General features: G+C 42.5%; 1 protein-coding gene across 2 annotated transcripts; it reads right to left on the bottom strand.

The window, feature by feature from the left end:
* Positions 1-101,852: 101,852 nt before the first annotated feature.
* On the bottom strand, positions 101,853-264,828 carry zfhx3b (zinc finger homeobox 3b). 2 transcript variants are annotated; one of them, XM_060940809.1, is made up of 9 exons: positions 261,747-264,828; positions 258,362-258,858; positions 219,226-219,457; positions 137,101-137,208; positions 123,425-123,564; positions 117,662-117,862; positions 112,393-112,516; positions 106,791-112,262; positions 101,853-106,605 (listed from the first exon to the last, which is right to left on the bottom strand). In XM_060940809.1, exons 1-9 carry the CDS (start codon positions 264,808-264,810, stop codon positions 104,891-104,893), a joined length of 11,553 nt encoding a protein of 3,850 aa, XP_060796792.1. In that variant the 5' UTR covers positions 264,811-264,828; the 3' UTR covers positions 101,853-104,890. The 2 variants fall into 2 exon arrangements, with proteins under 2 accessions (XP_060796792.1, XP_060796793.1); XM_060940810.1 differs by having other exon boundaries at positions 258,362-258,855.
* Positions 264,829-288,358: the final 23,530 nt, after the last annotated feature.

Here is a 288,358-nt window from a genome sequence, read left to right as displayed (position 1 = left end):
GATCGAAATCCGATCAATCCTGTAGGAGGAGTAGTCATTTTTGTAAAAACTGTGGATGGACGATAACGGACAGACGACGCGTGACCACAAGCATGATTTAAAAATAAATAAATAAATAAATAAAATCAATCATGTTGATGCATCACCATATTCTCTTAAACATGGAGCTCTGCTACAAAGTTAGAGGTGCATGATTTGACAGACTCCTCAGCTTCCCCCTACCTCAGGTGTCTGGTGTTGAGACCTAAGGTTAACCTACTTACCTACCCACCCCTACTCCCTTCCTTCCCCCCCCCCCCCCCCATCTTGTACTTCTGAGACCTTCCCAATAAGTAACCTGCCTTGCACGCGAACTAGAATCAGGGTGCCCTCTGTGACCCGTGCAGTGACGTGATGATATCCCTAAACCCGCCACTGAACAGCTGCAAAGTTCAAGAATGAACAGCTCCGTTGATCTCTGATACAGAGGCTTACATCTTGAGTACATTTTTAAAAGTTTTTATTTTTCTTTTAAACTGTTATCATCCTGTGACATTACAGGATTTTCCTTTACTCCTACTTTATAAACTCTAAAAAACTAATCTGCAAGACAAATGACTGATAGGGCAAACTTAATTATAACAAAACAAAATGCAACAGCTCCAATAAAACATCCTGTATCACCTTGCAGTACTCCCTCTTTCCCACCATTTGCTCACTCACTCGCACGCTCTCTCTCTCTCTGTCTGTCTCCAGGCATCCACCCATTCTAATTCATATTGGATTTTTTTCCCTTTCACCTTTCTCAAAGCGTCAATTTCAGACAGTATAAAAAAGTAATATTCCAGCAATAAAGCTTGATTTACACCTCGCACCGATCTCCCCTTCTTCCTTTTTTTTTTTATTTTTTTATTTGATCATTTAGTCCGGATCGTATAACTGTATATCAGACACAAATGAAATCAGGTCCCGTGCACATTAAGGGCCGTGTCTAGCTGCAGCTCTAACAATGCCGTGGTCCTGCTGCCTGGGCTCTGCGGTGCACCAAGGGCAAAGTCCCGTTCATTTTCAGGCCCATTTCCTCCTATGATTAGGCGATCAATCAATCTCGGGGCTTCAATCTCATCAGGCAGACGGGATTATCTGCCCATCTCCCCCTCTCCGGCTCTCACTCCCTCTCTAGCTCACGTTCTCGCTTGCGCACAGCAGCGCATTAACATCAGATCAAGTATCACAGGACTCGTGCAGCCTGCAACGCCAAACAGACCACAGACAGACATCTCATCATCTTCCTTCTCTTCTAATACCCCCTCAGCTCCCCTGACACACACACACGCACACACACACACACACAAATGTGAAGTCGAGCCCTGAAGGCTGTTAGTCAGCCAAGACTGACAAAGAGCACGTCCTTAAATTGAGCAGGTTAGGGTTTTTTCTTATCATTTTCTATTTTTAAGCATTCTTGTTATGATTTAATTATTAGCATCATCTAGGGTTGGGTAATATATAGAATAAATTATTAAAATTAAAAGGTATCGAGAATTGAGATCAGCTAGATTCATGAAGCAAAAATTTCTGTTACAATTCCAACATGTTTTATTACAAAGTGCACCAAGGGGAAAAAATATTCTAGTTTTCCAAGATGGCTGTCCCTACAATAATACAACGTTCAGTTACACAGTAAAGCGTGGTTCCTGTTTAGAGACGACAGTAGGTCATGAACGTCTTAAACCATATTGGCAAGTCTATGTGACATCATTGAATAACTGCACTTGCCCTAATTATGATACATTAGGCCCCGGTCACACTACAGCTCACGAATACTTGGCGATGAAAAACTGGTAGCATCGCCACTAATCGTGTGATGCACAGTGAATGTTCTCCGAGCTTGGCAAATTGTTTTTTGGTGCGTCTCCGCCTCATGAGTGGCCAAAAACATCGCGAAAAATTTCAGCGCACGCATGGAAATTTGGTGATGTTTCTGTTGGCAAACTAAGTGACGAATACTTGCAGATGGGTTTGGGAATACTTCCCGAAGCTCAGAGAACCTTCATCAAGTCACCCGAGACGTACTTGTCTCAAATCCATGTTCCCGATGCTCGTGGGAGCCTCAACACAGAGGCTTGGCATCACCCAACCTCTGCCCAGGCTTGAAAAGCGCATTGACGTTTAGGGATCCTTCGGCGCACATTGTGTACACTCTTGGGATCCAGTCATTACAGGAGACACCTGATGCTGATTTGAACGCAATCAGCACGTGCATATAAGGACGCCGTTTTCACAGAGACAAGTATTCTGTCAGGTATGCGACGGTAGACGGCTCTAAGTGCAGAAAGAGAGTGTTTATTAGCAGTAGGGATGTTAACCGATGACTGTTTGACCGATGGTTGACCGAATCAACGTCAACCGGTTAATTTTTTTTGGTTGTAGGTTAAAAAAAAAAAAAAAATCGTTTTGAAGCTGCCGATTTTGGAGCGGAGAACCTGGAATTCTGTGTTGTAAACGCTTGGGGCATGCCATACGGTGTAAGGACGACAGCTGACAAATCAGAAACACCCATTCAGTCATGTCCCGCCCTCCCGCCCCAGTTGAAGACAGCTGCCACTCGGCGAAAGAAAAGTGTAGACACAGGCTTTTTAGCTTACAAATTACCATTCTGTTTTTTTAATTATTATTAGAAGGCACATGGAGTTTAGTCCTGCCTTGGCCAGTGCATTCTGAAAGTATATTTCGGTCTGTAGCCAACAATGCATGTTACTGCAGATCAGATCTCTCCACACAAACTAAAGGCGCAGATGCCGACTTTTGGAGGGAAGGGGAGAGAATGAAATGACAGCGGTGTCTGAGGAGGACTGACAAACGCAGCTTTTATGTCTGTGAGCCAAGTCGGTGACGGCTTCAGAGCAACTTCGATACCATGCAGTAATGGCGTGTTGATATTGGTAACGGCGTTATAACGATTGCAGCTAATTAATTAGATTACCCGGTGTTATAACAGCCTTTATTTTAACGCCGTTATTCCCATCACTGAATGTTATGTACTTCTAGCACTTGACTTTATTTTCAACGCCGTCATGGCCAACTGAAACTGTCTCTAAGCTGGAGCCATTTGTCCTCCGCTCCAATACAAACCCCTCAACATCAGTGCCGCGTTTGACTAAATGTTTCGCGCTGTAGAAAAGGTAATGTGAGTGGAGGGCAGCGACTGGGACTGAATGTGCGGATGCTCGCGGTTAGATTTAGAATAGATTCTAATAATTTCAATTCTAGAATTTTAAACAGGGATGCAAACGGCGCGCCTTTTGGTGGATGCCGCCTTTTTCACGGCTGAATCGTGCAGATCCGATTTTTTTTTGGGGGGGGGGGGGGGGGTTGGAGTGTCTGAATAATGTCATCAGAGTAAATTCTGTATTAAAATTACTAAATAAGCAAATGCCATTACAGTCCATGAAACATGGGAAGTATGAGAAGAAAACAGTAAATCAGAAAGCTGTGAACACTTGCGCAGCTTCCGCGAAAACGTGCGCAGCTTTCTGATTTACTGTTTTCTTCTCATACTTCCCATGTTTCATGGACTGTAACGGCATTTGCTTATTTAGTAATTTTAATACAGAATTTACTCTGATGAAATTATTCAGACACTCCAACACCCCCCCCCAAAAAAAAAACGGATCTGCACGATTCAGCCGTGAAAAAGGCGGCATCCGCCAAAAGGCGCGCCGTTTGCATCCCTGTTTAAACTCATAGGTTAACCGACTTTAACCGGCTAATGAGGCTCGGTGGTCGGTCAAGATTTTTTTTAGTTTTCACCATCCCTAATTAGCAGGCGTGATATTGACAAAAAACAAAAAACACAAACAAAGCCAAAAGCACAACAGAAAGCAGAGTCATAAAGCCACGTATTTAACCAGAGTCATAAACATGGCTAGAAACAAACGTGACTGTGATACTTCGCAAAGCCTCGATGAATACAGGGTCCTTACATGCGCGTGCTGATTGCGCTCAAATCGTCATCAGGTGTTTCCCATAATGACTGGGTCCTGTGAGGGAGCGCGGCCACTCGAGCGCGCGAAGGCGTGACAGTCAAGTGTTTGCCTGCTGTGACCACAACTTTTAGCTTGCCTGTATATCACCATGCATTGGCAGCAAAACGCCAATTTTCATCGATAACCCGTCGCAAAGCATCGCGAGCTATAGTATGACCGTAGCTTTAGAAACAAGAGTGCTCGGAGAGCCCAATATCCCCTGCTGGCAACGAGGCCATAACTCTGGTAAAATGTGACTGAATTGAACGGAATTACAATATGCGTATTACCAACATATAACAAAGTATCCTGTCAAATTTCATAAAATTCCTCCAAAAAGAAGTTGATTTCAGAAGCTTTGCAGGACAGACAGACATCGCCACAACATAATCCCCCTTCAGGCCTTTCGGCCAGTGGGGGGTTATAAAACACAATATTGTGCGTTTTTCTAGGAAAATAGTCTATATCTGTGTGGCCTGAAGTGAAGGCATCACTACCTATAACTATCACATCCTTGCATGTTTTATTCCTCTTATACCACAGCAATTTACCAACAATTAAAGTGCTTTATTTTCTATGACATTTTATTTAATAGCCCTGTGATGACCTGGCGACTTGTCCAGGGTGTACCCCGCCTTTCGCCCGTAGTCAGCTGGGATAGGCTCCAGCTTGCCTGCGACCCTGTAGAACAGGATAAAGCGGCTACAGATAATGAGATGAGATTTTATTTAATGTTTAGATAAAAATGTAGCTTGTCATATTACTGAAAGAAAAAGAAAAAAAAAGTGCAGTGTTCTAACCCACTATTAGTTGTAGATAATGCAGATCGCCTGCCTTTACATGTCAGAATTAAGGATTTAACAGTGCTGTGGTATACTGTATGTGCACATATTTACTGATAGTACTTCCATTTCTTCCCAGCTACACAATACGACACCGAACCCCATTAGGTGGCCCAGAGAGCCAAATGTCTGGCTTGTGCCGACCCACTGACACCATCGCACCTGTTTTAACATAAAAGAAATAAAGTGCACACTGCTTTACGTTATTCTGACCTCACCCCACACTGTACACTTGACTTTCAACCTACGCCGGCATAGATTGCGCGTAAATGTAAAAGACGCAAGTGAAGATGTACTGTGTTACACCAGCTAAGCCGCCTGCTATCTAAGTGAAACGCTGCAAGCAAGTCAGATGATGATAACATTAACTGTCCTAAACAAAGAACAACGTGGCCTGCATGAAAAAGCGCAAAGTGGACCAGGAAAACTGTCAGTTCAAACCTGACTAGACTGACTGGTTTTGTTTAATTTTTCCGGACCACGCCACTGCTAAACCAACATGCTCGATATGCATGCAGACCGTAGCTGTCTGCAAAACAGAGAATCTAAAACGGCATTTCAACACAATTCTTCAACACTAATAATAATGATAATGATAATAGCAGCAGCGGCAACATCATCTGCACATAAGTCAACTTTTACTTGTGCACAAGAAAAAAAATCCTGGTCGTTTTGGCCCTTGGCTTGGCACGTCACGTACTTTGGCCCTTGGGGAAAACTAATTGGGGACCTCCGCTATATGACCAAAAGTATGTGAACACCTGACCATCTCATTTACACGTGCTTGTTGAACGCCCCATTCCGGATTTATTTCCTCTTCGTAGTGATGAGCTTCTGTGAAAGCTTTCCAATAGATCATGGAGAGCATTAGTGAGGTCAGACACTGACGTTGGGGCGCAGTTGGCGTTCCAGTTCGTCCCAAAGGTGTTCAGTGGAGTTGAGGTCAGGGCTCTGTGCAGGACACTCGAGTTCTTCTACTCCAAACTTAGCAAACCATGTCTTCATCGAGTACACTTTGTGCACAGGCGCACTGCCGTGCTGGAACAGCTTTGGGCCTCTTAGTTCAAGTGAAGGGAAAATCTTAAAATCTACAGCATACAAAGATGTTCGATACAACTGGTGCTTCCAACATTGTGGTAAACCAGATAAGGGTGTAATGGTCAGGTGTCCACAAACTTTTGGCCATACAGTCTACCTTAACCTCGTAGCGCCAGTACAACACTACAACAAAAATGACAACACCAGAAATGTTTAGACTTTTCAACTACATTGTGGGATAAGTGGAAAATTGTGTAATTTATTTTTTTTTCCCCACTGAACTATGCCTTTAAAGCGAAAGCCACAAGCTTGTTAGCCGTGTTGCCCTGCACTCCATCAGAAATCCCAAAACTATTCCCCCAATGCATCCAGGAGACACTCTGTTTATCAGCAGAGTCTATATAAACCTTTGAGTGTGTAAGAGAGTATAGCTATATAGCCTATAAAGCGATAGACCACTCAGACCCAGTTCCACGGAGGAAGAAGAGGAGGGAGGCATTTCACAATGAGCCCATGTCTACACAACTTTAATGGCAAGGAAGCGATTGCTTGTAAAAACAGAAGAACACCATTAAGTGTAGGTGACGGCGGAGCTCTGCAGCAGGACACAGGGGTCACGGAGGGACATGAGAAGGGCGTGTCAGGAGTTCTGGGGACATCAGCATGTACTGAGCACGCAAACACGGAAAGGAAAAATAATGACCGCAGCAGTCGCCAGTGAAATTCAGGGTAGAATGATATAAACTGTACAAACATACACATACGTGGAGCCTTAGATATGGAGTTTGCTAAACATATTTGTTTGACCCACCATAATATTTCAACATATAATATATGCATGGACAGGAATGGAAAAATCAGTAGCCCAGGCATCCATGAGCAGATCTTATATCCAGGCTATTGTTTTGTTTTTATTCGAAGATGCCCAGAAAAAAAAGGGGGGGGGGCTCATTTACGTACAAGTTTCCATTAGGTATGCAGCCATGTTTGAACTCAACACCTCTCAAGGCAGTGATGCACCGCAGTGCTGTAGATGATGCTACAGCACCTGCTGCACCACACACATCAGCATGAAGTGCGATCTATTTGACAGTCGAAGACTTTTTACTCAGACTGATTAGTATGAACAAGGCTTGTGCAATATTGATTTTTCCCTGCTCCATATTTTCCATTTTAAAATAAATATCGTCATAAACAAAAGTAAGCATTTCCACCATTCCGTTTCATTATAGTACAGGAGTGCATATTAACTGTGAAATAACTGTGACAATCATGAAAAGTCGGTTGACGGTGGATTCTGAAGCAATTCTGCGGTAATGCCCGTAAAAATTAAAAAGCCACTTTAAACTGAGACTTTAGAGCGTGCAGCCATACACACTACACAGACTTTGCCACACACACTATTACACTACGTTCGGACTGCGACCTGAAACGACCCATATCCGATTTGTTGTGAAATCCGATTTTTTTGTTAGGCCGTTCACATTACCAATTATATGAGACTTGTATGCGATCTCCAATATGAACGGAAAACGACCCAAAAGTGTCCCGCATGCGCAAATTGACACGTAATAAGCACAGCTACGTAATACGTAAACGAAAAAAGCGCACTCTTCAAGTTTGCAAGTAAAGCATGGAGATGAGGCGAGACCTGGCGATGTGGTTTTTGTGGCGGCGGCGGAACTCACACAATAATCTGATTAATGTGGGCAGCAGACTAATGAGACCGAAGGTGTCAAATTACTGAAAATTTCCAGAACAATCTTATAATCTTGTAATACAGGATGATTTAACATCCAGGTCCCTACCAAATCCACCATTAGCTTGATCAATTCTATAAAAGTCTATTTAAATTCTGAAAACTGTACAAATGTTGTTGTTTTCCACCAAAGAGGCGGGATTAGCCAACGCAGAATAGTGACGTTTGTCTCTTGTTGATGACGTGTAGGTCGCATGAATGCGACCTGTCCGGTCAGACTGCAGTCGCATGTGAAAATAACGGATATGCATCGGAATTAGGACCAGATATCCAAGCGGCCTGGGTCGCATGTGAAAAAATCTGATCTGTGTCGTTCAGATTGTCAATAACAAATCGGATACAGGTCGCATATGGGCAAAAAAATCGGATATGGGTCGTTTCAGGGTGAACGTAGTCTTAATCTACCCAAAACCAGCACCATGTAGATCATGTGAAAAAGATTTTGCAGTGTAAAGGCCCGGTCCCACTGCACTTATGGATGCAAAGAGGATGTAAAACGTAAAAAAATCTTTGCCATCCGTTGGAAAACGCTATGCATCCGTTGTGTACTCATTGCATACGTGCTTCATACGCTCTATCCATCGAGCATCCGTCCACTGTGATTTCATCCGCGCAAAAAGTTTTGAGCTGCACAAAACTTTTAGAACGGATGAACTTTCCGCCGTGTACGATGTAAATCCGCGACATATACGAGCAACAAACGTTCTATGTCCGTTATCATCTGTTAAACGTCTGCTGTATCCTCTCTGCATCCTCTGGGCATCCTCGCAACTCACATCCGCTGCAGCTGAAAACGGAAAGAGGGAGGAAAGATAAGGTACATGAAACGTCTATTCATCGTTAGTAGCACGGAAATAGAAAGGATGTAAGCATCTCGTATATAAAGTATTCAAAACGGACAAAGCGTTTATATCTGGGATGTATCTCATATATTTAGGATGTCTGGAGTATGTCTAGAGTATGTAGAAGGACACCTAGCGGACAATCGATATTTTGTATAAAAAGGGGGAGAAAATCATCTGGATCTCAGTAGAGATGTATCGATGTAGGCGCCAGCACGTCTTTCCGCTTTATGCTGACGGCGTGCGTGCTGCATCCCTTTATATCCGCGGAGCAGACGCAATTCATACCCCCCGCATGCGCAGTGAACGGTCTGCATCCGATATACATCCGCACAACATCCCCTTTGTTTCCGTTAGGCGTACGTGATGCATCCCCTTCATCCGCTATGCATCCGCTCTTTCTGCTATGCGTCCGCTTCTCAGTTATCACCGGTAACCCCTTCGGAGCTGTCATCCACTTTCATCCGCTAGGCTTCCTATAAACATGCGTTTAACATCCCCGCTATATACTACCCACGTCCGTTCTTTTCCGTTCTGTTTTCGCAAATTTTTGCCAATTTTGTCCATTTCTGGAGCGGATGAAAACGGATAGAGCCACCCCCGAAATTTTGCTCATTCGCTGTGTCCTTTTTGCATACGTTTTGTGTCCATCGGCCAGTGGGACCGGGCCTTAAGGTCTCACGTCTGATCCAGTTTCTGTTGATGACACCCTGCCACAGCTGATCAAGCACACTTTGCATTTTCTCTGCAGAAATGCAGTCTCGTTGCAGCTTGTGTTTTCGTTTTAGCAGCATTGTGGCATTTACATGCTACACAATTAGGGATGTTAACCGATGACCGTTTGACCGATGGTTGACTGAATCAACGTCAACCGGTTAATTTGTTTTTGGTTGTAGGTTAAAAAATAATAATAATAAATCGTTTTGAAGCTGCCGATTTTGGAGCGGAGAACCTGGAATTCTGTGTTGTAAACGCTTGGGGCATGCCATACGGTGTAAGGACGACAGCTGACAAATCAGAAACACCCATTCAGTCATGTCCCGCCCTCCCGCCCCAGTTGAAGACAGCTGCCACTCGGCGAAAGAAAAGTGTAAACAGGCTTTTTAGCTTACAAATTACCATTCTGTTTTTTTAATTATTATTAGAAGGCACATGGAGTTTAGTCCTGCCTTGGCCAGTGCATTCTGAAGGTATATTTCGGTCTGTAGCCAACAATGCATGTTACTGCAGATCAGATCTCTCCACACAAACTAAAGGCGCAGATGCCGACTTTTGGAGGGAAGGGGAGAGAATGAAATGACAGCGGTGTCTGAGGAGGACTGACAAACGCAGCTTTTATGTCTGTAAGCCAAGTCTGTGACGGCTTCAGAGCAACTTCGATACCATGCAGTAATGGCGTGTTGATATTGGTAACGGCGTTATAACGATTGCAGCTAATTAATTAGATTACCCGGTGTTATAACAGCCTTTATTTTAACGCTGTTATTCCCATCACTGAATGTTATGTACTTCTTCTAGCACTTGACTTTATTTTCAACGCCATCATGGCCAACTGAAACTGTCTCTAAGCTGGAGCCATTTGTCCTCCGCTCCAATACAAACCCCTCGACATCAGTGCCGCGTTTGACTAAATGTTTCGCGCTGTAGAAAAGGTAATGTGAGTGGAGGGCAGCGACTGGGACCGAATGTGCGGATGCTCGCGGTTAGATTTAGAATAGATTCTAATAATTCCAATTCTAGAATTTTAAACAGGGATGCAAACGGCGCGCCTTTTGACGGATGCCGCCTTTTTCTCGGCTGAATCATGCAGATCCGATTTTTTTTTTTATTTTTTAGGGGGGGGCGTTGGAGTGTCTGAATAATTTCATCAGAGTAAATTCTGTATTAAAATTACTAAATGAGCAAATGCCGTTACAGTCCATGAAACATAGGAAGTATGAGAAGAAAACAGTAAATCAGAAAGCTGCGCACATTTGCGCAGCTTCCGCGAAAACGTGCGCAGCTTTCTGATTTACTGTTTTCTTCTCATACTTATACTTCCTGTGTTTCATGGACTGTAACGGCATTTGCTTATTTAGTAATTTTAATACAGAATTTATTCGGGTGAAGAGAGGGGCTGAGTTGTCAACTGATCACCACCTGGTGGTGAGTTGGATCCGCTGGCGGAGGAGGAAGCTGGACAGACCTGGCAGGCCCAAACGTATGGTGAGGGTCTGCTGGGAACGTCTGGCCGAGCACTCTGTTGGGGAGGTCTTTAACTCCCACCTCCGGGAGAGCTTTTCCCAGCTTCCGAGGGAGGCGGGGGACATTGAGTCTGAGTGGACCATGTTCTCTACCTCCATTGTGGACGCAGCTGTTCGGAGCTGTGGCCGCAAGGTCTCCGGTGCCTGTCGTGGCGGCAATCCCCGAACCCGGTGGTGGACACCGGAAGTAAGGGATGCCGTCAAGCTGAAGAAGGAGTCCTATCGGGCCATGTTGACCTCCGGGACTCCTGAGGCAGCCGACGGGTATCGGCAGGCCAGGCGTGCTGCAGCTCGGGCAGTTGCGGAGGCAAAAACTCGGAACTGGGAGGAGTTCGGGGAGGCCATGGAGAAGGACTATCGGTCGGCCTCGAAGAAATTCTGGCAAACCGTCCGGCGCCTCAGGAGGGGGAAGCAGTACTCTGCCAACACTGTTTACAGTGCGGGTGGGGAGCTGTTGACCTCGACTGGGGACATTGTCGGGCGGTGGAAGGAATACTTTGAGGATCTCCTCAATCCCACCGTCATGTCTTCCACTGAGGAGACTGAGGCTGATGACTCAGAGGTGGACTCGTCCATTACCCAAGCCGAAGTCACTGAGGTGGTTTGCAAGCTCCTCGGTGGCAAGGCACCGGGGGTGGATGAGATCCGCCCTGAGTATCTCAAGTCTCTGGATGTTGTGGGGCTGTCTTGGTTGACACGCCTCTGCAACATCGCGTGGCGGTCGGGGACAGTGCCTCTGGAGTGGCAGACTGGGGTGGTGGTCCCTCTTTTTAAGAAAGGGGACCGGAGAGTGTGCTCCAATTATAGGGGAATCACACTTCTCAGCCTCCCAGGGAAAGTTTACTCCAGGGTACTGGAGAGGAGAATTCGACCGATAGTCGAACCTCGGATCCAGGAGGAACAATGCGGTTTTCGTCCTGGTCGCGGAACACTGGACCAGCTCTATACCCTTCATAGGGTGCTCGAGGGTTCATGGGAGTTTGCCCAACCAGTCCACATGTGCTTTGTGGATCTGGAGAAGGCATTCGACCGTGTCCCCCGTGGTATTCTGTGGGGGGTGCTTCGGGAGTATGGGGTTCGGGGCTCTTTGCTAAGGGCTGTCCGGTCCCTGTACGAACGGAGCAGGAGTCTGGTTCGCATTGCCGGCAGTAAGTCAGACCTGTTCCCAGTGCATGTTGGACTCCGTCAGGGCTGCCCTTTGTCACCGGTTCTGTTCATAATTTTTATGGACAGAATTTCTAGGCGCAGCCAGGGGCCGGAAGGAATCCTGTTTGGGAACCACAGGATTTCATCTCTGCTTTTTGCGGATGATGTTGTCCTGTTGGCTTCTTCAAACCAGGACCTTCAGCATGCACTGGGGCGGTTTGCAGTCGAGTGTGAAGCGGCTGGGATGAGAATCAGCACCTCCAAGTCCGAGGCCATGGTTCTCGACCGGAAAAGGGTGGCTTGCCCTCTCCAGGTTGGTGGAGAAGTCCTGCCTCAAGTGGAGGAGTTTAAGTATCTCGGGATCTTGTTCACGAGTGAGGGAAGGATGGAGCGTGAGATCGACAGGCGGATCGGTGCAGCCTCCGCAGTGATGCGGTCGCTTTACCGGTCCGTCGTGGTGAAGAAGGAGCTGAGCCAAAAGGCGAAGCTCTCAATTTACCGGTCGATCTACGTTCCGACTCTCACCTATGGTCATGAGCTTTGGGTAATGACAGAAAGAACAAGATCGCGGATACAAGCGGCTGAAATGAGTTTCCTTCGCAGGGTGGCTGGGCGCTCCCTTAGAGATAGGGTGAGAAGCACAGTCACTCGGGAGGAGCTCGGAGTAGAGCCGCTGCTCCTCCACATCGAGAGGAACCAGCTGAGGTGGCTCGGGCATCTTTTTCGGATGCCTCCTGGACGCCTCCCTGGGGAGGTGTTCCAGGCATGTCCCCCCGGGAGGAGGCCCCGGGGAAGACCCAGGACACGCTGGAGGGACTATGTCTCTCGGCTGGCCTGGGAACGCCTCGGTGTTCTTCCCGAGGAGCTGGCCGAGGTGTCTGGGGAAAGGGAAGTTTGGGCTTCCATGCTTAGACTGCTGCCTCCGCGACCCGGTCCTGGATAAGCGGAAGAAGACGAGACGAGACGAGAATACAGAATTTACTCTGATGAAATTATTCAGACGCTCCAACGCCCCCCCCTAAAAAAAAAAAAATCGGATCTGCACGATTCAGCCGTGAAAAAGGCAGCATCCGCCAAAAGGCGCATCGTTTGCATCCCTGTTAACTCATAGGTTAACCGACTTTAACCGGCTAATGAGGCTCGGTGGTCGGTCAAGATTTTTTTTAGTTTTCGCCATCCCTATACACAATGAGGCATACTTATTTAAAAACTGATACATTCTGTAAAATACTTGTAAAACTAGCAAAACTACGATGTAAACAGAGAATATAAACAGAGTTGTTCCAAGCGACCGCTACATGACGTCATCACATACATCAAGCCCGTCTGGCATTTTAAAGAAAATTAATTTTTTCCTCGAACGCTATTTAGTCTCCGAAAATGAAAGTTTGATTTTTGAAATCTGTGACTTTCATTTGGCTTAAAATAAGTTTAAGAATAAATCCGCTGGAGGTTATCGCATTATGTCTGCTACCAATTTTCAGCCTGGTCAATTAGGCTTCTAAACTAAAACATGGCCTAGCTAATTAACTTGTGATTTCCCCGCCCCACACTGATCTGATACACTTTTATCCCTTTTTGACCAACAAGGACCGGGTTCCGTTCTGGTTGGCGCACCAAATTTTGAACCGTTCAGAGCTTTGAGACCAAAAATAACTGGTTCGGAATCTGAAAACTTGGCTCCCAGCTGGAATGAAAATATAGCTGGTTTTTCCAGCATGAACGGAGATGGTCAGTGGGCGTGTCATTAGTCTGGAGAGGAAGCGGAGCACAGGAATGGAGAACGCAACGGAAAAGGATACATCTTCAGGGGAAAAAAAAAAATGGACCAAGAACAAATATCTGCAATAACAGAACAAACATTCAGAGGCAATCAACGCGCCCCGCCATCTTGTTCCAACTGTTTACTCCTGTTAATTGTGTAATGCTCTCCGTTCATGACGCGTCCACGATTACAACGGTTCCACTCAAAACTGGTGAAAACGTGCACCGGTTCGCTTTGCACCATGGTTCAAAGAATCCTGAACGGAACGGGTTCAAGAACCCGTTCCCTGTTGGTCGAAAAGAGGTACTACTTCTCTGTTCACTTGAAACTGCAGTGCATGCATTTGAGGGAGGAAAAGAAAAATATCTTGATATTTGGTATGATACCACACAACTCCGTTGCCTGCGCAATACGATTTGAGGCAACTCAAGTGCCATGTGTGCTGTAGATCAGAAAGGATATTCTAACACTCAGGCAAAACACAGTTACAATCTGAAACTCTGCCTTCAAGCAGCACTCCTTAAAATGCAGAAAAAAAAAAGACATTTATTATCACCTGCAGCTACAAGCCATGGCAGATGAACCCCCCCGCCTTTTTTTTTTTTTTAAAGCCACTAAAACTTTTATCGGCTCTCATCAAACCAGGAGCTGGAGGTGCACATCAGATCCTGTCTTCCCAGCCAAGCAGGCCTGAAACAGAGGCACAAGCTGTCACGCTCCGCCCTACTTTCATCATTCATCAGCGCAGGGAAGGATATGAAAAATAGCACATCTTTAAACCTCGAGAAGGAGAAGAATGTGTTAGTAATACATTTACATAGACAGAGCGAGAGGGTACAGGTTAGAAAATTCCTCCCCCGTCTTATAACGCATATTTCACTCGACTCTTGCTGATGAACGCTGGCTAAAAGGGAACATTGCCCAGTAATGTACAGATATTCAATAAAGGGCCACTTAATGGGAACAGTCAGGGGAAAGAAACGTAACCCAAAAAGCTTTTTGATGTAAAGACACTAATTCAGTTAACAACATTGATCAACCTGTCATGCTTTCAGTATAGTGCAATGGCTTTTAGCACCATGTGTGGGCATTAATGAAGTTATAAAGTCGCCAAAAAAAAAAAAAAATTAAATAAATAAATAAAACCCACAAGCTTTCATCCACTGTCCTTGTCAGATCCAATCTTTTTTGGACCGGAAGGAACAATGCCTTGTATCTGCATGTAGTACCGTAATGGCATTTAATATAAAACCCCAGAACGTGGCTATAAATATGAAGAAAGGAGCTGGTGTGCTACACACAATATCCACACACACCCTTTTCACACATTGTGTGTCTGTAGATAGGCTATTTTTTTGTCCCCTGCCTAGGGACAACAGATGAAAATTAGCAGTTATGCTAACTCCGGCGTCTTTACGTTATGTATTTATACTAATGTTCATTAAGATGTAATGTCCCTATCAAATAAACCAATAAAATAAAAAAAATTCCCTTCTACCAGGAATTAAATGGCAATTAATCGTGAATGGGATCAAGTGTGAGTGCGGAGACGAAACTCCAGGAAGATCGGTGTAGCAATCTTAAGTCGTTTTCACACTTGCTTTGTTTTTGATGACGTGTGAAAGCTGGTTTCGAGTCTAAGGGTGTTTTCACACTTGGTCCCTTTCAGCCATCTAACCGAACTCAGATCGATGACTCAGCATTTTTTGCGCATATGTGAACACTCCAACCGTACCCAGACCCCTTTAAAGCGAACCGAACTGAGACCACCTCAGGAGGTGGTCTCAGTACGGTTCGCTAAAAATCAACGGTACGGTTCGCCTAATCTGCGCATTGTGAACAAAAAGCGCACCGGGTTCACTTCGCCTTTTTCACTGTAGTTTAACCTTCTTTTTTTGCCGTAGTTGGTCACGTGACTGTAGCAGGGAAACTCAACTTCCTTTTGGAACTTACCACAGCCGCTGGAATAAATTTAATTTCCTTAATCCGCACTATTTTGATCAAAGAATACAGCAGGGCAAGCATGGCAGCAGACATTTTGATTCAAGAGAAAATTACCCAGAATTCCGTGCACTGGGGGGCTGAGGGCTCTAGAGGACCTGGTGTGAACAGAAAGAGGACTGAGGCCCCATCAAAGCTTAACTGGACCAGAAAGAGAACCCAGCCCTCTTTGTAATAAACTCACAGTGTGAACACAAAAAGAACTGAGTTCTTTTTCTGTTGGTCCACTTAAAGAGGACCGAGTCTGGTTCCTTTAAAGGGGACCAGGTGTGAAAACACCCTTAGAGAGGTCCAGGGATCTGATCAATGGTCCTCTTAAAAAATAAAATTAAAAAAAGGAAAAAAAAAATGGTAGTCTGGGAATTGCTTCAGCTGAACTGTTATGCGGAAGTCTCGATGCCATATGTCGAGTAATGATGTGATGGGTACAAAGTGGCACGTCACTTCCTGTTTTAAGTTTGGTGATGGTTGGGTTGTTATGGTCAGAGGAGACAGAATGCCTTACTGAGCCATAAAACCAGACTTTCATTGGACTGAAGGACTAGCAGGTTACAGGTTAAACACGCCAAGTTAAATGATGTTCAACCGAGGCACACCATGGCCTAAAGGTTAGAGAAGCAGCTTTGGGACCAAAAGGTCACCAGTTCGAATCCCTAGACCAGCAGGAACAGCTGAAGTGCCTTTTGAGCAAGGCGCCTAACCAACAACTGCCCCCCAGGCTGCCCTGGGTATGTTGTACATCTGCTAAATGCCATTAACGTAATGTTGCAATGTCTTGTTGACAGTGGTTTTAAAATGTGTAAAAGCTAAGTGTGTAATGGTTAATAGGCTAAAAGTTTAAAATGGTGCAACATGTTTAAAGGTTAAAGCATTAAAATGCTGCGACGATATTCCACGTGGTTGCTGGGGTGTTGCTAAGTGGTTGCTATGCTATCCCAGTTGGTTGCTAGGATGCTGATAGGTGGTTTCTAGGCAAACCCAGCTGGCTGCTTGGGTATTACTAGGTGGTTGCTGTGATATTCCAGGTGGTTGCTATGACATTCCAGGTGGTTGCTATGGTGCTGCTATGATAATCCAGCTGGTTGCTATGGTGCTGCTACATTCCCCATGTGAATCTGTGAATCCTACGGTTTAGTCTGCAGGACCTAATGCCTAAAAATAAAAGCACTCCAACCCCTTCCCCATGGACAGATGACCCACTTCGAAGTGCTGCTACTCGGCAACTGGAATTCCGATATTTCCCAAAAGCAGAAGCATCCCGTTTCCATACGAGATCTAGAGCTGTGCTGAATTTCATGCGTCAAAAATTGCGACTCACGAAAACGGTACACATTTTCCAACAGAAGCAGCAGCAGCAGTCTCGCTGACAGCTTTTCAGGCAGCTTTTAAATCATTAGCACAGGGAAACAACAACAGGAGGAAAAATGAAAAATGAAAAAAAGAAGACAAGAATGACTACAAAGAACATGAGAAATGTCTGGAAAGTGAAGTGTCATTTATAAGCCCATCAGCAGCAGACTACAAGAAAGTGACTCGCAGAGAAAACGCAGGTGATGAACAAATTCAGGTGTTAAATGTAAGAGTTTACACTGCCAGAGCACAGACTCTGTCGCTAGATTTGGCGACTTTATTTCAAAAAAAGATCTCAACGACAAGCCTGACAAATTTTTGAGCAAACGTTAACGACTTTCCTGCCTCCGACATGGTGCTTCAGCTCATGGCAGCTGCTGATATACGAGTTGAGAGATGAGGATCGCCCGACTCACCGTCAGTGAACATCTGACGTCGATGTGCTTACGACCGATCACTGATCGATACCGTTTCCAACAACCTTTCATTGATCCCCACTGTTGGAGATACAGTATTTACAAGTCATAAAAGTAACAGCTTCCTTCGTAACTACTCGTGCCTCGGTCTCACGTAGCCGGAATCACTTCACAACAGATCCCGGTAGACGATTTTGGGACGTCCAGGGGTCTACCGGCACGCATTCCGGGCCTTTCCATTGGAATACGTGAGAACCGGGGCGCTACCTTGACAACCAGGAGGGTGTGGCTTCCACCCCCGGAAAGTTTGGTCGTGTTGAAAACCGCTGTGGGTCAAACGCTGGATGAATTCATCCGTCACAACTGTGAAGGCATCCGTGAGCATCCTTGAGGCTAATGTGAGGCTTACATGGGCTACTGACCATTACCGTAGCATTCCATCACAACCATCGAGCTCAAAACATTCACAGAACGCCATTCTGCAGAAAGTGAAAAAGTTTGCCTTGGGGGTGTGGCTTATTTCATCTCGTCATGGCTATGCTGTACTGCAGCACTGAAAACCGCACACACTGCCGTCATTGCTTTTACTGGCGTCTTCCATCATGGCTACCATGGCTTCATTTGTATAATTTACTCCACCCAAATTTATGCGACAGATCACCTACAAAATCTGCCAGAATGACCAGGGTAACCCCAGCTACGGTCCTCACAAACCAACCGGCTGTGTGTGACCTTAATGTCACCTTTAACAGGGGCTTCAAAGTTTGGGAGAATAGCAGGGTACAAATAATTTACAGCAGGGTGCAAAATGGTAAAATGTCTGCCAGCGGCAGACATAATGCACGCAAAGCGTGCAGGGATATATATATATATATATATATAGAGAGAGAGAGAGAGAGAGAGAGAGAGAGAGAGAGAGAGAGATATGCAAGTACGAATTTTTCATGGGGTGGGATGGTTTGGAACAGGCCATCTAAAATTGGGATAACATTTACCCGGGACGGGTATTTGAGGCGGGTCGTCTAGCTTAAGCTTGATTAGCGTTGTTACGCACGCCAGCATTTCCCACAGAAATTTTGGAGACTATGGGGGAGGCGCGGGGGTTGTTTAAAATTGAGTGATATGTTAAATATTAAGTTATTACTGAAAAACTATTGATTAAAAAAAACAGACACTGAGAAAAGGGCCTATAAACAACTTTACCAATATAAAAGATTGCCAGGACTACAAAAATGCAGAAAAATAGGCTTTACTTATCCAAATGCACCTGTTGGTTCAAAAGTTAAAGTGCAGAGAACCTCACAGCACAACATGAAGTTACCTTAAAATATAATATAAATGCCTCAGCTTTCATGCAAGAAAAAAAATCTATTAATACTAGTACTGTGTGCAGGCAGTCTCTCCTGAAGACTAAATTAAACAATAATTATAAACTAATAAAATAAATGGCTCAGGCTTCATAGAAGAAAAAAACAATTTGAACAGAATCTCACAGTATGATGCTGAAGCTGCCTAAACAATGGAAAATAAAATACCATTTTGGCAAAAACGCTGGCATCCATTAATTTCTTGTATTAAGTAAAAAAATATGTTGCCAGATACTGCTGACGTTTTACAGCCCAAAATATGTTCAAAACCCGCCAAAATGCACTTAAAACCGCCCAAATTGGGCGGGAAAACGCGCAATCTGGCAACACAGGCGGCAGTAATGGCTGCACTCGTGTCAAGGATGTAAACACAATCTGGCAACACAGGCGGCAGTAATGGCTGCACTCGTGTCGAGGATGTAAACACAGTTGACGCGGCAACGGACATACATGACATAGTGGATGTAATTTACGTTCACAACTTTTTTTGCTGTCAGAAATATTTAATATTAAATTTTGTGACTCGACTGACAATAGCCGGCGATTTGCCACCGGTGACCGGCTACTTTTGAGACCGCTGTTTAACAGTGTAAATTTTGATAAGAATTTTGCATTTAGTTTTAGTCTTAGTTGCTTACTAAAAATTGTAGTTATATTTGAGTCATATTTTAGTCTTTTTGTTTGTTTTAGCTTTAAGATGCACTATTACAGGAGGGGTTTTGTCAAACGTGTTTTTTTTTTTTGGGGGGGGGGATATGACTGGTGTTGCTGCTATGCAAAAGCTACATGTAGTTACTCATGACTCTTACGATTTTGCAAGTTACTGAATGAAGACGGCATTTTGTATGACCAGTATTTTCATATAAAGATGTTACTTTGTTCAGACCAACACCGTGAATGTGTCCCCTGACTCACAGACCTGTTAGAATCCAGGAGCATTGTGAAAGCTGTTACTGAGCCCAGCGAGCCAGATTCCCTCTCACTTCCCAACTACAGTCAGGAATGTGAAACTGGTAAGGTAATCTCTCATAAAAGATTTTACTAAAAGGTCTCTCTCCTAACTTTAAAAACTCCCTTGAGAAGTACGCTAGGTTTTCTGCCTGGACAGAGCCAGTCATTTCATCTCATCTTTATTCATTAGGGATAAGGAACAGAGATTTCACCTTAATTTTCATTGTCAATTTTTTTTTCCCATTTACATTATCCTTAGAATTTAGTCATGAAATAAAAGATAGTCAACGAATACTCATTCTCACAATTTCCACTGACAAAATTAAATGAGCACTGCTTTAATGACTACTCACTATCGCTGCTTCTTTTAGCGTGTTTGATATAGGCGTATCAGACACTCGCTGGCCGTGCTGTGAAAATTGTGCATGCAGACGCTCATCAAAGTTTCAAAACCCGTCATTGCTTAACTCTTGAATATTTTCTATCAAGAATACTATCATAAAAAACTGTATAATCTCTGCTTTCCAAAGAAATGTATCTGGTTAAGATCTGTTCAGTACTTTTGTAGTAACGGCAGGTTGAAGTTGGTACAACAGAGTAAAAACTCCCCTCGCGTGATGTCAGGAAACTACCAGTGATTTTCGAGTCACGGGAAAGCGGTCAGGCTCTCTCTCTCTCTCTCTCTCTTTTTTCTGATCAGTTTCTGACTGGATTACTCATGAATATCAATCAGATCACTTTTACAGGGACGTTCTCTCACTGTTTCTGATGAAGTATTCAGCAAAAATTTCTGTCTGCTAGTTTTGATGTTATGATTCACAGGAGACTTTGAAGGGAGTTTTAATAGCTTTACCTACTTTGTTTTCAAAATCAAACTGATTCATGTAAATAAATAACTATTTTAGAATATAACTAATTGTTTTGATGAAAAATACGGAGGTCTTAGTGGTCAGAATGAGATTTTTAAAAAAAAGTCAGAAACACGAGTGTCAGTTTCAGTTCAATTAATGTGAATTGTTTATTGGATGTGGCTCAAAGTTTTTTCGAGGTTAGTCTTGAAAGCTGGGAATATTAATCAAAATAATCATTTATAATCTTTCATATAAACACTAGTAGGCCCTGCTTAGAAACACAAAGGCCGACAGAGCACAAAGAGGGGATTAGAAATCTTATCCTTTTTTTATAGAGAATGGTAGATGTGAATGACATTCAGTGCTTATTTATGCATGTGTCATAATTAACATTGATTTCTCCTTCTTTGTGATGTATAAATGAGAGTTAAGATCAGCTTTACATTGCACAAATAAAGCCATTTGGTGAAACTTTGAAGAAGAGAGTATCGATTTAACATTTTACCTATTTAGCATAATTAATACTAATTAGATACTAATTTGCATACATTGCTTGAACTAATTTTCCAAACTTTTTATTCAGCATACAACCATCTATGTTCCTGCCAATTTCCGTGTAAATATCTTGAAAAATACAAGTTATAAAGAAAAGAAAACATTTGATCTCATTGGTTAATGAGGCCCATTTTGGACCATGTGATCCTCATACAGAATATTACGGCAGTTTTCCAAAAATTAAGCCATTTTTTCAATCTTTGATTTGTAATATCTCAAGAACAGATAGACATTTTAATTCTACAAAAAGTATGTTGTTCTGTATTCAATTCTGAATTCAATGAGAACAATTTGGACTGAATTTGAATTTTCACCTCATATACCTGCTTGATAGAAATTATAGTATTTTCAATGTACAACCCCGATTCCAAAAAAGTTGGGACAAAGTACAGATTGTAAATAAAAACGGAATGCAATAATTTACAAATCTCAAACACTTGTATTGTATTCACAATAGAACATAGACAACATATCAAATGTCGAAAGTGAGACATTTTGAAATTTCATGCCAAATATTGGCTCATTTGAAATTTCATGACAGCAACATATCTCAAAAAAGTTGGGACAGGGGCAATAAGAGGCTGGAAAAGTTAAAGGTACAAAAAAGGAACAGCTGGAGGACCAAATTGCAACTCATTAGGTCAATTGGCAATAGGTCATTAACATGACTGGGTATAAAAAGAGCATCTTGGAGTGGCAGCGGCTCTCAGAAGTAAAGATGGGAAGAGGTTCACCAATCCCCCTAATTCTGCGCCGACAAATAGTGGAGCAATATCAGAAAGGAGTTCGACAGTGTAAAATTGCAAAGAGTTTGAACATATCATCATCTACAGCACATAATATCATCAAAAGATTCAGAGAATCTGGAAGAATCTCTGTGCGTAAGGGTCAAGGCCGGAAAACCATACTGGGTGCCCGTGATCTTCGGGCCCTTAGACGGCACTGCATCACATACAGGCATGCTTCTGTATTGGAAATCACAAAATGGGCCTCGCTCAGTACTTTCAACACCTCGGTCATGGTATTTCATGATATGGACCTCCCCGCTGGTAAATAACATACATATACAAACACACACACAAATATATATGTGTGTGTGTTTAGCAGTTTCTGTTTTTTGGCATTTAGCGGACACTCTTATCCAGAGCAACATGCAACGTACCCAGAGCAGCCTGGGGAGCAGTTGGGGGTTAACTGCCTTGCTCAAGGGCACTTCAACCATTCCTGCTGGTCCAGGGAATCAAACCGCCGACCTTTTGGTCCCAAAGCTGCTTCTCTAACAATTAGGCCATTGTATAATAAAAAGAAAATCACACGTTGGCTTGAAGATGTAAAGTTTATCTTCTCATGTTGAAAAACTTGCATTTTTCATATGAAATACATCGTAGATCTGAGTGACATATTTCCCGATATTTCACTCTGATGATGTCACTCCGTGTTTTCCTGCTGACTAGATGTGCGTTGTCAAAATGGTGAACTGGTTCAAAATTAAAATTCTTTTCATTAACTTTTTTTTTTTTGTGGACGTGTCCATATAATCTAAAGAGAAAAGTTTGCGTTGGTTACACGGTGGTGCAAAGATATGAAGTTTATCTTCTCATGTTGAAAAATAGTTCACCCGTTCACTTCGCTGACTCATGAATACATTCACCACTTGAAAATAAACTTCATATCTTTGTGCAACTGTGTAATATTCTCTATATATACACACACAGTATAGTCTAAGTGAAAAGCCTCCACATATCCCAATTTGTAATTTCCAGTGATCACGATAAATAAATTAATATGCAAATTGACCTGTGATGTCACTGAGCAACATCTAGCGACTGGTCACGTCCTGGGTTTTGAGTGTGAAAATACTATAGAATGGACAGATGATGATAAAGGAATACTCCTGTCATCGTTAAAAAAATTAAATATTAAGTTCAGTTCACTTCACTCACTTCAAAGAGTGAGCTCAATCAATCTATCAATCACAATTTATCACCTTTCAAACAAATCAAAGTGCTTCTCAGGTGCTTGATAAAACATGTTAAAATGGATTTAGAGACTAGTCCACACCCAACTGACAAGACAACAATAAAAAGAGGTAAATTAGATAATAAGAGATAATTAAAAACTGATAATACAAGCAACAAAAAGATAAAATGATCAAAAAATTACAGAATATCAACTGATTACGATAGAACAGAAACGTGTTAATACAATTAAAAAAGGTATCAAATAAATCTCATCTCATCTCATTATCTCTAGCCGCTTTATCCTTCTACAGGGTCGCAGGCAAACTGGAGCCTATCCCAGCTGACTACGGGCGAAAGGCGGGGTACACCCTGGACAAGTCGCCAGGTCATCACAGGGCTGACACATAGACACAGACAACCATTCACACTCACATTCACACCTACGGTCAATTTAGAGTCACCAGTTAACCTAACCTGCATGTCTTTGGATTGTGGGGGAAACCGGAGCACCCGGAGGAAACCCACACGGACAACATGCAAACTCCGCACAGAAAGGCCCTCGCCGGCCCCGGGGCTCGAACCCAGGACCTTCTTGCTGTGAGGCGACAGCGCTAACCACTACACCACCGTGCCGCCCCGTATCAAATAAATATTAGGGAAAAAAATTCAGTTGAATTAGTGAAACAAAAGATCCATCCAGGTGCAAAATCTTACCTGAAAAATATCCTCGGGGTCACCAAACGATCAACTGAAGTGTGGTAAATGTGTCAGGAGGTTAAAGCATCTCCACCGGCTGAACATCACTTCCATCTGGATATCTAGACGTTAAAAAAAAGTTCATCATGAAATCGAAAATTTTAGTGCTAAATACTTCACACTCAGGATCTTATGGAAATAAATAATTGAAAAAAAACATAAATAAATAAAACTGATAAGTAAAGCCTCACCAGTCATTATCGTCGTCTCCATCACTGTCCAGAGACGTGATCCTTCGGATAGACAGATGATTTTAATAACATCACGGTGTCAAAAAAATGCATTAGGTCTTTGATTTAATGTTGTAATTCACAATTACGTGCACTCGTGGTGTCCTGCTGCCTCAGAACAAAAACAGCTGACTACATCTTCCACAGCGGCAGCAATTTATCAGGAAACGGAGTGATGATTTCCTGCAGAGGAGGAAAAGAAAGCGAGTCGTATTAAAAAGCCGACCAGAAACCTTAATATTAAAATATAACAAATCTCGTAAGTCTCGAATCTGATTGGTCAGGAAAGCGTTGATTGATTTTCTATAACGGCACAGCTCGTACAGTCATCAAATCACATGCTTATACTGTATTAATGACAGGGTATCGTTTCCATAGTAACGCCTAACCCAAGGACTTGTATAGCAGATGTGGTGATGTTCTCTGTAAGATGTTTATTTAATATTTATGGATGGATTCTTCAGCGTCAGCGCTTTGTAACACACTGAGGCGACGTGTTTTGTGACGGGGAAAGTCTTGAGACGGAAGAGTTGATGGTTTACAGTTTCACGCTAACATGAAGGATCAAGCTGTGTTTTTTTTTTTTTGTCTTATGAACATCAAGAGTGAGAAAAAGTAAAGGCAGATGAGGGAATGACTTTATAGCTGCTATAATGTTGGAGACTTGTTTCAAGGATGTAACCAAATTAAATGCCACTATAAATCGATTGAAAAGAAGTTATTCCATGTCGTTCTTGTTTGTGGTGGCAAACTGCTTTCATATAAGACATAACGCTTCTGGATATAAAGAACATTATACAGTTGCGCAAACATATGAAGTTTATATATTCACCACTCAAAGATACCCTTCATATCTTTGCGCCACCGTGTAATGTTCTTTATATTATAAACATTTTGAAAACGCGTATCTAGGCAGCGGGAAAACACTGGGAGTGACATCATCGGACTGAAATATCGGGAATTATTATACATACAGGACACTTTTTCCATGGAATAAAAACGTGTTCTGTTCCCTTCTAGCAGGTTTCATTCATTTGGTTTGATGGCATGCAATATCGTTAGCATATCGCTTATCCTACATGTATTACATCACTCTACCCAATGGAGAATGAGCGTTGAATATGGTTTACGATATTGCATGGTTGTCAAGACAACATGATGTCACACGTCAGAGATGTAAAACTTCCGTGCTAGCGAGCGATGGGGACAGTTTGTAAACAAACATGGCCGCCAGGTTTGTGTCATTAAATACAGAAGATGATTTTGAGAGAATTTTGAAAGAGAAAGACGCATTGAACACCCAAATGGAATGTGTATGCATAATAATAATAATAATAATAACAACAACAACAATATGGGCTGGCTTTTTTTTTCGTGGTCTATCAGATATATTCCATTCAACTACTTGTCTTCGACTCGTTCAGTTTCATGCTAGCTGAATGGAATACATCTGATATACCACTCAATGCCAGCCAATATTATTTAAATTTGTCGCTCAGATCCGCGATGTATTTCGTATGAAAAATGCGAGTTTCTCAACACGAGAAGATAAACTTCACATCTTCAAGCCAACGTGTGATTTTCTTTTCATTACATTCACAAACAAAAAGTACCCAAATTTATGAAAACAACTCACTCATCGATTTCCTCACGAGTCACATATAGAGATTCATGTCTCGGTTTTGGTTCTCCATGTCCCGGATGAAGCTTGTGTGAAAAATACGAGTGGCATATTTCCCAGTAAAGCACTCATATCTATAGAATATAATAAATACTGTTCTCGTACATGGTGGAAAACTCAACTTTGACACGGTAACGCCAACTCCACCTCATCACACCACGCTGTTGTTGATTGTTTTCCTGCAGCAACACAACGCTAAGTGTTTTATTCCTTACATAATGCACTTTCTGAATAGTGTGGGTGTCTTTATAACGCCGCTGTTGATAAAATAAGTAAATCTTGGCCATCGTGGCAAAAATATTCTCCTGAGCTGAATACCAGGCCCTATATGAAAATGTTTTATCAAGAAATATCACAATGTGTAGAGTATCTCACACCCAATCAAAGCAGATTTTAGTTTATGATGACAAGTTCATTTGAGCTTTTCAGTATTTAATTCTGAAGACCTACCGTGGTTTAACTTGGAGTTAGAAATGTGCAGTTTGCTTCTCAGTCAAGTTATACACACCAAACATCTGGAAAAGATGAGAAGTAATTAAGTAGGGAGAAAGTATTCAAGGCTGAGTTCACGTGAAATACCATGACCTTGGCCTTGAATACTGACCTCGGTCCAGAGGGCCTCGGTCAGTACTTTCAAGACTTCGGTTACGGTATTTCACGATACGGACCAATTTTATATATGAGTGATTGCACGCTTATGGGTACTGAAATGGGGACATGAACTTATTTTTAAAAATTCACCTAAAACCATTTCTTTTTTTTACCATCAGGTCACAAAACATGTAATCTTTAATGAATGATATGTTAAAAGATAACTTTAATTTTCTGAGATGTAATAAAAACATATTTATATGCCAAAGTCAGAACGTAACAGAAGTGTTGTGGACATATAGATTCTCAATTTTAACAATGTAGAATTACTTTTTGAAACATAGGAAGGTGATGTTTTAGCAAATATAATTAATAAACATGTGTAGTAGAATAAACATACACATTCTTTCAATAAGATTAACATGGTATATAGCTAGATTGTAATTAATTTGTAACAGACGCGAGATGGACAATCGTAACAGAAGTAATGTAACAGACATCATTTTGGAACTCATAGGCTTGACTTTGGCATATAAATATGTTTTTATTACATCTCAGAAAATTAAAGTTATCTTTTAACATATCATTCATTAAAGATTACATGTTTTGTGACCTGATGGTAAAAAAAGAAATGGTTTTAGGTGAATAAGTTCATATCCCCATTTCAGTACCCATAAGCGTGGAATCACTCATATATATATATATATATATATATATATATATATATATATATACACACACATTCTTTCATATAAACACTAGTAGGCCCTACTTTTGTTGAAAATAATAAATACAAAAGTTCCATCCACATGCTTTAAGTATTTTGAACAGGTGTGCTGCAAACATTTTGCTTAAGAAAGGACTGAAGAAGTCGAAAAATAATCTGCAAAAAAAAAATCACGTTAAATGTATATAATTAATGCTTATTTATGCATATTTTATAATTAACATTGATTTCTCCTTCTTTTGGTGTATAAATGAGAGTTAAAATCAGTTATATTGCACAAATAAAGCCATTTGGTGAAACTTTAAAGAGGAGAGTGTACTGATTTATGTTTTGGTTTTTTTTGCCTAATTAAATACTAGTTTGCATCATTTATTTTTGTTAATTACTCACATTTTGTATTCAGTATACAACGATCTACGTGCCTACCAATTTCCATGTAAATATCTTGGGGGACTTATTAAGAAAAACAAATTTGATCTCATTGGTTAATGAGGCCCATTTTGGACCATATGATCCTCATACAGAATACTACAGCAGTTTTCTAAAAATAATAAAAATAAGTCGTTTCTTCAATCTTTGATTTGTAATATCTCAAGAATGGATAAACATATTTTAATTCTGTAAAAAGTATGTTGCTCAGCATTCAATTCTGAATTCACTGAGAGCAGTTACAAGCAATTTGGACTGAATATTCACCTGATATGCCTAATATACACCAAACACCTGGAAACTATGAGGGAGGGAAATACAGACTACTGATTCTCAAGTGTCTTTAAAAAAAAATGTTTTAGGTCACTCAAAGCAAATTAAATTATATATTGCTTTTTAAAAAAGGGGGTCTGAAGACTCCTGTTGATTGATAAACCGGTTTAAACCAGCTGAAACCGGTTTAAACAACTGCAAGGTGACTGTGCTTAGTTTGAGTAAAAATACCTTGTATTTAAGCGCTGCCACTTTTTAAAGGGCTCACACTCGATTTGGATTTATCTACTTAGCTAACTAGCTAGCACGCTGGCTAATAATCCAAACAAACACACTAGCTAGCTAATTAGCTAAAAAACTTAGCTAATCTACCTGTTACCCAGCGCATCATTTGAGCCGGGGCACGGCTTTAACTGGTGCCTCACTTCGTCCACATTCATTCTCCTTCATCTCTCTGGATGTCTAACTTCATTCCACTCGACACTGAATTCCCTTTCGAGCCAAACAAGAAAACGAAATTTTACCTCAGACTACTCTTTTCTTTTTAAATTGGTCAACAAATCTGAACTACCCGCCCCGCAATCTGTGTCCGTCCACAACCGCTCTCCTAGCCAGAGCCTGACAGACAGGGTAAACAGCCAATAGGATTTGTTAAATCGCTAACGCTGTTGGGTGATAACCAACCACAGGAGAGAACAAAAAGAAGTGGGCGGTGCTTTGTGAGGAGACCGCGCGAGAGAGCGAGGGGGGCACGCGCGAGAGAGAGGGGGTTACCATGGAGACGGTGCGAGCAGCGCAGCTGAAAATGGCGTTTTGAGTTGCAGCGCGTGCAAAGGGCAGGTGCGGAACAGTGAGTGAGCGGTTGTCATGGTAACAGTAAATGGCAACGTCACTTCCAGTGCTAGCTTTTTTTGTTTGTTTGTTTTTGTCATCAAGTGATTGTTAAAACGTCTTTTTGTACCATTTTCCCACTTTTTGATCACCATGAAAATGTCTTTAAGGATCACGATAGATTTTTTTTCCCATATTGTTCACCCCAAACATATTTCAAGTTTTCAATTCTTTTAAAATACATTGCTTGGCTTGTGTGTTTTTCTTTTTTATGATGGATGAACCTCCATGAACATGCTTTTTTAAAGGCTGATATGATATGATATGATATATGATATGATATGATATGATATGATATGATATGGGTGGCACGGTGGTGTAGTGGTTAGCGCTGTCGCCTCACAGCAAGAAGGTCCGGGTTCGAGTCCCGTGGCCAGCGAGGGCCTTTCTGTGCGGAGTTTGCATGTTCTCCCCGTGTCCGCGTGGGTTTCCTCCGGGTGCTCCGGTTTCCCCCACAGTCCAAAGACATGCAGGTTAGGTTAACTGGTGACTCTAAATTGAGCGTAGGTGTGAATGTGAGTGTGAATGGTTGTCTGTGTCTATGTGTCAGTCCTGTGATGACCTGGCGACTTGTCCAGGGTGTACCCCACCTTTCACCTGTAGTCAGCTGGGATAGGCTCCAGCTTGCCTGCAAGGCAAGGCAAGTTTATTTATATAGCACATTTCATACACAATGGCAGTTAAATGTGCTTTACAGAAGTAAAATCAAAAACAGTAAACAATAGAGAAATAAAATTACATAAAATAATTTTATTTTTATTCTAAAACAATTAATTAAAAGAATTAAAAGAAAATAATAAGAATTAAACAATAGTAGAAATAAAATAATAAAATGCCAAAAAGAAAAAAAACCAGCAGAATAAAATAGAATAAAGTAAATTTAAAACATGCAGAGAAAGTAAAGATTATAAAAAATGTAAAGAAGACAATATTAATTATTTAACAGAAAGCATCTGAAAACAGCTTGGTCTTTAACCTAGATTTGAAGCTGCCAACAGCAGGAGCATTTTTAATGTCCTCTGGCAGTTGGTTCCATAGCTGTACTGCATAGTAGCTAAAAGCTGCTTCACCACACTTTGTTTTAACAACTGGTTTTAATAGTAAATATTTCTGTTGCGATCTGGTAGATCTGATTGGGTTAGGCCGCTGCAACATATCAGAGAGGTAATTGGGCCCTGTACCATTTAGAGATTTGTACACCAGCAGCAATACTTTAAAGTCAATTCTGTAGCTTACTGGAAGCCAGTGAAGGGACCTTAGACCCTGTAGAACAGGATAAAGCGGCTAGAGATAATGAGATGATATGATATGATATTCATTCTTAGCCCCTGACCTACGAACCCCATTTCCAGAAAAGTAGGGATATTTTCCTAAATGCAATAAAAAAATTAAAAATCTGCGATTTGTTATTTCATGTGAGCCTTTATTTAACTGATTAAAGTGCAAAGAAAAGATTTTCAAAAGTTTTACTGACCAACTTAACTGCATTTTGTAAATATCAACGAAGTTAGAATTTGATGCCTGCAACACACTCAAACAAAGTTGGGACAGAGGCATTATTACCTTTGTATTACATCACCTTTTGTTTTAATAGCAGTTTTTAATCGTATGGGATCTGAGGACACGAATTGTGTCAGTTTCACAACTGGAACTTATGTCCATTCTTGCTTGATACAAGACTTCAGTTTGCTCAACAATCAGTTTATCTGATTCTTCTCTTCATGATGCCCCATACATTCTCAATAGGAAACAGATCTGAACTGACAGCAGGCCAGTCAAGCACATGCACTCTGTGTCTACGAAGCCACACTGTTGTAGCCCGTGCAGAATGAGGCCTGGCATTCTCCTGCTGAAATAAGCATGGACTTCCCAGGAAGAGACGTTGCCTTGATGGCAACATTATGTCTCTCTAAAATCCCAATATATGCCCTGATATAGCAACCTTCACACACATACAACTCACCCGTGCCATGGGCACTGATGCCCCCCATACCATCACAGATACTGACTTTTGCACCTCATTCATCTCATTATCTCTAGCCGCTTTATCCTTCTACAGGGTCGCAGGCAAGCTGGAGCCTATCCCAGCTGACTACGGGCGAAAGGCGGGGTACACCCTGGACAAGTCGCCAGGTCATCACAGGGCTGACACATAGACACAGACAACCATTCACACTCACATTCACACCTACGGTCAATTTAGAGTCACCAGTTAACCTAACCTGCATGTCTTTGGACTGTGGGGGAAACCGGAGCACCCGGAGGAAACCCACGCGGACACGGGGAGAACATGCAAACTCCACACAGAAAGGCCCTCGCCGGCCCCGGGGCTCGAACCCAGGACCTTCTTGCTGTGAGGCGACAGCGCTAACCACTACACCACCGTGCCGCCCCTGACTTTTGCACCTTTCACTCATAACAAGAAAATACTTTTTTTTTCTCAAGTTAATTACAGAGGAGCAGCATGATGGTGTAGTGGTTAGAACTGTCGCCTCACAGCAAGAAGGTTCTGGGTTCGAGCCCAGTGGCTGATGGGGGCCTTTCTATGTGGAGTTTGTATGTTCTCCCTGTGTCTGCGTGGGTTTCCTCCGGGTGCTCCGGTTTCCCCCACAGTCCAAAGACATGCAGGTTAGGCTAATTGGTGGCTCTAAATTGACCGTAGGTGTGAATGTGAGTGTGAATGGTTGTTTGTCTCCATGTGTCAGCCCTGCAATGATCTGGTGACTTATCCAGGGTGTACCCTGCCTCTCGCCCATAGTCAGCTGGGATAGGATCCATCTTGTCCGTGACCCTGCACAGGATAAGCAGTTATGGATAATGGATGGATGGATAATTACAGTGGATTTATAGCATTTTGGAACCAAACTCTTCAAATGTTGGGGTTTTTTTTTCAATATATAAATTTATTTAGGAAAGAATTCATGGGTTCTTGCTCAAAGACAAGTCCAAGTTTACCAGACAAATACGTTCACTCTCTCCTGTTGTATGTGAGTGCTGAAGGTGAAACAAGTCATTGTTTTAATCAGCAGATTACGCTGTTCCAAGGCTTGCTACGATTTATCAGAGCGGTGAAAGTGCATGGCCATGCAGGCCCAAGTGACTCACAAGCAAACCACGACTTGGCAATGTCTTTGTTACAAAGCCAGATTATTAAAAAGATATCCCATGGCAACTCATTATACCATGAGCTAGGGCTATTCCTCCTCAGGCCCTTTAATTAAATCGGAATTATTCGTAAAATAAAAAAATATATCAACTGCGATGTGACTGCCAGCTAGTCCGTCATTGTGCCAGCAGGCAGGTGCCTTATCTCAGTCGTTTGTCCATCCACCCCCTCCATCACCACCATGCTTCACTTCTTTCTAGGCTTCTCTTTTCCATCTTTGTCCTCCACTACCTCCAATTTTTCTCCCTTGCCTGGTTTAACATTTAAATACCAACAATAAGGTCGGTTCACATATGGTTGGATTTTGCCATTCGTATTAGAACATTTTGTCATGTTACAACCTGGAACTGAAATGGATTTAAAGGGAATTAATTTATATGTCATGAATCTACGCAAAACAGTCTGTCATACAGTATAGTTTGGTTGCTTTGTTGACTAATCCCCTCTTCACTGACTTTTGGTGGGAGTCACAGTCTGTGCTTTAAAAGATATTAAGTTTTTTAGATTTTTTTTAGCTAAAAAAAAGAGTCATACTTTTCCAGAACTTTATCCTGGACTTGTTTTGATAGCCCATTGTTCTTCACCTTGGTCTCCATGATGCTGTTTTTTTCGGCATGTTCTTTATTGCTTTTTAAAGCAAGAGGGGGTGAATATTTATGCAAGCACCCATTTGCCACACAGATTTTTCAGGTTACACTGATTTTCCTCTCATTTTAATATTATGTGCTATTTTGTAGACCTTCATGATATATCTAAATGAAACCAATTTCAGTTCCAGGTCATATCACGGCAAAATGTGGAGAAGTGAACTCTTTTGCAAACCGCTGCAATCTTTTGTGAAAACCTTCTTATGTTCTGCACAAATGAACACAGCCCACACTTCATCATCTCTCTTACAATCAAGAAAATTGATGAGATTTTGATTTCTTTTGCATTATATAAATACAATAGCAGTCAGTACATGTTTGTTACTTGACTGATGTTATGATGCTTTCGGCATAATGAGATCTAATTCCGCACAAATGTAAGGAAACAATAGAAGCGAGTGAATTGCAATACGAACAGGGACAATAACATGGACAAGGCTAGAAAGCACAATTACAGCGTGAGTAAAGCCGTGTCTGTCAGCAATAATTATGTGCACTCTTAATGGCGGTGTTTAGGAAAATAGCCCGTAGCTGACAGAAACCATCGCGGACTGAGGAGTTAAGCTGGATCTTGTCAACGGGAATCTTTTTTCATTAGCCACAACAAAAGGCAAACAGTCAGACGCCTTTGTTGTGTAGAATATTTTCATCTTCTTCATGGTCTTTTGTCTTATTGAAAGATGAAAATTGTTACATGTGGAGATGCTGAAAGTAACGTCAGGACTTTTTTAAGGGCTTATGGCTTTCTTTTCTTTTTTTTCAGATGGAAAAACTTTAACTCTGCACAAACAAGCAACAGACAAGAAAACATGTCTAAAACTATCGTGGCATGAGTTTTTCAAAACGTCACAAAGAGCAAGACATGCTACGTTGACTAGCACACATAAATAAAAGGCTAGTCAGTGTCAATTAGAACAATTAATTTGTTGTGGTGGTTCCTCAGAAACGATTCTCTATAATTAATCTTCACACATCATCAGATGTGACCATCTCATCCTGAAACTTGCTGAAAAAGGAGATGAGCCATCAAGCCTGGTGCCTGCTACCGGGGGCCCTGACCCCAACACATAAGAAAGGATCACCTTGTCGTAAGAGCACAACTTCTCTGTGACCACTCTCCACTTATGACATCCTGGGTTGATGAAAGATGGAAAGAAGAATGGGCCCAGTCTTCTACACCTCTGCATGAGATTGTGACGGACCCTTCTAGTAAGAATGTCGTCCATGGGTCCACCTAAACCATCTGAGGACCGGCTGGGGGAAAACACGAGCCTTTCTGGATCTTATTGGCGTCAGAGACGACGATGTATGTTCATGCAGTGCGCCGCAAACCATCTCCCATATAGTGCAGGAGTGTCCTCTCTACAAACCACCACACAATCGCAAGGGCTTTATCAACCTTGGCAAGGAAACAGTAGCGTGGCTTAGCATTTGTGACATACCCATATAGCCGCGTTGAAGAGTCATACAAACAAATGAACGAACGAATGAACGAACGAAACGATAATTAATGTTCCGTAACAGCAGGGAAAAAAGCTTCAGCACTGTTCATGAGTGCTTTCAGGGGAAGGTTGTGAACCTACAGATGTATACCCTATAAAGAGCTTCGATCACAGTTTGTAGATAACCATAATGGCAGTCAACCTTATTTAAGATAAGATAAGATAAGATAGCCTTTTATTATCCCACAAAGGGAAATTTACATTGTTACAGCAGCAAAATATATAAAGAGAAAAAGATAAGGCAGTGAAGTAGTAGTGCAAAAGTACAAAGTATACAAAAAAGGATATATATATATATATATATATATATATATATATATATATATATATATATATATATATATAATCTCATTATCTGTAGCCGCTTTATCCTGTTCTACAGGGTCGCAGGCAAGCTGGAGCCTATCCCAGCTGACTACGGGCGAAAGGCGGGGTACACCCTGGACAAGTCGCCAGGTCATCACAGGGCTGACACATAGACACAGACAACCATTCACACTCACATTCACACCTACGGTCAATTTAGAGTCACCAGTTAACCTAACCTGCATGTCTTTGGACTGTGGGGGAAACCGGAGCACCCGGAGGAAACCTACGCGGACACGGGGAGAACATGCAAACTCCGCACAGAAAGGCCTTCGCCGGCCACGGGGCTCGAACCCGGACCTTCTTGCTGTGAGGTGACAGCGCTAACCACTACACCACCGTGCCGCCATAAACTACAAATTTAGAGATTAAAAAAAAAATTAACAAATTTGCATAAATTAACAGGTTTGCAGATATATAGTTAACATAAGTGTATTTACTCTATTAGTTAGCATTAACAAACCCTTCACTTTATTCCACATTGCTGTTGGTCTTGAATTTGATGGATTGTAAGGTGTTGATTAATTAAGAGCAGCTCTGACTAGTTTATATTCAAACAATATGTTACTGTTTCCATAGTAACAGCTCATTCATAGGTGGACGCGTCACATAATTAAAATGTAATAATAAACAGGTTATTATTTAACCAAGAAAACAGAAGTTTTGATGAAATACATGTTTAGCTAGAATTTAAGTAAGGAGTCTCCAGTGTCAGTCCTCTGTAGCAGGCAGTAATTTTCTACAAGTTGTCAGGGCAGAGGAGTTTATGCTTTGTGGTTTATCAGTAACATGACAAGGTACGCACTTGTTTCAAGGATGTTCCATGACATCAATGTAACTATAAATGGATATAAATGACAGTGTCATTCTTCGATAAATACAACCCCAATTCCAAAAAAGCTGGGACACTGTGTAAAACATTAAATAAAAACAGAATGTGAAGATTTGCAAATCATGGAATCCCTATATTTCATTGAAAATAATACAAAAACAACAGATCAAATGTTGAAACTGAGAAATTTTATTGTTTTTTGAAAAATATATGCTCATTTTGAATTTGATGCCAACAACACATTTCAAAAAAGTTGCAACAGGGGCGTGTTTACCACTGTGTTGCATCACCTCTACTTTTAACAACACTTTGTAAATGTTTGGGAACTGAGGAGATGAATTGCTGTAGTTCTGAAAGAGAAATTTTGTCCCATTCTTGCCTGATATACAATTTCAGTTGCTCAACAGTGCGGGGTCTCCTTTGTTGTATTTTCTGCTTCATAATGCACCAAAAGTTTTAAATGGGAGACAGGTCTGGACTGCAGGCAGGCCAGTTTAACATCTGGACTCTTTTACTATGGAGCCATGCAGTTTTTGTACAGTGTCTTGCAAAAGTATTCATCTCCCTTGGTATTCATTCTGTTTTGTTGCATTACAAGCTGGAATTAAAATGGATTTTTTGGGGGGTCAGCACCATTTGATTTATACAACATGCCTACCATTTTAAAGGTGAAATTTTCATTTATTTATTTATTTATTTATTTATTTATTACTGTGACACAAACAATAATTAAGATGAAAAAACAGAAGTCTGGAGTGTGCATGCAGGTAGGTATTCACCCCTGCAATCACAGCTGCAAGTCTCTTGGGTTATGCCTGTATTAGCTTAGCAAATCTAGCCACTGAACATATATTTTTCAAAACACAATACAATTTCTCAGTTTCAACATTTGATATATTGTCTTTGTACTATTTTCAATGAAATATAGGGTTTCCATGATTTGCAAATTATCACATTCTGTTTTTATTTACAGTTTACACACACTGTAAAAAATATAAATGACAGTTGTTGTTCAAGCTCACAATTTTATTGTAAACTGACTCAGAAAAACAATTTTGACATCTAACAAACAAACTCACGTTTGTACAACTCATTTTTCTTAGAAAATAACTAACAAAGATACTTGATTAAGCAAAACAAGTTTTTCTTAGTTTCCCTCAAATTTCTAAAGACTGTCCTACTCTCTAACAAGAAGTTTTAAGTTTTCTTACTTTATGTTCATTGACACGCCTACTACGGGGTTTCCTTCCTTTCTCCACAAGCCCAACGTTTTCTCCTTTGGTCGCAAAGGAGGTTGACACGATTGGCTGTCTCCAGAGTTTCATAGGTAATTATTGTAATTTCTTGACCGTAAAACTTTATAGAAGACATATGTGCCCTGTTCATAGGGCACGAGTCTGTGAATTCACAATTGTAATGTGAAATTTTCAAAATGGTGAATAAAAGGTTTTTTTTTAACTACACTTTGTGTTGTGTTGAATGATGGGGTGTGGTGAAAATTGTTAGAACTCAAAAAACAAAATTGGTAGAAGTTAGATTTTACATATGAAACTGAAAGTCTTTGTTGATCAAACTTAGTATAATGAGTTTGTATTATTAAAAACAAAAGGTTGGCAGAATTCGCAAATTTGTGTTGTGTCAACCTTTGGCTTATTTAGGTAAAGAGAACTCAAAAAAACAAATGCATCACGTTGCCTAGATAATTTCAGTTCTGTCAACCTTTTTTTTTTTTTACAGTGCAGCGTCCCGGCGTTTTTGGAATTGAGGTTGTAATAATCTGTAATCATTGGCAAATTGCTGTAGTATAAGAGGAATAAATCAATCCAGGATGTGCTGTTATAGGAAACTAAGCAACTGTAACGCCGCTTCATCACACACTGTAAAAAAAAAAAGTGACCATCTCAACTTAAATTTTCTAGGCAACATGATGCAAGAGAATTTTGTGTTGAGATGGTCAACACCAAAAGGTAAGTTGGCTGAACTCAAATTTAAACTCAGAAATCCTTGTTAGGTCAACAGCAATTGAGACAGGTTGAGTAAACTAGAATTTTCTAGGCAACATGATGCAAGAGAATTTTGAGTTGAGATGGTCAACAACAAATAGTACGTTGGTTGAACTCAAATTTCAACTCAGAAATCCTTGTTGACTTAAGAAGGATTTTCGTGTTTAAATTTGAGTTCAACCAACTTACCTTTTGTTGTTGACCATCTCAACACAAAATTCTCTTGCATCATGTTGCCTAGAAAATTTAAGTTGAGATGGTCACTTTTTTTTTTTACAGTGCACATAGACAACCATTCACACTCACATTCACACCTACGGTCAACTTAGAGTCACCAGTTAACCTAACCTGCATGTCTTTGGACTGTGGGGGAAACCAGAGCACCTGGAGGAAACCCACACGGACACAGGGAGAACATGCAAACTCTGCACAGAAAGGCCCTCGCCGTCCACGGGGCTCGAACCCGGACCTTCTTGCTGTGAGGCGACAGCGCTAACCACTACACCACCGTGCCGCGTCGGGTAATCATATTATTATTATTATTATTATTATCTGTCTAGTTCAACCTGATTATATGTACACAATATGACCAAAAGTATGTGGACACCTGACCATCACAGCCATATGTGGTTCTTCTCCAAACTGTTGCCACAAAGTGTTAAGCTCACAACTATGTTGTCCCTGCTAAAAATATTCTATAGAATTCCTATAGAACAAGTTCTAAAGGAATCCTATAGAAAACTTAATGGAAATCCTGTAGAACTTTAGTACCCAAGGCCTATTGGAAAAAAAGTTCTACACTGTAAAAAAAAAAGTGACCATCTCAACTTAAATTTTCTAGGCAACATGATGCAAGAGAATTTTGTGTTGAGATGGTCAACAACAAAAGATAAGTTGGTTGAACTCAAATTTAAACCCGAAAATCCTTCTTAAGTCAACAAGGATTTCTGAGTTGAAATTTGAGTTCAACCAACGTACTATTTGTTGTTGACCATCTCAACTCAAAATTCTCTTGCATCATGTTGCCTAGAAAATTCTAGTTTACTCAACCTGTTTCAATTGCTGTTGACCTAACAAGGATTTCTGAGTTTAAATTTGAGTTCAGCCAACTTACCTTTTGTTGTTGACCATCTCAGCACAAAATTCTCTTGCATCATGTTGCCTAGAAAATTTAAGTTGAGATGGTCACTTTTTTTTTTTTACAGTGATACAGCACGTGTATATATGCGTCATTGGTTCTACCAACAAGGATACCAACATGCAGCGTTGCAACAGGTTGCAGCTAGTTCTATCAACAAGGATATCTTTGATATTTGGATGTTAAAATTCTTGATAGCTCAACATGATATCACAATGAGAGAAAGTGTATTAGGCCGACCTGGTTTAGTTGGTTGTAAGTGAAAATTACATTTCTGAGTTAAATGATATGTAAAATCTATGTTCAATCAACACCCGCCCGTAAAATTTTTTACAGTGCAATACCGTGTTGTGGATTATTTTCCTACGACAGAACACCCCCAGTATAATTAACTAATGAACCCTTGTATTAGCTGTTTGTTTTTAATGATAAAAAATGACCCAGATCAGCTCAGCAATGCACATTAATCAATGCTTATACCATCAGTAGCAGTAACTTCATGAAGGAGCTAAAACCTTGCATGATTAATACCTTTGTGGTGTTTAACTGACAGCCTTCATAATTGCTACTGGATGGAGGGTTAACAACAGGTCAGTTCAACTGATTGTCAGCATTTAGTTATCAGCATTCTGTAATTTAATGAGTGCTAATTTACATTAATATTCAGTCACGGATGAGTAAAACATTATGTGTCTTTTGTTAACATTGAAACAAACTGAAAAAAAAAATCATTGAACACAGTAGTCGAGTCAAGTCAAGTTGATCAGTATCGCGCTTTTAACTACAGACATTGTCTCCAAGCAGCTTTATAGAAAATTAAAGACTTTAGACATATGAGCTAATTTTATCCCTAATAAATTTATTTATCCATGATGATCAAGCCTGTGGTGACAGTGGTGAGGAAAAACTCCCCCAGAATACATGAGGAAGAAACCTTGAGAGGAACCAGACTCAAAAGGGAACCCATCCTCATCTGGGTGATAACAGATAGCATGATTATAAATAACTCACTTCTACAACTGTGTCCTATAGAGTCACAAAGTATAACTGTGTAACCAGGAAATTCATTATAGTTTTAACACAAAGTCTGTTTTGTTGAATTCATAAACTGTTCATTGATGGAGACTTGGGGCAGCACGGTGGTGTAGTGGTTAGCACTGTCGCCTCACAGCAAGAAGGTCCGGGTTCGAGCCCCGTGGCTGGCGAGGGCCTTTCTGTGTGGAGTTTGCATGTTCTCCCCGTGTCCGCGTGGGTTTCCTCCGGGTGCTCCGGTTTCCCCCATAGTCCAAAGACATGCAGGTTAGGTTAACTGGTGACTCTAAATTGACCGTAGGTGTGAATGGTTGTCTGTGTCTATGTGTCAGCCCTGTGATGACCTGGCGACTTGTCCAGGGTGTATCCCGCCTTTCGCCCGTAGTCAGCTGGGATAGGCTCCAGCTCGCCTGCGACCCTGTAGAACAGGATAAAGCGGCTAGAGATGATGAGATGAGATGAGATGGAGACTTGAGTGCAAAATTGTTCACGACAACCGCAGTCCTAATGTTATCATGGTGATTTTAGTCCTCAGCCATCACAGCAAAACTGTAAGTGTTTTAACAGAGCCGTCTTCTCAGTGCGTCTTTCGACTGTCCATACGGGGCCGTCCTCCACAGGAGCGATGTGATGAGACTCCAACTAGAAGCAGGGCATCAGGATGGATCAGGCAGGTCCAAGGAGTAGAAGAGGTCAAGATCACTGGTGTCTTAGGACTGATGTGTAATTCGATAGAGAGAGAGACAGACAGACAGAGGGAGAGAGATGGGGGGGCATTGACAGTACATGTCAATATACCTATAATGTGCTCTTTTGTTATCATTAGTTACACTTGATTAATGCCAAGGTTTATGATTTGCAAAATGATACTGCTTATTATGTTTGTTAAAATTTAGACACTTCCTCTTGGTGTTTGCATTTGTATATACATTAGTTTGAGAATTATCAGGGGAAGCCATGGCCTAATGGTAGGAGAAACAGCTTTGGGACCAAAAGGTTGCTGGTTCAATTCCCTGGACCAGCAGGACTGGCTGAGTAAGGTGCCTAACCCCCAGGCTGCTCTGGCAAGAGTGGTGGTGTACGTTGTGTCTGATTAGTGAAACTAAAACCGATGATGGGGTTATCAGTTTGGGCAGGGAACCTGGCCATGATTTAAAAAATTGAGAATTATGAACACAAACCTACTGCGAATTAGAGAGAGTACAAACACTGTTCATTTGACCAATCGCAGACCTGTAATAAATAGATAAAATGTTCTCAGAGGGAAAGAAAGTTAAGTCAAGTATTTCCAAAAACATGAAGCAGAGCATCCATAATATTGTATGTCTTTGTTCGATTGCCTTTTCATTATTTCACAGTATAATCCATAACAGTAAGAAAGATTATGAATATCTTGAATGAAACTCAGGGTAATGAGAACAAAAAGCAAAGGCAAATTGAAACTTATTTGAATCAAGGATGCTCTGCGTGCTATGGAGAGAAAAGCCCAGCACTCTGCTTTCAAGGTCAAAAATCGGCTCTCTTAACAGAGTCCATGCGAATGAATGGCCTTTTGCGCAGCCTTTTTTTTTTTCCTGAGTGAAGGAGAAGTGCAGAAAATATGTGGAAAGAAGGAGAGAAGAGGTGGCAAGAGTGAATTATCAATCTGCTTTACATTTGAAGGTAATTAGAATTCTTCATTTCTTTTGTGCGGACCGGGGCAGAAAGACGCTGGGTGCTTTGGGGTGACAGGTTAATTGAGGAATAATACCCTTCAGAATGATGGATTTTGGTGACTTGAGATGTCAGAATCCATTATGGGGAATTTAAATTTGCAATTAAAGTAGGAGGTGGGGTGCAAGATTCCCTTCATTTTAATTTTCCCTGCCTGTACCAAGCCATCCCCCCCCCCCCCCCCCCCACCGCCACCACGACTACCTCCCCCCACAGCCTAACTCACATTATTAATGCCGTGCATTAAATGTCCTGGGTGCTTTGGCTGTTTTTTTTTTTTACATTTACAAGGAAAATAAAGTTTGATTAATATTCTAACATGTAACTACAACAAGAATAGTGTACACTCATTGTCCACTTTATTCGGAACACCCCTACATCCACCTGCTGTTTTATGCAGTTCTCTAATCAGCCGAACCCTTGACAGCAGCACGATGCATCAAATCATGCAGATACAAATCAAGAGCTTCAGTTAATGTCCACAATGTTCAAACATCAGAATGGGAAAAATTGTGATCTCAAAGTGTGACTTGGGCAGCACGGTGGTGTAGTGGTTAGCGCTGTCGCCTCACAGCAAGAAGGTTCTGGGTTCGAGCCCCGTGGCCGGCGAGGGCCTTTCTGTGCGGAGTTTGCATGTTCTCCCCGTGTCCGCGTGGGTTTCCTCCGGGTGCTCCGGTTTCCTCCACAGTCCAAAGACATGCAGGTTAGGTTAATTGGTGGCTCTAAATTGACCGTAGGTGTGAATGTGAGTGTGAATTGTTGTTTGTCTCTACGTGTCAGCCCTGCGATGATCTGGCGACTTGTCCAGGGTGTACCCCGCCTTTCGCCCGTAGTCAGCTGGGATAGGCTCCAGCTTGCCCGCGGTTACGGATAATGGATGGATGGATGGATGGATGGAAGTGTGACTTTCACTGTAGCATGGGTGTTGGTTTGAACCAGATGGACTGGTTTGAGTATTTCAGAAACTGCTGATCTCCTGGGGTTTTCACACACAACAGTCTCTAGAGTTTACACAGATAGAATGGCACAAAAAAACAAAAAACATCGAGTGAGTGAGTGACAGTTCTGTGGGTGGAAACAAATGCATTGTTGATAAGAGAGGTCAGAGGAAAATGGACAGATTGGCTTGAGCTTTTTGCCAGGAAGGATATAGTAACTCATATAATCACTCTTTACAACCGTGGTGAGCAGAAAAGCATCTCAGCATGCAACAGCAGAACAACACATTGGGTTCCAGTCCTGCAGCCAAGAACAGGAATCTTAGAATCAAGAACAAATTCCTATTAAAGTGGCCAGTGTGTGTATGTATGGAAAGCACAGAGACTGTAATTTCTTTTTAGCCCTTTTGGCAAAATCATACACATTTTACACGTGATGATGGAAATATTATGTGAAGGGTCAGGGGTTGTGATGAGTCCAGACTCTATCAAGAGATCACTTGAAGGGAATACAATATGCACACCATGAACGGGACTCCATTGAACGGACATTCATGTTTACAGAAAACGTTTTGGTTTCCAGTCTACTGACTAGCATTTCTTTTGTTTTTTTCTTTTGAGGTGGAGAACTGGAGAACCTCAACCAGAGGAAACCCCTACAGACTCTTGGAGAACATGCAGAACTCTACAGGAAGTAACCTGAGCTCAGGATTGAGCCAGGAACTCTGGATGTGGGATGTGAGATGTGGGAATGCTACCTGCAGAGAAGAAATCTGTAAGAAAATCACATCATAAAAATGAAACCAGATGCTGTAGGTGTGAAAATAAAAGCACATGTGTAAAATGTGTAAAAACCACATGTGTAAAGTCCATGTAATTATTCACATTTGACTCTGGATACAAGGGCTGGGTTTTTTTTTTATACTTCAGGTTTTCAACCCTGACTCCTCTTTTTATGACTACTCTGAACCGAACTCTGACCTTGACAGGATGACTTTAGGGTTGGAGGTGTGAGAGAGGTCGCGGGCAGCAGAGGCCAGTCATGTCCTGCAGACAGAAAGGTGACTTGTGGGTAACTGGATCTCCATCCAGAGCTTCACCTGTTTTCATAGCTCATCCTATGTTGAACGTTGAGCCCTCGGAACAAGTGGTCGATGTCAACACTCACGTCCATAAATTCCATTTATAAAACAGCGCCTCGTTTGACTGTTTGAAAGGCTAATCTCTTATGCGGCCATATTTTTAGATGTTGCTATTTCACTCATGTGAATGACGTGATTGACTTGTAACCTTAACGCACGGCGCTGGTTTACAACTCAATCGTATAATTTATTCTCAGCCTGCTGCAAATTGCATGAGGAACATGTCATGCAGTATTTTCAGCCTCACGTTAACATGCTTTCCGGAGTGGGTGCTGAATGGTAAAGCCTGGATGTCGAATATTAAAATAAAGCTCAGGTATAAGATGAAATGCACAATGAAAAAAAAAAAACAGTTTCTGCAACACCATGCAGTAAATAGATACTGAATCTACAGTAACCTGCTTTATCTCTATATATCGACCAGAATTCATTCTCAAGATTTACATATAGAGGATCGTGCAAAGACATGAAGTTTGTCTTCGAGTGGTTAACGTATATTTCACAAGTGAAGGAAGCAAACAAGTGATATATTTTTCAACACGAGAAGATAAATTTCATATCTTTGTGTCACTGTGTAATGTTCTTTATATTATATGGACACATCCACAAAAAAAAAAATAGGCAAGTTAATCTGAAGGATTTTAATTTTGAACCAGTTCGCCATTTTGACAACGCATGTCTAGTCAGCAGGAAAACACTGGGAGTGATGTCATCAGAGTGAACTATCAGGAATTATTATACATACGGGACACTTTTTCCATGGAATAAAAACATGTTTTCTATTCCCTTCTAGTGAGTTTCATTCATTTGTTTTGATAGCATGCAATATTGTTAGCATATCACTTATCCTACTGTATGTGTATTACATCATTCTACCCAATGGAGAATGAACATTGAATATGGTTTACGATATTGCATGGTTGTCAAGACGACATGATGTCACACATTGGAGCTCATGTGAATATCCAATGACAAAACTTTTCTGCTGTGCATGCGTAGAACCATTTCTTTGTCCACCGGGAAAGAGAAAAGATGAAGCTAATCAGGTGCTACTAATAGGATTAGCTACGGTATGCTATAATGAAGCACTAAATAAATAAACTGAAAAGTGAATCTGAAAATGCGCTGAACACCAGAAAGGCTACCAAAACTTTAGATATTAGATATTCTTCACGCATATTTACAAGAGAAAAACATACCAATGGACATTGAAAAACTGGAAAAGAGACACGTCAGAGATGTAAAACTTCCTAGCGAGTGTGTAACTGTGACAGTTTGTAAACAAACATGGCTGCCAGGTTTGCTTCTTTAAAAATGAAAGATTTTGAGAGAATTTTGGCTGCCAGGTCGCTCTGTTGTGTGTAGTTGTCAATGTTGATTTTAAAAGTAAACTAAATTATACAGGGAAATGAATACTTAAGTCTGAGTGAAAAATACTGTGGCAAGCATACGTGGAAGAAGAGTCTGGAGACAGAAATCTTAGTTTCTGTTAGCCTGTGCAAGTAGCTCACGATAGCACTGGCTTGACTGTGCTAGCGTTGGCCTTCGCTAACGCTACAGCTGAATGCTACGCTGGCTGGAAAGTAACTGGACTGCCAGGCTAACAGCACTGAGTCACGGAATGTTGGCCTTCGAGTATGCCGATATGAAGAGTGTGTACAGTATGTATAATAATAATAATAATATTGGCTTGTTTTTTGTGGTATGTCAGATATATTCCATTCAGCTACTCGTCTTCAACTCGTTCAGTATCATGCTAGCTGAATGAAATATATCTGATATACCACTCAACACCAGCCAATATTATTTAAATATGTCGCTCAGATCCGCGATGTATTACAGCAGGGGTTTTCAAAGTGTGGGAGAGTCCGCCCCCCCTCGGAGAGCAAATAAACAACCGCACCCCCCCCCCCCCCCTTACAATTTTTGTTGTTGCTATACTTAATGTTCCATTCGTATTTTTAAAAAATGGTTGTTGTACACATTATTTTTTTCTTTTTCACATTTTAAACATCTGTGCTTTTTAAAACATCTTGTTTTACACATTTTAAACATCTCATAGCATTGTTAGCTAGCATCTCTTGGCAGACAACACACTGTGGCAGTGGAGCATCTTCAGATCCAGTCCATGAAAATCCAAACTTTAAATAATCGTGGTCATACTTCCTTCTTTTTTCAGTCCCCCCAGGATTCCGCGGGCCTTTTTTCTGATTGTTGCGGCTAAAATGTCTGATGTTGCGGGGGTTTTCCAAAAAAATTGCGATGAAAGTTGCGGTGTTTTTTAGGTTTTTGTTGCGATTACATTGTGGGAGGAAGTGAAAGTTGCGAGAAATTGTTGCGATTTTCTCTTTTTGTGATTAAAATTGAGTGATATGTTAAATATTAAGTTATTACTGAAAAACTATTGATTAAAAAAACAAAGACACTGAGAAATGGTCCTATAAACAACTTTACCAATATAAAAGATTACCAGGACTACAAAAATGCAGAAAAATAGGCTTTACTTATCCAAATGCACCTGTTGGTTCTAAAGTTAAAGTGCAGAGAACCTCACAGCACAACATGAAGTTACCTTAAAATATAATATAAATGCCTCAGCTTTCATATAAGAAAAAAACTATTAATACTAGTACTGTGTGCAGGCAGTCTCTCCTGAAGACTAAATTAAACAATAATTATAAACTAATAAAATAAATGGCTCAGGCTTCATAGAAGAAAAAAAAACAATTTGAACAGAATCTCACAGTATGATGCTGAAGCTGCCTAAACAATGGAAAATAAAATACCATTTTGGCAAAAATGTTGGCATCCATTAATTTCTTGTATTAAGTAAAAAAAAATAAAGTGCACACAGTCCTTCACTGTAAACATAACACACTTTCAGTATTGCCAGATACTGCTGACGTTTTCCAGTCCAAAATATGTTCAAAACCCGCCAAAATGCACTTGAAACTTCCCAATCTGGCAACACTGCGCGCATGCTGCTTCTCTTGAACACACGGAAGTAAGGCGGAAGGTAGTTTGTCGATGTCACCTCAAGACGACGCCAATGATTGGTCAAATTTGCGGGAACGTTGCGGTGATTGGATATAATTGCAACACCGCCCTGAATTCGCGGGGATTGGTTGAATTTGCGCTTAAGTTGCAAATCGCAACATCCTGGAGGCTCCGTTTTTTTTCTTGGCCCAGACTTTGTCTCCTCACTCACTGTAGCTTTAGGTACTAAAAATCGATCCATTTTGTCTCTCACATTGCGCCCCCCCCGAAGAACTCTGGCGCCCCCCAGGGGGGGGCGCGCCCCACACTTTGAAAAGCCCTGTATTACAGTATGTCTGAAAAATGTGAGTTTTTCCAACAGGAGAAGATAAACTTCACATCTTTAAGCCAACGTGTGATTTTCTTTTTATTATATCGACACAGTCACAAACAAAAAGTACCCAAATTTATCAAAACAAAACAACTCGCTCATCGATTTCCTCACGAGTCACATATAGAGATTTATGTCACAGTTTTGGTTCTTCATGTCCCGGATGGAGCTTGTGTGAAAAATACTTATATTTCCCAGTAAAACACTCATGTCCACATAATAAATATATATTTATACACCACAGTGCTTTTGAGTTCTCAATTGTGATTGGTTAGAATTTTCTGGAACAGTGAATGCAGCTTCAAATCACAGGTTTATATTAACATTCAAGTACATCGTCGTTTCTACAGTAACAGCTGTGACGTTGTTGTATGGTGACATTTTCTGCATGAGGAGATGTTTATTTAACATTTACAGAAGGAGTCTCCAGTGTCAGCACTTTATAAGTCAAAACTGTCACTTTTAAGTTTTCCGACATCTTCAGGATCGAGGAGTTTTGAAGCTTTGTGGCTTCTTGTTTTATTAATTTCAAGAAAGAGAAAACCCGGTGAGGGAAAATGTTTTTAGCTGCTCTAACATACACTCACCGGCCACTTTAATAGGAACTTGCTCTTGATTCTAAGATCCCTGTTCTTGGCTGCAGGAGTGGAACCCGATATGCTCTTCTGTTTTCTGTTGCATGCTGAGATGCTTTTCTGCTCACCATGGTTGTAAAGAGTGATTATATGAGTTGCTATATCCTTCCTGACAAAAAAGCTCAAACCAATCTGTCCATTTTCCTCTGACCTCTCTTATCAACAAGGCGTTTGTTTCCACCCGCAGAACTGTCGCTCGCTCACTCAATCGACGTTTTTTGTTTTCCACACCACTCTGTGTAGAGACTGTTGTGTGTGAAAACCCCAGGAGATCAGCAGCTTCTGAAACACTCAGACCACCAGTCCATCTGGCTCAAACCAACACCCATGCCACAGTGAAAGAAAGTCACACTTTGCGATCACAACGTTTCCCATTCTGATGTTTGAACATTGTGAACGTTAACTGAAGCTCTTGATTTGTATCTGCATGATTTTATTCATCGTGCTGCTGTCAAGGTATCGGCTGATTAGAGAACTGCGTAAAACAGCAGGTGTGTAATGTTTGGGTGTTCCGAATAAAGTGACCGGTGTGTGTCAATGCTAAGTTGTTTCCTGGATGCTGCACTGTAGCTAACTATACGGTATGTAGCCATAATGAACAAAATAAAAATTGCAATGTGCTGTTCGTTAATAAATGATCAAGTGTAACCATTGGAATAAGAGGAATAAAACTCTGTTGTGTTTGGTGTGACGTTATGGAAAAACGATTGACTTCGGGGTGATAATGCTAACTCTGCTTCATCCCACAATGTTGAGTTTTATTCTCTACGTATCTCCTGAGCTTTATGCGTATCCATGGAAGAAATGGATGTATGTGAGTAACTTTTAGGCACGTATCTTCATGAGAGGGCGGCACGGTGGTGTAGTGGTTAGCGCTGTCGCCTCACAGCAAGAAGGTCCTGGGTTCGAGCCCCGTGGCCGGCGAGGGCCTTTCTGTGCGGAGTTTGCATGTTCTCCCCGTGTCCGCGTGGGTTTCCTCCGGGTGCTCCGGTTTCCCCCACAGTCCAAAGACATGCAGGTTAGGTTAACTGGTGACTCTAAATTGAGCGTAGGTGTGAATGTGAGTGTGAATGGTTGTCTGTGTCTATGTGTCAGCCCTGTGATGACCTGGCGACTTGTCCAGGGTGTACCCTGCCTTTCGCCCGTAGTCAGCTGGGATAGGCTCCAGCTCGCCTGCGACCCTGTAGAACAGGATAAAGCGGCTAGAGATAATGAGATGAGATGAGATCTTCATGAGAGTGTTTCCAGAATGGAAAATGTAGATACGATTCCCAGTTTCTACTCCATTTAATTGAGCTGAGCGAGCAAAAAATTTTGAAACACAGACAAGCAAAAAACAAAACAAAACAAAAAAAGAAGCAGGTCAATCCTGCATGCCGCGTCTTCAAGAAGACAATCTGTGCTAACACAACTGCTTCCGTCAGCGACTATATAACCAAGTCAAGGTGACGGATAGCAGACAAGCGCTTCTCAAATATTCAGGTTGCACAGTTGGGGGTGGTGGTGGTGGTGGTGATGGTGATGGGGGGATGTGGATGTAGGAGGTGGGGATAGGTACAATTATCTTTAGTATGGAACGTGTGTGTGTGTGTGAATGATAGCAGGAGTGTTTTTGCAGTTGCTACCTGCATGTAACAATGAACTGGGGCTATAAAATGCATATTTTATTTCATAGCCATCCCTGCATTCAGTGCATTGAGGATTCGGGGGAGGGAAAAAAAAAACCTCCACCCCTTCCTGTTCAGTCAGACAGCTGGAAACAGAATTCATCCGATTTGTTCAGCTGCTTTTCCTCTCTCACCTCACTCCCTCTCCTTCATTCCTCTCCATCCTCCTCTCTCTCTCTCTCTCTCTCTCTCTCTGTGTGTGTGTGTGTCATAATAGGACCTGCAGGAATCATTCAAAGGCTGGATATAATTTACCGCTCATCGTGCACAATGCACCCACACCCAATCGCACAAGGTGCCCTGCGGATGAACTAATCATACTTGAAATATTATTTCTGCTTCGTATTTCTCCGTTTCGTGAACAGCCTCAGTTTTATGGAGCAATAGATTTAATCTCTGTCTGTGCACGTGTGTGTGTGTGTAATAGTGCAGATGAGCTGTCAGAGACAACGTTGCATGTTTATTACTTACATTTGGCAATGTTGTGACAGGGACCTTCGTCCTCCTCGCTAATTTCCTTCTTTCCTTTCTTTTTTTTTTCTTTTTCACACCACCTTCACAACACCTTTAATCTCCCCAGAGAATCCTTTCTACGTGCAAATGAAAGTGATGGCTACAGATTAGGCGACAGAACATTCCTGTTATGAAACCAAGGCCTGTGCTTGATCAGGCATAAATCCTTTCCACCGAGCTTCTCTTCTCTTCTCGTCTCTTTTCTTCTCTTCTCTATCCACATGTGCTCACACCATTAAGCTTCCAGGATGAGCAGCAAAGCTCTTGTTAAAGCAAGCAACGTGCATAAAACCACCAGAGGGAACTGACCACTGGAATCAACTTTTTTAAACAAAAAAAAAAGAAAGAAATCCAAGCACATATGAGAGATATACTCAGAACAGGATCATTAGTACTTGTGCGACTGCAGCACCTTCTATAAAATCTTCACTACATTTTTTTTTCTTACAATGGGGAAGCCATGGCCTAAGGGTTAAAGAAGAAGCCTTGGGACCAAAAGGTTGCTGGTTCAATTCCCTGGACCAGCAAGAATGGCTGAAGTGCCCTTGAGCAAGGCACCTAACCTCCAACTGCTCCCCAGGCTGCTCTGGGTGTGTTGCTCTGGATCAGAGTGTCTGCTAAATGCCTGTAATGTAATTCTTATCGCACTTTTAATAGTAGATACTGTATTGTCACGAAGCAGCTGCTTTGCAGAAATACAGATGAAGTTTTAGATCCAGAACAAGCAATGTAGAGGCAATAGTGAGATGACATAAGGAAGAAACCTTGACTCGAACTGGAACCCGTGCTCTTCTGGGTGACACCAGGTAGAGGGATTATACTGTACATCTTTACCATATACAGGTGTAAAAGAGTGACCAAATTGGTACCGAGTGTCTGAAAGTGAAAGGATGCCAGGATTAGTAGGTTAATGAGTCTTGGATTGAGTATAGGAAATTCATTATGATTAAAGCAGGAATTCTTAAGCACACTTCATTAAAGGTGGCATTCATGTTTTGGTCCTGTTGGCCTGTTTATTGTTTATTTACACAAACAGAAAATCAGAGAGAGAGAGAGAGAGAGAGAGAGAGAGAGGGGCAGCTGGCACCGAGACAGATTGTGTGCCAGCACCGTTTGTGGGAAAGTGACAGAGATTTGTATGTAATGCTATTGATCAGGCACCACCCCCATTGATCTCCAGGGAGACAGCGGTGGTCTGGATTAAGAAGAAAGTCTTTTAAACCTGTATGGGGCATTACATCATCAAAGCACTCCCGGGGCCTCATTGGCCAAACATGGTAAATGGATTTGGAGGTAGAAGAGAAGGAGGAGGAGGAGGAGGAGGAGGAAGGAGGAGGAGGAGGAGGGAGGATGCATGGGGGGGGTTGACTCGATTACAGGAACATCATTTGGAGAAGTATAAATCAAGCTTTATTGTTTTGATTCCGTCTCAACGCCGACTCCGGCTCCCTCCGAACGACGCCCACACCTCCACTTCCTCCTTGCAATATCTCTCGGTTTTCTGTTTTCTTTTAGAAGTGAAAGGTTCCCCGCTGCAAAGCTGAGTTGTTGTTTTTGAAAATAATTGGTTTAACTGTGGCTCCCGCCTCCTCCGGTGGGGAGTGAAGCAGCTATGTAAGCATTCTCCTGGGCCCTACTCTTCGATTGCACTGAACATAACTTACTCTGTGTTTGGATTGCACTCCGTATTGCATAATACTGAGCTATTGTTTCCTCTGCAGATTCCTTAATGCTACACCAATGTCAAGTTATGCTGCTGCTTGCATAATAATGGCGATCTGGTTTCTGGAATAACGTTCATTATGCTTTGGGTTTTATTGACATAAAGCACATTCTTCTTTTGTGTTAGGAAACAATACAATGTCGCCTTGAACTTTTCCACGTTTTCTAGAACGGATAAATGGATACCATTTATTTTTCAGACTCATTGATACGGAAATGCGTAACCTAATTAGCATTAATCAATCAGGCATGTCACGGAACATTTTATTCAATGAAAAGTGTGCATATGCAGAATTTTAGTTAGATAATTTCAAACGTAGCATTAGGTAGCTACATTAGTTACCTCGGATCGAGTATGGTTGCAGTATAGAGAGCAGGATTTTCGGAAAAAAAATGCCCTGTACAGCTGTCAGAAAAGTACGTTTTAGTTTTCATTGCTTCCGAGTCCTTCGTTATCAACAACCAATTGTGGTTGACGAAAATACAAGACGAAAATACGGGGTAAGAGTTGTTACTTTGACTCACCTTGCATCGTCTGGAGACATTTTTTTTCTCTCTTTTCTGTCTTCTTTGTGAGCGAGAGTTCTGTGGGTGGAAACAAATGCCTTGTTGATAAGAGACGTCAGAGGAAAATGGACAGATTGATTTGAGCTGCCAGGAAGCAACCGTGGTGAGCAGAAAAGCAGCTCAGCATGCAACAGCAGAAGACCACACTGGGTTCCAGTCCTGCAGCCAAGAACAGGGATCTTAGAATCAAGAACAAGTTCCTATTAAAGTGGCTGGTGAGTATATGTCGAAAACACAGAGACTGTGTCATTTCGTTTTAGCCCTTAGGGCAAAAATGTACACATTTTACACACGTGTGATGATGTAAATATTATGTGGAGGGTCAGGGGTTGGGGTGAATCCAGACTCTGTCACAGGATCACTTGAAGGGAATACAGTATGTACACCGTGGCTGGGACACTAATGAACATACAGTCATGTTTAGGGGAAATGCTTTGATTTCCAGTCTACCTATGAGTTGTTTTTTTTTTTTTTTTTGAGGTGGAGAACTGGAGAACGTCAACCAGACTCTGCGAGAACATGCAGCAGTCTACAGGAAGTAACCCGAGCTCAAGAAGATTCAAGAACAGGAATCTTAGAATCAAGAACAAGTTCCTATTAAAGTGGTCACTGGGTGTATATAACCAGTACTTATCCACAACCTGGAACTGATGATAATGCCGTTTGTTTAGGGGTGAATACAGTGGCGGCTGGTAGTCTTTCAAACAGGGGAGGCTGGTCGGTTACGATATTTCCAGATTTTAAAAGAAAAAAGAAAAAACACATCAATTTTGCCCATACCCTTGCCTCTGATCTGGCTGATTGTTGGCAGGGTCACAAACTGTGAAATAACAGGTTCTTTTGGCCCATTAGCCTACTGTCCAATATACATCATGGTGGTGTTGTGGGGGAGGGGTATATTTTAACATTTTATATTTTAAAATTGTGGCATGTTGTTTAAAAATTGATCATTATTGAAAGCAGCTCTTTGTCAGGAACCTCAGCAGTAACAGCAGAGTGTTCTGGAATAGGCACAAGCACTGACCTTGGGGAGCCAAATGTAGAGCTGGGTGCCACACATTTCATTCAATGACACTTTCCCTATATTTTACTTATTTTGACTGAGAAATGTTTTATTGACAATTTTGATAACCCTTCACTTTTAATCCAGGTCTGTAGTGTGAAATGTTCTCGGCTGTGTTTTTGTTTAAAAATGTTTTCCAAATTGTAGCTGTGTTTAATTCATATCCAGAAAAATATATATTCCAATATAATATACTCAGCATAAACATTTTAAATAGATTCTATATTTTTGGTCCATCCATGACATATTACTAAAGTAGCCTATTTACTGTTGTTGATGTGGGTCACTTGCTGTTAGCCAATTCATTTTCTCGTACCAGGAGAGCTGAAAGGAACGAGTATTATTCCCTACCTTTTTCACCAAGTCAATTTGAGGCGTTGGTCTACCCTGCTCTTTAATTAAAATTTTTTCCTCGAAAGGAAGACTGGCAAATGGCTTCGCCAAAATTAAATCAGCAATGCTTGGCATCCGTGCGCAGCTTTCTTGCTAGCTGACTAGCCCCCTCAAGTTCAAGTTCAGTCACTCAAATAAACGAAATTTCTGGAACTAAGATAGCAAACTTGACAACACTATATTTACACTTTATTTACAATGAAAATATATACAAACTAAAAAAGCTGGTAGAAACCGTATGTAATGAATGAAATCGAAATGTAAGCTGCTCTCTTACAATACACCACAGCACTTGCGAATCCGCATGGGACTGAACTGAGATTCACCGCTGCCTGTCTATATTTGAAACGAGCTGTCAATCAAAGAAAATATCCGGCCGCTTTCACCAATCACCAGTCTCCTCGCGGAAACTGCCATGTCCCTCCCATGTGAGGCTCGGAGTCCGTGGGTGGGCGTTTTCACAGTATTTGTCCAATAACCGTCTTGCATTTTGATATTTAAAAGCGCATAGCTCCCAAATGCTATTGAAGTCCACTGAGGCTGAGACTCCGTGAGACTCCGTGGGCGGGCGTTTTCGCAGTATTTGTCCAATAATCGTCTTGCATTTTGAGATTGAAAAGCGCATAGCTCCCAAATGCCATTGAAGTGCACTGAGGCTGGGCTGCATCGCGCTGTCACGAGGGGGAAAAACTCATGCACACATTAGGCGAACTGGGGAAAGTTATAACGGAATGATTTCGCACTGTAGTTGGGTTGAGCACATATATTTCTATGATTCTGGATCTGAAATAGCAATGTTATAAGGTCGGCTATAACATAAGCCTAGCACAATTCATCCTACACGATGTTCGTCATTTTTAGAGGAGGCTGAGCCTCCCTCGTTGTCTTAGAGCAATCGCCCGTGGGTGAATACGTTTCCATTTTCCAACACTGAATGTTCTCCCATTATGATGTTATGGACTATTGCGTGCAGATCCATGCTTTACAATCCCAATTAATCCCAATCCATTTCCGTTCTGGGATGTAACAATGCAAAACACAGGAGGGAAAAAAAAGTTCAAGGGGAGTGTATACTTCTGCAAGTCACTACAAGCCACTATATTTTGCTGTCTATCCTGGACTTAGCAGGCGAAAACATTATGGAGTTACGGTGTGTCGAAACCTTTACACGCACACCTCAATCTCAGACTGTTTGTATTTAGTGTTCCTTTGGTAGCCAGGTATTGACTCGAACTACAGTCCAGACAGAGATTGAAAGCACGGAGAGAGAGAGGGAGAGAGAAGAGACAGAAGGTAGCTCTCAGCTGTTCACTTGTACTTAAGAAGTGCATTTACTTTCCATTGATTTCCAATGCTTAAGTCAATTTCCTGTCACTTTTCATTGCAAGTACATGGGATCTCAGTTTAGCTGCTTATAGGAAAACAGGGAAAGTCCTGAGGGCCTGGGATTTCAGTCAGTTCATAAAAAAAATCCATCCTGTGTGGACGTACAGTGGCGCTCGTTAGATTAATTATGGTCCCTTAACAAGCTGCCGTGATTTTCTGTGTTACTTTCACATTCTCAGAACCTCAGCAAACACTTCTCCTGAGCTTTCGTTGTCCAGCTTGATATCAAAAATGAACAACAAATAAACCAAGTGAGTGAAACATCCATGCTGGATAGTAGAGCAGAAAATCATCTGAAACTAGTTCTTTGGTTTAGAGTGCATTTGACAGTTATTCCACGAAATCGAGTCGTACATGAGCTGATAGCCCATGAGGCGCGTAGTGCCGAGTTGGCTGTAAGCCATGTACAATGAGATTGAGTGGAATAACTGTTTATTCGATCCACATTCACTGGATTTTGAGAAACAGAGCATTTTTATATTTATTTTTTGAAAATTCAATAAATAAAAACTTTATACCAAATATCTGACAAAATCATTTCTGCTTAGAATGTAAACACACTGGTAAAATGACAGGAGCAATTTGTGAAAAATGCGATAATAATAATTCTTGAAAAATAAAAAAAATATGTTCTTACCATCAAATACTTTTATATTATATTTTGTTGCTTTTTTTGTATTTTTAGGGTTTTCTTCTTCTTCTTCTTTAGGGTTTTTTGATAGTTGGCAAACCAACTTAAAGGTGCGTTACTGCCACTGACTGGGCTGGAGTGTGGAACAGGAGATATTTGGGGAAAAACTATATTCTTTTTGCTATTTCTGTTTCTTTTAAGAACTTGATAACATTTTTTGAGGTTTTGTTTTTGAGTAGAGTTTTTATTTTGTCCTCGGTTGGTTCAGCAACATGCCCCACCATTTTGTTTTTCTCTACTCACGGTATCCTTGACTTGCAAGTGACGTCAAAGCAAAATACAACCCCGATTCCAAAAAAGTTGGGACAAAGTACAAATTGTAAATAAAAACGGAACGCAATGATGTGGAAGTTTCAAAATTACATATTTTATTCAGAATAGAACATAGATGACATATCAAATGTTTAAACTGAGAAAATGTATCATTTAAAGAGAAAAATTAGGTGATTTTAAATTTCATGACAACAACACATCTCAAAAAAGTTGGGACAAGGCCATGTTTCCCACTGTGAGACATCCCCTTTTCTCTTTACAACAGTCTGTAAACGTCTGGGGACTGAGGAGACAAGTTGCTCAAGTTTAGGGATAGGAATGTTAACCCATTCTTGTCTAATGTAGGATTCTAGTTGCTCAACTGTCTTAGGTCTTTTTTGTCGTATCTTCCGTTTTATGATGCGCCAAATGTTTTCTATGGGTGAAAGATCTGGACTGCAGGCTGGCCAGTTCAATACCCGGACCCTTCTTCTACGCAGCCATGATGCTGTAATTGATGCAGTATGTGATTTGGCATTGTCATGTTGGAAAATGCAAGATCTTCCCTGAAAGAGACGTCGTCTGGATGGAAGCATATGTTGCTCTAGAACCTGGATATACCTTTCAGCATTGATGGGGTCTTTCCAGATGTGTAAGCTGCCCATGCCACACGCACTAATGCAACCCCATACCATCAGAGATGCAGGCTTCTGAACTGAGCGCTGATAACAACTTGGGTTGTCCTTCTCCTCTTTAGTCCGAATGACACGGCGTCCCTGATTTCCATAAAGAACTTCAATTTTGATTCATCTGACCACAGAACAGTTTTCCACTTTGCCACAGTCCATTTTAAATGAGCCTTGGCCCAGAGAAGACGTCTGCGCTTCTGGATCATGTTTAGATACGGCTTCTTCTTTGAACTATAGAGTTTTAGCTGGCAACGGCAGATGGCATGGTGAATTGTGTTCACCATTCACAATTTGTACTTTGTCCCAACTTTTTTGGAATCGGGGTTGTAGAAACCCGGATGTCGGCCATGTTGGGGGATATACAAATGCGGGGTCAAGCGACATTCCATACAAAACAGTCATGCGTGGGCTACTCTCTTTGTTTTTCCACTGCTTTAAGCGTTCTTTTAGCTCTGCCATATCTTTGTACTGTATCTGGTTGTGGTCACAACAGGACTCGTGACCGTGGCACGTTCTGATTTTTAAAATTCCGTCCATGATTCGGAAAGAGGGCGAAGAAACCCTGAGGCTTAGTACGGAGAGGAGACGAGCACGGCTGAACAACATCGGCAGGGCTGATCTAACAGAGACTAAAACCAAAACAGCTCGTGTTTGCAGTGATCATTTTATCTCAGGTGAGATTCAAAAGCGTTCTCGATAATATCATGGAAGAATTTTTTTTCTTGTTGCTAGAATTTTGTGATAAAATGAACGTTCGCTTGTCGTGGTTCACTCGGTCATTGTTATAATTTTAACACATGTATTACCATATTGCTTCTAGGAGCGCCGGCAAAATTATATGATAGAAACAATCCAGACTGGGCACCCACTCAGAACATGGGCTATGTTTCGTCCAAGGTCGGACTTGGTTCTTCGGCAGCCGAACCAGATAGAATGTGATATCTGGGTACTCGATGGTCAGTAGAAGTGTCTTATCTTCAGAAAAGTCTGACTTTTTTAAATAATATGGGTCAAAACTACACATATCTATCTTCATTCAACCGTTCAAATCGTGGTAATACTGAGAAAATTCAGCATCGTTTACAGACACGCTTTCAGCGGCTGCCATCCTAGTTGCTTTGCGTATCCACCATCATGGCGGACGCTCATGACGTAGCACATTTTGATCACGTGGTTGCAAGTCATCTATATGAGCTGATATCCTAGTAGTAGAGTAGCCAATCAGAGCACACGATTGCTCATATCCAGTGAATGTGGATAGAATAAAACAGTATATTTTCTATGCATTACGCATTACTTTTTTCTTCTTCTTTGTAGTTAGTAATCATCCATTTAGGTCCATGTTAATGTTTATACATCATACAAGATACAAGATAATAATTCTATTAAGTAAGAAGTAAACGCCTCCATGTCATGCTGTTATCAGAAAATAATCAACAACATGGCGGTGTGATGAAGTGGAGCTGTTAATACTTCGTTCCTATAACAGCATCCTGAAGTGTTTTATTCCTCTTATACCACAGTAGACAATTTGCCAATGTGTCTCAGATTTCTGTTTATTAAAGAATGTCACATGATACTTTTTTATCCATCTATAGTTACATTAAATGTTATGGGAAAAAGTACAGAAAACAAGTTTGTTCCTGTTCTCATTTACATTATAGCAGTTATAAATAGCCGTTCCTCTGTTTTACAACCCCGATTCCAAAAAAGTTGGGACAAAGTACAAATTGTAAATAAAAACGGAATGCAATAATTTACAAATCTCAAAAACTGATATTGTATTCACAATAGAACATAAACAACATATCAAATGTTGAAAGTGAGACATTTTGAAGTTTCATGCCAAATATTGGCTCATTTGAAATTTCATGACAGCAACACATCTCAAAAAAGTTGGGACAGGGGCAATAAGAGGCTGGAAAAGTTAAAGGTACAAAAAAGGAACAGCTGGAGGACCAAATTGCAACTCATTAAGTCAATTGGCAATAGGTCATTAACATGACTGGGTATAAAAAGAGCATCTTGGAGTGGCAGCGGCTCTCAGAAGTAAAGATGGGAAGAGGATCACCAATCCCCCTAATTCTGCGCCGACAAATAGTGGAGCAATATCAGAAAGGAGTTCGACAGTGTAAAATTGCAAAGAGTTTGAACATATCATCATCTACAGTGCATAATATCATCAAAAGATTCAGAGAATCTGGAAGAATCTCTGTGCGTAAGGGTCAAGGCCGGAAAACCATACCGGGTGCCCGTGATCTTCGGACCCTTAGACGGCACTGCATCACATACAGGCATGCTTCTGTATTGGAAATCACAAAATGGGCTCAGGAATATTTCCAGAGAACATTATCTGTGAACACAATTCACCGTGCCATCCGCCGTTGCCAGCTAAAACTCTATAGTTCAAAGAAGCAGCCGTATCTAAACATGATCCAGAAGCGCAGACGTCTTCTCTGGGCCAAGGCTCATTTAAAATGGACTGTGGCAAAGTGGAAAACTGTTCTGTGGTCAGACGAATCAAAATTTGAAGTTCTTTATGGAAATCAGGGACGCCGTGTCATTCGGACTAAAGAGAAGAAGGACAACCCAAGTTGTTATCGGCGCTCAGTTCAGAAGCCTGCATCTCTGATGGTATGGGGTTGCATTAGTGCGTGTGGCATGGGCAGCTTACACATCTGGAAAGACACCATCAATGCTGAAAGGTATATCCAGGTTCTAGAGCAACATATGCTCCCATCCAGACGACGTCTCTTTCAGGAAAAACCTTGCATTTTCCAACATGACAATGCCAAACCACATACTGCATCAATTACAGCATCATGGCTGCGTAGAAGAAGGGTCCGGGTACTGAACTGGCCAGCCTGCAGTCCAGATCTTTCACCCATAGAAAACATTTGGCGCATCATAAAACGGAAGATACGACAAAAAAGACCTAAGACAGTTGAGCAACTAGAATCCTACATTAGACAAGAATGGGTTAACATTCCTATCCCTAAACTTGAGCAACTTGTCTCCTCAGTCCCCAGACGTTTACAGACTGTTGTAAAGAGAAAAGGGGATGTCTCACAGTGGGAAACATGGCCTTGTCCCAACTTTTTTGAGATGTGTTGTTGTCATGAAATTTAAAATCACCTAATTTTTCTCTTTAAATGATACATTTTCTCAGTTTAAACATTTGATATGTCATCTATGTTCTATTCTGAATAAAATATGGAATTTTGAAACTTCCACATCATTGCATTCTGTTTTTATTTACAATTTGTACTTTGTCCCAACTTTTTTGGAATCAGGGTTGTACTCTAAAAAAACAAAAACAAAAGGCAGCTAGTCATATTACAGAGAAAAGCATACACTCCTCTGTCCTGAGCAGTTTTGGGCAAGTTACTCAGGAAAGCCAGTATCTCACTGGGCTGCGACAGCCTGCGACTAGTTGGAGATGCAACAATTGCGATAAAATATGCGAATTAGCGACAATTTTCACTTGGAATCATACTGAATTGATATTCGCATATTTTATCTTGGGCGGCACGGTGGTGTAGTGGTTAGCGCTGTCGCCTCACAGCAAGAAGGTCCTGGGTTCGAGCCCCAGGGCCGGCGAGGGCCTTTCTGTGTGGAGTTTGCATGTTCTCCCCGTGTCCGCGTGGGTTTCCTCCGGGTGCTCCGGTTTCCCCCACAGTCCAAAGACATGCAGGTTAGGTTAACTGGTGACTCTAAATTGACTGTAGGTGTGAATGTGAGTGTGAATGGTTGTCTGTGTCTATGTGTCAGCCCTGTGATGACCTGGCGACTTGTCCAGGGTGTACCCCGCCTTTCGCCCGTAGTCAGCTGGGATAGGCTCCAGCTTGCCCGCGACCCTGTAGAAGGATAAAGCGGCTACAGATAATGAGATGAGATGAGATATTTTATCGCACCTGTTGTGTCTCCAACTAGTCGCAGGCTGTTGCAGCCCAGTGAGATACTGCCTGAACTCGCACTTCCTGTCTCACGGAAATTGACTTGATAAGGGTTTGTGACGGCTTTGCGACACCAGCGACACATTTGCGGCTATTTTGAGAGAAATTTTGTCGCACAAATTTTTTGAACATGTTCAAAATTTCAGCTATGAAGGAGTGACACTTTGCGACTCATGCGAAGAAATTGAGAAGCCCCACGAATGTTTCAAGACACTTTTGAAACTCTCTCGCGAATGACATTCGCAATTTGTTGCAAGCTGTCGCAGCCCAGTGAGATACTGGCTGAAGAGTGATTAGTTACTTTTACCAATTGCTGCCTTTAAGAAGTAATCAAATTACTTTACTGATTACTTGGTATCAAAAATAATTAGTTACACTACTCATTACATTACTCATTACATTACAGTGAACTGTTATACCCAGAAAGATTTTGTTGTTAGCTGTCCAGATGTCAGCTCTGTTGGACACAAAGTTTACCTCTCTGAGTGTGCCCTTCAAATTAGATTCCATCACCACATATTTGCTCTCGAGGTCGTCAGCAAATGTCTTTCTCTGTAGCAGCCTAGCATTGCTCTTCCTGGGTATTTTCTCTATAATGCGTCAAAATGGGGGGCAGCACGGTGGTGTAGTGGTTAACGCTGTCGCCTCACAGCAAGAAGGTCCTGGGTTCGAGCCCCTTGGCCGGCGAGGGCCTTTCTGTGCGGAGTTTGCATGTTCTCCCCGTGTCCGCGTGGGTTTCCTCCTGGTGCTCCGGTTTCCCCCACAGTCCAAAGACATGCAGGTTAGGTTAACTGGTGACTCTAAATTGACCGTAGGTGTGAATGTGAGTGTGAATGGTTGTCTGTGTCTATGTGTCAGCCCTGTGATGACCTGGCGACTTGTCCAGGGTGTACCCCGCCTTTCGCCCGTAGTCAGCTGGGATAGGCTGCAGCTTGCCTGCGACCCTGTAGAACAGGATAAAGCAGCTAGAGATAATGAGATGAGATGAGTCAAAATGTGGGTGAGTCAACAGTAGAAACAGGTCACATCTCTTCTACAATATAGTCAGCGACGAGCTTATTCACATCCTTTCCACTTAACTTCTCTCTACCACTGTTTTCTGTTCTGAAGTCCAGTTTTTGTTGTTTAGCCGGCGTACACACATCTCTATAAGCACCTGTGTTTTTTCCACAAGTTTCACATTGCTGTGTTGGTGCATCAGATGCTTCAATAAACTCTAGGATGTATTTTTCACAGTTGAAAGCATTTTGTTGCCCAACTGACAGAGTTTACAATGGATGACAGTGTTCTTTGTGTCTCTGGTCATCACAAGTTCAAAATAATGGCAGTATTTCCAACTTTGGAAAGCAAATTTCTGTTCCACTTGCTCATCCTCCATCATTGTTTTTCTGACCTGCTGCGCATTCACATCATATTAAGATAGCCTATCTAGGACACAATTCAAATCGCGTTCGGGTAACGAGGTGATACTTGGATTAGTACCTGTAATGTAATTACCATTTTAGAAATTGTAATCTGTTACATTACTTGTTACTGTGGAAAGTATTCAAATTACAGTAACGCATTACTGCCCAACACTGGTCCTGAGCACTTTGTGATGTTGATAAATGTAAACGTTGTCACTATTACCCCCTTTCCACCAAAGCCATCTAGGTGCAAGTTCTCAGCTGGAGCTACTACCAGTTCAGAGTTGGTTCACATTGACCCTTTTTCCACCAAAGTAGCTCCAGAGTCAGTTTGGAGCTTTTCAACAGCCAAATAATCGACTCTTGGCCAGGAAAACTGGTTCCAAAGCAGCACCAACTCTTTGCTGGTCTCAAAACAAGAACTGCTTATGCCAGGGGCTAAGAGCGGGATCAACAAAACCAGCTAAAACTTAACTAAACTAGAAGGGCACTCAATAGAGTGCATACCTCTGTCAAGCCACATATTATCCATATCAAAATCAAATTACTTGAACCTTGGATAATACTAAAGCTGTACACCAAATTTCATTAAAATCCATTCACTACTTTTTGAGTTACATTGGGAACAAGCAAACAAACAGACAAACAGAGGTGAAAACATAACCTCCTCCAACAAAGTTGATAGAGGTAAAAAAACAGATCTAGTGCCACATCTATCCTAACTAATCCAAAGAATAATTATTAAAAAAAGAGACGATGTAGTCTGCCATTGCTGTTGTTCTGCTTGGCACTAGCAGGGCAGGTCAGGAGCTAGGAATCTTAGAAGGTTCGTGTTGGTGGAAAAGGGGTACTTGTGAACCTTTTAAGAACTGATTTGCTTTTCCACAGACTAGGGAGCCACCATAGTATACATCTCTGCCTTCCCAGCAATGCTAACAGCAAGCACAGCAACAACAATAGTGAACTACAGGATTAGACTAGAAGGGTATTTGGTAGAGTCCACACCTCCACCAAGCCACATATTATCAACATCAAAATCTAATCACTTGAACCTTGGGTAATACTAAATCTGTACACCAAATTTCATCCAAATCTGTTCACTACTTTTTGAGTTACATTGGGATAAGCCAAAAAAAAAAAAAAATCAATCCAGGATCCACATCTGGATTTGCATCAAAATCTAACTGATTGTTCCTTGGCCCATGGCTCACCTTTTCTCCAAATTTTATCAAAATCGATTCACTAATTTTTGAGTTACATTGGGAACAAACAAACAAACAAACAAACAAACAAACAAACAAACAAACAAACAAACAAACAAACAGAGGTGAAAACACAACCTCCTCCAACAAAATTGATAGAGGTAAAAAACCAGATCTAGTGCCACATCTATCCTAACTAATCCAAAGAATAATTATTAAAAAAAGAGACGATGTAGTCTGCCATTGCTGTTGTTCTGCTTGGCACTAGCAGGGCAGGTCAGGAGCTAGGAATCTTAGAAGGTTCGTGTTGGTGGAAAAGGGGTACTTGTGAACCTTTTAAGAACTGATTTGCTTTTCCACAGACTAGGGAGCCACCATAGTATACATCTCTGCCTTCCCAGCAATGCTAACAGCAAGCACAGCAACAACAATAGTGAACTACAGGATTAGACTAGAAGGGTATTTAGTAGAGTCCATACCTCCACCAAGCCACATATTATCAACATCAAAATCTAATCACTTGAACCTTGGGTAATACTAAATCTGTACACCAAATTTCATCCAAATCTGTTCACTACTTTTTGAGTTACATTGGGATAAGCCAAAAAAAAAAAAAATCAATCCAGGATCCACATACATATCTGGATTTGCATCAAAATCTAACTGATTGTTCCTTGGCCCATGGCTCACCTTTTCTCCAAATTTTATCAAAATTGATTCACTAATTTTTGAGTTACGTTGGGAACAAACAAACAAACAGAGGTGAAAACACAACCTCCTCCAACAAAATTGGTGGAGGTAAAAAAGATGGATGGACTAGAAGCTACACTAGCTCTGTTTTTTTTTTTTTAATGCCAGTCACAAAGTTTTAGCTGGTTTCATTGGTCACGTTAATCCCACCCCCAGGCCCTGGCCTGACCGAAGTGTTTCTTGGTTCGAGACCAGCAAAGTATTGGTGCTGCTTTGGAACCAGTTTTCCTGGCTGAGAGCTGGTTCTTTAGCTGTTGAAACATGAAGAACTGGTTCAAGATTAGGCACCGGCTCCAAACCAGCTATCAGACTACCTAGGTGGAGAAGGGGTAAACGTTACCAGAACTGAGAATTTGTCAGCTTAATCAAATAACTCAAGTTTCATGACAATATGACATTTGGTCAGGGTTGGAAGGTGCTTTCAAAAGGTGTATTTGAAAAAAAAAAAAAACCCAGCCTGTTACTGTGAACCAAAGAGGCAGAGAACCAAAATGGAGAAAATGGGAGAAATCTTCAACCTTTCAAATGCAGTATATCTGTATACACGAGGACAAGGTCTCAGATTATCAGTGTGTATTTTAGTTACACTCAGATTATGAATCCTTACAGCTTCAAGCACTGTGTTATGTTGTGTCTTCGGATATTTACGTGCTTTATAGTTTGTTCTGGATTAGTGGTGGTCGAAGGTATGACAAAAAAAATAGTATAGCATGATACATAAAGACATTTAACAGTTATTCCACGAAATCGAGTCGTACATGAGCTGATAGCCGACGAGGCGCGTAGCACTGAGTTAGCTATAAGCCATGTACAACGAGATTGAATGGAATAACTGTTTTATTCTATCCACATTCACTGGATTTTGAGAAACAGAGCATTTTTATTTTTATTTTTTGCAAATTTGATAAATAAAAACTTGATACAAAATGTTCGACAAAATAATTTCTGCTTAGAATGTAAACAAACCTGCGAAATGACAGTCGCAATTTGTGAAAAATGCGATAATCATAATTCTTGAAAAATAAAAAAGATGCATTTTTACCATCAGATACTTTTATTCCATATTTTGTTGTTTTTTTTATATTTTTTGAGTTTTGTTTTCTAGTGGAGTTTTTATTTCGTCCTCGGTTGGTTCAGCAACACGCTCCGCCATTTTGTTCTTCTCACTCATGGTACATGAGCTGATATCCCAGTAGTGGAGTAGCCAATCAGAGCGCGCGATTGTGCATATCCAGTGAATGTGGATAAAATAATTTACAATACACCTTTTGTATCACCATCAAAAGGTTTGTTAAGGAACTGGCAGCAAAACAGGAATTTTGCTTTTTTTAAAAATGTGAAAAAAATGAGTTAATTGATCTCATCTCATTATCTGTAGCCGCTTTATCCTGTTCTACAGGGTCACAGGCAAGCTGGAGCCTATCCCAGCTGACTACGGGCAAAAGGCGGGGTACACCCTGGACAAGTCGCCAGGTCATCACAGGGCTGACACATAGACAACTATTCACACTCACATTCACACCTACGGTCAATTTGGAGTCACCAGTTAACCTAACCTGCATGTCTTTGGACTGAGGGGGAAACCGGAGCACCCAGAGGAAACCCACGCGGAGAACATGCAAACTCCACACAGAGAGGCCCTCGCCGGCCATGGGGCTCGAACCCAGAACCTTCTTGCTGTGAGGCGACAGCGCTAACCACTACACTACCGTGCCGCCCCGAGTTAATTGATGCTCTCATCTCATCTCATTATCTCTAGCCGCTTTATCCTTCTACAGGGTCGCAGGCAAGCTGGAGCCTATCCCAGCTGACTACGGGCGAAAGGCGGGGTACACCCTGGACAAGTCGCCAGGTCATCACAGGGCTGACACATAGACACAGACAACCATTCACACTCACATTCACACCTACGGTCAATTTAGAGTCACCAGTTAACCTAACCTGCATGTCTTTGGACTGTGGGGGAAACCGGAGCACCCGGAGGAAACCCACGCGGACACGGGGAGAACATGCAAACTCCACACAGAAAGGCCCTCGCCAGCCCCGGGGCTCGAACCCAGGACCTTCTTGCTGTGAGGCAACAGCGCTAACCACTACACTACCGTGCCGCCCCGAGTTAAGTGATGCTCTATTAAAAAAAAAGAGGTTGAGGATAGAATAAAAGCACCAAATTTGAACATGTTAAAGTTTCAGTCCAAAACACCAGTTTGGAAACAGAACTGAAGATAAATGATATCTCAGAAAAGTGCACTGTGACATCATAATTTATCAAGTTATTCATATTATATCGTCATATCTTGATTTTCTTTCGTAAAAAGAAGGTGTGTTAACAGGCATAGCATTGTGCTTGACTATAAACTCAGAAGATGTGAGTGCTGGAGCGTGTGACGGTTTGCGATGTCTTATTTAAACTTCATTTTAATCACTCGTGGTTCTGTGTAGCTCTTAATGTTTCTCACATGTTCTCTCTCTTTTTTTCAAGACGCGTCTCTTCGCTCCTGTTGTCTGGGACTGAAAGTGAAGCGGCATTCCTTCCTGTCTTCTCTCAGAACATAATCTCCTCCTCACACCGAACATTAATCCTTCCTTATTTCTCTCTCTCTCTCTCTCTCTCTCTCTCTGTTCTCCTTTATTAATTCCAGGTGTGAAAGCCTGGTTTTGCTTTCAGGCAGATGTGTGCAAAAAAAGATAGATAGATAGATAGATAGATAGATAGATAGATAGATAGATAGATAGATAGATAGATAGATAGATAGATAGAAAAAAACCAAAAATAACCTTTGTTTGGCATTGTGCTGTTTTTTCAGAAGGAAACATTCGTTCTTGGGGGAGATGAGAAAAGTTAGAGAGAGAGGTGAGGGTGTGGAGGAGGAGGAGGAAGAGGAGGAGGAGTGCGTAAGAATTGTGCGGATGGGTTTTTAGAGAGACAAATGCATGGACGGAGAAGAAAGATCGTCTTTTACAGGATGAACTGTCCTCTGGCTACAGCTGCGAAGACATGTGTTAGTGTTGGACACGACATCTATGAAGCACTTCCATGTGAATATATGAATAACGAAGTAAATTCTTCTTACAAGGCCACAAATTTGATTATGTTTTCAGAGGGTCATTTTTGTGGCAAGTGGTTGATCTTATTTATTGGCTTTGGCCAGCGTGTGTTTATTGTGCTATGGATTAAAGTCTAGTTGAGTTCAGAGATGAAAGGAAAAGAGAGAGAGAGGTCGTCATACAGAAAAGTGTGTGTGTGTGTGTGTGTGTGAAGAGAAAGAAAGCAGCAGCGAGGAAGTTGTGATGACAGAATAAGAGGAAACTCTACAGGGAGCATTTGCATGGAAGGTTCCAGAGCGGATGGCTGTCCTCCGCTCGGCGTTATGAGTTTGATGACTTGTCTGTGATCACTCCCCGTACACTCCTGTTTTTACAGCCATTTCAGCACCAGCAGAGATGCCCATAATTCACCTTCATTTCTCCCTAATTCCTTCCACAGACTGTAAGCAGCCACCGTTCTACGCTACAGTCACTGATTCATTCGTTTGGCGTTTTATCCAGCAAACACTACAAGTTCAGAGAAGTGCAACAAATCAAATTTAAACAATTAGTCAAGTAGATAATTAGAGAATTAGAATTCCACACTGACATCGTATCTCACAATAAAAAAAAAAAAAAAGCAGTGGCACTTCAGCTGAAATCCGTTCAATCCCTTTTTTTTTCTTGTCACTTACAAAAGCAACCTGAATTAATTTTTTTAAGAACATCCAACCACCTGCTGTTTGATGCCGTTCTCTAATCAGCCGATCCCTCGACAGCGGCACGATGCATAAAATCATACAGATACAAATCAAGAGCTTCAGTTAATGCTCACAATGTTCAAACATCAGAACGGGAAAAATTGTGATCTCACAGTGAAGTGTGACTTTCTTTCACTGTGGCATGGGTGTTGGTTTGAGCCAGATGGACTGGTTTGAGTATTTCAGAAACTGCTGATCTCCTGGGGTTTTCACACACAACAGTCGCTGCACAGAATGGTGCAAAAAACAAAAAAACACTGAGTGAGTGAGTGAGTGAGCAACAGTTCTGTGGATGAAAAAACAAATGCCTTATTGATTAGAGAGGTCAGAGTAAAATGGACAAATTGGTCCGAGCTTTTTTTGCCAGAAAGGACATCGCAACTCATAGCAACTCTTTACAACCGTGGTGAACAGAAAAGCATCTCAGCATGCAACAGTAGAACAACACACTGGGTTCCCCTCCTGCAGCCAAGAACAGGAATCATAGAATCAACAAGTTCCTATTAAAGTGGCCGGTGAGTGTATAATATATATTCATAAATATATGTTGCATTTCAGAATAATGTATCCTCTGATTTTTTTTTTTTATTTTCACCTGTGCATGCTATATTACATAATTTTTTTAATCAGGTTATGTTTACAACTTGATCTTGATCTTGCTATATACAACCTGAATTCCAAAAAAAGTTGGGACAAAGTACAAACTGTAAATAAAAACGGAATGCAATAATATACAAATCTCAAAAACTGATATTGTATTCACAATAGAACATAGACAACATATCAAATGTCGAACGTGAGACATTTTGAAATTTCATGCCAAATATTGGCTCATTTGAAATTTCATGGCAGCAACACATCTCAAAAAAGTTGGGACAGGGGCAATAAGAGGCTGGAAAAGTTAAAGGTATGAAAAAGGAACAGCTGGAGGACCAAATTGCAACTCATTAGGTCAATTGACAATAGGTCATTAACATGACTGGGTACAAAAAGAGCATCTTGGAGTGGCAGCGGCTCTCAGAAGTAAAGATGGGAAGAGGATCACCAATCCCCCTAATTCTGCGCCGACAAATAGTGGAGCAATATCAGAAAGGAGTTCGACAGTGTAAAATTGCAAACAGTTTGAACATATCATCATTTACAGTGCATAATATCATCAAAAGATTCAGAGAATCTGGAAGAATCTCTGTGCGTAAGGGTCAAGGCCGGAAAACCATACTGGGTGCCTGTGATCTTCGGGACCTTAGACGGCACTGCATCACATACAGGCATGCTTCTGTATTGGAAATCACAAAATGGGCTCAGGAATATTTCCAGAGAACATTATCTGTGAACACAATTCACCGTGCCATCCGCCATTGCCAGCTAAAACTCTGTAATTCAAAGAAGCAGCCGTATCTAAACATGATCCAGAAGCGCAGACGTCTTCTCTGGGCCAAGGCTCATTTAAAATGGACTGTGGCAAAGTGGAAAACTGTTCTGTGGTCAGACGAATCAAAATTTGAAGTTCTTTATGGAAATCAGGGACGCCGTGTCATTCGGACTAAAGAGGAGAAGGACGACCCAAGTTGTTATCGGCGCTCAGTTCAGAAGCCTGCATCTCTGATGGTATGGGGTTGCATTAGTGCATGTGGCATGGGCAGCTTACACATCTGGAAAGACACCATCAATGCTGAAAGGTATATCCAGGTTCTAGAGCAACATATGCTCCCATCCAGACGACGGCTCTTTCAGGGAAGACCTTGCGTTTTCCAACATGACAATGCCAAACCACATACTGCATCAATTACAGTATCATGGCTGCGTAGAAGAAGGGTCCGGGTACTGAACTGGCCAGCCTGCAGTCCAGATCTTTCACCCATAGAAAACATTTGGCGCATCATAAAACGGAAGATACGACAAAAAAGACCTAAGACAGTTGAGCAACTAGAATCCTACATTAGACAAGAATGGGTTAACATTCCTATCCCTAAACTTGAGCAACTTGTCTCCTCAGTCCCCAGACGTTTACAGACTGTTGTAAAGAGAAAAGGGGATGTCTCACAGTGGGAAACATGGCCTTGTCCCAACTTTTTTGAGACGTGTTGTTGTCATGAAATTTAAAATCACCTAATTTTTCTCTTTAAATGATACATTTTCTCAGTTTAAACATTTGATATGTCATCTATGTTCTATTCTGAATAAAATATGGAATTTTGAAACTTCCACATCATTGCATTCCGTTTTTATTTACAATTTGTACTTTGTCCCAACTTTTTTGGAATCGGGGTTGTATAAAAAAAAGGAAAAAGGAATCATGCGAAAGTGGTGTGTCTGCTTTAATATAATGTTTCTCTTGTACGCAACATGATGACACAACACACAAGCAAGCCATGGAATGATGTCATGTTTACAGCATATGTGTTATTTTAAATCTAATTTTTGTGCATCTCATTTTCAGATGCAAAAATTCCTAGAGAAAGATGACATCAAGCGCTAAAAAGGGGGAGGATTCACTGAAGAAAAAAAAGGCAATTATTCGAAGGCATACAGACTCCATCTTCCAATCTACAGATTCAAGTTCAATTTCTGAAAGGTTGGAAAGAGGTGAGGAAGAGAGAGACCCCCTCCCAGTATACACACACACACACACACACACACACACACACACACACACACACACACACACAGATCTCTACTTGTATGTGGAAATGGAACAGGCTGATTAATCTCCAACCAAATATTATAAATGCTGAGTGTGTAATAAGAGGTGTTTCGGTATGCATGCACAGGGCAGGGAATGTCTACACACACACACACACACACGTGCACATATACCGCTGTCCGTCATGTACACTGGAATGACATTAGATGCCAGTGCTTGTTTGTGCTCTAATGACAACTAACAGGGGACTGTGGTCTCCATGGCAACAGCCCGGGCTCAATACATCATACCTCGTTACAGTAGTCAAGCGGGAACGTTTGGTCAAAAATTAATATGTCTAGGGAGGAAGGAAAGGGGTGGGATGGGGGGAAGGTTGTTGGAGGTGTAGTAGGTGGGGGACAGGGTGAAGGGGGGGGGCATTGAGGAATTGCCCCACATTTATAATATGGAGCATTCAGAAAAGGTGGCCTTATTAATTTTCGACCACAACTGCACACCCAAGTGGAATTAACGTGCAATGACCTTGGGTTGATTGTCCTATCTGGGCGTTGGTATGTGTTTGTACGCTTGTGCATGTCACGTGTGTGTGTGTGTGTGTGTGTGTGTGTGTGTGTGTGTGTGTGTGTGTGTGTGTATTCATATGGGAGCCTGCAAACATCTTCCCTATGGATGTGAATCATGAACACGCTGAGAAAGTGACCCAGAACTGCTTGTTAGCCAAGAACATTGCTCCAAATTAGCAAGCCATCCTCGCACCATATTATCAATTAAAAAAAGATGACAAACAAGCAAACAAACAAACAAAAAGAAAGAAAAGATCACTCAATCCTGTGCGTAACACACCTACACCTAAACATAGGGTCGGATTCGATGCAAGAGGCAATTTTCTTGTTACGAGATTATCATCAGGGACGAGATTACTTTTTTTGCTGAGCATTTGTCTTTTTTAGAAAGAAGAAACTTTTTTCCCCTGTAATATTATTCCTTTCGGGTCACCTCACCCTACCGAATTTCACCGAGAAGCAAAATCTCAGGAAAGCTAATGACTTTCAAATTTGATTGACTTTTAATAAACTTGTATATTTGTGAGTCTGAGATGGAGATGTGCGGCGCTCAAAAAGCAAAGAAGGCGCATTGCCTCTAAGGTGCAATAAAGCACTGCAAAAAAAAAAAAAGAGAGAGCAAATAAATAAATAAGTAAATAAAAATAAAGAAAGGTTGCTCTGATTATGAAGTCATTATTTGTAGAAACACATCCTGTGTTTATGCAAGCACAGATCCACACTATCATTATGAGGTGTCTTGCATAAATATGCCATAACAAGATTGTCGACACTTATTGATGTAGGGAAATAATGTGTTAAAAATATTGTTTACGCTTGTGGAAGAGAAGACGGCACTTCTGCACTGTGACAAGAGACAGGAACGGGAAGATATAGGGAAATAAACACACACACACACACACACACACACACACACACACACACACACACACACACACATGTACGTTTGTCTTACTATGTGCTTGACACCTTGTTACGGTTTAACATTGCTGCTGTGCACTGTGTGTTTATAATGCTGTTTACATTCCATGGAACTACTCAGTACAACACTGTATAGACCTTATTAACAACACCTGTATACATGAACATCCTTTCAATGATCCACTCAGAAACGCTAATATACACTCACTGGCCACTTTAATAGGAACTTGTTCTTGATTCTAAGATCCCTGTTCTTGGCTGCAGGCGTGGAACCCAATGTGGTCTCCTGCTTTCTGTTGCATGCTGAGATGCTTTTCTGCTCACCACAGTTGTAAAGAGTGATTATACCGGTATGAGTTACTATATCTCATCTCATCTCATTATCTGTAGCCGCTTTATCCTGTTCTACAGGGTCGCGGGCAAGCTGGAGCCTATCCCAGCTGACTACGGGTGAAAGGCGGGGTACACCCTGGACAAGTCGTCAGGTCATCACAGGGCTGACACATAGACACAGACAACCATTCACACTCACATTCACACCTACGCTCAATTTAGAGTCACCAGTTAACCTAACCTGCATGTCTTTGGACTGTGGGGGAAACCGGAGCACCCGGAGGAAACCCACGCGGACACGGGGAGAACATGCAAACTCCGCACAGAAAGGCCCTCGCCGGCCACGGGGCCCGAACCTGGACCTTCGTGCTGTGAGGCGACAGCGCTAACCACTACACCACCGTGCCGCCCCAGTTACTATATCTTTCCTGGCAAAAAAGCTCGGACCAATCTGTCCATTTTCCTCTGACCTCTCCTATCTACAAGGCGTTTGTTTCCATGCACAGAACTGTCACTCACTCACTCAATGTTTTTTGTTTTTCGCACCATTCTGTGTAAACTCTAGAGACTGTTTGTTGTGTGTGAAAACCCCAGGAGATCAGCAGTTTCTGAAATACTCAAACCAGTCCATCTGGCTCAAACCAACACCCATGCCACAGTGAAAGAAAGTCACACTTTGACTGAGATCACAATTTTTCCCGTTCTGATGTTTGAACATTGTGAACATTAACTGAAGCTCTTGATTTGTTCCTAATAATGTGGCCTATGAGTGTACACTCTTGACTAGAAGACTAGAAGACCAGGTGATGTCGAAGTCTGGGTCCAGGTTCAGTGATCCTCTACTCAAAGTAACCTCAGTTTTTAGTGGAACCTGATGAGTGTTTTTTATTTCCTTGCTCTTTGTATACTATGATATGTTGCACTTTCTGAGATGCTTTTCTGTTCACCATGAGTGTAAAGAGTGGTTATTTGAGATACCGTAGCCTTCCTGTTACCTCAAACCAGTCTGACTATTTTCCTCTTGCTTGTAATTTTTATGTACTGTATAATGTATAAAAATATTTACAGTATGTTTATTATACTGTATAAATGTTTAACACTGAAAAGTACATTTAAATGAATTTACTCAGTGGTGTTAAATAGTTTCAGTATAAATACAGAGATGATTATGGAAAATTGTGCATGCTGAGTGGTCGAGAAATTCTGACTATTTCTCGATAATTACCTCAGCAAAATGGTGGCCAATCACTTCGTCACCGTAAGTGAGGAAGAATTACAAATGATGAAAGACAATGCTTTTCCTAAAAACACTAAAGATGCTACAAAGTTTGGTCTAAAACTATTCAAAGGTAAGGTGGAATTGTGATTTATTTTACTGATTTCAAAACAACGTATTTTATGTGACTCGGCGTAAATAAGTGACACAAGTCTGCGCCGTGCCATTATTACATTTGCATACAGCTTTTGAAGTTTGAAATAAATGATTTTTTTCATACGACTTTTTTTTTTTAAACAATCATCTGTCTATTTATGCTCAAACAATTATCTTCCTCAGGCTCAGTGAATTTCAGTGAATAACCTTGACTTTGTCTCAATCATTATTCATTGATATTCACTGAGCCTGAGGCAAATAATTGTAAAATAAAATACTGTATAGATACATTTTTAAAATAATAAAAATATATTAAATTTGAATAAACATCATTAAATAAATAAATAATAGAACAGGGGCTTTTTTGTTCAATGCAAGACTGTTGTATTGCTGGAAAATCATTGTATCATGAGACATATTGTGTATTATAGAAATTTGCACACACACACACACACACACACACACACACACACACACACACACACAGAAGCTTACCAGACCTTATATCCTGCAAATCCCTCCTCACCAGTCAATACTTATTCCATCAGGCCTTTCAGTCCGAGAGGAATGGACACAAAAATGCGATCTAGGCCAGTCAATTGGCCAATGGTACAGCTCACTTTTCTTCTGCAAACAACCTAATTCACAAAGTAATAGGGATCTGTCTTTGAAATCCTATTTCCCTCCGCTCAAACTCTCAGCATGCTTGCTTCTGCCAGAAGTACTTTGAACGCCAATAACTCTACATACTGCTGCACAATTGTACATCAAAATGATTCTGTGCACCAGGCCTGGGCTGTAATTAAAACAGCAGAACTGTACCGAATGAAGCACTGATCTCACCACACACGAGTTTTTAATATTCCAACTCAGCAAGATTTCTGTGTTTTTAATGCTTCATTTAGAATTGATGCATGTGTCGGTTCTTCCTGTGATCCGATAGCCAGTAAATCAAATCCTCCTCTTTGAAATATCCCCATATTCTTTGGAAAATGATTGCTTTAGCATCTGTCAGCTTCCTGTCTCTGCACATCACAGGCATTTGGTGACTAAACCCACTCTTTGCCTTCTAGAAACATCTGAAAATCAGCTCATTGACTTTAGACCATGTGTTTTCATCAAGGATGATATATTGATCAATGAGCGACGCTTTTAAACAATATTAAAAAAAGAAGAAGAAGAAGAAGAAGAAATGCTCGGATTTTGAAACTAGGTTGAGGACGATTCCATAGTTGGGATATTTTGTAACTCTTAAAAATCACTTTTAAAAAAAATCAACATTTAATAAAAGAAAAGACGAAACCCATCTCCGGCAACAACATGCCAGGTTTTTACATGGTTGCATTTTATTCTGAAATTAATTGAAAGTAACAGTTGTTGTTGTTTTTTTCCTGGAACTAGCAAACATACAAATCATCATGAACTAGCATCCATACTAATGGACATTAAGGACAACTTTTTGAAATTTAAATTAGCAATCTGTATTCAAAGTACGAGAGGATTTACACTTCCTCTTCCAATGATTTTTTTGTCTGGAAATTCGGATGATAGAACTTCCTGTTGAACATGTGACTTGTGACGTGGAATATTCCAAATGTTTTATAGAAATGAATGTGGAAAAGGAAAAGGATGTCTCAGGAATGAGATGTGTAATAAATTTACATATGAGGGTGTTTCTTCAACTCAGGGCACTTTTAAGTCCCAGAGGTTGTTTTTCACCTAAACGAACATATTTTTATTTTAATAACTTAATTTTATGAAGGTTACATCACAACATCCTAATAGACATCGAATCATGCCTGTATATTTTATTATTACTGCTCTTCAAGTGCCCTTCATCAGTGAATTTTGCTGTTTTATGTTTGTCTCAGACCCAGAGTTGTAATCTAAAAATGTAAAAAAAACATGACTAAAGTATTGTTTTGATAGCAGGGTCTAGAACCTTTTGACTGATGATTTCAGTAAAAACAACCAGGGACAAATCTTTCACTGTCATTTCCACCACACACCATCATTTCAGCCACACACTATCATTTCCACCACACACTATCATTTCCACCACACACTGTCATTTCAGACACACACTGTCATTTCCACCACACACTGTCATTTCAGACACACACTGTAATTTCTGCCACACAGTGTAATTTCCGCCACACACCGTCATTTCAGCCACACACTGTCATTTCAGACACACACTGTCATTTCCGCCACACATTGTCATTTATGCCACACACCATTATTTCCGCCACACACTGTCATTTCCACCACACAAACCACCATTTCCACCACACACTGTCATTTCCACCACACACCCTGTCATTTCCACCACACACCTTCATTTCCGCCACACACCGTCATGTCCACCACACACCATCATTTCTGCCAAAAATTGTCATTTCCATCACACAATGTCATTTCCACCACACACTGTCATTTCCAACACACACCATCATTTCCACCACACACCGTCATTTCTGCCACACACTGTCATTTCAGACACACAATGCCATCATTTCCACCACACATTGTCATTTCAGCCACAAATTGTCATTTGCACCACACACCGTCATTTCAGCCACACACCGTCATTTCCACCACACATTATCATTTCCACCACAAATTGTCATCTGCACCACACACTGTAATTTCCACCACACACCGTCATTTCCGCTACACACCGTCATGTCCAGCACACATACCATCATTTCCGCCACACACACACACACACACCGTCATTTCCGCCACACACACCGTTATTTCCACCACACACCATCATTTCTGCCACAAATTGTCATTTCCATCACACACTGTTATTTCCCCCACACACCAGCATTTCCACCACACATTGTCATTTCCAACACACACTATCATTTCCACCACACATTGTCATTTCAGCCACACACTGTCATTTCAGCCGCACACTGTAATTTCCGCCACACACTGTCATTTCCGCCACCCAATGTCATTTTCGCCACACACCGTCATTTCAGCCACACACTGTCATTTCAACCAAACAGCATCATTTCCACTGCACATTGTCATTTCAGCCACACACTGTCATTTCCACCACACAATGTCATTTCCGAAACACACTGTAATTTCCGCCACACACCGGCATCTCAGACACACATTGTCATTTCCACTACACACCGTCATGTCCAGCACACATACCATCATTTCCGACACACACACACACACACACACACACACACACACACACACACACACACACACCATCATTTCCACCACACACACCATCATTTCTGCCACAAATTGTCATTTCCATCACACACTGTCATTTCAGCCACACACTGTCATTTCAACTAAACAACATTATTTCCACCACACACTGTCATTTCAGCCAAACACTATCATTTCCGCCACATACTGTCATTTCCACCACACACCTTCATTTCCGCCACACACCGTCATGTCTACCACACACCATCATTTCTACCCAAAATTGTCATTTCCATCACACAATGTCATTTCCACCACACACTGTCATTTCCAACACACACCATCATTTCCACCACACACCGTCATTTCTGCCACACACTGTCATTTCAGACACACAATGCCATCATTTCCACCACACATTGTCATTTCAGCCACAAATTGTCATTTGCACCACACACCGTCATTTCAGCCACACACCGTCATTTCCACCACACATTATCATTTCCACCACAAATTGTCATCTGCACCACACACTGTAATTTCCACCACACACCGTCATTTCCGCTACACACCGTCATGTCCAGCACACATACCATCATTTCCGCCACACACACACACACACCGTCATTTCCGCCACACACACCGTTATTTCCACCACACACCATCATTTCTGCCACAAATTGTCATTTCCATCACACACTGTTATTTCCCCCACACACCAGCATTTCCACCACACATTGTCATTTCCAACACACACTATCATTTCCACCACACATTGTCATTTCAGCCACACACTGTCATTTCAGCCGCACACTGTAATTTCCGCCACACACTGTCATTTCCGCCACCCAATGTCATTTTCGCCACACACCGTCATTTCAGCCACACACTGTCATTTCAACCAAACAGCATCATTTCCACTGCACATTGTCATTTCAGCCACACACTGTCATTTCCACCACACAATGTCATTTCCGAAACACACTGTAATTTCCGCCACACACCGGCATCTCAGACACACATTGTCATTTCCACTACACACCGTCATGTCCAGCACACATACCATCATTTCCGACACACACACACACACACACACACACACACACACACACACACACACACACACACACACCATCATTTCCACCACACACACCATCATTTCTGCCACAAATTGTCATTTCCATCACACACTGTCATTTCAGCCACACACTGTCATTTCAACTAAACAACATTATTTCCACCACACACTGTCATTTCAGCCAAACACTATCATTTCCGCCACATACTGTCATTTCCACCACACACCGTCATTTCAGCCACACACCGTCATTTTCATTTCAGCCACACACCGTCATTTCCACCACACACCGTCATTTCAGCCACACACCGTCATTTCCACCACACATTTTTCATTTCAGCCACACACTGTCATTTCCGCCACACACCGTCATTTCCACCAAACAGCATCATTTCCACCACACACCATCAATTCCGCGCCACACTGTCATTTCCACCACACACCGTCATGTCCACCACACACACCATCATTTCCGCCACACACTGTCATTTCAGCCACACGCCGTCATTTCCACCACACATTGTCATTTCCACCACACATTGTCATTTCTACCACACACCATCATTTCCACCACACATTGTCATTTCCACCACACACAGTCATTTCCACCACACACAGTTACCTCATGACACGTGTTAAGGGGAAAAAAACCCTACAAATGATGTACATTTAAACTGCTTTCCAAATTTAGAATTAATTTTTCATTAGTACGAGAAAATATGTAAATGACTTTAAAAATAACTATGGAGCTGCAAAAAATGAATTTCTGATGATGGAAAAACACAACTCATGGCATTTTGCAATGTTGAGTAATGATAAATTTAGTTCAGGAAGTCGTATGATTTGTTCTGTGGTACAATTAAGTAGTCAGAGGCATGGTAATTGAAACATAATCAAACATAATGAGTTATGATCTATTATCTCCAAATAATGGTCATAAATTGAGATGTGGTGGAAATGACATTTTTTTATGACACTTGAGAAAAATGGGAAAAAATAGCAATCCTCCTCAGTCATGCAAATTTACTCGTTATCTACAGTGGTGCTTGAAAGTTTGTGAACCCTTTAGAATTTTCTATATTTCTGCATAAATATGACCTAAAACATCATCAGATTTTCACACAAGTCCTAAAAGTAGATAAAGAGAACCCAGTTAAACGAATGAGACAAAAATATTATACTTGGCCATTTATTTATTGAGGAAAATGATCCAATATTACATATCTGTGAGTGGCAAAAGTATATGAACCTTTGCTTTCAGTATCTGGTGTGACCCCCTTGTGCAGCAATAACTGCAACTAAACGTTTGCGGAAACTGTTGATCAGTCCTGCACACCGGCTTGGAGGAATTTTAGCCCGTTCCTCCGTACAGAACAGCTTCAATTCTGGGATGTTGGTGGGTTTCCTCACATGAACTGCTCACTTCAGGTCCTTCCACAACATTTCCATCGGATTAAAGTCAGGACTTTGACTTGGCCATTCCAAAACATTAACTTTATTCTTCTTTAACCATTCTTTGGTAGAACGACTTGTGTGCTTAGGGTCGTTGTCTTGCTGCATGACCCACTTTCTCTTGAGATTCAGTTCATGGACAGATGTCCTGACATTTTCCTTTAGAATTTGCTGGTATAATTCAGAATTCATTGTTCCATCAATGATGGCAAGCCGTCCTGTCCCAGATGCAGCAAAACAGGCCCAAACCATGATACTACCACCACCATGTTTCACAGAAGGGATAACGTTCTTATGCTGGAATGCAGTATTTTCCTTTCTCCAAACATAACACTTCTCATTTAAACCAAAAAGTTCTATTTTGGTCTCATCCGTCCACAAAACAGTTTTCCAATAGCCTTCTGGCTTGTCCACATGATCTTTAGCAAACTGCAGATGAGCAGCAATGTTCTTTTTGGAGAGCAGTGGCTTTCTCCTTGCAACCCTGCCATACATACCATTTGTTATTCAGTGTTCTCCTAATGGTGGACTCATGAACATTAGCTAATGTGAGAGAGGCCTTCAGTTGCTTAGAAGTTACCCTGGGGTCCTTTGTGACCTCGCCGACTATTACACGCCTTGCTCTTGGAGTGATCTTTGTTGGTCGACGACTCCTGGGGAGGGTCTTGAATTTCCTCCATTTGTACACAATCTGTCTGACTGTGGATTGGTGGAATCCAAACTCTTTAGAGATGGTCTGATGAGCATCAACAATGCTTTTTCTGAGGTCTTCAGAAATCTCCTTTGTTTGTGCCACGATACACTTCCACAAACATGTGTTGTGAAGATCAGACTTTGATAGATCCCTGTTCCTTAAATAAAACAGGGTGCCCACTCACACCTGATTGTCATTCCATTGATTGAAAACACCTGACTCTAATTTCACCTTCAAATTAACTGCTAATCCTAGAGGTTCACATACTTTTGCCACTCACAGATATGTAATATTGGATCATTTTCCTCAATAAATAAATGACCAAGTATAATATTTTTTGTCTCATTTGTTTAACTGGGTTCTCTTTATCTACTTTTAGGACTTGTGTGAAAATCTGATGATGTTTTTGGTCATATTTATGCAGAAATATAGAAAATTCTAAAGGGTTCACAAACTTTCAAGCACCACTGTATTGTAATCATAAAAGTGATATCATTGGGATGGAAGTATCATGGTACTTTCAGGTCCTGAAGTCTTGTGATTTTGAAATCTACAAGCACGTTATTTGTTATTAGATGATAAACAGGACACAGCATTCATAGAGATACGTTCTGCTTTCTCTTCACCTTCACACATGTTCTTTAAATCCAGTCACTAAAGAGTTAAATTATTGACGCCAAATGGCATGCTGGATTTCGTCCGGTGCCTGCTAATTAGATTGTAATTACGGAGAAGCTTTGCGAGCCTGTCTGCTCTGATTAGAAACACTTTTGCGGCCTGATCCGCCTGACCTTTCGTTTAAAACTTCAACTACTTCAGATTAGCCACGGCCGCCAGGGGTAAACGGTTAACAAATAGAGGCGTTTCTGGATAAGAGATAAGGCGAAAGCTAATCTATGCTGCAAACTCGTGGTCGTCAACTCGTCGTCGCAGAGCAAGAGAATATGAGAAAGAGACGAAGACAAAGAGCATGGTGGAAAAAAAGAGAAATAAGAAAAGACAGACAGAAAGACAGATGGTGTGTGAGAGAGAAGCATGTGCAATCTATCTGTCTTCTCTTAAAGCATTGCACTACCATAAAAAGATGTATTTATGCAATATTACATCAGACTTTGAGACAAATCTGGTAAGTGGTACATCAATGTATCATGACTCCCAGGTGTCCTAAAGGACCAGCGCTCCAAGAAAGTCGAGTGGGAGAAGGAGATGGAGAAGGAAGGCTATTTGTTTTTTCTTCCAGAAATCTGCTTTTTTTTCTCCCTTAAATCTACACCAAGAGACAGCGTGAGATATTATGCAAGAATGTTAGGTCCAAGTTGAAACATATGAGCTCCTTTCTGAAATCCATCTCATCTTTGTAAGTCAGAAACAGAAAATGTTTTGTTTTGGTTTGGTTTTTTTCCTACTTGTATCCTTGAGGGCAGCTTTGAGTTATTTTAGCTGCCTTCTTTTCAAACTAAGTATCTAACAGCACTGGACAGTCACTTCTTACTCAATTTCAAGTCATGGATTTAATGGATTTCTGGGAGAAAAAAAACCCTATTATTGTTTGTCTGATTAGTTTGGACTCATAATAATAATAACTGGTATATAAAGATGCTTCATTAGGATATTATTATTGATATCCTATTATGATCTCCGTCCACCAGAGCTGAACCAGACATGAATGTGAGGTGGCTTACTATTGGCTAAAAAGTTGACTTTGTTCAATTAAAGCCTTAAAGAAACCTCTGTAAGATAATTTCTGAACAGAGGACTTAACGAAGTGTGCTATGAACCAGGCCACCAACTTGCTAGTTTGGCAAGTTAAAACTAGCTATGTTTATTATGTAGGTATTGAACTTAAAATTATGTCTAATACACTAGTGTTAGAGACCTAAATAATTTCAGCTCGTAACCTGGACACTTCACGTCCGCCTATTATGTCTATTACACTAGCTAGCTAAGATTTTTTTTCCCTGGTAGCTAAGGCAGGATACAAACTAAAAGAACATCATTAAAGTATATTAAACCCACGTCTACAACCCTTTATCTCTACAGTAGACAACATTTAATTACCATCAACAAACCCAAATCCTCTTTAGTTCCTGTTACTCAAGGTGTACCTCAAGGTTCTAGCGTTGTAGTACTCGAGACTGGTCTTGGTCTCAAGACCACATTTTGAAGGTCTCGGTCTCATCTCAGAATCAAGTGCATTTTTACTTGGTCTTGAGTGACAGAATTGCTATATGCTGATGATATAGTAATATTCTCAAATAGCATTGATGAGCTTAATCACATTCTTGCTATCTATGACTCCACCTTCTCAAGATTTGGTCTACAGATGTCGTACACAAAAACTGAGAGCATGGCATTCTACGTGGATGAGTCCATCAAATCCAGAAAGTCCCTGCTGGCTGTGAACAACACCAACATTAAAAACGTCCGGGAATTCAAATATCTGGGTCATCTAATTACAAACACTGAGAAATCAGCTGTTGCTTTGCATTCTCGAATTGCCTCCGCATTCCAGAAATGGGATGAGTTGAAGCAGTGTTTGACCGACAAGGAAATCTCTATCAGTACACGTATGAAAATCCTGAATGCGTGTGTTAGGTCGCGGTTGCTATATGGTATACAAACCTATGAGCTGTCTGCAACTGAACTCCAAAAAAGCGATACCATTTGGAATGGCTTTCTCAGAAAGATGATCACTGGGGGATATTCTAGAAAAAACGCACCTTCTCGATCCAAACGGAAAAAGGGAGTTGACCCTGCTACCCAAGTGGAAGGAGAACTTGACTGGTTGTACAGAATCTCAAATGAGAGATTGAGGGAAATCACGAACTCCTGTTCAATAAGAGACTTTTACTATGCTCAGTATCTTAAGTATTTGGGACATGTCTGCCGGTTGGAAAACAGCGCATTTCAAAAATGAGTTCTGTTCAACAACAGAACACCAAAGAAGATCTGGTCGAATGTGGAATCACTATTAGGCATCGATGTCTCTCAAGCTCGGAGAACGTTAATGGACAAAGCAAAACTCAACCGTCTATTGGGACTTCGTCTATCCCTATAGCCCATAGACAGTGCCCTAAGGCCGAGTACGGCCATGGAGGAAAAAACTGATGATGATGATGATGATGATGTCTCGATCTTGGACAGACAGGACTTGGGATTTTATTTCAAGACCAGTCAAGACCACAACTGTAAGGATTTTACTAAATTGCCTGTGCATTGTCTGATTTATTTGTAAACATTGTTACTGTGATTGGATGTAAAATTTCCTGCTTCAAATGCGACCAATAACGTGACTCATTTCTAATTTGACATTTTTCTTCCTGTTAATGGCTGTCACCCCTCCCCACCCCCTTCACACACACTGGTCTGGTCCTGGATTTGACTCAGTTTCGCCCTGCCTTGGTCCTGGTCTTGACTTGATCTCAACCCCTCAAAATCTTGGTTTTGTCTCAAGACCTGGTCTTGGTTAGTTGGTCTTGACAACAACACTACAAGGTTCTATACTTGGTCTTCTACTTTTTAAAGTCTACCTGTTTCCCATCCTGCCTTTATGTTATATTTTGCTCTGTAAGTTTGGAATATGTGAGTGTGATTTGGAATGCCGTCCTCCAGGACCTTTGTGACATTGCGTACATCCTTCTCCTATTTTATGAGTATGTATCTTGTCTCCCAACACTTTTTGAGTGAGTTAAATGAAAACCATAAAAAAGCAACAGGGCGGCACGGTGGTGTAGTGGTTAGCACTGTCGCCTCACAGCAAGAAGGTCCTGGGTTCGAGCCCCGGGGCCGGCGAGGGCCCTTCTGTGTGGAGTTTGCATGTTCTCCCCGTGTCCGTGTGGGTTTCCTCCGGGTGCTCCGGTTTCCCCCACAGTCCAAAGACATGCAGGTTAGGTTAACTGGTGACTCTAAATTGACCGTAGGTGTGAATGTGAGTGTGAATGGTTGTCTGTGTCTATGTGTCAGCCCTGTGATGACCTGGCAACTTGTCCAGGGTGTACCCCGCCTTTCGCCCGTAGTCAGCTGGGATAGGCTCCAGCTTGCCTGCGACCCTGTAGAAGGATAAAGCAGCTAGAGATAATGAGATGAGATGAGAAAAAAGCAACATAAATGAGGGAATCAGAAAAAAATGTACGAATGGTCCATCGTTACCAATAGCCTCTTCTATGGCAACCTTAAACCTGATATGCTTTATGTGGCACCTATTTGTGATAAACAGTGCAACAAAATAGAGTTTTTTTCATGTGAATTGGTGTCAACATAGCGATTTGAGATGATGCAAATGTCTCAGGGAAAGTGGTAGAAAAAACAAGCAAATACAAGATTGAGATGGTGGCACGGTGGTGTAGTGGTTAGCACTGTTGCCTCACAGCAAGAAGGTTCTGGGTTCAAGCCCAGTGGCTGACGGGCGCCTTTCTGTGTGGACTTTGCATGTTTTCCCCATGTCTGCGTGGGTTTCCTCCAGGTGCTCCAGTTTCCCCCACAGTCCAACAACAGGCAGGTTAGGTTAATTGGTGGCTCTAAATTGACCGTAGGTGTGAATGGTTGTTTTGTCTCTATGTGTCAGCCCTGCGATGATTTGGCGACTTGTCCAGGGTGTACCCTGCCTCTTGCCCATAGTCAGCTGGGATAGGATCCAGCTTGCCTGCTACCCTGTACAGGATAAGCGGTTACAGATAATGGATGGAAGATTGAGACCTTGTGCATGTGGAACACCAAGTGATTCTGGTGGTAGGTGAAGCACTAGGCACTGCTTGACTAAGTCTTCAGAAATACCTTGATGAAATACCAGGCAACAGAAATGCATTACAAGTACAGAAAATCGCACTCCTTGGTAGAACCAGCGTTCTCCAAAATGTCTTTACTTCCAGCCAATAAAAACCTCAGGAGTCAGCTGGACTTCCAGTACAGAAAGTGTTGAGTTGCTTGACTGGGTGTTCAAGAGCAGCAGAGGGACGCCCTCCCTCTCGGCAAGACGAGCCCTCACTCTGAGGAGTGTCTCTGGCACTCACAGCACACCTGGTCTCCATTATCTCCCCATTTCACAGGCCTGCACCCCCTATCATGCCGGCCTGGGAACCAGCACAAATGCTTTCATCCTCCCATCATTAGAGCAAGCAGCCCAGGGTCAGGGCCCTGTCCTAAAGCCCTTCCCACAGCAGCACACAACAAATGATTTCAGTTAAGAGAGGGAGAGAAAAAAACGCAGGAGAGGGCTATGAAGAAAGCTGGAATTTAAATAATAATAATAATAATAATAATAATAATAATAGCAAGCTTTGCGACAGTTATTCTATTAAAACTTCATTGCGGTTGAGATCTTTTCCCAGAGCTGTGTGAAACCTGATGCAGAGATTTGAGTCTGTTTTTAAACCGAGATTCCTACAGACACTTAGTCTGGTGGACATGCTACACTGTGAACAGTCAGGGATGCAGGTGTTAGTTAAGGATGTTCACACTTAAAGCACGCATGACCCGGGATTTAAATATGAGCGTGGTCGTGTGATGCTGAGTGGGAGATTTATTCTGGTTATTTTGTGGGTTTATTCCACTTTAAAGCACTCCTCTGTGTGATGGCTGGAGATATATGGATTCTCTCTCTCTCTCTCTCTCTCTCTCTCTCTCTCATACACACACACCCTGATTCCACATGTTCAGCGGTTAAATTGCTTTACCAGATCTCTCCAAGAATCTGAGAAGCCCATTCAGTAGCAAAAAAAAAAAATCAACGAATAAGACCGTACATGCATGGTCTCTGCATTTTTTTTTTTTTTTGCATGGGGAAAAGAAACAGTCATAATGAAGTGTAATGATCCACGCTCTTACTCTTGCACCATATACATCCCGTGCATAAATCTCCACAAACATCCCAGGGGTTAATGCAGACCTCTCAGCACAGTCTCTCTCTCTCTCTCTCTCTCTCTCTCTCCATAACATCACTTTGAGGTTACTGAGATGACACCTGAACCTAAACTTTGATACTAAACTTTAATTTATTTAGTATTGGAGAAAATGAGGAGCACAGGGAAAAGACAGAGAACGAGAGAGAGAGAGAGAGAGAGAATTAAAGAAAAGGGCAGCCACATTCCCCACACATATTCTCTTCATTACTGGAGAGAGGGGGGAGCCGATCACTCAATTATTGGCTGCCGTCACAGGCTAATATTCCTGCCTGTCAGGCCTGATTTTTGCTCAGTTTTGCTCAGACTCCTTCTGATGGAGCTCATTTCCTGTTAAGCAGAACCAGAAGGCGCTGTGAAAACTGCGACACCTGATCCTGTATCCAGAAGACGGGAAATTCACTGCCAGTGGGCCAAAGGCAGCCAGCACACCCTCTTGCACACACTATCCACGGTCCCCCGGGCTTCACACCGAAGAGCAGCAAAACTCTGTGACATCTGTGAAGTTCAATTGCAGCTCGAAAGCTGTTTATTTCTCCTCTTAAAAACGTTCTCATAGAATTGCAACAGGAACATAAGATCAGCTCTGTTGTCTACATCCACTGCAATCATAACATTGCACATACATTGAAATAAGCTTTTCAGGGATATATTATTCATATGACAATGATTGTTCTGAGTGGGCAGAGCTAACAGCTTTCATCAAAGGTGCTAAGTGAAATAAAAGTTGTTTTTTTTGTGTTGGATGTATTACTGCTCTATAAAAAAAAAAGTGCTACAGATGCAATTTTTCCATATATATAAGAACGATTTTTGTAACCAAAATTGTTGTTTCTACCTTCATTGTGTCTTGCCTCAATATTTTAATTCCTTCTGTCTAATTCATTTATAAACCACACTAACTAGAGCATTTTAAAACAACATGGCATCTTAAAAACCATTTTCCTCAAAATCTCAGTTTTTCTCTCAGTAAAAAAAACAAATTCCTGGATATAAAATTCTTTCTCTTGAGAGCATCTTCACAGTGGAAAAAAAAATTAATCCTAACAACATCAAAAGACTGTTGGTTATTATTAAGTATGCAAATTTATGTGGATTTAATTAGACGAATGCCTAAGTTGCATAAATAAATGTAAATTATTGAGTTCCAATATAAAAAAATAAATTAAGAATATCAGCAATCAAAGCCCTGTGATGACCTGGCGACTTGTCCAGGGTGTACCCCGCCTTTCGCCCGTAGTCAGCTGGGATAGGCTCCAGCTTGCCTGCGACCCTGTAGAAGGATAAAGCGGCTAGAGATAATGAGATGAGATGAGATGAGATATCAGCAATCAACTCTCAAAGACTGATTGTACTGTGTGTTTTTTTCCCTTCCTTAACTACAGTACTTTATTCCTTTGTAATGTTTTATTTTAAAATTTATGGACTGCACAAAAACTAAACTTGGATTTATTTCTTGGAGATACATAAATTTATTCATTTTAAGTTGATAAAAGTTTTTTTTTATGAAATTATATTTGTCCTTATTGTGCTTGGAACTGAAATGAACACACTGTTAATTCATTTCATTCCTTGCTTTATCCTGGTCAGGGACATGGTGGATCTGGACCATATCCTGGGAATACTGAGGGTGAGGTGGGAATACAACCTGGCTGGGATGCCGGTTCATCACAGTGCACACACCTAGGGAGAATTTAGAGCCACCAATCCACCTGAGAGTTGGGAGGAAACTGGAGAACCAGAAGGAAACCCACATGGACACACCCAGACAGTAACCTGAGCTCCGGATAGACCTGGGGACCCAAGAGCTGTGAAGCGACAATGCTACCTTATAAACTATGACAAAACTTGTAAAGTTGAGGATTGTGATGTCAGAATGATCACTTTGTCCTATTCTGTCCATCACGTTTCCATCTGGTCACCATCTACTGGCTGTCTTGAGCTTGTTTAAACCAGTCGTACTAATTTGCCTAATTCAAAACAAGGACTCGTGTTTTCTATTTATATCTATCAAGCCCTTTGCTGAACCCCTCTCCTACCAAATCCTCCTCAGCCATCATTTCTCCTGACAGATGAGATTGAATTAGTCTGACCTGTCTTGGCAGCCCAAGTGTGAGGTTCAATTTGCTTTTGACATTGATAGGGAAGGAAGACACAGTGGCACTGAAGCTGAAGGTGCAAGAAATGGAAGAGTGAATCATTCAAAGAATGCACGGATATGAGCCATATCCTCTTGACCCCCTCCTCCAGTACCACCACCACCACCATCACCACCATAACCACCACTGCCATAACCGCCATCACCACCATCACCCATGATCTCCACCATCATAAACACCACCACCTCCACTCACCATCACCACCACTATAACCACCATCACCACCACCATGACTCACCATAACCATCATAACCCACCATCATGACCACCACCATCACCACCATTTTCCAACATCACCACCACTACCACCCACCATCATCACCACCATAACCACCATCACCCACCATAACCACTACTATCATTACCAACATAACCACCATCACCACCATCATCACCACCACTACCACCACCCTTACCCACCATCATCACCAGCACCACCCTCACCCACCATCATCACCACCACCGTCACCATCATAACCACCACCACTTTACCCAATTCCACCATTCCAAACTGTTCCCTGACGAAACAAAATGCTTCACTTTATATTTGATCGCATTATCACATTGGACTGTATGTTAGGAATTAGATCTGCACATTGGAGCAGAAGGTTTTCTACTAAGCCAACAAGTAAAGTGTTAGAAAAAGAAACATGGGCAAAGGTTTCAAGAAAGATTATTGAAATAAGAAAAATACGACTTTACACTGAGAGACAGAAGCAGCAGGGGCTGAAACAGACAAATTAAATAAGGGCTAACAGCAAATAGGTGAACACAGTGCATAACAGACCAATGACAGGATGGGTGGAGTCAGGACCAAAACCAAAACAAAGGCACACAATCAAATCAAACAAACAAAAGCACATGGATAATGTGCTGACTGCACTCAGAACCATGCTGTACTCTGAGAGGAGGAATTTGTGACAGTACATTGCTCCAAAGAAAGAGGGGTCTGTGGATTATAGATGAGACTAGAGACTATAGCGTATGAGGATAGTGCTTTTACGCTTGTTAAGTGCAGATTCTGCTCTTAACCAGGGAAGCTGTATTGGTCTGTGGTTTTTCTTCAAGTTTCCGTGGCTTCTGAGTGGCCAGTGAAACAACAGTGCTTCCTTCCCATTTAAAACAATCCCAATGATCACAGAGCTCCAATCCATAAACCTGTGCTATTGCAGTCACTGGCTAAAAGAATATCAACACTTACAAAGAGTTCCTCAAGAGTTCTTTGGACTTTTCAAAGAACATTATAAAAAAGAAAACAGTTGCAGCAGTTGTTCTAAATATAACCTTTAAGGGTTCCACCAGATGGACACCAAAGAATCCTTTACACTGCTTTGATACTTTCAGAAAAACTACTGGCCAGTTCAAGTTTTGTGCTCATCTCATCTCATTATCTCTAGCCGCTTTATCCTGTTCTACAGGGTCGCAGGCAAGCTGGAGCCTATCCCAGCTGACTATGGGCGAAAGGCGGGGTACACCCTGGACAAGTCGCCAGGTCATCACAGGGCTGACACATAGACACAGACAACCATTCACACTCACATTCACACCTACGCTCAATTTAGAGTCACCAGTTAACCTAACCTGCATGTCTTTGGACTGTGGGGGAAACCGGAGCACCCGGAGGAAACCCACGCGGACACGGGGAGAACATGCAAACTCCACACAGAAAGGCCCTCGCCGGCCACGGGACTCGAACCCGGACCTTCTTGCTGTGAGGCGACAGCGCTAACCACTACACCACCGTGCCGACCCCACCCAAGTTTTGTGCTAAAAACAAAAAAATCTCAGTGATACTCAAACTGTACCCATAACAATGTTCTACCAAGTCAAGTCAAGTCAATTTATTTGTATAGCACTTTTAACAGTTGACATTGGTGCAATGCAGCTTTACGGAAAAATAAAGACTTTAAACATTTTTGAATGAATAATTTTATCCCTAATAAACTTATTTATCCTTAATGAGCAAGCCTGAGGTGAAGGTGGAAAGGAAAAACTCCCTCAGATGACATGAGGAAGAAACCTTGAGAGGAACCAGACTGAAAAGGGAACCCATCCTGATTTGGGTCTTAGCAGTTCAAGGTAGTATCAGCTAGCTAACTAGCCTAGCCTGCAATCAGTAATACATATGAAATGAAGATCTTATGTACAATTAAAGTGAACACCCCAAAATGCACACACTTTTCTTTTTGGTTATGTTGCAGCATTGGAATATCCATCCACCCATTATTTATACCGCTTATCTATCAGGGGTCCAGTTAAGCTGAAGCCAATCCCACTCAACTTCAAATAAGAGGTGGGGTTCACCCAGGACAGGTCACCAATCCACCACAGTACCAAGACAGAGACAAACAACCATTCACACTCACATCCACACCTATGGGCAAATTAGATTAGCCAGCTGACCTAATCCACATGTCTTTGAACTTTGGAAGGAAACAGACACAGGCATCCAGAGAACATCCCAACTCCACAAAGGCCCCAGTTGACCATGAGGTTTGAACACAGAACCTTCTTGCTGTGATGCAATAGTGCTAACCACTGCACCAATATTGCTAATTAAATATTTTGCTGTAAATGTCCTTATTTTTGCTCACTCACAAGACTCATTCTTTTTCTTCCCCATGCTTGTTTTTCTTGCCTTACCCCAGAGCTATGATCTGATTGGTCAGGACACAAAAAGTGCTTGATACCACTTGGCGCTTTTCACAAAAACTTTGCATGTTCCGCTGTGACCAGAAAATGCCGGTAGCAGCACTTTTTAAAAGCAACCACATTCTACCCACCTTCCCATAGGACTCCATGTAAAAACATGCACAGGTGTTTGATATATATTAAAAAAACAAAACAGCAATGGTGAAAGCAGCCTAAGGAGGTTAAATTTAACCTTCCCCCCCACCAAAGATTGTAACCTTTGTACTTCACTGTACTGTACACTATAAATGCATGGTGTTGGAGGTTATACTGTATACCCTAGGGAAATCCACATGATAATTTAGCAAGGAGGAGATTTCTGACATTAACATAGTGCTTCTACAACTCAGAAAGAAAAATCAAGGATTTGTAGTACCCCAAAGAAGAGTCTTCGGTTCCTCTGCTGGCAGAAACACGAGCTTCCTAATCACCAAGTGGTCTGCAAAGGGGTAACTACATTTGAGCTCAGAGAGGTGGGCTTTGTTTCACCCCGAGGCCACATGAACCAAAAGTGGGAGCTCAGCATTAACCTAGGCGTTAACCTAATTTCACACATTACAGCTTGGACCTGGCATTGGCACAATGCTTCATTTGAACGTTGGTGCCATCTGGTCCAGGGCTGAAAAGGAAGTGGCTTTTCACGCTGATCCGATTAGGGTGTTTTTAATTTATTCGAGATGTACCATTGCATGTTAATTGGCTCAGTATGCTGAATGAATCTGGATCCCTTTCTCACCAGGATGGTCCTTGCTTTCAGCTCTGATTGGTAAGACAGTGATGGGAGGTATTAAAGCGCTAAATTGGCTTGGAGACTCTTAAAACATCTTTTAGCCCTCTAAGAAGTGTACGCGTACAGAGGGAAACACATTACAGGGGGTCCACTGGCAAGTACTGGATCTTATAGAAACCTTTAAACAATACTATCCCTGCAGGCAAGACATATTGGAAACAGGAGAGCTTATGTACAACGGCTTGGGAAACACGAGCAGGGATGTGGTGAAAAACATGTTTTCAGACACCAGGCCAAATCCCTGCCCACTGACCTTACTGTGGATCCTGTCACTCTACCCTTCATGTGGTGTCACGTTTCTTCTCATTTGTATACAAATCTTTTAAATCAGATGATACGAGGTGCCAGACAGAAAGGTGCAAGCAAAAAGCAAATGAAGGTCAGGATGGATTAATAATAATAATAATAATAATAAGAAGAAGAAGAATGAAGCAGCTCTTTTTTTATTATTAAAGCCAGCATTAATAGAAGAACACATGGCCTTGGCGGTTCCTTCCCTCCTCCCCTTGGTGAACAGTGAAAGAGGCCCAGGTATCCAACAGAGGCCCTGGTGTTATTCCGGTTTTATGAGAGCATCTCATTTCATACAGAGAGACATCTTGCATTATAATCAAACCAATATGATGCAACTGTGTCACATTCCTCACAGGAATCTACTGGCTGCTGTTTTTGTAATGAGAGGGGAAAAAATATTTCAGCGAGGGGTGTCGAGAAATTATCAATTCCGTGTCATGAAGTCTGTACCTGTTTTAAAAATAGGAAGGTACTGTATATAAAAATGACAAGGTTAAGGGAACACTGTGCCAAGAGAAGCATTATTTTGAATTTTGACAGCGCAGTGAAGATAAAAATACAGTGCTGCTCAAGGCCTTCATCGATACATGCAAGATGTGGCAGATTTCCAGTGTTGTTCGTGTACAGAATTAAAAACATGTCCATGTTGGGTACGCTGCAAAAAATTACTGAATACTAGTGAAATTATCTTGCTGCATGGACAGATATTTTTACTTGATAAGACATCTTAGACTAAGATTGGTTGCAATCTAGAACTAAGTTTAATAAGCTCAGAATTGATGGCTTGTATTCTTCTAATCGGAAATGCTAAATCGTTTTCAATCGTGATCGGCGGTACGGTGGTGTAGTGGTTAGCACGGTCGCCTCACAGCAAGAAGGTTCCGGGTTCGAACCCAGCAGCCGGCGAGGGCCTTTCTGTGTGGAGTTTGCATGTTGTCCCTGTGTCTGTGTGGGTTTCCTCCGGGTGCTCCGGTTTCCCCCACAGTCCAAAGACATGCAGTTAGGTTAACATGGGGCGGCCTTGGGCTGAAGTGCCCTTGAGCGAGGTACCGAACCCCTGACTGCTCCCCGGGCGCTCTAGTGTGGCTGCCCACTGCTCTGGGTGTGTGTGTGTGTGTGTTCACTGCTTCAGATGGGTTAAAGGATGGGTTAGAGGATGAATTTCACTGTGCTTAAAGTGTGCATGTGACAAATAAAGGTTTCTTCTTCTTCTTCAATTATTTTCAAGATATTTTCACTTCGGTGGCACGGTGGTGTAGTGGTTAGCGCTGTCGCCTCACAGCAAGAAGGTCCGGGTTCGAGCCCCGTGGCCAGCGAGGGCCTTTCTGTGCGGAGTTTGCATGTTGTCCGCGTGGGTTTCCTCCGGGTGCTCCGGTTTCCCCCACAGTCCAAAGACATGCAGGTTAGGCTAACTGGTGACTCTAAATTGACCGTAGGTGTGAATGTGAGTGTGAATGGTTGTCTGTGTCTATGTGTCAGCCCTGTGATGACCTGGCAACTTGTCCAGGGTGTACCCCGCCTTTCACCTGTAGTCAGCTGGGATAGGCTCCAGCTTGCCTGCGACCCTGTAGAACAGGATAAAGCGGCTAGAGATAATGAGATGAGATATTTTCACTTGCTAAGATGTCATTTTTTGCAGTGTATACTGTATAAGCATTGACCATAAAGCGAGTGTCAATGACAGCAGGACAGGACAGCCTGTCTGATTGTAGTCAGTCCACTGTAGATCTCAAAGCCTAATGTCTAACCAGAGCTCTTCATAGACCATCTGGAAGCATTTCTGTCCTCCTGTCTAATCAATAACAACCTTCTGAAGCAGTTAACAGCACATCAGCTCAAACTCAACAGTGGAGTATTTTTAAGTGGTGGAGCTCTGCAAAGTGCGATCTTTCCTGAATTCCTGACCTGAAATATTGTTTATATGTTAATCAGAAGTAAAGTTTTAGCATTTTGAAGCAAAAAGGGAGAAAATCTAAAGCATTTGAAGATTTCACTCCAATTCCACAGAAAGATGGCTATCTATCTTGAGATTTATAACCGAAATTATCTATTTAAAAATAAATAAATAAACATTACTGACAATGTGTAAAGGTCATTTCCTCTAGGTAGAAAAAAAATGTGATTTTTTTTTTTTTTTGCTTTATTTTGGCAGCAGAAACAGTATGTCAGAATTTTGACTTATTATCTCAAAATTTTGATTTGCTGAAATTTAGAGATAAGTCGAACTTTTGAGATACTAAATTTAAAATTTGAGATAGTAAGATAATAAACAATTTAAAAAAAAATATAAGTCAAAACTGTGAGATAACAAGTCAAAATCTGGCCATGCTGCTGCTGCCAAAATAGAATAAAATGAAATAAAATAAATGGGGTGGCATGGTGGTGCAGTTGTGAGTACTGTCGCCTTACAACAAGAAGGTTCTGGGTTTGAATCTCATGGCTGATGGAGTCATTTCTGTGTGGAGTTTGCATGTTCTCCTCATGTCTGGGTGGGTTTCTTCCCACAGTTCAAAGACATGCAGATTTGGTAAAATACCCAGCCACTGGGGTTGTACAAGCCAGTGCATACTTAGTGCCAGTCCCAAACCCAGATAGATTGTGGGGAGGGTTGCATCAGGAAGGGCATCTAGTGCAAAACCTATGCAAAATTAAATATGCGGATCATAAATTGGGATGGATGATCTACTGTGACGACTCCTAACAGGGGCAGCTGAAAAAAGAAGATGATCAATTATCTCAAAATTTTGATTTGTTGAAATTTAGAGATAAGTCAAAATTCTGACATAATAAACACATTTTTATATTCAGTACTATACAAAAGTCTTAGGCACATGGAAAGAAATGCTGTCGAACAAAAATGGCTTAAAAATAATGAAATGAAATGTTTCAACATTTTACAAAAACTATAAACAGCAGTAAGCCATAATAAATCAATATAACAAAGTCAATATTTGGTGTGAGACGATCCTTTGCTTTAAAAAAAAACAGTGGTCTGAGGTCCAGCGAGTGCAGTTTTATGCGGAAATGAGCTGTAGGTTTTACTGAGCATCTTACAGAACCAGCCCCAGTTCTTCTGGACACTTTCACTGTCACACTCACTTCTTCATTTTGCACCAAAACTCAGCAGCCTTCATTATGTTTTCTTTTTTAATCTGAAAAGTGCGCTCTTATGGAACATGCTGCTCAGATACTAAGATTTTTTTCTGTAACATTTAATTTGTGCTGGAAAACAAATGTTTGGAACTCTAAAATGTTTTTGTACTGACTCAATAACATAGAAGTTATAGAATAGAAATCTATAACAAAGTTTGGATGAAAAAAATAGGGTGCCAAAAACCTTTGCAGTGTACTGAAAGGCAAAATTGCGAGAAGTCAAAATTTGTCCATACTGCCGTGACTATAATATAATATAATATAATATAATATAATATAATATAATATAATATAGGTGGCACGGTGGTGTAGTGGTTAGCGCTGTCGCCTCACAGCAAGAAGGTCCGGGTTCGAGCCCCGTGGCCGGCAAGGGCCTTTCTGTGCGGAGTTTGCATGTTCTCCCCGTGTCCGCGTGGGTTTCCTCCGGGTGCTCCGGTTTCCCCCACAGTCCAAAGACATGCAGGTTAGGTTAACTGGTGACTCTAAATTGAGCGTAGGTGTGAATGTGAGTGTGAATGGTTGTCTGTGTCTATGTGTCAGCCCTGTGATGACCTGGCGACTTGTCCAGGGTGTACCCCGCCTTTCACCCGTAGTCAGCTGGGATAGGCTCCAGCTCGCCTGCGACCCTGTAGAAGGATAAAGCGGCTAGAGATAATGAGATGAGATAATATAATAAATAGGTTTTGGAATATCTTTTCTACTTGGTGGAAATGGGCTTCCATAAAAGAATAAATTTACACAATGATAAAGTTCTCACTTTGATTAATTTCTTAAACCTAACAGACCCAGTACTGGGTCCAATAGAACTAGACTATAACACTAGAATTTACTTCACTTAAAAAGTTTAAAAAATGCTGTTTTAGTAAGTTATATAACTTTTCAACTTTTCTATAACTATAAAACTTTTGTAGTATCTCTGTACTTTGTGGCATTTCTATATTTTTATTGTTGTTTTTATCTAGATGGATAAAGTTGCTGGAGTTGCTGAATGAAAAAGTGGCATCTTTGTGCATGGGACAATCTATTTTCTGAGGTCATATCCATAGAGACCAAAATGATGTATATTGACCTGATATTGTGGAACTATTTTTGATACATTTTGGGAGTGTCTGTTTATGCAAGCCACACCTCCTTCTCAGCACCCTCGGCCTTAAAGTGCATATCCTTCCTGGACCAGATTTGTTTTTTTTTTTTTATATGAAAGTATGTCCCTTTACACACTCATCCAGAAGGGTAATTTTGCACAAGGCCATCTGTCTACAGCAGAAAAAAATAAAATAACAAAACGCGTCTGGAAAAATCCCAAGGGAGTCTGGAGCCAGATTCGTGATGTCACCTGCGGAAGCGCCAGCAGGCTGCGCGAGCTTTGCACGGTTTCAGTGCACAGCCTGTGTAGACCAAGCGCTCCCATTTCTCTCTCATTGTCCGGTCTTTTGGAAAATGATGAGTACTAATCCCATCAAGATTGGTGTTGCTACACCCTCCTACGATACATCTGTTAACCATTTTAATAGTTATGCGATAATGTTGAAGAAATTTGCAGAAAACCACCAGGTCGTTTTCTCATAAACAAACCAGCGCTGACGTAGGATTCAGAGTGAGGTGTCCCGCACGCGACGTCACGAAAATCAATGTTTGCCGGGAAATCCAAATGCCAAGTTTTTTCAGAGGCGGACCAATTCGCCTCAAATGGCTTGACTTCAACTGAATTTTTCTGGTATTGTGCAAGGTAAAAAAAATTGCACAAAATGCAAAATGTGACAGATATTTGACCAAAGTTTAATATAAAATAGGAGAATTACATTGATCTTGCTCCTGAATTTACCCGTGATATGCACTTTAAGATGGTTACAACATCATCCACACTGTCATTCATCATCAGTCTCTATCTTATTATGAGGTAAAAGCCGCTCACAGTTTTTTAAACATGAGCCTCATCGTCATCTCTTCATATCACTGATCTCTGCTCACACTTCACTGAAGAAATAATCGTGAATTGATTGACTGTTTTGTTGCTGAATTTCTTGTTTTTAATGCCATTATATTGTATCATGTGTTCTATTTATGCTGTAGTTAGTTTTGCCGGAGTCCCTGCTTGTACTCAGCGTAAAATGTATACTGTTCTTACTTATTCAGGTGACATTGGGCATACTTAACAACCTGTGTTTTCTCCCCCCGTCTGTCCCTCTGAGTTACATGTCAGTCCTGGGATCGAGATGCTGACCCCTTCTGCTCCTCGGACCTGCCTGATCCATCCTGGTGCCCTGTGTCTGGTTGGAGTCTCATCACATCACTCCTGTAGAGGACGGCCCCATGAGGACAGTTGAAAGGTCACACCTGGAGGACGCTCTGGACACTTACAGTAATGCTTTTATGGCTGAGGACTACAGTTGACTTGCTAACTTTAGGACTGCAGTTGTCATGAACAGTTTTGCACTCAAGTTTCCATCAATGAAGAGTTTATAACATCAACAAAACTGATTTCATGATAAAACTGTTAATGTTATAGTCATGTTGTCTGCTGTTGCCCAAATGAGGATGGGTTCCCTTTTGAGTCTGGTTCCTCTCAAAGTTTCTTCCTTGTGTCGTCTGGGGCAGTTTTTCCTTGCCACCGTTGCCACGGGCTTCCTCATTGGGGATAGATTAGAGATAAAATTAGCTCATGTTTTAAGTTGTTCAAATTCTGTGAAGCTGCTTTGCGACAATGTTTATTGTTAAAAGCGCTATACAAATAAACTTGACTTGACTTGACTATTACAGAGTGTCTAAGCGCTCTTCTCTGCTTTGATGATGTGATGGTGCAGATTATAAACTGACTTGGTTAGGCTTATGTCCATTACGCTCCAGCATGTAGCTTTCCAACAACGTTTTAAATATGATTAGACAGACTGACCATTTTTAGAACTGCGTTTAGTAACACGGTCCTCATACAACGTAAGTCTTGCAAGCAGTTTTCCAAGACAATAAGACAAGGTTAGAAAGTAACCTGATCTCATCTCATTATCTCTAGCCGCTTTATCCTGTTCTACAGGGTCGCAGGCAAGCTGGAGCCTATCCCAGCTGACTACGGGCGAAAGGCGGGGTACACCCTGGACAAGTCGCCAGGTCATCACAGGGCTGACACATAGACACAGACAACCATTCACACTCACATTCACACCTACGGTCAATTTAGAGTCACCAGTTAACCTAACCTGCATGTCTTTGGACTGTGGGGGAAACCGGAGCACCCAGAGGAAACCCACGCGGACATGGGGAGAACATGCAAACTCCGCACAGAAAGGCCCTCGCCGGCCACGGGGCTTGAACCCGGACCTTCTTGCTGTGAGGCGACAGCACTAACCACTACACCACCGTGCTGCCTGAAAGTAACCTTAATAAAAATAAAGACTTTCAAATAGTTTTGGCAAAACATCCTGGTACATATTTATGTTTTCTTAAAGCAAAGTATTGGCAGAAAAACTCAAATTTGGTTATGTAGTCACATTTTTGGGCGTGGCTATAGGGATTTGTGTTCATTCAGCTACAAGAGTATTACTGAGGTCAGGCACTGATGTTAGCCGAGTGAGGAGGCCTGGGGTGCAGTCGGTGTTCCAGTTCATCCCAAAAGTGTTCAGTGGGGTTGAGGTCAGGGCTCAAAGTTCTTCCAGACCAACCTTTATAAGAGAGTCTTCTTAATCTTCTTTGTTTTTGTTTTTTGGATGATTCACATCCTTTTCTTCTTTTGTATTAGTGACATCAAAACTGGGCTAACTGGGTTAACTGAATTGTGAACATGTTGGCATCTATTTAGGGTTTTACCTGAAATGTCAAAAAAAGCGAGAAGTACAGCAATAATCTCTAGTGTTGTAGGACTCGAGACCGGTCTCATGACCACTTCCTGAAGGTGGTCAAGACGTAAATAATTTCAGCTCATAACCCGAACACTTCGCATCCGTCAAGTGTTATACAGAGGGAGGTTTTATTAAAATCAAAGCTTAAAAAAAAACAAATTAGCCTTTGAAATTAGCTGTGTCTATTGCGTCTGTTAGGGCGACATGATGGTGTAGTGGTTATTACTGTCGCCTCACAGCAAGACGGTCCGGGTTCGAGCCCCATGGCTGACAGGGGCCTTTCCTGTGTGGAGTTTGCATGTTCTCCCCGTGTCCGCGTGGGTTTCTTCCGGGTGCTCCGGTTTCCCCCCCAGTCCAAAGACATGCAGGTTAGGTTAACTGGTGACTCTAAATTGAGTGTAGGTGTGAATGTGAGTGTGAATGGTCGTCTGTGTCTATGTGTCAGCCCTGTGATGACCTGGCGACTTGTCCAGGGTGTACCCCGCCTTTCGCCCGTAGTCAGCTGGGATAGGCTCCAGCTTGCCTGAGACCCTGCACAGGACAAGCGGTTACGGATGATGGATACTGTGTCTATTACACTAGCTAGCTGTTTTTTGTCCCCGGGTAGCTAAGTCAGGTTACAAACTAAAAGAACATTATTAAAGTATATTAAGCCCACATGTATGACCCTTTATCTCTCCAATAGACAACATTTAATTACGATCAACAAACCCAAATCCTCTTCGGCTCCTGCTACTCGAGGTATACTTCAAGGTTCTAGTGTTGTAGTACTCGAGACTGGTGTTGATCTCAAGTCCACTTTTTGAAGGCCTCAGTCTCGTCTTGGAATCAACTGCATTTTTACTCGGTCTTGTCTCGGTCATAGACGACTCGGGATTTTATTTCAAGACCACAACTGTAGGGATTTCACTAAATTGCCTGTGCATTGTCTGATTTATTTGTAAACATCGTTACTGTGATTGGATGTAAAACTTCCTGCTTCAAATGCGACCAATAACATGATTCATTGCTTATTTGAACATTTTCTTCCTGCTAACGGCTGTCACCCCTCCCCCACTCCCTTCCTGGTCTTGATTCGATCTCGCCCTGCCTTGGTCCTGGTCTTGACTTGATCTCAACCCCTCAAAGTCTTGGTTTTGTCTCGGTCTTGATACACTCTGGTCTTGGCCATGACTTGGTCTTGGTTTCGATGTGTCTTGACTACAACACTAATAATCTCAGAATGAGGTTCTAAAAGCACGAGCCAGGCTTTTAGCATCTTCCAGACAACACAAGAGCCAAAGTCAGGCGACGCTGCAGAGATTTTTTAGCAAGTAAGGTTCAAACAAAAGTGTTTTCAAACATTATACCAAAGTTATACTGAACGTTTAGCTTGAGGTGGATGGTTTAACAGTGATGCCATTTGTGTAAATTGAAAATTCTGGAAATGATGATACAATATGCATGTCATAAAAAGGAAAAATATATTCAGAATATTTACACTGATATATTCACTTATTGTTATTGCCTGTTTCATAAATTATTTCCTGTTTATTTACGAAGCTCTGAAGCTTGGGTTTGTGTCTGAAACGTGATCGAAATGCATCTCACAAACCAGAAAATGAAGTCAGGAGCCGCACTGCATTTATGCTCATACTTTTTAATGTATCACAATGAGCAAGAAACATACTTGATGAAATATTTTCAAAGGAGTATATTCAATTACCATCTACAATCAACTTAACTAGGACAACAAGGTTTTTTGTGACAAAAGTTTTTCTTTAAAAGTCTGAAGTTCCATGTGGTTTATGTATGTTAGTCTCCATGTAATTTGGTACAGTTTGGAAATCTTCATCATATAATTACAGTAACAAAAAAGCTAACAAGACTACAGTATAGAAAAGACATCAAGAACAACATTTTTGGTTTAACTTGCTCTTTTTTTTGTACATTGCAAGGCTGTTTTTTCTACCCTCGGGTGGGCTACCTGGAGCCACTGAGCCGTTCTTGTGAGGCTCAAAGGAGGAATAATTCAAGAAAATAAAAAATCAAATCAAACGAACAAACAAAAAAAAAGCATTAAAAAAAATTGTGGCACCAGGAGTCACGAAAGAAACAGAGAGCTCCATGTAGCAGTTTGTCTTTGAAATTGGAGCTCGTGGGTTTTTGTTTGGTTGCTTGTTAATTTTGGTTTCATTTGCTTTTTCGTGTTTAACTGCTTCCTCAGGAATGACAGCCAAGAAAACCCCCCACGCTCCTTGAACAGCGAGTCCTTTATTTTTCAATGGTTTGATGAGATTTTTTCCGGCTGACTCCAGGTCAGTGCTGTCCGTCGGCGAGACGAAGAAATGAAACAGGTAGCAACGCCATGGACTGGGCAAAAGTAGAGACGTGTGGTACTGTCCATCCTGTGGATTTTATCCACGATTCCAAAGAAGCGGCTGATCCAGCCACTTCCAGAAGACACCGGGTTTATTCCTCTCTCTTTTATTTTCACATACTGTACGTCCACTGGTTGCTGAGTCTGTTTCCGTAGGCATATTGTCAGTAATTAAATAATGACTTGATATCAAGAGGTGCCTCTGATTATTTTTCCTGCCTTTGGCTCCCATCCCCAGTTTCGACAGCCTTCCTAGACATTTTAACGACATTTTCCAAAGCTTCCCAGAGTTCTGTTCTCTTTGTTTTCCTTCTTTGTCATTTAAAAAAAAAAAATTGATGTCTTCTTTAAATATATCTATATCTGTATACATGTTTCTTCACAGTGGGCAAAAAGGATGACCTCTACAGCAAAACCTGCCTTCTGTCTCTCTTTGCGAAATGTCCAAAAAAAAAAAAAAAATCAAAAAATCAAGTATCCCAATGCGAGTTGTTGTATCTCAGTCATGTGTTGCGTTGTGCCACAATAAATATACACTCATCAGGGGCACCAACTTTTCATCTGCATTATGCTTTGGCCACATACATATATTTAATGAAGTGAATAAAAAAAAAACTGCTCAGTGCTTCAGTATCAATTTCTCATTACTGAATAATTAGGGGGAAAAATCATGCTGTACTGAAGAAACAGCTTTGCAGTTTTGAATGTTTTGGTGTAAAATGAAAGCGGGGAAAAAATGCAAAACTAAACAAATTGATGTTGGCTCCCAAAAAAGAAAGAATGAATGAATGAAGGAACGAAAGAACAACAAAACAAAACACACACGTACACACACATATTCCATGCTGGCAGAGTTGATTGTGAGGATCTGAACTTTGTCCGTCACAAAATAAAGAGCCTGTTAAATAAAGAGAACACTTTGGAAGCAAGAGATCAAATATTGTCGAAAAGGACAAACAGAGCAACATTAAAGTGGCCAGGTCTTAAAATAAGAAAAAAAAAACCAACAAAACAAGTGATTGAAATATAAAGCTGGTGTTAAAACGTTAATTTATGCATAAAACAACAACAACAACAACAAAAAACATCAACACGAATTAATATACAGAAAATAAAATACAAATAGTTATATGAAAATAATAAATGTCTGACATGATTTGAAATGAAAGTCGAAGCAAAAAAAAAAAGCATTTAAAAATAAACTATACATCATAATTCTTACAAATAATTATGGGAAAAATATTTTAGGTAACAGCACTGAACAGAAATGGCAAGCTTTGCATACCAAAATTAAAATAAAATAATCGACCAAATTTCAATAGCATGCATTTTTTTAAACACCAAACCACATTGCTCTGCAAGACGTAACACTCTTTAACACACTTCCTAGACTGCAGCAATGTACCATGTAGGCCAACACACTTGCTGTACAGTTGCGGCCTGTTGAAATGAATCCTTTTTGGTGAGAAAAAGACTTTTAAAAATAACGGGGAAATTGTGATTAAACAGAACCATTTCCATTGACCTCTTTGGACACAAAGGTAAGAATCAAGAACCACCATCCAAAATATTAATAAATAAAAACACTGCTGCTTTTTTTCCAGTCTTATAATGCTTTGGAATGAAGATGTCCCTTGGAAAAGCTGTAATAATACACACCAGAAAAAAAAAAAAAAAGAAAGGCTTTACACCCTGCAGAAACCTGGGGCAGGTCCCTACTTGATTTTCCACGAGGGGAGGCCACCATTCCACACTTTATTTCTTTCTCAGACTCATTAAAGACGGAGAGGCATGATGACACTAGACCAGTGAGACATGTTAGGACCAGATGCGTTACAATATGTACATTTTTGGTTAGCCACTGTTACACGATGATCTATTTCAAGTGCGCAAAACAGCCTTAACTTGGTTGGCTGCAAGGGACATCGAATCCCCTACACGACTTCAAAAACGACGATGTTCGTTAACCCATGATGGCGGAATTACAGTCATTTTTTTAAACGTTGGAGAAAATAGACTTGTACTCAAATTCAATATAAAGATGCTGTCATTTCTTAAGAAACCAGATGATGCGCTATTTGGAATGCACTGCTCTTTACAAACATAACAGATCATTGGCTTTTTGACATTGGTCTGTGAAAGAAAGAAAGAAAGAAAGAAAGAAAGAAAGAAAGAAAGAAAGAAAGAAAGAAAAACAATAAAGCCAAAAATGTCCTTTGGAACATATATTCACAGTCTTCAAAGTTCCGTTTTTGCAACAAGAAGAAAAAATGTCGCAGAGGCAGGGAAATGGTTTACTTGGTTGTTTTTGTGGGTTTTTTTTGTTTTTGTTTTAAAGCTTAGCCAAGAAGTAAAACGAGCATGCATCTAGGTATTCATCTTTTTCAAAATCTACATTAGCAGCAAAACGTATGTCCTCAGAGACCAGACCTTAGACATTTTCTTTAAAAAAAAAAAAAAAAAATCTTGTGTGACAAGAAGAGTCAAACAAAGAGATTCTCCACTTCTATCTTACAAACTGCAATGGCTCTGTAATGGTGCTACTCCACAATGCAAGGACGAACGTCCTTTTTTGGTTTTTGGTATTCTTGGTATTTTTCTACGTAAAAAAGCCACCTGTCTGCCTACAAAGAAGCGAAGACGGCAACTCTGATGCGTACTCCTTTTATTTTAAAACTTTGTTTTCTTTTCTTAAAAACTGCAACAAATTCTCAAGTATAAAGAAGCCTCTTTTCTCATCTTTATGCACCAATGGTGAAAGTGTTTAGTCTTTGGATTTTCTTTTCGTTTTAAAGCGTGAGAATTATTATTATTCTTTTTCTTGTATGACAACGACAACAACAAAAAAGAAGAAGAAATAATAAAAAAAATTGGGAAAAAAAAGCCCATAACAGACTGCAGCCTCACTGCATAAAATACACATCTGCTTTGTAGTGCCAAAGGAGAAAGATCTCAGAACCTACAAAACGCAGTGGAAGCAACAAAAAAAGGAAGGAAGGTGAGAGTAACACACAGAAAAAGACAGAGATAAAGTAAGTCGAGACGTTTGTAAGTGCACAATAGGTAACACAAATATAAGTGGATAATAATTTTCTAACAGATATCTCTTTTCCTTTTTTTGGTCAGGTGCTGCACCAACCATCAAAGGAAAGAAGCCCCTCATGAAAACTAAGGGATTCTGCTGAGTCTGTTGGTGGCAGTTTGGGTGAAAAAAAAAAAAAATCCAAGATACGGATTTGACTATACTGAAATAAAGTACAGATCAGTTCCTGCTCCTTAATCTAGTCTATTGGAATGACCAAGACAACATCAAATGAAGCGCTTTAAGGTTGGACAATACAAAAGCTAAATGTACACAAAGATTATTCAATCTACCATACTGTTTAAATTTATTTCCAATGCAACAATCTACTTAACACGAAAAATGTTTATATCAATCATAAATACAGGTTTTTTCTTTTTCTTAACAAAAAAAAAAAAAATCCCTCACTGCGTTTCTTGTTTGGGTTTGGTGGGAGACCATTATATCCCATTTAACAGAATTTTAGCAGTTTAGCTACCCATTTGGATTCCCAGAAAGCTCTGTCTTAGTTCATATCACTTCCAAAAGAATTTCTATTAAAAGTAATACAAAAAAAAAAAAAGTTCTCATTTGTCAGGAACAAAATGAATAAAATAATGTAACATAAAAAAGGTTGTGAGCTGTTGACCTGAGAATAAAATAGACATTACATCATTCTTTTTTTCATTAGCAAGCCATTGGTATTTGAATGCTTAGATAGCAAGAAAACGGTAAGACTATTCTCCCATACAGTACATACTGGCTTTGTGTGACTGTGCTATTAGGTGGACGTACCTATGCAAACAGGGTGTGCATCGTTATCTCCTTCTTTGTATAGACAGAATCTGGGGCCCATCTGATTTTTGTGGTTTTGAGGCAGTCCTTCGCAATGCAGCATTCCCTTAGCATTATCCGCATGTTAACTGCAGTGTTCTTCTTTATTAATTTCATATATGTGTATACATATAGCGATATACTTAAGTTGAAACAAATTAAAACCAGCATGTTCATATGGGAAAACAATCCACTAACATTTAAATTTTTGGTTACAAGCTTTGGAATTGCAGTTAGTCTTTACACATCTTTTTTTTCTTCTGAAATTGGTTCGTATACTTTTAAACATATTTTAAACATCGCCGCTTTTTTTAGCTTTTGTGTTTTGTTTATTTTTTTGTTTTTTGTTTTTTAAAATATCGTCCATCGTTGAAAGCTCTTTTACAGTCTGATGGAGTCTGTTCCTACACTAGCCATATTACTACTACAACTATCACTGTCTTTGAGACAGCTGGGCTGCTGTGGCTCCTCTGCCAACCTGCCCAGCCTGTCTACTGATTTCTGACTGCTGTCAGAGTCAGAGTCGTCGGTAAAGACGTCTGTTGGTATCGAGGTCTGAACCCCTGAGGTGCTCAATGAACTTGAGGTAACCGTTGAAGGTGAGGATACTGGAGGAAAAGAGGATGATGTCGAAGGGGTGGCATTGGGCTTTCCAGCTAAAGCTTTAGAGAAAGGGGCCTGTGGCCAGGGTTTGCTGGCAGCTGTGGTGTTAAGTGTGGCGGCTGTGGCAGAGGAGCATGAGGATGCAGACACAGATGATGATGGCGTGGTGTTTGACGTTGTTGGCGGGGGAGATGTCGTGGTGTTGTTTGGGTGGGTGACAGACTGCGAGGTAGATGCGGTGTTAGGATCGGGGAAGCAGGCTGAAGAGTGAGGTAATAAACTAGTAGCGTGCTCTTTGGCATTTCCGGCTGACCGCGTGATTGTTCTGTGTTTGTGCAAGGATGAATCCAGGTGTTGACTAAGTGCTTTGTCCCCATCCAGAGAGACATTACAAGCCAGGCAGTCATAGAGGCTACCCTCAGCTGTACTGCTGCTGCTGGGGACTCGAAGCAACATCTCTTGCAGGTTTGCCACAGACTGACCAAAAAAGCAGATTGACTTCAGGTGGCTGATAGCTGCTTCCTCCTTGCTGAAAACAGTTTGACACTTGCGGCATGCCAGCCGATACTGAACTTTGGGGACAATGTATTGGTCAAGAAGGGGGTCTGCACCTTTACCATCCACTTCATGCTGCTCATGGGGCAAGTTATTATGTGAAGAGGTATCAACTGGGAGAGTGCCTTTCTTCTCCTCTGTTTTTACTGAATCTTTGGCAGAATCTTTGCGGTCCACCGAAGGCTGAGAAGAAGCTGGGGTTTGGCTTGCTTTTGGTTGCTGGATTTGCTGAAGCTGTCGCTGCTGCTGCTGAAGTGCTTCCTGCAGGCTCTGTTGATATTGCTGGTAATGCTGGAGCAGTGATCCCGGTGATAACCCCATCAGGGCTTGTGATAAAGCTGGGTTGTAGGGGAAAAGACTTTCCATACCATACATAGGCTGAAGGTATCCACCTTGAAGAGCCCCTGGAATCTGAGGGGCATAATATGGAGAGAAACCTGGCATAAAATAGGGGAGGAACTGGCTGGTAAGCAGTGCTGTTGGATCCGATGCTAAAGCGGCCTGCAGAGCTTGAAGCTGAGCAGGATCAACCACATATTCCATGCCAGGAGTTGGCATTGAAGTGGCTGGAACAGCTGTGTCTGGTTTTTCTTTCTTGGCACTGGCAGCAGAAGTGGAGGGAGCAGGAGTACCCGCAGTTGACGATGGTGTGGGTGGCTTCTCAACTTTTTCCTTGGGCTTTTCTTTCTCCCTGGCTTTCTCAGGTTCACGTTCTTTGAGAGGATCAGCCCGTGGGCCTAGTGTGGCCAGGGAGTTTGATGTGGGTGCGGTAGTAGTAGTTGAGTGGGCAACGGAAGTGCTGGCCTGAGCAGGGCTGGGTGAGGCCAAGGAGGAAGAAGAGGGGATCTTGTTGGGTAAACCAGATGTGGGGAGACTGGGTGAAGGTACACTGGCACCGGACATGTTTAGAATGTTTGGAGGTTTTGGAGGGGTTAAAGCTAAAAGAAAACAACATAGAAGGAAAGTGAATTAATATGATTATCTATGGTTCAAAACTAGAAAAATAACCAATACAATACATTTCAGAGCATACATTAAATGGCTACATTGCAAAACTGATTTTCAAATATGTCAGTACATGTATTTGGTGTATTTGACATTTTAGTGGCTATTAATAACATACCTGAGTTGGTTGAGTTAAAACCTGGAAGGGAAGGGTTTCCAACCCCTGGCAGGAGAACCGGGGGAATTCCTTGCAGATTCGGATAGGCCGACTGCATATTTAGGGCTTGCAAGGCTGGACTGTCAAACATCCCTTGTTGCTGCGCCAGACCGAGAACCTCATTGGCTTTCTTGATGCGATCCATCTCTTGCTGGGCCATTAGCTGACGAACAGTAGCTGGGTCAAAGTACTCCTTCTCTTTGTCAAGCTGGCTTCCAATAGTCTCCTTCACCTTCGAGATATGTTGCTGGGAGAAGATGTGGTCCCGCACTGAGAGACGTGCACTATATTTTACACCACACAAGGTGCACTCTGTCTTAGGTCCCTCATAAGAAGTCTGGTTGATTCCAAAGTGTTTAGCCATACTGAGTTTAGCTTTCTTTTCTTTAGCACGAGCATTCTGGAACCAGACCTGTACAACTCTCTTTGGGAGTCCAATGTCATTGCCAAGTACCTCACACTCCAACATTGTAGGTGTCCTATAATCACTGAAGCAGGACTTAAGGACTTTCAGCTGGAGGTTTGTCATCTGAGTTCGGAAGCGCTTTTGGCCTGGCCTGTCTCCACTGTCAATACTTCTACTTCCAGATGCCCCAGGGCTTGGTGAGCAGGGGTCTGCCAGACTAGATGTTTCACTGTAATCCACCATGTTTTCATTTTCAAAGTCTTTTGCATAATAACTTGTTGCAGGGCTCACTAGTCCTGAAGACATCTGGTCATCATTCTCAAGCGATGGGACTAATCCTCCAGTCTTGGACAAGAAATCTCCACTGTTGTGACTGTGCTTCATGTCAGTGTTGTCATTGTCTGCATTTGCCTCATCACCGGTCGTGGTGTCAGTAATTGCAGTGTTCACAGAAGAACAATCGTCATTATCAAGCTTGTTTTGATCAAAGTTAATGTTTACTGATGACATGGTTGGGCTTTCAAACTCCTCCATTCCCTCGACCTTAATCAATGTTGGACTTAAAAGTGCCCTGGGAGACAAGTCCATGGTTTTACTCACAGGTGACAGAGATGAGCACTGGCCATCATTATTAGAAGAACCAATATGAGAGAAATTAGCAATATCCTGAGGATCCATCTTCAATTGTATGCCATCTTGTTCAGATAGCAAACCAGTAAGTGTTATGTTGTAACCAGCACGCTTTGCCTCATGCCAGTGACGTGAACGGATGTGGGCTTCCAGGGCAGTTTTAGCTTTAAAGAGGGCACGACAAAAGGGGCAACGGCGATGGGCTTGAGCTGGCCCAACGGCCCGAAACTGTCCTTTTCTTTCCCTGGCCCTGGTGTTTTGGAACCATACTTGCACCACCCGTTTCTTGAGCCCCACCTCATGAGCGATATGGTCAAGCATCTTTCGAGTGGGGTTAGAATCTAATAAATATTTCTGGTACAGGATCTCAAGCTGCTCTGGTGTAATAGTGGTTCGAAGACGTTTGTCTCGTTGTGGTTCTTCCCCACTGTTGGTACTATCATTTTCCCCTGGACTAGTGCCTGCTTTTTCCTCTAGCTTCCTCTTTAGGGAGTTCATGGTGGATGTAGGTGTTGATGGAGAGGTGGCAGAGCTGCTCGGTATTTGTGGCAATGCTCCAGCGAGAAGCTGGCTGGCAAGCAAAGGATTGCTGGGGTCAAATAACATAAAAGACATGTCCATTGGGCGGTCCAAGAACTGGGGATGAATAAATTGGTTTTGAACGCTCAAGAAGTGAAGCTGCTGGTGTTCTTGCCAGTGCTCAAATGAGGGAAAAGCAAGTTTACACTGCTCACACTGGTAGGGAATCATTTGCTGGCCCAGCTGCTGCTGTGAGGCTAAATGGGGATTAAGAGCCATGAGAGAACTTTGGGAGGGGGTTTGGCTGGTATGTGAGGCAGAGGCTGAAGCAGCACTATGTTGTTGCTGTTGAGAGAGGGAAGGTGATGAAAGCTTTGTGTTCTTTGGGGTGAGTTGAACCTTTTCCTCTCGTGGCGGTTTTTGTTGTGGAATCTCAGCTGGTTGACTGCTTTCCTGTTTCAAAGATGACTGCTCTCTTGGTCCCAGAGATGGTTCTGCAGTGTTTTTGGATTTTTCATCAAAGATGTTTGATGTGTTTGTTGATGTAGACTCTACCTTCTCAGATGATGTCATATGAGAGAATGATGTGGATGAAGGTGGAAGAGGGCAGAGGCTTGAGGATGATGACATTGGAGTGTGACCTGATGACCCAGAAGATGAAAAGTATTCATGTGAGAGATCAACAGAGTCTTCATTTTGACTGTCATATTGCCCTTCTTCATCCTCATCTTTGTAGCAAAGCTTCTTTTGATGTTTAATAAGATCAAATATCCGCTGGAAGACCAGACTGCACTTCTTGCACTGATAGTTCAAGTTAGTAGTGCGAATGTATCGGTCATTGGACAGCTCACGCCGCTCACCATCTTTTGCTCCATCTCCCTGGTTCTCATAATTTTTACGAGCTTTTTGTCTGGCATTTTGGAACCAAACAACAATGACCCTAGTTGGTAGGCTCAAAAGATTGGACAACTGCTCAAATTCATCATCTTTAGGGTATGCATTAGCATCAAAGAAATCCTGCAGTACTCGAAGCTGGTAGTCTGTGAACCGTGTCCTTGAGGACCTCTTACTGCCATAGGACTCTGGCTTTGGGGGTTCAGGTGAAGGTGGTTTAGAGTCAATTTTGACATCCTCCAGGGTAGTGATGGGGGGATTGTTGAAATTATAGGGTGAGTCTTTGTTGCGCTGTCGCTCCTTGAAGAGAGTATTCCGAAACCAGTGCTTAATGACTTTCTGTGGAAGTCCTGACTTGTCTGCCATTTCTTTTATTTGGTCTTCATTTGGTGAATTGTTTATGTCAAAGTACTGCCTTAGAACCCTTAGCTGGTCATCTGTAATACGGGTGCGGGGCCTCTTATTCTGCTGCTGCAGCATAGCAGGTGTGAGCTGCTGCTGGTACAGTTGTGCAAGATCAGTGGCTAGACCAGGCTCAACAGCTTGTAACTGCGCAGGAATTTGAGAGGGTAATGACTGGAGGGACATTGGCTGCATCATGAGTGGAGAGAAGAGAGGAAGATCCATTGGCATTGGAATCTGAGGTAGTGGACCTGGGGGCTGTGGGGTTGAAGCAGTTGGTGGAGTGAGTGCAGGGGTAGAAACAGGAATATTTGGTGTTGGTACCCTCTGTGGAGGAGGTGGTGGCGGCGGGGGAGGAGGTGGTGGTGGTGGGGGAGGAGCAGCCTCAGGTGTTTGTGGTCTTAGTGGGTATAGCTTATCATATTGTTCTCTGTACTCCTTAGCAAACCTCTCTAGTGATCTAAAGGGGAAGAAGGACTGATGGATATGCTCCTGGTGACTTTTTAGTATTAGTATGTTGGAAAAGAGCTTTCCGCAGGCCTCACATTCCAATTTCTCCAGTCCCTCAACAGGGTCCACAACTCTAGTGATACCACCTGGTGCAGCCGTTCCAGACACAGATCCGGTGGACTTTCTCTGAGCTTTCTGTTTGTTCTCATTGTACTGAATTACCAATTCAAATCCAAAATTCTCCAATAGCACTTTGGTGGCATTTCCACGAGCATCTGATGCAATCCTCGGTGGAGGGCATCCATTGTCCTGATTCAAATTAGCTATAGTCTGTGGTATATCTTTCTTTTCTTTGGACTTTAAATTGTCTGGGATATCCTTTGGGGCATGATCCTCTGCTTTATCATTAATTTCTTTATCCTTTGGCGGGTCTCTGTCCTTCTCACTATGAGGACCAAGCGACTTTGGTTTTTTTTCTACAGGGTGTGAGACAGATGCACTCTGCTGAAGTAAAGCCATTTGGCTTGATGCCTGGGAGTGGGAATGGCCTTGGTGCTGTTGCTGAAGGTGATGATGCATCAGTTGTTGTTGTAAGCAGCTCTGTTGGGCCTGCTGGGCCTGGTTCTTTTGCTCCTCCAACAAAGAGGCAGCAGAGCCACTTAGGTTCAGTGCAGGACTGTTCAAGTTAATTTCTGGATTCAGCTGGAATTCTGCCCCAGGGATGTAGAAAGGAAATAAAAGCTGTTGCTGCTGAAGGGGCAAAAGCGCATCTGCTGTCATTGGGAAGTGCTGGAGTAGTGGGTTGAACAGCTGGGACTGAATGAGGGCAGCTTGTTGTTGGAGCTCTTGCTGAAGTTGGGCCTGGGCTTGCACTTGAGCCTGTGCCAACTGCTGCTGCTGCTGCTGGAGCTGCTGGTGACCTCTTGAGGACAGCATGTCTGCAAATTTCTTTTTTTTCACATCATGGTTTTCAGAAGGAGGAGGATGAGAAGTTGAGTTAGACATAGTCTCAAGGTTCTGAGACTGACTCAGTTGGTTTCCCCCCAGGATGCTCTGTGCTGTATGAACCCCTGCTGGAGAGCAGCTGTTGTTGCTCGAGCTGGTTGTTGAGTTAGTTGATGGGATAGGGCTGGGAGTAGAAGTGCTATTTGATGTGCCTCCACTTAAGCCGCCACTGCTGACAGAACTGGAGCCTCCACCTGCTGCTTCAAGTTTGGCTGCCCTGGCTTTGGTCTGGTGCAGAACAGAACGCATATGAATCTCCAGTGTAGAGCTCTGACTGTATGCAACATTGCAAGTGCTGCATTTGAAGGGCTTATTATCCGGACTGCTGGTTGGTTCCGGCTGACCTGTAGTGGATTCTTGCAGAGCTCGTTTGACCTTATGCAAGTGTGACACAGAGTTATAATGTACCAGAAGAATATTCTTCTGGGTAAAAGACTCTTTGCAGACTGTACACTTAAAAGGACGAGAAGGGTCTAAGAATTTCTCCATGGTGAAATTGGGGCCTTTCCTAAATGGCAGCGCTCGCTTGGGCTCAGATCCAGAATCTTCTTGTAATGATCCAGAGTCACTACCAGTTGGGCTCTGTTTCTCTTCTGGATCACTGTCCTCTCCTTCTTTCTCATCTTCAATGAGACCTCCCTGGTCCTCCCCAAGTGAAGGGTCACCAATAATCATGAGGTCTCCGTTCATTAGTAACCCTCCATAGAGCTGCTGAATATCAGCTTCACTCAGTTCAAGATGACTGGACTCCAGGTGTTTTTTCAAGGCCTGTAGCGTCCTGAAACTCCGTTGACAGAGACAACACATCGTGGCTGCTCTGATGACATGGTATTGGGAATGCAACTGCAGTTTCTCAATTGTCTTGAATGCTAAACTGCACTGATTACAACGGTACTTGTAAACGTGGCGATCAGAGACGGGGAGCTGTGGCCTTTTGTTATGGACCTCATTGAAGTGTATCTGGAGAGCGTTGGAGGATTTGAATACTTGATTACAGCCCTTTTTCCAGCAGAGGAAACCAGTAGTCTCATCTCTTACAGGATGTTGATCTTCAAGTGGGGACTTGCGAGATTCGATTATGTCTGAGACCAGAGAAATTCCTTTATCAGCTTCAACATCTGTAGCATCTGCAGTTGGATACAATAATAAGTATTAGTGATATAAAAACAGCTTTTTATGTGCATGTAAATACAAATGATTCGGTTCTATTTGAATATTTTTGCAGATAGTACTCAAAACGGTAACAAACATTCACACCTGTTTGTTTCTTTGTGTCTTCAGAGGTTGAGTTAGACAAGGATTGGGGCGTGTTTTGAGACTCTTTCTCCAGTCCAGGGACTGGTATGAACATGCTTGCTGGCAGCACCTCTGATGTTGCCACCTGGAAAATAAAACACACAGTGTGCCACACGTTAATTAAAATCCTTTTCAACAACCACTGATATGGTATGCAGGACAAACTTAAAAAAAAGGACAACCAAAAAAACACCCCAAAACATTTGATCATTTCTGGACAGATGAGTGAATAACACATCTCAGATAAACTATCTGATTTTGTTTAATCGCTTATTAATCACGCACGCATATAAAGGTTTTGCCTTCCACACAAGCAATCATGTTTTTGATGTTCTTACTTTATTTGCCATTGCATGAATTTGCACTTTGATCACAGATGATGTTTGTCAAACTCTGGGAAAGTTCTACTGCAGCCAATTAGTGTGATGGGGCCAAGAAGTCTACCTTGGCCAGCTGAAAAGCTTATTAGGAGCCTAATTAAATAATTCCTTCTTCTCATAAAAGTGTATCACATTCCAGTGAAAAGCTCAGAGCAGAAAGTACAAAGAAATTCCCTGTCTTTCCGAGCAGCTTCCCTGCTTCTGTTGCATCTCGATGCCTCTTTTTTCCCCTCTTCATATCCCTTTTATTCCTCTCTTGCGCTTCCAGAAAGGGGAAAAAAAATAACAATTCATCAAAATCACTCATTAACCAGCTCCTATTTAACAACAATCAGTGACTAAGATTGGAAAAAGGGCTGGGAGATGGAGCACTGTCTGCTTCACCTTCCTTCAATTAACAGAACAATCAGCCTCTCTACCCGGGCAGCATTTCAATTCCTCATTCCTTCCCATCTCCCCCTGCTTGCTCGCCTCGCTTCCATGTCTAATTCCTACTCTCATTCTACCGTGTGTTTCTGTCCTTGTGTTGCCCCATCTTCTTTTCTCTTTTCATCACACAACCTAAACCTCACACCCTTTCATACCTGTGTGACTACATACCTGATTAAATAAATTTTTAAAAAGTATTCTGATTATTATATTAAAACCTATTCTTGTTTTTTTTTTATCCACTAATGAGTACATGTTCACAGGCAGGATTTATGATACACAGAGAATACCGAGCACGCCCAAGCTTCTCTAAAATATCATGTACAATCATCACGGAGCACATGACTGCACGAAGGACACAGTCCGAGAGCATCCAGCATCCAGTTACTTCACTGGTCTTGAGGTTAAGTGGGACTGTAAAGACGGCTCTACGTTTTAAAATCTGATTTGTTCACGCGGAAGAAATTTGACTTTTAATATATGTTTTTTTTCTTTCAACCACACTCTCGTCCAAAACCGAAAGGTGTAAATTAAAGTAGCCAGTATGGAGAGTTGCAAAGCAAAAACACGGCGCTGATTTACATTACAAAGTGGACTGTTTCGAGACAAGTGCTTCATTAAGCCACGAGAGCCCAGCACAGCCAGTATCCCAAGGTCATTTTTTAATTTGGACTGTCTAATTCGCAAAAACACAGTTCCAAATGGCTATCATCTGAGCCAGACTGGGAATTAATGAAGCACAATTATTTTCATTATCCCTATCTAAGACAGACAGAAAATGATACACAGACAGAGAGGGAGGGAGGGATTTACAGAGAGAGAGAGAGAGAGAGCAGACAAATCAAGAGAGAGCCTGCACGCATTTTTATGCACTGTCTGCAAGAAATGAGTCACCTATTTCCGAATTCATTAAGAGCGCCTGTCTGACATGAGCGGATGAAGTAGCTTTACTCTCCTTCTACTTGTAAAAAAAAAAAGAAAGAAAAAAAGGTGCTGCTTTTAATGTGCATTGTATTGCTCCGATGTGTTTTTACAATGTGCCACTGGTGTAGGGAGAGCGATACATTATCATCTCTATAAAAGAAAAAATATTGCTACCTGGTCCTAATAATGTGTTCATCATTTGTTTCCTGGCTGGTGAGTAGAGACGGCATAACGGCATTCAGAGGTGCTTTGAGCAATCGGCGAGCGAGCAATTCCACTCCACAGACAAATATAAACATAATTATTTCTCCACTGCAAATACGGAAAAAATAGAGCCGTTGCATCCTCCATCAACTCTGCAATAACGCTCCACTATAGACTCGATGGCATGCAGGAGGTGATGAAGCTGAGTTGCTTAAAGAAGAACTGGATTACAATTTACTGGGGAGCAATTTATTTATTTTTATTTTTAATTCTTTTTTACTTTAAACTAGATGTTATAAACTTTGTGTAAATGTCACTGTGTAGGCTATTCTCCATGAGCACAAAATAAACAGAATTGCACAGTTGAGTGCAAAAGTTTGTAACCGCTCCCACCCCATCCCTTATAGTTTCTGGGTGTATAAAAAAATAAATTTATATATATATATATATATATATATATATATATATATATATATATATATATATATATATTTTTTTTTTTCACGGTCAAAAATCTTCCACTTCATTTTTTAAATAAATATTTGTTCTGTCAATTTGCATTTTGCTTCTTGTTAAGCACTTGCACATGTGCATAATACATGCTTTCCTGTTCTCTGAAGTAGGAGTGGTGCTGGCAGGTTAAAAAAAAAAAGAAAAAGGAAGAAAATTCAATTCAATTATTTGTCCATATTAATGATCCGCTTGTTCTGAATAGGTCTAGAATGATCGGCGAAACAGAAGGAATGAGAAGGCAGAGATTTTCTTTCTCTCTGTATTGACTGATGAAAACAATGGGCATGTCGGGACAACCGCTCGGGCAGAGGATCACCCGACCAATCATGAACCTCTCACCCTATCAAATCTGACTCGCAATGAGTCAACAGGAAACCTGCGGGCCGCAATTAACACTTTACAAATGTCATCGATGAGATGGAAGAAGATGAGACACTGTTTGTTAAGGCGCGGCTGGTTAACAGGCAGTGAGTCAGCCTCATACAGCCAGGTTCGGCCCTTCACACCGTCACCACGGTGGGCCTCGGTGTATTAAATGTACCAATTTTTTTTTTTTTTGGTTGACGAAAGCATAGGGAGAAGAGGTTGTGTGCTCTGCTCTTCCCTTTTACACCAGTCTGTACAGCATTCTGGGGCTTTTTAATTTAAAAAAAAAACAAAAAAACAAAAACAGTCCCTACAAAAGACTAATACCATGACATTTGCATTAGTATAATGAATCTAGGGTACTTATATATAATTAAAGATATTTATTTATGTGTTTGGAGCGGGATGTTGAAAGTAAATAATGCAGAAATCGAAGGACAATGCCTATACAACGAGGGCAAAAAATTAATCTGCGCCCAATACTCACAGGTTAAAAAAGACAGGAACAGAACGTAGACCTAGTTTACATGTTATGAGTTATAAATGCAGCTGAGATTATTTTACAATAGTTTTAAATCTGTTCTAAAGTGCATTTTAGCTACATGATGTTTCGCCAAATCTATTTGCCAAAAAAAAAGCAAACAAACAAAAAATCCTGTCGAATCCATAATGTCATCTTTCACATGGTTCAACTCTGACAAGTCTTTCTTTCTTTCTTCAACACTTTCTATTTTCACTTTGGTTCACAGCATTCCCACGTTACCCATGATGCTGTTCAAGAAACTGCTGATAGATTCTCTACAAAGAAATGCAGCAAAGCTTTAGTCCTTTCGTCTGTCCAGCTCTCTCCACTTCCTCATCTGGACACTCTACTCAAACAGATCAGCTTCCAAAGCCTCAGTTTTCATGCTAATACAGCCGTCATCTCATCGATCAATAACTAGCCAAACCGAGTCTCTGCAAATGCTACCTGCATTGCATTCTGGGACTCCGAGTCTAGCATTTGCACCAACATCAACACTAATTCTAGACTGGATTTCTCATTAATATGACGTCGATGGAAAACAGCAAACTCTGATCGTTATCACTTATATTTGAGATATTTGCTCATGTAATTTGATCCCTTAGCTGTGCTAACAATGTCTCAGTGCAGCATACAACCACTAAGTTCTCAGTTCTTGCTATATTTCAGTATGAACATACTGGCTGGAGGTTTCCTTAAGGTGGACGCAGAATCACAATTTTTGATATCCAGTACTGTGAAGAAGACTTAGGCACATGGAAAGAAATGCTGTAGATCAATATTTAAAAAAAATACTACAAACCATAATCAGTAAGCCATAATAAATGAAACAAAGTCGATATTTGGTATGAGACGACCCTTTGCTTAAAAAAAAAAAAAATAGTAGTCTGAGGTCCAATGAGTGCAGTTTTATGCGGAAATGAGCTGTAGGTTTTACTGAGCATCTTACAGAACCAGCCACAGTTCTTCTGGACGCTTTCACTGTCACACTCACTTCTTCATTTTGCCCCAAAACCCAGCAGTCTTCATTATGTTTTCATGTTTTCTTTTTTAATCTGAAAAGTGCGCTCTTGTGGAATATGCTGCTCAGATACAGACATTTTTTTTTCTGTAACATTTAACTTTGTGCTGGAAAAATAATGAACGTTTGGAACTCTAAAATGTTTTTGTAATGTTTTGACTCAATAATGTATAAGTCATAAAATAGAAATCTGTAACAAAATGTGTATAAAAACAAAAAAACAAACAAACAAACAAACAAACAGGGTTTTGCACAGTACTGTAGCTAACGTGTTTGGCTAACTGAAAATTTGGAACAATGCAGGTATTTGGTGGCCGAATGTAAAAAAAAAACTTATTGATGATTAGCATATTGATTTGGATATATGCTTAAGATCTCATCATCTCTAGCCGCTTTATCCTTCTACAGGGTCGCAGGCAAGCTGGAGCCTATCCCAGCTGACTACGGGCGAAAGGCGGGGTACACCCTGGACAAGTCGCCAGGTCATCACAGGGCTGACACATAGACACAGACAACCATTCACACTCACATTCACACCTACGCTCAATTTAGAGTCACCAGTTAACCTAACCTGCATGTCTTTGGACTGTGGGGGAAACCGGAGCACCCGGAGGAAACCCACGCAGACACGGGGAGAACATGCAAACTCCACACAGAAAGGCCCTCGCCAGCCCCGGGGCTCGAACCCAGGACCTTCTTGCTGTGAGGCGACAGCGCTAACCACTACACCACCGTGCCGCCATGCTTAAGATAGAGATCGGATTTCAGAGGAAAATCTGAAAGCTTGGGAAAAGTGAATCGGAGTAATTTAGTACACGCATACGCACAGAGAACCGAGCAAAACCTCTCTGAAGGCAACGGAGCACTCACGGTGGCAATGAGCTTGTCGACGCAGTCCGGTGCCACGCTGTGGAGGTGCGTGAGGTGGAACTGCAGGTGGACCTTGTTGTTGAGCGTGTCCTGGCACAGCGGGCATCGCAGCATGGGCTGCACCGAGTGCTGGGTCATCACGTGCATCCTCAGCCGGTTCAGATCTGTGTTGGTGAACTTACAGTAGGGGCACTGGTACATCTGAGAGAGAGAGAGAGAGAGAGCGAGAGAGAGGGAGAAAGACTTATTATCCTTTCAAACAGCATGTGTCCGTGTGTGACCCACACTGTAGCATGGCAGAGGCCTGGCACACACTTCAAAGGCCTCTCATCTGTCGAATATCATATTGATTTTCCACCTTTTGCACAATTAGCGATGCAAGAACAGCAAAAATGGGAGAAAAGTAATCTTCAGGACGAGCATGCATAATGCAATAAGGGCAGTTTAATTCTGGGATTGCCTACACCTGCATTCTGGCACATTTTGGAGTTCTTATTTGCTTTGTCGCTTAATAAAAGCTCAAAAATAATTTAATATGAACAAACTGGACAGATAGGGTACCAGTAAAAAGTCCGTACACCCTGACTCTACTCATTCATAGGTTTTTCTGTATTTTCTACATTGTAGAACAAAACTGAAGACGTCAAGACTAAGAAATAACATATGGAACATATATGGACCTGTATAATGGGGAAACGAAACAACCGCTTCACAAGCGCATGGTTCAACACAGGAGAGCCAGTTCCTCAGGCCAGGACTCTGCAGTCTATCTTCAACTCAATAACAAAGGACACTCGTTTCAGGACTGCAATGTACGCATTCTAGCCCAAGAAGACCGGTGGTTTGAAAGACGATTCATTTTCGAAAAGAAGCCATCTTCGTCAACCTGGAATGACCATCACTGAACAGAGGAGGTGGTCTGAGACACCACTTATCAGCCACCTACAATGCAGTCCTTGGCACACTTCTCAGAAAACTGAATACACATCCACACCAGGTCTCAGCTGACTTCAAAGACTCACATGATGGCAGAGAGATAGATAGAGAGAGAGAGAGAGAGAGAGAGAGAGAGAGAGAGAGCCAACAACCCACAGATCACCCTAACGACCCTCTAGGCTGCTAACACCGTTCACACCTGGCCTTCGGTGACCCTAACACCTACAGGACGACATTTACCCTGTCCACACTAGGGATTTTGTACCGATACGAAACTACTTTCGTACCGTAACACCTGCCCAAACTAGCAACTATACCGGTACTGTAGCGGTATAACTGTATCGGTACGAAGCCCACAAATGTATGGGTTTCGTACCGGTACAGTATCGGTACTGTAGCGCTTCGTTGTAGTGTGGACAGATGAAACGGCTCTGTATCGATACAAATATAATGCGCATGCGCAAAGTCACACACCTCAATCGGTGTCTTCGCTGAATAAAATAGTGAAGAACGGAGATTCATTTGTTTCTTTCTCAACTGCCTCGCGCGTTTTATATGATTCGACTGAATAAATAACCACCAGAAATACAGACTGTACATTGACAACAAAAAGCACACACACGTTGTTTCATCTGCCATATTCTCGGAAGGAAGTTACTCGGTAACCACGGAAACATTTCACGCATGTGCATTTCAACTACCGTGAAATTTCATCCGCCATATATTCTCGGAAGGAAGTTACTCGGTAACTACGGAAACATTTCGTGCACGCGCATTTCAACTACCGTGAAAGAAAACTGCAAACATTTCTCGCTAGTGTGGACAGATGCACTAAACTGTACCGGTATACTTTGTATCGATACAGTTATACCACTTTCGTACCGGTATAAGTGTGAACACAGCATGAGAGGATAAACAACCCATGTGACCTCAACGACTCTCCTTAGGGTTCCTTTTGGTTCACTAGAGGATAAATACCTGGGACTCCCCACTAGTCAGACAGAACTGAAGAAGTCTTTCAGATGAGAGGTGAAATGTCTTCAAGAATTTCAAGCAAGTCCAGTTGCCTGATATATGGAATTACTGTATATGTGTTAACAAAAAAGTGCTAATGTTTGATATTTTAGAGTTTTCAGCGTTTACCCTGATGACACTTTGTACACTATTGGCATTATCTTAACCAGCTTCATGAGGTAGTCACCTGGAATGCTTTTCAATTAACAGGTGTGTCTTATCAAAAGTTAATTAGTGGATGAGTTTCTTGACTTCTTAACGTGTTTGAAATCAAACAGTAAATAGTAATCTAATATACCATGCACTGAGAGGCTCCGGTTGAAATTAGGGATTCTCTAAGGTGACTGGCATAGTATTCTTTTGTGAGGGGCGCAACCCCGAAGAAAATAGTCCTATGCCAGTCACTTCAGAGAAACCATAATTACTAGTACCTCTCAGTGCATGGTATATTTGATTTTTATTCTATCCACATTCACTGGATATGAGCAATCACGCGCTCTGATTAGCTACTCTACTACTATGCTATCAGCTCATATACCATGAGTAGAGACAAACAAAATGGCGGAGCGTGTTGCTGAACCAACCGAGGATGAAATAAAAACTCTACTTGAAAACAAACCCCCCAAAATACAAAAAAAAAGCAAGAAAATATGGAATAAAAGTATTTGATGGTAAGAAAGTACCTTTTATATTTTTCAAGAATCATTATGATAGCATTTTTCCTGAATTGCTCCTGTCATTTCGCCAGTTTGTTTACAACCCCGATTCCAAAAAAGTTGGGACAAAGTACAAATTGTAAATAAAAACGGAATGCAATAATTTACAAATCTCAAAAACTGATATTGTATTCACAATAGAACATAGACAACATATCAAATGTCGAAAGTGAGACATTTTGAAATTTCATGCCAAATATTGGCTCATTTGAAATTTCATGACAGCAACACATCTCAAAAAAGTTGGGACAGGGGCAATAAGAGGCTGGAAAAGTTAAAGGTACAAAACAGGAACAGCTGGAGGACCAAATTGCAACTCATTAGGTCAATTGGCAATAGGTCATTAACATGACTGGGTATAAAAAGAGCATCTTGGAGTGGCAGCGGCTCTCAGAAGTAAAGATGGGAAGAGGATCACCAATCCCCCTAATTCTGCGCCGACAAATAGTGGAGCAATATCAGAAAGGAGTTCGACAGTGTAAAATTGCAAAGAGTTTGAACATATCATCATCTACAGTGCATAATATCATCAAAAGATTCAGAGAATCTGGAAGAATCTCTGTGCGTAAGGGTCAAGGCCGGAAAACCATACTGGGTGCCCGTGATCTTCGGGCCCTTAGACGGCACTGCATCACATACAGGCATGCTTCTGTATTGGAAATCACAAAATGGGCTCAGGAATATTTCCAGAGAACATTATCTGTGAACACAATTCACCGTGCCATCCGCCGTTGCCAGCTAAAACTCTATAGTTCAAAGAAGAAGCTGTATCTAAACACGATCCAGAAGCGCAGACGTCTTCTCTGGGCCAAGGCTCATTTAAAATGGACTGTGGCAAAGTGGAAAACTGTTCTGTGGTCAGACGAATCAAAATTTGAAGTTCTTTATGGAAATCAGGGACGCCGTGTCATTCGGACTAAAGAGGAGAAGGACGACCCGAGTTGTTATCGGCACTCAGTTCAGAAGCCTGCATCTCTGATGGTATGGAGTTGCATTAGTGCGTGTGGCATGGGCAGCTTACACATCTGGAAAGACACCATCAATGCTGAAAGGTATATCCAGGTTCTAGAGCAACATATGCTCCCATCCAGACGACGTCTCTTTCAGGGAAGACCTTGCATTTTCCAACATGACAATGCCAAACCACATACTGCATCAATTACAGCATCATGGCTGCGTAGAAGAAGGGTCCGGGTACTGAACTGGCCAGCCTGCAGTCCAGATCTTTCACCCATAGAAAACATTTGGCGCATCATAAAACGGAAGATACGACAAAAAAGACCTAAGACAGTTGAGCAACTAGAATCCTACATTAGACAAGAATGGGTTAACATTCCTATCCCTAAACTTGAGCAACTTGTCTCCTCAGTCCCCAGACGTTTACAGACTGTTGCAAAGAGAAAAGGGGATGTCTCACAGTGGGAAACATGGCCTTGTCCCAACTTTTTTGAGATGTATTGTCATGAAATTTAAAATCACCTAATTTTTCTCTTTAAATGATACATTTTCTCAGTTTAAACATTTGATATGTCATCAATGTTCTATTCTGAATAAAATATGGAATTTTGAAACTTCCACATCATTGCATTCCGTTTTTATTTACAATTTGTACTTTGTCCCAACTTTTTTGGAATCGGGGTTGTACATTCTAAGCGGAAATGTCTTTGTTGGACGTTTTGTACAAAGTTTTTATATATCGAACTTGCAAGAAATAACAATAAAAATGCTCTGCTTCTCAAAATCCAGTGAATGTGGATAGAATAAAACAGTTATTCCACTCAATCTCGTCATACATGGCTTATAAACAACTCGGTGCTACGTGCCTCATCGACTATCAGCTCATGCATGACTCGATTTTGTGGAATAACTGTTAAATATCCCTCATCAAAAAATTCCAAACTAAAATTGTTAAAATTGAATCTTGGCATTACATTGGAGCGACCTTCGACCTGCGCATGTGTAGTGTCCCATGCTATCGCCTGCCTCGCTAGGTATAATCATGATACGTAGATCTACATGCACAGAAACGCCTGCGGAGCCACAGCTGTGACTCGAGTCGACCGTATAGCTTGAAATTGTGACGTCAGTTCATGGTACATCCAGGATATGCCATAACTGACTCACACCATATCTGTTTTTGACCTCACGAGATACATTGCTTTGTCAATGAGGGAACAATTTTGTGTCACGTGAGCCATCCTTGGCCAAATAATAATATAGCCCTGGTCCATCCACAACTGTAGTAATCCATATTATATCAACAACCGCTCAGTTAAGTAAAGAGCACCAACAGCCATCATTACTTGAAGACATGACGTGACTTTTAATTAAAAAATAAAGAAAATACATCGAATCAGATCAAAGATGTGTCCAAACTTTTGACTGGTACTGTATCGGGTGACAGTAGTTTCAAGGACTCAAAGTTTTGTCGTCATTGTGTTTGACGCAACAAAACTTGTCAGTATTTTTTATTTTTTTTTTTATTTTTTATGGACTCCACACATCTGGAAATCCTACACAGGCAGGTTGGAGTAATGCAATTATTCCGCTGGTAGTAAACTCTCTGGGATTTTATTTCCGTCCAAATCCATCCTTCTATAAAATGAGTGGTAGAAATAACTCCATGGAACATTTTGATAAAGCTTCAGCTATATCCTGTGAGAGAGTTTGCGTTCTTCCTTGCATGGTGATCGCTCTTTTCTATCATTTCCCAGCGAAACCAAAATGAATCCAAGCCTTCGTTTAAAACTCAGGACGGTCCTAACGTTTTAACAGGACGTATCAGAGAACTGATGCTTCCAACGGTTCCAGGTTTAAGCACGTACAAGTACACCTTACAAACATGTCATGGTCATGTGACCTACAAGAAGCGGTATAATCAAGTTCATAACAATCAGCATGGATTAAAATGAGGTGTATATTTTGTTTGCGTGGAATTTTTTGTGTGACGAGCATGCATACATTGTGAAGACACGCCCACTTCTGTGAGTCATACCGTACAGAGATCACTTACTTCATGTGAACTGATTATGTTTACTACAGATGTCCTCAGACACACGTTAGTCCTAAGCTGATATAGTGTATTCCTGACTCTCACCTGCTCTCCAGTGCTCTTCTCAGACGTCCGGGGACGCTTAGACGAGAGGGAGCTCTCTGAAGCCCCGGATCTTGACGGAGGCCGTTTGGAGAGAACCGGTGACTCTGTCTGATCCCTCTCCGACAGGCTGGATCCTGCGGCTACACGCGCACAGAAAAAAGAGAAAGCAGAGCCGATTTAAAAACAAGAACCTTGAAACCTTGATGTAAAATAATAAGTCAATAAAGAGGGCACTTTTACAACAATACAAGTCCACAAATCATTAGAGCGCCATGTTCTAGACTTTCTGCACTTGTAAGAGAAAGATCTGCACTTTCCAAAAACAATTAATAGCCAAGTAGATCTGTGCCCAAGATCTGCTGCTGCTGTAACCATAAAGACTACCCTATACTCATCCCAGGACTCTTATTCCCAATCTGTGTCTGTATACTGGCGATTTCTGAGGCCTTTACATTACCTGCCTATCAGTAGCCACCATTCTACCTATGGCTGATATTAAAGCAATTTCCTCTTCAGAAACTCAAAAGCTCAGGAATAGGCAGCTGATCCAGAGCTCATCTTAAAGAGAATCCTTCATTGTGCTAGCCACAAACCGTCACCGAAGTCTCTAATGTGCTCTGCTAGCTGGCAGAACATTAAAATCGGCTAATCCTTTTAATGCAACCTGCGCAGCCATTAACCGTCTCCTCTTCTCCGTCTCCACAGAGCGAGGCCGAATAACAAGAGGCTCAAACGCTGAGCTAACGGCTAACACAGCCTAGGAGGTAGAGAGATGAGAGAATAGGAGGGGCACAACACAGAGGCATGGATGAGCTGAGTAAAAATACTCGGGTTAAGCCGGGTGCTTGTAAAGATGCTAAATCCAACGAGAGCTAGGAAAGCACCACGTGCACGCTCCTCCATCGGAAAGAATCCCGTGTGAAACGTAAAACTCGAAAAGACCCTTAAGGAGGCCATAAAGAGTTAAATTTGTTGTGATTTGTCCAGGGTAAATTGAGAGCAGGAGGAAGAGTGTGTGTGTGAGTGAGTGAGTGAGTGAGGGGTGGACGGTGGGTCAGGTTAAGCCCAACTGACCATGCTCCTTCTGCAGACATTAAAATGTCAGGTCCAATCAAGGCCGAGGGCAGCTGAGTGCTGGGATCAGTAAAGACCCGGTGCTTTGGAAAGAGTGGCCTGTGTGCACTATCCAGTGTGCCCTTATTAGCGTCTAGTCACTGCGAATCCCATTACACACAACCACCGATATAGAAAGGAAATGTTAAACAAAGGAACCTCCCATTCGCCACCATTAACCTCTGGACTCTTCGAATGCACTGTCCTTGCGTCTGAATGATCTACTCGAGTCAGCTCACTGGTGCACTGTTTATCTGCCTCTTTCCTTGTTCCATGTTCATCTGTCTTTACAATCTGTTGTCTTTCCATGTTTCCTTCCTGTTTTGCTACAAATCCTTGGCGCCGTTTATAAAATAGGACAAGACAAGATGACTAGCATATCCTGGACAGCTGTAAGTGTTAAAGCTAGACTGCCTTTCAGTTTTTTCAAGTGTAGGTCATAAGAAGAATTTTCCCCGACACCTAATTATTTTTGTTTGGTGGACTGAAAGCTACTGAATTCAAATCACAGACTTCCAATTTGATAAATTTTTTTAATCGAACAATTAATGAATTTATCTCCATGTGGCCCTAAATTCTCCGCAATTTTTTCCTGCTTCACCATGACCCAATTCAAGATACTACATCATGCATCACGTGGTGGGCTTTCCCCGTTCACGCAAGGCATTGTGGGATACAAATTTGAAACAGGAGAGAAAAATGGAGGACGTGGGTGAGTGTGCGAATGAAACGTGAAAGACCGACTACAGTAACGGAAAGAAAGCGAGAAGAAAAGACGTTATGTTATATACGAAGGAAAGGAAACGCAGGACCAAACTAATAAATATCGGCGCTCAGCGAGCACCTCGGTGTGATCAGCTGTTCGTTTAGCGACAGAATGATAGAACTGTCAGTGCACGCTCAAAGGTAAACCTGCGCATGCGCGCACACATGGACTTCCTCTGTCTGCTTGACTGCACGAAGCGAGCGATTTCATGCACATTATTTGCTTTAATCCCTTCAAATTAAATAACTTCCCAGCCACAGAATGGCCTGATATTTTGTGAGATATTACAGAAATAAACAGATATCACAATCACCACATTTCAGAAGGAACTAAATTTCACCGATTTTATGAAATCAAAAGGCCGTCTCGCTTTAACGCAAGGAGTCAAAGATAAAAATAAAGCAAAAAAAACCAACAAACAAACACAGACTGGACCATCAGCACATATCTGACTTGTTCCTACAGAAGCAGAAATTGGATTTGGGTTTTTATGAAATGTCGAGGATGATGATTTTTAATTTGCGCTAGCAGCACTGGCACAAATTGTTACTCTCACTCAGGATCTTTCTACTTTCTTCTTCTTCTTCTTCTTCTTCTCCTAATGTTTTTAGGATACTATTTCTCCCTCAGTTTTCAACCAATTATCACCAAGTTTACCTGAAGAATACATCTGGGCTGAATTACGCTGCTATGACTTTTGGTGCTGATCTGGATCACTGATCCAGAATGATCCATGAAAAATGGGATTTTTTTCAATCACTCATAACTCTGTCAATTTTTCATGATTTTTTCAATCAGTTTTTTTTTTTTTTAAATATTTTGTTCAGGGTAGCAGGGCGCAACTTTTCCTCACTAAGTGTCATTCTGTATCTCTTACCGTTTTGGATCTATAGGGTACAGTGACCAGACGTCCCAGTTTGTAACAGCTTGCGCAAATTACTGTGACTTTAGTCACAGTCTCTATCTAGTTTAGCCTCCTGACCAATCCAGCTGAATAATCATGAAGGAAAGCTAATCTCGGCTAGTTTGAGGGAAAAAAAAAAAAAACCTGCCCCATCCAGAGGCTTTTTCTTCTGATTTTTGTGATGTGTTTAAATGCCAGATAACTATATCATTCATATCTTATATAAAAATAAAAAAACAAGCAAATAAAGTTTGAGAAAATGTCTGCGAATGTATCGTGTTCCTCATTTTAATTTGTTTTTGTTTGCTGTGAACAGGATGAGACTACACCAGGTGAAGATGATGGAACTACAGTACTTCAACACATAAAGTCCTGTTAGGACTCCATAAAGCAGAACTCACTTAAAAGAACGAAGAGAGAGAGAGAGGGAGAGAAAAAAGAAATGTACTTCTGCTTCCAAACCAAACCACCGTGACTAAAGTCCAGCTATTGTGTCCTGTTTCCTGTTGTACAGAAGCACAAAAGGAAAAAAAAAACCAAAACGCTGATATGATATGGAACAAAAACAGGAGCAATGAAGAGAAGATTGTTGGTTCGTATGCTGTGTGTGTGAGTGTGTGTGTATATGAGTGTGTGCGCGTCACGGTTGGTTTGGCAAGAGAACACGGCTGTGCAGGTCAGATCCATTAACCAAGAAAGACCATGACCAGAACATAAGCTTTTAACAGAAGGGTCTCTGTCTCTCTCGTCCTCCCAAAGGAGTAAAGGTGTTTGTGTGGGTGATGTGATGTTCAGTGTGTTCAGAGCTTCATGTGTGGGCAAGAGATATTTATTCATCATCGTGTAGCCCTAAAAATACAGTCATGTAAAAAAAAACAACCAACCAACCAAACAAACAAAAAAAACCTCATGGAATGACAGGAAGCATCGTTCATTGCTCATTTCATCGTTTTGTATGCAATCAGGATATTGATGTTTTTTATTACCGGAGCAAATCACAGCCAGGATGTTCACACTGTCATTATATCGCTGAATTTTTCCCTAAATATCACCTTCTGCTCATACCGAGAAGCGCTCCATCAACAACAACAATGACAGCAACAACGACAACGCAGGGACTTTCTTCCGCCGGCGCAGAAGCCAAGTGTAAAAACGAAAGTCTCAAGAGTCAATTAAGTGATTATTAATTCATGAGCCTTTTCCGTAAACTGACTGCTGCTGAGTCCCGTAAGTGAATTGGACTTTGGCACCTTCTCTCACCTCCTGGAGATGGACTGCATTTCTCACTGGGGACACATGCTTCTTAGTTCTCAGGAGCGAATAAAAGAAAGCACGTACTGTACTTTCAGCGTATATGAGACTACGGCATTAAAACAAACAAACAAACAAAGAAACAAACAAACAAAAACACGGATGAGCACCGAATCAAAGTCTCCTTAAACACAAAAACTAAAAATTCTGTAGTGATTTTAGACTTGAAGCATAATTATTGTTTGTTTGCATTGTAAAACATTACAGAGTGTACATATATAGCGCTATATAAATGTAATAAATAATAATAATAATAATAATAATGGTTACATATCAAATTGTGTATTTTTTGTCTGAACATCAAGAGAGAGAAAAAACAAACAAACGACAGGCCGGTGATAGAAGGACCGTTTATCGCTGCTATAACGTAAGAGATAACAGAACATCACGATAACATACAGTAGCTATAAATGGATCAAAAGTACGACATGTCATTCCTTAATAAATAAAAAATGTGTAATTGTTGGCAAATTGCTCGAACAGAAGAAGAATGAACTCATTCATCACACCACCCGGTTGGGGTGTTGATTATTTTCCTCGAACAACACGTTTTATTATTTACAGCATAAGCAATTATATTGTATTATATTATATTTAAATAATATTGGCTGGCGCTTTTTCGTGGTCTGTCAGATCTATTCCATTCAGCTAGCATGATAGTGAATGAGTCGAAGACGAGTAGCTGAATGGAATAGATCTGATAGACCATGAAAAAAATCCAGCCAATAATAATAATAATATTATTATTATTATTATTATACATACACATTCCTTTCGAGTGTTCAACGCATCTTTCTCTTTCACAATTCTCTCAAAATCTTCTGTATTTAACAAAGCAAACCTGGCGGCCATGTTTGTTTGCAAACTGTCACGGCGGCTCACAGATGTTTCACGTCTCCGATGTGTGACGTCAGGCTGTCTTGACAACCGTGCAATATTGTAAACCGTATTCAATGCTCATTCTCCATTGGGTAGAGTGATGTAATATACATAGGATAAGTGATATGCTAACAATATTGCATGCTATCAAACCGAACGATGAAACCCGCTAGAAGGGAATAGAACACGTTTTTATTCCATCGAAAAAGTGTCCTGTATGCGTAATAATATATAATAATGCATCCTTGAGAGAGTATTTTTAAAGTTTCACAGGAGAACCAGGGAAAAGTGCGGACCCCGCATGACGTTTCCCTGGAATGTAGGCGAAGAAAAGCAGGAAGTATGTCCTCCTGCTTCATCTATCTCAGCGTGAGCTTGTTATCGAGCTCTATTTTCGTTGCAGCACCTCGTCATCATCCTCCGAACCTCACCTTTATCCCTTAACGCTTTACAACAAAGTCCAGTTCTCAGGTCTCGCTCCCCTGATAATTTAAGCCTTAATAGCAAAAAGTAGCTTCGACTCTGCACTCTTGGCAGTCATTCACTTTTAATACCCACGTCTACAAGATCCCAGCCCACCTCTGCTCCGTGGCCCCCCCTTCCCTCTTTTCACGTCCCGTCGTTTTAATCTACGGGCCGCTCCGGTGCCCTGAGCGACAGAGGCCTAGATTCCATTTCACCTCATATTTCTCAGGTAATTACTCTGCATCAATTAATTTCAAATAAAGAAAATTACGAACCAAGGCCTCATTGTAAAAGCAACTTCATACCGAGTCTCATCATATTGAGGCTCTATCTTCGGCATAAAAGCCGCTAAATGAAAGGACCACCTCCAAAGCGCTCGGTTAAAGAAGCGGACGTGTAGGCCTACGGGCAAAGGCTGCTACAAAGCCAAATTTAAAATTGTGGGAATTAAAAAGGAGATATTAATTATCAAGCATGTTATTAATCTTCTCGTGTCTGAGCACACACACACACGCACCAGTTTATCCATTAGCAAAACTAAAATGTGTTTTTTCCCCCCCAGAGACTACAATTGGCCTACAATTTGTGCTTTTTTGTGATGAACACTCACCCATTGTACCCCCTGCTTCCACAAATTAAGAGGACGACATACAATCTAAGAAAGAACCAGTCACAACGTCCTAAAGTTAGTACAGATAGATTGAAGAACTCATTCTTTAACAGAATCATATTTAAATATGAATTCGCTGTTCAATTACCAGCGTACGGAATTTGCGAGGCGTTTCTTTAATTCTTGGCGTCGATGAATTTGTAGTGCTTATTATATATATTTTGTCGTCCGCTTTATGTAAAATAAGATATGTATATTTATCTTATGTAATTAAACTTGATTTATTGTTGACTGACTTTTTTTCACGTCACCTTATAACTGCACCGTTTGTTCCGTGCGAATTCAAAAATATAAATATATTGAAACGACCTCTTCTTTCTCCAGATGCCTGAAAATCGTGCGAATTTAACATAACTTTACACTTTATTTCTAATAATTGAATAGAACCAATGGTGCGGTGCCATGCATCCAAGTGCATATACGGTATATGAATAAATTATATAAATATACACGTCAAGAAAACAATTCAAATTCATAGTTTTTAACATTTCTCAAGCACAAATCAATCAATAAACAAAACTCCCAAGCAGCAGCCCAAGCCCAACTCTTAAACCGCCATGCTAATATAACACAGTATATACGTAGAAATGTAACTTTATACACAATTTTTAATAATTTTACCATTGTTATTTTGGCATCATGACTACAGTCGATCAAACTCATTTTTTTGAGAGTTTATTTCAAATACAAATCGCCCTTCAACTCTGACAGGTTCCTTTTTTATATTAGCGATATTAAAAAGCCATATTAATATAGCCGAGTGACTACTCTGACAGCAGGTACATTTATGACGATTATAACTCACCACTACATGATGTCCAACGTCCACGCAATAGCTCCTATAAAAACCTAGTGATGGACATCAGAGCTATGAAATGCATTGGATAAAGAAAGTGGAGGCTGCAGTAAACACGTCCTACGTCCAGGGGGAGCTGCTGTACACCAGTGCCTGGGTATTCGCCCTTCTCCTGCTCTGTATACCCCCTTTCTACTCTTTCACACACACACACACACCCTTGTGTATCCATTCTCCTGGACTCATACATCTGAGTAAATATATAAGAGAAAAGAGATGGAACCAATTTGGCTGGCTGCTGTGTTCGGTGTCACAATCCGGATGACCTGCTCTGCAAAATTATTTTTCCTCCGTCGCTCTGGCTCCAGTAATTTAAAAGTCAGGGACGATGCGATGAAACGAGATTGGGGAGGGGAGGGGAGGAGAAGGAGAGTGGAGGGGAGGGGGTTGCAAGGAATTATTCATAAACTTCAATTGCTTGGGACCTCCATTTCTCCTCCTTCTCTGCCGCCCTCCCCTTTTTTTTAACCCCCCTTATAGAAAAAGCCCCTCGGTCACAGTCCTCCCCGTATATTTATGTTAAACACGTCAAATCATATTGTAGCAGCTCCTGCAAGCCCTTAAGTATATTAACAATCGCACTCGTCTTTTCTTGCCCCACCTCATTGCTTCTCTCTCTCTCTCTCTCTCTCTCTCTCTCTCACATCCTCCATCCTTGGCTTACGTGTATTGTTTAAAAAAAAAAAGTCCCTGTCCCTCCATTTTACTAATTTTGTCTGTTTGTGACGAGGCTGTGGCCTTTTATAAATATTTTATAACAGCTGCTGCAGTGCTTCATTGGAAGGTCCGAACTGTAGCCTGAATGATTCGATTCCGCAAAGAGGATTCAATGATTCAGTTCAGTTTGACTGTCAATTCCTTTTGATTCATTTTTTTTTAATACACAAACCTGCCTTTAGGATCGATTTGTTTGTCTTAGTTTGAAAACCAGCACATCGATTTTATTTCAGCACAAAACATCCACGATTATTCTATCCACATTCACTGGATATGAGCAATTGTGCACTCTGATTGGCTACTCTACTAGGCTATCAGCTCATATACCATGAGTAGAGAGAAAAAAAATGGCGGAGCGTGTTGCTGGGCCAACCGAGGATGAAATAAAAACTTTCCTCATAAACAAAACCCCGAAAAATACAAAAAAAAAAAGCGAGCAACAAAATACGGAATAAAAGTATTTGATGGTAAGAACGTATCTTTCTTTATTTTTCCAAGAATTATTATTATTATCGCATTTTTCACAAATTGCTCCTGTCATTTCACCGGTTTCGTTTACATTCTAAGCGGAAATGGTTTTGTCGGACGTTTTGTATAAAGTTTTTATTTATCGAATTTGCAAAAAAATAAAAATAAAAATGCTCTGTTTCTCAAAATCCAGTGAACGTGGAGAGAATAAAACAGTTATTCCACTCAATCTCGTCGCACATGGATTATAGACAACTCGGTGCTACGTGCCTCGTCGGCTCTCAGCTCATGTACGACTCGATTTCGTGGAATAACTGTTAAATATGTAATGAATAAAACACTAAATGTGGTGCTCGTATAGGAAACTAATCAACATCTTTCTGACATCATGAAACTGCGAATGTTCCAACACGGAAGATGATTATTTTCCTGGAAGTGTTTTATTCCTCTTACACCACATCAATCTGCCTTTGGTTACAATTTTGACTTCATAAACAATGACAGGTCATAGTTTTTTATCCATTTACAGTTACATTTAATGTAATCCATGAAACAACTAAGCTCTCAGAACTTACTGTATGTTATAACAGCTATAAACGGACATTCCCTCGGACCAGCCTCTGTTTTTAACTCTTTCGTTACAAAAAAAAAAAGACCAAAAACTTCACTATATCAATGATTATTATACATACAGGACACTTTTTTGATGGAATAAAAACGTGTTTTATTCCCTTCTAGCAGGTTTCATTCATCTGGTTTGATAGCATGCAATTTGTTTACATTCTAAGCGGAAATTACGTTGTTGGACGTTCTGTATAAAGTTTTTATTTATCAAATTTGCAAGAAATAAAAATAAAAATGCTCTGTTTCTCAAAATCCAGTGAATGTGGACAGAATAAAACAGATATTCCACTCAATTTCGTCGTACATGGATTACAGACAACTCGGTGCTACGCGCCTCGTCGGCTATCAGCTCATGAACGAGCCGATTCCGTGGAATAACTGTTAAATATTATACACACAGGACGCTTTTTCGATGGAATAAAAACATGTTCTATTCCCTTCTAGCGAGTTTCATTCATTTGGTCTGATAGCATGGAATATTGTTAGCATATCGCTTATCCTATGTGTATTACGTCATTCTATCCAACGGAGAATATGCGTTGAATATGGTTTATGATATTGCATGGTTGTCAAGACAACATGACATCACATGTCGGAGACGTAAAACTTCCGTGCTAGCGAGCGACTGGGACAATTTGTAAACAAACATGGTCGCCAGGTTTGCTTCGTTAAATACAGAAGATTTTGAGAGAATTTTGAAAAAGACGTGTCGAACATCCGAAAGGAACGTATAATAATAATAATAATAATAATAATAATAATAATAATAATAATAATAATGGCTGTTTTTTCCGTGGTCTATCAGATATATTCCATTCAGCTAGCATGAACGAGTCGAAGATGGCGGCCACGTTTTTATTTCATAACTGCGCTACAGTCAGCGCTGCTGTTTTAGAAAATTAATCAACACCCCGCAGCCAGTCGGAATCCAGAATCCAAACGTATAAATAGAGTTAATCACATCACCACCTTCATCACTAAAAAGCGAGCGCGTCACTGTTAAACCGCTGTACCAAAAACAAAAAAAAAATCCAAAACCAAAAACAAAGCAGCGTCTTTACGTCTCACCTTTAACGCCGAATAATTACAAACTCTCCTTTTCGCTCGTGCTGTCAGCGTGTTTAAAAAGCGTCAGTGTGTTTGATGACAAACAAACGCAGTCTTTTAGCAGATGACATGCTTAACACATGCGAGCAGGCTCTCTTGTGTCTTTCTAAATGCGTTTAATGAATTGTGAGCAGCACTGTCAGTTAGAAAAAAAGAAAAAGGAAAAAAAAAGACAGCCATCACATTGATGGTAGCTTTAAAAAGGAAGACGTCGCTGGGTTTTTTTTTTTTTGGCACTAATGCTCTCGATCTGACAGCGAGTGTCATTTGCAAAAGCAGCCAGGTTTCAGGGACTCGAGGCAACTTCAATAATGTTAATCACAGAACTTAATAACAGAGCCTGGAAATTACAGCTTAGCAGCATCTATAATGCAGCTCAGTCCAAAAAAAACCCCAAGAGTTTAGTAAACTGTTCGTGCTCATCATACACCATCCTTGTCGGATATACAGTAAATAGAAAAATGGAGGAAGTGAAGATGGGAAGGAAAAAAAAATAAAACAAAACAAAACAACCCCCACTTCTATTAAGGAGTAACCTGCATGTGAGATCACGACGCCGTCAGGTTTCTCACCTCCATCCTCCATCCTCCATCCCTGTCCTCCCCCTTCCACCTTTCCTCAGACATCAAACGGCACCCTCGACCTGGCTTCGTAACGCTCATGCTATTTTTAAAACTAAGTGTTTATAATAAGCTGCTGGGAAACCTGTGAATTTTTCATACGCAAGCACGTCGTTCTCTGGTGAAAACACAGAAACACACTTATTTGGTGATTAGCGAGTGACAGGAGGGGGCCGGAAAAGGAATCGAATATTCTTGTATCAAATTGCGTGCCTTTCAGAAATAAATGCAGGGGTCCTAATGTGAAGAGTCATCTTCCCCCGGCACCACAGGTATGACTGAATTATTAACCGCGCAGCTCGTTTTAATGCTTTTTACACTGCTTTATTTTATATGTTTCACATTATTTTTGCATATCGTTACTTCTGCCCATCAAAGGAAGAGCGCCACTCGCTCAAAGCGCACAAACAGCTCAGGCTCGTTTAATATTTCATTTTAAAAGTTGGAATATCAAAGGCGTTTCTTTTTACAAAGATTTGCCTTCAAACACGGCAAAGAACTTTATTCTGACTATTCAGACTTTCTGCATAAAATATGAATCTTATGCAAAATGCCTGGATTGTTTTGATTCAAATTTTCATTTTGAACGATGCTTGGTGTAGAAATAGATTATAGATATGCAATGAAAGATTTTTCTAGGATACCCGTAGCACGGCGTGGCTTGCTTTTTCACTTTTTCTCCATCTCCATTCCATACGTCGACTGAAATCGCACAGCACTGCTAGCTACCGTAGCATCATAGCATACTAGGCTAATATACCCATCCATCCATTATCCGTAGCCACTTATCCTGTTCTACAGGGTCGCAGGCAAGCTGGAGCCCATCCCAGCTGACTATGGGCGAGAGACGGGGTACACCCTGGACAAGTCGCCAGGTTGGCTAATATATTATTGTTATTATTATTATGATTATTATTATTCATACAGGATGCTTTTTTGATAAACTACATATCTTTGCACCACTGTGTAATGTTCTTTATATTATATGGACACACACTAGAGGTCTGCGCGGGACAGAATTTTCAGTCCCGCTCCCGCCCGCTCCCGCAAAGAATTATGATTTTCAGTCCCGCTCCCGCCCGTGCCTGCCATATTTTGTCCTGCTCCCGCCCGCAAATCCTGCATGATGCAGACGTTCGCGTTATTTCTCACGAAAGTTCTTGTCACTGGCTTGGGAAATTAAACATGCTGAACTTAGCTGAGCTCTCCACTGACCGATCCTTCACCTAGCGCACGTAGCGAGGGTGCGCGTTGCCAGGCGGCATGCGCAGCTGAGGCTTTACAGAGATACCCATTGTGAGCTTCACTAGAGGAGCTCTGCTCTTCTGCCATGATCGGAGATCTCAAACACGGAAGAGCGGAAAGGAATCGGAAACGTACGCGAGATTAGACCACATCCGCAAATTTAGGCATCTTAAAATGTTTTTATTAATGCCAAATAAAATATCCAGCACAAATTATATATGATAGACATAAATGAATAATTTATACATTTTATTTTAAACACATTTTTAGTTAGCGGGACTGCAGCTTATCACCTCTCCCGCCCGCTCCCGCATTGTGCACTCCCCCTCCTCCCCGCGCCCGCAATGAGCTTTCAAAATTTGTCCTGCACCGCACTGCTTTGCGTCGGGTCCTGTGGGTCCCACGGGACTCCCGCGGGAGTGCAGGGCTCTAACACACACACACACAAAAATACGCAAGTTAATCAAAAGAATTTTAATTTTGAACCGGTTCACCATTTTGACATCGCGTGCCTAGTCAGCGGGAAAACACTGGGAGTGACGTCATCTGAGTGAAATATCGGGAATTATTATCCATACAGGACACTTTTTCAATGGAATAAAAAACGTGTTCTATTCCCTTCTAGAATTATAGATTCGATAGCATGCGATATTGTTAGCATATCGTTTATCCTATGTGTTTTACGTCACTCTACCCAATGGAGAATGAGCGTTGAATATTGCTTACGAGATTGCATGGTTGTCAAGACAACATGACATCACACGGCGGAGATGTAAAACTTCCGCGCTAGCAAGCGACTGGGACAATTTGTAAACAAACATGGCCGCCAAGTTTGCTTTGTTAAATACAGAAGATTTTGAGAGAATTTTGAAAAACAAAGACGTGTTGAATACCTGAAAGGAATGTGGATGTATAATAATAATAATAATAATAATAATAATAATAATAATAATATTGGCTGGCTTGCCTTCGACATGTCCAATATAATGCTAGCTGAATAGAATATATATACTATACCACTCAACGACAGCCAATATTATTTAATTATTATCATTATTAATAATAATAATAATAATAATAATAATAATAATAATAATAGAAGCACCTTTGCGTAAGGAATGTTGGTTGTTGAGGAAATTGTCAAATAATGAGTAAAAATCTGTGCATAACTACTCCACGATATGAACGATACGTCACAAAGCGATGAACCCGTACACGTGACCTCACACGCTGCCACATATCCTGCGCCGTCTCGATCACAGCCCTCAGAGCACAGCAGCAGACCGAGAGCGGAGCGACACACTACATTCCAAGCGCCGCACTCCATCTCCGCACAATCCTTCTCAAATCCTCGGCCTCCCTCCAGCTCTGCCGCCTCGCATACGACAACACCCCCACCCCCCCCCCCCCCCCCGATTTACAGTCTGACCTGCCCCCTTTACCCCAACACACCTCTCCAACCTGCAACCTGACACCTGCACCTGCCACCACCACTCCTCCTCCTCCTCCTCCTCCTCCACAAGTCCTCTCTTCAAAATATGTGAGATGAAGTCACAAGTGCTCTAAGCTCCGCCCACGAGCCCTACAGAGACCCAACGTGTTTTTGTCACTTCATCAGATCGGGCTAATTTATCAGGGAATTCCGTTGAACTGAAAGAAAAAAAAAATCCTCCAGAGTGAAATCTGAAAAGCTATTAAATTAAGTCTGATTCGAGGAAAGTCGTTTCTAGCTTCTAAAAAAAAGTGGTAAAAGGTGTAATTAGTTAATGAATGAATGTAGGCCGAGGATAAAAATGGTTACTCCGAGTACCCTGGAGGAATAAACACGTGTCCTGGCCATCGTATAACATCCCTGTGTTTTTTATATACATATATATGACCCCATACCCCGACCCACCCTCCTGTCCAGACTGAGTGAAGATAGGCCTTACCTGTCCCTTTGGTGAGCTCCTTGTCCCCCCCACACTCTCTGTCTTTGGTTTGGTCCTCCTGGTCTGTGGTGGTCTCGCTGGCAGCCTCCACATCCTCACTCAGCTCGCCTGAAGGGGGAGGAGAGGACGGGATATGTAAATCACCAACCCATCAGAATTGGTGGAAGCACTTAAAGGGACGGTGGCGTCCTCCCCCCCCCCAGCATTGGCTGAAATGTCTTCACAAAGACAACTAGGTGGAGGCCTTTTCTTCATCGCACGCTCCGTAATGAACTTTTTTCCTCCTCCTTAAATAGAAACGTAGTCGTAAATAGAACTGATTTATACATTTATTACTTATTCAATTGCCTTTCTTTTGTAATTATAGTCATTTGTCATTATTCCTGGTATCATTTTTATGTCTCTCTTTATAAGTATATAATTCTTCATTTATGCAGGTCCATGACACAAATATCTGTATAGCTTCCTCTGTTTTAATATGTACATAAAACTGAGGAAAGGAAAACACACACACACACACACACACACACACACACACACACTGAACACATGTGGTAGAGACATAGACACATTTTCCAAACGGCAAAATATGCAGACAGGAAAAATAACTGTGCGAAGAGCCTGTTTCAACTTCAACAGACGAGCGAGATTTCCCTTTTTTCCCCCCTCTGGTACCTCTCGCCACAATCATAATTGCAGTCCCAAGCCGCTGTCTCCTGGGCTTCTCACCAATATCTGGCTTAGTTCATTCCTTGACCTCATAGTAATGCACTACATATCTATAAAATATATAAATGAATCATGAATGTTTTAAAACAGGGGCTACAATTCATTTTATTTTGCCAAGTCAAACGCAGAAATCCCTTGTAACCATCTTTAAAAGCCCTCGGTTCGATATATCAGCCTCCGCTTAAAAGCACCAAACTCCGAACAATGGATCTCCAATAATGCTATGTGTAAGTAAAGCAAAAGGAAGACACTGGGAAAAAAAAACAAAACAGGTAATAAAGAGGGCATCAATCTTTTCTTTTCTTTCTTTTTTTTATTTCTCCCCTGTGCAAGGCTCGATCCCACTTCCCACAATCTCTCCTTCCACTTCCATGTTTGCACACTAACACTCCCAGCATTGCATTGATTGAACAGCACTACAGTCCAGTCAATACACCTTATCAGTTATTACATAAGTCAGCTAATTCTCAGCAAATGTACTTAAAATGTTTGTTTGAACGGCCCCCGATCCACTCTATCTGGTGGGCCGATTGATATATCGACACAGCAACAATAGCTTCTGTTCAAATATTCATCCCATTGTGGTTTAGTGCAGCTGGCACGAGCGCTCCATCACCGCACTCCAACCCCGGACTTAAAACACTTTTTACCGTCCAATAATCTTCCAGCTGTCTGAAGACTCGCCTGGGCCTTCGGGCTCGAACGTGAAACCTGAATCACATGCCTCAGCTCCGACAGCCACCAGATAATCCATTAAACTTTATATTACTATGCCTCTGTGTACGCTCGTAAGGGTTTCCACCTCTGGCCGAACTCTTAAAAATTCTATACCAGAGTGTTTCCTTCTCAAAAAGGGGTCCAAGCAGTGTTGTTTTTTTTTTTAAAGGAAGCTAACTATCTATTTTTCTTTAACTTGCCTGAATATGCTCCATAAGCATCCAACTTTCCTAAATCATTTCCTAAATATGTATTTCGATTAAAGCTAAAAACCATTTAACACATTTAAATGGAAATGCTGTTTCCTTCACAATAACTGACATGCACGTTTCAAAGACTTCCCAGGTCTCTATAACTACACTTTACCTTCCAACAGATTCCATAAAACACTTGAAATAAATCACATTATTCTCTCCACATTCACTGGATATGAGCAATCTGATTGGCGCTCTGATTGGCGACTCTACTACTAGGATATCAGCTCATATACCATGAGTAGAGAAAAACAAAATAGCGGCGCACATCAAGTCAGATATATCACTTTGTTATCAAGCATTTAAAAGAAACAGAAATAGTGAAAAGAATATAGTTTTTTTTCCCCCCTCAACATCTCCTGTTCCACACTCCAGCCCAGTCGGTGGCAGTAATGCACCTTTAAGTTGGTTTGCCAACCGCCCAAAAAAAACCTCGAAAGAAGAAGAAGAAGAAAATGGTGGAGAGTGTTGCTGAACCGACCGAGGACGAAATAAAAACTTTACTCAAAAACAAAACCCCAAAAAATAAAAAAGCAACAAAATATGGAATTAAAGTATTTGATGGTAAGAATGTATTTTTTTTTTTACTTTTCAATAATTATTATTATCGCATTTTTTCATAAATTGCTCCTGCCATTTCGCCGGTTTGTCTACATTCTGATTTTGTCGGATGTTTTGTATAAAGTTTTTATTTATCGAATTTGCAAAAAATAAAAATAAAAATGCTCCATTTCTCAAAATCCAGTGAATGTGGACAGAATAAAACAGTTATTCCACTCAATCTCGTCGTACATGGATTATAGCCGTCTCGGTGCTACGCGCCTCGTCGGCTATCAGCTCATGTACGACTCGATTGTGTGGAATAACTGTTAAATATATTTTTGAACATCTCAAATCAGCCATAACAGGCTATGATTATTTTTTTTTTTAATTTCATTCACTCGGGCCTGTTACCTGACAACATTCACCACTACAAAATATTTCCCCCAAGTCAGCCACATGTTCAACAGGAAGTTGCATCATCAAAAAACAAAAGTCCTGGAGAAGATCGTGAGAAGAAGAAAATATATTCGGTTATTCATTTTACTTTATTTTTATTTTTAATATTGCAATGTTGACTGAGAAGGTCAGTTTGAACGTATTTGAAAGAAAATTGTTAATTTAGAAAAAAAAAATATTTTAAGCAAATCAGGGCCGGATTCAGCTCTCACTAACAGGGCAGGCCAGGAAGTTTTTTTTTTTTTTTTGGGAGGGGGTGCAATTTATATATCCTCAGGTGGGTGGGCCAGCCTTGTGTTTGGGTGGGCCAGGCCCCCCCCATAGAGCCAGACCCGAAGTATATTATTAGGATATCCGTGACAGTATCATGTCCTTAGCATGCACGCTAGTTAACCACATTCAGTGCAAAATATTGTTGCCGGAGACGAGTTAACAGTTTCTGAACGGTTAAGTTTGCGTTCACTGTTGCAAAAATGATCAAATTTAATATTGTTAGAAAGTTTAAACAGTTATTAAAGTTATCGCAATCATAGAATATGACTAACACTGCAATAAAGAGCAGGACTTTCAGGTCACCGCTGCTAGAATACTGCATCTCTCTCTCTCTCTCTCTCTCTTTCTCGCCCCCCCCCCCCCCCCCCAACACACAAACTTAACGAGATAAGGTGTGAATGGACTTGTTGTAAATGCAACAGTGATTTTTACATCACCGGATGGCGTCGCTAAACGGATCTGCTGTGTTTCATAAACGCAAATTGCAGCAGTCGTAGTTCAAAGTCGATTTCTGTTGCTCTGAAACAAAACGGTTCGATAAGCGAGCAGCGGTGCAGGTAACGTCTGGGTTCGATACTTCGCTCCTCGCTAGTCTGTGCTGTGTGTGTGCGGAGGAAGCTGGGCAAATGATGCTGATATGGATTACATTGTTAGGGCTTATTGCTGCTCAGAACGGACCAATCCTGCGTTTAAACTAAAGTATCAAAGTGGAACAATTGGATTTTTTTAAAAAGGCATTCTTCATAGATTACATCATATATATATATATATATATATATATATATATATATATATATATATATATATATATATTGCGTTTTATTCTTTAATAAATGTGTATGTTCTATTATGTTTCCAAGGCAACCGGAGTGGATTTCCACTCCGCACAGCACATCCTTGAGCTGGTGAGGCAGGTCTAAGCCATGGAAACAGGGATGATAGCCACCACTCGGGGCTTGACACAAACCCCCATCCGACGAAATCCACCTCACGCTACACAGAGAGAGAAAGAGCGAGTGCGAGAGAGAGAGAGAGAGAGAGAGAGAGAGAAAGGCACGCAGATTACACAATAATCCTCGAGTACATTTTCACCTCTGGAAGAGCTAACCATGTGTCTAATTCCTACTTTGCACAGGTACATGCGCTCTTTCTTTCTTTCTTTTTTCCTTCTTTCTCTCTCTCTCTCTCTGACTGTCTCTGCGCATTAAAACTCAAGTCCATTAAAACTCATACAAGCTGTCACTTTAACGTTTCGCAGGCCGGCCTCGGAAAGCGAGTCAGCGAGCTCTGCTCTATCTCTCGCGCTTTGTCTTCCTCTTCCTCTGTCTCTCCCTCACCCTCTCCCTCTCCATCGCCTCGACACGACTTCTTCATTTAGTTTTTTAATCAAGATATATGACACTCTCTCTCTCTCTCTGTCCGTGTGTCTCTCTCTCACTGCACCTCGCACGCTAAACCCGCATAATATATGCAGAAATGTAGACGTTTAATTCCAGACGAGCGCTACGGCTTTAAGTGCCGGACGCCTGCGTATATCCTTCATCTCATCTGCCACGCCACGGTACTACACAATGATTAAACTCGGGCCAGCTATAATTAATGAAAGGTCACGAGAGGAGGCTGGAACTGGAGGGAGGAGGAAGGTTGGGAGGAAAACCTGAGGTCAATCTGTAACTCTAACAAACTATAAAAGAAAAAAAAAACGATGGAAGACAGCGACTCTGAAGGTTTTCTAATTAATCATATTAATTAACCCTGATAATTCAATAATATTAAACCTTTGCTCGGATCTAATCTCGAATAAATCCATTACACTGGCAGGAAGAAAGACCGAAAGAACTCAGAAGTGTGTAAGGAGGATAAAAATGGTCAAACAGGAAAATGTCCCTGGTCCTGGTTGACTGACACACACACACACACACACACACACACACACACACACACACACACACACACACACACATATATATAGTGCAGGGGCTCTGATAGACCTATAGGTGTCACCCTATACAAGCTGGGAATAAGCAAGACCCCCCCACACACACACCCATACACACACACACACACACACATAATGGATGGAGAAAGGGGCAGACAGATACAGTACAAGACTGTTTCAGGGGGGAAAAAAAAGAAAGATGGCAAGAGAAATATGCGCAGATGACAAAAGCAGATGCCGGGCAGGAAGTGAGCGTCGGAGATGAGACTCAGAAGACAGCGAGATTACCTTCAGATGAGAAAGCGGAGCAGCCTTTCCTCTCCTTTCCCGAGGAAGAAGCAGTGATTACACACATACTAATCGTACTGACAGGCGCAAACCACCAAATAAATAATACATGCTGCCCACTGCTCTCCGGCGCGCGCTAGCTCGACTGGATGGCCAGCGCGTACGTTCGTTCATTCGTTCGCACGAGCACCCCATGTCCCTGCTGGAGCGTGTGATCCTTCAGAAAAAAGGTCAAGCAGAAACGCACCTGAATTGAAGCACTGAAGGAAGACCCGGAGCTTTCTACGAAGACCTGAGCTGCGAGCCCGACTCGTTAATCTTATTAAAGGGAAAAATCCGCTCTGAACTGACTCCTGACTCGGATATAATGTATTATCATTTTCAGTGCTGATGCTGTCTTCTGGAAGTATTTTCCCACTTTTTTCATCTACGTTACTCATGATGCTCTTACAGTATCTGCTGACAGTGATTTAGCCCTCGTTTCTTCGCTACCGAAAGACAGTGATGCAGCGGCGCTTTAGTACTCCAGTCTGTCCGGATCAGCTTCCAAAGCTTCAGTGTTCATGCTAACATCGTTCGTGCCGTCAGTCTTGTTGATTGTTTTCTATGAACACGGAGAACGATATGTGTTCGGTGCAATTCCACATGTGGCCTTCTTAGGCCTTTAAGTTCTCATCTCATCTCATTATCTCTAGCCGCTTTATCCTGTTCTACAGGGTCGCAGGCGAGCTGGAGCCTATCCCAGCTGACTACGGGCGAAAGGCGGGGTACACCCTGGACAAGTCGCCAGGTCATCACAGGGCTGACACATAGACACAGACAACCATTCACACTCACATTCACACCTACGCTCAATTTAGAGTCACCAGTTAACCTAACCTGCATGTCTTTGGACTGTGGGGGAAACCGGAGCACCTGGAGGAAACCCACGCGGACACGGGGAGAACATGCAAACTCCGCACAGAAAGGCCCTCGCTGGCCACAGGGCTCGAACCCGGACCTTCTTGCTGTGAGGCGACAGCGCTAACCACTACACCACCGTGCCGCCGGCCTTTAAGTTGTCATTTTTAAATATTTATATTTTGTTATTCAGCTAATCGTCATGTCGTCTTAGTTTAATGTACGGGTCTGTGGTAACTGGCTTTAGCTGTTGCGGTTTCCCTTCCTTAGTTTTATTATTATTAATATTATTGTAAAATTAGTTAAAATTTGTTTACACTAAGGCAAAGTGAAATCAATCAATCAATCAATCAATCAATCAATCAATCAATCAATCAATCAATAGCTACCTCTACTAACTCTAATGCTAAATATATTGCTCATAAATAAATAACTATATTGCTAATATAAATAGATTGCTAACTCGCTCGTAACATGTATCTGAGCACAACGGTGTCATGTTGCTGCATTGCATTCTGGGACTCACAGTCCAGCATTTGCAACAACGCTATTTAAATAATATATTGATAAAGTCACTGAAAATTGCGTACGAAAGATGTTCGTGCTGTTTTTTTTTTTTTTTCCCGGAACTAACCGGAACTAAAATCTGACTTGTCATGTATGTTTGAGTGTTTGAGGTTTGAGATCATTGATAATAATAATAATAATAATAATAATAACGATATTCCCCTTTCATTTTGGGAATAATGAAATTACAGCACCAAGTGACAATTTTGCAGCAGAATCATTAAATATTTCAATATTAAACATATTTAATGTGCTTTAAGGTGTTTTTTTTACTTTTCAGATCATCAAGACACTGCTTATCGTTTAGATGTCACTGTAAATCCTGCGCTACCTCTTTGCCCCTCCCAATTGTCCTAACCATTTCCCCATTTTCTGTTTTTCCTCTCCGTGTCCCGCTCCGGACAGCTTCCTTTTTCTTTCAAGCCGTGCTGTCGGATAAAAAAAGCAATCGTATTTCACACCTCATGGACTCTATCTCTCTGCCTGTCTGGTTTCTTCTTCTTCTTCTTCTTTTTATTTTGATCCCTCCGCCCCACCTCACCCACCCCACCCAACCACCAATCCTCAAACCCCCTCCGCCCCCAGCTCATCACCCATTCCCCTCTTTGCTCCCGCACCCCTTCCCTATATCAAAGCCGGACTGACTCCGGACCGGCCGGCGGAAAATGAAAATGACAGAAGGGGTCCGAGGGACAATGGAGGCACAGGCGCCCATGCTGGGGGATTTCATGCATTGCCCGGTCTTCATATCAGCACCACTGTGAACCGTCCACATGTGAACCCCTTCACCCCCCCTTTGGCTTTCCAAAACACACACTTTCTCTCTCTCTCTCTCTCTCTCTCTCTCTCTCTCTCTCACACACACACACATACAGTACACATACACAACATTTCCTCTAAAACCAGAACTCCTGGAAGATCCGGATGGACGCGCAGCATGGCTGGAAAAGTGACCCGCAAAACTGAAAACTCTGAACAGAGAACCTCAAACGCCCTCAAGCGCAAATTAATAAAAATTTAACATATGCAACAGCTTTAAACACTAAATATTTATACTGTGTTTGTGTACACACACACACACACACACACACACGGCTGTGGTGTATATTAGGTAAAGCCTTCTGCTACTATAAACACAGAGCATGAGTCATGCTTAGAGACCTGAACGTCACAGAGCAACACACGCTGACCACATTCACTAACACACACACACACACACACACACCCTCCTTCCATCCCTGCCTTCCTCTACAACCCTTCCACTCAGACACATCCCACAGATCCACGTACACACACACAGCTGTTTCTCTCCCCTCTCTCACACACACACACCTTTCGACATCTGACCCAACCACAACCCCAAACACACACACACACACACCTCTACCTTACATCTCTCAAACATTGCAGTCAAAGCAAGCGGACTACCTTTTCAGTTTGGAGGGTCGAGGCCGAGTTACGTGCCAGATCCCCGAGCGGTCTCCTAAAAATCCATGTGCCTCGCTCCTCTCTGGCCCCAGCGTGACCCCGTGATCTAAATGTGAATGAATATTCTGTGCTGGAGATGGAGGAGGGAGGAGAGAAGAGAGGAGGTGCGGGGAAGAAAAGGAAGAGAAGAAGAAGAACGAGGAGGAGGAAGAGAGATAGAAATAGAGGCAGGAGTATAGAGGCAGGAGGAACCCCGGCTCCTAAGTGAAGCTGTGGCCTGGGAGGCTAATAACGAGAAAACTTGAAACAGCAAGTTAATCACAAACAGGAGGGAAACTCACGCCACCCGAGAACAATTCAACCGAGGGGCTCCTCTCCCTCCCTCTTCACCCCCCTTCCTCCTCTCCCTCCTCATATTCAACCCTTCCTCACCCCTTCCCCTCCCTTTTCCTCCTGTGCAATACTTAATTTGATCCCTCAAGCCTTTTCAAAGTCACTTTTTTGGTGCTCATCCGGGATCACACGCAGACGGGATTTGTTTTAGAGATCCGCGACGCCGCTACGAGTGCTGACGGCTTTTCCTAAACAGCCATCAGTCATCGCATCACATCACCTCCGCGCTGAGATGAAATTTTTATACAATGATATCATTACGCAATGAAATATTAAACTAATTACACGGCTTCTGTTCAGTCGCCATTTTGTTTTCCTGCTCCTCTCCTGAACGGCTCAATGGTCCTGATTTTTATTCGTATGTTGACGTAACAGACGGCATGGTGATCTCACGGTTTCTCACGGTTCTCGGGTTACCGTCTGCTTAGGGTTTTGCATGTTCTCCCGTGTCCATTTTTTTTTTTTCCGGGTTCTCCGGTTTCCTTCAAACACAAAATTATAGATGTAGGAGGAGTTTCAAGGTCTGTGTCAAGGTGTGAATGAGAGAGTGAATGTGTGTGGACGAGGGTGGGTTCCTGATTCTCATAGACACCCAGATCCACCTCCATCCTGACCTGAAGATGAAAGAATGAATTAATCTTTTGGACTAAAATACAAATCAGAACAAATAACCATCATCCTATAGAGTGAAACGGATTGGCTGCTGGAAAGTGGGTTAATGTCACAACCGTTCTTCCTCCCAGGCCTTCTGACAGCGCCACACACATGACGAGACAGTGTGTGTGTGTGTGTGTGTGTGTGCGAGTGTGGACTGCGCATTTCACTGCCTGTCTCTGGACTAGCCTCGAGGACATCTTCGTGCACAAAGACAGGCCAGATGGACATCAGCGCTCTCCCCCTCAACGGACGAAGGAACTCTCACTTTCTCGCTTTTATTCCCCCAAGCTGGAAATGTGCACAATATACCTCCTGGGTTTCTCTCTCTTTCCCACCACTTAAGACAAAAAGCAAGAAGAGGAAGATGAGGATGAAGAGGAAGGAGGACATCGGTGTTGTCGTAAAGGACAGTCACGTCAAATCTGAAACATTCACCAGTGGCTCGGAAAATGCGATGGTACAGTTGTGACAGCTCACTGAGCTCCCTCACCCACCCACCCACACACACACACACACACACACACACACACACACACACACACACACACACCTAACCCCATCAGCAGCGGAAGCATGACTACTCTCTGAATATGCACAGGCCGGGGGAAAAAAAAAAGTATTGATTTTTCATCGGGTGGGAAAAAATGGACATAAAAATGGCATAACCTGAAATTGTCACAGCTATTTAGCTCATAGCTCATCACTCACTCCGCATGTTCGGGTTTGGACACGGAACTGCCGTTTATTAGCAGACGGAGCGTGAGCAACACATTCGTAAGCACATTCTGTATAAAGGGGGTGTTCTTCATCTTTATCTTCATCATCATCCTTCAGGTTACAACAGAATCATTTAGATTAAAGCGAGACGGCCTTTCGATTTCACAAAATCAGTGAAATTTATTTCCCTCTGAATTGTGGTCATTGTGATGTATGTTTATTTCTGTAATATTTCATAAAATATCAGGCCGTTCTGTGGCTGGGAAGTTATTTAATTTGAAGGGATTAAAGCAAATAATGTGCATGAAATCGCTCGCTTGGCGCAGTCAAGCAGACAGAGGAAGTCCGTGTGCGCATGCGCAGGTTTACCTTTGAGCGTGCACTGACAGTTCCATCATTCTGTCGCTAAACGAACAGCTGATCACACCGAGGTGCTCGCTGAGCGCCGATATTTATTAGTTTGGTCCTGCGTTTCCTTTCCTTCGTATAGAACATAACGTCTTTTCTTCTCGCTTTCTTTCCGTTACTGTAGTCGGTCTTTCACGTTTCATTCGCACACCCACACACGTCCTCCATTTTTCTCTCCTGTTTCAAATTTGTATCCCACAATGCCTTGCGTGAACGGTGAAAGCCCACCACGTGATACATGATGTAGTATCTTGAATTGGGTCATGGTGAAGCAGGAAAAAATAGCGGAGAATTTAGGGCCACGTGGAGATAAATTCATTAACTGTTCTATTTTTAAAAAACTAATAAAATTGGAAGTCTGTGATTCAAATTCAGTAGCTTTCGGTCCACTAAACAAAAATAACTGGGTGTCGGGGAAAATTCTTTTTATGACCTACACTTGAAAATCTGAAAGGCGGTCTAGCGTTAATGCTTAAACATTAATTCTTCATTCTACGTAAATAACACAATTCAATGTGGTTATGCTTTGCTTTGCACTTCCCTTTTTGAACTTGCAGCACTGAATAAAAATGCACACACTTCTTTCTTCCAGCTGTCTTTCAACATTCTGCTCCCATCATCAATTTTATTTGTAAAAGAAACAAGCGAGCTCGCCAATCAGACCAGAGAGCATAAATAAAACGAAAAATCGACACAAGTCTGTGAAAACTCTCCACTTTCTGAACCGACACCTCGAACCCTGTAGCTACTCTGTGCGCTAACCGAGCTGCCTTCAGATAAATAATTTACATAAATGTGATTGTGATAGCGATCGAAGACCTGCTACAGAAAATGCTGGAGAAAATCAGAGCTGCTTAACTACAGAGAAATATTTTTCTCTTTCACACAGCATGGTGCTTGTCGTTGAGCTACGGCTTTTTTTTCTCATGTACTCTGCTGTGTCCACCAGTTATAATATAGATCTCGTATTTGTCAGTAAAAAAAAAAAAAAAATCCCTATAAGAGCATAAATCACCTGCCAAACACTTGGCATGTCTGCTTGAGGGACCTTCACTCAAAGAAAAAAAAAAAAGTAGTAAAGCAGGTCCGGTACGCACGTCCAAGGTCTGAGCCTGTCCGTTAACGCTCTCCTCGTCTGTTTACTTTTCTCTTTGGATCCCGCAGACCCAAACGGGGAGCCGTCTGAAACAGATCCACCGCCTGTTGATTTATCGAGTGCGGGGATTTGCATATCTTTGTAGTACCTCCGCCTGTGTGTTGACCGCTCACTAGGAGGCTAGGAAGGTGTCGGAAAATCCCGGAAAATCGATGCCTGGATGTATGTTGTGTGTGTGTATGCGATGGACATGTGTATACAACACAACACACAACACTGCATCCTGTCACAAGGGGGCCAAGCACTTGCCTGCTCATTGCACTGATGAAAGTTTTCAGCCGATAAAACAGAATATCCAAGAGTTCTGAAATTTTTTTTTTTGGTTAATTGATTTCATTTTGAGGAATCTGAGAGAGAGAGAGAGGGAGAGAGAGAGGGCAAAAGAGAGAGAGAGAGCGAGGGAGAGTGGGAGAGTGAGAGACAGAGAAAGAGAGAGGCAGAGAGTGAGAGTGAGAGAGAGCAAGGTAGAGAGAGAGAGAGGCAGAGAGGAAGAGCAAGGGAGAGAGAGAGAGAGACAGCAAGGGAGAGAGAGAGGGAGGGGGAGAGAGAGTGATGGAGAGAGAGAGGGAGAGAGAGAGGGACTGATGGAGAGAGAGCAAGGGAACGAGAGAGAGACAGAGAGGGAGAGAGAGAGGGAGTGATGGAGAGAGAGCAAGGGAACGAGAGAGAGACAGAGAGGGAGAGAGAGAGGGCAAGAGAGAGAGAGCAAGGGAGAGAGTGGGAGAGTGAGAGAGAGAGAATGAGAGAGGGAGAGAGAGAGGAAGAGAGGGTGTGAGAGAGAGGCAGAGAGACAGGGAAAGAGGGAGAGCAAGGGAGAGCGAGATAGAGAGAGAGGGAGCGATAGAGAGAGAGAGGGAGAGCAAGGGAGAGAGACAGAGAGAGAGTGAGGAAGAGAGAGAGGTAGAGGGAGAGAGAGAGAGGGAGCAATGGAGAGAGAAAGAGAGAGAGGGAGAACAAGGGGGGAGATAGAGGGAGGGAGAGAGACAGAGAGAGGGAGAAAGAGGGAGCATGAGGGAGAGAGGGAGAGAGACTGAGAGAGAGAGCGAGGGAGAGAGAGAGCGAGGGAGAGAGACAGAGAGAGAGAGCGAGGAAGAGAGACAGAGAGAGAGAGCGAGGGAGAGAGACAGAGAGAGAGAGCGAGGGAGAGAGACAGAGAGAGAGCGAGGAAGAGAGAGAGGTAGAGGGAGAAAGAGGGAGAGTGAGGGAGGGAGAGAGAGAGAGAGAGGGAGCAAGAGGAAGAGAGAGAGGGAGAGCAAGGGAGAGAGACTGAGAGACAGAGAGGGAGAGAGATAGAGAGAGAGAGAGGGAGTGATGGAGAGAGAGAGGGAGAGCAAGGGAGAGAGAGAGAGAGGAGAGAAACAGAGAGAGGGCGAGAGAGACAGAGAGAGGGAGAGCAAGGGGGAGAGAGACAGAGAGAGAGCGAGGGAGAGAGAGAGGTAGAGGGAGAAAGAGGGAGAGTAAGGGAGAGAGGGAGAGTGAGGGAGAGAGACTGAGAGAGAGAGAGAGGGAGAGACTGGTATTGATGTGTTTGTTTACTCAGCACTGCTGCTTTTATTGGTTACTGTGAAACTTTTCCAATCTGGACTCTGTGACAGCTAAAGTTCAAAGCCCCTGAGCACAGCTCACACCGCACCTTGCCAGGTAAAAAATAAACGAGACCGTCAATGACAGCGTCGTTCACTCCGGCCCAAATCTGGGTAGCAGTTCTATGCACCCTCGGTGCCCCTACCTTCATGCCAGAAAGAATCAAAATCGGTGAAGAATTGAGGGAGAAGAAGTGATTTTCATGAAATGTGGACGATGCCAGATGGACGACGGACAACAAATGATGGCATAAACTCATCACCTGTTGGCTGGATGAGCTAATAAATAAATAAATAAATAAATAAATAAATAAATAAAAAACCCTGAGAGAAAGGAGCACTGTGTGCACCGAACAGCTTCCCCCTACACACACGCAACCCATCATTACAGTTCCACCCCGGCTGCCGCTAATAGCAATCCACTATGGAAATCCGATGATTACATTGTGCACACACACTGAAGATTCTTCACGAGCGCTGCCGATTATCGGAAAAAAAAAAACACACACACACACACACACACACACACACAAAGAAAAAATCCCCTGAACCACTCGCCTCCTTCGTCCCACTCTCAGGGACCTTTCTAATACAAATCAAATATTCACCGCTATCGTTCTCCATTTGTCTTTCTTTTGGGCCCTCTTTGCATAACCCATCCATTACTTCCACATGAAATATGAAAAGGCAATATCCTCTTCCCTGTTTGTAGCGAAGCGTAATGCGATTGTGTTGTCATTTATAGGAAATAATCGTAAACCTCTCTTTCATTTTCCAGTTCAAATAACCATGAAAAATTAGCCTGCAATGTCAGGGGGGACAGTGAAAAGGGACATGCTTAGCCTATTGCGCGAGACACCGCGCTTGACATTTCTCCTTAATAGGAAAAAAAAATAACAGATGGTTGTTTTCTATCTTTCGAGTTCTTTTTTGCAAAAAAAAACCCCACAAACACCCGCCCTTAATTAAAGAAAGTTTTGCGATTTGATCTTGATAAACCTTTCCTCTCCTTTCCTGACTCCGCTCTCGCTCCGCTCGGCCTGACTGAATCACACAACTGTAATTGAGTCTGGGAAGTGAATGGAGTGAATGGAAGAAAATGTTCTTGACTGAAAAAAAAACAGAGAAAACAAAGCCGCTTCTTTGTACTGTACAGCTAATGTCCACCATCGTGTCGCGATGTCACTCGACGCTAGAGGCAAATCCGAGCCTGCTGTCCGACAGCGTGGGTAAATAATTCAATTTCTAAGAACATTTTTTGCCTAAGTCAACTGCTTATTGCTTCAGTAGATACTGAAAAAACTTTCCTCTTTTGTTCTGATTCATTTATTTTGCAAATTAATATCTACGCTAGGTCTTCCGAGTGACTCTGACACCGTGGAAGAACAGAAGCTAAGAAAATGTGCATGAAAGTATACCGTATTACTCTATCCACATTCACTGGATATGAGTAATCGTGTGCTCTGATTGGCTACTCTACTACTAGGATATCAGCTCATATACTGTACCGTGAGTAGAGAAAAACAAAATGGCGGAGCGTGTTGCTGAACCAACCGAGGACGAAATAAAAACTCTACTTGAAAACAAACCCCCAAAAAATACAAAAAAAAAAGCAACAAAATATAGAATAAAAGTATTTGATGGTAAGAATGTATCTTTTTTAATTTTTCAAGAATTATTATTATTATCGCATTTTTCACAAATTGCTCCTGTCATTTCACCGGTTTGTTTACATTCTAAGCGGAAATGATTTTGTCAGACGTTTTGTATAAAGTTTTTATTTATCGAATCTGCAAAAAAAAAAAATGCTCTGTTTCTCAAAATCCAGTGAACGTGGAGAGAATAAAACAGTTATTCCACTCAATCTCGTCGCACATGGATTATAGACAACTCGGTGCTACGCGCCTCGTCGGCTCTCAGCTCATGTACGACTCGATTTCGTGGAATAACTGTTAAATATGTAATGAATAAAACACTAAATGTGGTGCTCGTATAGGAAACTAATCAACATCTTTCTGACATCATGAAACTGCGAATGTTCCAACACGGAAGATGATTATTTTCCTGGAAGTGTTTTATTCCTCTTACACCACATCAATCTGCCTTTGGTTACAATTTTGACTTCATAAACAATGACAGGTCGTAGTTTTTTATCCATTTACAGTTACATTTAATGTAATCCATGAAACAACTAAGCTCTCAGAACTTACTGTATGTTATAACAGCTATAAACGGACATTCCCTCGGACCAGCCTCTGTTTTTAACTCTTTCATGATAAAAAAAAAGACCAAAAACTTCACTATATCAATGATTATTATACATACAGGACACTTTTTTGATGGAATAAAAACGTGTTTTATTCCCTTCTAGCAGGTTTCATTCATCTGGTTTGATAGCATGCAATTTGTTTACATTCTAAGCGGAAATTATGTTGTTGGACGTTCTGTATAAAGTTTTTATTTATCAAATTTGCAAGAAATAAAAATAAAAATGCTCTGTTTCTCAAAATCCAGTGAATGTGGACAGAATAAGACAGTTATTCCACTCAATCTTGTCGTACAGGGCGGCACGGTGGTGTAGTGGTTAGCGCTGTCGCCTCACAGCAAGAAGGTCCGGGTTCGAGCCCCGTGGCCGGCAAGGGCCTTTCTGTGCGGAGTTTGCATGTTCTCCCCGTGTCCGCGTGGGTTTCCTCCGGGTGCTCCGGTTTCCCCCACAGTCCAAAGACATGCAGGTTAGGTTAACTGGTGACTCTAAATTGACCGTAGGTGTGAATGTGAGTGTGAATGGTTGTCTGTGTCTATGTGTCAGCCCTGTGATGACCTGGCAACTTGTCCAGGGTGTACCCCGCCTTTCGCCCGTAGTCAGCTGGGATAGGCTCCAGCTTGCCTGCGACCCTGTAGAACAGGATAAAGCGGCTAGAGATAATGAGATGAGATGAGAATCTCGTCGTACATGGATTACAGACAACTCGGCGCTACGCGCCTCGTCGGCTATCAGCTCATGTACGAGTCGATTTCGTTGAATAACTGTTAAATATTATACATACAGGACGCTTTTTCGATGGAATAAAAACATGTGTTCTATTCCCTTCTGGTGAGTTTCATTCATTTGGTTTGATGGCATGCAATATTGTTAGCATATCGCTTATCCTACGTGTATTACGTCACTACCCAGTGGAGAATGAGCGTTGAATATGGTTTACAATATTGCTTGGTTGTCAAGACAACATGACGTCACATGTTGGAGACGTAAAACTTCCGCGCTAGTGAGCGACTGGGACAATTTGTAAACAAACATGGCCGCCAGGTTTGCTTCATTAAATACAGAAGATTTTGAGAGAATTTTGAAAGAGAAAGACGCGTCGAACATCCGAAAGGAACGCGTCTGTATAATCTATACTACTAAAGGAAGGCTGTCTGTCTCTCTGTCTGTCTGTCTTTCACCTATGCAAATCGACACTGTTGGACGCACATACTCTATACTTTGCACATGGATTGGTGACGCCCCAGAGGGGCCCAAAACAACATTTTCGATTTTCCAAAACATGGGATTAGTGCTAATCCAACACACTATTCATTTCCTATAGGCTACATGCTCATGCTAGCACACTGCGTGCAGCCTTCGGCGGGGAATCTCCTCCCTCACTCGCCTGGGAGTTTCGATTGTACTGGACCTTGCCGGAGACTTCTGCTAGGGGCTGAGTTTACGTCAACGAGGAGATGCAGGGAGCGATTTACGTCATTTTGACAGAACACAGTGACCAACACAGCCCCTGTGAAGAGCACCATTCGGAGGAAATCAGGTTCACATGTAATAACTACTAGTAATAATAATATTGGCTGCCTTTTTTTCATGGTATATCAGATATATTCCATTCAGCTACTCGTCTTCGATGGAATAGATCTGATATACCACTCAATGCCAGCCAATATTATTTAAACATTGACAATATGGATTTGTGCGCATAATTACATAATAATGAATATGGTTTTGGATGAGAAATCCAAAATAAACCGCTGCTGTAATCATAAAGACTCATCCCAGGACTGTTCTTTCACGACAATCACGTTTCCTTTTGAGGCAGGGTTTCTTCCTTTGCGACCGTGGCCCCTGGTTTGTTCATTAAGGATCTAAATCTGCATCCAGATTCCTGCAAACGTGCTTTCTGTTGTTTAAAGGGCATATTCTGGACCAATTTCATTTTTTTTTTAAAATGAAAGTACGTCCCTTTACACACTCATCCAGAAGAGTAATTTTGCACAAGGCCATCTGTCTACAGCAGAAAAAAGTAAAATAACAAAACGCGTCTGGAAAAATCCCAAGGGAGTCTGGAGCCAGATTCGTGACGTCACCTGCGGAAGCGCCAGCAGGCTGCGCGAGCTTTGCACGGTTTCAGTGCACAGCCTGTGTAGACCAAGCGCTCCCATTTCTCTCTCATTGTCCGGTCTTTTGGGAAACGATGAGTACTAATCCCATCAAGATTGGTGTTGCTACACCCTCCTACGATACATCTGTTAACCATTTTAATAATTACGCGATAACGTTGAAGAAATTTGCAGAAAACCACCAGGTCGTTTTCTCATAAACAAACCAGCGCTGACGTAGGATTCAGAAGGAGGCGTCCCGCAGAGGACGTCACGAAAATCAACGTTTCCCGGGAAATCCAAATGCCAAGTTTTTTCAGAGGTGGACCAATTCGCCTCAAATGGCTTGATTTCAACTGAATTTTTCTGGTATTGCGCAAGGTAAAAAAAAATTGCAGAGAATGCAGAATGTTACAGATATTTGACCAAAGTTTAATATAAAATTGGAGAATTACATTGATCTTGCTCCTGAATTTACCCGTGATATGCACTTTAAAGTGCAATACAAATAAAACCGACCTGAATAAATGCAAGCGCTTTGGCAAAATCCCAGTACTACCTCAACTGGAACGCAGCAGATCTCAGATCAGATCAGATGAGATCAGATCACTGGAGAAACCCAGCCAACGTTGAAGCTCGCTGTTTCCCTGATCTGCCTATTTACTCTGATATACAAACTAGCAGTAATTGGATTGCTAGCCATGGAAGGTCTGTAATGAGGCTTAATAGACATGCGTTGTTTCTCTGCAGTAATTATGCACAACATGATCAGGCCCCATATCTGTTTTCTGATCTAATTACTATAGATGTGTTTATCTGGCTAACAATTAATATTTGTTTATTTGCATCAGTATATATAGTAGCATTTATATGAGCTTTGACAGCCGTACTGAGGACGTACTTTGGAGATTATTGCAAATGAGCAGACAAGGCAATTTTTGTCATAATTAAAATCTTCATTGCTGCTCTCCCATAATTTTCATTACAGGGCTGCAGAGTGCATTTGATCAAGGAAATGGTGTGGCAAAATGTATGAACAGAGCAACAATATAATCAAACAAAACTGTTATACTGTATTGTATCCTGCTGTTATAGGAAAAATAATCAACAACGGCGTGGCGTGATGAAGCAGAGTCACTGACACCGTTCTCTTGGAAGTAGATTATTTTCCAATAACTGAACAGCAATTTGCCTACAATTACAATTTGTACTTTTTAAAAAAATTTTTTTATCCATTTATAGTTACATTTCGTGTCCAAGCTCGTCTTATCACTTGTATATGTTACAGCACAGTGGCGAACCGTTACTATCAGAGCTGGGACTTGAGCTCAGCCAAAACTTAGCCAGACACCAAAAAAGCAACAGGGCAAAAGATTTTGCAAGGGATTAGCAGCAGGCTGCCAGGTTACTTCATTGTGTATAGCTGTCGATGTTGATTTTAAAAGTAACTAAGTAAATTAAGCCTAGGTCACAACCGGACGTACGATTTTTTGGCCGTACGATTTTTGGCATTTCCCAAATTGCTGCGTTTTTTTTGTTCGTGGAGAAAGACGCACGTTGGCCGTAAGTTTGTTTTGCAACCTGAAAAAAATGTACTGTAAGCGCCCGTAGAGTTTGTTTGACATGACAAAGAACCTCTGCGGCCAGTCTACGGCTCGAAAATCAGCACGTCACACGTGCACCCTCCGTGCGTTTCTTGCGTTTTTTGCACGTAGACCGGCCGTAGGAGCACGTACGGCCGGTTGTGACCGGGGCTTAACACAGTGAAATGAATACTTAAGTTTGAGTGAAAAATACTGTGGAAGAAGAGTCTGGAGACAGAAATCTTATGGTGATGATACACGGGGCAACTTTTTGGGCAATGTTGCCGAGCAATGTTGCTGGGCAATTGCGTTTTGACTCTTTTCTATTGAGATTGGGCAACATTGTTTCTTTCTGAATGGTTTTGATAATCTCTGGCAACTTTTTGAGATAAGCCAATCAGAACGCGAGTATTGAGTCATGTGACCTCCGGTGAGGTTCGGATCAGAAATTTCAAACAAATATGGCGGCCGCTCAGTGTCAGTGGAGTGAAGAGATGGAGAGACTCCTCATCTGTTTTTACGACGGTAAGCTGTTATTTTAATATTCTATATGGAGGAATTTACCTCACCAAAGCTCTAAAAAACAACAGACAGCTTGATTAAATGGTCACAGCAAAAATTAAGACATCGATTTTTTTTAGCTAACTGTAAACTGCCGTTGCTAACTGTTGTTGCCCATTGTTAGTTGCCCTGAAAAGTTGCCCTGTGTCTCACCTAGTTGCCCGTTGCCAGCAACATTGCTCGGCAACATTGCCCAAAAAGTTGCCCAGTGTATCATCACCATTAGTTTCTCGGACGTTAGCCTGTAGCTCTCTATAGCACTTGCTTAACCGCTTTTTTAGCATTCGCTAACACTACTGATGAATGCTACACTGGCTGGAAGGTCACTTCACCGCTGCACTGACCTAACCAATGAGTGAGCAGCTCTAAACTCTTCTCAGCCTAGAGACAACAAATAAAACAATCTCATTGGATAACTCGATTTAAATGTTTTCAGGACAGTAACCCTTTCATTTTTGAAGGAAATTTGATTGAAAATGAGGCCAAGTTAAAATTAGTAGAGAATAATTATCATGAAATTATATTTCATTTCTTTCGTTCTTTCATAACATTTGAAATGCGGATATGTTTGGGCCTTCTCTGAAGGCCTAGAAGGCCCTGACAGTTCCCCTCTGTTACAGCAGCGATAAACAGCCATTCTTTCATCAGTTGCTGTTTATTTCTGTCTTTCAAAGTTATTAAGACCAGAAAAAAAAAAAAAACACAGCTTGTCATGTTACGTAAACTCATCTGTTCTGAAGACATCAGAAAACTTAATGTTACAGATTTACCTTTGATGCCTCCTGGTAATGTTAAATAAACGATAATCAGCAGTTACACACGAATTTATGTACAGCATTGACCGTTATACGAGTCTGTGAATGAGCTGTTACTATGGAAACGATAACATATTTGGATGAGCGTATTAATATATGTACGTAAACCTGGAACAGCGTTGTGATATGATCTCATATCATACTATAATATTATTTCAAACAGAGATCGACAGTATTTTTGGACAGGTGGAGGAGAACAGATGTCATGTTATATATATTTAATGCTTAGGGAAGAGCATATAGGATTTTTGTCACGTCTCAGACAAACAAGGTAGCGGGCAAAGCACAGGACAACATGCTATTCAGAAGCATCTCCGCTTCTCTGTGCACCTTATTTTTCCCACTCTCTGTAAATTTACATATTTCTAAAGAAGGATTATAGTTTGTGATGCATATAATGAGATTTTCCTCTGGAAAAAAAAGGGCTAATGAAAAAGACCCATCTTGTGCAATTAGCTGGAGCTTATTTATTCTCTTCTTGTAATGTATTAATTCATTATCGCATCATTCCACTATTATTTATTTATTTGATTATGCGCACACCTTACAGCCTTAATTACAACAGAGCTCGGGAAGCAGAGGAAGACGTGCAATGGACCAACTCGTCTATCAGTTGATCTTGTTATCCGTTTAATCTCAATAGTATATCCGTCCAATCTCTTATCAGTATGCACTAATCTCAATCTAATCAGTTTACCAATTTGCTCTATGGAGTCTGGAAAAAAAAAAAGAGATTTAAAAAAAAACAACCCAACAACACATAATCCTGTCCATGGAGCCGGAATTGTAGCTCTTCCCAAATCAAGACCCACCCTTTTAGCAATTTCTCCTGCTGGTTATCTCGAATTGTTACTCGTGGGTGTCAATTGTGCATTTTTAAAAAGAAAGACCTACATCTCCAGCTTCATTATATCCACCAAAAGATCTTTTTTTCTGGCCAATAAGGCTGCAATTAGGCTCTTTAAGGATGCTGCACGCCCCAAACCACAGCAGTCCACCCTCAAAAACGCACACACAGCTTTTACGACTCGGTGTAGAACAGGTTTACTCCCCTCTGCTGCATGCCATAAGTCAGTTTGAACAGGCAAGCAAGGAATGGTGGCAGGATTTAAGTTACACGCTGTGCAGGTTTCCCACAGACGGGAACTGAATGATGTTTCTCTCTCGCTTCTTTCTACTCAGCTAGCTGTCTTTGGCTCGTTGCTGGCTGAGAGAGGTCAGCAATCGCAAAGCCACTGCCAGGACATGCAGCAGCTGCCTTAAAATAATGAGGCTTTAAAATATCCCTCCATCCACCTCGCTCCTCATATTGGATTTACCCTAGTACATTAAAGCCTAGTGATGCCTCCTGCCTGCTCCTACCCTGTCCATCAGGACATACTCAAAAAGCACTGGACGAAAGGTAAAGTAAATCTACGAGGCGAAAACTAGGCTAAATACTCACCATGTGCACCAAATGCACCATATCTTCAAAAAATATCTTATATATTAAGTAGGGTGTAATAGTAGATTAGGGCCGCGAGCTGGCCTAGTGGTTAGTGTGTCCACCTCTTGACCAGGAGATCGTAAGTTATACGCGCGGTTGGGTCATACCAAAGACAGTCAAAAACTGCTGCCATCTGGCAAGGCATGCTGCAATACATATGCGAACGAGGAGTCAAACTCTCGTGGTTACCAGAGGACTAGACCCCCACTACAACCCTCGTTGGATAGGTGAGAGGCTGAGGGCGAAAGAAATGGAGATCAGCGCCACCCAGTACACCTTAAGGGCCTGGTTAGTACTGGGACAGGAGACTGCCTGGGAAGTCCAGGGCCTGGCACGGGAGGAACTTTGACTTTTTTGAATAGTAGATTGGTGGGGCAAAGGTTTAGTACTTTCCAATCCGCAGTCCCTGTTATTTATTCATCTTTAAAACATCTTTATCCTGGTCAGGGTTGAGATGGATCTGGAGTCTATCCTGGGAACACTGTGCGTGAGTTGGGAATACCCTAACTAGGACACCAGTCCATCACAGGGCACCATGAACACACTAACCAACCTGGTTCTGGAATGTTGGAGGAGAAACCCAGAGACCCCAGAAGAAACCCAAAGGATAACTTTAGAACAGTAACCCGAGCTCAAGATCAACCCAACAAGCTGTGAGGTGGCAACCCTACCCACTGTACCAATGTCCCACCCAACATGTCAACACGCAGAATCAAATAACGACTGTCCAACCATTTCATGGGTGCTTTAAGTGATAAGTGTTCGACTGATGGGCTCAGGAGGTCATCAGAACCATTTTGTGTATTCCTGATGCTGACTGTGCAGAACCAAGCATGGAAATGAGAGAGTGGGAAAAGATGATGAGAAAGGATGAGAGAAAGAGAAAGCGAAAAAGAGAGAGTGCTGTCGAGTCATTAGCCCCCCTTGGGAAGGCCTTGGATTAATAATCGCCCAGCCCCTTCGAGATCGCTGCTGCGCCTAAAGTGGTTTAACGCTTCTCCAAGAGCAGCCAACACACACACACTGCTACACCAGCAGTGCGACTCGAAGCACCTTTTTATTGGTGAAACTTTTCGGCCCCACTCTCCTTTCACTCTTATTGTTATTGTTGCTGCTGCAGTTGTCTCCAGCGCCGGCTGTGCGAGGAAAGATTCTCTCTAATTAGCCAGAGGTCCATCTCATTGAGATGAGAAAGCAGGTAGAACACATTAATTATTCATCCCACAGGTAAACATTGGGGCAGCCATGCCTGATGAGGGGACTGAAAAAATGAGCTAGGCAAAGACACTAACTAACACAGGTCTCTCCCCTGGGGGGCTGCTATGTGAGGCAAACAAACGCTGAGGCTTAGACACCTGAGAATCCTTCGCCCTGCTCTCCTAAAACACAACACTAACGAAATAAGGGTATTAACGAGATACTAGATGTGTAAAGCAATGCCACTATTTTGTATCTGTTTAATTCTCCGAATATCTGTATTTGGATTTAACTTTGAAGTTGGTGAGGCTTAAACTGAAGGGGACATTTTTAAGAAAATATGTAGATATAGAAATTGTAGGTGTGCATGGTGTATGAATTCTGGTTTGGACTGTTCCTCAGCCTCAGCTACATCACTCCTGTTCATAATTGGCCTCGTCTAGAGATGAGACTTTTTTTTTTTAAATCCCAAAATATTCGTTGCTATTTTGGTGCCTCTAACAGGATGCCACACCTCTAGCCTTCTATCAAGCTTTCTAAAAACCAAGAACTGTATGCCTTCTATTTGTTGCTATCTGTTTAGACATAGCCCTGCGATGATCTTGTGACTTGTCCAGAGTGTACCCCACCTCTCACCCATAGTCAGCTGGGATAGGCTCCAGCTTGCCCGTGACCCTGCACAGGATAAGCGGTTAGACATAATGGATGGATGGATGGATGGATGGATGGATGGATAGATGATTAGAACACTATCTGCTTATTCTGATATAATATATTCATATTGTGTTACATCCCTACCAATGGTTCACAAAGTGTGTCTGGGATGACTAAAGCTCCAGCAAAGACCAGGAAAGATGCTGCTGATGAGCTCTTATCTTATCTAAATCCATCCTGGACCTTCAAGCTTGAATTCAGATCCCCCTCAACGCTCAGCCTGGCTTCTTCCCTTTTCCACTAACTCTGGTTAAGGCAGGCTCGCCTGGACCACAGGCCTCCTGAGAAGGCTGTGATAAGAATTCATTTCTCCCAATTATGGGCTCTTGTCCACTGCCTCAGTTCATCAGTTCAGTGCAGCCAAGTCAATGAAAGGGCCTGTAATGAAGTAATCAGATGCAGCCGGACTCCCTGGGCCCTGCCTTCGACTCCCTGCTCTCTAAGCAAGGCTTCTCGTATGGATGCTGAAAAAGTGGTGTGCAAGTGTGTGTTCAGGACAGTGGCATTCATTTGTGGCCTCCAGACCAGAGGACAAATCTGTTTCAACCCTGGATCATCAGTCTCTGACAGGATCTGGTAGAGTTCGATGCAGGGAGGTTGATGGAAATCAAGGTACTTGTCATTCTTCCACCTGCAACTATGATTGGTGGTGTTGATGGTATTGGTGGTGATGGTGGTAGTGGTGGTAGGTTGGATTTCTATAGACCTACTGAGGTTGAAAAAATGTTCTACCCATCTTTCTTCTCTCATTCTCTCTCACAGTTCATTATATTACACCCCTTCTCTTCTCCACCTCTGTTTCTTGTGTTCCTGTCCAACATGTGGAAGGCATTAAAGGGAGTCTGGGAGAGGAATGCATGTGTTGAATCCTAATCTGGGCATTAAATTTAGGTGGAGCGTTAACGTCAAACTGTTCTCCTTTGTCTCTTATTGGCACGAATGTTCCACTAAAAAAAAACACATATGTCTGATCAGTGTAATGTCGTGGTGTTCTTCTGGAGAGATGGACATCATCAAAAAGTTATTGTGTTCTTAGTTGTTTTCAGTTTACATGGCTCAAAGCTGAGCATCAACGGATAATATTTTGCACGCTACATCTTCCACGTACCTTTCACAAAAGCGGCCGAGCAAAATGAAGAAAATATTTACGAAACATTCTGATGCAACGGAATACTGGCAAAGGTCGGTCTCCTGCCACTGAGGAGGACTGGGGACCCACTCGCTTTCTCTCCCTGCTTTACCAGCTTGGGGCTGGGCCGCTAAAGCCCCTGCGGCTAGATTCCGCCTGACAAGAGCTCCTTAACGAGCGGCAGTCATTAACCTCTGGAGCAGGCAGCTGCCACGTGACATGGTGCGCTTGGTCTGTTGCAGAAGGGCCCTATTGATCCCATGTACTTGGTGCCTTCCTGGATGTTTATAATCAATATGCAAATGGCCCACAGCATCGATTCGATATTAATTTTCAATTAGGAAATCCTCCGGGGTCCCATCAGGGTCAATACTCTACTATTCAGAGTGCAGGCTTGAGCAAGTTGCAGGCATTGATGTTCCTCTACCACCAAGACAACTTACTTACTGTTTATTTAGTTTGGGCTTGCTGTAAGCACTCATTAGGACTATGGGCTCCAGCCAGAGAGATGGATGAAGCGCTATCCTTTCCCTTGTACCAGGTGGGTTGTTTTTTTTGCAAGACTTTGCATCCTTTTTTTTTTTCTCGCCCTAATTACTCCTCTCATCTGGGTCTGCTTTCATGGCTAAAGAGTTTCCGAGGTGTCTGCAGTCGTCATCTGATACAGATCTATTCATGGAGGACTTCATCTATCTACTGTTTGACAAGTGCAACCACATCAGAGATCCAGGCGCTGACTCTATGTCCCTTGATACCCCTTAAATATGCGAGAAATCAGGCATTTTACACCCAACTCATAAGCTTGCATAGGCCTTACAACAGCAAAACAAATAAATAATTAAGGATGACCTCCATAATTTATGAAACACAATTACATACCCGGCCCTATCGTTCTGCCTGTTCTCACATTCGCTTAAAGCACACAAATTCATTACCGGCGAAAAGGCAGACCGTACTACAATGCCGAATAAACCAGGATCGCAGACATTTCCAAAGTATATCGTTTCGCTAATCTGTGTGTGCGTATTTAATCCCCTCCCGACTCTCAGTGCGATTTCCAAACCTACTTCTGAATTAATAACCTTTTCTCTGGACCGAGAAACATGTCTGCTTTCTCCACTAAAGTCAAGAGGTAGGAAAAAATGTCCTCTGTTAAAACGGTGTTGTCTGATAAGTGAGGTAATGGATTCCAGGCAGGCCTGATCCTGCTCTTCAATGTGAAAACAATAGTATTGATTTATAAGCGGGTTGTATTTCCTGTACAGACTGGGTGTCTATCAGAGGCCATTTGATGGAGTGCTCGGTCTTGTCACCGCATTCACGGCGTCTACTCCAGGTATATAAAGAGCTGGCGTTGACACAGCTGTGGCTCAGAGAGAGAGAGAGAGAGAGAGAGAGAGAGAGAAAGACAGAGAGAGCAAAATGATGAGGGTGTTCAAGAGAAAAGAAAAGAGAAGCAAGAAAGAAACGATCTCAAGATTCATTTTACCCAACGTACTGAGCAGGTGAGAGCTGATGTCATAACAATGGAATGCAAACCACATTAAGAAGCACAGTAACCGAATCCTTGCGCGAGGACAGACGTGGCCTGCTCACAATCCAATATCACGGCATGGACAGGAAGCCACAACACTCATTTAGGAATGATTACAGTCTTCAGTGGAGAAATGAGGATGGATAAGTAGGAAAAGAAAAAAGGATAGCGTGAGGTGTAAAAACCTCTTACTGGATATGCTCATTCGCAAAGGTGCCTGGGTTTGGGGTTGAGCCATTCTAGCACTTTCTTTTCTGAAAACTAATCAACATTTTATTTATTTAGTTAGTTAACTGGTCAATAATATAGATAACCAGGATTAAAGAAAATGTGTTTGATTTACTGGTTGGTTGGTTGGTTGGTTGGTTGGTTGGTTGATTACTGCTAAATAATCAAGCTAGCTAATCTGCTTGAGGATGGTTGATGCTACAGAAAAAAAGACATGGAGGACAGGATGAGACGGAGAGACATTATCTGCTGTGGTGACCCCTAACAGGAACAATGAGAAGAAGAAGAATCGGGCTAGCCAAGTTATTTCTTTCTTTCTTTCTTTCTTTCTTTCTTTCTTTCTTTCTTTCTTTCTTTCTTTCTTTCTTTCTTTCTTTCTTTCTTTCTTTCTTTCTTTATTTTTAGCAGGCCTACAAATTTGTGCCTCTGGAAGTAAGAAAAAAAAAAAGATCTTTTATTATAAATGTACAGAGTATAATGGAAGATCACGAACTAATCAGAGTCTAGCTGTTTAGTCTTAGCTCATTTCCTAAAGGCCCGGTCCCACTGGCCAATGGACACAAAACGTATGCAAAAAGGACACAGCGGACGAGCAAAATTTCGGGGGTGGCTCTATCCGTTTTCATCCGCTCCAGAAATGGACAAAATTGGCGAAAATTTGCGAAAACAGAACGGAAAAGAACGGATGTGGGTAGTATATAGCGGGGATGTTAAACGCATGTTCATAGGAAGCCTAGCGGATGAAAGCGGATGGAAGTGGATGACAGCTCCGAAGGGGTTACCGGTGATAACTGAGAAGCGGACGCATAGCAGAAAGAGCGGATGCATAGCGGATGAAGGGGATGCATCACGTACGCCTAACGGAAACAAAGGGGATGTTGCGCGGATGTATATCGGATGCAGACCGTTCACTGCGCATGCGGGGGGTATGAATTGCGCCTGCTCCGCGGATATAAAGGGATGCAGCACGCACGCCGTCAGCATAAAGCGGAAAGACGTGCTGGCGGCTACATCGAGAGATCCAGATGATTTTCTCCCCCTTTTTATACAAAATATCGATTGTCCGCTAGGTGTCCTTCTACATACTCTAGACATACTCCAGACATCCTAAATATACGAGATACATCCCAGATATAAACGCTTTGTCCGTTTTGAATACTTTATATACGAGATGCATACGCTTACATCCTTTCTATTTCCGTGCTACTAACGATGAATAGACGTTTCATGTACCTTATCTTTCCTCCCTCTTTCCGTTTTCAGCTGCAGCGGATGTGAGTTGCGAGGATGCCCAGAGGATGCAGAGAGGATACAGCAGACGTTTAACGGATGATAACGGACATAGAACGTTTGTTGCTCGTATATGTCGCAGATTTACATCGTACACGGTGGAAAGTTCATCCGTTCTAAAAGTTTTGTGCAGCTCAAAACTTTTTGCGCGGATGAAATCACAGTGGACGGATGCTCGATGGATAGAGCGTATGAAGCACGTATGCAATGAGTACACAACGGATGCATAGCGTTTTCCAACGGATGGCAAAGATTTTTTTACGTTTTACATCCTCTTTGCATCCGTAAGTGCAGTGGGACCGGGCCTTAAGTTAGCTAGCTAATCATAGCAGCATAAATACAACACTAATATGAATACTTCTTGGTGATGTTTGGAGCGTCTGGTGATGACTAAAAACAAACAAAAAAATTACCAATCTTGGTGAAACGTTTGAGCGAGAGCTGGTTCGCTAAAGAATCAAGCTGGATAATTTACAACAAATAATTTCAGACCAATTCAACTGCGCTTACAAAGAGAAGCTGCTGTGCATAAACCAGGCTTGTAGTACTCGAGTCCAACTCGTGCCCTAATTTTAAGGACTCGTTACTTGACTTGGACTTGAGCACTGATGACTCGGACTCGTGCATTAACTGCATTCGGACTTGTAAATTGGAGACGAGGACTCTGATTTTTTTCCTTATTGGTTTTTAACATGCCATAATAATTTGGCAGAAGATATTTATATGGACATTAATTTTTATACTAATTTTGTGCAAGAGAATGCACATTCACTAGCTCATACATCATGTTCAGGAACAAACTAACGTTAATGGCGCTAAAACGCCTGGAGAGACGCCCCTAGGATTGCCCGCTTTGCTTTTACAGACTTCTTGTGCAGTGTGCAGTGGGGAAAAATGCACTGCTGTGTGTTCCATATGTAGAAGAACTATCGAGGAGACGACGGGGACGACCTCGAACTTCTATCGCCATTTGGTAAGACTCCACCCAGAAAAGGAAGTGACGTGCTATGTTCATTGCTCTGTTGATAGTGCGTGGGGCTTGCTGAGCGATGAACAAGCTTTTTATCTGTAGCTTGTTAACTAAAATGGAGCAGTCGAACGGTAATGTTAGTCCAACACAGTAGCAGAGACGCTTTCGCATAAAGGCAGCAACAGACACCGTCAAATGATGCGGGTGGAGTCTTGTTCTCAGATTCGACTTGAAATTTTCTTTAATGACTCAGACTTGAACACTAGGGACTCGAGACTGGACTCAGACTCGGGGTTTACTGACTCGATTACAACACTGGGACAAACCCACAGCACCCGTGAAGCACTACAGACTTTTATAAGGTGTTTAACCTGCTTTAACCCACTGTTTTTTTAGAGGACGGTCTACTGACCCTGCAGGTACTCAAGGACATTTTGCTCAAAATATCAGGAAGGATGAATATCCAGAGATTAACACACAGTGTTCAGCTAGTTGTGTTCAGACATAATTACACATTCAGTACCACTGTAGAGCATGGAGACTTTCTCACAGGTCTACCAGAATGCGTGTGGGCATCTGTATTCTCTCAAGCTGAGGCTTTGCTTTCAGGTTGCTTCTTAGTATATTGGTCTCATCTTGCAATCAGAAAGGAACTTTAGGGATTTTGATTACTTTGAATTAAGCCACATCTCATAGGTCCATGTTTGCTGCATTCATTCATTCCAGACTCCAGACCACCCCCTAGAAGGTCCTTCACCCTAGTCGGTCCAATGTTCAACCCAAAGCCCCGCCTTCGATTCGATTGCTTTAATCAAAGAGATAAAATGGTCGGGGCTGCTTGCTGTGCTCGCCAACTGAAGCAGTACCAACTCTAATTGGTTTAGGGATAACATTAATTACCACATTGCTCATTAATGGATGAAGCCTTTATTGGTTCCATTGATCAGCAGGACTTGTTAGCCATCATCCTAAGCAATGGTGGATGTAACAAGCTTACATATTGGCATATCAATTAATGGAATCAATTCCTGCCTAGCAGCTGCCAGTCCCCTCTCGCCAGCCCACTGCTCATCCCTCGCTGCGCCATCATTCCTCTGGATGAACAAGACAACAGACTAAACTCGTCCAACTCTTTAATGAGAGATCTCCCGCTGAGATTCTAATCCAGAAGGAAAACAGGGAGCTGGAGCGAGGGTGTGAAAAAGCGAGGACAAACCTGAGACTCTTGCTTGAACTGTTGGAGTCTTGGTTATGTCACGCTCTGGTGTTACTCCCCACCAGTGTCAGCTTTAACCTTCTCTCCGAAACTGAGGGATGAAAGAGCACAGGAGTATTTCGGATAAACAGACAGGCCAGGAAATTCTACACACTAATTCCAGACTTCACACGACTCCTCGGAAAAGTTTGACAGGATTAATTCCATGCTACGGCTTACCAAATCAAATTGGAACTCATAGCAAAAAAAAAAAAAAGCTCCAGGCGGGTCAACTGACTGCTCTTCTTTAAACTTCACCTTCCTCTCTTTTCTAATTGAGATCAATGCTGCACTTTAAGACTCATTGATTAGCACTTTAGAAATACTCTCTGTGTCGCACAGGGCTCCGAAAGGAAAGCGGCTGATTTTTAATATTACATGAAAAGGAATCCTGGTAAACGCAAAGATGGGGTTAAGAAAACAAAAGCGACAGAGCTGTGATCAGTCAAAGTGTGCCATGATGACAAAGTGAAAGGATTAACAAGTCAAACTTAAAGCACTTCTTTTGCTTAATAACCAACATTTTGGCAGAGAGAGAGAGAGAGAGAGAGAGAGAGAGAGATGGAAATCCTAAAAATCCCATTTGAAAACAACACCTTGAGCACGCTTACTGGTTGCCAGGTCTAAAGCAATAAGCATGTGTGATGAGTCGTATTAGCTTGACGCTGCATGTAAACATGCTTCTTTTTAATTTTGGAGAGAAAATTAGATGTTTTTGGGACATGATGGTTTTATGGTGATGATACACGGGGCAACTTTTTGGGCAATGTTGCCGAGCAATGTTGCTGGGCAATTGCGTTTTGACTTTTTTCTATTGAGATTGGGCAACATTGTTTCTTTCTGAATGGTTTTGATAATCTCTGGCAGCTTTTTGAGATAAGCCAATCAGAACGCGAGTATCGAGTCATGTGACCTCCGGTGAGGTTCGGATCAGAAATTTCAAACAAATATGGTGGCCGCTCAGTGTCAGTGGAGTGAAGAGACTCCTCATCTGTTTTTACGCCGGTAAGTTATTTTAATATTCTATATGGAGGAATTTACCTCACCAAAGCTCTAAAAAACAACAGACAGCTTGATTAAATGGTCACAGCAAAAATTAAGACATCGATTTTTTTTAGCTAACTGTAAACTGCCGTTGCTAACTGTTGTTGCCCATTGTTAGTTGCCCTGAAAAGTTGCCCTGTGTCTCACCTAGTTGCCCGTTGCCAGCAACATTGCTCGGCAACATTGCCCAAAAAGTTGCCCGTGTATCATCACCATTACAGTCATCATAGAAAAGAAAACTGTGCACCTATCGCTCCATTTGCTGAGTCTGAATCAAAGTAAAATCGATTCACTGACTCGTTTGCTACGGTATTTGTAGGCATATCAGGTGAAAATTCAAATTCAGTCCAAATTGCTTGAAATAAAACTGCTCTTACTGAATTCAGAATCGAATGCAAAACAACAAACTTTTTACAGAATTAAAATGTTTATCCGTTCTTGAGATATTACAAATCAAAGATGGAAGAAACGCTTAATTTTTAGAAAACTGCCGTAATATTCTGTATGAGGATCACGTGATCCAAAATGGGCCTCGTTAACCAATGAGATCAAATGTTTTTTTTTCTTAATAACTTTTCTATTTTTCAAGATATTTACACAGAAATTGACAGCACATAGAAGGTTGTATGCTGAATAGAAAGTTTGAAAAATTATTAAAAACAAATTATGCAAATTAGTATTCAATCAGTATTAATTATGCTAATCAGGTCTCATCTCATCTCATTATCTCTAGCCGCTTTATCCTGTTCTACAGGGTCGCAGGCAAGCTGGAGCCTATCCCAGCTGACTACGGGCGAAAGGCGGGGTACACCCTGGACAAGTCGCCAGGTCATCACAGGGCTGACACATAGACACAGACAACCATTCACACTCACATTCACACCTACGCTCAATTTAGAGTCACCAGTTAACCTAACCTGCATGTCTTTGGACTGTGGGGGAAACCGGAGCACCCGGAGGAAACCCACGGGGAGAACATGCAAACTCCACACAGAAAGGCCCTCGCCGGCCACAGGGCTCGAACCCGGACCTTCTTGCTGTGAGGCGACAGCGCTAACCACTACACCACCATGCCGCCCCTGCTAATCAGGTAAAAACGTTAAATCAGTACACTTAGTAAAAAAGTCAGAAAAGATTATGTCTAATCCCTTCTTTGAGCTCTGTAGGCCTTTGTATTTCTAAGTAGGGCTTATTAGTGTTTATATGAAAGAATATGAATGATTATTTCGATTAATATTCACAGCTTTCAAGGCGAACCTCAAAAAAATTGTCTGATCCACATCCAATAAACAATTCACATTAACTCAACTGAAATTGACACTCGTGTTTCTGACTTCCGTTTTTTTCAAATCTCATTCCGACCACTAAGATCTCAATATTTTGAGAGAACAACTCCAGTTATATTCTAAAATAGGTATTTATTTACATGAACCAGTTTGATTTGAAAAAATAAGTAGGTAAAGCTACGAAAACTCACTTCAAAGTCTCCCGTGAATCAGAACATCAAAACTAGCAGACGGAAAATTTCATTGAATCCTTCATCAGAAACAGTGAGAGCGAGAGAACATTCCTATAAAAGTTATCTGATTGATATTGACGAGTAATCCAGTCGGAAACCGATCAGGAGAGAGAGAGAGAGAGAGAGAGAGAGAGCCTGAGTGCTTTCCCATGACTCAAAAAGAAAATCACCGGTAGTTTCCTGACATCACGCGAGCAGAGTTTTTACTCTGTTGTAGCGACTTCAACCTGCCGTTACTCCCAAAGTACTGAACAGATTTTAACCAGATATATTTCTTTGGAAAGCAGAGATTATAAGCTTTTTAATGACAGTATTCACGATAGAAAATATTCAAGAGTTAAGCAATGACAGGTTTGGAAACTTTGATGAGCGTCTGCATGGACAATTTTCACAGCACGGCCAGCGAGCGTCTGATATGATATAAGTTTTCTGAGGGGAATGTAGGGCTTCAAATGTTCTCCTGAAAGATGATGATGGAAGAATCAGAATCAGAAGCATTTTATTGCCAGGTATGTTGCACACACAAGGAATTTGACTCCGGTTCGACTTGGGCCCTGTCCACACGGCAACGGATTCAGGTGAATCCGATAAAATTGTTTATCGTTTCGGCCTGGCGTCCACACGGCACCGGCGTTTTGGGTGCCCCAAAATGATATTTTTTGAGAACGGTTTCCAGAGTGGAAAAATGTGGCAACGGCGCCGTTGCGAAGTCGTCTGGATGAGTAGAACGGATTTGTTTACGATGACGTCACAACCACATGACTAGAACAAGCAGCACTCTCGCACGCATCATTCGTAACAACAACAGAAGAAGGGGTTTATGCGCATGCGTCCTACTTCTACTATTGTTCTGGTGTCTCCGATGGGACCGTCTTACAGCGCACGTAGAGGTGTGGCATGTGTATTGCATCGTTTTGAGCAAGCGTTGCGTTGCCATATGTACCTGATATTTTACTGATCCGTTGCCCATGTGGACGCGATATTTTTTTCACCCGCTAAAAAAAAATCGCGTTGCCGTTGTCGTGTGGATGTAGCCTTAGCTTTCATGATAGAGCAAAGTCCTGTGGCAGCTGTCTGCGGCGCCATCTTGAATGGAATGTGATCGAATCTTTACCAAATGTGTGTGTGCAGAGATCACACACACACACTCACAAAAAAAACATTTCAGCGCTCAATAAATAATTAGATAATTATATAGCTATAAGTAGCTAGGTTAAAACATTTTGTGTATCATATCCAGCATTACTTTTTTTTTTCTTGGTCAAACACGTGGCATTTCTGCAGAGCTACAGTTCAGTCTTTTGGCTCAGTTCATCACCTCACGTCTACAAAAAAAACCCCAAAAACGTACAGATTCATTTCTCACAGTTGAGTCAATACAGAGTTGACTCTCTTTCTCACTGGAGTTCATCTGAAAGCTGAGCGATACCGCATCACTCGAGACACTCTCCACCGATCGGCATGTTCTCCCCCGCCCGAGATACTGCACCGAGTCAAAGAACACACCAGGATTCCATTCAAACGGACTAAATGCTGCTCACATGAAAGCGCTATTAAAAAAGATCGTTTCCTTCTCCTTCTTAAAACCACCTGGAGCCAGTTTTACGAAGGTGTCACTGCACCACATCCGTCCTCTAGGTCTTCAGAACATGCCTTTTTTTTTTTTTAAACCACAAAAAAATCTCCAAAAAATGGTTTTGAAGTTATTATAAGACTAACAGTTTTACAGTGACTGCTCAGTTGTATGTACAGCTTGGTTTCTTATCAGCCTGTGGCAGGGTTACAGACACAGCGTGGGTTGCTTCTGTGTTGTGACATTTGCAAAAGCAGACTAGAAACTCTCTAAAACGGCTTTGCAGAAGGTTTTTAGCGGATAACACGACTATTTGAAAAATATAAAGGTTAGAGAGAAAGCGAGAGAGTCAGCGAGAATGTGTGTGCGTGTGCGCATGTGTGTGTGTGTGTGTGTGTGTGTGTGTGTGTGTGTGTGTGTGTGCTCAATAATGCAACTGGTTTGGCTGTGAAACCAGACGCACTCAGGCAGGCAGTTTGGCGGACACCCAGTTACTTGCTCTGGGTCCTACACACTGGTCTTCCAGGCTCCGTCCCTTGGGCGATGCACAAGCCGGCTGAGCAATTAACAATTTCATGCTGATTGCCTGAAGCATGTTTTGCTCGGCTATAAAGATAATGGCATGAAAGGTGCTTCACTCTTCACAGCGTTCCCCATTGGCTCAATTCCTCAATCGGTTTTTTTCCCCCCTGCATGGTTCAAATTCTTGAAACTTCATTACAGCCGTTTCTCAGCTTACAGCATGGATTTTGGAATAGATAAAGAAGCAGTGGGTATAGGTCAAAATCCTATCATGCATTGCTGAAATAAGGAATAACATGTACCAGCACGGTCCATTATGTGAACATTTTCCACGTCGGACTGGTGTGATATGGCCTGACAAGTTTGTTTTTTTTTTCATTTTCCATCTTTTATATTTAGTATTATAAGTTTAACAATGGGCGGTAGGTATGGTGGTGTAGTGGTTAGCACTGTCGCCCCACAGCAAGAAGGTCCGGGTTCGAGCCCCGTGGCCGGCGAGGGCCTTTCTGTGTGGAGTTTGCATGTTCTCCCCGTGTCCGCGTGGGTTTCCTCCGGGTGCTCCGGTTTCCCCCACAGTCCAAAGACATGCAGGTTAGGTTAACTGGTGACTCTAAATTGAGCGTAGGTGTGAATGTGAGTGTGAATGGTTGTCTGTGTCTATGTGTCAGCCCTGTGATGACCTGGCGACTTGTCCAGGGTGTACCCCGCCTTTCGCCCGTAGTCAGCTGGGATAGGCTCCAGCTCGCCTGCGACCCTGTAGAACAGGATAAAGCGGCTACAGATAATGAGATGAGATGAGATGTATATTTCACTTTTATATCAGGTGAAGAACCATCTATCCATTATCCATAACCATTATCCTGTGCAGGTTCACGGGCAAGCTGGAGCCTATTCCAGCTGACTATGGGCGAGAGGCGGGGTACACCCTGGAGAAGTCACCAGATCTTTGCAGGGCTGACACATAGACACAGACAACCATTCACACTCACATTCAACCATGTAAGTGGTTAGCATGGTCGCCTCACAGCAAGCAGGTTCCGGGTTCGAACCCAGCGGCCGGCGAGGGCCTTTCTGTGTGGAGTTTGCATGTTCTCCCCGTGTCTGCATGGGTTTCCTCCGGGTGCTCCGGTTTCCCCCACAGTATCCAAAGACATGCGATTAGGTTAACGTGGGGCGGTCTTGGGCTGAAGTGCCCTTGAGCAAGGTACCGAACCCCTGACTGTTCCCCGGGCGCTCTAGTGTGGCTGCCCACTGCTCTGGGTGTGTGTGCGTGTGTTCACTGCTTCAGATGGGTTAAATGCAGAGGATGAATTTCACTGTGCTTGAAGTGTGCATGTGACAAATAAAGGTTTCTTCTTCTCTTCTTTAACCTGCATGTCTTTGGACTGTGGGGGAAACCCACACAGACACGAGGAGAACATGCAAACTCCACACAGAAAGGCCCTCGTCGGCCGCTGGGCTCAAACCCAGGACCTTCTTGCTGTGAAGCAACAGTGCCAGCCACTACATCAGTGTGCAGCCATTATTATTATTATGATAATTTTTTCCATCTCTAATGCTTATTGGCCAACATTTATAATTTTCATTTATTAATGAATAACATCATGCTTTTTAAATGCTTATAGTTATATTTATTGTCATGAAACATCCTTGAGACAAGTTAGTTCCTGTTCGTACTTACACTACGGCAGCTATAAACAGTCAATCCCTCAACATTTTTTCCCCTTTTTCTGTCTAAGAAACCTTAAAACAGCTCAATCCTGAAAACCTTGGAGACTCCTTCCTCATAAAGGTGACACAATATAACCTGTCCTAACACAAAACTTCACTATGGTGGGGTTTACATTAGACCGTATCAGCGGATCATCAGATTAACGTTTTTAAAACGATTAGCGTGCACACAGTAACGCCAATACACGATTCGCGTGCACATAGCAACGCCAATACACGGATACGCTCAGCTCCGCAGGCATCCTGCGCTCCAAATCACTCCGCCCTGAACAGCGAGTGCCCTCTGGAGGGTGCGCACTCCGGCCCTGCGCAGCTCACAGAGCGCGCGAGTATAGCGCACGAGCAGTGATTTGGGACTGAGCCGCTGTGTGTGTGATCTCAGTGCATGTCGGGCATGCGCGTCACTTACCACTTGCAAGTGGAAGGATGGCAAGCCTAAAGACAATCATAACTACACAATGGGCAGTATTTGCATCAGTATTTGCAGTATTTTCATACTTTTATACTCTTTAATGAAAGGTGATACAAGGCGGAAGTCCGTGCCGTTTTTCAGCAGTCGCGTCACATGACCAACGCCAGCGAATCAGGAAGGTGGATGTCACAGTGACGTTGTCCAATGAGACGCCAGCTAGAGCTCAGCACAGCGTATCCGTGTATTCTCAATGTTTACACAGCACCGGACCAGACACGATCTGGATTGAATACGTGGACCTTGGCGGATTCCCGTTTCCCGGCGTTTCCCGGCGTTTTAATGTAAACGGACAGTGCATCCGCGAAGAAAACGAGACAGATACGGTCTAATGTAAACTTGGCCTATATCTCACTCACCTTTCTCACCCTGCGCACTTAAGTGCTTGTCAGTTGATCGGCCTTTTACTCAAGCATCTCCATTTCTGCCAGTCAAGGAATGGTTCCTCCTCTTTCACTTTCTTCAAGGTTGTTCCCCTTTTCTCCAGAGCTGTTTTGATATTATCTGTCCAGGGCCTTCCCATTGGTCTGGGACCGTCAGGCTTGTAGTGGTAGTACTTCAGTGGGAGCCTGTTTTCATCCATTCTTCTCAAGTAACCAAACCATCTCAGTTGTCCTTGCTCTATGGACTCTTCTATACCAAGTATGTTCAAGTCCTTCCTTATAATCATCGTTCCTCACTCTGTCCATATGGGTCAGCCCTTTTATGATTCTTAACACTCTCATTTCGGCAGCATTGAGCTTACTTTTGGTTTTGGAGTTTAATGCCCAAGCTTCATGTCCATATGTGAGGACTGGTCCGAGTATGGAGGTGTATAAGACGGTTTTGACTTTGACAGGGACGCTTCGGTCTTTGAGTAGGGGATATAAGAGGCCAACAGTGCTGCTCATCTTGCTGATTCTATGATTGATCTCTCTTTCTGAGTCATTTGATTGTGAAAATATAACTCCAAGGTATTTGAAGGTTTTGGTCTGTTTTATTTGTTGTTCTTCCAGATAAATGGAGATATCCTGTGGCTGTTTTGATAGGTGCAGTACTTCGGTTTTGTCTCCGCTAGTTTTCTGCTGTCTTTGAAGGAGTTGTTGGTCCTATTAATAGAGCTTTGCAGCCTTTCAGATGTATTTGCGGAGATTGCTACCGTAGGTCATCTGCATAACCAAACAACTCTTCTTTCTCAGCTTCATTTTCTCCCTCTTGTAAGGAGTTCCTTAAACATTTTGTCCATGAACAATATAAATAAGAGAGCGGAGAGGACACTTCCCTGTCTGACTCCGCTTTTGACCTCAAACCATTCACTGCCCTCGGCTTGTGTCTTCACCTTGTATTTGTTTCCAATATATGTACTTTTAATTGCCTGTTCACTATATCAATCAACGATTTTGGACGATGAAGGAGTCTTTATAGAATGTACATTTAAATTAAAATTGACGTAACTGAAGTTTATGTGACAACATCAGAGCCGCTTTTGATGCGAGAATTCAATCACAGTAAGAGATCAATGTAAAACGTTCATCCATAACTGTTGTGCGAGTGCTATAACATCGCTCACTAACGTCGTTCATCCGTAAAACGTTTGCATATCGAGACTAGCGGCACAAGCGGCAAACTGTTTTCCCATGATAGGATAGGACAGGATAGAATAAGACGGGAAAGGATCTTGTGCCGAAACTGACAATAAAATGGCAGAATTTAATAAATAAATAAAATAATAATAAAAATCCTGTGTGTACACACAAAAGCGGAGAGCCTCGGGGGTATCCGAAAACTCGCTGTAAATCTGCTTGTGACTCTATTAAATGAAAGTAGCTGCGAAGCAGTCATTAAAATGAGTTCATTTCAGCAGATTCAGTTGAATAGCCTGTATTGAGTTGCTGTTAATGCACACTATATTCTGTATGTCGATACAAATGAAGGGTCTACTGAAAGGACAAAGGAAAGGACTAAAATATAGACACGTGCACACACACACACGCTAATGAACAGACGAGCTCTGGAAAACCATCCCTACACCAGACAGCTCGCGTGCCCCATATATCCACTCATTGTATTCTAAAGTGCTGTCTCTGCTTCACTAATGATATTTTTGTGTTAATGACCGACTATTTTAAATGCAGCAGCTGCCTGGCCCACGCTGGCAATTTGAGGATTTATTTAGTTCTTGTTTAATGTTATGACCAGGCGAGGGGAAAATTAGTGAACTTGAAATAAAATAAAATCAGAACACGGTGTTAGCGCACACATAACTCACCTAAAAAAATACCACAATGATCATCGGTCTTCACAAAAAGCGCTTATTTCTACACGCTTAGAAAGAAAGATGCTCTGTAAATGTGCAGTTCAACAAGGAACAAGGAAAAGTATCGTTCGGTCCCTTTATTTCTGAGATTAAGTATTTTATATATATATATATATTTTCCATCCACGTTCATTGGATATGAGCAATCGTGCGCTCTGATTGGCTACTCTGCTACTAGCTCATATACCGTGAGTAGAGAAATACAAAATGGCGGCGCGTGTTGTTGAACCAACCGAGGACGAAATAAAAACTCTACTCGAAAACAACCCCCCCCCCCAAAAAAAAAGCAGCAAAATATGGAATGAAAGTATATGATGGTAAGAACGTACCGTTTTGTTGTCATTTTGCCGGTTTGTTCACATTCTAAGCAGAAATGATTTTGTCAGACGTTTTGTAGAAAGTTTTTATTTATCGAATTTGCAAAAAATAAAAATAAAAATGCTCTGTTTCTCAAAATCCAGTGAATGTGGATCGAATAAAAGAGTTATTCCACTCAATCTTGTCGTACATGACTTATAGCCAACTTGGTGCTACGCTCCTCGTCGGCTATCAGCTCATGTACGACGAGATTGAGTGGAATAACTTATATATATATATATATATATATATATATATATATATATATATATATATATATATATATATATGTGTGTGTGTATGTGTGTACTGACTAAGTCCTAAACGAAGTCTAGTACTGGTTGCTACTACGGAGAATTTAGTTTAGACGTGCGCCCAGTGCACGCGAACATACAAAAACGGAGAGTTCAGTATAGTTACAAATATCTCAAAGCTTTATTTTCCTTCACATATCATACAGCGGCAATAACGTTAACTCATAATACATGTAACCAAGAACAACAAACCGAATTGCTATCAAACCACAAAGGCACATAGGTACAGTCAAAAAACTGTTTGCTTCCTAACTGCAGCAACACCTGTGTCTGCGTTTCCCTAGGCTAAATGGCCTAATTGGGCCGACCTGAGGTCAGTTGAGCTACACAGCAATTACAGCCCCCTAGTGACACGGAGTACAATTACATAAAATAAAGCAAAATGAATATGGGGCACGGTGGTGTAGTGGTTAGCGCTGTCGCCTCACAGCAAGAAGGTCCGGGTTCGAGTCCCGTGGCCGGCGAGGGCCTTTCTGTGCGGAGTGTGGATGTTCTCCCCGTGTCCGTGTGGGTTTCCTCCGGGTGCTCCGGTTTCCCCCACAGTCCAAAGACATGCAGGTTAGGTTAACTGGTGACTCTAAATTGAGCGTAGGTGTGAATGTGAGTGTGAATGGTTGTCTGTGTCTATGTGTCAGCCCTGTGATGACCTGGCGACTTGTCCAGGGTGTACCCCGCCTTTCGCCCGTAGTCAGCTGGGATAGGCTCCAGCTTGCCTGCGACCCTGTAGAAGGATAAAGCGGCTACAGATAATGAGATGAGATATATATATATATATACACACACACACAGTCATGTGCAAAAGTCTTAGGCACATGTAAAGAAATGCTGTCGACCAAAAATGGCTTAAACATAATGAAATGAAATGTTTCAACATTAAAAAAATACTATAAGCAGTAAGCCATAATAAATCAAAATAACAAAGTCAATATTTGGTGTGAGACGACCCTTTGCTTTAAAAAAAATAGTAGTCTCAGGTCCAGCGAGTGCAGTTTTATGCGGAAATGAGCTGTAGGTTTTCCTGAGCATCTTACAGAACCAGCCACAGTTCTTCTGGACACTTTCACTGTCACACTCACTTCTTCATTTTGCACCAAAACTCAGCAGCCTTCATTATGTTTTCTGTTTTAATCTGAAAAGTGCTCGCTTATGGAATATGCTGTTCAGATATAAACCAACTTTTTTTTTTTTCCTGTTTGGAATTCTAAAATGTTTTTGTAATGTTTTGACTCAATAATGTGTAAGTCATAAAATAGAAATCTATAACAAAGTTTGTATGGAAAAAAACATAGGGTGCCTAAGACTTTCGCACAGTACTCTATCTATCTATCTATCTATCTATCTATCTATCTATCCATCCATCCATCCTCTTGATGGTACCACCTCAGCAGCAACAAACAACAACGTCCTTAATAAACCTCCACTTCTACGGTCAGAAATAAAGCTCCCACTAAACCTCCCATCAAGTGTACGAGTACATCCTTTGGACCTTTAGCATGTATCTTTATTTCTGAAAATGTACAAGATGAAAAAAAATGACAATCTCAAGGTACCACATGGTACTTGTAATTGTTGCTTAAGTGGTACCATCAAAGGTACATGTTTTATACCTTTATAAATGTGCACTCTGAGAAACAAAGTTACCAAACAGAACTTGTCCTTGTTGCTCGGGTGGAACCGTAAAGTACCTTTAGTATGTGTCTTGTACCTGGGAAGGTGCATGTGATGTCCATTAGATCAGCTTTCACAGCAAAGCTATAAACATAAACATACATCAGTGGTACTTCAAGTCCAATTACGTATGTTCAATTGTTTTTAAAGATACGTACTCAAGGTACAACAGGTGTAACCTAATGGTTCCACATTAATGACAAGGAAAAGTACCATTTGGGATCATTATTTCTCAGATGATCCATGCGAAGAAAGAGCCCACGCACTGTGCCTTTAATTAGGGTTTATGTATGTTCATTTATTTTTAAAAGGTATACAGATTCATACTAAGGGTGTTTTCACACTTGGTCCCTTTCAGCCATCTAACCGAACTCAGATCGATGACTCAGCATTTTTTGCGCATATGTGAACACTCCAACCGTACCCAGACCCCTTTAAAGCGAACCGAACTGAGACCACCTCAGGAGGTGGTCTCAGTACAGTTCGCTAAAAATCAATGGTACGGTTCGCCTAATCTGCGCATTGTGAATAAAAAGCGCACCGGGTTCACTTCGCCTTTTTCACTGTAGTTTAACCTTCTTCGTTTGCCGTAGTTGGTCACGTGACTGTAGCAGGGAAACTCAACTTCCTTTTGGAACTTACCACAGCCGCTGGAATAAATTTATTTTCCTTAATCCGCACTATTTTGATCAAAGAATACAGCAGGGCAAGCATGGCAGCAGACATTTTGATTCAAGAGAAAATTACCCAGAATTCCGTGCACTGGGGGTCTGAGGGCTCTAGAGGACCTGGTGTGAACAGAAAGAGGACTTAAGGCCTCTGCATGCTCTTGCGACAAGGCTTTCGCAGACAGCTTTTCGCAGACAGTTGTAATTTATCGTTGAGCGGGGAGTAATAGGCGTGTGCGATGTTATTCACCGCTACAACGCAAGGGGGCGCGAAGTCACGAAATCGCTAGGAGTAGTTGGTGGGTGTGGTTAGTGGAGTGTTTATCCTCCGGTTACTTATAATGACTAGAACTGGAGTCGTATAGATGTACGTACTTCCTCACTTCCTCGATCAACCGCTCTTCGTGCTGCTCCATCTTCGCTCGTGTTTTTAAAAATGGCGGCCGTGAAAACAAACCAAACCGGGAAAGTAGGGAAGCGGAAGTGCGTGTACAGCAGATGTAGAGTGGACCAATCAGAGCCCTCTTGTCTGCGACGCTGTCTGCGAGGCTTCTGCGGTGGTCACAATTTTTGGGAGGTGCGCGCAGAGCGTCTGCGAAGGTGGGGGGGCTACGCAGACGCTATCTGCGACACCGTCTGCGAGGACTGCGTTGTCAGCATAAATTGGCCTTGAGGCCCCATCAAAGCTTAACTGGACCAGAAAGAGAACCCAGTCCTCTTTGTAATAAACTCACAGTGTGAACACAAAAAGAACTGAGTTCTTTTTCTGTTGGTCCACTTTTTGGTCCACTTAAAGAGGACTGAGTCTGGTTCCTTTAAAGGGGACCAGGTGTGAAAACACCCTAAAGGAACGAAACATGCACCCTTGATGGTACCACTTCAGCAACAAGGAAAAGTACCTTTATTTCTGAGCCAATAAGTGCCTAATGCGCCTCTGTTTCTTCAACACCTATGGCAAATGTCGTTGAATAAAGTGACGTATACAAAGACGCCATTAAAACGTTACGCCAGATGCATTTCAGATGTCATCTCTCTGCTGATTATATGAGAATCGGCTCCCTGGTGTGATCTTTATTAGAAGATCTATCGAACCAGATTAAACAGGAAGACAAGACCAGGATGGTTATAGGCCCTTCCACGTCCACCCTGCACCTGCACCCTTGACCTCTTGACTCCACTCCTGCTCCACCTCGTCTCCAGTCTCGGTTATGATATACTCCTGTGACTGATCTCCATGAAAAAAGATCATTTGAAGGATCTGACTGAGAAGAAGAATTAAATTCAATTAATGCAATTAATACCCCCCCTCAACCCTCGCCCCCCAGGATGCAAAAACTCGAAACCCCGGGTAGCTGCCCTCCTCTGGCACCCTTCAGTCCACCATTTAAATTGCAGTCACATCCCTCTGCTCGCAGAGGATGATAATTGTGGAAGGCCAATAAATTACTACTGCCTCCGCATCAATTATAAGCATCACGTCTGGCAATGAGGAAAATGAGATCTTGTGACAAATTTCATGAGGCTTGACTGCCCAGCAGTCTTTCTTAACATGCTACAGATAGCAATCCCTTATCTAGCCTCTGTAATGGGGAGCTACGGATAGAGAGATGGAACAGCGGCCATTTAATTAAAAAGCTGGGTAGGAGGGTGAGGAGGGGGGCTAGTTCAGAGTAATTCATTGAAGAGACCCTGGAAAGAGACAAAGGCTTTGTCTCATATATATATATATATATATATATATATATATATATATATATATATATACTGTATATACACACACACACAGTTATTCCACAAAATTGAGTCGTACATGAGCTGAAAGACGATGAGGCACGTAGCACCGAGTCGGCTGTAAGCCATGTACAAGAAGATTGAGTGGAATAACTGTTTTATTCGATCCACATTCACTGGATTTTGAGAAACAGAGCCTCTTCATTTTTATTTTTTTGCAAATTCAATAAATAAAAACTTTACAGAGGCGGCACGGTGGTGTAGTGGTTAGCGCTGTCACCTCACAGCAAGAAGGTCCTGGGTTCGAGCCCCGGGGCCGGCGAGGGCCTTTCTGTGTGGAGTTTGCATGTTCTCCCCGTGTCCGCGTGGGTTTCCTCCGGGTGCTCCGGTTTCCCCCACAGTCCAAAGACATGCAGGTTAGGTTAACTGGTGACTCTAAATTGACCGTAGGTGTGAATGGTTGTCTGTGTCTATGTGTCAGCCCTGTGATGACCTGGCGACTTGTCCAGGGTGTACCCCGCCTTTCGCCCGTAGTCAGCTGGGATAGGCTCCAGCTTGCCTGCGACCCTGTAGAAGGATAAAGCGGCTTGAGATAATGAGATGAGATGAGATGAAAACTTTACAGAAAGCGTCCAACAAAATCATTTCTGCTTAGAATGTAAACAAACCGGCGAAATGACAGGAGTAATTTGTGAAAAATGCGATAATAATAATTCTTGAAAAAAAAGATACATTCTTACCATCAAATACTTTCATTCCTTTTTTGTTCTTTTTTTGGGGTTTTGTTTTCGAGTATAATTTTTATTTTGTCCTCGGTTTGTTCAGCAACACGCTCCGCCATTTTGTTCCTGTTCTTCTTCTGGAGTTTTTTTTTTTTCGGTGGTTGGCAAACCAACTTAAAGGTGCATTACTGCCACCAACTGGGGGGAGACGACAACGATATTTCTTTTAAATACTTGATAAATTTTGTATTTTATTTGCAGGCGGCACGGTGGTGTAGTGGTTAGCGCTGTCGCCTCACAGCAAGAAGGTCCGGGTTCGAGCCCCGTGGCCGGCGAGGGCCTTTCTGTGCGGAGTTTGCATGTTCTCCCCGTGTCCATGTGGGTTTCCTCCGGGTGCTCCGGTTTCCCCCACAGTCCAAAGACATGCAGGTTAGGTTAACTGGTGACTCTAAATTGACCGTAGGTGTGAATGTGAGTGTGAATGGTTGTCTGTGTCTATGTGTCAGCCCTGTGATGACCTGGCGACTTGTCCAGGGTGTACCCCGCCTTTTGCCTGTAGTCAGCTGGGATAGGCTCCAGCTTGCCTGCGACCCTGTAGAACAGGATAAAGCGGCTACAGATAATGAGATGAGAAATTTTGTATTTTATTTGTACTTTTAGCCATTTCTGTTTTAAATACTTGATCATTTTTGGGGTTTTGTCTTTGAGTTGAGTTTTTATTTTATCCTTGGTTGGTTTAACAACACGCTCCGCCATTTTGTTTTTCTCTACTCACGGTATATGAGCTGATAGCCTTGCAATAGAGTAGCCAATAAGAGCACGCGATTGCTCGAATGTGTGTGTGTGTATATCCCTGTGATGACCTGGCGACTTGTCCAGGGTGTACCCCGCCTTTCGCCCGTAGTCAGCTGGGATAGGCTCCAGCTTGCCTGTGACCCTGTAGAACAGGATAAAGTGGCTAGAGATAATGAGATGACACACACACATACACACACACACACAGGCCAAGAAGTTTCCTTTCACATTTCCTTTAAACATCAGAATGGGTGAAAAATCGGTCTGTGAGCTCAGTGACCTTGACTCGTCACTGCAGATGGGCTGGTTTGAGTATTCCACAAAACGCTGAACACACAACTATCTATACAGAAAGGTGCAACAAACAAACAAACAAACAAACAAACAAACAAACAAACAAAAATCCTGCGATTCTGCAGGAGGAAATGCTTTGTTGATGAAAGAGATCAAAAACTAGAATATCCAGACTAGTTTGAACTGACAGGAAGGCTACAGTCACTCAAAATAATCACTCTGTACAGACGTGGAGAGCAGAAAAGCATCTCACAACACGTCAAACCTTGAGGGGAATGTACTGTACGACAACAGAATTAGACACAGGATCACACAAACTGGAAGATGAAAGCTTATTCCTGAAACATATTTTTACTCCTCTCAGACATTCCACTTTGTCTCTTTTCCTCTGCTATTCCATCCTTTACCAGAACTCTTTTATTGTGTAATTTCAAGCGTTTTCTAATAAGATGTTTTCCCCAACCAAATCTACCTACTGTATTTATTCATTTGATTGCAGTGCCTCGTGGACGAGCGTTGGTGCTGAAGATAAAATGTCCCCAGTACAGAATCCTATTCTCTCTCACCTGGCAAGGCGAGAGCGTGGACGAGGGCGGAGGCTGCCAGAGAAAGAAACCGAAAGAGAGAGAGAGAGAGAGAGAGAGAGAGAGAGAGAGAGAGAGAGCTTGATGAGGATTTATGGCAGACGAGGAGACGGCAAAAATAAAACACCAAAAGGGATGGCCCTTAAATCTCATTCTCCGGCGCAATATTCATTGCTGTTGCAATCGGGCACACTGATAGAGCATCGCAAAAAATGACTGCTGCGTTCAAATTATGGCTGCGCTCTCTACTAATATTTAACATCATTAGAAAATCATTAGAAAACCATCATAAAACCTGGGATTATGACTAGAGCATTAAACACAATGATTATTCAGTGTGTTCCTTTCCCGTGCCTTGGAAATGAGATTTGCCTCGCCGTGCCTGTGTGGAAAGGAAAGTAAGAGTATTTCTCATAATTACTATAACATTTGAAAAACATTGGCCGGCATGAATTACTATACCATTATACGATTGTGTTTTCTTCCCCCAAAGCAAAGTTCTTGGAGATGGGATTTTGGGGAATGACAGTTCCAACGAGCATTAATGTAATTTCACTCGGAGCTTAAGCAAGTTAATTCGGATATTGCTTTTTCTGCCTGCAATGTTTTGTTAATATGTCTCTGTCTGCATTTAACTGGACATGCAAATCTTATATATATATATATATATATATATATATATATATATATATATATATACACATATACACACACTGTATTTATATATAAAAGTGTAACGACCTTGACAGATGTCCAAAGCAACTCACTCCTTATTCAAAAAGTCCATAAATGTGTCCTGGAGAAGTATGTGCATTATTACTTGCACAAAGACAGAGGGTATGTAATAGTGAAATATCACCAGAGGAGATCTCCAATGAGGCCCCAGACCCTGAGCAGCTGCCTTTAAATGGCTCGGTTCATGCAGTGTCCTGCTGAGAAGCCGGGCTCTGGAACCTTGTCGTGGAGTGCAAAGGTACTGACCCTTTGGCCTCAAAATAAAGTGTCCCTGCTCGAGTTTAGGACTCACAATGGAGGATTTTTAAAAAAAAAACACACCGAGGACTTTATGACACCACTGATATATGATTGTTCTGCAACATCACTGATTAACGCGACAGCGTGATCCTGAAAGCACGGCTTGCCAGAGCACCATGACAACCCCAACCATGACAAAGCTGTGCATATCAAAACGCCTGTACACTCTCTATGAACGAGCTGAAATAAAGGCTTGGCATCTCACTTATACAACTGAAAAGTGGTGGGCTTGATAGGAATTTGGGAATTGCTCAAAGTCCAGCAGTGGCAGATTGTAAGCACTGGGATTTGATCTCATAACCTTCCAATCAGTAGTCCAAACATCTTAACCACTGACCAACCTACCACTACCCCTTGATCTTGGCTAGTTTTGGTCATGGGCTTGCCTTGGATTTGAAAATGCTGAGACAATTTTATTCTTCACACTACTCATAAACCAGAGCACCATGACAACCCAACGTCCGCTGTGCATATTTAAACTCCTGTATACTCTCTACCGCCGTTCACGAGTCCTTCTTCCCTTTCTCTTGATTCTTTCCTGTTTTTGTGTGCATGATTTATAGTGACAGCTCATCAAAGTTCCATGAAAGAAATTAACTATACCCAGAGACCTACAGTTAAAAAAAAAAAGGTCTGTAATTAGCCATAAACATTTCAGTAGGTGTGGAAGCTCTTACAGCAAAAACAGAGCAAAGCAAACCATTTTACATTTTAAATCTGTTGAGGTGCAAACAATGATATATGCCTACATTTTCAACGATGATGTTTTGATCAAATATAAATATTTCCAGGGCGGTAGGACTTGAGTCTGTTCTCGAGACATTTTTGCATGGAATTGGACTTGCTTCAGACTTATTGACGTTTGTATCTGGACTTTTGGGCATTGGTCTCGCTCAATATGGTCTTGGTCTTGACTGAGAGATAATAATAATAATAATAATAATACCTCATCTAGTCCAGAAGGAACGATCTAAAGTGGGCCACCTTGCACAATAAATGTTGCAAGCCATATACACTATATACAAGCTATATATAGATGCGATATCCACACTAGAAATACCGACCTATTTACAAGAAAGAATCCAAAATGGCGAGGAATTGACCGAGAAGAAGCGATTTTTCTTAAACTGCTCATTAAGGCTTAGTTAGTCCATAACTTCATTAATAATTGTAATTAAGCAAATCTGGGAAGAAGTTATATGCACCCTAGGTACTCCTACCTTCATGCCAGAAAGAATCAAAATCGGTGAAGAATTGAGAGAGAAGAAATGATTTTCATGAAATGTGGACGATGGACAACACATGATAGCGTAAACTCATCACCTCTCGGACAGATGAGATGATAATAATAATAATAATAATGATAATAATAATGTTTGTGCTTGCACAAAGTTTACAAGAAGTGGCTGTCTTCTAGAAAAAGCTTAAACTTTGGTGCAACACATGAATGAACCAAACTAGCTGAAGTAAAGGCTTGGCATCTCATTTACACAACTGAGAAATGGTGGGTTTCATGGGAATTGCTCAAAGTCCAGCAGTGGTAGATTGGAAGCACAGGGATTTGACCTCACAACCTTCCAATCAGTAGTCCAACATCTTAACCAATGACCAACCTACCACTACCCCTTGATCTTGGCTCATCCTGGTCATGGACTTGCCTTGGATTTGAAAATGGTGAGACAATTTTATTCTGCACTCTAAACCCTCCTAGAACTGGGACAGCTTCGCTGGTTGTCCTCCCATGATAGTGGTTATGGGCCAAGCCACTGTAAATCCCAAGCTACTGCTAAACATAAACAAACAAACAAAAAAACACGTAAAACTGTATAGTGAAGACAGAATCTACAACCCTGATTCCAAAAAAATTGGGACAAAGTACAAATTGTAAATAAAAACAGAATGCAATGATGTGGAAGTTTCAAAATTCCATGTTTTATTCAGAATAGAACATAGATGACATATCAAATGTTTAAACTGAGAAAATGTATCATTTAAAGAGAAAAATTAGGTGATTTTAAATGTCATGACAACAACACATCTCAAAAAAGTTGGGACAAGGCCATGTTTCCCACTGTGAGACATCCCCTTTTCTCTTTACAACAGTCTGTAAACGTCTGGGGACTGAGGAGACAAGTTGCTCAAGTTTAGGGATAGGAATGTTAACCCATTCTTGTCTAATGTAGGATTCTAGTTGCTCAACTGTCTTAGGTCTTTTTTGTCGTATCTTCCGTTTTATGATGCGCCAAATGTTTTCTATGGGTGAAAGATCTAGACTGCAGGCTGGCCAGTTCAGTACCCGGACCCTTCTTCTACACAGCCATGATGCTGTAATTGATGCAGTATGTGGTTTGGCATTGTCATGTTAGAAAATGCAAGGTCTTCCCTGAAAGAGACGTTGTCTGGATGGAAGCATATGTTGCTCTAGAACCTGGATATACCTTTCAGCATTGATGGTGTCTTTCCAGATGTGTAAGCTGCCCATGCCACACGCACTAATGCAACCCCATACCATCAGAGATGCAGGCTTCTGAACTGAGCGCTGATAACAACTTAGGTCGTCCTTCTCCTCTTTAGTCCGAATGACATGGCGTCCCTGATTTCCATAAAGAACTTCAAATTTTGATTCGTCTGACCACAGAACAGTTTTCCACTTTGCCACAGTCCATTTTAAATGAGCCTTGGCCCAGAGAAGACGTCTGCGCTTCTGGATCATGTTTAGATACGGCTTCTTCTTTGAACTATAGAGTTTTAGCTGGCGATGGCGGATGGCACGGTGAATTGTGTTCACAGATAATGTTCTCTGGAAATATTCCTGAGCCCATTTTGTGATTTCCAATACAGAAGCATGCCTGTATGTGATGCAGTGCCATCTAAGGGCCCGAAGATCACGGGCACTCAGTATGGTTTTCCAGCCTTGACCCTTACGCACAGAGATTCTTCCAGATTCTCTGAATCTTTTGATGATATTATGCACTGTACATGATGATATGTTCAAACTCTTTGCAATTTTACACTGTCAAACTCCTTTCTGATATTGCTCCACTATTTGTCGGCGCAGAATTAGGGGGATTGGTGATCCTCTTCCCATCTTTACTTCTGAGAGCCGCTGCCACTCCAAGATGCTCTTTTTATACCCAGTCATGTTAATGACCTATTGCCAATTGACCTAATGAGTTGCAATTTGGTCCTCCAGCTGTTCCTTTTTTGTACCTTTAACTTTTCCAGCCTCTTATTGCCCCTGTCCCAACTTTTTTGAGATGTGTTGCTGTCATGAAATGTCAAATGAGCCAATATTTGGCATGAAATTTCAAAATGTCTCACTTTCGACATTTGATATGTTGTCTATGTTCTATTGTGAATACAATATCAGTTTTTGAGATTTGAAAATTATTGCATTCCATTTTTATTTACAATTTGTACTTTGTCCCAACTTTTTTGGAATCGGGGTTGTACATTACATTACAGGCATTTAGCAGACGCTCTTATCCAGAGCGACGTACAACATACCCAGAGCAGCCTGTGGAGCAGTTGGGGGTTAGGTGCTTTGCTCAAGGGCACTTCAGCCATTCCTGCTGGTCCAGGGAATTGAACAGGTGACCTTTTGGTCCCGAAGTTGTTTCCTTCACCATTAGGCGATGGTTTTGATTTTATTTTGTATCGCACTTTAAACAATAGATATTGTCACAAAGCAGCTCTACAGAGCCCCATATGTAGATTTAGATCCCTAATAAACAAACAAACCAAATGCACCAGGAAAGGAAGAACCCTTGACTCAAAAGGAAACCTGTCTGGGTGCCACCAGATAGTAGGAAGGTCAGCGCGAAGGTGTAGAAGAGTAAAATCAACCACGATTTGAAGCTGAAAGGATATTCAGTGTGAGCAGATTCTGAATGAGTGCTGCGATGAGCACAGGACAGTGTTTATGATTAAAGCAGCAGTTAGACTTTCATGCAATGGCCTCAAATGGACTGTTTTTGGGAGGGGACAGACCGTCGGGTAATCCACTACGTCTCTTAGGAGTGAGCTCTAAATTATTTCTAAGACAAGAAAAAGTACGAGGTTAATATAAGAGCAGCTCCTCATCAAGGTATTGAGAGTAATTCAACTGACACTGATGAGAATCAATGTTCCTTTGAATGCATTACTTGGCTGAAACAGGGCTTTTGTCCCTTAAAACCCAGCCGGCGAAAAATGATGCCCCATCAAACAATAGGGAAGGTGAAAATATGGAGAATGAGAGAGAGAGAGACAGAGAACAAGAGAGCGAGAGCAAACCTTCTCTCCATACCCACTCTCACCGGAGCCAAATGGATTCCGAGCACTTTATGCATTAATCAATCAATATCTCTCACTGTACATCAACGGCGCAACCAAGTTATGAATGACCTTTCTAGCAAAAAAAAAAAGAGAGAGAGAGAGTAAAGGACATTTTAATGTGCATAAGACTGTGCACAGCTTAGTAACTTTGGACTGGTTTTCATCACACACGATTACACATGCATAAGGCATGTGGGATGTGGGCCATTAATACAGCTCGAAATACGACGAGGTTCCTCATTGTTCAGTTGGGACATGCGGAGTTGATGACGGAGATATTTGTCGAGCAGAATGACAGGATGTCGCAAACACAGATCATTCTTGAATCTGATTGGTCGTTGATTAATTTCTATCACAGCACCTTTAAGAAACATTCTGGTTTATATTAATGCAAACTTTCAAAAACGTAAGGAGATTCAACATTTACTGAAGGAGTCTCCAGTATCAGAGGGAAAGCTATAATAATTATAATAATAATGTATTTCTTAAAAACGCATATTCACAGAAATCTCAATGCTTTTTACAGTAAGAATCGTAAAAAATACTCAAAAAAATGATACGAATAGCTAATAAAAAAAATAATAATCATGGTGATTAATCACTTAAACAAAAATGTCTTTTACTTAGATTATCTATTGAAGGAGAGTCTTTAAGCTCAGCAGGGAGAGCATTCCAGAGCTTTGGTGCTATTACAGAGAAAGCACGATCTCCATAAGTTTTTGTATATGTTCGCAGAACAGCCAAGAGATTCTTCGTAGTGGACCTCAGACATCGAGTTGTAGAGTAATCGTTCAGGAGACAAGCTAGGTATTAAGGTGCAAGGCCATTACGTATTTTATATGTCAGTAACAGGATCTTGTAAATTATTCGATCTTGAACTGGAAGCCAGTGTAACCTCCTCAGAATATCTTGGATATTATCATCAGGCTTTGGTCTTGCAACAACTCCGGCAGCAGCATTCAGGACCCGTTGAAGCTTGTTGATCTCGTAAGCAGGTAAGCCATACAACAGGCTGTTACAGTGGTCCACTCTAGAGGTGACAAAAGCATGGACCAACTTTTCAGCTTGGTCTTGATCCAGATATCGTCGAATCTTAGCAATGTTACTCAAAGCCATAAAAGATGCTTTGCAACAATTAGTAATCTGACCCTTTAGAGATAGATTATGATCGAAGAGAACACCAAGGTTGTGAGCCTCAGACTTGGGTGCTATAATTTCATCGCCGACAGCAATTCCAGGCAAGTTAGAGAGTGACCGGGCAAACTTTGAGTGAATATGCAAGAGTTCAGTTTTGCCATCATTCAAAACAAGCTTGTTGTCAGAACACCAGGACTTGATATCACGTATGCAGTTCTCAAGAGTAGATTGTGCAGAGTCTTGCTGATGCTTCTGGATAACACAATACAGTTGTGTATCATCAGCATACGTCATAGACGATATTCCATAAGATGTAAATATGTCTTCCAATGGTGCAACATAAAGGCAGAATAAGACTGGTCCAAGAACAGAACCCTGTGGGACGCCAGATTCCAGTAGATAGTTAGGTGATAAGAAACTATCAATCTTGACGCACTGAGTCCGGTTGTTAAGATAAGAATGAAACCAAGAGATAACAGTGCCAGAGAACCCAAAACACTTTTCAAGACGTTGGAGAGATAAGTTATAAGTTTTCCGGCATCTTCAGGATGGATTCTTGGTAACATAACGTGGGGGGGGAGAGGACGATCAGGGAACGAATGTTTATAGCTGCTTTAAAGTGCTAGTCTTACGGAAATGACTCATAAAATCGCAGGTTTTCTGTGTGTGATATGCTCGAATAGGTTGTAAAGTTCACTGATAAATATAAAAGAATTGGTTTGAAAAAGAATTTTTTGCGTCTGAATTCTGTTCCAAAAATCACTAAAAGCTTGTCTGCCATTGTTAGATCGCAGCGATTTATTGGTCAGCGGTGCTGCATGTGTGACGTCATATGCGCCACTGCCTTCTTTTGTAAAGCTCTCTACACAACTTTACTGATCCACACTGCATTGGCTCCCAATCAAATTTTGTATTGATTATAAAATACTACTATTGACCTTGGGCGGCACGGTGGTGTAGTGGTTAGCGCTGTCGCCTCACAGCAAGAAGGTTCGGGTTCGAGCCCCGTGGCCGGTGAGGGCCTTTCTGTGCGGAGTTTGCATGTTGTCCGCGTGGGTTTCCTCCGGGTGCTCCGGTTTCCCCCACAGTCCAAAGACATGCAGGTTAGGTTAACTGGTGACTCTAAATTGACCGTAGGTGTGAATGTGAGTGTGAATGGTTGTCTGTGTCTATGTGTCAGCCCTGTGATGACCTGGTGACTTGTCCAGGGTGTACCCCGCCTTTCGCCCGTAGTCAGCTGGGATAGGCTCCAGCTTGCCTGCGACCCTGTAGAAGGATAAAGCGGCTAGAGATAATGAGATGAGATGAGACTATTGACCTTTAAAGCACTGAATGGTCTCGCTCCACAGTACCTGAGCAAACTTCTGGTCCTTTATGACCCGCCATGCCTACTTAGATCAAAAGGTGCAGGCTATCTGTTGGTACCTCATATAGTGAAGGCTGCATCAGGGGGCGGAGCCTTTTCTTACAAAGCCCCACAGTTATGGAACAGCCTTCCAAGTAGTGTTCGGGAATCAGATGCAGTCTCAGTGTTTAAGTCTCGGCTGAAAACACATCTGTTTAGTCAAGCCTTTTGCTAATAGTTTTATTAGGTAAAGGAGGAGATCTGGAGGATCCTCAGGCATAGAGTGTTTTGGTAAACTGAGATGTTTGGATGCTGTCAGTTACCCACTCACTCGTTCACTCGAGTTTGTTAACGGTGTAGTGGCTGCTGCTTTATGTCCCGGGGCTCCCTCATGCCTGTGTTACCTTCTGGCTCTCCCCTTTTAGTTATGATGTCATAGTTAGTTTTGCCGGAGTCCCTGCTTGCACTCAGCGCAAAACGTATCCTGTTCTTACTCATCAGGTGACATTGGGCATATCTAACAACCTGTGTTTTCTCTCCCCCCCACCTGTCTGTCCCTCTGAGTTACATGTCAATCCTGGGATCGAGGTGCTGACCTCTTCTGCTCCTCGGACCTGTCTGATCCATCCTGATGCCCTACATCTGGCTGGAGTCTCATCACATAGCTCCTGAGGAGGACGGCCCCATACGGTTGAAAGTCGCACTTGGAAGACATTCTGGACCCTTACAGTCATGCTTTTATGGCTGAGGACTACAGTTGACTTGCTAACTTTAGGACTGCAGTTGTCATGAACAGTTTTGCACTCAAGTTTCCATCAACGAACAGTTTATAATGTCAACAAAACAGACTTCATGTTAAAACTATAATGAATTTCCTGGTTACACAGTTATACTTTGCGACTCTATAGGACACAGTTATAGAAGCGAGTTATTTATAATCACATTGTCTGTTATCACCCAAATGAGGATGGGTTCCATTTCGAGTCTGGTTCCTCTCGAGGTTTCTTCATGTCGTCTGAGGGAGTTTTTTCCTTGCCACCGTAGCCGCAGGCTTGCTCATTGGGGATAGATTAGGGATAAAATTAGCTCATGTTTAAAGTCATTCAAATTCTGTAAAGCTGCTTTGCGACAATGTCTATTGTTAAAAGCGCTATAAAAATAAACTTGACTTGACTTTACGACAACAAGGACAAAGAAGTGACTCAGAGTAAGCATGTTTTGGTTTGCTTTTAGATCAGTAATTGTCTGTCGTCTATCTAAGTATTATATTTGGCCACATGGAAACTACCTTAGAACGCTATTGATCTGACTCACAACAACTAATAAATTCAAGCAAAAGGCTAAACACGAGCTCGACACTTCCTGTACGGCGGTGAGATCTTTGGGATGGCGCCTTTGACTTCTATTTCCAGATCGTAGGAACTGCTCCACGTACCAGACGTCACTCAAATCCTTTGTGAATCTGCCTCACAAATTTATCTTTTTTCAAAATGTATGGAGCAGACACCAAACCGTCCTGTCAGCTTGAAGTTACCTCTTGAACCCATTCATTCCATAAGTGTCCTGCTGACTTTGGGCTGTAATGGATCGAAATTCCACATTTTTTTTTTTAAATTGGCTACACTTGAACAGCCTCGAATGACACACCTCCTAGGAGGCATGCTTTGGTTTTAATTTTGTCTCATCTCATCTCATTATCTCTAGCCGCTTTATCCTGTTCTACAGGGTCGCAGGCAAGCTGGAGCCTATCCCAGCTGACTACGGGCGAAAGGCGGGGTACACCCTGGACAAGTCGCCAGGTCATCACAGGGCTGACACATAGACACAGACAACCATTCACACTCACATTCACACCTACGCTCAATTTAGAGTCACCAGTTAACCTAACCTGCATGTCTTTGGACTGTGGGGGAAACCGGAGCACCCGGAGGAAACCCACGCGGACACGGGGAGAACATGCAAACTCCACACAGAAAGGCCCTCGCCGGCCACGGGGCTCGAACCACCGGTTTTAATTTTGTTTTGGAATTTAAAAAAAAATCATTTAAAACGTGCTACATTCTGCAAAGCAACCGAAGTCAGAAATGTCACGAACTTTCAAGTGTTGCGTGTATGACGTCACTTCCTTTGAATTAACAATAACTTACCAGGAACGCATTTGTGTAATGGCGGACTCAAAGAGCCAAACTTTACTGGCTAAACAGAACATGTTCCCGGTCTCGTATTAAAATACAATTTAGACAGTAAACTATTTAACATGTCTATTTTTATAAGGTATAATTTCCAGGAGTGATGTCATTTTCTTAAGACTAGCATTTTAATGGACAAAAATGAATTTTTGACACGATAATAAAAGTCGCTATAAATGAATGAAATTATTTTTTCTTTAATTCTTTAATAAATAAAATAATTTATCCTATCCACATTCACTGGATATGAGCAATCGTGCGCTCTGATTGGCTGCACTACTCCTAGGATATCAGCTCATATACCATGAGTAGAGAAAAACAAAATGACGGCGCACGTTGCTGAACCAACCGAGGATGAAATAAAAACTACTCAAAAACAAAACCACAAAAAAATACACAAAAAGAGCAACAAAATATGAAATGAAAGTATTTGATGGTAAGAACGTATATTTTTAAACATTTTTTCAAGAATTATTATTACAGCATTTTTCACAAATTGCTACTGTCATTTGGCTGGTAAGCGGAAATTATTTTGTTGGACGTTTTGTGTAAAGTTTTTCACACACACACACATCACATTATCTCTAGCCGCTTTATCCTTCTACAGGGTCGCAGGCAAGCTGGAGCCTATCCCAGCTGACTACGGGCGAAAGGCGGGGTACACCCTGGACAAGTCGCCAGGTCATCACAGGGCTGACACATAGACACAGACAACCATTCACACTCACATTCACACCTACGGTCAATTTAGAGTCACCAGTTAACCTAACCTGCATGTCTTTGGACTGTGGGAGAAACCGGAGCACCCGGAGGAAACCCACGCGGACACGGGGAGAACATGCAAACTCCGCACAGAAAGGCCCTCGCCGGCCCCGGGGCTCGAACCCAGGACCTTCTTGCTGTGAGGCGACAGCGCTAACCACTACACCACCGTGCCGCCCCTGTAAAGTTTTTATTTATCGAATTTGCAAAAAAATAAAACTATAAATATAAAAAAAACTGTTACATATTCGTTGAAAAGTGGTATAAGCAGAATAAAACACTTCAGGACATGCTGTTATTTGAAAGTAACTATTTATGTAACTATGTATGTCTGCAGAAATAACAGTCGCTCCACTTGGTGCCATGCTGCATCACTGATTATTTTCCTATAACTGCATGACACAGAGTGTTTTATTCCATGCATCGTTGTGTGACTCACATCATTGAATCCTAATACCTTGACACACACACACACAAACTGCTCACTCACTATATGCAAGGCTCTGATTATTTTTCTCATCATGCCTTTTTTATCATTTCAATCTCAAGTTCACTCTGAGTGCTACATGTGCCTTAAGGTAAAGTATAATTATTATTTTTTTGTTCAATTCATGGATGATTTGAACAGCATGCAGGCTGAAGAGCGATGCGTAACGCGCACACTTTTTCCAGCTTAAAAATATACGACTTGGAGGTGAAACAAAACCTGTCAGTTTGCTCGACTCCTGTGACTCGAACACTCTGGACAGAAGGGTTCTCTTCTTCTCAAGGTGCTTGTGGAGAACATAAAATTCAGCTGCCCATTTATTGCTCGATCATTACGAGTTATTACAAGTTCCATCCCATCTTAAAACACGACCCTAGAACTTTCTGAACAAACTCAAATGCAATAATTTTCCATTAAAATAACACAATCGTAAAATCAGATAGCATTCGCTTGAGAGAGAGAGAGAGAGAGAGAGAGAGAGAAATGGATTTTGGTACATTTAAATATTTAGGAAAGAGATAGAGAAAGCAGGAGAGAGAGAGACAGAGAGAGAGAGAGAGAGAGAGAAAATACTTTCCTGGAGGCGGGAAATGGTCGGCAGACAAAAGCGCTAAAGAATTTGCCTTTTTCTTTTTTCTTCCTTCTTTAATGGGGTGGAATAAGAAATAGGCAGGGGTGCATAAAGTAATAGGAGAAAGGAGCTTCCATTTTGGTGCCCCCTCCTCGCTTCTTTCCCGCTTTTCCTTACGGGCTCTGCTGGAGCGTGGAGGTGAAGCACGGAGACAGAGTGGAACGGACAGGAGCTGACTGCACCGAGAGGCTGAAGAAAGGAAAGAACTCGGGCCGGGGGCACAAATTAATGCTATTGTGGGTCCAGCGGAAGACCCTTAAACAAAGGAGACATCACTCTCTCCTTCTCCTCCACCCAATTAGATTTTCTTGCACCATTTTACATGACAAAAAGAGCGAGCCGGTTTTGCTTAATTCCACCCCGCTGTATTATGCGTCCTTGACACAGGTGCCTCGGAAGCTAAACGAGTGGCAGATTAGCGGAGGAGGAAGAGGGGGGAGGGAGGACGTCTGATTGACAACAACCTGCACGCATGGTTTGGACACATCTGCTGTAACTCCATTCTACCTCTGACATCCACTCCCCCCCTCCCCCCACCCCTCTTTAACAAGAGCCTGACATATTCAACAAATACATGAGAAAGAATACATGAGACACGTTTAAAAAATATTCTCACGTCTGTTTCACTCCGCCTTTTGCCGACTCTTGTGAAATGAAGCGTTAATAATATCCAGGTGAAAAAATGACCCAAAACTGTGCTTCATTGTTTAATAATGATGATGATGATGATGATGATATTTGGGTTGTATTTATCCATATCTGAATATCAATTGGGTTGTAATGTGTGTATTTTGGGGGAAGCCATGGTCTAATGGTTCGCGAAGCAGCCTTGGGACCAAAAGGTTGCTGGTTTGATTCCCTGGACCAGCAGGAAAGCAAGGCATCTAACCCCCAACTGCTCTGGCAAGAGTGGTGGTGTACCTTGTGTCTGATTAACCAAAGGAAAACTGACAATGTGATTATCAGTTCGGGCGGTGCCCGGCCAAAACTAACCAAGGTCCAGGCAGGTATCATGTAAGGAACAAAACAGTTTCCGTTTGAGAGTATGCTGTGCGTATTTTGGCTGCGACTTCTCACTGGAGCTTTTTATTTTTCTTTTTTCTCCCTTTGTTTTTCTTTTTGTGATTGTATGCTTTGATGTTTGACCACGAGTTGGCCTAGTGGTTAGCGTGTCTGCCTCTCAACGAGGAGATCATGAGTTCTACTTGCGGTCAGATCACACCAAAGACCATCATAAAAATGGTACCTACTGCCGTCTGGCAAGGCACGCTGCAACACAGGTGCAAGTGGGGAGACAAACTCTCGCGGTTACCAGAGGACCAACCCCCTACTGTAACCCTACCTGTATAGGCAAGAGGCCAAGGGCTATTGAAACGGAGATTGACACCGCAACCATACGCCTTAAAGAGTTGGGACAGGAGACTGCCTGGGAAGAACAGATTCTGGCATGACATGTACCCTGTCCACACTAGGGATTTTGTACTGATACGAAACCACTTTCATACCGCAACACCTGTCCACACTAGCAACTATACCGGTACTGTAGCGGTATAACTGTATGGTACGAAACCCACAAATGTATGGGTTTCGTACCGGTACAGTATCGGTACTGTAGCGCTTCACTGTAGTGTGGACAGATGAAGCGGCTCTGTATCGATACAAATATAATTTCGCAAGCGCAATGAACCATTCCTACGTCTTCCGGGTTATTCATACAATACAATACGCCCGCGCTTACCAGCTGTAAATAAAACGTCAAAATGGCTCAAAACGACCGTGGAGCTACATGGAGCAAAGAAAGGGGGGAGAAAGGGAGAGGGGGAGGGAGGGAGGAAGAAAGGAGGAAGAGGGGAAAAGGGAGAGAAAGGGAGGGGAAGAGAAGGAAAGAGGGAGAAAGTGAGTGGGGAGAAAGGGAAATTCATTTTCTGTTTCTTTCTCAACTGCCTCGCGCGTTTTATACGATTCGACTGAATAAATGACCAACAGAAATACAGACTGTACACTGACAACAAAAAGCACACACACGTTGTTTCATTCGCCACATTCTCGGAAGGAAGTTACTCGGTAACCACGGAAATATTTCGCGCACGCGCATTTCAACTTCCGTGAAAGAAAACCGCAAACATTTCTCGCTAGTGTGGACAGATGCGCTAAACTGTACCGGTATACTTTGTATCGATACAGTTATACCACTTTCGTACCGGTATAAGTGTGAACACAGCAAGAGACTTTGACTTTGATGATTTGACGTTTGTTCTTTGTTTGAATGTTTTGTCTGCTGGTTGTGGTGTAGCTCCGGACCTAGTTTTAGGCATCGGTTCTCTTCAGGCCTTGGGCCACCATGGGTGATTCCTGTGCTCCTCGCTGTGGACTGCAGTGAGCTCATTGCTCTTTTAACGTTAGGGTTATCCAGCGCTCTGTACGGCGGCGCTTCTGTGCTTGGTGTGGTGTTCTGAGCGATGTTGCCCAGGTGTGAGACATACCTTTGCACCTTTTGGTGGGATTGTGGGCAGCTACGCCATTGGAATTACATCTTAACCCTCTTTTGGTGGACTTTTTTTTTTTGTAATTATAAAGCGACCTTGGGTGTGAGAAAGGCACTATATAAATTGAACTTATCATTATATATTATTAAAACACAACAGCATATCCTATTCAAAGAAAATAATCAACGACAGGTTAGCACTATGAGCCCTGACACTAAACATCCCAACATGTTGCATTCTTCTTATACAACAACAATTTGCCAACGATTACATTTTTCAATTCGTATTCAAAGAATGACTTATAATTTTTATCCATTTATAGTTATATTTAACATTCTATCATTCCCGTTCTTCCTGATCTCATAGCACGTTCTCATCCTGCCACATTACCAACAAATCACAAAGCATGAACTCGTCTCTCCTGGAGACTTCCCTATGACTATTACAAACACTAAAACTGGAGACTCCTTCCATAAACGTTCAATAAATGCCTCGTTACAGAACCCTTCATCTCACTTTTGGTACAATACACAAAAACACGCTGTGTGGGAGCGTCTACCTTAAACGAGCTGTTGGTATGAGATGGCGTTCGAAGAAGCTGAGTAATTAAAACCTGACTGCTATTAATTTGACAATTTATTTTGCACTGTATATTTTATAAAGGAACAGCCCTGATGTACAGTATGTGCTATTAAAAAGCACGGGTGGCTTGTCATCTCGGTGGCAGCTCCCCCACGATGGCTCATTAAAGCCGTGCTGTAAAGTGACACAGGAACTTCAGGCTAATTTCAGCCTCCTCAATTTGTCCTCTGCCACCATGGTACTAGCGCCTGCTTGTATTCGGGAAGTTCAGGAAAATGCTTTATTATTATTATGCTTTAGGTTGCAATTTCATCTGCACCCATTACTTGTGGAGAGAAAGGAAAAGAGAGAAAGACAGAGAGAGAGAGAGAGAATAAAACTATTAACAACTAGCGCTAAAAACTAATGTTTGTTTGGGAGTGCAGGCTTTTTTTTTATTTGTTGTTGTTTAAAGTTAGTCAGATGGTCCTTCATCATGTACTGCAATGAGAAAAGCATGGTAAAACTTGAAAGCCAAGTGTGAAAAGCCGTGGGTCAGAACACAAGTGGAAAGCCGGTCTTTTTATAGTCGTACGTTCTGTAACGTAACAGTACACAGTGGTAAAGTGGGGCCAGAATCGCATGTCCTTTCCTCTTGACTGCGCAACACACCTGAATCGACTGGATACACATTGCCTCAGTTAGCGTGAAAATCGACCTTTGCTTGCTTTCCAAACAGTGGATTATTCATCTGCTTTGATGAGGTGAGGGCAGGTTTATCTGGAACCTTCCATCATATATATATACCGTATATATAAAATACCCCACTTGCCCCTCCTTTGGGAGGTCTTTTTTCCCCTCAAGCTCGGATCCTCTACCAGAAGCCTGGGAGTTTGAGGGTCCTGTGCAGGATCTTAGCTGTTCCTAGGACTGCACTTTTCTGGACAGAGAGTTCGGATGTTGTTCCTGGGATCTGTTGGAACCACTCTCCCAGTTTGGGGGTCACTGCACCGAGGGCTCCGATCACCACAGGGACCATTGTTGTCTTCATCTTCCACATCTTTTCGAGCTTTTCTTTCAGCCCTTGATACTTCTCAAGCTTCTCAAGTTCCTTTTTCTTGAGGTTATTGCCACTTGGTATTGATTGCCACATCTATTACCAAAACTTTGTTCTTCCATTTGCCCACCACGTCCGGTTGGTTAGCCATTACCAGTATGTATGCACACACATACATATACACACACGCATACACCAACGGCCCTTCCTACTTCTTTCTCTCTCAGCATCTTTTTTTTTTTTCTCAAATATTCTTACACAACAGAAAAGACTTGGCAAGCCAGAACTGCAAAAAAAGTCCCCAGACAGTAAAAAAGGCCCATAAACTGCAGCCGGGATTGGAAATTGACAGGCAATGATTGCTTATGCAGTAAGCGTTTAATAGGCAACGTATGAAACGAAGATAATAGCAAATTCAGAAACCAGACCTGGCTTGTGCTTTTGTAATTCCTCTCCATCTCTGGTTAACTCATGCTAAAATATGACTTTCCTTTCCCTCTCTTTTTCTCTCTCATGGGTAATAAGCGCTTGTGAGAACCCTACATTTGACGCAATCAAGAACAGCGTCGAACAGCTTCCCCCTCTGGAGGAGTCTCGCTCAGAATGGTTTCTTTGTTGGAGGAGTCCGTTTCGCCAGCGAACGGAACCGTAAACAGACACCGCGGTGAGCAATCGCCAAGACACACAATACAGAGTGTGTGAAAGCAGGTCTAATCCAGCTGATCGAGAGCTGCAGACTTTGATGTAGCACTTTAGCTATAATGAGTGGAGACAGCGTTTAATATTCCTGTCCTGCCTCTGGATAAATATGCATGCAACAGTGACTTCTTTGCAAAACGGTACTTTAAGGAACATGCATTTAACGAACAAGCCGGGACGGACAATGTGCCTGCTAATAAAATAGCAATGACAAAAGAGGCAGGGCCCAGACACACAAAAGAGACAGTGTGAGGGCATGGGCTGTCCACCCGACCAGGAGGAACGTCATAAATCTGGCCCGGTCAAACTGCAGGAATGTCCCGGTTTGTCAAAAACAAACAGCAGCTTGTCTCTGAATGTCGCCGGACAGAGGAGTCCTCCTCACATCTGGTTAAACAGAGCTTTCCCTCCATCAGGAAGCTTAGTCTGAACAAACAGAGGCTCTGCTTGGCACTGCTCTGCCCCCGCTGGTGACCAAGGTGTACTGCAGGCATCTCAGACTCATCAGCAGTCACCCACCCTGCTTGACAACGTTGACAAGCTCAGAGGACACATGTCTCAGTGATTCATCCAAGCTCCAGTAAGAACTTCTGTAGCACACCAAATGTTCTTAAAAGAAAATAATGGCACCCAAGTGCTCTTCGGAGACCCCCTGAGAAAATACACTGATGTCACATTGATCCTCCCTCGTGATCCTCCCTCCCAATCTTTGCACCTCTCCTCTTTCGTCTGTTCAACACATGAATAAGCAAATGCCTGACAAATCGATGGCTGCCGAGCAGGACAACAGGTAAAGGTTAGCAGAGTTGACTATTGAATTATTCCTGCTCTCCTCATCAGTGCCATCTGCCTGGCTGCCTCTAATTGACAGAGCAGAAGGACAGGCAGGGTTTCTTCTGTATTTGTAGAGACGTGCGTGTATGTGTGTGTCCAGGCTCATCTTCCACATTAAAGCCGCAGAATGACAGCAGCCTCACTCAGCACCAGTCAGTCGAATCAACACACGGGCTATAATGAAACGTGCGGCTCAATTTTCAAAAGGGTTTGTTTCATGTGTCGGCGTTTGAAGAAAGGCGAGAGAGAGGACATTCTTGACTCAAATTTAAGATGTACAGCACAAATCACAAGCACAAATCACGGCCCTCTCTTCCTTTCTACAGGGAAACAAACCCATCGTATTGAAAAAAAAAAGAATCAAAATCAAAAGGTTTTGTTTGATGCCTAGGGTTAATAAAAAAGTCATCCTTTTATCCCTGTCTTTTTTACCTATTGCCAAATACGGCATGAGAAGGAGGCTCATCTTGCCATTGGGGGCAACACAGCATCTATTGCACTCATCTGAGAGTGCTCAGGAATTTATCGGCTCTTGTTGCCAGAGTACCTGATGTCCACTACCCACCCAATCAATGGAGAATCTATCAAAAGTTAGATCATAATGAGGCATCTGGGGCAGATCCAAGAAGTCTGTTATGCAGAACTTTGACTGTGTATACTTTCTTCAGGTAAGTGGGAATAAGGTGATCTGCTGACCAGCCTGGTTTTGGCCTAGAAATTTGGGAGCAAAGGCAAGAAATACAAAAAATAAATGGCAAATTAAAGGAAAAGCATTATAAGTTGATCCCTCATGGATTGACAGATTCGGTGGCTTAATACGTCACGCCAAAATCTTTCATAGGTGTTCAGTTGGGTTGAGATCTTGTGATCGCGAAGGCCATAACATACGATTTTTAGTTTGATCCTCGTTACAGGCATTTAGCAGATGTTCTTATCCAGAGCAACATACGTACAACATACCCAGAGCAGCCTGGGGAGCAGTTGGGGGTTAGATGCCTTGGTCAAGGGCACTTCAGCCATTCCTGTTGGTCCAGGGAATAGAACCAGCAACCTATCGGTCCCAAAACAGTTTCTCTAAACATTAGGCCATGGCTTCCCCCTTCAGCCAACCCTGCTGGTCCAGGGAATAGAACCAGCGACCTCTAACCATTAGGCCATGGTTTCTCCCATTCAGCAAGTCCTCGTACCCTGTTGATAAGTGTCCTGGAAGACATCCTGCCCATCAGAGCAGGGACATGACTAGTCAGAATAACTTTTTGACACTTCCCTCTAAGTGAACCCAAACTGTACCATCAACACAGCCATGGTTTTTCCTTTCATCTGTCACTCATCTGCATCCTGTACATGACTTGATTTCTGCTCTAAGTATGGCAGCATGACTGACAGCTCCTGTTCTCTATAGCTGCTAAACCTCATACTGGAGAGCAAGGGTAAGGCTGCAGGATGCCACCTGACACCATGTTGCCCCATTTGTGGACTGAAATTCCCCACCACAGCCTGCCGGACCCCGGAATAGAACTCATTAGCACTTTTGGTAAGTACAAATGAGACGGCTGTCTTCTGATGGCCTGTCTATCTTATGGATCGGCTTTCAAGGAGAGCGTCTTGTAAATGACTGAAAGGGGAGGGCGGGGGAAGGAAGAAGGAAACTAATATTATAATGCTTTTCTCTCCAGTCCTGCCAGCATGCACACCTCGCCGGGTCTCAAAATGGAGAACCAGCAATGAGAGGTGGCCTTTTTCATCTACATGCTGGGTGTGCAAACGTGGTGTGTTAAGTACTGTGTGTGTGTGTGTGAGTAATAAAATACTCAGCACGTGTATAATTTGCACCTTCCTATTATCCCTGAGGTAAAGTGGTATACCTGGGGATATGTTGCACATACACACACACACACAAAATACACACTGCGATCTGAATGTTCCCACATGGGATCTTCTGTTGACCCAGTCAACACACGCATGACCCTCACCTTTGTCCACTTTGTGCCAGGGCAGCTCCTGGTCACTGGCATCCAGGTCTGGGAACTCAAAAGAGGTTGAAGAAATCTAGACACAAACTGCTCTGACAATCCCAGAATAGCAGCGGCCTTCTCGCTCAATTTGCAGCAGCAGGATGAGCCAGCAGTGGAATTTAAACAGCGGCCGTCCATAAACCGAGAGGCAAAGAAAAGACTTCCTTGTGTGAGGCTGGACGAGACAGCTGTGCAAGTCCCCGCCTTAACATGTGCCGAATGGAAACTCTATAAAGCCGTCACTCTGGCTTTTTAATAAAAGGCCTAGATTCTTTTTAATATCCTTCAAAATGAAAGGTAATGTATTTATGAAATTCATGCCACGTTCCATGGACTGCAAACAATTTCCTTTTGCTTGGCGGCACGCTTTAGCTAAGATTAAGGAAAAGGCTGGCGGACAGAAGCTGTCCTGGACCCCAGGGCCATCTTCTGCCTCTAATGTCCTCTCCATCTTTACCTGCATCACGCCAATTCCAGAGTTTATTAAAAAGTCGTCTGGATGCTTTCCGAGGCTACCTCGTTCCAGGCACGGAGAGCACAGGGGTCAGCTATAATATCCTGTTTCTTGGAAGGTTTACCTTGCATTTTAACAAGTGTGTAAGAAGACGACATTCCAGACATACGTCCCGTCTACATGTCCCAACAGGGGCCAGGAGAGGGGAGCACTAGCATGGAGAAGCTCATCCTACCCTTTCTACAGGCTCCTCCGTGCTGGTATTCACCACATATGCGTGTTCTATGCTCCATACAGACATATGGCCTCCATCTTTTGCAAACACACACATTAACACAGTCGGAACACTGGCTGCTTCCCTGCTGAGGGTTGACATGTTCCAGTCTGGCCAAAAAAGAAGAATAAGCGCTGTTTAAAACGGCTCCTCTCTCCCCTGTGTTGACACATCCTGTCTTCTGTCCAACGGCTTGGTGAGGATCCAGAAACAAGCACACATTTAATATTTGCCCCAGAAATACCACAGAAAAAAAGGTGTTTCCAGTATTTATGCTTCGATGAGCAAGATGTCTGTCTATCTGTCTGTCTGTCTGTCTTTAGAGACTGACTGTGTTATTAAGTTAGTGACATCGGAAATGCAGCCCTCTTACCAGAAAAGGTGTTGTGTTACAAATTAGATTAGGTTTGGTTCAGTTTAGGCGTCTAGTGCATCCTTTGGCTCGTTCCTTATCTCCTGAATTAAAGGACTATAGTGGGACTTGTTAAGTCACCCACAACCACGTAAACTATGGAAGGAAGTGCTTTAAAGTTGCAGTCTGTACATTTGTGGTCATGGTCTCCCATGAGTGATGTAACCAAATACGAATAAATTATTCGAACTGAATGGATAACGTGTTCCAGATGAATTCAAATACAGATATAAATAGGAGACACACTAGTTGGTGTTTATACACACACACACACACACACACACATACATACATACATACACTACCGTTCAAAAGTTTGGGGTCACTTTGAAATGTCCTTATTTTTGAAAGAAAAGCACTGTTCTTTTCAACGAAGATCACTTTAAACTAATCAGAAATCCACTCTATACATTGCTAATGTGGTAAATGACTATTCTAGCTGCAAATGTCTGGTTTTTGGTGCAATATCTCCATAGGTGTATAGAGGCCCATTTCCAGCAACTCTCACTCCAGTGTTCTAATGGTACAATGTGTTTGCTCATTGCCTCAGAAGGCTAATGGATGATTAGAAAACCCTTGTACAATCATGTTAGCACAGCTGAAAACAGTTTAGCTCTTTAGAGAAGCTATAAAACTGACCTTCCTTTGAGCAGATTGAGTTTCTGGAGCATCACATTTGTGGGGTCGATTAAATGCTCAAAATGGCCAGAAAAATGTCTTGACTATATTTTCTATTCATTTTACAACTTATGGTGGTACAACCCCGATTCCAAAAAAGTTGGGACAAAGTACAAATTGTAAATAAAAACGGAATGCAATAATTTACAAATCTCAAAAACTGATATTGTATTCACAATAGAACGTAGACAACATATCAAATGTCGAAAGTGAGACATTTTGAAATTTCATGCCAAATATTGGCTCATTTGAAATTTCATGACAGCAACATATCTCAAAAAAGTTGGGACAGGAGTAATAAGAGGCTGGAAAAGTTAAAGGTACAAGAAAGGAACAGCTGGAGGACCAAATTGCAACTCATTAGGTCAATTGGCAATAGGTCATTAACATGACTGAGTATAAAAAGAGCATCTTGGAGTGGCAGCGGCTCTCAGAAGTAAAGATGGGAAGAGGATCACCAATCCCCCTAATTCTGCGCCGACAAATAGTGGAGCAATATCAGAAAGGAGTTCGACAGTGTAAAATTGCAAAGAGTTTGAACATATCATCATGTACAGTGCATAATATCATCAAAAGATTCAGAGAATCTGGAAGAATCTCTGTGCGTAAGGGTCAAGGTTGGAAAACCATACTGGGTGCCCGTGAACTTCGGGCCCTTAGACGGCACTGCATCACATACAGGCATGCTTCTGTATTGGAAATCACAAAATGGGCTCAGGAATATTTCCAGAGAACATTATCTGTGAACACAATTCACCTTGCCATCCACTGTTGCCAGCTAAAACTCTATAGTTCAAAGAAGAAGCCGTATCTAAACATGATCCAGAAGCGCAGACGTCTTCTCTGGGCCAAGGCTCATTTAAAATGGACTGTGGCAAAGTGGAAAACTGTTCTGTGGTCAGACGAATCAAAATTTGAAGTTCTTTATGGAAATCAGGGACGCCGTGTCATTCGGACTAAAGAGGAGAAGGACGACCCGAGTTGTTATCGGCGCTCAGTTCAGAAGCCTGCATCTCTGATGGTATGGGGTTGCATTAGTGCATGTGGCATGGGCAGCTTACACATCTGGAAAGACACCATCAATGCTGAAAGGTATATCCAGGTTCTAGAGCAACATATGCTCCCATCCAGACGACGTCTCTTTCAGGGAAGACCTTGCATTTTCCAACATGACAATGCCAAACCACATACTGCATCAATTACAGCATCATGGCTGCGTAGAAGAAGGGTCCGGGTACTGAACTGGCCAGCCTGCAGTCCAGATCTTTCACCCATAGAAAACATTTGGCGCATCATAAAACGGAAGATACGACAAAAAAGACCTAAGACAGTTGAGCAACTAGAATCCTACATTAGACAAGAATGGGTTAACATTCCTATCCCTAAACTCGAGCAACTTGTCTCCACAGTCCCCAGACGTTTACAGACTGTTGTAAAGAGAAAAGGGGATGTCTCACAGTGGTAAACATGGCCTTGTCCCAACTTTTTTGAGATGTGTTGTTGTCATGAAATTTAAAATCACCTAATTTTTCTCTTTAAATGATACATTTCCTCAGTTTAAACATTTGATATGTCATCTATGTTCTATTCTGAATAAAATATGGAATTTTGAAACTTCCACATCATTGCATTCCGTTTTTATTTACAATTTGTACTTTGTCCCAACTTTTTTGGAATCGGGGTTGTAAATAAAAGTGTGACTTTTCATGGAAAACACAAAATTGTCTGGGTGACCCCAAACTTTTGAACGGTAGTGTACATACATATATATCACATAGCACCGAGTTGGCTATAAGCCATGTTTGAGTGGAATAACTGTTTTATTCTGTCCACATTCACTGGATATTGAGAAACACAACAATTTTATTTTTATTTTTGCAAATTCAATAAATAAAAACTTTACACAAAATGTCCGACAAAATCGTTTCTGCTTAGAATGTAAACAAACCGGCGAAATGACAGGAGCAATTTGTGAAAAATGCAATAATAATAATTCTTGAAAAATGTAAAAAAGATACGTTCTTACCATCAAATACTTCTATTCCACATTTTGTTGCTTTTTTCATATCTTTTGGGGGGTTTGTTTTCGAGTAGAGTTTTTATTTCATCCTTGGTTGCTTCAGCAACACGCTCCGCCATTTTGTTTTTCTCTACTCATGGTACGTATATGAGCTGATATCCTAGTAGTAGAGTAGCCAATCAGAGCACGTGATTGCTCGTATCCAGTGAATGTGGATAGAATAAATTATTTTATTAATTAAAGAAAAAGAAAAAACAGTTTTATTAATTTATAGCCACTTTATTTTCATGTCACAAATTCATTTTTCTCCATCAGCAACATGAGGCGCCATTTTCTTCTTCTTTAGGGTTTTTTGGCGGTTGGCAAACCAACTTAAAGGAGAATTACCGCCACCGACTGGGCTGGAGTGTGGAACAGGAGATATTTGGGGGGCAGGGGGACTATATTCTTTTAGCTATTTTTGTTTCTTTTAAATACTTGATAACAAAGTGATATATCTGATATACACATGGTATATGAGCTGATATCCTAGTAGTAGAGAATCCAATCAGAGTGCACGATTGCTCATATCCAGTGAATGTGGATAGAGTGTATATATGTATATAGTTCTTTTATATTTTGGGAAACAGAACCAACTGCAAGATACAAACAAAACTTCCAGTTTAAGCCAATTCTGATTTAAATCCCAGTACAGATACAGACAGAGATATAGATATTTGAAGCACTAAACAGATACAGCCACAGTTAGTAGCACTGAGCTCCACCCCAATACCCAAAACAAGAGAAAGAATCATTAAAGGCAGAGCAGGTCTTTACCTCAGAAACCTATTTCCTTGACCCAGTGATCGAGAGCCTGCCATGTGTGACTCACGAAGCTTTACATCAACAGCAAATGCACATATCCAGAGCGTGAACCCAGCAGCACAGTCATCTCCTCCAGTACACACTCTTCTTAACTGCCTGAGCGCCTTTTATTTCCACCAAACATATCCTTTTTTATCTTTCTCTTGTGTGAGCTCGTTCTACAGCATTCAAGAAAATAACCTGAATCCATTAACTCCTGTGATACGAGAGACCCCAATGTGTCAAAAGACGACAGGCCCTGGTGAACAACACTTACAGAACAGAAGTACTTCTATCATCTGCCGCTGAAGTGTCACTAATCACACATCACACTAATATGAACAGATTCGGAAGGGTTACACTATGTAAATATACGGCACATGGGGAATTTTCCACCGCACATTCGAAAACAAGAACGTACCCAAACAGGAACTGACTAAACCATGAAACTGAGGGAGAACTGGAACGGCCATGGTGACAACAGGAAAAGCAACTGGACCAACGTCATGTTCGTGCCAGGCCAATGCCTCGTTTTGGTTAATCAGTTCAGTACTGAACGTTAATCATTAATCGACAAGCATTTTTGTCAGTAATTTACAGCAAGAAAAGACATGTTCATGCTGTAAAAATTATAGTTTGTTCTTGTTTTTTTTTAAAATTCATTCATGTTCATTAAGTGGGCAGAGTTGGAATGGAATTGGAGAGTGTCCTGGGAACAGTGGGTGTGAACTGGGAATACAACACTGGTGAGATACAACACCAGTTGGATGGTATTTTTTTTAATATAAATAAAATAAAACAAAAAAATGCATTTGAATTTTTTTTTTTTAATTTGGAATTTCATTTAAAGTACCCCCTCTCTTTTAGAATTTATAGTTTCTATTTATTTATTTATTAAATCAGTTTGACATTATTTTACTTTTTTAATTGTATTTACTTTATTATAGTTTTATAATATTATATTTAACAGTTATTCCACCGGGCAGCACGGTGGTGTAGCGGTTAGCGCTGTCGCCTCACAGCAAGAAGGTCCGGGTTCGAGCCCCGTGGCCGGCGAGGGCCTTTCTGTGCGGAGTTTGCATGTTGTCCGCGTGAGTTTCCTCCGGGTGCTCCAGTTTCCCCCACAGTCCAAAGACATGCAGGTTAGGTTAACTGGTGACTCTAAATTGACCGTAGGTGTGAATGTGAATGGTTGTCTGTGTCTATGTGTCAGCCCTGTGATGACCTGGTGACTTGTCCAGGGTGTACCCCGCCTTTCGCCCGTAGTCAGCTGGGATAGGCTCCAGCTCGCCTGCGACCCTGTAGAACAGGATAAAGCGGCTACAGATAATGAGATGAGATGAGTTATTCCACCAACTCGAGTCGTACATGAGCTGATAGCGCTATAAGCCATGTACAACGAGATTGAGTGGAGTAACTGTTTTATTCTACCCACATTCACTGGATTTTGTGAAACAGAGCATTTTTATTTATTTTTTTTTGCCAATTCGATAAGTAAAAACTTTACACAGAACGTCCGACAACATCATTTCCGCTCCGAATGTAAACAAACCGGCGAAATGACAGGAGTAATTTGTGACAAATGCGACAATTATAATTCTGGAAAAATAAAAAAAAGATACGTTCTTACTATCAAATACTTTCATTCCATATTTTGTTGCTTTCTTTTTTGCATTTTGGGGGTTTTGTTTTCGAGTAGAGTTTTTATTTCATCCCTGGTTGGTTCAGCAACACGCTCCACCATTTTGATTTTCTCTACTCACATAATATGAGCTGATAACTGAGTAGCCAATTAGAGCGCGTGGTTGCTCATATCCAGTGAATGTAGACAGTATAATATGTGTTATGCTTGAGAGGTTCTAGGCCAATCAAACAAGAAATAAATTTTGACATTGCCAGCGTGGAAATCTCAAATGCAATTGGTAAAATTGAGCAGACATTTATTTGAATGATTAATATCTATTTTAACCCAAGTTCTGATTCATATTTTAATAGCTTATATTATATACATGAGGGCACTTCAAAAAGTTCTCGGACTCACCCGGTAACAAGGGGCGTAACTCCTATTTTGGAGCATAACTGTGTACTGGGCGGTACGGTGGTGTAGTGGTTAGCACGGTCGCCTCATAGCAAGAAGGTTCTGGGTTTGAACCCAGCGGCTGGTGAGGGCCTTTCTTTGTGGAGTTTGCATGTTCTTCCTGTGTCTGCGTGGGTTTCCTCCGGGTGCTCCAGTTTCCCCCACAATCCAAAGACATGCGGTTAGGTTAATATGGGATGGCCTTGGGCTGAGGTGCCCTTGAGCGAGGCACCTAACTCCCAACTGCTCCTCGGGCACTGTTAGCATGGCTGCCCACTGCTCTGGGCATGTGTGTGTGCATGTGTGTGTTCACTGCTTCAGATGGGTTAAATGCAGAGAGGAAATTTCACAAGTGTGTGATGAATAAAGTTGTGCTTGCTTTCTTTCTATAAAACTTTATATCACTGTCCACAAAACCTCAAATGAAAGAAGCAATCAAAGAAAAAAGGAGAGGAAAGAAAGCTTCAAGCTGGCGTGCTGTTGCTCCAGGACAATGCGCCCGTCCACACAGCACAGGTGGCAGGGGCAGAAGCAGCCAAATGTGGCTTTGAACTGTTGCCCCGTGCATCTTACTCACCCGACCTGGCACCATCTGACTTCTATCTGTTTCCCAAACTGAAATCACACTCATGTGGTCGCCATTTTCAGACTGATGATGATGATGATGCTGTTGAGGAGGATCTGGAGGCTCAAGATGTGTGTGACCTTCCTCCACGAAGGGATAGTGAAGCTTGAACATCAATGGACCAAGTGCATTGAAGTTAAAGGAGACTATGCAGAAAAATAATGCAAGAACAATCTTTCTCCTGTGACGTTTTCTGGGTGAGGTCGAGAACTTTTTGGAAGTCTTAGGCGCATGTAAAAAATGCTGTAGACCAAAAATGGCTTAAAAAATAATGAAATGAAATGTTTCAACATAAAAACATCAGTATGCCATAATAAATCAATATAACAAAGTCAATATTTGATGTGAGACGACCCTTTGCTTTAAAAAAAAAAACATTAGTCTCAGGTCCAGCGAGTGCAGTTTTATGCGGAAATGAGCTGTAGGTTTTACTGAGCATCTTACAGAACCAGCCCCAGTTCTTCTGGACACTTTGACTGTCACACTCACTTCTTCATTTTGCACCAAAACCCAGCAGCCTTCATTATGTTTTCTTTTTTAATCTGAAAATTGCTCTCTTATGGAATATGCTGGGGCAGCACGGTGGTGTAGTGGTTAGCGCTGTCGCCTCACAGCAAGAAGGTCCGGGTTCGAGCCCCGTGGCCGGCGAGGGCCTTTCTGTGCGGAGTTTGCATGTTCTCCCTGTGTCCGCGTGGGTTTCCTCCGGGTGCTCCGGTTTCCCCCACAGTCCAAAGACATGCAGGTTAGGTTAACTGGTGACTCTAAATTGACCGTAGGTGTGAATGTGAGTGTGAATGGTTGTCTGTGTGTCAGCCCTGTGATGACCTGGCGACTTGTCCAGGGTGTACCCCGCCTTTCGCCCGTAGTCAGCTGGGATAGGCTCCAGCTTGCCTGCGACCCTGTAGAAGGATAAAGCGGCTACAGATAATGAGATGAGATGAATTTTTACTTCTTGATTGTGGAGCACTTTCCATGACCACATGCATTAAAAAAAAAAAAAGTTTATGCTCATATTATTAATGGCTCATCCAGCTGACAGGTGATGAGTTTATGCCATCATGTGTTGTCCGTCGTCCGTCTGGTGTCGTCCGCGTTTCACGAAAATCGCTTCTTCGCTCTCAATTCTTCACCGATTTTTATTCTTTTTGGCAGGAAGGTAGGTCTGCCTGGGGTGCATATAGCTTCTACCCAGATTTGCATAATTGCAATTAATTATGAAGATATGGAGTAATTAATCCCTAACAAGCAGTTTCCACACAAATCCCTCAATTCTTCACCGATTTTGATTCTTTCTGGTATGAAGGTAGGGGTACCTAGGGTGCATATAACTTCTACTCAGATTTGCTTAATTACAATTATTAATGAGATCATGGACTAATTAAGCCTTAATGAGCAGCTCAACAAAAGTCGCTTCTTCTCGGTCAATTCCTCGCCGTTTTGGATTCTTTCTGGCAAATAGGTCGGCATTCCTAGGGTGTGTATAGCTTCTAGATATAGCTTGTATATAGTGTATATAGCTTGCAACATTTATTGCACAAGGAAGGTGGCCCACTTTAGATCGTTCCTTGGACTCTGGACTAGACGAGGCCGGGGTGAGCTACGCTGTCATTGACGGTCTCGTTATTATTAACAAATGTTGTTGTATGCTGTTTTGCCCCAATTGAGGATAAGAATGCAATGGTGAATAGAAAAGGCACAGTGCAATGGGAAAAGGCCTGTGATGTGAGAGACTACACAAGAAAGCTGCTCTCCTCTGGTCTCAGTGGTCACTGAAAGAGGTTGAGGAAGACGGACATGGGCTTAGCGGGAGGTCAGAGTGCTTACGCAGCACATATTCCGAGCAGAGGCAGAAATTAAAACAATGGCCGCTTTTTATTCTTGAATGCCTCTAATAGGAGGAGATTCATCTCTGATCCTCCAGCACTCTGAGGGTGCTAAAGACGGGACGCCCAAGTTCCCCTTAAAACATCTGCACTTTAACCCTGAGATTATCCACATACTGATTGTGTGTGTGTGTGTCCTGAGCAAGACCTGAAGTTGGTTATTATTCAGGAAAAAAGCACAGCAAGACAGAAAATATGGATCAAAACTGAAAACAAAGCGATCAATATTTCCACAATCGATTGTTTTCATCAGCGAACGTCTGCTATGACACACTTTCTCCGAATTAGAGGTATGGATCTTTATTTTTTTTTTAAATGATCCTCACTGGTGGTGCTAACAAATGACCAGAAAATGAGATCTGACAGTTGCAGAGGCGGTTCAGGGAGAGCCCTCCCTGATGGGTGGCCGGCAAGCTTTAATGCAGCGTTTTTTTTTACAGCTCTGGAGCTGCTGGTTAATGTGCATTAATGTATGCTGCTGGGATTCTCGATTCCTTCTGTACTAATTGTTTTGTAAAGAATGCTGGGGGTTGAGAGGTGCCACTGCTCACCCCGAGTCCATGCTACCTCTTCACAGAGTTCATGTCGAGTCTGATAAAACATACCCAAGAGACCGAGCGGCTATTTAAAACACACGAACAAAGGCAAAACCGGCATACAATGTAGACAGTACACTTCCTATGTACACTTTCCCGCCTCTTTGCTGGGACAATGCCATGTCCTGAGATTGCATAGCTGTTGTAATTTGAAGCTCTGATGCAGGTTAGTAAAGGGGGGAAACCCTGGAGAAGTGGTGCACTGGCTAACGCCAAGTGAACTGCCGCAGCCAGGGGAGTAGCCAGGGGAGTTCCTGCCTAGTTGACCCAGAAATCCAAGGCCAGCTTTGTTTTAACAAGTCAGGAAACCTTCCACCACTTTCGCGACTGGCCCATTACCACAAGAAAGAGTTTAGCGCCTCAGAAGAGCTAGCAGGGAGGAAATTAAATGTTACACCAGAAGAGAATGGTTCAGGGGGAATCATGTTTGGAGGGGGTAAAGCTGGGGCAAGTCATTAGGTATGTATGTTCATCAAAATAACTCAATAAACATCTCAAAATGAGGAACAGGGGGTCCTAAGGCAAAGCTAAGAAGGCAGGAATTCTTTATTACACACTTCGTTTCGTTTAACGGACCTCTAAAAATATATATAAGAGGTGTGGGAAGGGGAGAAAAGTAAGCCCAAAGCCAGGCCAAGTGGAGCAAAACGTTTGCCCCGTGTTCTTTTAAAGGGATCTGGCTGGCTGTACTGAGGAGCTATGGGCACAGACCCAGGCTGTTCCTGGCACAAAGAGAAAGAGAGCTGGACTAGTCGGTGGGAGCCAGAGCCTGATCCTGCATCTGTAGGGCAATCAATCAGGCCTTCAGCGTTCACACTGCAGCCGGCAAGGCTTGGTAAACACCATGTCACAGGCTATTAACAGAGCAGTTCCTCTGGAAGGGCCAAGCAGCACTGACTGGCTGCTGCACGCCATGACCGTGATGTCAGTTAGCAGGTATCAACTCTCTTTCTCTCTCTCTCTCTCTCGCATGTGTGCCAGAAACAACAACATCCCTTTGAGCTTTTCCTGCTTGATTTGCACTCACCTTGTCCTTCATCTGAAGCTCCCACAGACAGAACACAAGCCTCGACACAGGTTTTAATTACCTACATTACAGTATAGTTGACAGAAAGTTCAGATTTGATAATACCAGAGGATAAAGAGAAAGGTAGTAATTAAACACATCAAAAGCTCATGGCTAACCGGCACGACTGGAAATTTCTAAATGACACGGGCATTGCTCATCACATTAATACTGTGACTATTCCCACATTTTATTTCACACAGGATTAAAAAAAAAAAAAACCCTACTGAGAAATTATACTGAAGTATAGACTAAAACTAGAAGAGCACATGGTAGAGTAGAGTGCATGTCTCCACCATGCCACATGTTATCAACATCAAAATCAAATCACTTGTACCTCGGATTATACTAAAGCTGTCCACCAAATTTTATCCAAATCTGTTCACTACTTTTTGAGTTACGTTGGGAAAAGATTAACAAAAGAATCCTGGATTCGCATCAAAATCTAATCGATTGTTCCTTGGCCCATGGCTCAACTTTTCCTCAAAATGTCATCAAAATCCATTCACTACTTACTGAGTTACTTTGGGAACAGACAAACAAACAAAGACAGGCAAAACCATAACCTCTTCCAACAAAGTTGGTGGAAGTAAAAAGATCAAAATTGGCCAAAAATTCTTCACTCGGGTCAAAATCAAAATGTTGCTATTTCTTTTTTTTAATGCACTTGAGTATTCAAAAGGTAACAATTAGATTGATGGAATAAACCGTGTCACAGTTAAGTAGCACGATTAATTGACTGGACATTTTTTTAAAAAGGGGAAGCCATGGCCTAATGGTTAGACAAGCAGCTTTGGGACCAAAAGGTTGCCGGTTTGATTCCCTGGACTGGCAGGAATGGCTGAAGCCCCCTTGAGCAAGGCACCTAACCCCCAACTGTTCCCCAGGCTGTTCTGGGTATGTTGTACATTGCTCTGGATAAGAGTGACTCCCAAATGCATGTCTCATCTCATCTCATTATCTCTAGCCGCTTTATCCTGTTCTACAGGGTCGCAGGCGAGCTGGAGCCTACCCCAGCTGACTACGGGCGAAAGGCGGGGTACACCCTGGACAAGTCGCCAGGTCATCACAGGGCTGACACACAGAGACAACCATTCACACTCACATTCACACCTACGGTCAATTTAGAGTCACCAGTTAACCTAACCTGCATGTCTTTGGACTGTGGGGGAAACCGGAGCACCTGGAGGAAACCCAGGCGGACACGGGAAGAACATGCAAACTCCGCACAGAAAGGCCCTCGCCGGCCACGGGGCTCGAACCTAGGACCTTCTTGCTGTGAGGTGTGAGGTGACAGCATTAACCACTACACCACTTGAGTATTCAAAAGGTAAAAATTTGATTGATGGTATAAACCGGGTCACAGTTAAGTAACACGATTAATTGACTGGACATTTTTTAAAAAAGGGGAAGCCATGGCCTAATGGTTAGACAAGCAGCTTTGGGACCAAAAGGTTGCCGGTTTGATTCCCTGGACTGGCAGGAATGGCTGAAGCCCCCTTGAGCAAGGCACCTAACCCCCAACTGTTCCCCAGGCTGTTCTGGGTATGTTGTACATTGCTCTGGATAAGAGTGACTCCCAAATGCATGTCTCATCTCATCTCATTATCTCTAGCCGCTTTATCCTGTTCTACAGGGTCGCAGGCAAGCTGGAGCCTATCCCAGCTGACTACGGGTGAAAGGCGGGGTACACCCTGGACAAGTCGCCAGGTCATCACAGGGCTGACACATAGACACAGACAACCATTCACACTCACATTCACACCTACGCTCAATTTAGAGTCACCAGTTAACCTAACCTGCATGTCTTTGGACTGTGGGGGAAACCGGAGCACCCGGAGGAAACCCACGCGGACACGGGGAGAACATGCAAACTCCGCACAGAAAGGCCCTCGCCGGCCACGAACCTAGAACCTTCTTGCTGTGAGGTGACAGCGTTAACCACTACACCACCGTGTCGCCCCACTTGAGTATTCAAAAGGTAAAAATTTGATTGATGGAATAAACCGGGTCAAAAAAAGGGGAAGCCATGGCCTAATGGTTAGACAAGCAGCTTTGGGACCAAAAGGTTGCCGGTTTGATTCCCTGGACTGGCAGGAATGGCTGAAGCCCCCTTGAGCAAGGCACCTAACCCCCAACTGTTCCCCAGGCTGTTCTGCATATGTTGCACATTGCTCTGGATAAGAGTGACTCCCAAATGCATGTAATGTGAAATAAAATAAACACATTGTACAGGATCCCATTCGATTGATCGTGTACCATTGTTGGGTGGATTACATAAGGAGAGTTTTGTAACCAGTAGGTCGGAATGAAAATGTAAGGACTAGAAAGTAACTTATATACCTAAGTGTACAAGTATTCAGTTTAGGGGGAAAAAAAGTGAGGTTTGCGTTTTGGGGCACATACAGTACGGGATTGCACAGGTTTGGTGCAACATGGAGGAAAGATGGACGACTGGTGCATATGTATGCACTGGTGTGTTTGCATGTGTGAGTGAATGTGTGTTGCTCTACCCACACAAACCCCACTGCAGGAGCCATTACCTAACCTCCAGCCTGCCTCACAAACAAGGGAATCCATTAATGTACATCAAAGGTTAGCCAAGAAAATATATAAATAATCAACCAAAAAAGCATGTGTGTATGTGTGTGTGTGAGAGAGAGAGAGAGAGAGAGAGAGAGGTGTGTGTGTGTGTGTGGGGGGGGGATCGGACTTGTTTGCGAACTCCACCATAACCCCCCCCACCCATCCAACCTCCAAACTTACTAAATCCCCATCCCCCCATCCTTTTAACCTAAGTGGGCCTTCCTCTTGCCTTTGCATGTTCACTTGTCCACTGCACTGTAGTCATTAACATATTTGGAGTGCAGTGAGCAGAAAGCTTAATTGTCCTTAATTGCTTGGCTAAATATGTTCTCTAATGATTTGCCTCAGATCTGTGACTGCCTTTTGCGCAATTTCCCGGCCGCTGGCTTCATTATCCCTGCCTCCTCAGAACAAAGCGTCTTCAGAGGCCGACTTGCCCCTTTCCAACCAACCGCCCCCTCCAACCCCCACCCCTTTCACTCTCTCTCTCTCTCTCTCTCTCTCTCTCTCTCTCTTTCTACTTTAGCACAGAAAGCTGCTGTATGCAGGCTGGCAAAAGGAAAAAAAAAATGGGAGGTGGAGAGCACAATAGAGGCCCTTTGTCAGGGTGCTTGAGTCAGAGTGATTAGAAAACCAAATCTGTGCTGAGACAGAGTGTTAATTGACCGCAGCCCTGTCTTATTAATCACTGACTAATGCAAGGACCCCCGCTTTTAACCCCTGCCTTTTGTTTTTTTGTCCCCGCAGATGCCATCTTTGTCTATACTTCGTCGCCGGATAGCTGTTCGATACCCACGACACGGATAGTCTGCTTTTCAGGAAATCCACTGACTTGATCGCTTGTTTGTACACCATAGAGCTCGGCTTTGATGCAGAAAAACAGCAGATGACTGTCTTCCAAAGAGCTAAATACCGTACATACTGGGGGAAAAAATAATTGAAAAACTTTCAGCACTAAAGTGACTCTGACCTCTCTGCTGTGTAGTCCTCTTTACGACCCTGGTCCTCGGTAACTTTTGCACTGCCAGAGCTTATTTGTTTACTGTCATTAGTCACTTTTGCACCATTAAAGTTCATTTCTATCTATCTATCTATCTATCTATCTATCTATCTATCTATCTATCTATCTATCTATCTATCTATCTATCTATCTATCTATCTATCTTCTGTTCAATACTGCCACTCTTGCACAGTTTTTATCAGCTCATCCGGTCGTAGGCCAGGCTGGATGAGTTTATGCGATCATGCGTCGTCCGTCGTCGTCCGTCCACAATTTACAAAAATCGCTACTCCTCCTACAGGATTGATCGCATTTCGATCAAACTCACATACAATGTTCTCCAGGTGGGTGTGCATAAAAGTTGTCAAGATGGTGGTGCCACCTGTCATATTTACGATTTTATGGGCATCTTGGCTGGTATGAGCTACAACGTCATTGAGGCTATTTTTTGTTTTTAGCACGATTAATGCACATTCACATGGACAAAGCACTTATAGATATATATTTCTATTGTTACATTTTTATCTGTATATTGTGTAGTCGGGGCGGCATGGTGGTGTAGTGGTTAGCGCTGTCGCCTCACAGCAAGAAGGTCCTGGGTTCGAGCCCCGGGGTCGGCGAGGGCCTTTCTGTGCGGAGTTTGCATGTTCTCCCCGTGTCCGCGTGGGTTTCCTCCGGGTGCTCCGGTTTCCCCCACAGTCCAAAGACATGCAGGTTAGGTTAACTGGCGACTCTAAATTGACCGTAGGTGTGAATGTGAGTGTGAATGGTTGTCTGTGTCTATGTGTCAGCCCTGTGATGACCTGGTGACTTGTCCAGGGTGTACCCCGCCTTTCGCCCGTAGTCAGCTGGGATAGGCTCCAGCTTGCCTGCGACCCTGTAGAAGGATAAAGCGGCTAGAGATAATGAGATGAGATGAGATTGTGTAGTCGGCTTGTTCTTGGGATCTTTTTGTTAAATTCTGTTTTCTGTTGTACAGTGTGTCTTTTTCTTTTTACGTGTCTGATAACTTGCTGCTGTAACAAAACAATTTCCCAGCTTGGAATCAATAATGGAAATCAATCAATCAATCAATCAATCAATCAACCTACCTGTCTACCTACCTGTCTATCTATCTATCTATCTATCTATCTATCTATCTATCTATCTATCTATCTATCTAAAGTGCCTGTCGAGGGAATGTGCTGGACGCAGGATGAGGATGAGGATTTTTCCTCAGTCCTGACCTGGAAGTTCCACGAAACAAATTGTCTTTTAATAGAAATCTGATCTCGCAACGTGTCCAAACATTACGTTCACAATGCAAGTGCTCGATTTTGGTCGACTTCTTGTTCAGTTGTTCTTTGAAACGTGACCAAAGTCCCTCGCCATTCTCACATCGCATCATCCTGTTCCTGAACAAAAGAATCACCATCATGGCTATAAGAGAACATGACTCAGGTCCTGTCGAGACACATACGGATATTATTCTGCAGCTGTTGGAATGACAGATACTGAGAGCTCATTGTACTGTGCAACAAATATTCGGCTGTAATATTAGACTTGAGTGCAGTGTTATAGACGAAATGCCTTCATTTTAGTGTTAGCTTGTAGAGTTGTGCATATGTGTCTAAGTGAACATCATTTGTTCCTACCGATATCGGCGGAAGGACACTTGCGGATGGTGAAGATGGCGCTCAGGTCCTCCTCCTCCTCCGGCAGTCCTTTCTGCAGGCGCTGCAGTTTGCGCAGGCTTTCGCTGCGCTGGTGCTTCATGGAGCGCACGTGCTGGATGAGGTTGAGCTTGGCCTTGGTGGAGTAGTTACACAAGACGCAGTGGTAGTAAGAGGCCTCGCCCTCCACTGCACTCTCATGCTGCTGTAGGTGCTGCACAGAGAGATTAATGTGAGAAAGAAAGAAACGTGTTAGCGCTGCGTTCTCACTTTCACATCCCGTCTGCTTTAGGATGAACGAATCAATGACAAATCAGGGGCGTTGTTTAAATAACACGAAAACATTCGGCACTGTCCTGAACTAATAAGACATCCAGAGCAGAGAGTAGAAGGGAGACACCCTGTCTCTGTCATCAAACGCCAGGGATTTGATAGAGCGACTTGCCACCAGAGGACGAGTGTGAAGACATTGCGAGAAAAAAGGAAGCATTGATCTCCTTCACTCAGGAGAAGACGCTCGCGTCTGAAAAGGAAACCTCCAAACATCTGCCTGTTTCACGCATGGGATGCTAAATATTGATCTCGCTTACAGACAGAGATACAAAACCACACTCCAAAAGCATCTAGAACGTTCCTTGATGGGGAAAAGGTTAGAAAGGAGGAGGGGGATATGTGTGTATGTGTGTGTGTGTATAAGAGAATAAGAGATGACCGACAATCCACAAAGCCACAACAAGCCTGACCACATCACATACCCTTCAGTGACACAACACTTCCATCTGCCGCTCCCACACCCGATCATCGAGCACACAAGCCTCAATCAATGAGACAAGGCCGAGAGCGGATAACATGGCTTTACAGCTACACGTGTCTGACCACGGCTCTCCTACTACCTCATCAGCATCCCGGCATGTTGCCTGAAAAAGTGCCTCGCTCATGCACACTATTACCCCTCGCTACGGCTGTTTCAAACACCAAAGCCTATCGACGGGTAGCTACAGGGTGGCTACGATCAATGCCAATCTTGCGTAATTCTTTCTCTTCCCTTAATCTTCATGGTCATCATCTCTCTAGCCAGATTTCATGTTCATAGACATGAGCAAAAAAAAAAAAGACATCTCTCCACAGCTTTGGAATCGAGTCCAATAATATACCCAACTCAAAAAACAACAACAAAAAAAAACCTCTCACCCTCCGTCATTAATGTTTCATCAAGATCTGCGGGCTGTATTATTAAAAATAAATTTTCCTTTCGCGCATTTCATCTTTTTAAACATGTGAGGTGGATCTTGAGGGTCTCCAAGCCTGGGTAAACAGAAACCGGCAACGAGAGCCGGATCAATGAAATGAGCTGTGTTCGTTTTCTGGATCTATTCAGGAAGCCCTGGCTTATCGGTTAAGGCTGATCGGGAAGGTGTTGAGTTCAAATCCCAGCACGGCTCAGCTGCCAAATGAGGCGAACGAGAAGGTGTTTGATTTGTAAGTCATGAGGTCATGAGGATGCAGCAGAATCACAGCACACAGGTGACTGTAAGCTTTTGTGTTCAGTGATATTCTCATGGAACGAGAAGCTCGTAATCCTCCAAACCGAACAAAGGTCAAGCAAAACAAATTGATTCATTAAGACGAGGCTAAGCTCACCCTGCAGTGTGCGGTGTAGAAATGAATGCTTTTGTTTTTAACCTAGCAAAATGGCACAGAAGAAACATTAGATTTCGTAACCCAATTAGTGACACGTGAGGTGTTGACATCAGACAGAGCAGGGAAAAATATTAAAGATTAAAATATTATGTTCCCTAAAATGTGCTCAGTTATCCTGTGGTAATATTTAATTTTCTGGTAATATCCTAATATCGCCATAAGGGTTTTTTTTTTTTTCTGGGCAATTGTATTCCATCGGCTCAGGTATCGTATGTCTCAATTGTACACCTAAGCTGTACATTAGGGCCACAGCTTCCAGGAATGGGCTTTTGCTTTCTTCTGTGTGCCCCACAGCTTCATGTAATGGAGTTATTAGGTGATTGTAAAAGGCTTTGCTTTCTCTCTCTCTCTGAATCACATGCTCGCTTCCTCTCTCGCTTTCTTCCTCTCCTTCCTTCATGTTTGAAGTGGAAGAATGATGTCATTGAGGAGGTGCTACTGGACGTTCAGGATTTTTTTTTTCCCCTCTGACTTGAATTTCTCTTCTTTAACTAATCATGTGTACTAAGCACAAAGCGAAAAAGGACCAATCATCGGATCAGTGGAAAAAAAACCCAAAAAAACGTGGGGTTCATGAAAGTCCATTCGGTTCAGAAAAACATTCGGGCCTCAGATTAAACTTGCTAATCTGATTGGCTCCAAACTGTATCACTGTCGCTGAGTTACTTCGCTTTTACATACGGATCATGCAGTCAAGTTTAAAACGTTCCTTTGTTTCGAATACGTACATTAATTTCATTGAAATTCAATTTTAAAACTTGGGTTGTTTCATATTAATATTAATGACCTGAAAGAAAGCATCCCCCCCAAAAAAATAAAAAAAATAAAATAAAAATATCCGTGAATTAAGAAAATTAAGGAAAGGTATTTTATTGGGACAAAAGTAATGCCACCCTATTTTACAGTTATTCCATGAAATCTGGTCGTACATGAGCTGATAGCTGACGAGGCACGTAGCACTGAATAAATAAATACTTTTAATTTTAAAAATAATAATGATAAAATAAATAAACAAGTAAAAAATATTTAATAATAATAATAATTATTATTTTATGAAAATAAAATATTTATTAAAATGAAATTTAAAATAAGTAAATACTTTTATTCCATATTTTGTTGCTTTTTTTATTTTTTTGCATTTTGTTTTCGAGTAGAGTTTTTCTTTCGTCCTCGGTTGGTTCAGCAACACGTGCCGCCATTTTGTTTTTTTCTCTACTCGCGGTATATAAGCTGATATCCTAGTAGTAGAGTAGCCAATCAGAGCGCACAATTGCTCATATCCAGAGAATGTGGATGGAATTAAAAAAAAAAAAAAGGATATGCTGCAAAGGCTTAGCTCTTTAGAATTCCTGGAAGATTTAGCGCATGCCAAGCTTAGGAGGTGCTTGTTCACTGTTCAGTTGTCATTTTGTCTGAGTGATTTTTTTTTTTTGTCTCATTGCCTTTTATGGAGTTTTGCTGACGTCGCTAAAAGTAAATCAGCGCTGCTGCAAATAAATGTGCTCGGTGATTTATTTATAGCCGATTTGCATTTTCTAAACATAGGTAAGTGCTTACATAGAAAATCAGCAATTTTTTTGTTTTTTTTAGATATTTGTAGCTCAGTTTGGCCGACCAAAACTTTTACACACAACTTTAATAAGTTGAATAAGACTGATAAATGAGGATCATTGATTCTCACTCACACACAAGGCAAGAACAAATAGACGCAAAAAAACCAAACAAAAGCAAAACAGATGACACTGAAATGAAACAGAACTTCAAAGCCGGCTTCGAGGGCGTTGAAGAAAAGGCTACGAGTTTTATAGCTCTCACAAAAGGGCAGGATTTACAAAGGGGGTGAACCTGAGCTGGCCTGGCCCAGAAACACGCCATATATCACAGCAATCCCCAGCCCCCTGCCTGCTCCAAACCACCAACGCCACCGATTTCTGATCTGCAGTAACTTCAGGACATTCTAGACACAAGGAACTCACCAGACACAAGCACAAGGAGAGTGACAGGACAGGAAAGAGTGAAGAAGAATCAAACATCTCATCATTACCTCCATTATCAGAGACATCACTATGGTAGTTTCACCATAGATGTCCCAGGAGACATCAGATGCTGTAATAGTGCTCATTATACATATCCCTGGAGTGAGGAGAGCTCTCTACTTTCCTTCAACACACACACACACACACATGCACACGAAATTCACACTGCATTTCATCTAAAGCTATCCACATGAGTGACCTCTGGAGATGTTATCTCCTTGTAATCTTCCATCCTACCCTAAACACACTGGCACACACACACAGATCCCTAGGTCTGGAAGTGAAACACAATAATGCATAAGAGAGATGGTCTCTGTATATATATATATATATATATATATATATATATATATATATATATATATATATGTGTGTGTGTGTGTGTGTGTGTGTGTATGCGCGTGTGTGTCTGTTTCCTATGATCCTGAAATGAAACTTGGTGCTGATAAATCACCTCCAACTGGAGTGCAGGAATTCAGCAACTTAATGAAAAAGTCATGTTTGGAGAGCAGAGATCAGGGGGTGGAGGTGGTGGTGATGGTGAACAAGGTGCTGCTGAGGATCTTACCCTTCACCAAGCCATGCTTGGGCCCCCTGGAGCCCCAAAAAAAGCCATGGCGTTTGAGAGTGTGGGGCTTCCAGGTCATCCCAAAACCATTAAACGAGTTTGATGTTAATGTTAGTCACGAAGGGGACGAACATTCAAGCTATGGGGAAATACGGAGGTGCCAATATTTAGGGATTTATGATTTTTGATCTCTTGCTATAGCAATACAGGAGACACCTCTTAAAAACAAAACAAAACAAAACACTTTTTCAGAATAAATATGAAATCAAATTTGACCAGTGAAAAAAGCCAGTATAATGAATGGGATAGGATGCACAACATATCGTATATGAACAATGCACTAGCTTCAGGGAGCACTTACTTTCTCTTCACTGTATCTATCTGACCTCTGACCTGTCAGTTCACAAGAGAAACCAAATGTGCAGGACTGTGGATTACAGGGGTAAAATTCCATTTCAGGATTTCCTTGTTAGCAACGTTAGCATGTGTGGAAATGAGATGCATGCTAACATTTGCATGCTAAAACACTAAATCCAAACCACAAACAGTACAAGAACTTCAAGAAGAATTTCCAAGTCTTCAAGATGTATCCCACAATGCACCAGTGTTATTTCATTTTGAAAAAACAAAACAAAAAAAACCTCTCACTTTAACTAATTTACTAACAATAAACAACAAGCTAGTGATAACTGACAGCTAGGAAAGAGGAACAGCATGCTAGCTTTAGCACAGCTAGTTTTCTGCATCAGTTGTTAGCTCATCCATCCGACAGGTGATGAGTTTATGCCATCATGTGTTGTCCATCCGGCGTCGTCCACATTTCACGAAAATCACTTCTTCTCTCTCAATTCTTTCTGGCATGAAGGTAGGGGTACCTAGGGTGCATAGAACTTCTACTCAGATTTGCTTAATTACAATTATTAATGAAGTTATGGACTAATCAAGCCTTAATGAACAGTTCAACAAAAATCGCTTCTTGGTCAATTCTTAACCGTTTTCGATTCTTTCTGGCAAATAGTTCGGTATTCCTAGGGTGGATATTGCTTCTATATACACTACCGTTCAAAAGTTTGGGGTCACCCAGGCAATTTTGTGTTTTCCATGAAAAGTCACACTTTTATTTACCACCATAAGTTGTAAAATGAATAGAAAACCTAGTCAAGACATTTTTTTGGCCATTTTGAGCATTTAATCGACCCCACAAATGTGATGCTCCAGAAACTCAGGCCCTGTCCACACGGCAACGGATTCAGGTGAATCCGATACAATTGTTTATCGTTTCGGCCTGGCGTCCACACGGCACCAGCGTTTTGGGTGCCCCAAAACGCAATCTTTTGAGAACGGGTTCCAGAGTGGAAAGATCTGGCAACGTTGCCGTTGCGAAGTCGTCTGGATGAGTAGAACGGATTTGTTTACGATGACGTCATAACCACATGACTGTGAGTGCTTCATGCCGGGTAGAAGTGTAACGAACTCGATGTGAGTTGTCAACAAATCCTATAACTTGGTTCATGAAACGCGCTTACAAAATATTTTCACTGTGAATATTTATTGTGTAATGGTGCAAAGTGAGAGAGAGAGAGAGAGAGAGAGAGAATAGCCCTTAGGGCAGAGTCAATCCCGCCAGCAAAAATAGGGAAAAAAAGGAGCGATCTCACCTCTTCAGATGTTGGTTTAAGTCCTACAATACATTCCTCAAAAAGGGCGTAGAACAACAAATTAATCCATCAACGTGTAGCATTCAATTTATTCCAGACCATTAAAGACGCCGCCTTCCGCGTAGAATCATACGTCATCCTCGCCGCCATATTGGATGGGTCAAAGTGGAGAATAAAGATGCCTCATTCATGTGCTGCGTTTAACTGTACCAACAGGTTTACCGTCCAAACGAGATCACATGGGATTACCTTTCACAGGTGAGACTGGAAAAATACTTTTCATTGTATTTGGTCATTATAATGTAATTTTACAAACAGATTTTTCTGACTTTGTGGCTAATATGAAGTCTCGCGCATAATAGTTTATGCGCATGCGTCCTTACTTCTTCTATTGTTCTGGTGTCTCCGAAGGGACCGTCTTACAGCGCCCCTAGAGGTGTGGCATGTGTATTGCATCGTTTTCAGCAAGCGTTGCGTTGCCATATGGACCTGATATTTTACTGATCGTTGCCCATGTGGACGCGATTTTTTTTAAAATAACATCTCGTTGCAGTTGTCGTGTGGATGTAGCCTCAATCTGCTCAAAGGAAGGTCAGTTTTATAGCTTCTCTAAAGAGCTAAACTGTTTTCAGCTGTGCTAACATGATTGTACAAGGGTTTTCTAATCATCCATTAGCCTTCTGAGGCAATGAGCAAACACATTGTACCATTAGAACACTGGAGTGAGAGTTGCTGGAAATGGGCCTCTATACACCTATGGAGATATTGCACCAAAAACCAGACATTTGCAGCTAGAATAGTCATTTACCACATTAGCAATGTATAGAGTGGATTTCTGATTAGTTTAAAGTGATCTTCATTGAAACGAACAGTGCTTCTCATCTCATCTCATTATCTCTAGCCGCTTTATCCTGTTCTACAGGGTCGCAGGCAAGCTGGAGCCTATCCCAGCTGACTACGGGCGAAAGGCGGGGTACACCCTGGACAAGTCGCCAGGTCATCACAGGGCTGACACATAGACACAGACAACCATTCACACTCACATTCACACCTACGCTCAATTTAGAGTCACCAGTTAACCTAACCTGCATGTCTTTGGACTGTGGAGGAAACCGGAGCACCCGGAGGAAACCCACGCGGACACGCGGAGAACATGCAAACTCCACACAGAAAGGCCCTCGCCGGCCCCGGGGCTCGAACCCAGGACCTTCTTGCTGTGAGGCGACAGCGCTAACCACTACACCACCGTGCCGCCACAAACAGTGCTTTTCTTTCAAAAATAAGGACATTTCAAAGTGACCTCAAACTTTTGAACGGTAGTGTATAGCGTGTATATAGTGTATATAGCTTGCAACATTTATTGCACAAGGAAGGTGGCCCACTTTAGATCGTTCATTCTGGACTAGACGGGGCCAGAGTGAGCTACGCCATCAGTGATGGTCTCGTTAACAATGTAAGACGCTTAATGTTATTATACCCTTTCAACGACTCTTTAATCCTTATATACCTCACTTCCAGTAAATGTTTGCTCGCCCTTGATGCTAGTTACTGTATTTACATTGCACTCCTGTTACAAAAGTGTTTGTTGAGTGATTTGAAGTTTTTTCGTCACCTAGTTTGGCTTTAATTGATATTTTCCATCACGGCAAGTGTAAACAATCTGCATAAAAAAGAGTAATTCTGAGGGAAATGCATCCACAATTGAATCAAACATACTACTGGAGAAGAAACTGTGCAAAGCGTTCACCTCCCTATTACCCGGGCAGTTCTTCTACTTTCAAAGCACACACAGGCACAAAAAAGGCAAAATGTGAGACATGTACGCGCACACACACTCTCACTACCGGCAGATGAATCAGGCTCCCGTGTTCGTGTAGGTAAGCCGTGGGCGCCACCTCTTCCACTTCACTGCAACTCAACCCTGGCTCCAGCGTGCATTATCCGCAGGTATCAGTTTCCACACCTACCTGCTGCTGTGCACCGATCTACATTAGCATCCACTTTAATGGGCTGTAAAAAAATTCACCTTTCACACCGAGCGGCGCTTCGGCTTCTGGAGAGCGCTTCAGGCGCAGCGCGGAGGCATGGCGCGTTTACTGCGGAAACGTCCAGCTGAAGAAATCCTTACAGCAAAACGCAAGTGGCACTGAGCGCACATGTGCTGTGTGTGATGGGAACACCAGCCGCATTACGCGCGCATGCTTTCGGGTCCTACGTCAATTTCCACTGGCGGTGCAGTTAATATAAAATTAATGCATGAAAACAGATGACTATCTAGTGGCCAAAGTGGCTAAATAGCTATCAATTTCTCCCAGAGCTGCCCAATTCCCACTGAGCTGGAGACAGAGTGTGTCTGGGATGTGTATTGCTTTGTAATTAGCCCAATGATTCTCTGCACTAAGTGGTGAAGCCGGGTATTTTCCACACACACACACACACACACACACACTGAACTGTCCTATTCTATTCTATTCTATTCTATTTTGGTGTCCTATATATTTACTCTGTCTGATGTCTGGTGCGAGTCTGAATGATGAAAAGTCCAGAGCGAAGCCAAAAAACTGTAACCATTAGCCAACAACCTGCTTACTAGAAATGGCATGATATCACGGTTCCTGTAGCCATAATGGTGTCCTCATTTGGCGCAACACATTTTGATTCTGAAAGATAACTTGAAAAGTAGCAAAGGATCTTTTGTTAGGATGGGTGATATCATGGCTGAAATATTAGCCCATGAGGTCAGCGCTTTGAGCAAAAAGATTCAAATAATAGGCAGTCGTAATTCAAATAATAGGCGGTTCGCAGTATCATATCTCAGCGCAAGTGTGTATAGTGTACGAGTGGGCGAGACAGAGAGTGAATGTTCACCACCTTCTCTTTTTGTTTTGTTACTCTTCCTCTGCAGCAGGAGCAGAAGCCGGCCGTGACCACAGTAGTTTGCGCTGGATGCCAAATGCTGCGGCTGGTTCAAATTAGCCACTGCGAGCAGCGACATACCCGGACGTGGTGCTGTGGCTGGGGGGGAACGGAGTTTACCCACCCCTAAGCTACATACCTACCGCTTCCCCACCTCCCTTCCCTTCCATAAGCCCTCAATTTCCCCTGGCTATTCTCCGAGCTCAAGCCCTTCTCATCATGTGATCGAGTAACAGTGTCTCCCTGGTCACAGCAGGCCTCGTTTGCCTGAGTAAAAAGTCTACCTGATCTTTGTGATTCATTCCAGTTCCTTGGAAGCTCTTTGTCACAGATTAAAGCATCGGATCGAGGTGGAGGCAGATGACTATCCATAATCACACGCATACGGGCTGAGAGGGGAAATGAAAAAAGACGTCGAGAGACCGTGAAGACAGTCTGTCCTCCTCCCTTGTAGCAGCCCGGACCACGCTACCTCACTTTAGCACTAAATAAAACAATAATTATTGAATTCCTTTGGAATAAATAGGCTGCTAGAAAGTAAACAATAGGAACATAATTGCAGAGAGAAGGCAATCAATGCCAGCAGTCATTTGGCCCGTGTTCATTATGTACGGGGTCGTTTGTGCGCGTTTCTCTGGGTGTCTGGGTGAGTAACAGGTTTTGCAACGGAGGGGAGGGCATAGTGACAAGAAGTTAAATAACACCTTCTCACATACACCAGGACAAAACGAGGGCCAGGTAATCCTTCCTCCGATAATGCCTCCACACTCTCCGACAATAACTCTAGATCAGCTGATCAATGCGTCCACATACTGTATCAGTGGGGGCTGTGAGGGCTAACAACACTGCGCTCTGTAAATCCACCCCTCACCCCTGAATAAGCATAACGCTGGGCACTAATCACAATTATCTCATCTTTAATGAACAGAACTTCTTCTTACAGCAGGTGACTTTGAAGGTAAATGAAGCCATGGCCTAATGGTTAGAGAAGCAGCTTTGGGACCAAAAGGTCGCCAGTTTGATTCCCTGGACCAGCAGGAATGGCTGAAATACCCTTGAGCAAGGCACCTAACCCTCTACTGCCCCTCAGGCTACTCTGGGTACACTGTACGTCGCTCTGGATAAGAGCACATGTTAAATGCCAGTACTGTGAAGTCATGTAGACAGGAAATGATGCCAAGTGTAGAAAAAAGGAGGAAAGAAGAAAAAAAAAATCGCTAGTCGTCACTCTAAGCAGCTAATTAACAGTTTAAACCCATGGTGGTTTTATGAATGTAGCCCCGCAGCGCTGAAACCCAGCAGTTCAATAACTCTGCCTGCAGGAGGCGACAGCTGTGTCGGTCGAGGCATCATAAGACGCCGCAGACGCAGCTGTTCCAACCGTTCGCAGACATCTGCAGCCGTCCCGTGCCATCTGGAAGTTAAGAGGGCAGTCCAGGACCTGTTTTCCCTTCTGCTTTTCTTCACTCAACTTGCCTCTGAGTGCAACCCATTTCGGATTGAGACGCTGGGGGTAATTAATGGGACAGCAAAGGAATGCAGCGTACACATCCACATTATGGCAGGCAGTCAGATAGGAGACAGACACGATCAATCGAGAGTCGGTCGAATACCCGCAGAGTGTTTAATAGCGTCTTATGTTTGTCTGAGTAAATGCCGGGTATGAAGGAGACGTCTTTGTGAAGGAGTCTCATCGCAGGAGCAGTGCCGCTTCCGACAGATGTCTCAGTGGTTTTAGGAGAACGCAGCGAACTTGTCACCTCAGCTGAGGTTTTGAATAAACAGTGCGTTATGTTATGGCTATGACGAGCAGCTTATCGCGAAAGAAGTCAAACTCTCATGGAGATTTGACATAAGACCTAAGAGTCTTAAAGGCCAAGTTCAGGCCATGTGAGTGTTTTTCTGAGATGTTTGCGAAGACTACATGTCTCAGTCTTGTAATATCAACCAAATAACAGAACCGCAAATATGCAACAGGTGAAAGTTGAATTTTAACAAATTAACAATGTCGGGTATTACTCGTAATTAATGACTTGGCGGTGTGACAACTGCAGCTTGGCATTGTGGGAGCAAAAGGGGGCTGGGAATGCCATGGGGAAAGGAAAGGAAAGGAAAGGAAAGGAAAGGGGGATGAGAGGGACTGAAGAGCGTGTGGTAGCCGGGAGAGGGGGGCTCCAAGACAAACTGCACTTTGATGATGATTAATACGGCCAGGGAAAATTAAATTCAGCGAGGGAACATTACCAAAAATGTCATTAGTCTCTGACAACAAACATCCCACTCTCTCACTGCACTCCTCATGGGAGCTGCTTTTGTGACGAAACACATGACATCTGCTCCAGAAGACACAAACCTGCACGCCGAGTCAGCAAATCAGAAGAGACGGATCAGGGCTGGTCAATCCTAGGTGAAGAGTTAGTAAAAAACACGAGGGGAAAAAACACGACCCCACATCTGGCTGCGTTTTATTTTTACCACTCTCCTCATGCTCAGTCAGGATCTCACATAAAAAAGAAAGAAGAGGCCTCTCAATACCAGCTACATTGGGTGTGTATTATCTAGCTTTCACCTCTGGTGTTCCCCTGTTTGGTTGCGTAAATATTTCATTACCACATAATTGGTTGCTGCTTCAGGCTAGGCAATGAGGCGGGTGATCTAGCAATGTTCTGAGCATTCTGTTCCTCCTTGTTCTTCTTTTCTATATAAAATTCACAAAGCCTGAACTAAACTTGAAATGCATCGTGCATCCGACAAGGAAGCTTTCGAGTTGCCGGGCCCGGCCCCCACCCCTCCTGTCTTCCTAACGAGAAACCAGAAGCATGATTCTGCACCATCATAAATATTTAAGCTGGGCTTAAACCAGCCCACCTTTTATTAGTTTCGCTGTGCCAACAGAAGGGCAACAGGGTCCTGGAGAGCAGTGCTTGTTAACATGTAGATTAGCGAGGTGGCGGTGAGCTGGGGGCGGACATGCTGCCAGGATAAAATGAGCGCATTTGCATGTTCGCATGTTAAACATGTCAGAGTTTTAAAGAAGCCCGGTTTCCTTTTCTAAAAATAACACAGCAAAGACACTAATATAGAGCCATAACACAAAAGCATCGGCACCCTGATTATCGCACTGTGCTGTTGAATTCGTGATTCGGATTGGTCAGAATTGGTGTTGATTATTTTTTCATAACAGCACAGCTCTTAATTAAAACAATACATGCTGTAATTCAAATCGCTAACTTATATTAATGCACACGTTCTCATCTACCTCTATGTTTGCACATTGTTTGTTTGCCTCTCCTTTTTTTTTTTAAATGTTATCTTCATTTTTCACTCTACCTTTATATTTTGCATTCCATATGCACTTTATATTTCATATTTTATATATAGGGGTGGCACTGGTGGTGTAGTGGGGGGCAGCACGGTGGTTTAGTGGTTAGCGCTGTCGCCTCACAGCAAGAAGGTCCTGGGTTCGAGCTCCGTGGCCGGCGAGGGCCTTTCTGTGCAGAGTTTGCATGTTCTCCCCGTGTCCGCGTGGGTTTCCTCCGGGTGCTCCGGTTTCCCCCACAGTCCAAAGACATGCAGGTTAGGTTAACTGGTGACTCTAAATTGAGCGTAGGTGTGAATGTGAGTGTGAATGGTTGTCTGTGTCTATGTGTCAGCCCTGTGATGACCTGGCGACTTGTCCAGGGTGTACCCCGCCTTTCGCCCGTAGTCAGCTGGGATGGGCTCCAGCTTGCCTGCGACCCTGTAGAACAGGATAAAGCGGCTAGAGATAATGAGATGAGATATTTCTTTTTATTTTGGTAAGCGTAGTTTGGTCGGGCAGTTGCAAAATAAGAATTTCATTACCCAATAATAAACCGCTGTGTCTGTTATTGTGTATATGACAAATAAAAATCTTGAATCTTGAATCAAATGCGTTACCATTTCTATAGTAACAGCTCATTCACATCACAAAAACGCATGCAATTGCTGATATGATTGAGTTTTCTATTCAGATATGTTTCTTTAACATTTATAGGAGGAGTCTCCAGTGTTAGCGTTAGCGCAAGTTTTCTGCAATTTTTTCCACTTTGTGATTTCTCTGTGACATTACAAGCTACTACAAGCTGCACTTCTGCCTTCTTAACGCAAAAAGGAAAGGCTTTTGAGAAAATGCTACAAATTTTCTACAGATAAAAGGAACTAACTTGTTTCATGAATGTTCCACCACATTATAACTACAAATGTTAACTAGAGGTGGCACGGTGGTGCAGTGGTTAGTAGAGTTGAGCCGGATACTTGGCTGAAACGAGTATCCGGTACGGATAAAGCACTTTTGCCGAGTACGAGTATTATACGAGTAATACGAGTCAATATCTGTGCTCGGCCTGAACGAAAATCCTCACACAGCGTCACAGCGCCCCTCCCCTACACACACCGCTCTGCTCACTCACACAGAGAACAGCTCTCTGTCTCTCCCTCAGTCACTCAGATTCGCAGCTCTTTTCCGTTAACGTTTTGGGTTTCTTCAGCTTCAAGTTTGTTTTTATTTCAGTTTGTACTTACTTATAACCAGTAGAGTTCTGGTAAACGTGGGTTCGTTCAGACGTGGTGCTTGGTAGAAAGCGACTCGCGTTGCGTCTCTGCCTGTCGGAGATTTTTTTTCTTTTTTTAACCGCCGGTTAAAAACATTTTTTTTTACTTCACGCATTGAGTGTCTGACACTTTCTTGCTGTAATTCATGTAAAAATAAAGGTAGTAGTGGTATAAGTATTACAAATTAAGCTACACACTCTCTCTCTCTCTCTCTCTCTCTCTCTCTGCCGGTCGTTGGAGTTTTTTTTTTTTTAAATCGTCAGTTGGCTCTAACCAGTTTTATTTTACTTCATGCACTGAGTGTTTAACACTTTCTAGGTAGTAGTGGTGTAAATAATATTACAAATTAAGCTACATACACACACACACTCGCACACACACACCTGGTGTGGAAATAAAAAAAATAAAAAAGAACCAAAAAAAAAAAAATCACATCATAAAAAAAAGTTAAAAAAGAAAGTTATGTTGAGTATGAAAACTCTTGTTCATTACATTTCATAATTGCAACCGCATGTATTGTATTCATTGTTGCAAAACTTGTTCTGTAAATACTTCGTTTGCTATCGTGATCAAAACCATTGATCTGAAGCTCAATGCTGATGCTGTCCTGTAAATAGTTTTCTAATCAACAATAAATATAACAATTTCTGATCAACCCATATCAATTGCATGCTTACAATAACATACTGGTTAAAGCCACGCCCGTTTCAGGACAACCAGACCCACTTCTGGGTTAAATCCCGCCCACTTCCAGGTTAGGCCCCGCACACTCCGAGTACGGATACGGATACAGATAATTCATATGGTTAACAGATACAGATAATGCTGTACTCGCTCATCCCTAGTGGTTAGCACTGTCGCCTCACAGCAAGAAGGTTCTCGGTTCGAGCCCAGTAGCCGACAGGGGCCATTCTGTGTGGAGTTTGCATGTTCTCCCCGTGTCCGCGTGGGTTTCCTCCGGGTGCTCCGGTTTCCCCCACAGTCCAAAGACATGCAGGTTAGGCTAATCGGTGGCTCTAAATTGACCGTAGGTGTGAATGGTTGTTTGTCTCTGTGTGTCAGCCCTGCGATGACCTGGTGACTTGTCCAGGGTGTACCCCGCCTCTCACCCATAGTCAGCTGGGATAGGCTCCAGCTTGCCCACGGCCCTGTTCAGGATAAGTGGTTACGGATAATGGATGGATGGATGTTAACTAGATAGAGACTATGACTAAAGTCACAGTAATTTGCACTAGCTGTTACAAACCGGGATATCTGGTCACCGTACCCTATAGATCCGGAATGGTAAGTGATAGAGAATGATGTTTAGTGAAGAAAAGTTGCGTCCTGCCGCCCTGAAGAAAATAAAAAAAAAAATTGAATTTTGATTGAAAAAAATTAAGAAAATTGACAGAGTCATGGCGGCACGGTGGTGTAGTGGTTAGCGCTGTCGCCTCACAGCAAGAAGGTCCTGGGTTCGAGCCCCGGGGCTGACGAGGGCCTTTCTGTGCGGAGTTTGCATGTTCTCCCCGTGTCCGCGTGGGTTTCCTCCGGGTGCTCCGGTTTCCTCCACAGTCCAAAGACATGCAGGTTAGGTTAACTGGTGACTCTAAATTGAGCGTAGGTGTGAATGTGAGTGTGAATGGTTGTCTGTGTCTATGTGTCAGCCCTGTGATGACCTGGCGACTTGTCCAGGGTGTACCCCGCCTTTCGCCCGTAGTCAGCTGGGATGGGCTCCAGCTTGCCTGCGATCCTGTAGAACAGGATAAAGCGGCTAGAGATAATGAGATGAGATGAGATGAGATGACAGAGTCATAAGTGATTGAAAAAAATCCTGTTTTTCACAGATCATTCCAGTTCTGTGATCCGGATCACCACCACAAGTCATAGCAACGTAATTCAGCCCAGAGGTATTCTTCATGTGAAATTTGGTGATGATTGGCTGAAAACTGAGGGAGAAACAGCATCCTAAAAAAAAACTTTAAGAGAATAAGAATTAGTAGATAGATAGATACCGTGATTAAAGTTACAAACTGGGACGTCTGGTCACCATACCTGATAGATCCAGAATGGTAAGCGATAGGGAATGATGCTTAGTGAGGAAAAAAGCCTGTTTTTCATGGATCATTCCAGTTCAGTGATCCAGATCAGCACTAAAAGTCATAGCAACTTAATTCAGCCCAGAGGTATTCTTCATGTGAAATGTGGTAATGACTGGGGGAGAGAGGGAGAAATAGTGTCCTAAAATTGTTAGGATAATAATAATAATAATAATAATAATAAAGTTGAAAGAGGGTGGCACGGTGGTGTAGTGGTTAGCACTGTCGCCTCACAGCAAGAAGGTCCGGGTTCGAGCCCCGTGGCCGGCGAGGGCCTTTCTGTGCGGAGTTTGCATGTTCTCCCCGTGTCCGCGTGGGTTTCCTCCGGGTGCTCCGGTTTCCCCCACAGTCCAAAGACATGCAGGTTAGGTTAACTAGTGACTCTAAATTGACCGTAGGTGTGAATGTGAGTGTGAATGGTTGTCTGTGTCTATGTGTCAGCCCTGTGATGACCTGGCGACTTGTCCAGGGTGTACCCCGCCTTTCGCCCGTAGTCAGCTGGGATAGGCTCCAGCTCGCCTGCGACCCTGTAGAACAGGATAAAGCGGCTAGAGATAATGAGATGAGATGAGATGTTGAAAGATCCTGAGTGAGAGTAACAATTTGCACCAGCGCTCCTAGCGCAAATTAACTCTACCTGGGTAATAAGTATGATGAGTTAACTCATTCTTTAACTCAAAGGGCACTCGGTAGAGTGCATACCTGCACCATGCCACATGTTATCAAAACCAAAATCAAATCACTTAAACCTGGGGTAATACTAAAGCTGTCCACCAAATTTCATCCAAATCCATTCATTAATTTTTGAGTTACATTGAGAACAAACAGAGGCGAAAACATAACCTCCTCCAACAAAGTTGGCAGAGGTAATAATAAAAATGGTAACAGTGAGGCAGTATTGTAACATCGCATGTTTTATTTCTTACATAAGAAATATTATACGAGTAAAAAATTAAGAGTTAAATAAATAAATAAATAAAACAAAACAAAACAAAACTGAGGAGCCGAGATTTATATTTTTGAAGGAAGAGTGGATTCTGTATTCAAAAGCAGAAAAAAAACTTGCCCTGAAGGCTTGACTATTTTGCCCTTCAGCAAGACCTGAATTTGAAATGGGTTCTTTTTCTCAAGCTCTGGTCTCTATCCTATACCCAGAGGAGCTTGTGCACTTGTGTTGAAAAGTGGATCTCGACGGGCAAAGCTCACCCCTCTGACTCCTAATCTCACCACGCTCCCTCACCTTCCGGCTCGCACAGAGTCCACAAACACACACCGCTTTATAGAGTCGTTCAGCACCGCCTGCTCATTAGTCGTTTAAAAAAACAGTACTTTGCTTTCCATAAAAAAAGAAACAAAGTGCTCATTGATCAGCGGGATCGATGGTGGATCAATAACCTAAACCCTCATCATTCCAAGTGCGGCATAATTACAGCTGAGATATGGTCGTCATCACAAAAATCAAACACGGCACAGGCTAATTGGAGGCAGATCCATTACGTTAGTCACGGCGTGCATAAAAAAAGCTTTCCAGGCCCCTTTGAAAGAACGAACTCTGCTAGCTGAGCAAGAGAGCTTCCTAAAATAACCGGCTCGTGCCATTAGTCGCCGTGTCATCATGGAGGTCGTGGTGCTGGAGCACATTTGAGGACATTTAATACTGGGCACATCAACACTGACCTGAACAGCAAAGCTCGGTGTCTCTTTAAATGTAAATTGCACATGCTTCTTATTAGATTGCACGTTTTTAATCCACATTTTTAGAGAAAAATGACGTGTGAGTGATATTAATTATGGTGACCTCACTGGATAAAGTAGTGATAGAAAGAAAGAGTCCATGGCATATCCCAAACTGGCATCAAAACCTTTCATCAGCATTAATACTCAACCAGAGTCTGATTTCCAGCAGCATCATGCTAAAGACAGAAAGGGAATGTCACTGGGTATGAATTTGAAAGAAGAATAACGCATTTAACATTTTTCCCCTGTTCATTTTCTTTTTATTTTTTGGGTTTATAAGGCACTAAGTAGTGTTTACACAGGCATGAAAAATTGAAAATGCCTAAAATCTACTAAATATCAGCAAAAAAAGGTTGAAAACACGTGTTTGACTCTTCTTCTTTCGGCTGCGCCCATTAGGGGTCACCAAAGTGGTCATCCACATATTTAATTTGGCATAGGTTTTACACCGGATGCCCTTCCTGACGCAACCCCCCCAATCTATCCAGGCTTAAGACCGACACTAAGGCCAAGTTTACATTAGACCGTATCTGTCTCGTTTTCTTCGCGGATGCACTGTCCGTTTACATTAAAACGCCTGGAAACGCCGGGAAATGGGAATCCGTCAGGGTCCACGTATTCAATCCAGATCGTGTCTGGTCTGGTGCTGTGTAAACATTGAGAATACGCGGATACGCTGTGCTGAACTCTAGCTGGCGTCGTCATTGGACAACGTCACTGTGACATCCACCTTCCTGATTCGCTGGCGTTGGTCATGTGACACGACTGCTGAAAAACGGCGCGGACTTCTGCCTTGTATCACCTTTCATTAAAGAATATAAAAGTATGAAAATACTGCAAATACTGATGCAAATACTGCCCATTGTGTAGTTATGATTGTCTTTAGGCTTGCCATCCTTCCACTTGCAAGTGGTAGTGTAAGTGACGCGCATGCCCGACATGCACTGAGATCACACACACAGCGGCTCAGTCCCAAATCACTGCTCGTGCACTCCACTCGCACGCTGTGTGAGCTGCGCAGGGCCGGAGTGCGCACCCTCCAGAGGGCACTCGCTGTTCAGGGCGGAGTGATTTGGAGCGCAGGATGCCTGCGGAGCCGAGCGTATCCGTGTATTGGCGTTGCTGTGTGCACGCAAATTGTGTATTGACGTTGTTGTGTGCACACTAATCATTTTAAAAACGTTAATCTGATGATCCGCTGATATGGTCTAATGTAAACCCCACCTAAGTATGCACTGGCTTGTGCAATCCCAGCGGCTGGGTATTTTTACCTAATCTGCATGTCTTTGAACTGTGGGGGAAACCGGAGCACCTGGAGGAAACCCACGCAGACACAGGGAGAACACCCAAACTCCACACAGAAAGGCCCCTGTCGGCCATGAGGTTCAAACCCGGAACCTTCTTGCTGTGAGGCGACAGTGCTAACTACTGCACCACTGTACCGCCCAAAATGCTTGTCCGACTAAAAAATAAAAATCAATCTGAAACACTTAAGTCAAAAATATTATAATGTTGTGTCTGCATTGATTTTCTTTCCTTAACAAGTCAACACATTTACATAATGTATGCAAGCTTTTTCCCTTCTTCCCTAGCCAGTGTCTGAATGAGGGCAACCTCAGAGCCAGGGTACTGCAAGTAAACTATACAACGAGATGTTCAATGATGGCATAGCTCACTCCGGCCCTGTCTAGTCCAGAAGGAACGATCTAAAGTGGGCCACCTTGAACAGTTCTGCTCTCAACCAGTCCAGCTCAAATATTTGAGAGTAGAACTGTGCAAGGTGGCCCACTTTAGATCGTTCCTTCTGGACTAGACAGAACTGGAGTGGGTAAAAGATACATGCACCCTAGGTACCTCTACCTTCATGCCAGAAAGAATCAAAATCGGTGAAGAATTGAGGGAGAAGAAGCGATTTGTGTGGAAAGTGCTTGTTAGGGATTAATTACTCCATATCGTCATTATTAATTGCAATTATGCAAATTTGGACAGAAGCCATATGCACTCCAGGCAGACCTACCTTCCCGCCAAAAAGAATAAAAATCAGTGGAGAAGTGAGAGAGAAGAAGCGATTTTCATGAAATGTGGATGATGCCTGATGGACGACGGATGATGGACAGACAACGGACAACACATGATGGCATAAGCTCATCGGCCTGGTGGCTGGATGAGCTAATAATTGATGTAGAGAAACATTATGTTTAAGGAGATGCTTGTTTAGGGCGGCACGGTGGTGTAGTGGTTAGCGCTGTCGCCTCACAGCAAGAAGGTCCTGGGCTCGAGCCCCGGGGCCGGCGAGGGCCTTTCTGTGTGGAGTTTGCATGTTCTCCCCGTGTCCGCGTGGGTTTCCTCCGGGTGCTCCGGTTTCCCCCACAGTCCAAAGACATGCAGGTTAGGTTAACTGGTGACTCTAAATTGAGCGTAGGTGTGAATGTGAGTGTGAATGGTTGTGTGTGTCTATGTGTCAGCCCTGCGATTACCTGGCGACTTGTCCAGGGTGTACCCCGCCTTTCGCCCGTAGTCAGCTGGGATAGGCTCCAGCTTGCCTGCGACCCTGTAGAAGGATAAAGCGGCTAGAGATAATGAGATGAGATGAGATGCTTGTTTAACATGTTGAGAAGGAGTCTCCAGTGTCAGTGCTTTGGAGCAGTATGTACTAGATTTTGCCACGTCTTCAAGAATAAACGTGTTTACGCTTTGCGTTTTCTCATTATCATAACAAGGTGTGTTTTTTTTTTTGTTTTATTGACTTTGAGAGAGAAAAAACAAGACTTTTGAGACTGTTTTTCAGCAAGCGATTACAAGAGATAACTTGTTTGACGGACGAGCCCCAACTATAAACAACTAAAAAGTATGACGCGTCATTTACTAAGAAATTCATAAATTTAAAAAAAATCTAATGTTTGGCAAGTTGCTGTGGTATAAAAGGTATATAACAACATCACACTACCTTGTTATGGATTTTTATCCGATGAAAACAAGTGTTTTATTCCTTACATAATATAGCACTATTGTTAATGCTTCTTCTGGCTACAGTGTACAGGTATTTGATATTATTCAATAGGTAGCAAATACATGGAGAGGAAAGTGTAAGGATAAGTAGAATGTGCCGAAAAGGACATAACTGGGCTAGCGTGTGATTCCAGGACTCCTCATTCGGCTCATAGTTCTGTGCGAGGCTGAAGGTTGGCACAGAAACCCCAGGATGCGTATGTAAGATTTGTAACCAGCTCTTGCTTTCCTCTCTCCTTTTTGCCCTCTCTCTATCTTTCTCTCTCACCCCTGCATTCTCCAAGTGCCGGGGGCACTATGCTTGTAAAAGTACCACAGCTCTTTGAGAGCTGGATGTATTTACAACAGAGGTATGTCGGAATCAAAGGAATTACCACATGACATAACACATTAACCAGACAGCAGATAGAGAATTTATAGAGTAGAGCTGGCAAGGGTGTGGCACCTGGGAACTACCGAGTAACGCTGTCCAATCATGCAGAGCCGCAAGCAGGTAAAAACTCACTCACCTGAGAAGGAACTAAAGAGAAGACTCTACTGATGTCACCTCTAACGCTTTCTCAGCTCTCAGTCGAGTCCCTACCCCCACTTCCTGTTGTCTCCACTTGTTCAGTCTCTGCTTGTTCCTTATCTTTTTCGGCAAATCAAAACCCTGATCGTAATCTCCCTGCCAACGCTGCACCTTTCCTAAAGTACTCTTAAATGTTCTGCCTCATCCTGGTTTAAAGATCTAAAGCCAAAGCTCTCTCTTTTCATTCTACTCCTCTCCTTCCCACTTCTGCCTCAACCCCTTCCCTTTAGCTTCCACAGTTTTTATTTCACCCTCATCAGCAGGGGACTAAAAATAAATGATAAATGGAACATGATATTTTAAAGCCTTATCTCTTATCTGTTCTTACAAGGGAATAATAGGGTAGTTAATCCTGCAGATCTCCCTCAAATTGATTAATCAGCACATGCAGACAATCAAATAAATGATTAATACTCTCCAGACCTGTGGTCGGACAGTTACCCTGAAAGCATCAGTAATAATTCAGTAACCCCTTGCCAGACCAAAGCTGTGGCTGCTTTGCTCCACGTCAGATCTCTGATGGGGAGGGTGGAGCTGGTGGCGTTTGGCTTTGAAGCAGGTGCATAACAAACTGCTCTGCTCTCCTCTACCTGCCGAGAGACGCTCACCTGCTGACCCGACCAGACAGAGATTCTCTCACCTTGATGCTTATGGCCAGAGGCAAATTACAAAATTCGCTTAGATTCAAGAGTGCTTAGAAAGCTTATGTTTGGTTTCTGATGTCATCTCAGAATGGTTCTTTCATCAAAGAACTCATTTGTCACCCTGTTATGCTGTAGGTTCATTCATCAGTGGTGAATCTGGACCCTATCCCAGGAGCACTGGTTAGGAGGTGGGAATACCCTATGGATGGGACAGCAGATTCATTCACAACTTGGGATAATTTAGAGGGCTTCAGAGTTTTAGGAACCGCAAGCTGGCCTAGTGGTTAGCGTGTCCACCTCTCGATCGGGAGATCATGAGTTCTACTCACGGTCGGGTCATACCAAAGACCATCATAGAAATGGTACCTACTGCTGTCTGGCAAGGCACACTGCAATACAGATGTGAGTGGGGAGTCAAACTCTCGTGGTTACCAGAGGATTAGCTCCCCACTGTAACCCTAGCTATATAGGTGAGAGGCCGAGGGCTACGGGAATGGAGGTTGGTGCTGCCCAATGTACCTTAAGGGCCTGGTTAGTACTGGGACGGGAGACTGCCTGGGAAGACCAGGGCATGGCACGGGAAGGACTTTAGGCTTAGAGATCTAGGAAGGAAGGAGGAAACTGGATAGCCTAGTGGAAACCCCAAATGTTTAACTCTGTCTCAGGACTGAACCGTAGACCTTTGAGCTGTGCGGCAGCAACACTACCTGCTGCCACCACTATGCTATAAATACAGAAGGCAACATATTGCTAATGAACACAAGCCATGACTTTAAAGTACTATAGACAAGCAGACAAGGCTATCTTTTAAGTGCGTATAGGTTTAAAAGTTAACCGAGTTTGGATGAGCTGTTTGGCACGAGTTCTCCCAGTTCCATATTGCTAATCATTAATGATGGATCCCTTGTTAACCCCGCCGACAGTAGTCGGAGGGGTTATTATTTTCACCTGCGTCAGTCTGTGTGTGTGTGTATCTGTCTGTCTGTCTGTGTGTCTGCAAGATATCTCAAGAACCAATGGATCGATTTGGACCAAATTTTGTACATGTGTTGCCAATCACCCAGGAAGGAAACCATTAAATTTTGGAGGTCAAAGGTCAAGGTCATGGCAGAACTTCGAAATTTTCGCCAAATGTATTAATGACCTAAAACTTGTGAACAAAGTAAAAGGCCTAAGGTTAAGGTCATTGTCAAGGTTTGTCACTGATTGTTAACCCCTAGTGATGGCTGTGCAGGCGGGGTTTGCACTCGTTAGAGTGTCCCTGTCTAGTTTATTTAGCTTTTTGTCAGACAAAAGCAAGGGGTTATCGCTCGGAGAACATCTCTCTCTCTTTCCACTTCCCTATAGTGCTGGATCAACAATCTCTGTGGATCCCCTGCATCTGCCAGCTTGGCCTCTTGTACTTAGACTAGATCAGGGACAGTTGACAGAGTCTCAAACACTTGCGTTCCCAATGCAGGAAGTACAAAGCATTGGTTTGATGGGAGGGGAGAAAAAAGGGCCATGTGTGTGTTTATTTCCTGAGACCCCCATTCGTAGCCTGGCTTTTGTGCAGCTGTCCGATATCTTTCTGGCTGCGACTTGCTGGCTCCTGAGCCTTCATATCACAGCCATACATAACATCACAAGACTTGCTGCCATCTGCATTCTGCCAGTCACCTCGGAGAGTCCGAAAGCACTTACATAACTGTACATAAGTGCTCAGTGTTTAAGCTATCAGAGTTGTTCCTCTGTGGCCTAAGAGACTCACCACCACAGCTGAAGCACTCTGCCAATATGGCTTGTAATATATGGCTTGGTCTTTAATAGGCATAAGCACAACATGTAGGGAAATGCGGCGAGAAGATCTTCTATAACCAATATAGTTCACTTTGATCTCGGCTTAGGTCGGAGCTGTTTATAAATCAGCCACACAAATATTTACGAGTTGGACAAGAGATATTGGAGGAGGGATGAATGCTTGGTCTGGATTGTATCTTTGTCTGCCTCTTTCTCTCCCTCTCTCTCTCCCTCTATGGCTCTCTCCACTCCTCTCTATCTCCCCCCCCAACCAGTTGATGAGGCCACCACAGCATTGGGGCTTGGGACCAAAAGGCCTCAGGCCACATTTATCACGGCATCCCTGGTTACCTTCTGAACGTGGTCATTAGGAGTGGGTCTCAATGTATACCTCATCCCAGAATAATGAATATGGTCACAACCAAAAAGCCTCAACAACCTGACAGGTGGGTTAACTGCAGCAAATTGCACAACCTGCTACATCTCAAAGCGCATTCCAATTTTGTGGACTGTCATAAGTACCAGACTAGGGTTTGATGCATTCACGACACAACACCTTCTGCAAACTCTCTGCCCACCTAGCTATTCCCGTCTGAAGCATGCACAATGGGACGGCCAGCCTCAGGCAGATCCATCGTCTTTAATTGCTCCCCCCAGCCCTGACCTCCGCTCCTGATCTTGTTCTGATATACAGCATCTCTATTAAACCGGGAAGTAGGTATGTATTCTTTTAATGATCCTTCAGTCCTAACGACGCAGTTGAAAATTGGGGGAAGCGTGGAAAAAAAATCAATCGCGATCTTTTTCTTTTGTCCTTCACCGACTCTATTAGTTTTCCATTTATATCTGATGTGGAGAACCCCCCAAATAAATAAGTAAATAAATCAAATCTTGGAATGAGAAAAGAACAGCAGTGTTGACGTAGTAATTGTTTAAGTGGTGTGTACATGGGCAGTTGAAGTGTGCTTGTTTTAGTAAAGTTTATTTAAAGCGAGACGGCCTTTCGATTTCATAAAATCAGTGAAATTTATTTCCCTCTGAAATGTGGTCATTGTGATATATGTTTATTTCTGCAATATCTCACAAAATATCAGGCCATTCTGTGGCTGGGAAGTTATTAATTTGAGGGGATTAAAGCAAATAATGTGCATGAAATTACTCACTTCGTGCAGTCAAGCAGACAGAGGAAGTCTGTGTGTGCGCATCTACAGGTTTACCTTTGAGCGTGCACTGACAGTTCCATCATTCTGTCGCTAAACGAACAGCTGATCACACCGAGGTGCTCACTGAGCGCCCATATTTATTAGTTTGGTCCTGCGTTTCCTTTCCTTCGTATATAACATAACGTCTTTTCTTCTCGCTTTCTTTCCGTTACTGTAGTCGGTCTTTCACGTTTCATTCGCACACTCACGTCCTCCGTTTTTCTCTCCTGTTTCAAATTTGTATCCCTTGCTCGAACAGGGAAAGCCCACCACGTGGTGCATGACGTAGTATCTTGAACTGGGTCATGGTGAAGCAGGAAAAAATAGCGGAGAATTTAAGGCCACGTGGCCCTAAATACATTAATTGTTCTATTAAAAAAAGCCAAATAAAATTGGAAGTCTGTGATTCGAATTCAGTAGCTTTTGGTCCACGAAACAAAAATAATTGGGTGTCGGGGAAACTTCGTTTTATGACCTACACTTGAAAAATCTGAAAGGCAGTCTACCTTTAAAATGCTTTCAAGAGAACGACTTTTCGTTACAAGGGGGCTGTACACTAAAAGTAGAAAGATTTAAGACAAAATAGGGCATCTCAATGGTGACTAAACAGTATATTAAAAATCCCAGTTCAAGAACTAGGCCTAATCTCAGGCTTATACCCTCTCTCGCTTACATCACCAGGCAAATCCTAATAAAGGAGTATGAAAGGAAGTTAACATGCATAAGGGAGTAAAGAGGAGGAAAGGGGCAGCGGGGAGGGGGGTGACGGTAGTGGTGCTCTGGCTTGTCGATCGATGCAGTGATTGGCAGTTAATGGCTTTTCCTGTTCTGCCTTCGTAACCCCACTCTGATGGCTGTTGCCTCTGATAGGAGATGGCAGATGGCATTTGACTTTCGTACATAAAGCCCTGACTTTGTGGAGATGGCTTCATCGTGTTTAATGATTTAAAAGTTAAGTTGAATATTGGGAATTCTCTGCTGCAACTAGGCCAAGGAGGACTGTCAAGCTTCAAACGCTCACTTCCAAGAACCGAGAGTGCGTCCCTCGCAATAGAAACCACAAATTTTATCAGACGTCTGTGAAGGAGTTGAAAAGCTAATCAGGTGGATTTGAAACAGCTTGCATCACATTTGTCACGTTTCGTACTCAGACAAATAAGAGCACATCACTGAATTTGGTTTCCCACCTCCAAATCTTTAACCTATCTGATAAAAGAGACTCCTTTCATTCGTATAACCCTCATAGCTCTTTACTTTCATGTATTAGTCCATAGACGTAAACATTTACAGCGCATTGCAACACTCCAAATGTCCAATGATTACACTGGCACTTTTTATGTAAAAGCATAAAAAAAGTGGCAAATCGAAATAACAAATCGAGGGTAGGTCTGTATTTCATATTTACAGAAAGAACGGTCATTCTCGAGCAACCCAGTGATTATATTACGAACTGGGAAACAAGATCCCTGTTGAAAGAGAGAGAGGAGAAATATTCTCCTGCAGTGCGAGATGCTGAGGAGACCAAAGCTGGCCTCATAACTCATCAGCGATACTGTTCTGTTGAAGTAAGGGGCAGGACACTGGAGATCCGTTTAGAAATAGGACAGAACAAAAGCCTGGTTCTGCATGTGCCGTGTGGATAGAGATCTGGAACCAGTGGGACCCGATGGTGCTGAATTAATACACTTGGTGAGAGAGAGATAGCGAGTGCACTTCCCCTTGCAACATCAACAAAAAATTTAATAAAGCCTGCTTCATATAACTCATTAATAAGGTCCTCCCCTCCCCTCTTTCAGTGCTTAATTTAATATTACAATAATTTGAATAATCATTTGCATACCAGATCTACTCGAGTGGCAAAAAAAAAAAAAAGAATAAAATAATGCCTCCCCAAGACTTCATTGGTACAGTAGCCCAGACTGGCCTTCTGGTTCAAATTAGCACAACAAAACCACTCCAACCTAACAAGTATAAATTAAGGAAATTCCTAAGCAGTGACAGAGTCCGTATGAAGAATCCAAAGCTGCTGAAATCAAATTTAAGACCTGGTGTTGGCCAAATGTGGTGATGCTGCTGACGAGAAGGTGGAGGAGTGCTGCAGTCGCCAAAGCGCTGAAGACTTCCTCCACTGTCTCCCGTTCGCATCTTCGCGCCCACAGTGCCAAGTTCATAAATCAACGTGACCATTTGAAAAAAATGCTTCATAAAACACCAATGTGTGAAACCGCTTAAAAAACAGAACAAAAAAGAAAACGCTTTTCCACTTATTCCAGCAGCTGCGACCAATAAAAAAAGGCACCTCCAAGAGGTTGACCTCAGAGTTCACCACATCAGCAGGAGGGGCAGCATGGGGGGATCAGAGCACCAGCGAGCCTATGACACTGTATGTGAGAGTGTGTGTTTTCCTCCTTCGCACTTCTGTACGGGGAGCCGCAGCCAGAGAATGTGTGGGCTATAAAGTTGCAGTAAATGTTTGCCCTTGAAAAACAGCTCCGCTTGTCCCTCAACCTCACGCCGGCTCTTTCGTTCTCTCTCGTCACCTCAAGAAGCATAAAGTCGAACGCAGGTGGACGGCGAGAGAAGTGAGAATGCCGAGATGGCATGTGGAGCTATAAAAATGGCGCAAGGATGAAGTGAAGTGAAACATTTGTTTGTCCTGCGTCTCTTCGCTTCCAGAAAGTTCCTTCGGTTCCTAGATGTTCCTTCAAATAAACATTTCCTTCAACATTTTTGGGTATCAACATTTCTCTTCTTGCCTTTTTAAAATGTCTCTTTTCTGTTTTTTTTTTTAAAGTTTTATATATATATATATATATATATATATATATATATATATATATATATATATAAAAGGATTAAAAGCGCCTGATGAGAAAACAAGGTGCGAAATTATTTTTTCAAAGGGGTCCCCAATAAAAACCATATGACACCCCAGGCTGAACTGCTTAATTACAAAGGGATGAAAATCTGCACTCTACATCTGGCGAGATCATTGCCCCCATAATGCTGATAGATTTACAGCTCCCAGTGCTAACCCTGGACTCCGGCGCACAGCAATTAGGCTGTACATAAGACGCTTCACTGGGCGTCCTTCTCAGCAGGGGAGGCTGGGTTTGACTTTTTCAGCTCAGCGCTGTTGAGCAAAAGATGTTCAGGAAACCCCCCGATCTCATCTCATAGTGTGAGATCCACCTAGAACAAGGGTATCAAGCTGAAATCCTACCCGGGCTACATCAGCATTTTACTGAGATGTTGAATGGCTATAATATAAGGTTATTCTTTTTTTTTTTTAAACATATTATCCATTCTAGCAATTAACATCGCAGCATCACAGCTCCAGGATGCCTGGTTTGATCCTGAGCTCAAGTTACTGTCTGTGCTTTTACATGTTCTCTTGGTATTTGTGAGTTTCCTTTGAGTTCTCGGGTTTCTGAATCTACCAGTGCATACTGAAAATGAATGAATGAATGAATGAATGAATGAATGAATGAATCTATGCTCTGAAAGTAAAATAAAGGTGCGGTCCCACAATACCGATAACTATAACTACAACTATACCAATAACTATAAATAAATGCAGTTTATCCCCTGCAGTTTATGTGGTCGGTGCTCACACCAGACCGATAACGATACCTATAGCCCAGGCCGGGGTTTATCCGTATCAGTGAGATTGCTTCTGGAGCCATTTATCCAGGCCTGGACCTGATCCGATAAAACATCTGACCAATCAGATAATTGTTTACATGTGACATTGTCTGAGCACGTGCTATTTTTCCCCGGGCATCTTTGTGCATCCTTGTTGCATCATGAAGTCACGGAATACGGATCCACGGAAAATAGAAAATGTAATACAAAGCACGACTCTTTTATTCACGGATATGTGATTATTTTCTGTGAAATATCAATCGTAAATTAATAAACTAAACATATAAACGCAGGTAAGATATTTTAATTATGAACTTCGGCAATCGAAACATTTAATTGTTTTAGACTTCTTAATTTTTTATCCGTGATGCATCATCCGTATGAAATCGGTAACCGATCTGTAATATACTGAAACATCCGTGACCAATCTGTAAATTATTAGCATCTGTGATGCATCCGTATTCAAATCCGTAACCACTCCGTATTTCGTATCCTTTTTTATTATATTTCCGTAATCTGTGACCTATCTGTATTTTATCAACCACTGGAGTGTCTACATGGATTGTTTTGAAGTCCAAGCTGTACAGTATGACCCGGAATAATGTGCTACTACTTGGAAAAAACTTCCAGGACTATTCCTAAATTGCATGCGTTTATTTCCCTGAGTGGCAGCACCAACCGGGATTACAGTTGTGGTGTGACTCCTCCAGACTGGAACTAAATTCAGGCAGAGTTGTAGTTATTGGTATAGTTATAGTTATCGGTGTTGTGGGACCGGGCCCTAAGATCATCTCATCTCATCTCATCTCATCTCATTATCTGTAGCCGCTTTATCCTGTTCTACAGGGTCGCAGGCGAGCTGGAGCCTATCCCAGCTGACTATGGGCGAAAGGCGGGGTACACCCTGGACAAGTCGCCAGGTCATCACAGGGCTGACACATAGACACAGACAACCATTCACACTCACATTCACACCTACGCTCAATTTAGAGTCACCAGTTAGCCTAACCTGCATGTCTTTGGACTGTGGGGGAAACCGGAGCACCCGGAGGAAACCCACATGGACACGGGGAGAACATGCAAACTCCGCACAGAAAGGCCCTCGCCGGCCACGGGGCTCGAACCCGGACCTTCTTGCTGTGAGGCGACAGCGCTAACCACTACACCACCGTGCCGCCCGCCCTAAGATCATTCTTGGAAAAAAGAATGGTTAACGAATGCATCAGTTGTATGCACGATTGGGCCAAGGTGATAACAATACTTCAAATCGATGTTCAAAATAGAGTACGGTTCAAAACCTGTTTCCCAAAGGTCACAAATGAAGCTATATAACATTAAGAAAGACCTTTAAGGCTTATCTGTGCTAAGAACGTACATCTCTTTCCCATCCCTCTTGTCTTCGCACTCCATCAATTTTTCGTTTTTGAACATTTTGTAGATCTCTGTCTACTTTGGATGATACATGACGGGATTTGGGAATCAATCACTGAATCGTGCTAAAGGCCAACACCCGACATGTTTCTCAATCTATTTTTACATCAAGCTCGGCAGATAGGAGTCAATTTTAATCAGCGTTTCAGCACTGCGAGATGCAGCCATGGAACATACCGTACAGAACGCAGTCGTCGTTCTGTATCCTACAGGTCTGGTGTTCCAGATTGTGTGAAAATGTGAAGCAGTTTGCACGGGTCTAAAGCCTCGGTCACAACCGGCCGTACGTGCTCCTACGGCCGGTCTACGTGCAAAAAACGCAAGAAACGCACGGAGGGCGTGCGTGTGACGTGCTGATTTTCGAGCCGTAGACCGGCCGCAGAGGTTCTTTGTCATGTCAAAGAAACTCTACGGGCGCTTACGTTTTTTTTTTTCAGGTTGCAAGACAAACTTACGGCCAACGTGCGTCTTTCTCCATGAAAAAAAAAAAAAACACAGCGATTTGGGAAACGCCAAAAATCGCACGGCCAAAAAATCGTACGTCCGGTTGTGACCTAGGCTTAATGTAACAAAGCAACCAGCCATGTTCGAGTTTGGTACCTGTGGTCTAGAAAGACGACCCTGATGCCAATGCGCCAATCGAGTCATCTTTAATTTTATGTTTCTCACGAACATAGAAAGCAGATCAGCAAAGTTGCGGCTGCCTTTGGTTTATTTTACACGTCCAGAAAAATGCCAATGGGCCATGCGTACAGCTCCTGAAACCAATCCTGTTGTGATGAACTCGTAAAAACGAGTCTCGAGGTCAGAAGGGGAAAGAGTGAGTGGGGTCCATAGGCTCATTTTCTGGCCTGGATTTATCAGTCCCTGGACTCTTCTGAGCTTCCCAAACACAAACACCACACACACACACACACACACACACACACGTTCTGCCCCTCTTCCCTTCACTGAGCACCATGAACAGAACAGCGCTGAGGCCCAGGCCACTCAAAAACCGTTAATCTGCCTGCTTGGCTGCTGACGTATTGATGCCAATGAGCTAGTGAGTTAGCCTTCCCTCGCTCTCCGTCTCCCTCTCCCTCTCTTTCCGTCTCTTCAAAGGGACATTATTTACCAACTGGTGATTCTGTTTCCACGGTGACCAGCACTCAACCAATAGGGCAGTGACCCGCGACTTCCGTTCTCCCGCTCAGTCGAGTCCTCTGTTGTAATTTGCCTTCAAAATTTGACTGACAAATGCAAGCAAAAGCAACACTAAATCACAGAGCAGACCTGATTAAACACACCACTTATCAGGAATTTGTTGAACACCAAGCAATCACGCAATCATACACTTAAGATAGAAGAAATATGCATTGCATTGAGAAGGGAATAATTTTCCGCTGATCACTCCAGCTCCCCCCGTTAAGTTAAAAAAGACAAGCATCTGGTCCAGAACAACAAGGTGAAACGAGGCAACTGACAAAAACAACATTGTTTGTTTGCTCTATTTTCACTAAGGCCAGTTCTGCTGTTTATCCTTTATAAGGTGTTTGATGAAACGCAGATCTACGGTCGAGTGAGTAAATTAGCCGACGTGTAAACAACTCTGGAGCAAGCCACGAGGAAAGCGTGATGAGAGATAGATGGAAGAGGAAAGAAAGAAAGGGGAAAGGAAGCAGGAGAGAAAGCGTCAGAGAAAGGAGGGAAAAAAAGGCTGAGGGAAAATCTGGCAGCGGAGAATGTTTAGTTTTTCAGGCTTGTTGGATTAAAGATATTTAACCTTAAGTAGAGCATAGCGCAGGACCACCCAGCCACGCTGCTCCGTTTTGTGGTGTGTGACGGGTAGCTGTCTTGTTTATTAATTTTCTAGGACGAGATGAGGAGAAAAGGGTGAGACGCTTTCATTCAGACACAGAGAGCCACGCAGGGAAAATACATATATTTACGTCAGTTCAACTTTCTAACCCCTATACACACACACACACACACACGCTAGTTTTTTCACTGTGGGATAATTACGCGGCTGATAACAGACTCTATGGCAACATTCTGCCTGAAAAAAAGGGGGGTGGAAAGTAATCAAAACACAATTTAGTTATTAAGACGACACACAATAATGCACTCTCTCTGTAACAGGTCAGCGTCTTTATCTTTGTACACCCCCACCACCAACACTTTGAAATCTCTTCCCTCTCTGTGCTTACTTTTGCAATCCTAACAAACAGATGGCTTAACGAGAGAACTCAAGTGTGCCTGGTTGGCTTCTGGGCTACACACACACATGCACAGAAGTACAGATGCACTGCTAACCATCAGCAGGGCCAGAGCAGCTGAGCAGCCACGGGTCACCGGCTGGCCTTTTCCAACGTGGGAGCCGCAAAGAGTTGTGAAATTACACCAGACTGCCAGAGATATGCAGCCTTGAGCCCTCCCCTCCCTTTCTGCTACGGACCAACGCCGAGCTTCTCCACACCCACTCAATCTGTGACTGGAAGCCTCTCTGGCCAATCCTTGAGCCTGTTTTATAGAGAAATCCATTCTCTGTTTGGCTTATTGCAAAGCAAGAGTTCAGCGCCCTCCAGGCACAAAGGGGCACATCAGGTTCAGAGGTGATGTGCCTGGGGTCACGGGTCATGGCTTACTAGTGGAGGTCTTGTCATGAACTTAAACACCATTTGAGCAATAGCATAGCATCCTGGCGTACATTTCCAGAAAGGAAAATCTTTTTATGCTGTCGTTTCAAGTGGAAAAAAAACCCAAACAAAACATTTGTGCTGTACAAGGTGGTAGGACTACTATGTCTTTAACAGTGATGGGTGAAAAGGAGGAGGGGGGTTTGAGCAGGATGTCTGAGTGGTGGCGGTGTGGACACAGTGCAAGTGCTTTATTAGCGCTGTACTACCAGTAAATCAGAGCTCGGCTCTTCCTGGAAGAGGAGCAACCTTTTTTGCCCACTGAGCACTATTACTGAACAATCACAGGCTAGCCATGATAATTAGGAGAGTATCTCCGTCTAAACGTCTCTCTGCTTCATTCTATCGCTCTCAGACCTGACGCCTGCCCTCTTCCCTCTTACATCCCCCCCTCCCTCCACCCTGACCCCTCTACCTCTCCACTCCTCCCTCCATCTCTAGTCCTGACTGATGTCTGGAGGATTAGCTTGTATACTTGGGGCGTGTCTCTTTCGTTCTCTCTTTCTCCTCACCCTCCTTCCTGCACAGATACCACTACAGAAATGCGCCACTTTGACTCTATTTGATGATTTAAAAAAAAAAAAAACCCATAAGACTGGGACTCATATCTGAAGTCTGACTAATGGGAGGGTTGAGCTGTTACCGAGAGCCACGTTAATGTGTTTCCTTGTGGCGGCCATGGTTAATCCCTTCCCTTGCATCACTGTCTGTTTTGTTTTACAGTGTTTTTCCTCTGTTCTCCACCGAGCGTGGACGTTTTTCCCTCCACACCGCTGAGCTGCTCCAGTTGGATTGCACTGGAGGGGAAAATAAGAAGAGGGAAGCCTGTCCAAAAAAACGCCGACACTCTGTGGCTGGATTTGGTGGGCCACGACCGTATTAGCAGAGCCGATGTATGACAGAACGTGATCTATTCGCGCAAGCTTGGACCAGCGGTAGTGGCTGAATGTGTGCTTGTGTGCACATGTGAGTTTGTGTAGATCCTTGTGCATTTAATCGAGCGAGACAAGGAAAAAAATGCACTGGTAGAGGGGAGGTAGTGTACGAAGGGTTTCTCGGGTAAAGATTCCCTATGTGATAGTGACGGCACTTTCTTCCTCTCTTTCCACGGCCAAGAGGCATCTGGAGTGGATTTTGTGCGAGCAGACACCGAGGAACATGATTACATTCAGTTAACTGCGGCCTAAACTGATTATGCATGTGCCAAGCTAATGGACTACATTTGCAAGAGGAAAAATAACATCCAATCAATCTCAATTACTGCAGATAGCAGTGGCCCCCGAGACGAGGAAGGTAGCCAACTAACCCCCCATGCTCTTCCTGCTCCCCTGAAAGGTCTGACTGGAAGCTCAAGCCTGGCCCCGGTTTGCCCCGGCTACACCCAGGTTGTCTGGAGGAGTCCAGACTCATGTCTAACTCCAGTAAACCTCCCTCATCTACATGATCTACATAATCAATTACGCAAAGTGCAATCACTGAAAAGTATTTCTTGAGTTTACTACTTATTTTTCAACTCAGAGTATGTCCACAGTGAAGGTTGTGAACACTCGGTACTTCTGTATGCAAGAACAAATGAACCACAGCACAAAAAAAGAGAGAGAAAAGCCATTTAAGCCAGATGTTGTATTCATGATTGCTCTGATTAATTGCTGTAGTAATTGGTCTAGTAATTGCCCTACTACTTAAGTGGATTTGCTTAAATATAAGGGTACTCCAGGTACTTGAAGACACTCTAAGTGTATAATCTTCTCTACTGGAGACTTCATCATGGAACTCCTCAAGAGTCAAGGTTTATTCGTGCTGACAGTTCTTGAGGTTGTGAGGTTACAAATTAAGGTGTAGAACAGTTTATGACACGGCATCACGTTGTCGCCTAACAGCTCCAGGGTCCCTGGTTCAACCCTGAGTTCGGGTTACTGTCTGTACAGAGGTTCACACGTACTACCATATCCGTAAGGTTTTTTTTCCCCCCCCCAGTTTCTCTAGTTTCCTCCCACCTCCCAGAAAAACAAGAGTTGCTCTGAGAGCACAATATCCCATGCTGGCAACTATGCCATAACTCTGGTAAAATGCGACTGAATTGAACGAAATTGCAATATGCATATTTTCAACATATAACAAAGAATCCTGTCAAGTTTCGTGAAATTCCTCCAAAAATTGTGAGAGGAGTTGATTTCAGAAGGTGAGTACCCTTCCTGGGACAGACGGACGGACAGATGGATGAATGGACGGACGGACGCCGCCATGACATAATCCCCCTTCGGGCCTTTCGGCCAGTGGGAGATAAAAAAAATTGTGAGGGAAGCAGATTTCAGAAAGCAAGCACACCTTGACGAAATTGCCAAAGTACAAGTTTGTTAATAATCAAGGGCATAACTCTGGTAAAATTTGCCCAAATTAAACGAAATTTCAATCTGCGTATAACGGTCATATAACAAAGCCTTTTGCCAAGTTTGGTGAAATTCCTCCACAAATTGTGAGAGGAGTTGATTTCAGAAGAACGTACACCCTCATGAAATTGTCAAAGTACAAGTTATTTAATCAAGGGTCAAAACTCTGGGAAAATTTTCACAAATAAAATTAAATCGCAATCTGCGTATTACCATCAAGGCCTTTTGCCAAGCTTCGAGAAACTTGTCCAAAAATTGTGAGAGGAGTTTTTTGTCAGAAGGCGAACACACCTTCATAGAATTGTGAAAGTACAAGATTGATAATCAAGGGCCACAATTCTGGTAAAATGTGACTGAATTGAACAAAATAACAATATGCGTACTACCGACATATCACAAGTTTGGTGAAATTCCTCCACAAATAGTGAGAGGAGTTGATTTCAGAAGGAAAACGCACTCTCGTGAAATTATCAAAGTATAATTTTGTTAATCAAGGGCTGTAACTGGTAAAATGTGACCGAATTTAACAAAATTACAATATGCATGTTACCAACATATAACAAAGAATCCTGCTGAGTTTTGTGAAATTCCTCCAAAAATTTGTGAGAGGAGTTTATTTCAGAAGGTGAGCATCCTTCCCAGGACGGACAGACGGACAGGAATCGCCACGACATAATCCCCCTTCGGGCCTTTCAGCCAGCGGGTATAAAAAGGGCAAATTGCCCTGAGGTGTGAGTGTGTGAATGTGAGTGCGCAGTGCCATACGCTGGGACGGGACTGGCATCCCATGCAGGGTGAATTCCCACTTTAGCACAACCCTGACTAGGGTAAAGTGCTTTTTGAAGACAAAAAAAAAAAGTTTCAGAAAATTCCAAAGAATAGTGTAGCAATAAGAAGACGTATTTAACAATAAGCCTGGGTTTGGTTAGGGATGGGGAACATGATGATACAATATTGATAATGTGATAAGTTATGTCATTGTGATATCTTTTTCTAACATTTAAAAAAAGTTACACTATCTCCAAATTAATTTATTTTGTAGACATAGGACTATAATAATTTTCTTTATCATTCATTAAATGCAGGTTTTTCAAACCTACAGTACATATTGTAACTTATTCTATCTACATTCATTGGATATGAACAATCGAGCGCTCTGATTGGCTACTCTGCTACTAGGATATCAGCTCATATACCGTGAGTAGAGAAAAACAGAAACAAAATGGCAGAGCGTGTTGCTGAATCAACTGAGGATGAAATAAAAACTTGACTCGAAAACAAAACCCCAAAAATTGTTATCAAGTATTGAAAAGAAACAGAACTAGCTCAAAGAATATAGTTTTTTGGGGGGGTCCCCCCCACCAATGTCTCCTGTTCCACACTCCAGCCCAGTCAGTGACAGTAATGCACCTTTAAGTTGGTTTGCCAATTGCCAAAAAAAAAAAACCCTGAAGAAGAAGAAGAAAACCCCCAAAATACAAAAAAAAAAACCAAAACAACAAAAGTATTTGATGGTACGAACGTATCTTTTTTATTTTTCAAGAATTATTATTATTATTATTATTGCATTTTTCACAAATTGCTCCTGTCATTTCGCCGGTTTGTTTACATTCTAAGCGGAAATGATTTTGTCAGACGTTTTGTATAAAGTTTTAATTTATCGAATTTGCAAAAAATAAATATAAAAATGCTCTGGTTCTCAAAATCCAGTGAATGTGGATAGAATAGAACAGTTTTTCCACTCAATCTCCTCGTACGTGGCTTATAGCCAACTCGGTGCTACGCGCCTCGTCAGCTATCAGCTCATGTCCAACTCATGGAATAACTGACTTGTATTTCAATATATCGGGACATGATATTTCTGTCATATTACCACACCTCTAGGATTGTGTATATTGTGGTGATTTGGCTGAGGGACCGGAACATTAGTGGACTTCCACTCTTAGCAATGGAAAGAGTGAGAAAAAGTCTAAACCGTAGTAAACTGTAAATTGACCCAAATTTTGTTGTGGAACCGCATCTGCAAATGCTTATTGGTTGACCATCATGACATCATGCTGACCATGACAAAACCGCCAGCAAGCAGGAACTTGTACTGAGCGAGGGAAGGTGAAAGTTCACCAAGGACAAAAAAAAAAAAAAAGACAGACTGACAAGAGAGGTAAAATGGAACGACCTGATGTCATCACTGGACCGGGCTCTATGGTGGTCCATGTGGTTAGAACAACTTGCCCAAGCTTTCCATGGGCTTTCAGAACATTCCAATATGTGGAGTGGTGGGAGGAGGCGTATTTTTAGAAAGGCCTAATATGGGCTGCATACCACAGACTCTCAAATTATCCCATCCAGCTTAGCCCTCAGTTTAAACCTTCCTTTTTAATTCCGGTAATTACAGGCTCCAATTTATACGGAGTCATGCACACAAAGGGACTGTTTAATGCAAACCAGTTTGATTTGGGTGAAGTGTCCCAAAGATCTCCCACATCTAACAGCCTGTTTATGCTGACTTGATTTATGTTCTCTCCAAAAAGTCCAAAAATATTACACTTTTTTGCATCAGGTTTCATTTTCCCTCCTCACAGACGGAACCCAGCCATTCTGGCAGCGAACCATCATGCTTGGACTGTCAGTGCCTACCACCATCGCCATAAAGCCAATGGGACATGAAGTCTGTGATGCTGCGGCGTGGCTGGCGTGTCACCTCGACAGAAAAAACAAAACAAAACAACAACTCAGCATCCTCATGCAGTTATTATTTAAAAAGAAACACATTTATAGGTCACGAAGTGCTGAAACGACGTGTCAAATTGTGAACGTCTCTATTAGCAGGCGAGATGATGTGGATGTTGCTCTATTTGCTGCCTACATCTCATTTACTTTTTGGTTTCCTGGAGTTCTGTGGGTTAAGGAACTGTTTTAAGTACCTCAGAGCTTGATGTGCACATTTCAGTTGCTTTCATGCTCTGGATAGGGAGATGAAACTACAGAGATGTGGCTATGCCTCTAAACCGATCTCGAAAACGTAATTATATGAGCCCTTGAGTGAAGATTAATGCCATTTCCAAAAACATACCAACTGGGCTGGAATAGTAATTTGCATAGCCAGGTGCTGAAGGCAAGCTTAACCTGGTTACTAAGCCAAAAATTGTGCCTGGAGCAAAATGAGACTGCCTCCACAAGTTAGTCATGCGACTCATGTTACATGTTCGAATTGTTGTGGAATTTGTAAATATCCTGACTACGTGTCCGGGCCTGAACAGGGTGAGGCGGTCGGACACCCTTCCTAAAGGTCCTGAGGGTTCTGCAAGCATCAAGCCTTTGACGGTCAATGAAGTTGCTTGTTCAGCACTGCTCTTGAGCATTATCTCCTTAGGCCAGGGTTATGACTGACCTGGGAGCTCCATCTCACACCTTTCCTCTTAATGGGGTGTTGAGAAACAATATCTCTCCGTTAGTGAGCTGGATGCTCTTGTGCTGTAGACAGGAAGCCTGCAATAAAGCCATCGACGGACTGGAACCCATTCATAAAGAACCTGCAGCTCTCTGACCAAGCTGATGGAGTGTTGGCTGTTATTTCAAATTATTCTGTTTTACCGCATCTTTCTAATGTGATTAAAGCCCGCCATAAAAGACAATCTGTTTTTGCGAATGCTTTTGGGCAATAGTTGATCTGGCGCAGTGGCACTTGGTACAAAGTGCCTCTTGGAAAAGTTAAATGAATAAAACTTGATAATATGTAATGTTTGTTTTCGGTCATTTGCTTTCCAAGAGTGTAACACTTAAAAACAGAGTCTTTGTGTAAATAAAGGCAAAACAAGGGAGAGAGAGAGTCCAGAGTGCACCATGATCTCGGAGGGAGGGTCTGAGAATGGCTGGATGTAAATATCTCTGAGAATGTTTGGGGGAGCGACCGAGGATCTCTTTAAGTCTGTGAGAAACGGTTGAGGAAAAGGGACAGATAAAGAGGGGAAGGAAAAAGAGAAGTCCCTGTGCGCTACGATGCCAGTTTGGGTTAACCGCGCTGAGAGCCTGGTGCTGCAGACACACAGGATAGGTGCCTAAGTGGATTCAGGCCTGTTAGATTTATAGCCATTTGTTCAGAGAGTGTTCATCCATTGGCTATTATGGAATGATTAGAGGAGAAGGTGAAGCTCCAACTCTGGAGAAAATCAATACAGCTGTCGAGAACGATCCTGCCTTTCCCGCTCCGAGGAGTATTAGCACCAAACCCTTCTCTCTCTCCTCGCTCACTTCACACTTCTTCATCCTGTCTCTGTCCTCCTTCCCTTCCCACCCTACTGACCTGCCATGTTCTTCTGTCCTTCTCTTAACGACTCCTGCTGCTTCTGTCTCCACTGTCTAGGCATCATAATACAACATCCGCATCACCCACAGCCTGAGGAGTATGGGGAGGGGTAGTGGTAGTAGATTCTTTCATTTGCTGGATGAACGGGGGATTGAGCAATTCAAGTTCAAGTCTACACAACTGGAATAATCACTTACCTTGTAGAGCTTGAGGCTGGCCTCGTGGCGCGAATTGACAGTGTGCATGCGGAGCTTCTCTAGGCTGTTGGTGTAGTAGTCACAGGCGTTGCACTTGAGGTGAACTGGGTTCCCGATGGCCACGCATTTTAGGCGCCACTCGTTTCCCTTGCCGCCCTCCTTAATGTGGGCCACCAGCTGGTACTTCTGCACATGCTTGTCAGTCTTGCAGTGCAGCTGAAAGTTGGCCTTCAGCTGCGTGGTGTAGCGGCACAGCTTACACTGGTGCGAGTCACCCACCACGGCCTTCCACTCGTCCTCGGGCAGTGTGCGCTCGGCGCCCATGTGTAAGCCCAACATGTCCAGGTTGTCGGTGGTGAACCGGTTGCACACGGCACACTGGAAGAGCTTCAGTGATGGGTCAATGGTCTGCGACAGGCTCTCGCCCAAGGTCATCAGCTCTTCAGATACCAGCTGCCCTCCTCCCAGACGTACGTCCATGGGAATGTCCCCTCCTACTGAAGACGCAGCATAGAAAAAAAGGCATTGCTGTTAATTATTTGTTTTAACACACATACTACAACTCTCCCTGTTATTACACATTCATCTGGTTGTTTTTTAGTCTGAATGTCTGGGGGAAGGGACACGGTGCTCAGACTTTGAACAAACAGCCAAGTTTGTCTATACTGTCAAAGCAGATTTGCTTTGCAGACCTCTGGAGGATGATGTACAGTACACACCTAACTTTATTAAACCAAAGACATGCCATTCTTTCATCTAAGACAAGATTAGAAAGGAGAAAAGAAAGCCTGACTTCTCAACCAAGGACCAGGTACAGTTACAGATTTATGCAAGACCATTTTTGGACTTTCAGCTCATCATTTCCAGAGGCAAGGATTCCAGAGTAAATCATTACAGGACAGCTAATGAGTGCCCTAACCTACTTTACTGTACATCAGAAATCAGATCTTTCCCCATTGTTTGAGGAACTTTAATATCTCATCTCATTATCTCTAGCCGCTTTATCCTGTTCTACAGGGTCGCAGGCGAGCCGGAGCCTATCCCAGCTGACTACGGGCGAAAGGCGGGGTACACCCTGGACAAGTCGCCAGGTCATCACAGGGCTGACACATAGACACAGACAACCATTCACACTCACATTCACACCTACGGTCAATTTAGAGTCACCAGTTAACCTAACCTGCATGTCTTTGGACTGTGGGGGAAACCGGAGCACCCGGAGGAAACCCACGCGGACACGGGGAGAACATGCAAACTCTGCACAGAAAGGTCCTCGCTGGCCACGGGGCTCGAACCCGGACCTTCTTGCTGTGAGGCGACGGCGCTAACCACTACACCGCCGTGCCGCCCGAACTTTAATATAAAATATAAAAAGTGCATTTTTACTCCAGATGGTCCGCCAAATCGACAGAGGTCCCTTTCTGGAATTCAGAATCAGAGCTCCTGACTGGTTACTTGAGGTGAAGGAGATGAGAAGAACGCTCTGAATAATCAAGAACAGAGTCACAAACATGACAAAGCAATCAGGTGGTGTGCAAGAAGATGCGTTGTTTAAAAGCGAGGACAAATCAGGAGCAGTCTGCGTGTTTTTGCCTTTGCTCACTGATCTTTAATCTATCACTGCCCAGACTGAGTACACTGGCTGACCCCGCCTGGCTTTACACTAAATTAATTCCAGCAGCCTCTCTCTCTCTCTCTCTCTCTCTCTCTCTCTCTCTCTCTTTTTATTATTATTATTTATTGCTGCAGTATGCAGCCTTTTTTTCTCTGACTTTCCTCTATTACCTGCATTTTTATAGCAGGGAGAGGAAGACCTCTGCAAAACAAAAACCTGAAATCATTCACAAATCCACCACTTGGGGTGCAGAAGTCTGTTTTTATAGGTCACCTGATTCATACATGCCAACTCTTGATTCGCCTGTTTCTCTCCCGTCTCTGTTTTCCTTTACTCATTTGGTAAACAATTCCATCTTCAAATAGCTTCATGCGCATGAATCAGTTCTTATAATAATTTCTGTGGATTTATATCTGGTTTGAGCAACAAAACATTCCAAGATCATGACTGTTCCTTCCTAAGTTGGCAGGACAGTGCGTTGATAAATTTAATTTAGAGTTTAATTGAAGGAACGGCACTGACTCACTTACTTTCTCTCTCTCTCTCTCTAGTTTAGGTTGTAAGGATAAGGGCTATAAAAGAAAACAAGAAGGGACAGTACGCTTATTTGAGATTATGATTTGTCATCCCTTAGGGAACTGGCAAAAAATAATATAAAAAGATGAAAACTGGAATCTTCGGCTTTAATATAAATACAAAACAAACCATTGCCGTGATATTTTTTTTCCAAATATGATCTAATTTATAAGTAGGAGAATAAGTATAAGAAGGAGAAAATGAAATAGACGAGTATGTGTGCGGACAGTGAGGTTGCAGCTGGCACGCCAAAGCCTCCGCTTCACCGCTGCATTCCCCATTTCCTTTCATTTCTTTTACCAAAATAAAAATTATAGCTGCAATTATAAGTGAAAGGGGGGAAAGGAGGTGAGTCGGGTTGGTTAGGACAGCAACAGTTTATGAATAACGACAAACAAACAAGCAAAAAAAAGCTGATGTGCAGAACGAAGAGCTGCCTGGCCTGCCTATTCATACTGTGTTTGTGTGTGTGTGTATTGGGGGGATTTCCCAGGAATAGTGACCTGACTAACACAATAGACGTTACTACCAAGTTGAGGCTCTATGCTAGGAAGATATGCGTTTTCTCCTCCTACTTTTCTGTTTCCTGTGTGTTTGTGTGAAATATATCGATTCACAGAGATACGGTATCCGTTCCCTTTATACCTAAGCATGGTAAGTAATACTGTCTGATGCCCCCAACACCTGTTTTTAAGCATCAACCTGCATACAAACCTGTACAAAAGATCCAGACTCGAGTTGTATCTCCTCAAGCTTTGCATGTTAGAAACCTCTCTGTACTCTTGAGTTATGGTGACATCCTGTTCTTTCAGGAAAGGAACATAATGAAGGATTTCCTTTTTTTGCTTGCATCAGAGTCTATGCCAGTTCAGTTACATGTCACCCAGAGAAAATAGCACGCTCTTTCAAGGCAAGCTTTCATAGACAAAGAACGCACTTGTAGCACAGGCTAGTGAGTATTTATCTCTACTTTAGGCAGGAAGGCCTCTCTGGTATTTTTTTCAGTCATACCACATTTTCTTTCACTGTCATGTTTCAAGAAGTAGTTTAAAATCGCAAGTGCATTGATGTGACCTTTCTACTTTTTCAGTCAGATATTTTTAATCAAATACTTATGTTTTAATGATACAAAGAGCAAATGAAAAACAGTAAAGGACTAAGCTTCTCCATGAAAGCAAGAGCCATACAACTCACCTAGGGCCGGGGCCAAAGAGGCCATATTAGGGTCCAGGTGGAATCCTCCGAGCAAGAATTGGGCGTCGGCTCCAGTAGGATCCATCTTCAGGCCTGGAGGCAGGCTCATGTTTTGGGTCAGGTAGTACTGGTAAAGCTCTGCTTCAGAAGGTGAGTGCATGGCCCCCAGGCCAAGACGGCCATGTTGCATCTGGGTGACATTCTGCTGAAGCAGCATCATGTTGTGCATGTGTTTCTCACTAGTCATGTGGATGCGTAGGTTGCGAGCCACATTGGTCTCGTAGTCACACACCTCGCAGCGCCAAGTGGGTTTGCTCTTGGGTTTGGTGGGTGAAGGAGCCCCACAAGGCCCAGCTATGTGTGTAGATGACTGTACCGGATGGTGGTGATGGCTTGGGTGGTGACTGCTGGCCTGAGTGGCTGATGGAACTGACACCACGCCACCAGGTGTATGCCCAAACACCTGCTCACTGGCCGTAGGGATGGAACCTCCATTCTGCAGGGTCTGCATGTTGTTGAGGTGTTTATCTGACTGCATGTGGATACTCAGATTGCCCTTTGTGGTGGTGGAGTAATTACAGACCTCACAACGGAAGGGCTTGTAGCCACAGGTGTAGCTCTCACCCCGAGCCAAACGTGGATGGCTCTGCCCACTGCTGCAGTACACACAGGAGTTCCCAGAATCTGGATGCTTCTCCTTCATGTGGGCCTCCAGGGTCTGCTGGTACTTGTAATGCCAGTTGCACTTGGGACACTTAAGCGTCTTGCAAGAGTTGCGCGAATGCATCATTGTCATATGGCCACCCAGGGAGCGCGACGAGCCCAGAACAGTGTCGCATTTAGGGCACTCAACACCATTTCCTCCACTGGCCCCTGCCCCATGATTCTGGGTGCACTCACCCACCCCAGTAATGTCGCAGGTTCCTGCATGCTGGGAGTTGGGATGGGAGTGTGGTGAAGGATGTGGGTGGTGGTGATGGTGGTGGTGGTGGTGGTGGTGGTGCAAGTGGGCACCACTATCATCATCTCCCTCTGCCAGGCATTCATTTGGTTCAGGAGCTGTGGCACTATCTCGATTGGCACTTTCATCAGCAGCGGTGTTGGAGGCAAGAGGGGAGGAAGTCCCCGCTGAGGAGCATGCGGCTCCATCCTCCTCACCTCCTCTTCTGGTGGCTGCCGCCATTGCCATGGGGACAGTGGGCCCCTGGCAATTAAAGCTCAGTGGGAGCTCTGAAGACCTCCCTCCATCATCTGCAGCCATTCCCTCTTCTGATCCACTGACAGAAGAAGAGCACATGGAAGCTGGGACTTTGCTGTTGAGTGTGGGGCTGGCTGCAGAGGAACGGGCAGAAGGCTGAAGAGCGCTACTAGGCATTAATAAAGGAGATTTGGAAATACTTTGGTTTGAGACAGCTGGTTCCCCGACTTGTCCACCACCACCACTACTTCTACTGCCACTACAGGCCACCGCAGTGCCATCGTCCTCCACTTCGTCCTCCTCTTCTTCTAAGAGAAGATCCTCCTCTTCATCAGAGGCCACCTCCTCACCATGAATTAGAGTTTTGCTTTCACAGAGCTCCATGTCCCCATCCTCCCCTCTCTGAGTCCCCTCTTTTCCCACAGGCCCCTCTGTTCTCCCTCCCTGAGCCTTGGGCAGGGTAATGGAGTCTTTGGCAGGACCTGGGTTTGAGGTAAGAGATGGGTTATTTCCAAGGCCTCCCAGGGTGAGTAGGGCTTGTTGCTGGAGACCGGAATCAGAGTCTTTGTTGAGGAGGCCTTCGCCTCCTCCACTATTGCTCCCAGCCTCTAAATGGACTCCACTAAATGTGCCAAAGAAGCTCTGGCCTGAGTTCATGGGCATTAGATTGGGTGGCTGAGGAGAACTCTTGTTTTTTGGTTCCAGGAAGCTAATTAGGGGCTCTTTGTCTTTACCGATGCCCTGTATAATGGCAGAAGCGTGCTTGTGGCCCAAAAGCCTACGCTCATCCTCACACAAGGTCATGCGATGATCATGGACAGCGTGAGTGGCAAAGGAGCGAGCATAACCAAAGGACAGTTTGCAGAGAAAACACATGAGAATGGGCTTGCCTTTACCATAAAGGGCTAGACCGTCAAATTTAGAGAAATCCACATTGTTGGGAACATCTTTGGATACACAAGACTTCTTGGCAGACCCGTCGCTGTTTAGATAATCCTTGTTGCTTTTGTGCCGCACATCAAAAACGCGGAAACTGTGCAGTACAGGACTGTGGCCTGCCGGGGTTGAGGTATTGGGGAAACCTTGGTCTGCGGAGCCAAACCACTTTCCAAAAGATGAGGCTATGTGGAACGTGTTGATGATCTGAGGGTAAACTGATGAGGAGGTTCCGGCAAGTTCCCCTGGTTTACCACCACCGGAGAGAAAATTTGAGGGAAGCAAGCTAGATGTCATGCTCCCATCACTTTGGATCAGCTGGCTTAGGCTTTCCACAATGTATGCTGAGCCATCAGGCTGGTAGACAATTTCCCCAGCTAGGTTTTCCACATCACTGCTCTCTTCTTCCTCCTCTTCCTCTCCTTCTTCACTCCCACTTTCCATAGCACCCCTCCGCTGGATGGGTTGCTGCCGCATGAGTGTGGGCATGCCACCTCCTACTGGAGCGATAGGTATGCCGGGGAAGGGCTGCAAACTCGGAAAACAGTTGTCAATCTCCATATCGTCCAAGTCCTCCAAGTCCTCGTCGTCCTCTCCGCAGCTCCCTGCCTCCTGCTCCTCCTCCAACCCCTCTTGTCTGGGGTGCAGTTGGCTGCTGGTGGAACTGTCACTGGTAGCCTGGGATGGGGTCCGTGTTTGCTGCTGCTGTTGCTTCTGTTCTCTCACAACCTCACGAGGTGTGCTGGGGCTCTGAAGCTGAGCTGAGAGAGACAGGGGATCCAAGGAAGGGGGGTGGTTGCTGGAAGTGACCTGTGCACTAGGGCGATCGTTCCAGGGTTGAGGAGGATGCTGCTGAGGCTGCTGGGAGGTGGTTGAAGAGCTGAGCCCATCGTCTGTCCCAGAAACCACGGGAGACTCACAGCTTTCCATGCTGATGCCTACATGAGGCGTTCATCGCATCCAAGCCTGAATGAAAAACACAGAAAGGAGAGAGAGATATGGTTAAAAAAAATGCTGAATTAAGGAGAATTCTAAACCTATATAAAAGTAGAGGACAAAAGAAACGACTCCAGTCATGCTTCCATTACGTTGTTCCTAATCAAGCCAAGTCCCAACTTTCTAATACTAAACATTCAGTGACATTCAGTTACAAAGAGACTTGATAAACTGAAAATGCTATGTATAGAGCTGTGAACAGGCTTGATGTATAGTGCATTAGATGAGAGACAAAAGTGCAAGATCTAATAGTGGAAAATGACAGAGTGCTCATTACGGTAGATTAGGTACTTAAACACAATACCTCAGACATGCATTAATAAGCCAGCTCAGATGGCTCTTCCTGTCATATCAGCAAGTTACCATCTTTTATCTTCGTCTTCCAAACAACACTCAGAGTCTACCATGTTCCAGATTCCCACATACATCCGGTTTTAATTAACGCTCAGTCTGAGAAACAGTAACAGAATAACTTAATGGATAAAGAAGCTCCATTGTGCTGCTAATTAGACACAGTAAAACCAGCCATCAGCACATGATCCATCTCCCACACCCAGAGAGAGAGTGAGCTAAGATTTATCAGCCAGAATGATGAAGAACCTCCACAACACAGAACGCAAATTGATTATTAAATCGACCAATATTAGCTCCTAAAGCCTAAAATCAGCCAAAAAATACCACACACAAATATGCTGTGTTTTTAATTAAAAATATTCAGAGGTTATGCTAAGATATGTCCACTCCTTAACATCAAATTAAAGCTAAAGTAAAATTTAGTATTAGTAGTCGTAGCGACCATCAAATCCCTTGGATTTTTCATAGGGCTAAAGGCTAGGCTAACTTTAGCTATCAAAAACAGATGCTAGATTGAGGTAGATGTATTCGAAATATCAAATACTCTCAGAAAATAAAGTATATTATTGTATCTTTAGGGGTACAATGGCTTGTCACTGGGGCAGTACTCTCTAAGGTACTTACAGTATTTGGACCCTTTATAGACTGCTTGGGAACATATGTATCTTATAGTTACCTTGAGGTCCGATAATGAGCCCTAGGGGGTACATTAGCGTAAATTGTATCTTGGAGGACAGAAATGGACTCATACTCTACCCCTATTTCTGATAGTGTAGGCATGGCAAAGAGGCCCCAAAGTTCTTGAACTAAAATTGTTAACAAAATAAAATCAAGGGGACGTCGTGGCTCAGGTGGTTAAGGCGCCATACCATGAATGCGGGCGACCCGGGTTCGATTCCGGCCCGAGGTCATTTCCCGATCCCTTCCCGTCTCTCTCTCTCCCGCTCATTTCCTGTCTCTACACTGTCCTATCCAATAAAGGTGCAAAAAGCCCAAAAAAAATCTTAAAAAAAAATTAAATCAATATATTAACGGTGCACACTGTGCTAACATTCCTATCATGCTACATGGAAACATAGGACTTAAAAGCATTAAACACAACTTCTATGATCAACTCCATCCATTTTCTATACTGCTTATTGGGCAGGGTCACAGGGGAAGCTGAAGCCAGTCCTACAGTGGTGCTTGAAAGTTTGTGAACCCTTTAGAATTTTCTATATTTCTGCATAAATATGACCTAAAACATTATCAGATTTTCACACAAGTAGATAAAAAGAACCCAGTTAAACAAATGAGACAAAAATATCATACTTGGTCATTTATTTATTGAGGAAAATGATCCAATATTACATATCTGTGAGTGGCAAAAGTATGTGAACCTCTAGGATTAGCAGTTAATTTTAAGGTGAAATTAGAGTCAGGTGTTTTCAAACAATGGGATGGCAATCAGGTGTGAGTGGGCACCCTGTTTTATTTAAGGAACAGGGATCTATCAAAGTCTGATCTTCACAACGCATGTTTGTGGAAGTGTATCACGGCACGAACAAAGGAGATTTCTGAGGACCTCAGAAAAAGCGTTGTTGATGCTCATCAGGCTGGAAAAGGTTACAAAACCATCTCTAAAGAGTTTGGACTCCACCAATCCACAGTCAGACAGATTGTGTACAAATGGAGGAAATTCAAGACCATTGTTACCCTCCCCAGGAGTGGTCGACCAACAAAGATCACTCCAAGAGCAAGGCGTGTAATAGTCAGTGAGGTCACAAAGGACCCCAGGATAACTTCTAAGTAACTGAAGGCCTCTCTCACATTGGCTAATGTTAATGTTCATGAGTCCACCATCAGGAGAACACTGAACAACAATGGTGTGCATGGCAGGGTTGCAAGGAGAAAGCCACTGCTCTCCAAAAAGAACATTGCTGCTTGTCTGCAGTTTGCTAAAGATCACGTGGACAAGCCAGAAGGCTATTGGAAAAATGTTTTGTGGACGGATGAGTCCAAAATAAAACTTTTTGGTTTAAATGAGAAGCATTAAGTTTGGAGAAAGGAAAACAATGCATTCCAGCATAAGAACCTTATCCCATCTGTGAAACATGGTGGTGATAGTATCATGGTTTGGGCCTGTTTTGCTGCATCTGGGCCAGGACGGCTTGCCATCATTGATGGAACAATGAATTCTGAATTATACCAGCAAATCCTAAAGGAAAATGTCAGTACATCTGTCCATGAACTGAATCTCAAGAGAAGGTGGGTCATGCAGCAAGACAACGACCCTAAGCACACAAGTCGTTCTACCAAAGAATGGTTAAAGAAGAATAAAGTTAATGTTTTGGAATGGCCAAGTCAAAGTCCTGACCTTAATCCAATGGAAATGTTGTGGAAGGACCTGAAGCGAGCAGTTCATGTGAGGAAACCCACCAACATCCCAGAGTTGAAGCTGTTCTGTACGGAGGAACGGGCTAAAATTCCTCCAAGCCGGTGTGCAGGACTGATCAACAGTTACCGCAAACGTTTAGCTACAGTTATTGCTGCACAAGGGGGTCACACCAGATACCGAAAGCAAAGGTTCACATACTTTTGCCACTCACAGACATGTAATATTGGAACATTTTCCTCAATAAATAAATGAGCAAGTATAATATTTTTGCCTCATTTGTTTAACTGGGTTCTCTTTATCTACTTTTAGGACTTGTGTGAAAATCTGATGATGTTTTAGGTCATATTTATGCAGAAATATAGAAAATTCTAAAGGGTTCACAAACGTTCAAGCACCACTGTAGCTGCCTTTGAGCAAGCGGCAGGGTTCACCCTGGGCAGGTTGCCCACCTATCACAGGGCTAACACAAAAATGAACACTCACATCCACACCTTTGAGCAATTTAGAGTTGCCAGTTGACCTAATCTGCAGTCTTTGGACTGCTGGAGGAGACCCTGAGCACCTGGAGGAATCCCATGCAGCCACGGGGAGAACATGCACAGAAGCCCGGAAAGAAAGGCCCCAGTTAGCTGCAAGGTTTGAACCCAGAACCTTCTTGCTGTGATGAGACAGTGCTAAGCACTCCCACCCCTTGATCAACTCACCAATTCAAATTCAAAACATTGAACAATTTTTTATTTCCTGGTTACAGAAAAAAAAACAGACTGAGAGGAAATGGTTTAATGACATGGATAGCGCAAGCATTTTCTGGTACTTATTTGAATGCCAGTCTATATAACTTTTTTTTTTTTAACTGTGCACAAAAAGCAATAAATCTAGTGATCTTGGCTGGCTTGAAACTCCAGATGTAGCTGTGTTTAGATCTGGCACGCAATAAGCTGGTTTAAACACTCCAGCAATCCTCCATCTCTTCCATAACAAATGGGAGCTGCACACTCAGGGGGCTTGGGTTTGCCCGGAGCGCAAGAGAGGCTCAAGAGCCACAGGCCACAATTTCAAGTGGGCCGGGGACATGAAATGATAGCGAGAGATAGTGCTGAGCTAATAATTTTATTAAAGAGATAGAGGCAGCATTGATTAAAGGGGGCAACCAGACTGAAACCAATAAATCCGGAATGCCCTTTCACCCTCATATGCTGAATATTACATGAGCAAACTTTCCCGGCAGCATGCTAACCGCCATGTCCTGTCTGATTAGCACATTTGCTGCATGCTCTTGATTTATTTACTTATTTACTTAGGGATGCAAATTTCAGTGCTGATCAGACACTGTGTCTGCAGCCACCCCCACCCCGCACATATTAAACAACACAGGGCTTGGCGAGGGAGATTGATAACGTCTGACTCCTTCTTCATGAATATCTGATGAAAATGTACTCCCCCTTGTCACCAGCCACCACCTTCAAACCCCACCACCACCACCACAACCACCACCACCACCCACCACAGTCCAGGAGATATGCATAATATAAGCTACACACAATATCCTGTAGGTTTTTTTTCCCCCCCAATGAAAATGAATTGTCATATTTATATTTGGTCAGGTTTATATATTGCAGTTTGATATATTTCATTTCACTCTGCCAGATTCTACATGAATGTTCTTTAACTGATTAAAAATGTTGCATATAAATAAAAGTAGGGGTGGCACGGTGGTGTATTGGTTAGCGCTGTCGCCTCACAGCAAGAAGGTCCGGGTTCGAGCCCCGGGGCCGGCGAGGGCCTTTCTGTGTGGAGTTTGCATGTTCTCCCCGTGTCCGCGTGGGTTTCCTCCGGGTGCTCCGGTTTCCCCCACAGTCCAAAGACATGCAGGTTAGGTTAACTGGTGACTCTAAATTGACCGTAGGTGTGAATGTGAGTGTGAATGGTTGTCTGTGTCTATGTGTCAGCCCTGTGATGACCTGGCGACTTGTCCAGGGTGTACCCCGCCTTTCGCCCGTAGTCAGCTGGGATAGGCTCCAGCTTGCCTGCGACCCTGTAGAACAGGATAAAGTGGCTAGAGATAACGAGATGAGATGAGATGAATGTTAGGTAAATACCAGATCACTTAATCCACCATCACTGTCAACCATTTTGAAGATCTGAATGCCAACCACCTTAGAAAAACTGATCCATTTCTCTTCTACGGCTGTACATCCAGACCACTCTAACTCTAACTAGCCTAAATCCGTCCATCACCTGCACAGTCCAACCTGAAGATCAACCATAATGTGCATTTCATAAGAAGTGCCAAACGTTCAGACAACTTCCACTCTGGAGCCAGACGCTGATCCAAAGGGCTCAGGTTGACCGGCTGCTAGTGACCTCTTACACCAACCAGGATTGGATGTTAAAACGGAGAAGGTCTAATTCAATAACCTGGTCTGGTATGTACAATAGGATTGTCTGGAGTCTGCCAGTCGCAGATGGGCGCTCCAATATAATGCTGTTTGTCCGTTCTAGTTCTGCTTCCTCTGTGACACCTGTTTAAAGCAGTGGAAGCTTTAAATCACTAACGAGAGCCTGGGTAGACGTGCAGGCGCTCTTAGGCAAGGGAAGTGAATAGATATTAGTCTTCTTTCTCACACTGTACAGTAGCAATCGACCGAGAATCATAAACCATGAATTACAGTAATTCCGGAGCATTCCACACTGCCATACCTTTGCACTATGATTATCCTGTAGATCATTGTTCCGCTAAAGAATTGATGGTGCATTCTCAACCGTGCCCCCATTCCAACCCGAATCTAAGGACATCTAAGGACAAAGGCTTCCCAAACAAATCTGAAAGCACTACGAGTGAAAATCAAGCAGAAGAAACAATGAAGTTGTGGGTACAATGATTTGTTCAGGGAGGTGTTTTCCCCCCTGATAAGAAGGAACATTGCAAACTTTGCTCTTAAAGCATCAAAACAGGCTACATTTTAGACAATACATCCAGTCAGAAGCACAGTTAGATCTGTGAGAATATCCATTTCAGCTATCGTGAACTGCGTCTGGACATAGTAGGTCTATCAAGTCCTCGGAGAAAGTAAAAAGACTAGACTTTTCAGATCTTTGCATGTCTCTTGTCCAGACTAGTGAAACAGATAAACGCTTTGCCAAGTAGAAGCCCGGAACCTAATGAACACTGTCAGAGAGTGGGTCTGGTTGTCATTTGGAGAGGACGGAAAATGAGATAAGTTTTTATTTATGGGACCTTTCATTAGGCGGGATTTACCGGCTGAGCGAGAGGCGAATTAAAGGCTAAGCAGTCATCTGATTATAAGCATGCTCATTCACCTGCCTAGGGGCCGGGCCTCCAGGGGCCGAGCCCTGGCACCCTCTGCGCTCTCCTGGGGAATTAACACACACTCGGCCCCAGCTGGAAACCACTTACAGGGTGCAGCCCTGAATCTCCGCCCCAACCTGCCTTCCCCCAGCAGATGTCCTACAGCTTTTGTTTCAGTTGCTCCAAAGCACTACTTTCCAGTGGTTTGCGGCAGAGCGTGTGCTCCAGATCTACCCATCACACTGGCTAGCCACAGCAGAGTTAGGGTGCTTATTGAAAAATCAATGTCATGAATGCTAAGAAAGTTACAGGAAGATATGGAAAGGAAAGGCTTCTATCGATAAAGCAGGTGAGCCCTTTGATGCTGCACTGTGAACATGTTTGGTATTGGAGCAAGCACGGACGGTACTCCTGCATGGTCCGCTAAGCTCAGCCCAGTTAATGACATGTGCCTGTAGAAATACGGCTACTTCCTTAACCCTAAGTCCGCTCTAATGCTCAACCTAGATCCCTGGTTTTCCTCCTGACCTGTTATGTTAAAGGTCTCTCTGCTGATGATACACAGCGTGGATCATCTAAAATGTAAAATTAATGTTATACTTGACAAATGCAAGATATGCAAAGTTAAACTGAAGCATCACACCAGCTTCAGGCCTCAATATCTTCTCCAAGAAGGCACTGACTTTAAAACCACACTCCTCTTTGTACACACTTAATAACCACGGTCTAATATCTAATCTTAAATCTAGCCATTTCTTTAGGAATGAGCTCAAAAATAGCTTAATTGCTAAACGACGGCGAGAGAACACTCTTATAATTCATCTGCACTGTGGCTAGTGCTGGGGCTTTACGCAATAAAATCCACTCAATATCCAGATCATTAATATGAAGTAAACAGAGTACACTGAACTGAACTGTTCTTTCCTTCCTCCAGCCTCGTCTTTCTCCTTGAGTGTTTAATGTAGACGCAGGAAAAGCTTCAGCGCTGCCGCCGCTACCGCCGTCGCTTCAGGAGGAAAAAAAGTCACCTCAGGTCGATGGCACTCAGGCTGTAAACACGGTTTCCCGTAAAATCAATGATCTTCAGTTCTAGCTATCAGTCTGAGCTACAGAAATAGCAGTGCCGGTGACGAGGCTGGTGCTGGAGCGAGGTGGAGGGAGAGCGCGGAGAGGAGAGGAGAGGAGAGGAGAGGAGAGGAGAGGAGAGGAGAGGAAAAGAGTGTGCCTGCGAGTACATTAGGGATGAGATAGTACAGCTATGTGTAGAATGCTGCCACTTCTACAGATATCACATCACTAAGCGTACACTTACACCAACCAAAGCTGGCTCACTAAAGACAGACTACATTTCCCATAATGCACCTGTCTCACAACACTGTGTAGAAGCTGCATGCATATCCAGTTACTCCTTTATAGGCATTTAGCAGACGCTTTTATCCAGAGTGATGTTCAACATATTCAGAGCAGCCTGGGGAACAGTTGGGGGTTCGGTGCCTTGCTCAAGGGCACTTTAGCCATTCCTGCTGGTCTAGGGAGTCAAACTGGAGACCTTTTGGCCCCAAAGCTGCTTCTCTAACTATGAGGCACTCCTTTGTGACCAAACTTTCGAACTGATCAAATATTTTTCAGTGCTAGGACATGAAATGTAATCGTTGCGATTTATTTATTTGTGTTGCTTTTGTGCACATGTAATCCATGGGGAAGCCATAGCCTAATAGTTAGAGAAGCAGCATTAGGACCATAAGGTTGCCTGTTTGATTCCCTGGACCAGCAGGAATGGCAGAAGTGCCCTTGAGCAAGGCACATAACCCCCAACTGCTCCCCAGGTTGCTCTGGGTATGTTGTACTGTACATCGCTCTGGATAAGAGCGTCTGCTAAATGCCTGTAATGTAATGTGTAGCATGACATCACACGACGAGGCCTAAAAATGCTTCCATGCCATTATAGAGCTCTGACAGTGCACTAGCTTCCTTCTTGCTAACAAGGAACAAGGGATGGATTTGTCCTTTCCACGCCGTGAGGTTCGAAATCATCCAAGGGGGGATTTACACGTCAAGGCAGAGTGTCTCCTCACTTTTGGAGAGTGCGAGAGAAACAGCCTCTTCGGTGTAATTAGAAGCAGTTAATTAGCTGTGGGTTAATTACTCAGATTGAGAAAAAGTGAAAGAGAGAGCGATAGAAAGAAAGCATGACGCTGGTAGGGTGGCGAGGCACGAGGAAAGCGGCGAGCGCTCAGCAGGAAGCTCCCCGTCTCCTGCCAATTAGCAAGCAGCATGGGGGGCCTGGCGGAGGAGCAAGGTTGGGGAGTACAAATGAGGCACGAGCTCGAATTAGCTCCCTCACAGCCTGCAGAATTAACATCATACTCAACATCCGCCATTTAAAAACGCATTCCATTACAGATTCATGGTGTTTTTTTCTTTTTTTTAATTCTTAAGCGATGCCCAAAAGCAACTTTCCTTTTTTAAAATTTACATGCACAAACAGTGTGTGTAAAAAGGCATGTCAAAAAAAAAACCACACACTTCTCATTACCCTTTCAACGTTCATTGAGATAAATGATTTCTACACCGGGATAAATGTATCGATGTATAATTAGAGACGGGTGATTAGACTGGTGGGCATACAGAGAGCTCGCAGCATGCACTACGACGTGGCAGGAGACCGCGCGAGTGTATGGCTGACCATGTGTGTGATGCGCATGCGTATATGTTGAGGCAACATAAACACTATTGGCTGCTTATAGAACATCACGCTGAAGTTGAGCTCGGCACAGAGAAAACCGGCGACATCCACGCCACGCATCCCATCAAAGATAATTAGACGTAGTTATCCGATACTGAATAACGCTGCTGTGAAACACTGGATCTGATTTGGCACACTTCCCAATTCGGGTCATTGTATACCGTGAGCATCTGCATTGTTGACTGATGTATAGGACGTTTTAAATGGGTTGCTATGGTAACAGTGAGGATGTCAGGATTGGATCAGTGGTGAGTGGTGAGTGAATATTGGTGTAACACATCAAACATCAGAATGGCGGGGAAAAAAAATATCTGATCTCAGTCTGTGACTCTGGGCGTGGCAGGGTTGTGGTTTGAGTAGATCAGAAGCTCCTGGGATTTTCACTTCACGCACAACACTCTCGATTTGTGCAACAAAATAATCACTCTTTACAACTGTGGTGAGCAGAAAAGCATCACCGAACAACTATGAATGATATTTCGAACTTGATGAACAGCATGATGATACATCAGGTTCTGCTCTGTACATCTTTGTTGAAAATTAGCAGGTATGCACTGTGTGTGTGTGTGTGTGTGTGTGTGTGTGTGTGTGTTGTACAGACGAGCTTACACATTCATTAATTGTAATATCTTTTCTATAAATAGCTCAGAGAAGCGTCTCCTGAGAGAGAAAGTGAGAAAATGAAATGTGCAGACTGCAGAGATTGTTTCTCGCCATGTGCTTTTTCCCTTTTTTTTTCTCTTTCTTTTTTTTTCCAGCGATGTTAGTCTGGGTCAGCCTTAGTTGACTCGGGAACAAAGGACATCAATTAAAACAAAGGCAGAATCACAGTTTCTTTCCATATAATCTGTGTAATGACAGGGAAGGAGAGTTATTATACAAAATAATAATACAGAGTTCCTCTGCAGTGATGTTTAGACTGCACACTCACTTCTGCCTCTCTTTCTCTCGCTGATGCTCTCTCGCTCTCTATCCCTAGCTACTCTGCAGTTAAGGCAAGCCAACCGCAAACACTGTTGTTAAAATGATCAATACCATTGAAATATTAAACCTTAAGAAGCCGCATTATTGATTGCAAGGCCGATGATAAAACTGTTTATTATCATAATCGCTAAAGCTTCGTGTGGGCGTTCTGGAGAGGGACTCGGAGAGCTGTGGCCGGTGCCACTGGCTGAATTTCCTTGGCGCCTCCATTCCCTCACTTTCTCTCTCTCTCTCCATCCATTCTCCATATTCCTACTAGAAGAACTTTTCACACCCGGCCTTTTTCTTTCTTTTTTTGTCATAATAAAGGACAGAAATGGATGAGTACATGGATGAAAAGATCTTGCTCAGGGATCAGGGTTGGGCGGGCCAAATCCGGAAACGTCTTTAAATTCCGAAGACCCCCCTCCCCCATCTTTTTTTAAACAATCAGAAAAACAAATACCTCAGTAATGACCCAAGCCTGCACCTGGTAAAACACAGCCAAGAGGAGTAAGAGCACCTGGAATTAGCAGAATTATCCAGGAAGCGTGTTCTTAAAGGAGCAGGTACATGTTATAACTTAAAAAAAAAACCTGTGTCCTCAGGCAAACACTAACACATTGTGAGAACGAAGGTGTGGGCATGTCATAACACAAAAGAGGACAAGTTTAACAGTTGACTTAAGAGGACGTGGCAAAGAATATAGAACGCACAGCCACTCCATTAAACCTGTGGCGACGGGTTTGCCGGAAGAACCAGGAATTAAGGCAGAAACCAACTGGAAAGGCGCTCGGTGCCGCTCAGAGCACCAAGGTGTCTGCGTTCTGTCTAGAAAAAAAGGAGAAATCTGGTGTTTTGTTGAGCGTTTAAACCTGAAGAGGGAGATAAGGTCCTTCACGAGGTCGCAGCCTCACAACCGTGAGAAAGAGCGTAGCATGATGGAGTGGGTGGAAAACTGAGAGCTGGGATCAGTATACACATACTGTGCAAAAGTATTCACCCCGACTTGTACTTTTCCATGCTTTGTAGTGTTGTAACCTGGAATTCAAAGGACGTGATTGAGATAGAGATCATGACCTGATACAAAATCACCCGTGATATTAAAACGGAGGACTGACAAGTCAACAGAGTTCGCAAAATTATACAATATACAAACGATAAAGCCACAAAATGAGTTGAATGGAGTCCACAGTGTACAATCTATAAATCTGTCCACGGTTATATTTGGAAGACAGACAAGCATGTTCAACCACAAGAGAAATTAAAAAAATAATAATAATAATAATCACCCTGATGCTGTAACCATAGCATAAGCTCCTCCTCATCCTTTTTATTGCAAATCTTGGCTCACTAGAACATTTGTTACTAGGTGGACTAATTGGCATACACGGATTAACGATAATCCTTTCTGAATCCAGAACATGCATTTGGCATTTGGAAATGCTTACAAAACATAACATAATGTACAGCCACCTCACCTCACCTCACCTCATGGTTAATTGGAAAATAAAATACTAGCCAGGCTAATATTGTTTACAGTGCTGAGCGTAAATGAGTGCACCCCCTTTGAAAAGTAACATTTTAAACAATATCTCAATGAACACAAACAATTTCCAAAATGTTGACGAGACAAAGTTTAATATAACATCTGTTTAACTTGTAACGTGAAAGTAAGGTTAATAATATAAACTTAGATTACGCATTTTTCAGTTTTACTCAAATTAGGCTGGTGCAAAAATGAGTACACCCCACAACAAAAACTACTACATCTAGTACTTTGTATGGCCTCCATGATTTTTAATGACAGCACCAAGTCTTCTAGGCATGGAATGAACAAGTTTGCGACATTTTGCAACATCAATCTTTTTCCATTCTTCAACAACGACCTCTTTTAGTGACTGGATGCTGGATGGAGAGTGATGCTCAACTTGTCTCTTCAGAATTCCTCAAAGAAAATGATTTCTTTACAGCACAAAGGTGAAGGCTACAAGAAGATCAGCAAAGCTTTACTTATCAGTCAGAATACTGTAGCAAAAGTGGCACAAAAATTCAAGAAAGATGGAACTGCAACCGTCTCACAGAGACGTCCAGGTCGTCCATGGAAGTTAACACCTCGACAGGAGCGTCTTCTGATGAGAAGGGTTGAAGAAAATCGTCATGCAAGTTCACTGCAGTTATCTAAAGGAGTAGAAAGCCAAACTGGGGTGACTATTTCCCGTGAAACAATACGGCGTACGCTGCAGAGGAATGGCATGCATGGATGCCGTCCACGAAAGAAGCCTCTCCTAAAGCCCAGGCACAAAAAAAAGCCCGCCTAGAGTTTGCCAGGGCCCATGCTGACAAAGATGAAGACTACTGGGACTCTATACTCTGGAGTGATGAGACCAAGATAAATGTTTTTGGAACGGATGGCTTCAAAACTGTATGGCGTCGCAAAGGTGAGGAATACAAAGAAAAACGCCTGGTGCCTACAGTGAAACATGGTGGTGGTAGTGTCCTTATGTGGGGCTGCATGAGTGCTGCTGGTGTCGGGGAGCTGCATTTCATTGATGGCATCATGAATTCATAGACGTATTGCTCTGTACTGAAAGAGAAGATGCTACCATCACTCCGTGCCCTTGGTCGTCGTGCACTTTTCCAACATGACTTAACACACATCTAAGGCCACTGTTGGATTTCTGAAGAAGAACAGGGTGAAAGTGATTCAGTGGCCAAGTATGTCTCCTGATCTGAACCCAATCGAACACCTATGGGGAATTCTGAAGAGACAAGTTGAGCATCACTCTCCATCCAGCATCCAGTCACTAAAAGAGGTCGTTGTTGAAGAATGGGAAAAGATTGATGTTGCAAAATGTCTCCAACTTGTTCATTCCATGCCTAGAAGACTTGGTGCTGTCATTAAAAATCATGGAGGCCATACAAAGTACTAGATGTAGTAGTTTTTGTTGTGGGGTGTACTCATTTTTGCACCAGCCTAATTTGAGTAAAACTGAAAAATGTGTAATCTAAGTTATATTATTAACCTTACTTTCACGTTATAAGTTAAACAGATGTTATATTAAACTTTGTCTTGTCAACATTTTGGAAATTGTTTGTGTTCATTGAGATATTGTTTAAAATGTTACTTTTCAAAGGGGGTGTACTCATTTATGCTGAGCACTGTACGTACGATGCTAGGACGCATCTCATAGCTGAAACACCATCCAACAAATTCCTTTTGACTTTTTATCACTCGTACAAACATGATTTACTCTAAAAAAAACCATTATTAATCTATAAGCTTGTTCATTTTGCTGAGCTAGCGAACTAGCTCGCTATACCTTATTCCATTACATTAGTCCCCAGGGTTTTCCAGGAAATCCGAAGTAGCCGGCTAAAAAAAAGTCGTAGGTGGTGCTGGAATTTGCACCCAAGGCATGGTAATGCTAAGGGGGTCTGGTGGCATGCCCGCCCCCACAAAAATGTTGAAATTTACACGCCTTATGGTGGCTTCTGGTGCATTCTTAGCTAATAAATTACAAACCATTTCCCTGTAAAATACTTGCAAAATATGTATGAAATTTCCTTCCAGATGTTTGTGTGCTTGGTTCTCTCAGTTACCCTCTGTAGTATGCTGCCTGGCTCTGGAACATAACTACATATGCTACGGTGTGGTCACATGGTCTGGCTCAGCCAATCAGAGCATGAGAATTGATCAACAAATATGGCGTTGCTTCCGGTCACGCTAGACCCAAATCGAAGACAATTTCATGGTGGAATAATTAGATTTGCAGCAGTCGAGACAATATAAATTGCTTGAACATTGAAAGGCAATTTTTTTTTCCTCTGGGATCCAGTAGCCGGCGCAGACTGTCTGTGTAGGCGGAGAAAACCTGCCAGTCGCTGGTGCTTGCGGACATCTCTGAGCTCCACTTTTTCACCTAGTCTCCAGGCAACCAAAACATAAGTCTTGGGAGGACATTGGAGCTTTTATGTGTCTAACTAAGGAACTAATAATTTGTCCACCTGTGGTATTGACATGCACAGGATTTTATTACAAAACCATTCATTGCCAAAAATATGGCCGAACGATGGGATGCTTGAAACCCAAAGGTGACCCGGGTACTACTTCCTTATTCTCGAGAGCAGATATCCTGGATAAATGATTAGTGTCTTTCCTTTGAAGACTGCCGTCTTTTCACTCTCCACCAACAGACATTTGCTAAAGTCATTAATGACAAAGAGTTTGTGAGAAAGGGAAAAAAAAGGGGCGAAAATCTTTCTGGTACACAAATACTTCTTTTTATGAGCTCTGGCCTGAATTCCTCCCTTCTTAGTTGAAACCCTTATCATGGGAAAGAACTGTGCAGTGCTTTAAAAGATAAACCTCGAGGGACGACTGCTGCTTTCTGCTGCTCCCTTTCCGCCTCCTTTAAAGAATTATGGAGCGTTAATAAAGTAAAGGGCATGATGAGTTGTGTGGAGGAAAACGGAAGTAAACATGGACTGGGAAGAATGGGAATGAAGTGACGTGTCAATTGAGCTGTTGCGCTTGAAGAACGTTGGAGTTAGCACTAGAAGAATTACAGAGTTATTGAAGGGATTCCTATTGATGCCACTGACTCTTAATGCCTGGCTATTCTTGTACTACAGTGGAGAGCGTCTCCAATTAGGAAGCTGTGCTCACACTTCCTGACAGGCTATTTCTGCAGTAGTGTATGCCAGCCTAACCTAACCAGGCTCCTTTGCTCTGAGAACATAAACATGACAAGACCTGACAGCTATAATGACTCCGCTCCTGTCCATTCTTCTCCAAATTCGCAGACGCCAATTGTAAACCTCGTGTTTTTCATTCCAATTTTATTATGTACAACCCCGATTCCAAAAAAGTTGGGACAAAGTACAAATTGTAAATAAAAACGGAATGCAATGATTTACAAATCTCAAAAACTGATATTGTATTCACAATAGAACATAGACAACATATCAAATGTCGAAAGTGAGACATTTTGAAATTTCATGCCAAATATTGGCTCATTTGAAATTTCATGACAGCAACACATCTCAAAAAAGTTGGGACAGGGGCAATAAGAGGCTGGAAAAGTTAAAGGTACAAAAAAGGAACAGCTGGAGGACCAAATTGCAACGCATTAGGTCAATTGGCAATAGGTCATTAACATGACTGGGTATAAAAAGAGCATCTTGGAGTGGCAGCGGCTCTCAGAAGTAAAGATGGGAAGAGGATCACCAATCCCCCTAATTCTGCGCCGACAAATAGTGGAGCAATATCAGAAAGGAGTTCGACAGTGTAAAATTGCAAAGAGTTTGAACATATCATCATCTACAGTGCATATCATCATCAAAAGATTCAGAGAATCTGGAAGAATCTCTGTGTGTAAGGGTCAAGGCCGGAAAACCATACTGGGTGCCCGTGATCTTCGGGCCCTTAGACGGCACTGCATCACATACAGGCATGCTTCTGTATTGGAAATCACAAAATGGGCTCAGGAATATTTCCAGAGAACATTATCTGTGAACACAATTCACCGTGCCATCCGCCGTTGCCAGCTAAAACTCTATAGTTCAAAGAAGAAGTCGTATCTAAACATGATCCAGAAGCGCAGACGTCTTCTCTGGGCCAAGGCTCATTTAAAATGGACTGTGGCAAAGTGGAAAACTGTTCTGTGGTCAGACGAATCAAAATTTGAAGTTCTTTATGGAAATCAGTGTCATTCAGACTAAAGAGGAGAAGGACGATCCAAGTTGTTATCAACACTCAGTTCAGAAGCCTGCATCTCTGATGGTATGGGGTTGCATTAGTGCGTGTGGCATGGGCAGCTTACACATCTGGAAAGACACCATCAATGCTGAAAGGTATATCCAGGTTCTAGAGCAACATATGCTCCCATCCAGACAACGTCTCTTTCAGGGAAGACCTTGCATTTTCCAACATGACAATGCCAAACCACATACTGCATCAATTACAGCATCATGGCTGCGTAGAAGAAGGGTCCGGGTACTGAACTGGCCAGCCTGCAGTCCAGATCTTTCACCCATAGAAAACATTTGGCGCATCATAAAACGGAAGATACGACAAAAAAGACCTAAGACAGTTGAGCAACTAGAATCCTACATTAGACAAGAATGGGTTAACATTCCTATCCCTAAACTTGAGCAACTTGTCTCCTCAGTCCCCAGACGTTTACAGACTGTTGTAAAGAGAAAAGGGGATGTCTCACAGTGGGAAACATGGCCTTGTCCCAACTTTTTTGAGATGTGTTGTTGTCATGAAATTTAAAATCACCTAATTTTTCTCTTTAAATGATACATTTTCTCAGTTTAAACATTTGATATGTCATCTACGTTCTATTCTGAATAAAATATGGAATTTTGAAACTTCCACATCATTGCATTCCGTTTTTATTTACAATTTGTTCTTTGTCCCAACTTTTTTGGATTCGGGGTTGTATGTATATCAAGGGGAACATTTCTGAAAAAAAAGCAGATACATTCATTTACAGTTTATTAGCCATCTACTATCCTTGCTTTGATGGCTAAAAAATAAATAAATAAATATATAAAATCGCTGAATGATGCTTCATATGGATGAAAAATATGCGGTTTTGAACCAGCAGTTCTTCTGAGGACTTGAGCCAAGACGTAACTCGTGAGGTGACACGCAATTCCTTCACAAACTGTCAACAACGGAAGAGAAGAAGGGGGAAAAAAATGACTCAAAGAGAAAATAAGTTGTTAAGAGTCTAACAAGGTGGCCCAGGGGGCAATGCTGAAAGATGCTTGGGTGCTGGGTGTAAGAGTGCGAGTAAAACATCAAGCGCCCTTTCTGACTGTGAACATGTCGAGACCTGCGTTGAGGAAAACCTCATTCAGCTGAGGAGAGGAAAGAAAGAAAAAAAAAGAAAGAAGAAAACAACTTAAACATGCAACTGAGCCAAGTTCTACCTGGCTCACACAGTTAATTTGATTAGAAAGGTAGGGGTTCTACCTGAGACCAGGTGTTCCAAAACAAACACCTGACTTCACTGAACAAGTATGCATCCAAATTATATCTGTCCACCATCTTTAGCTGGTCAGGATCGGAAAAAAGCTCCAAAACATGGCGTGTCGAAAAGAAAATGCATCCTGTTCTGTCTGAAAGGAATTTTTGCAGCAGTTTTGGTGAAGGACACACGTCATGTCTACTAATAGACTCTACAATCCATAGTTAGGTGATAGAGGGAATAAAACCCGCCAAAAATCAATGCGCCAGGACAGTTCTCATGTTCTTGCATTCCGGTGTTTCAACATTTAGCTTGTATTAGCATTTGAAAGAGATTATCTGATATATTTTGCACACTTTTCTGGCTACGAGCTTCAGGATCGTATTTATGTGTATACTCAGGGGGAGAAATTTGCAGGACAGTTAGCATTTTGGAGCCATATTTGGATTAAAAAGTTCCCAGAATCTTATCTTTAAAAGGTATTAAGGATAATCTTACATGGGGCAGTACGGTGGTGTAGTGGTTAGCACTGTAGCCTCACAGCAAGAAGGTTCTGGGTTCGAGCCCAGTGGCTGATGAGGGCCTTTCTGTGTGGAGTTTGCGTGTTCTCCCTGTGTCTGCGTGGGTTTCCTCCAGGTGCTCCGGTTTCCCCCACAGTCCAAAGACATGCAGGTTCGGCTAATTGGTGGCTCTAAATTGACCGTAGGTGTGAGTGTGAGTGTGAATGGTCGTTTGTTTCTATGTGTCAGCCCTGCGATGACCTGACAATTTGTCCAGGGTGTACCCTGCCTTTCGCCCATCGCCAGCTGGGATAGGCTCCAGCTCGCCTGCGACCCTGTACAGGATAAGCGACTACAGATAATGGATGGATGGATGGATGGATGGATCTTACATGCTTGCCAATGGGATACAGGAGAAGTTTGCGGTCGGGTGTCAACCATGTTAGTGAAAGTACACACCTCCTGGTCATGTACCAGACTCTGACACATAAACTCGTGAGACGAAAGTCACAACTTAAGGCATGTCCCACAATACTGATAACTATAACAATAACGATAAATAAATCAGTTCCCTGCAGTTTATGCGGTCGGTGCTCACACCAGACCGATAACGATACCTATATCCCAGGCCTGGGTTTATCCGTATCAGTGAGATTGCTTCTGGAGCAATTTTTCCAGGCCTGGACCTGATCCGATAAAACATCTGACCAATCAGATAATTGTTTACATGTGACGTTGTCTGAGCACGTGCTATTTTTCCCCGGGCATCTTTGTACATCCTTGTTGCATCACAAAGTCACGGAACATGGATTCATGGAAAGTAAACAGCATAATACAAAACACAGATCTTTTATTCAGAGCTATGTGATTTTCCGTGAAATATCAAGAATAAATGAATAAACTAAACATATAAATGCAGCTAAGATATTTTAATTATGGACTTTGGCAGTCCAAACATTTAATTGTTTTAGACTTCTTAATTTTTTATCTGTGATGCATCATCCGTATGAAATCGGTAACCGATCTGTAATATACTGAAATGTCCGTGACCAATCTGTAAATTATTAGCATCCGTGATGCATCCGTATTAAAATCCGTAACCGCTCCGTAATTTGTGTCTTTTTTTTAATTATATTTCCCTAATCTATGACTGGATTGTGTACATGGGTTGTTTTGAAGTCCAAGCTGTACAGTATGGCCCGGAATAATGTGCTACTACTTGGAAAAAACTTCCATGACTATTCCTAAGTTGCACGCATTTATTTCCCTGAGTGTCAGCACCAACCGGGATTATAGTCGGGATTATAGTTGTGGTGTGACTGCTCCAGACTGGAACTAAATTCAGGCAGAGGGATCGTCAGAGCTGGAGTTATAGGTATAGTTATAGTTATTGGTGTTGTGGGACCGGGCCCTTAACCACCATGGATGAGGCTTTCATATCTTTCAGCTTTTAAGCAAAAATATTATGCTGATAATCATAGCAACTGTTTCTGATCCTGTCTAGTGTCTCAGATGCCTGGTGCTTCAGAAAAGAGTGTGGTTTGTGTACTTTCACACATACATGCACACACACACACACTATACCCCTTGTTCCTCCAGGATTCCCCGTCTTGGGTTCAACCCCCACCCCCCCTTCCACCTTACACACCCTCAAGTAGCACCTGTTGGACATAAATCAGGGGCTGTGTTTGGGAAGTGAGGCTTTAAGCATGACACAAGCTGTCAGAGCTGAGATCGCAATAACCGCAACATTTAACCAAACTGCCGCAGAGTGTGTGCCCAGATCCCGGACTCCGACGCGGCAGCCTGCTCTTATCTCCAGCCTTCTCGCACTGCGTTGCATGACATGTGCCTCACATCTGGAGTCCAGCTGTGCCAAGTGCCCAGGAGGAGAGAAAGAGGGAAAAAGGCAGAGGGGAAAAAAGGGAGACAAACAAACACTCTGTCTTTGACCTGCGCTCCACCTTGCAGCTTTAAAGGAATAGTCCAGTGTTTTCACAGCCTCATTTCTAGTACAGGAAGAAAAAAAAAGGAGAAAAAAACTTCACACTATTATTAAACTCCAAGTCTAAGGGGAAGTTAGTGGGAAGTGGAAATGGTTAGTTTGCATTAAAGTGATCTTTAATGCAAACTAACCATTACAGAGCGTCAGGATGAGACAGAGACGAGAGAACATCTTAGCAAAGATGTTAAGATTTTTATTATGTTTTAACAAGTCGTTCTGGTTATTTTAGACATTCCTGAAGCTTTTTTAGGTCTATACGCAATCAGAGCCACATGACTACACCGGTAACAAAGACAGAAAGACAAATTCGTCCATCTGAAAAAATAATTCCGTGAATTTCCCAAATGTCTTTTGTATATAATCTGTTTGAAGAGCTGCCCTTAGACTTCCATTACAATAAATGAGTTTGTAGTGAACAGGCTTCCTGTTTTTGTTACTCAACAATTCTTGTCTGGGATAGTTAAACACACAGATACAGTGTATCTGGGCTAAGACCATCCGTTAGTTATTAAAAACAAAAACTCTTCCTTTCTAATCTCAAGAGGCCATCTGATCGCTAATGAAAATGGAGGCACCAACCTTACCATGTGGACAATGAATCAGTACAGTTCCTTATCCATCCATCCATCCATCCATCCATTATCTGTAGCCGCTTTATCCTGTCCTACAGGGTCAAAGGCAAGCTGGAGCCTATCCCAGCTGACTACGGGCGAAAGGCGGGGTACACCCTGGACAAGTCACCAGGTCATCACAGGGCTGACACATAGACACAGACAACCATTCACACTCACATTCACACCTACGCTCAATTTAGAGTCACCAGTTAACCTAACCTGCATGTCTTTGGACTGTGGTGGAAACCGGAGCACCTGGAGGAAACCCACGCGGACACGGGGAGAACATGCAAACTCCGCACAGAAAGGCCCTCGCCGGCCCCGGGGCTCGAACCCGGACCTTCTTGCTGTGAGGCGACAGCGCTAACCACTACACCACCATGCCAGTTCCTTATTATTATTATTTTTTTCAGCATGGGTACTGAGCTATTCCATACCATCATACTTTCATTTCCAGTGAATCTACTTTTAACCAAACCATGTCCCGTGTATACACACTCTTAGAAAATCGAGAGCTCTAAGGGTTCTTCGGTGTTTCCTATTTGGGTTCTTTGTAGAAACCTAAAACAGTGTTTCAGAAAGGCATCCATGTTTTGGAAGAATACTGTCTAACCCTTAATTATTCACTGAACCCTTAAAGACGGATGAATCCTTTTCTAAGAGCACACATTTATTATGTAGGTTATTTAAAGCTAGACGGCCTTTTGATTTCATAAAATCTGTGAAATTTAGTTCCATCTGAAATGTGGTCATTGTGATATATGTTTATTTCTGTAATATCACACAAAATATCAGGCCATTCCATGGCTGGGAAGTTATTTAATTTGAGGAGATTAAAGCAAATAATGTGCATGAAATCGCTCGCTTGGTGCAGTCAAGCAGACAGAGGAAGTCCGTGTGTGCATGCGCATGCGCAGGTTTACCTTTGAGCGTGCACTGACTTCCATCATTCTGTCGCTAAACAACCAGCTGATCACACCGAGGTGCTCACTGAGCGCCGATATTTATTAGTTTGGTCCTGCGTTTCCTTTCCTTCGTATATAACATAACGTCTTTTCTTCTCGCTTTCTGTTACTGCTAGTCGGTCTTTCACGTTTCATTCGCACACTCACACACGTCCTTCATTTTTCTCTCCTGTTTCAAATTTGTATCCCACAATGCCTTGTGCGAACGGGGAAAGCCCACCACATGATGCACGATGTAGTATCTTGTATTTTTTTCTTTTTTTTTTTCGTTTCCATTTCCGGTTGAGAGTACGTCGTGCGCGTTCTGGCTGCCGCTTCTCACCAGAGCTTTTTTTTAATTTAATTTTATATTATTTCTTTTTCTATTTTTTTTCTGTGTATTTGTGTAGTTTGATGTTTGTTTGAGTGTTTTGTCCACCGGTTGTGGTGTAGCTCCGGACCCAGTTTTGGGCGTCGGTTCCCTCCAGGCCTTGGTTCGCCGTGGGCAATGCCTGCGCTCCCAGCTATGGACTGCAGTGAGCTCGCTGCTCATTTTACATCGTGGTTGTCCAGCGCTCTGCGCTTTAACGCTTGGTGTGATGTTCCGAGCGATGCTGTTCGGTGGCGTCGCGGCGGCTGTGCAGGCGGTTTGGGACACACCAGCGCTCTGCGTGGCGGAGCTTCTTTGCTCGCTTTGTGGATCCACGGCGTGGTGTTTGAGCGATGTTGCTGACGGCGTCGCGGCGGCGGTGCTGGAGATGTGGGACTTGTTTTCGTGCGCCTTTTGGTGGGACTGTGGCTGCTACACCACGGGAATTACATCCTGACCCCTACTTGGTGGACTTTTTACTTTTATTTATTTATTTATATATATATTTTTTTCTTTCCTTGTCTATAATTGTAAAGCGTCCTTGGGTTTTTTGAAAGGCGCTATATAAATTTAACTTATTATTATTATTATTATTATTATTATTATTATTTTGTATTGGGTCATGGCGAAGCAGGAAAAAATAGCGGAGAATTCAGGGCCACGTGGAGATAAATTTATGAATAGTTCTATGTATTTTTAAAAACTAAAATTGGAAGTCTGTGATTCGAATTCAGTAGCTTTCGGTCCACAAAAATTCGTTTTATGACCTACACTTGAAAAATCTGAAAGGCAGTATAGCTTTATTTCAACCAGAATACTTTTTCTGTGTGATCTGTCAGCCATCTTTTTCTCTGTGCTCAGCCAAAAGACTTGCGATGAAAATTCCTAGAGCTTTTATTTATTTCAGTCCAAGTAAGTCCTGTTCTTGTGCCATGGTAGCTACAGATAGAGTGGATAGTGGATAGCGATTTGGCTAAAAAAAAAAAAAAAAAGTAGGAGTATCACTTTAACGATGGTGTGTTGTGTCATAACAGGCTGTACCGAGAGGCCTGAGAGAGAAAAAACAGAGGTCACTGTAGCTCTCCACTGCTCTGATTTCCATCTCAGTCACGTGTTAGCGTGAGGGCAACAGGTCACAGCGTGGATGAGAGCCGGCGCATTCCTCAGAGGACAGAAACATGGATTCTCTGGGGGTGTGTGTGTATGTGTGTGTGTGTGAGTGAGAGTGAGTTTATTAGTTTCAGCTGCCAAGCACTCTTCACTCCTTTACCTCAGGACCTGGCAGTTAAATATTAACCAGAGATGTTTTTCCTTCTCTGGATTGTGCATGCTGTGTGGCAGAAAAAAAAGAAAAAAGAAAGAGAGAGTGATAAGACAGAGAGAGAGAGAGAGAGAGAGAGAGAGGACAAGAAGGTATCATCTGTTAAAGATTTGTCCAGAGGCAACTATAGTCGGGCGTTCCAGTTAAGATGTGATGTGTGTGGAGTTGCGTTTAGCTGTAAGCTATAAAGGTTGTATAGAGAGTGGGCGGAGCAAAGGGCCAAAATGGGGCCAGTAGTGCCTCACTGTAATTTACATTGCTGCGTAATTATCTGCAGGATCAGGGGCTCCAAGCCAAAGAAAGAAGCCTCTCTCTGGCAGCGTGGGTCAGAACAGAGGCCACGGATATTGCACACACACACTAAAATGACCCTTCCTAAAACAGTCCAGAATATCCCACATGGGGGAATATACTACGCAATACTATATAAGGAATAAAACACTATGTCGTACGGTTACGTCTCAAAGTTGATTATTTTCCTTTATACAACTTACTTCATGTCCAGTAGTTTGATTAGGACATTTCACTGTGTGTATCACTCCACTTGTCTGTCTCTCAAACAAATTCTACTTCCTAGTTCAAAACGGCTGCGACATCATACTACTGTGAGCGACATCAGCAGCAGCCATACTGTACATTAGCAATCAATACATTTCAGGAATAGAACTTGTTAAAGATATGAAAGCTTGTGGGCAGCACGGTGGTGTAGTGGTTAGCACTGTCGCCTCACAGCAAGAAGGTTCTGGGTTCGAGCCCAGTGGCTGACAGGGCCTTTCTGTGTGGAGTTTGTATGTTCTCCTCGTGTCTGCGTGGGTTTCCGCCGGTTTCCCCCACAGTCCAAAGACATGCAGGTTAGGCTAATTGGTGGCTCTAAATTGGATGGATGGATGGATGGATGAAAGCTCATCAGATGAAAAGAAACCAAAGAAGGGATGCCGATTTTCGACCAGGAGATTGTGAGTTCTACTCTGGTCAGGTCATACCAAAGACCATCA

Source organism: Neoarius graeffei, chromosome 15 (assembly GCF_027579695.1).
Source record: "Neoarius graeffei isolate fNeoGra1 chromosome 15, fNeoGra1.pri, whole genome shotgun sequence".
Lineage (NCBI taxonomy): Eukaryota > Metazoa > Chordata > Actinopteri > Siluriformes > Ariidae > Neoarius > Neoarius graeffei.
Note: the sequence above shows the minus strand (reverse complement) of the source record. Positions and strands in the feature narration are given on the sequence as shown.

Bases quoted from the DNA above. Each gene is read 5' to 3' on its own strand.
- zfhx3b (XM_060940809.1), bottom strand. From the start codon at position 264,810: ATGGAAAGCTGTGAGTCTCCCGTGGTTTCTGGGACAGACGATGGGCTC. The intron at 117,863-123,424 runs GTGAGAGTCAGG...TCTCTCTCTCAG, and splicing joins AGAAGAGCACTGGAGAGCAG to ATGTACCAGTGCCCCTACTG. The intron at 106,606-106,790 runs GTATGTTATTAA...GTTTTCTTTTAG, and splicing joins TTTTAACTCAACCAACTCAG to CTTTAACCCCTCCAAAACCT.